Below are 288,358 nucleotides of genomic sequence, written 5' to 3'. Positions count from 1 at the left end.
CTGCTTGTACTCTGTCACTCCGCCGGTGCTACTTTCAACTACTGTTTGCAGAATGCTCTTCTTTGGTTGGTTGTTTTGGGGAAGGAGACCAGTCAGCGAGGTCATCGGTCTCATCGGATTAGGGAAGGACGGGGAAGGAAGTCGGCCGTGCCCTTTGAAAGGAACCATCCCAGCATTTGCCTGGAGCGATTTAGGGAAATCACGGAAAACCCAAATCACGATGGCCGGACGCGAGAAGAACCGTCGTCCTCCCGAATGCGAGTCCAGTGTCTAACCACTGCGCCACCTCGTTCGGTGCTCTTCCTTGTGTCTTTTGTTATTGCTCTGCAGTATATAACACCATTTAGCATCATAAATGCTCCTCTTGCTTGCTGGATCCTGCCTTTCGTATCTTCTTCACAGCTTCCCGAGATATGGATAATCAATCATTAAATTTTTAAACTATTTTATTGCTTTAATGGTTCCTCGAGGCAGCACTATATCCCTCCCATCTCCTCTCACTACTAGATATTCTGTTTTGGCCACATTCATTTTAAGCCAGCTTCGTTCAAATGCTTATATTAACTTCTTTACTTGATATGCTGCGTACTTTGTGCTATGAATAATCGATTGTCAGCAAATAGTAGTGAGTAGACAGTTCCATGTTGGAAAGGAATTCCTATATTTGCGCACGATTGATCCCGCCCTTCCAATATGTACAGCATATGTATTTTAAACATTGTCCGCGACATACTGCACCACTGTCCAAATCCTTTCGATGTTTAGAATGGCCCACTCAACTTTCTCCCTACTTCAGATACGCGTACTATTGCTGGAGCCGGCCGAAGTGGCCGTGCGGTTAAAGGCGCTGCAGTCTGGAACCGCAAGGCCGCTACGGTCGCAGGTTCGAATCCTGCCTCGGGCATGGATGTTTGTGATGTTCTTAGGTTAGTTAGGTTTAACTAGTTCTAAGTTCTAGGGGACTAATGACCTCAGCAGTTGAGTCCCATAGTGCTCAGAGCCATTTGAACCACTATTGCTAGTATATTTTTCGAATTGCTGTGTTTCTGTACTTGTTTACTCCACTCTTACCATTGTGAGTACAGACCAGTGTGCGATTTGCAGGGGGGGAGGGGGGATTTCCCTCCCTCTGCGTCAGACCATCCCCTCCTCTGGTTTTTGTTTATGCATCTCAACCTGGGATGTTTATTTCCCATGCACTGGAGTAAAATTTTATATATAATTAAAATTTGTGGAGCCGAACACTGAAAGTTTTTAATAAGTCTTACTATTAATATGTTTCAGTTTTCTATCATCAGAATAAGTACAGCTTTTCACAAATGTGCCTCTACTTTTTATATTCCCCTCGTATACCTGTATGTAGATGATTTAGTAAATAAGCTTTACCTATAATGTACTTTTTAAAGATATAACAAGGGATGGCTTTTCTGATGGTGCATACACGTGAATAGTGAGTTTCGGCATTAACATCTATTTATAAATAGCTGTTTAACCAAGCGTAACACCACGGTCCAAGCTAGTAACATATATAAGTCTACTAACCCCCTAAGACATCCCCCCCCCCCCCCCCCCCCCCACTGGTAAAAGCACAAATCGCGCCGTGGTACAGACTCATACACTTTTTCTAAATTCACATATAGTGTACTTGCTGAGCGTTAGAATACGCCTTCTCAGTTGTTTCTCTAAGGCTAAAAATATGACGCAGACAAGGTAGTCCAGCCTACCTGGTCCTCCCGCATCTTTGCATCAACCTCATTCTCCCACCATGTCTTTAGGTTCAACGCTAAGAAGTCTGCTGACAGGTGCCACAGCAACCCTCCTATAACTGCTTGGGTGCTGTAGCTTTTTTTTTCTGAGAGCATTCACCGAACTTTTCAGTGGCACCTTGTATGTTGTATGTCGTAAAACACCATACAGCTACCCAATCGATCGGAAAAACAGATGGGAATGGGACTCGCGCTCTGAGGTTTCCGTACAAATATAATTATGTATACAGACGGTTCATCCGTTTCGGGAATCGAGGATTTAGACGATTATTGCGTGTTAGCATTATGGAAACAGGCAAGATATCATTCGCAGTGATTCCAAGTCTTTAGAGAATGTTTTAATTTTAAGTTCGAAGTCGGATAAGAAACGACAAAAGAAGAATTTTTGTGTATGATATAACTACAACTTAGCAATTTGCTGATTTATATCTTTTATTTGTATTGTGAAACCTTTCTTCTTGCCAAATATCAAGATTCTATGTCGAGAGGACATAGCTAATAGGTTTCGATGAGGGAGTTTACTAGAATAAAAATATGTGTTATAAATGTCCGTATGTTTCGATTGTATTGACTTAGAAGCTTAACATTTTTACAGCACCAAGGGACCGTAGACCTCAGTAAGCGCCAGAAATTTCGAATTCATACGTCTACTCGTTCCTGGGAAACAGAGGCTTAACAGCTGGAGGGGCAGACAGCGAGTCCGGAAACAATGACAAAAAAATTTCATGTCGTATTATTACAGATAAACAATTTTCGGATTTTTTCCTTTGCTTGTACTGTGAAACCATGCTTCTTGCCAAATTTGATGCTTCTAGGGCAACGGGCACTACCCTATTGGTTTTGATGAGTAGGTTTGCGAGTATCAAAATATGTGACATAAATGTCCGTGTCTTTTGATAGCATTGACTTAGAAGCTTCACTTCCTAATGGCGCCAAGAGACCTTAGACATTAATATGTGAGATAAATTTCAACTGTTTAATTCTACCCGTCCATGAGAAAATAGGTTTTGAACAGTCAGACGGACGGACGGACAGACAGGGAAACAGATGGACGGATGGACAACAAAGTGATCCTGTAAGAGGTTCCATTTTTACTGACTGAGTTACGGAACCCTAAAAATGGCAGGAAGTCACATATACACTACTGGCCATTAAAATTGCTACACCACGAAGATGACGTGCTACAGACACGAAATTTAACCTTCAAGAAGAAGATGCTGTGATATGCAAATGATTAGCTTTTCAGAGTATTCACACGAGGTTGGTGCCGGTGGCGACACCTACAACGTACTGACATGAGGAAAGCTTCCAACCTATTTCTCATACACAAACAGCAGTTGACCGGCGTTGCCTGGTGAAACGTTCTTGTCATGCCTCGTGTAAGGAGGAGAAATGCGTACCATCACGTTTCCGACTTTGATAAAGGTGGGATTATAGCCTATCGCGATTGCGTTTTATCGTATAGCGACATTGCTGCTCGCGTTGGTCGAGATCCAATGACTGTTAGCAGAATATGGAATCGGTGGGTTCAGGAGGGTAATACGGAACACCGAGCTGGATCCCAACGGCCTCGTATCACCAGCAGTCGAGATGACAGGCATCTTATCGGCACGGCTGTAACGGATCGTGCAGCCACGTCTCGATCCCAGAGTCAGCAGATGGCGACGTTTGCAAGACAACAACCATCTGCACGAACAGTACGACGACGTTTGCAGCAGCATGGACTATCAGCTCGGTGACCGTGGCTGCGGTTACCCTTGACGCTGCATCACAGACAGGAGTGCCTGCGATGGTGTACTCAACGACGAAGCTGGGTGCACGAATGGCAAAACGTCATTTTTTCCGATGAATCCAGATTCTGTTTACAGCATCATGATGGTCGCATCCGTGTTTGGCGACTTCGCGGTGAACGGACACTGGAAGCGTGTATTCGTCATCGCCATGCTGGCGTATCACCCGGCGTGATGGTGTGGGGTGCCATTGGTTACACGTATCGGTCACCTCTTGTTCGCATTGGCGGCACTTTAAACAGTGGACGTTACATTTAAGATGTGTTACGACCCGTGGCTCTACCCTCCATTCGATCCCTGCGAAACCCTACATTTCAGCAGGATAATGTACGACCACATGTTGCATGTCCTGTACGGGCCTTTTCTGGATACAGTAAATGTTCGAGTGCTGCCCTGGCCAGCACATTCTCCAGATCTCTCACCAACTGAAAACGTCTGGTCAATGGTGGCCGAGCAACTGGCTCGTCACAATACGCCAGTCATTACTCTTGATGAACTGTGGCATCGTGTTGAAGCTGCATGGGCAGCTGTACCTGTACACGCCATCCAAGCTCTGTTTGACTCAATGCCCAGGCGTATCAAGGCCGTTATTACGACCAGAGGTGGTTGTTCTGGGTACTGATTTCTCAGGATCTATGCACCCAAATTGCGTGAAAATGTAATCACATGTCAGTTCTAGTATAATATATTTGTCCAATGAATACCCGTTTATTATCTGCATTTCTTCTTGGTGTAGCAATTTTAATTGCCAAAAGTGTATATTACTGACTGACTGCCTTACGCCCAGCTCTGGGTTGGTACATCTCTGGTATCCCTGAAATGTAGATGTGTGCCGCATTGTGCTTAGCCCCTTTTTCGCGACGAAGAAGACGTAGCTATGCAGGGGCGCCACGTGTTGGACGCCTGCAGAGCCGTAAAGCAGGCGGCAACGGCGATTGCGGCGCAGATTTACCTGGAGCCGCGGCGATTTATGGAGGTGCCGGGGGCGGAGTAGGCGTGATGTATGCGCTGGGCCCGGCCCGCACCTTATTCCTCGTCGGCGGAGTGAGGGGGAAAGGTGGGAGGGAACAACTTGCACAAGCTTCTTTCCTGACCCGGGACGCTGCCAACAGCAACCTTAAGACGCTCTGGGCTTTTACCTCGGTTGTAGCTCTCTGCAGGATTGTCTGCTAGGTAAGCATTTCGGGGACACTATCAATCAGGTTTTACAGTTTTCGCGGCCACATACAGGGTGTCCCAAAAAGAATGACCAGATTTTAAATAGAATTATTTATTAGGAAGAAGGGCTTAACACCAACAAATTGCATACTAAATTACTCAGAAAAGACAGAAGTTTACAAAAATCCATCGTAAATGTTCAATATGTCCTCCATTGGCTGCACGTACAACATCGAGCCGATAGCAGAATTCATCCCAAACTGAGCATAAGGTGTCTTTTGCCTTTACAGAGGCACCCTGTTTCTTCAAACTGTCAAATGTTCTTTGGTGATTGTGGTTTAGCACGAAATCGAATATGAAACTGAACTGCGATCACTGACTGAGTGCGACTAAATCCAATAACACAATACGCCTTCTATTGAGCGGTCGCCATATTGCGCGAGACGGGCTGCACGCTCCAGGTCAGCACTCGTAGTGACATCTAGCGGATTTTTTCTGAAACTCTAGATCATGCCGATTACATCTAGTGCTGTTTCAGTTACCTAGTGACATTTGTCTCAACATTATTACAAGTTAAAATCGCGTGATTCTTTTTGGGATACCCTGTATTTCTTCTTCTGTATTTACACTGGCGAAAAATAAATGCCAACAAGGAGTAGTTCGGCATAAACGAAAGTTGGTATTCGTGTTTCTACACCCCCAGATGACATCTATTCAGATTTCAAGTTAGTCGTGTAAGAGCAGCCCTAGTAGTGCCACTATGAGGATGCATCCCTCCAAATCCTTGAGCGCCAAGCATTCCGCCTCACTTATCGCATCCGTCTCCCGTCCCCCAGCTGGATCCTTTATGATCTGATTCCCTTCCCTCATCTCCTCCTGTTCCTTGAACGAACATGAATCCTCTACGTCTCCCGCAGACTGGATCCCCCCATCCTTCGGTTTCCCCCATCCTCTCCCACCCTAAACCGCTCCCGCGCCTGTACCACAGTATCCCACCTAGTGTCCATCTCCACACGCTCCATACCCTCACCCAAGGTTGCTTCCACCAACTCCCCCTCCTGGATGATGTCCTCATGCCTTCCATCTACCTCTTCTACCAGATGTAATAGCTCCTTCTCCTCCCCCCCCCTCCTCAGGGCTCCCTCTCTCCCTCCCTCCTTTGTTCTTTTCCCCTGATGACCACCTTCTTTCTCCTCTTAACCCCCCTCCCCCCAGGCTTCCGGCTCCTTTCCTTCTCCCCTCCACCAGCCCCCTCCTGGTTTCCCCCTACCGTCTCTTCCCGCTCCCTTTTCACCCCCCCCCTCCTCCCTTCACCCAGTGGTAGGTCCCCTTTGGTGTAAGTCCCCTTTGGTGCAATGATTTTTCAACGCTTTCGTTGTGGTGTCAATGTTTCGACAGTGCCGTGTGCTGTGCTATGTTCCACCAGCAGCAACAGTATTCCCAGTGTCAGTCATCTGTGTCCCCACTGTGGTGTTTCTTTGTTTTTGCGTCGACTCTCAGTGTTCATTCTCCGCATGTGTGTGTGGCTCTCATCTGTGTTGTTTTTAAATATACCATTTATGCTCATTTATTTTTGTTCTTGTGTATTCATCAATTTACACCATTCTATGTTATGTATTCTTTTCTCATTTGACTATGTTTTTTAGTAACTCTCTTGGCTCAAGCCCAGCGTACTGTGCCGCTGCCAGCACGCCCCGTTTTGGGGAGTGAAATAACAATAAAGAAAAAAAAAGAGGATGCAAGTAAGGCGTGTTTTAAATACACGTTGCAACTGTAGAGAGCTTTAGTTACCTGTGAAATTGGACATGGTGAGCTGATTTTAGTCAAGAACGCCTTTTAAGGCTACAAAGGCGCCATTATCAACACCTCAGTGAGTGTAGAAGGGTCATGAGAAGCTGGATGTTGCTTCTGCAGTACTGCAGAAAGAGTTGTCAGGAATGTAGCCACTGAACATAATTGCTGGCAGCAGTGGTCGCGAGAAGGTATGGTCGCAATGAGATCGGGCTCCAGATGGCTACGTGGCATTACCGTGATCAGCGTGTGGCTCTGGCGCATCGTACTGCATCTGCAACAGCAATTTCAGCAGCTGTTGGCATCACAGTGACACAACAGATTGTTACAAATCGCTTACTTAAACGACAGCTCCGAGTCATACGCCCTGTAGTGTCGATTCTACTGACGCCATACCACCTCCATTTTCGACTTCAGTGGTGTCAAGCGATTGGTCATTGGAGGGCAGGATGGAGGTCTGTCGTGTTTCCTGATGCAAGTTTGTTCTGGCTCGGCGCCAGTGATGCCCATGTGTTGCCCGCATCTCGTGGTCGTGCGGTAGCGTTCTCGCTTCCCACGCCCGGGTTCCCGGGTTCGATTCCCGGCGGGGTCAGGGATTTTCTCTGCCTCGTGATGGCTGCGTGTTGTGTGCTGTCCTTAGGTTAGTTAGGTTTAAGTAGTTCTAAGTTCTAGGGGACTTATGACCACAGCAGTTGAGTCCCATAGTGCTCAGAGCCATTTGAACCATTTTTTTGCCCATGTGTTGGTGGGGAGGAGGCCAGACTTTCTGTGTGCTAGGCACATTGGACCTAAACATGGAGCTACGATCTGAGGTGCGATTTCGTACGACAGCAGGTGCGCTCTCGTGGTTCTGCCATGCTTCCTGAAGCGCCCTGCTAAACCCGCAGGACAGGACAGCAGTTTAAATTGTGGAAAGAGGCTAAAATAAGGGGCTGTCAGTTTCACTCGAACATACAACTTTATTATTTGTTCAAACATTACAAGAGCCCAAAAAAATTTTTTGTTTAACACAGAGCTTTAATCTTTGGGACTTAATTACCGGCTGAAAGCCACTTTAATTTAAAAACGGCTGAAGGCCAATAACTTAAAATGCAAGCAGAATCTGAGATTTTCAGAGCAAACAATTTGAATTCAAAATCGGCTGAAAGCCCAACACTTAAAGCTAAACAACATTAAAATTTTTTTTTAAAAAGCAAGGCCTTACGTAAAACAGTTCTTAATTAGACAAAACTCAAGCAAAACAGAAATTTAAAAGGCAAAGCCTTATCTTAAAACAGTTCCTCAGATAGGCTGAAGGCCCAAAGAATCAGACACTTCAAGAGGAAAGTTAAATTCAAATCGGCTGAAGGCCTAACACTTAAAACTCCATTTTTTTTTTTAATACCAAAGGCCTTACGTGAAACAGGTCCTTGAACTAGGCTGAAGGCCTTAAAAACAAAACAACTCAAATTCAAAATCAGACGGAGGCCTAACACTTAAAATTCAACAATATTAAAACCTTTAAAATGCCAAAGGTCTTAAACTGCAATAAACGATCTCTGAAAGAACAAGGAGCAAAAAAGGCCAAATGGACATACGGCCGAGGGAGGTATATCCTCTTGAAAGTGGAGATAAAAGATCTTTGACAGTGTAGGTTTCAGTGACCGAAAGCACACACGAGAGCTCACCAGGCAACTGGGAATGTTCTGTCTGTACTAGCGTTTTAGATCACACTCAAGAGGGCAGTAATGTTGTTCATGTCGGCAGTGCGCTCACACATAGGTACAGGCAGGCATCTTCTTTACTGCTGTTGCCGACTCTTTCTGGGGTGGACAAGTGTCTTGTAATGCAGCACTGGAGAACGTGGCCTGGCACACCAACTAGGAACTGGGTGACGTGGTCTTTGCGGATTTTTATTTCCGCATACGCTGCATGAATTATTAAAAAAGATCCGAAGATAGTTAACACAGACCGAAGAACGTAATCAAACGATGTACTTTTGCGATCAGTTACTGTGACTAAAAAGAATTAAGATCAAGAATTCCTTTGCTTCGGGTACTACATGGTCCTTAATTTTGATGATGAATTTCTCTCTGATCTCATTTCTACTACACCTTCATACTACAGTCAAGAAACACTGTTTTACTTTCAATCCATATTCTGTGCTCAGTATACTGCTAATTCCGTTGAAGATATTTTGTCTGTTGGCGTTTAACCGTTTTGTTTTCAGTGCTTTGTTATTGAGCTGCCCGCGCAATCTTTCTTTCTCGTGTCTGTAACAGTTCCGCTGAACATCCGTTCACCGGTTGACTGCAGTTTGTGCGGCGAGCTGCGTTGCGATTGCCAACTCCCAGTCGGCCTCTAGCTGTTTGTCGCCGGGATTTACGGCCCGTGTCCCACATAACCTGTTTACGTGTGTCTGCGCACTCCATTTTTTCTCGTCGCCACGCTGCTCCAGAAAGCGTGGGTGGTGGCTTTTCCGCTTCTCCCACCGACAGAAACTTTGTTTACTACATCAATTCGCGCTTCGCTGTTAAGAGCACGTCATATAGGTCGTAAGTTTAGCCATACCATTACAGATAGTTTTTACTGAAACTGTTACAATATAGAAATGGCTATACGAGTTTGAACAGGACTAGAGATCAACTTACTTTGATTTATTCCACTCCTAACAAGAAATAAAAATATAATAATAAATGAATCATCAGTTAAATACTTTATTGCGCAAGCAATAGCATCCACAATATTATTGTTTTCAATTCTGCCGATTCAAATAAAATACCCAATGGGATGGGGAAGAGAATTCATCTCATAAATAATAATTTAAACTAGACTGTTAGTAAAAATTGGAGCTGCATCATTCCACTTGTGGTTCCCATAAGTTATAGGCGCATCAAGTTGAAATAATTGTTTAACATTAATGGTATGGCTGTGTATTGCTCCAATAATAGTACTAATATATTGTTTTTAACTTGTTGTTGTTGTTGTTGTTGTTGTTGTGATCTTCATTCCTGAGACTAGCTTGATGCAGCTCTCCATGCTACTCTATCCTGTGCAAGCTGCTTCATATCCCAGTACTTACTGCAGCCTACATCCTTCTGAATCTGCTTACCGTATTCATCTCTTGGTCTCCCTCTACGATTTTTACCCTCCACGGTGTCCTCCAATACTAAATTGGTGATCCGTTGATGCTTCAGAACATGACATACCAACCGATCCCTTTTTCTAGTCAAGTTGTGTCACAAACTCCTCTTCTCCCCAATTCTATTCAATACCTCCTCATTAGTTATGTGATCTACCCATCTAATCTTCATCGTTCTTCTGCAGCACCACATTTCGAAAGCTTCTATTCTCTTCTTGTCCATACTATTTATCGTCCACGTTTCACTTCCATACATGGCTACCCTCCATACAAATACTTTCAGAAACGACTTCCTGACACTTAAATCCATATTCAGAAACGCTTTCCTTGCCATTGCCAGTCTACATTTTATATCCTCTCTACTTCGACCATCATCAGTTAGTTTGCTCCCCAAATAGCAAAACTCTTTACTACTTTAAGTGTCTCATTTTCTAACCTAATTCCCTCAGCATCACCCGATTTAACTCGACTACATTCCATTATCCTCGTTTTGCTTTTGTTGATGTTCATCTTATATCCTCCTTTCGAGACACTGTCCATTGCATTCAACTCCTCTTCCAAGTCCTTTGCTGTCTTGTTTCTAATTCAGAACATCAATTTGAACTATTATTATCCTAAGAATTGTATGAGAAGTGACTCTTATAAAAAACGTTTATTATGTACCTTAATAACTTTATCAGAAGTGAAATGACACAATTTCAGAGACTTTACTAGTCTTATACAGATATGATTTTATGTATGTAGGCTGAAGCGGCGAGTGAAACTTTGTACCACGGCCGGGAGTTTAGACCGAGTTTCCTGCTTACTAGGCAGCTGCGTTAGTCACTAAGCCACCTTAGCACAGCAGTTTACATATCTGCACGGATTACCCTGACACGCGTCCCTAAACGATCCAAATTCTCACAGTCGCCCCAGTCTACTTTAAATTCTTCGTTACACACGAAGAGAATTTCTAAAATAAAGTAAAATAAAATAAAATCATATCTGTATGAGGGCAACGGCCTTGCCGCAGTGGATACACCGATTCCTATCAGATTGAGTATTGCTCATCAGTGTGGGATCCGTACCAGATCGGGTTGACGGAGGAGATAGAGAAGATCCAAAGAAGAGCGGCGCGTTTCGTCACAGGGTTATTTGGTAACCTTGATAGCGTGATGGAGATGTTTAGCAAACTCAAGTGGCAGACTCTGCAAGAGAGGCGCTCTGCATCGCGGTGTAGCTTGCTCGCCAGGTTTCGAGAGGGTGCGTTGCTGGATGAGGTATCGAATATATTGCTTCCCCTTACTTATACCTCCCGAGGAGATCACGAATGTAAAATTAGAGAGATTAAAGCGCGTACGGAGGCTTTCAGACAGTCGTTCTTCCCGCGAACCATACGCAACTGGAACAGAAAAGGGAGGTAATGACCGTGGCACGTAAAGTGCCCTCCGCCACACACCCAGGTGGCTTGCGGAGTATTGATGTAGATGTAGATGTAGATCATTGAAGTTAAGCGCTGTCGGGTGTGGCCGGCACTTGGATGGGTGACCATCCGGTCCGCCATGCGCTGTTGCCAATTTTCGAGGTGCACTCAGCCTCGTGATGCCAATTGAGGAGCTACTCGACCGAATAGTTGCGGCTCCGGTCACCAAAAACCATCGTAACGACCGGGAGAGCGGACGCCCCTCCTATCCGTATCCTCAGCTGAGGATGACGCGGCGGTCGGATGGGGCCCGATGGGCCACTTGCGGCCTGAAGACGGAGTGCTTTATATCTGTGTGAGACCAGTAAAGTCTCTGAAATTGTGTTATTTCATTTGTATAAATACCTGCACCTGGGTGTCAGGCTGGATCTACCATTTACGTTTGATGCTGAGGTCGTGTTCCAGAGCCGGCCGCTGTGGCCGAGCGGTTCTAGGCGCTTCAGTCCGCAACAGCGCTGCAGCTACGGTCGCAGGTTCGAATCCTGCCTCGGACATGGGTGTATGTGATGTCCTTAGGTTAGTTAGATTGAAGTAGTTCGGATTCTAATGGACTGATGACCTCAGATATAAGTCCCATAGTGCTTGGAGCCATTTGAATTTGAATTTTTCTGTTCCAGAAAATGAAGAACCTGGGCAATTCTGTTCATGTGGAAGGGTGACTTTAAAGTAGGCTGAGGCGGCAGTGAGAATTTGCATGGAGGAGGGAAGCATACCATAGTAATCCGTGCATTTGTGTGAAACGCTGTGCCAACGTGGCTTAGTAGCTAGCGCACCTGCTTAACAAGCAGGAAAGCTGGGTTCGATTCCCGGCGTTGGTACAAATGTTCACTCGCCAATTCAGTCTACACTCCTGGAAATTGAAATAAGAACACCGTGAATTCATTGTCCCAGGAAGGGGAAACTTTATTGACACATTCCTGGGGTCAGATACATCACATGATCACACTGACAGAACCACAGGCACATAGACACAGGCAACAGAGCATGCACAATGTCGGCACTAGTACAGTGTATATCCACCTTTCGCAGCAATGCAGGCTGCTATTCTCCCATGGAGACGATCGTAGAGATGCTGGATGTAGTCCTGTGGAACGGCTTGCCATGCCATTTCCACCTGGCGCCTCAGTTGGACCAGCGTTCGTGCTGGACGTGCAGACCGCGTGAGACGACGCTTCATCCAGTCCCAAACATGCTCAATGAAGGACAGATCCGGAGATCTTGCTGGCCAGGATAGTTGACTTACACGTTCTAGAGCACGTTGGGTGGCACGGGATACATGCGGACGTGCATTGTCCTGTTGGAACAGCAAGTTCCCTTGCCGGTCTAGGAATGGTAGAACGATGGGTTCGATGACGGTTTGGATGTACCGTGCACTGTTCAGTGTCCCCTCGACGATCACCAGTGGTGTACGGCCAGTGTAGGAGATCGCTCCCCACACCATGATGCCGGGTGTTGGCCCTGTGTGCCTCGGTCGTATGCAGTCCTGATTGTGGCGCTCACCTGCACGGCGCCAAACACGCATACGACCATCATTGGCACCAAGGCAGAAGCGACTCTCATCGCTGAAGACGACACGTCTCCATTCGTCCCTCCATTCACGCCTGTCGCGACACCACTGGAGGCGGGCTGCACGATGTTGGGGCGTGAGCGGAAGACGGCCTAACGGTGTGCGGGACCGTAGCCCAGCTTCATGGAGACGGTTGCGAATGGTCCTCGCCGATACCCCAGGAGCAACAGTGTCCCTAATTTGCTGGGAAGTGGCGATGCGGTCCCCTACGGCACTGCGTAGGATCCTACGGTCTTGGCGTGCATCCGTGCGTCGCTGCGGTCCGGTCCCAGGTCGACGGGCACGTGCACCTTCCGCCGACCACTGGCGACAACATCGATGTACTGTGGAGACCTCACGCCCCACGTGTTGAGCAATTCGGCGGTACGTCCACCCGGCATCCCGCATGCCCACTATACGCCCTCGCTCAAAGTCCGTCAACTGCACATACGGTTCACGTCCACGCTGTCGCGGCATGCTACCAGTGTTAAGGACTGCGATGGAGCTCCGTATGCCACGGCAAACTGGCTGACACTGACGGCGGCGGTGCACAAATGCTGCGCAGCTAGCGCCATTCGACGGCCAACACCGCGGTTCCTGGTGTGTCCGCTGTGCCGTGCGTGTGATCATTGCTTCTACAGCCCTCTCGCAGTGTGCGGAGCAAGTATGGTGGGTCTGACACACCGGTGTTTTTTTTCCATTTCCAGGAGTGTATATACTAATTGGTAGACTGAGCGTTTTGCGAGCTCTTAATTATCTGAGTTTTTCTTTATCGTCTAATTATTGGTATGCTAAGTGCACTTGCTTCTGTTGCACTCTGTACCTCCAACTCCACGCCACCATTTTTGTTGAGATTGGGCGCTCTTGCTGATGACGCACAGCGGTCAGTCTTGTGGCTGTCTATAGTTCTGGTAGTACATTTGGCACATTTTAAGCGCCTTGACAATTTTATGTTTGCAGTGCACTCTTATTTGTTACGTGTTACAATGTTTGTCATACTACAACCGTTATAAAATACGTGAAACGTATTCGCAGTTGCGAATATTGATAACAATCTGGGTTCGAGTACAGATCCGGCACAAATTGTCACCTTCATCTCCATTACGCACCTAATTGTTGTCCATATTCGCAACTGCGAATGCATTTCATGTATTTCATGACGGCTGTAGTCGTCACAGTGCCTGTTCCTTCCTACATGTGTGAGGTAACACTGCATCGTAATTCTGAACAATTCAGGCACTGCAGTACCGTAAAATAGGTAGGTCGATGTATTCTCCATATAGGGTTGGCAATGCAGACTAGGTTTTCAGTCGTGGTAACACTGTAGCCAGGTCCGCGCCTAATTCGTTGCTTATTCGTTTCTGATTCATTTCTCGTTCGTTTGCACTTGCTTATTCGTTCTTTAGTAAAGTGAACATCAGTGGAACAGTCTGCTGCCATGTTAGACAACACTTCGACCCCCCATTACTTTGGTGTGAGACTTGCAGAGTTCAGCCGTGCTGTCAACTCCGCCATCTCGTGAGAACATGGTATCGACAGACTCCATAGTCGCTCCCTGCGCGCCTGGGATCGCATCTACGAGGCTTCGCGAAGCTGCCAAGCGGTACTTTTTATGCCGCCCATTGCAACGAAGCTCTAGAACCCTAATGGCGAACTGACAGCTCCCATTCTCTATTCGCGCAGTTTTCTCCCGAATGCGGTTAAAATTAGCATCATTTTCTATGTTTCCTGCCCAAACGTGTAATCACTAATGGCCATTAAAAATGCTACACCAAGAAGAAATACAGGTGATAAACGGGCATTCATTGGACAAATATATTATACTAGAACTGACATGTGATTACATTTTCACGCAATTTGGGTGCATAGGGTTTCGCCAGGGATCGAATGAAGGGTAGAGCCACGGGTCGTAACAAATCTGAAATGTATCGTCCACTGTTCAAAGTGCCGTCAATGCGACCAAGAGGTGACCGAGACGAGTAACCAATGGTACCCCATACCATCACGCCGGGTGATACGCCAGTATGGCGATGACGAATACACGCTTCCAATGTGCGTTCACCGCCATGTGGCCAAACACGGATGCGACCATCATGATGCTGTAAACGGAACCTGGATTCATCCGAAAAAATGACGTTTTGCCATTCGTGCACCCACGTTCGTTGTTGAGTACACCATCGCAGGCGCTCCTGTCTGTGATGCAGAGTCAAGTGTAATCGCAGCCACGGTCTCCGAGCTGGTAGTCCATACTGCTGTAAACGTCGTCGAACTGTTCGTGCAGATGGTTGTTGTCTTGCAAACGTCCCCATCTGTTGACTCAGGGATCGAGACGTGGCTGCACGATCCGTTACAGCCATGCGAATAAGATGCCTGTCATCTCGACTGCTAGTGATACGAGGCCGTTGGGATCCAGCACGGCATTCCGTATTACCCTCCTGAACCCATCGATTCCATATTCTGCTAACAGTCATTGGATCTCGACCGACGCGAGCAGCAATGTCGCGGTACGATGAACCGCAATCGTGATAGGCTACAATCCGACCTTTATCAAAGTCGGAAACGTGATGGTACGCATTTCTCCTCCTTACACGAGGCATCACAACAACGTTTCACCAGGCAATGCCGGTGTATGAGAAATCGGTTGGAAACTTTCATCATGTCAGCACGTTGTAGGTGTCGCCACCGACGCCAACGTTGTGTGAATGGTCTGAAAAGCTAATCATTTGCATATCACAGCATCTTCTTCCGGTCGGTTAAATTTCGCGTCTGTAGCACGTCATCTTCGTGGTGTAGCAATTTTAATGGCCAGTAGTGTAGTTATTTATTCTGCCGTCATCTTGTCGTTTCCTTTTTAACATGCTACGAGATGAAGTAAACAGACATCTCTATATTTTTAACATTTCTTCGATCTAAATGTTTTCTCAAGTGTAATTCGGTTGTTTTTACTGGTAGTTCGAAATTGTGGATTAGTGGCTCCACAATGGAAAAAAATGAACTCCGCCCGAACAGGCTATGAAAGCCCAACTGTACCGACCGGCCGCCGTGTCATCCTCAGTCTTTATGCTTCACTGGATGCGGATACGGAGGCGCATGCAGTCAGCACACCGCTCTCCCGACCGTATGTCAGTTTCCGAGACCGGGGCCGCTTCGTCTCAGTCTAGTAGCTCCTCAGTTTGCCTCACGAGGGCTGAGTGCATCCCGCATGCCAACAGCGCTCGGCAGACCGGATGGTCACCTATCCAAGTGCTAGCCCAGCCCGACAGTGCTTAATTTCGGTGATTTGACGGGAACCGTGTTACCACTGCTCCTCCAGGACATCAAACACTCTCCTGCTTCGATGGGGTCGAGCTCCGTCTTGCAAGAACCACATCTTGTCGAAGTCAGGATCACTTTTGATAATGGGGATGAAATCATCTTCCAAAGCTTTCACGTACCTTTCGGTAGTCACCCTGTCTCGTGGAATACCGCACCGATTATTCCGTGACTGGACATTACACTCCACACAGCCACCCGTTGAAGGTGAAGAGACTTCTCGATCGCGAAATGCGGGTCTCAGTCCTCCAAATGCGCCGGTTCAAAATGGTGCAAATGGCTGGTTCAAATGGCTCTGAGCGCTATGGAACTTAACATCTTAGGTCATCAGTCCCCTAGAACGTAGAACTACTTAAACCTAACTAACCTAAGGATATCACACGCATCCATGCCCGAGGCAGGATTAGAACCTGTGACCGTAGCGGTCGCGCGGTTCCGGACTGAAGCGCCTAGAACCGCTCGGCCACAACGGCCGGCCCAAATGCGCCGGTTGTGCTTATCGACGAACTCATCCAAATGAAAGTGGGCTTCGTCACTAAACCAAGCGAACCACGCGCGTACTAATTCTCATCTTGACCCGTGGTCAACCGTGCAGCTTGAACGTCCTAACGCAAACCGTTCAAATTTATGACGATTTTATTTCATGTGCTTCAATAACTGTCACCCTGGATGCGCATGCTGTTCTAACTCCCATTCATCTGGCAACTGCATGTTCCATTAAATTTGGCAGAATTTCACAGTGTGTCCAAAGATATTTTACTCTTTCCTCTTGTACTGTCTTCTTGCCAAGAACCACGTGTCGTAACGAGGTCGTGAGCGGCAGTGCAAGGAAGAGTCGAGAAGTAAGAATATGAAAGCAGGGACAGACTCGGGACATTTCAATGCTGTATTCATATTTTGCTTATCAAATTTTTTTTGAAGTATCTAAAAATTCAACCGCGAATTAAAGCACCTGTATAACTACAGAAAGGCAAGAAACGTTATAATAATAATTCCCTACATAAGTAGCAGGGTTTCCCAAACTGGAGTAATTACTCCTTGAGGCGTAAAATGAAGTTTTCTAAGGGGTAAAAAAAAGGGGATTCACTAGTGTTTGGGTCTCCGAATTGAACTATTTTCTAAAGATGTTTTCTTTTGTCATCACTACTTCGTAAAACTGTAATACTGGTTACATAAGTTACCAGTAATTACATTTTTGTTTCAAGTACTAGCATTACCGCCTGAGACAATGTGTCGAGGTTACAGCTTGTGAAACGAATGTATGAACATCGTCTTCCTTGTTCCTCACATAGTCCACCTACTGCACATACACTCAGTATTATTCACCTGTGACAGTAAAATTGATACATATATTCTTAAATATCTCATATCTTCTCCGAGTTGTTTGTAATTCCTAAAATGGACGAGAAACTGCTTTATTATTCACTTCGATACAATAATCAATGTGAAACTTCCTGGCAGATTAAAACTGTGTGCCGGACCGAGACTCAAACTCGGGACCTTTGCCTTTCGCGGGCAAGTGGTAGAGCACTTGCCTTTCGCGGGCAAGTGGTAGAGCACTTGCCCGCGAAAGGCAAAGGTCCCGAGTCGAGTCTCGGTCCGGCACACAGTTTTAATCTGCCAGGAAGTTTCATATCAGCGCACACTCCGCTGTTGAGTGAGAATTTCATTCTAGAAATAATCAATGTAACTGAGATCACAGCACGGCTGTAATTATGTAATGACTACTACATTGCTGTGCGCCCGTGGTCAGACGCAAAGCATTGCCAACCTAAAGTCTTCCAGTTTCTACCATTTCGGGGGTAAGGAGTCCACGAATCTAGTGGTTCACAAGCAGTAGGTACAGTGCACAGTTTTTCACTTGGTTGATTTTGAAATGGGGTCGCAGGACGTGAGTGAAGCAAGTCTCGCTAGAGTGAGGAGTGCCGCAGAGGAAGCACGTTTTGTAGTACGTATCTACCGCCAATTAGCTTTCTTTGGTTCAGATGGTTCTGAGCACTATGGGACTTAACATCTACGGTCATCAGGCCCTTAGAACTTAGAACTACTTAAACCTAACTAACCTAAGGACAGCACACAACACCCAGTCATCACGAGCGCTCTACAGAGAGAACTGAAGGTAGCGCTCAATGAGCACAGAAACCAGCAATGGCAAAACCGCCTCACAGCTCTCAAAGTAGATGATCACACACTATGGCAAGCGACCAAACAGTTTACAAAAAGACGCGCTAGGATGCCACCACTGCACGGCGAGCAGGGGTTGGTCTACAGCCATGCTGAAAAGGCCAACGCCCTCGCCGACTCCTTCGAGAAGCAGTTCCAAGCGGCAGAACCAGAGGATGACGAGCATGAAAGAGTGGTCCGTCGTCAGCTGGCTGTCTTCCTCAGTGCCGAGGAAGACCCAGAGGACGAACCCCCCCTCCACCTCCACCTAAGTGGAACCCGACTCCCCTGGCGCAGAACCGCGAAGTACCTTGGCGTAACGTTGGACTCTCGTCTTACGTGGAAACCCCACATAGACGAGGTCCACAGGAAGGTCTGCGCCAGAATGTCCATCCTATACCCTATCCTGAACACAACCAGCTCCCTTCCCTGCCCAGTAGCAGTAAATGTATACCAGGCCCTGATCCGGCCGGTAATGGAGTATGCGCGGCAAAGCAGCACCTGGACAAACTCCAGAGGCTGCAGAACCGCGCCCTCAGAAGGGCACTACATCTACCACTTGGATTCCCCACAGACGACCTGTACGCCGCAGCCGAAATCCCACTCCTGAGAGAGCGTTTCCAGGATCTGGCAAGGGCCTTCTATGAAGGTTCTTCCAGATCCGGAAATGCACTCATCCACTCCCTAGGTCGGTATGAAATGTCCGCGATAAGCACAAGCGCCCTATGACGATCTTCGACGATTAAGTCGAAGAGAAAATCCCAACACCCAATCCCTAATCCAGTTCCTTCCCATATAACACCAATCATCTCGCCTACCCCAGGCAAGCACCAGACACATTCACAACAATTCATCACATATCACAGACACCAAAAATATATAGAAAAAACACACACAAACGTACACAGGGGAGTAAAAGCCAAAAGGCTACAAACTCCCCCTCACACTTCCCCAAAGAGGGGAATGTATTAGATGAGAGCAGCAGCAGTAACTAACCTAAGGACATCACACACATCCATTCCCGAGGCGGGATTCGAACCTGCGACCGTAGCGGTCACGCGGTTCCAGTCTGAAGCGCCTAGAACCGCACGGCCACACCGGCCGGCAGCTTTCTTTGGCCCGCCGGAGTGGCCAAGCGGTTCTAGGCGCTTCAGTCTGGAACCGCGTGACCGCTACGGTCGCAAGTTCGAATCCCGCCTCGGGCATGGATGTGTGTGATGTCCTTAGGTTAGTTCGGTTTAAGTAGTTCTAAGTTCTAGGGGACTGATGACCTCAGAAGTTAAGTCCCATAGTGCTCAGAGCCATTTGAACCATTTGAACTCATTATTTCGGTATTTAATAAGACACTTACAAAAACTAAATATCATTTATTTTTTATCATATAAAAGATAAAAGCGCTCAAAGAAAATTCTTTTCATTCTAAAGTTTTATTAGGCGCTAATGTTGTTGATGGTTGGGGGAGGGGGTTGAGTGGTAGCCAATATCTGATTGCGCTCAGGGGTAATAGTCTCAGAAAGGTTGGGAACTACTGATACAGAGGACCCGAAATCTGTAAACAAATTTCGGCTGTCGTCATTTAGACAGGAAGCAATAATACGGCGGTGGCCAATAAAATGATTCCAGTTCAAACCGAACATCTTCTTGATCATCTCTGGTGCGGAAAGAAAGTGGCCAGTTCTGTGGCTCAGCAGGCGACAGGTGGCCGCTTCATCATCCAGCAAGCTGGCATCAGAAATACATTTTTCCGCTGTAGGCATCCTAGCGTGAGGTACCGGCCAGCTAACAAAACCGCTGAACATCACCGCTCCGGGCCATTCTGCAACGCCTTCTTGCGAGATCCGCCAGCTGCCATCTCGCCTGCGACAGCATCTTGTCGATTGGTTCGCTCCGCCATGCGGCAGTAAAGTTTAACGGTTCGTTACTTCGAGAACAGTCTAGTAATGATGCTCGGATTCGATCACCGTTACGGTCGTTTGGCGATAGCGAGTACTTCGCGATAGTACGGGAAAGCAGCAGCGCCAGCCATGCGGTGAGGTTCGCAGGAGTCTGCCAATCCCTTTCTGCTCTCGAAACTTAGTTCTCATGCTTCAGTACTCTCTCCGAACTGTTACTGAGTTAAAACTGTGTAGTTATAGGTCCATGCTCTTTCTACAGGGTGGTCCATTGATCGTAACCGGGCCAAATATCTCACGAAATAAGCGTGAAACGAAAAAACTACAAACAACGAAACTTGTCTAGCTTGAAGGGGGAAACCTGATGGCGCTATGGTTGGCCCTCTATATGGTGCTGCCATAGGTCAAACGGATATCAACTGCGTTTTTTAAAAATAGGATTCCCCATTTTTTATTACACATTCGTGTAGTACTTAAAGAAATATTTATTCGCTTTGTGATAGATGGCGCTGTAATATTCACAAACATATGGCTCACAATTTTAGACGAACAGTTGGTAACAGGTAGGTTTTTTAAATTAAAATACAGAACGTAGGTGCATTTGAACATTTTATTTCGCTTGTTCCAATGTGATACATGTACCTTTGTGAACTTATCATTTCTGAGAACGCATGCTGCTACAGCGTGATTACCTGTAAAAACCACATTAATGCAATAAATGGTCACAATGATGTCCGTCAACCTCAATGTATTTGGCAATACGTGTAACGACATTCCTCAACAGCGAGTAGTTCGCCTTCCGTAACGCTCGCACATGCATTGACAATGCGATGACGCATGTTGTCAGGCGCTGTCGATGGATCACAATAGCAAATATCCTTCAACTTTCCTCACAGAAAGAAATCCGGGGACGTCAGATCCGGTGAACGTGCGGGCCATGGTATGGTGCTTCGACGACCAATCCACCTGTCATGAAATATGTTATTCAATACCGCTTCAACCGCACGCGATCTATGTGCCGGACATCCATCATGTTGGAAGTACATCGCCATTCTGTCATGCAGTGAAACATCTTGTAGTAACATCGGTAGAATATTACGTAGGAAATCAGCATACATTGCACCATTTATATTGCCTTCGATAAAAAGGGGGCCAATTATCCTTCCTCCCGTAATGCCGCACCACACATTAACCCGCCAAGGTCGCTGATGTTCCACTTGTCGCAGCCATCTTGGATTTTCCGTTGCCCAGTAGTGCATATTATGCCGGTTTATGTTACCGCTGTTGCTGAAAGACGCTTCGTCGCTAAATAGAACGCGTGCAAAAAATCTGTCATCGTCACGCAATTTCTCTTGCGCCCAGTGGCAGAACTGTACATGACATTCAAAGTCGTCGCCATGCAATTCCTGGTGCATAGAAATATGGTACGGGTGCAATAGATGTTGATGTAGCATTCTCAACACCGACGTTTTTGAGATTCCCGATTCTCGCGCAATTTGTGTGCTACTGATGTGCGGATTAGCCGCGACAGCAGCTAAAACACCTACTTGGGCATCATCATTTGTTGCAGGTCGTGGCTGACGTTTCACAAGTGGCTGAACACTTCCTGTTTTCTTAAATAAATTAACTATCCGGCGAAAGGTCCGGACACTTGGATGATGTCGTCCAGGATACCGAGCAGCATACATAGCACAGGCCCGTTGGGCATTTTGATCACAATAGCCATACATCAACACGACATCGATCTTTTCCGCAGTTGGTAAACGGTCCATTTTAACATGGGTAATGTATTACGAGGCAAATACCGTCCGCACTGTCGGAATGTTACGTGATACCACGTATTTATACGTTTGTGACTATTACAGCGCCATCTATCACAGAGCGAAAAATGTGGTCCAACTAAAACATTCATATTTCTTTGCGTACTACACGAATATGTAACAAAAAATGGGGATTCCTATTTAAAAAAACGCTGTTGATATCCGTTTGACCTATGGCAGCACCATCTAGAGGGCCAACCATAGCGCCATCAGGTTTCCCCCTTCAAGCTAGACGAGTTTCGTTCTTTGTAGTTTTCTCGTGTGATGCTTATTTCGTGAGATATTTGGCCCGGTCACTATCAATGGACCACCCTGTATATGTAATTTGCGAACGTGTGTATATCAATGGAGGCTGCTCTCAGTTAAGAGTAAGTTATTCTGTGCTAATTTCATAATATATCTCTTCGTGTTAGTTTCCAAAATTTTTATTTGTGTTGTGATTTCTACAGCCTTCACCCCAATATCCATACAAATCTGTGGTTCCCTGCAAGTAGAGTCGTAGCCCACGCCTTCCCACGGTCTGATGCTGTGTAGAATAATCACTTGAAACCCCGATGGTGTATCAATATTTATCTCGCTCGCTTACTGAGGAAAGCACTTTTCATTCAGGCCGCCCCGGTTCCAGATCTATTGCAGTCACCTTAGGTAAGGCAACGCTCCCCCTGTGTGGAGACAGGTGTCAGTGACAGGGGTTGGTATTTAACTGAAATATCCGCCGTTCCCAAGACCACAAGTTTTTTCAACACAACAACGGAAGGCATTTTGTGCTGTGGAATACGCAAAGACAATTTTCGACGACAGTTTGGGGTCGATCCATCTGACAAGAACTCTATAAAGCGTTGGTACAGATAACCCATGGTGACAAGTGGCCTACGCAAAGGCAAAAGCACCGGCATTCAAAGGAGACAGTGCATGAAGCTTGGCAATCCCTCCAACACAGTCCCAGTTAGTTCACAAAGCGAGTCGTGAGTTTGCATTGCTCTGCAGAACAGTCTGGTATGTTATTTGTACCCGTCTGAAAGTCAATGGTTACAACCTGCAGCTTGAGCAGGCTCTCAAGGAAGCTGACAATAAACTTCACCCCTTCTTCATTGTAGACATTTCGGGGTTCCTGAGGTATGATGATTTTGGGGACAGGCTAGTCTTCAGCGATCAGGTGACCTTCCATATCAACGGCATAGTCAATTGGCATATATTCGAATCTCGGGTAGAGAACACCTTTGCCGAATCAGTGAGAATGTCAGAGATTCTCCAGAGGTGAACGTCTTCGCCGTAGGCCTTTTTCCTTCGCAGAAAGGACTGTATCTTGACCTGCTCCAGATATGGTTGATAGCACGACTCGAAGAAGTCTCCGGGGATTTGCTTTTCCACTCAGGTACCACTATGCCGTGAGAGGGAATCTGAATGAACATCTCCCACAAAGTGGGATGGGTCGCATTGGTCGTGATGATGAAGCGTTGTTGAGACGATCTCGAGGCCTCCAGACAAGACACAAGACAAGACACCATGACACCATACGACTCCTTTTTATGTGGCTTCGTCAATGACTGCACCTTCGACCCACCTTATACTTGAGATCTGGCGGAGCTGTGGTTCATCGGATCACAGACGCCTTTGCTGCTGTTACAAGATACTTGTTGATTCGAGTATGGGAGGAAATGGATTCCCGGCTAGATATCTGTTGTGTCATGAAGTGCAACCATACTGAATCTTTGTAAGAGAGTTAAAAACTTCGCAATATACACACATCAACAAAAGTTTTGCATCACTCCGGTTCCCAGAACTCCTGAAGATAGATGGTGACTGTGGATATTGTATCGCAGACACAGTCCCTTTGACTGTTAGGAGATGTCACTAAACCCGCCCAAAGATGTAAACAACCATGCATGAGCAGCGCCTATTAGCCGGAGGGGGTCCAACAGCCGATCAGTTCCAGTCATTCCACCAGGAAGGAGGTACACGGCTCTTGTTGTCTGTAGTTCAACCATGCCTAGACGGTGAGTATCGCGGTTCGATCGCGTACGCATTGTTATTTTGTGCCAGGAAGAGCTCTCAAAAAGGGAAGTGTCCAGGCGTCTCGGAGTGAATCAAAGCGATGTTGTTCGGACATGGAGAAGATACAGAGAGACAGGAACTGTCGATGACATGCCTCGCTCAGGCCGCCCAAGGGCTATTACTGCAGTGGATGACCGCTACCTACGGATTATGGCTCGGAGGAACCCTGACAGCTAGCCGAGCGGTCTGAGGCGTCTTGTCACGGTCCGCGTGGCTCCCTCCGTCGTAGGCTCGAGTCCTCCCTCGGGCAGGGGTGGGTGTGTTTGTCCTTAGCGTAAATTAGATTAAGTAGTGTGTAAGCTTAGGGACCGATGACCTCAGAAGTTTGGTCCCATAAGATCTTACCACAAATTTCCAACTTCCAACGCCACCGTGTTGAATAAAATGCTTTGTCGTGCAGTCACAGGACGTCGTGTTACGACTCAAACTGTGCGCAATAGGCTACATGATGCGCAACTTCACTCCCGACGTGCATGGCGAGGTTTATCTTTGCAACCACCACACCGTGCAGCGCAGTTCATATCGGCCCAAGAACATGCCTAATGGCCGCTCAGGATTAGCATCACGTTCTCTTCGCCGATGAATGTCGCAAATGCCTTCAACCAGACAATCGTCGGAGATTTGTTTGGAGGCAACCCGGTCTGGCTGAACGCCTTCGACACACTGTCCAGCGAGTGCACCAAGGTGGAGGTTCCCTGCTGTTTTGGGGTGGCATTATGTGGGGGCCGACGTACGCCGCTGGTGGTCATGGAAGGCGCCGTAACGGCTGTACGATACGTGAATGTCATCCTCCGACTGATAGTGCAGCCATATCGGCAGCACAGTGGCGAGGCATCCGTGCTCATGGACGACAATTCGCTCCCCCATCGTGCACATCTTGTGAATTACTTCCTTCAGGATAATGACATTGCTCGACTAGAGTGGCCAGCATGTTCTTGAGACATGAACCCTATCAAACATGCATGGGATAGATTGAAAAGGGCTGTTTATGAACGATGTGACGCACGAACCACTCTGAGGGATCTACGCCGAATCGTCGTTGAGGAGTGGAACAATTTGGACCAACAGTACCTTGATGAACTTGTGGATAGTATGCCACGACGAATACAGGCATACATCGATGCAAAAGGACGTGCTGCTGGGTATTAGCTATACCGGTATGTACAGCAATCTGGACCACCACCTCTGAAGTTCTCGCTGTATGGTGGTAGAACACGCAATGTGTGGTTTTCATGAGCAATAAAAAAGGGCGGGAATGATGTTTATGTAGATCTGTATTCCAATTTTCTGTACAGGTTTGGGAACTCTCGGAACTGAGGTGACGCAAAACTTTTTTTGATGTGTGTATTACCTTATTTTTGGTAAGTAAAGGATTCTAATAAAATATCAAAACAAAACAAAAACTACGCCCGAACAGGCCATGAAGGCCCAACGGTACCGACCGGCCGCCGCGTTATCCTCAGCTTACAGGCGTCACCGAACGCGGATACGTAGGCGCATGTGGTCAACGCACTGCTCTCCGTGCCGTATGTCAGTTTACGGGACCGGAGACGCTAGTTCTCAATCAGGTAGCTCCTCAGGTTGCCCCACAAGGGCTGTGAGCACCCCGTTTGCCAGCAGCGCTCGGCAGACTAGATGGCTCCCCTTCCAAGCACTCGCCCAGCCCAACAGCGCTTAACTTCCGCGATCTGACGGGAACCGGTGTTAACCACTGCGGCAAGGCCATTCGCAATAAAATCAGATCAGGAAGCCTGTTTTGAGAAGGATACATTCTTTTTCGAACATCATGCATAAACACAATCTGATCAAAGAATTGGCGAAATCATACTGATGGAATAACAAAGATATCAATGTGATTGTGCCTTAATCCCAAGCCGTCAGATACATTCTTCAAACATAAATTAAATTTGAGGCAGCCTTTCCATTATTGGACCAGGAGGAGCACTTTGAGGGCCGCATTCTGGCTCTGGGGTACCTAGAGGCCACTGGCATGAGCCTCGATTGGCCGTCATATTTTCCGGATCTGAACACATGCGACTCCTTTTGTGGGGCTATATTAAAGATAAGGTGTACAGCAATAACTCCAAAACAATTACTGAGCTGTAAACATCCATTCAGGAACTCATCGACAGCATCGATGTTCCGATACTTAAGCGGGTTATGTAAAATTTCGGTATTGGTCTGCGCCAAATCATCGCCATTGATGACGGGCATATCGAACATGTGATAACCTAAATCCGAATATCTGTAGTGACGTTTACACATTGAATAAAGTGTGTGTACGCCGTAGTTTGTAACTAATTTACGTTTTTTTATATACACTACGGGCGATTAAAATTGCTATACCAAGAAGCAATGCAGATGATAAACGGGTATTCGTTGGACAAATATATTATACTGGAACTGACATGTGATTACGTTTTCACGCAATTTGGGTGCATAGATCCTGACAAATCAGTACCCAGAACAACCACCTCTGGCCGTAATAACGGCCTTGATACGCCTGGGCACTGAGTCAAACAGAGCTTGGATCGTGTGTACAGGTACAGCTGCCCATGCAGCTTCAACACGATACCACAGTTCATCACGAGTAGTGACTGGCGGCGTTTTCAGTTGGTGAGAGATCCGGAGAATGTGCTGGCCACGGCAGCAGTCGAACATTTTCTGTATCCAGAAAGGCCCGTACAGGACCTGCAACATGCGGTCGTGCATTATCCTGCTGAAATGTAGAGTTTAGCAGGGATCGAATGAAGGGTAGAGCCACGGGTCATAACACATCTGAAATGTAACGTCCACTGTTCAAAGTGCCGTCAATGCGAACAAGAGGTGATTGAAACGTGTAACCAATGGCTCCCCATACCATCACGCGACGACGAATACACGCTTCCAATGTGCGTTCACCGCGATGTCGCCAAACACAGGTGCGACCATCATGATGCTGTAAACAGGGATCGAGACGTGGCTCCACGATCCATTACAGCCATGCGGATAAGATGCCTGTCATCTCGACTGCTAGTGATACGAGGCCGTTGGAATTCAGCACGGCGTTCCGTATTACCCTCCTGATCCCACCGATTCCATATTCTGCTCACAGTCATTGGACCTCGACCAACGCGAGCAGCAATGTCGCGATACGATAAACCGCCATCGCGATAGGCTACAATTTGACCTTTATCAAAGTCGGATACGTGATGATACGCATTTCTCCTCCTTACACGAGGCATGGCAACAACGTTTCACCAGGCAACGCCGCTCAACTGCTGTTTGTGTAGGAGAAATAGGTCGGAAGCTTTCCTCATGTCAGCACGTTGTAGGTGTCACCACCGTCGCCAACCTTGTGTGAATGCCCTGAAAGCTAATCATTTGTATATCACAGCATCTTGTTCCTGTCGGTTAAATTTCGCCTCTCTAGCACGTCATCTTCGTGGTGTAGCAATTTTAATGGCCAGTAGTGTAGTTGAATAATTGTCACCCTGTGTATTGAGTAGTGTAGTAGCCTGGCCTCAGTGTGGAGCCAGCCGTTACTCGACGTCATCTCTTCACTGCAGCGAGTGCGGCATTCCGCAGGCAGTGCGCGCACAGGCGCAGCTCTCGACAGGCGCCTGCCGCCTGCATGCACAAAGGCACTACACCGCTGCAGCCGCCGCGCATACTGCGATGTGCACTCGGCTCAGTTTCTTTCCTTCTCTTATCGCTCTCTGGTACCTGAGTGAGGTGTGCGCAGTGGTAGGAGACTGGACTCGCATTCGGCAGAATGGCAATTGACCGCACCATCTGGCCAACTACCCTCATGCTCATAAATTAAGGATAACTGCAGAATGTGGTGCCACACAACGTGGCACTACACAAAACTAATAGCATCGGCACATTGGGAACACACACAACACAGATCTGTAAGTCCACGGTATTGGTGATATGGTGAGAAAACCGTCCCGAAACACATGTGCTACAAAACGTCACTCTTTCCTGCGTAGGTACCCCGACATAAATATGGGAAATGATCACCATGCACACGTACACAGGCCGCACAACGGGTTGGCATACTCTGAATCAGGTGGTCGAGCAGCTGCTGGGTTATAGCCTCCAATTCTTGCACCAGTGCCTGTCCTGAAGTATTGTAGGGGTTTGAAGACGTGCAGCGTTGCGTCGACCGAGAGCATCCCAGACGTGCTCGATGGGGTTTAGGTCTGGAGAACAGGCAGGCTACTCCATTCGCCTGATACCTCCACCATGGCAGCTCTGTGGGAACGTGAGTTATCATCCATCAGGACCCACTGCATCCCTGAAAAGGCGGCCATACTGGTGCAAAATAACGTCTCGATACACCTGACCTGTTGCAGTTCTTCTGTCAGAGACATGTAGGGGTTTATGTGCACCAATCATAATCCCACCCCACGCCATCAAATCACGACGTCCATACAGGTCCCTTTAAAGACAGAATGGGGTTGGTATCTGGTTCCATATTAAAACCCGGCGACAATCACTGTTCAGACTATACCTGGACTCGTCCGTGAACATAACCTGGGACCACTGTTCCAATGACCATGTACTGTGTTCTTGACACCAGGCTTTACGGGCTCTCATGTGACTAGGGGTCACTGTAATGCACCTCGCAGGTCTCCGGGCGAATAAACTTTGTCTCTTCAGTCGTCTGGAGACTGTGTGTTTGGAGAAAACTGTTTCAGTGACTGCGGTAAGGTCCCGAGCAAGGGTATCTGTAGTACTCCGTGGCCGTCTGTGGGCACTGATGGTGAGATATCGGTCTTCTTGCGGTGTTGTACACTGTGGACTTCCTGTACTTTAGCGCCTGGACACGTTTCCTGTCTGCTGGAATCGTTGCCATAATCTTGAGATCACACTTTGTAGCACGCAGAGGGCCCGTGCTACGATCTGCTGTGTTTGACCAGCCTCCAGTCGTCCTAGTATTCTACCCCCCATAACGTCATCAATATGTGTTCTTTGAGCCTTTTTCAACACACAGTCACCATTAGCACGTCTGAAAACGTCTGCACACTTACTCTCTGCACCGTACTCTGACATGCACCAACACACCTCTGCGTACGTGGACTGCTGCTAGCGGCACAGTGCGCGACCGCAGGTCAAATGCACCAGATGGTCGGACCCCGAGGTGATTTAAACCCACAAACCCCCCACCGGAGCGTTGTTTCACCATGTATCAGCATTATCCTTGATAGGAACCTAATTACTTCGTCTTTTGTGAAGGCATTTCGGAATGCTGTTTTTAGTAACTCTGCCTTGGCAGCACTGTCTTCGATAGTATCTCCATTGCTATCGCGCAGAGAAGGCATTGATTGTTTCTTGCCGCTAACATAATTCACATACAACCAGAATCTCTTTGGATTTTCTGCCAGGTTTCGAGAGAAAGTTTCATTGTGGAAACTGTTATAAGCATATCGCATTGAAGTCCGCGCTAAATTGCGAGCTTCTGTAAAAGATCGCCAATCTTGGGGATTTTGCGTCTGTTTAAATTTGGCAAGTTTGTTTCGTTGTTTCTGCAACAGTCTTCTAACCCGTTTTGTGTGCCAAGGAGGATCAGCTCCGTCGTTTGTTAATATCACTGTTCACAAATCATTTCCTCACAGATGCTGCCTTATGACTGAGTCGATTGTAATGCTGATACAAAGAGTCATCGCCTCTGAACTGTTCATCTACCGTGCGCAACACGCAATGCCGTAAAATGTGTTCATATCCGTCCACATTTAGAGATTTCTAAGGTGCAATAAGGGGATCACACCCTAACCACGAGAAACTGGTGCATACGGTTAACATCCGTACCTCACTGTTGGCACTACACATGATCGGAGGTAAGGTTCTGCAAGCATTCGCCAATTCCAAACTTTTCCATCGCGTTTCCAGAGGGTATAGCGTGAGTCATCGTTCCAGATCACTCGTTTCCAGTCGTACACTGTGCAGTGGCGTTGCTTTCTACACCACTTCAAGCGTCTCTTAGTACTGACCCCAGAAATGTGTGGCATTTGAGGAGCTGTTGGACCATTGTACCCCACCCTTTTTAACGCCTTATGCACAGTCGTTGTGCTATCCGGACTCCCGGTAGCACTTTGGAACTCACAATTGATTCCTTCCGCCGATCCGCCGATTTCATGTGATTTTTTTGCAATCATACCCTGCAATGCTCGACGGCCGCTGTCGGTTAAAACATAGAGCTGCCTAGTCTTGATTTAGCTGTGGTTTGTTCTTTCCCGTTTCCATTTTCCAATCGCGTCGCGAACACTCGACTTGCACAGCTTTGGAGTGGCTGGAATGTCCCGGATGGATTTGTTACTCAGCTGACATTCAGTGACCACTCTTCACTTGAAGTCATTCAGCTCTCCCGAGCGACCCGTTCTGCTGTTGCTGGTTCACTGCTGATAACACAATACGCCCTTTCACCTTTTATACTGGTGGAAACTGTTAGACGAAGAACACTATCGCCGAACGCTACCAGACAGATCTTCCGGTATTTTCATACCTGTCGGATATGTTGATTAAATTTTATCCTTTTGCGAATTTAATTTCATTATTGTCAGTTCAAAAACAAAGCCATCCTTGTTGAAGGAGAATTGTGCTATTACGTAATGGCTATTGGCTGTGTGTAAAATTCATTAATTTTCAGGTGGAGGTTCATAGCACGTGCACTTTCAGCTTATCGCTTTCTTCGGGACTTTTAGAAAGGCTGAATCATTGGGATGAGGGATATGGGCCATCATATCGTCCGACTACACAAATAGTTGCCAACAGTATCACAATAAGACCAGGTAAGCGTCCCTCGAGGAGAACTACACCTAGAGGACATCGTAGGGCTTTTCAAACGTTCAGATGGACTTAAGCACTATGGGACTTAACATCTGAGGTCATCAGTCGCCTAGAACTTAGAACTACTTAAACCTAACTAACCTAAGTGTGGTGTCACCGCCAGACACAACACTTGCTAGGTGGTAGCCTTTCAATCGGCCGCGGTCCGCTAGTATACGTCGGACCCGCGTTCGCCACTGTCAGTGATTGCAGACCGAGCGCCGCCACACGGCAGGTCTAGTGAGACGTCATAGCACTCGTCCCAGTTGTACAGCCGACTTTGCTAGCGAAGCTACACTGACAAATACGCTCTCATTTGCCGAGACGATAGTTAGCATAGCCTTCAGCTACGTCATTTGCTACGACCTAGCAAGGCGCCATTATCAATAGATATTTAACTAGTGATGCCTGTACCTTCAGACCGATGTACACCAATTATGGATTAAAGTTAAGTATTCCAGCAGCAACGTACCTTATTGGCTATATTAATTACATTGTCATTTTCCAGACCTCACGCCAGCCTGCGTGAGCTTAAAGGCGTGCATTTCGGCCTCCTCTAGCAACACGGTGTTGGCTCTTCTGCCAACACAATACTAAGGACATCACACACATGCATGCCCGAGGCAGGATTCGAACCTGCGACCGTAACAGCCGCGCGGCGCCGGACTGAAGCGCCTAGGGTTTTTAGAATGGCTCTGACGGATAGATCTTGGTAGAAGTTGTAGGCAGAGTGCCTCCATGAACCATCAGTAAGAAATTATTGGGAACTAGGTTGAGATTTCGAAGTGCCATGCGTCTTTTACAACTGACACAGTACCGAAGGCTATAGGCTTGCATGGTGTCGAGACAGACTTAATTGCGACAATGAGTATCATTCTGTGACGCTTAGTGATGAGCCTCGCTTCGGTTTGTGTCGGTCATATCGATGCCATAATGTCCGTAGACGATTTGGCGAAAGATTGTACGAAGCCAGCGATTTTCGAGACCCAGACGTCTCCGTCTCCTGGAATTATGGTATGGGGGGACGTTGAGTGTGTCAACCGACTGATTTGGCATTGTTGAAGGGAGGCTGACTTCCAGAAGAACAGGGCTGTTCGAATGGCTGTGACGTATAGATCTGGGTAGAAGTTATAGACAGAGCGCCACCATGAATCATCAGTAACAAATTATTGGGAACTAGATTGAGATTTTGGAGTGCTATGCGTCTTTTATAGCTGACACAATACCAAAGGCATTCTGTGAAGCTTAGCGATGAGTCTCGCTTCTGTTTGTGGCGGTCATATCGATGCCATAATGTCCATAAACGATTTGGCGAAAGATTATAGGAAACTGCGATTTTCGAGACCCAGACCGTCTCCAGGAATCATGATGTGGGGAGACATTGGGTGTGTCAGCCGACTGATTGGGTCATTGTTGAAGGGAGGCTGACTTCTTGCCAGCATAGGGCAAGAACGATAAACTCTGTTGCCATGTCCTTCATGACCAGGGTACCAAATTGCGTATTCCAGTACGACAATGCAACACCCCACTCTGTAGCTCACACGACTGACGCCTTAAGGAATGTTCGGTCTTGAGTGGCATGCCAGGTCTCATGATTTGTCGCCCATGTAGCATATCTGTATTTGGAATCAAATATGTGGAAATAGTTGCTGTTGAAAGGTTCTGCAGCAGCTATGAGGGTTGCCCGGAAAGTAAGTTCCGATCGGTCGCGAAATGTACACCACAGTGAAAACATGATGAAGCTTTGCACAGATGTGGTTGGGTAGTATCTCTACTATGACTGTCGATCGCATCAAGACGCTCTTTTCAGTTGTGAGCGTTTAAAGGTGCTCCCGCCAAGTAGGAGGGCCCACTGATAGGCTTCACCTTAATGAATGCATCCCAGCTAACACAACTGTCACGCACCTCCTTCTTCGTGCCAATTCTCAGCCACATTCTGCAGGGGCAGTGAAGACACGCCTGCAGCCTTTTCGATGGTAAGTGTTCGAACACCCACAACACAGCCCTAATCGGCTCATCCTGAGTATCGTCTCTGTTCACGTGAAACGCTGGATACGAAGACAACTCTGGCACAGGCTACGCGCCGTAGACCAGCGTAGAGAATTATTGGAAAGCACAGGTGGCTGCCTTCCATGACGATGGTGTTGGAAATTTGGTATAACGCTCCGACAAATGTCTAAATCGGAGCGGCGACTATGTAGAGAAGGATCTGGAGAATGTAGCTAACTCTTGCAAATAAAATGTTTCTGATGATTTTCACTGTGGTTTCCATTTAGCAACCGATCGGAACTTACTTTCTGGACAACCCTCGTATATGGTCTTGTCACAGGGCCAAATTAGATTAGGCAACATCTATGATAAAGTGATGGCGACACAGATCAGCAATAATTTACAGTAATTTATTGGTAGAAACTTTGTAATACTTAACTGTAGTGTGAAGATGTTGCGTGGCGATTGTTCAGTGCCCACTTACTCTGATATGTCTTTAAGTCTGTTCTAGTTCTAACTCCAGTGAACGATATCTACGATCACCTGTACAATTTTCGCTTTGGCTCTTCATGACGGCGGCTGTAGACACGGTGCTGAGATTATGTTGATACTATTGATGCTGAGTGATGATACTTTCCGAATACTGCTGAGTGGAGCTGTGCATCAGTATACACGGATGACCCAAAACATTATGGCCACCTGCTTAATAGATCGTTTGTCCCTCTTTGGAACGAAATACATCACTGATTCTGCGTATCAGGGATCCTACAGTTTGTTGGTAGGTTTGTGAAGATATGTGGTATTAGATGTCTACGCACAGGTCATGTAATTTGCGTAAAAAACGGGATGCTAATTTGCGTACGCGGTGATGGCCCCGATAGCGACGCAGATGGGTCCGTAGGATTTGCGTCCGGTGAATTTGGTCGTCGAGTCATCAACGTGTGATCACTATAATTCTCCTAAATCACTGTAGCACGGTTCTGGCCCCGAGACACTATATATATATAAAATTAAATCAAGACCCTAACCTGCCGACAGGCTTTTTATATACATCAACGGGGGCAGTTGATAATGTGTGCCGCGACCGGGACTCGAACCCGGGATCTCCTGCTTACATGGCAGACGCTCCATCCATCTGAGCCGCCGAGGGCACAGAGGATAGTGCAACTATCCCTTGCACGCACCCCGTGTGACCCACATTCCCAACTTAACGTCCACACAGTACATTCGTAGTGTCCCTGCCCACTACACTCATTACTCGCGGCAGACAATCTGACCGAGTCCCGTAAGAGTTTGGGCAATTCGTGTGCCTCCGCACAGAAGATGAAGGTCAATGGCCGGTTAACCTTAACTATATATGGAGATGGTAATTGTTCTTTCGGACATTATGGCTATGTGCGGATGCACACGCATTGCCCGAACTCTTACGGCACTCGGTCAGATTGTCTGCCGCGAGTAATGAGTGTAATGGGCAGGGACACTACGAAAATGTCTGCGATGTAAGCAGGAGATCCCGGGTTCGAGTCCCGGTCGGGGCACACATTTTCAACTGCCCCCGTTGATGTATATCAACGCCTGTCGACAGCTTTGGGTCTTGATTTAATTATCATTTCGGACAATTATACTCCTGAAAGATGACGCCGCCGTCGGAGAAGACATCAAGCATGAAGAGATGCAGATGGTTCGCACTTGTCAGCGTGTCCTCGATTAGTACCACGGATCCCATGCAAACGCAGGAGAAGGTCTCCCATAGCAAAAAACTGTTCCCCCCAGCCTGCGTCCGTGGCGCACTGTACGTTTCTAGGCGCATTTCACTTTGATGACGACTTTCGTGGAGACGACCCTCGACCTAGTGTAGCAAAAATGTAATTCACCCGAAGAGCCAACATGTTTCCATTGATTGACGGTCGAATCCCGATGGTCCCGTGTCCACTGCAATCGTAACTGACAATGCCGATGGGACAACATGTGAACACGTCGCGATTGTCTGCTGCGGAGCTCCATGTTCAACAATGTACGATGAACGGTGTGCTCAGAAACACTTTGCGTGCACCAATATTGTGCTCTTTCGACAGCGATGCCACAGATCACCATCTACACTCCTGGAAATTGAAGTAAGAACACCGTGAATTCATTGTCCCAGGAAGGGGAAACTTTATTGACACATTCCTGGGGTCAGATACATCACATGATCACACTGACAGAACCACAGGCACATAGACACAGGCAACAGAGCATGCACAATGTCGGCACTAGTACAGTGTATATCCACCTTTCGCAGCAATGCAGGCTGCTATTCTCCCATGGAGACGATCGTAGAGATGCTGGATGTAGTCCTGTGGAACGGCTTGCCATGCCATTTCCACCTGGCGCCTCAGTTGGACCAGCGTTCGTGCTGGACGTGCAGACCGCGTGAGACGACGCTTCGTCCAGTCCCAAACATGCTCAATGGGGGACAGATCCGGAGATCTTGCTGGCCAGGGTAGTTGACTTACACTTCTAGAGCACGTTGGGTGGCACGGGATACTTGCGGACGTGCATTGTCCTGTTGGAACAGCAAGTTCCCTTGCCGGTCTAGGAATGGTAGAACGATGGGTTCGATGACGGTTTGGATTTACCGTGCACTATTCAGTGTCCCCTCGACGATCACCAGTGGTGTACGGCCAGTGTAGGAGATCGCTCCCCACACCATGATGCCGGGTGTTGGCCCTGTGTGCCTCGGTCGTATACAGTCCTGATTGTGGCGCTCACCTGCACGGCGCCAAACACGCATACGACCATCATTGGCACCAAGGCAGAAGCGACTCTCATCGCTGAAGACGACACGTCTCCATTCGTCCCTCCATTCACGCCTGTCGCGACACCACTGGAGGCGGGCTGCACGATGTTGGGGCGTGAGCGGAAGACGGCCTAACGGTGTGCGGGACCGTAGCCCAGCTTCGTGGAGACGGTTGCGAATGGTCCTCGCCGATACCCCAGGAGCAACAGTGTCCCTAATTTGCTGGGAAGTGGCGGTGCGGTCCCCTACGGCACTGCGTAGGATCCTACGGTCTTGGCGTGCATCCGTGCGTCGCTGCGGTCCGGTCCCAGGTCGACGGGCACGTGCACCTTCCGCCGACCACTGGCGACAACGTCGATGTACTGTGGAGACCTCACGCCCCACGTGTTGAGCAATTCGGCGGTACGTCCACCCGCCTCCCGCATGCCCACTATACGCCCTCGCTCAAAGTCCGTCAACTGCACATACGGTTCACGTCCACGCTGTCGCGGAATGCTACCAGTGTTAAAGACTGCGATGGAGCTCCGTATGCCACGGCAAACTGGCTGACACTGACGGCGGCGGTGCACAAATGCTGCGCAGCTAGCGCCATTCGACGGCCAACACCGCGGTTCCTGGTGTGTCCGCTGTGCCGTGCGTGTGATCATTGCTTGTACAGCCCTCTCGCAGTGTCCGGAGCAAGTATGGTGGGTCTGACACACCGGTGTCAATGTGTTCTTTTTTCCATTTCCAGGAGTGTATATTACTTTACAGAACAGACAAGCCTCCCTGTGAAGAGTGTTCGACGTCCAACCATTTAGCACCTAGTGGTAGTTTCACTGTCTTCTACCTCTTTCCGTAGATGCTAACGACAGTAGCACTAGAACATTCGACCAGATTCGCCGTTTCCGAGATACACGTTCACAGGCTTTGCGTATTAATAACCTGCCCTTTGTCAAAGTCGCTTATCTCAATGGATTTGCCAATTTTCTTCCCACTAGGATGATCCCCCGTCCGTCTCAGCTTCGCTTGCATACTTTTGTTACCGCATCACGAGCCCTCAACACACCAGCCGGCATCTAATGTTGCGGTGGGCAGTGGTCACAATGTTTTGGCTTACCAGTGTATATCCGCGTTTGGTGGATGGATGTCTACTTGGGAACTATCTGTGTGACGCAAGGCGGAAGCGAAAAATACGTCTTGCCTTATGAACTCCCTGTTGGACGATAGCGTTATTCAGTTGCACAGGAGTACTAGGCAACTCGCCGCTTTTCTATATATGACTGAGTTCCGTATTTTCTAGAGTACACTGTGCGATGACAAGACGCATATTTTAATACCATGTTTGACGTATAGCAAGAAATTCCTGAAGGTGACGATCAGATGCTGTTTGCTTGCATGCCACCAAGGGTTGCGAGAGTACATTCATGCTCGCGGGGACCTCAACCCATAATAATGATGATGATGGTCGTCAGCTTAGAATGGAATGAATGTTTAATCATTTAATACCTGTTATGTGATGAATATCTCGCCAAAGTATAATAAATGTCGGACTTGTGCTTTATAGTGTAACGCTTTCAATACCCGTCAGGATATTTCAAAAGTCCCCCACGAAACGTCAGGAATGGATTCCTCATATGAACATAAGAAAAAAAATGTCCACTAAACATGGGTCCTAAGATGCATATCTTAGATACGAGCACTTGTTCATCTTCTATACTGTAAAACATATCTCTTCTACTGCAAGTCCTTTGCTTTCCATATTTTACGAGAAGGTAGTTTAGACCAACACGAGAAAAAAATTCCAGTAAACATACGCCCTAAAATGCATACTCTAAGAAGTATGATCGCTTGTTGAGCAGAAGAGATGTGTTTCACAATAGCGAAGATCAGCAAGTTCTCATAGCTTTTGAGCCTACTTTTTGTCTCTATTCTTTCTTGTTTTGGTCCAGACTGCCGCCTTCCAAAATGTAGAAAGCCAAGAGACTGCAGTAAAAGAACTTTGTTTCACAGTATCCAAGATGAAGAAGTGGTCATAGCTCTTAAAATATGCTTTCTAGAGCCCATGTTTACTGTCCTTTTTTTCTTCTTTTTATATGCGGAATCATTCCTGAAGTTCTGCCTTCCAGTTTTGAAACACGCTGTATGACACCATAGCCGACATATTCGTTGCGAGAGAATTTAGCAGCTGTGTTGAAAGCGAAACTTTTTTAAGTGTCTTTTATTTTACCGTGGTTTTACAGCGTGGCTAGTTTCGATCTCCTTGAATTATTTTCAGATCTGCATAATTATGTCAGCAACCCGTCGTGTCTGTATCGTAACTACACACCGGAATACTGCAAGTTGCACATTTGTGGAGAATTTCTCGATTAAAATAACTTCCACAGTTGCCCGGTATATAGCAGTCCATTTTCAACGTTACGGTACTCGCTTCGGTGGCTTATTTACTGCAAAGTCGTTAGCTCCAATTCATAGCAGAACATCACGGACGACCAATGATGAATGCTCTCGGCGAATAGCGATACAGATGGTACGAGATATCGATCTGCTGGCAGCGCTGACCGTTAAGTGTGGCAGGTTCGCAAATAATGAGAGAGATGCAGGAAGCAAACTGAGACCAGTCACGAAGATGAGACGCCAGCCGGCCTGTACGTGACCTCAGAGTTTCGAAATCAGTGTTCCTTTTTTGGCCGCGAAACTGACACGAAACAAACTGTTATGATTATACGCAGTAAGTGTCTTCGACTACCATGATTTCGAAGAGCTTACACAAGGCAGGCGGGAGTTTTTAAGGTGGTCAGCAGAAATACACTCCTGGAAATGGAAAAAAGAACACATTGACACCGGTGTGTCAGACCCACCATACTTGCTCCGGACACTGCGAGAGGGCTGTGCAAGCAATGATCACACGCACAGCACAGCGGACACACCAGGAACCGCGGTGTAGGCCGTCGAATGGCGCTAGCTGCGCAGCATTTGTGCACCGCCGCCGTCAGTGTCAGCCAGTTTGCCGTGGCATACGGAACTCCATCGCACTCTTTAACACTGGTAGCATGCCGCGACAGCGTGGACGTGAACCGTATGTGCAGTTGACGGACTTTGAGCGAGGGCGTATAGTGGGCATGCGGGAGGCCGGGTGGACGTACCGCCGAATTGCTCAACACGTGGGGCGTGAGGTCTCCACAGTACATCGATGTTGTCGCCAGTGGTCGGCGGAAGGTGCACGTGCCCGTCGACCTGGGACCGGACCGCAGCGACGCACGGATGCACGCCAAGACCGTAGGATCCTACGCAGTGCCGTAGGGGACCGCACCGCCACTTCCCAGCAAATTAGGGACACTGTTGCTCCTGGGGTATCGGCGAGGACCATTCGCAACCGTCTCCATGAAGCTGGGCTACGGTCCCGCACACCGTTAGGCCGTCTTCCGCTCACGCCCCAACATCGTGCAGCCCGCCTCCAGTGGTGTCGCGACAGGCGTGAATGGAGGGACGAATGGAGACGTGTCGTCTTCAGCGATGAGAGTCGCTTCTGCCTTGGTGCCAATGATGGTCGTATGCGTGTTTGGCGCCGTGCAGGTGAGCGCCACAATCAGGACTGCATACGACCGAGGCACACAGGGCCAACACCCGGCATCATGGTGTGGGGAGCGATCTCCTACACTGGCCGTACACCACTGGTGATCGTCGAGGGGACACTGAATAGTGCACGGTACATCCAAACCGTCATCGAACCCATCGTTCTACCATTCCTAGACCGGCAAGGGAACTTGCTGTTCCAACAGGACAATGCACGTCCGCATGTATCCCGTGCCACCCAACGTGCTCTAGAAGGTGTAAGTCAACTACCCTGGCCAGCAAGATCTCCGGATCTGTCCCCCATTGAGCATGTTTGGGACTGGACGAAGCGTCGTCTCACGCGGTCTGCACGTCCAGCACGAACGCTGGTCCAACTGAGGCGCCAGGTGGAAATGGCATGGCAAGCCGTTCCACAGGACTACATCCAGCATCTCTACGATCGTCTCCATGGGAGAATAGCAGCCTGCATTGCTGCGAAAGGTGGATATACACTGTACTAGTGCCGACATTGTGCATGCTCTGTTGCCTGTGTCTATGTGCCTGTGGTTCTGTCAATGTGATCATGTGATGTATCTGACCCCAGGAATGTGTCAATAAAGTTTCCCCTTCCTGGGACAATGAATTCACGGTGTTCTTATTTCAATTTCCAGGAGTGTACATTATACAAGGGTAGTTTGATAAGTCTGGTAAGTTTCCATGGAAAAGTGGAACATTTTTGTTGCGCCTTCACGGTTGGTAAACTTGATTATTCCCAGGATCGTATAAACAATTTCAGCAAGATAAAGGTCCGCAGCTCGTGGTCGCGCGGTAGCGTTCTCGCATCCCGCGCCCGGGTTCCCGGGTTCGATTCCCGGCGGGGTCAGAGATTTTCTCTGCCTCGTGATGACTGGGTGTTGTGTGATGTCCTTAGGTTAGTTAGGTTTAAGTAGTTCTAAGTTCTAGGGGACTGATGACCATAGATGTTCAGTCCCATAGTGCTCAGAGCCATTTGAACCATTTTGAGCAATGTAAAGCATACAGTTCGTTGCTGACAGCTGTCTGAATTGGTCAGTGCGATTGAAAATGGAGAAAACTGAGTTTCAGCACAGTGTCTGGCGAGGTATAATCGCACTCCGCAAGACTTTTTGCCCTGCTTTGTGACTGTTGATGAAACCTACGCCATCATTACACATCAGAGTCAAAACGGCAGTCAAAACAATGGACAAAGGCTGCTGGAAGTGCACCGAAGAAAGCAAAGACCATTGTCTCGGCTGATAAGGTGATGGCCGCTGTTTTTCACATTCTCAAGGAATAATCCTGATAGGATCCTTGGAAAAAGGCAGAACCATAACTAGAGTCTATTATGCTTCATTTTTGGATCGTTTGAAACTTGCTTTAGCTGAAAAAGACCTAGGTTGGCACACAAAAAAGTGCTGTTTCACCTGGATGATGCACCATCCGAAATGTCAGCGATAACAATGGTGAAAGTGCATGAACTGGGCTTTGAATTGGTTCTTCATCCACCTTTTCATGAGACTTAGCCCCAAGTGACTTCTTCCTGTTCCCTAACTTGGAACTTTGGTTTGCTGGGAAGAAATTTTCATAAAATGAGACGGTGATAGTTGCAGTCAACGAGTATTTAGCAGAGTTTGACAGAATCTATTTTTCCGATGGGATGAAAAAGCTGGAGGGTCTCTGGGCCAACTGTATATCCCTCACAGGAGACTATGTCGAGTAGTAAAGAGAGTTGTTTACAAAACAAATATTTTTCTTCTTTTTGAACCAGACTTATCACACCACCCTCGTGCCTAGGGACTTTCGAAATTAAGTTACACGTGCCATTGCGCAACAAGAGTAGCTCTTTGTTAGAAGAGAGAATCTGTTCTAAGTTTCCTGCAGGCATAGTTCTGCTGCGGTACAGATAAAAATTGCATAACAGTATGCGAGTGAAATGTCGCGACAACTGGAAACGTAACCCGTAGCTGAAGTAGAGGGACAGTACGATTCCTGTGGGCAAAACATCTAAATTGAATACAAATTCACATTGAAATTGTGGCAGTATGTGGACCAAATGCAGAGTCGCGTTCAGAAGTAGTATAATATTGCCAACAATATGACGAAAGGCACACAGACATGGGTGATGCTACCAGGGGAGGAAAGCTATCGACATCAATTTCAGACGACAATGTCCAGGCAATCGAGGATGTGATTGAAAGAAATTACAATTTTCCGACATTGAGGATGTTCACATGTCTACGTCACGGAGGAGCGGAGATCTGTCGTCGAAAAATGAACAATTGATAGAACATTCCGACCGTGGCCGGCCGCGGTGGTCTAGCGGTTCTGGCGCTGCAGTCCGGAACCGCGGGACTGCTACGGTCGCAAGTTCGAATCCTGCCTCGGGCATGGGTGTGTGTGATGTCCTTAGGTTAGTTAGGTTTAAGTAGTTCTAAGTTCTAGGGGACTTATGACCTAAAATGTTGAGTCCCATAGTGCTCAGAGCCATTTGAACCATTCCGACCGTGTTTATCCACGAAGGATGTAGGTTACAAAGCCATCGTGCGACCAGAACTTGAATATTGCTCATCAGTTTGGGTTTCGTACCAGACAGACCAGGTAGAAGCTATAGAGAAGATCCAAAGAAAGCAGTGCATTTCGTTACAGGTTCATGTAGTAAGCGCGAAGGTGTCAAGGATGATGATAAGCCAAATCCAGTGTGACCCGCTGCAAGAGCCGACAGCGTTCGTAATTTCGAACGCCTTCTTTGGTGACGATCATTATCTGTTTTGTTCTTTTTCTCTCGCTTCATGCTTTACTAAGCAAAGTAAACATGTTTTCTCACCGTATTCATGTTCTTCCTTTTTTGTGTTTTGCGTCATCACTAACGCACCAGGAAAGCGTTTCCGACCATGCATTTCTGTGTGTCTGTGTACTCTATCTCTCTTGAAAGTTTGTAACCGTTGTGCTGAAATACCTTGTACATTATACGGCACTTAACACATTGGCTGCCATGTGTATCAACTTGATACACAAGATAACTTCCCTGGCAGGACATGTGCATCAAAATGATACACATGTTTCAGGCCATGTGTATAATTCGTATGTATACAGCTACATTCAATTCCGATTGATATATAGTTCAAAATGGTTCAAATGGCTCTGAGCACTATGGGACTTTGAGGTCATCAGTCCCCTAGAACTTAGAACTACTTAAACCTAATTAACCTAAGGACATCACACACATCCATGCCCGAGGCAGGATTCGAACCTGCGGCCGTAGCAGCCGCGTGGTTCCGGACTGAAGCGCCTGGAACCGCTCAGCCACAGCGTCCGGCAAAGTAAAGCATATAACCTACGAGGGTTGTTTTTTAAGTAAGGGCCGTTTTTATTTTTAAAAAAAGATACAAATACTTTTGTAAAAAAACTTTAATTTTCTGATTCTACACACTTTTACCTATTTTTCTACATAGTTGCCTAGTTTATTTAAGCACTTGTCATACCGTACAACTAAGTTTTTAATTCCCTCTTCAAAGAATTCGGCCGCCTGCTCCGATAGCCAAGAGTTCACGGCGGCTTTCACTTCATCGTCGTCATTGAAGCGCTGCCTGCCAAGATGGTGTTTCAGGTACCGGAAAAGGTGAAAATCGCTAGGAGCAAGGTCGGGGCTGTATGGTGCATGGTCCAAAGCTTCCCAGCCAAAAGAATCAATTAAATCCCGAGTCTTTTGAGAGGTGTGAGGCCTAGGGTTATCGTGCAGGAGCAAAACTCCTTTTGTCAGCATGCCGCGCCTTTTGTTTTGAATTGCTCTGCGGAGCTTCTTTAGAGTTGCACAGTAGGCATCTGAGTTGATTGTCGTTCCTCGTGGCATAAAGTCCACTAGCAAAACATCGCGCCGGTCCCAGAACACAGTTGTTATAATCTTGCGCTTTGACAGCGTCTGTTTGGCTTTGACCTTGACGGGTGAGGTTGTGTGTCGCCATTCCATCGATTGTCGCTTGCTTTCGGGAGTGATATGGGATATCCATGTTTCATCTCCAGTGACAATTTGACTCAACATGTCATCCCCTTCTTCCTCGTAACGAATCAAAAAGTGGCAAATCTCTTCCCTTTGTGGTCCTCTGTGAGGAGTCTGGGTACCCACCGAGAACACAGTTTCTTAAAGTTTAAGTTTTCAGACACAATTTTGTACAAAACCGATCTTGAAACTTGTGGAAATTCCAAAGAAAGAGTGGAAATTGTGAATCTTCTGTCCTCACGAATCACTGTTTCGACTGCAGCCACCAAATCATCAGTGATCACAGAGGGCCGGCCTGAGCGTTCTTGGTCATGGACGTTTTGACGGCCATTTTTAAACTCTCTAACCCATTGACGCACTTTACCTTCACTCATTGCATTCAAGCCATAAACTTCTGTTAACTGACGATGAATTTCTGCAGCTGGTAGGCTTCTCGCGGTCAAAAAACGTATCACTGACCGTATCTCACATGCGGCGGGCGATTCAATAATCGTAAACATTATAAAGTAGCACAGCGATGCGTACATGTCAGCTACAGAGCTGCAACTTGCATCAGTGTGAACGGGAAGAATGCCAGCAAGTGGCGCGGTGGCTTGTTGCGGCGTCCGCGCGAACTACGGGACTATACGCGCGAACGGCCCTTACTTAAAAAACAACCCTCGTATTAATTAACTCCGATATTTTGTTATATTTACTGTGAAACTGTAAACAAACCTGTTGAAATATTACAGATTCAGTGTTTGTGTTACTTTTCCTCCGTTCTTACAAAAAATAAGTGTCATTCATCTGAAATACTGAAAGCAGTCTTGCTTTGTTATTACAGGTTACGCATACACTGATCAGCCAGATCATTATGATCGCGTAAGTAATAGCCACCTCTGGGAAGAATACCAGCGGCTATGCATCGTGGCATGAAAGGAGTGAAGCCTTGGTGGTCGCTGGCGGGAGATGGCACAACGTCTACACACACAAGTCACCTAATTCTCTTAAATTCCGAAGGGGGGGGGGAGGAGGAGGGAGGGCGGCGACGGTGAGCTCTGACGCCACTTTCAATCAAATACCATATGTGCTCCATGGCGTTCAGATCTGGCGACTTGGCGGGCCAGAATTCCGTGAAGGGTGATTTTTTTTTGGGGGTGGGGGTAGGAGGGGGGGGTGCAGCGGTGAACTCTGACGTTACGTTCAGTCACACTCCAGGTGTGTCCCATCGGGTTCAGATCTGGCGAGTTGGAGGGCTAGCATATCAATTGGAACTTCGAACCACTCCATCACACGCCTGGCCTTGAGACATGACGCATTATCTTGTTGAAAAATGCCACTCCCTTCGGGAAACATGATCGTTATGAAAAGGTGTACGTGGTCTGCAACCAGTACACGGTACTCTTTCGCCGTCATCGTGCCTTGTATGGGCTCCACCGGACCCATGGATGTCCACGTGAATGTCACCCGGTGCATAAACGGTGCCGCTGCCATCTCGTTTCCGTCCCGCACTACAGGTGGCAAGCGGCTCTTCCCCTGGAAGACGACGGATGCGCGCCCTTGCATCGGTATGATGAAGAAGGTATCGTGATTGATCAGACCATGCAACGCTCTGCCATTGCGCCAACGTCCAGTTCCGATGGTCACGTGCCCATTTCAGTTGCCGATGTCATGGTGTTAACATTGGAACATGCGTGGGTCGTCGGCTGCGGAGGCGCATCGTTAGGAATGTTCGGTGCACTGGGTATTCAGATTCACTTCCACTCTACCCAGAGTTAATGTTCGCCGTCTTTCCTGTTTTGCCAGTCTGCCCAACCTACGACGGCTGACATCTGTAATAACGGATTTTGAAGGCACATTTGCACGCTGAGCGGTTATTTAGGAAAAATTCGCAGTTATAAGTTGAAAAATAAAGATATATTAAAAAACCACAGATGAAATTCACGGCTGTGCAAGCATTGCCTGCAGCCGCTGGAAAACAGAGGAAGAATTACGATCGTCAGATGACGAAAGTATAGGTTACTTTTTGTTGGATAGGTCCTGTACAGATCGGACGTGTGTGGCACACCTCCATTAACATTGTATTATTTCAATATTTTATTCACGAGTTGCAATCACCGGCACTCGTAATCACATGATGTAAGTGTGTTTTTAAACTGTGTTTCTGTGTTTTTAAACTATGTTTCTATCTCAGAATATAATTATTACTAATCCATGTATGTTTTATTTTGTGTCGCTAGTTATTTGTAAGAGTGTTGGGTGCCTTGGTTTGGCAAAGAAAGGATCCGTAAATTGAAAAGGTAGTCGTCCAGCACGAACCATCGACGTCTTGCGGTACTGATCTCAAATGCGAAGTCCGATATATATATATATATATATATATATATATATATATATATATATATATATATATATATATATATAGAGGGAAACATTCCACGTGGGAAAAATATATTTAAAAGCAAAGATGATGTGACTTACCAAACAAAAGCGCTGGCAGGTCGATGGACACACAAAATTCAAGCTTCCGCAACCGACGGTTGCTTCATCAGGAAAGAGGGAAGGAGAGGGAAAGACGAAAGGATGTGGGTTTTAAGGGAGAGGGTAAGGAGTCATTCCAACCCCAGGAGCGGAAACACTTACCTTAGGGGGAAAAAAGGACAGGTATACACTCGCGCACACACACACATATCCATCCGCACATACACATACAAGCAGACATTTTTGCTTGTATCTGTGTATGTGCGGATGGATATGTGTGTGTGTGCGAGTGTATACCTGTCCTTTTTTCCCCCTAAGGTAAGTCTTTCCGCTCCCGGGATTGGAATGGCTCCTTACCCTCTCCCTTAAAACCCACATCCTTTCGTCTTTCCCTCTCCTTCCCTCTTTCCTGATGAAGCAACCGTCGGTTGCGAAAGCTTGAATTTTGTGTGTATGTTTGTGTTTGTTTGTGTGTCTATCGACCTGCAAGCGCTTTTGTTTGGTAAGTCACATCATCTTTGTTTTTAGATATATATTTTTTTTTCTATGTGTATAAAGTTCAGATACGAAAAAGACCAAAAAAAGATATATAAAAAATTATATTTATAGGCTGGCCGCCCAACCCCATTATGCCTGGACGTGGTTTGACCTTCGTTTCGTCAGGTGTTGAAGACACTCGCCGCAGCACTTCTCAAACAGTCGACAACTCTTGCAGTTTCCGAAATGCTCGAGCCGAGCCTTCGGGACATCAAAATGCGCCCTCGGTCAAACTGAGATAGATCTGGCGCCTTCCCCATTCTGTACACGGAAAGCACGCTGACTGATATTACGTGCACTAACTAGCAGTCATTCCTCGCCTTATAATGAGGGAGCTATCCCCTGGACAGGTTTATATCGAAAGTGGTTCTGTGCTCATAATGTTCTGGCTGATCAGTGTAATTCCAATACACTTGGCCTAGCAGGAGTGATACTGAAGAAATTAACTTCACTGGCCATGTGTCTAACAATTACACACACGTGAAAAAGACCTCGGTCTGGTACATAATCTTGGGTAATTCTGGTCCGACACCAATGTGTTAAACGTGTAGAATGCGAAATAATTACAAATACTGCACAAAACCCAACCTCATGGGTAGCAATAACAATAACTGTAGAAAATGGCGGAAACTGCTTATGGGGGTCCCTAGCGCGCAGTCCTTCATGTGATTCTAAAACCATTCACTAGACGGAAGCACCAATGAAAAACATCGGATGTTGCTACGTACAACACCCTCCTCTACTTCGACAGTTGTGTCGTATTTGAGAGAGGTTTTACAGAAAAGGGGTGGAAGAGAGATGGGGCCCCTCCACGCCCGCACCAACGTGGTGACCAAACCAAAAGTTCTACTGTCACCTCCGTCAACATGTTAGTTATCTAGTAAGTCGATCGCAGGATGCCGGGCTGTGATGTTATCCGTGCGTCTGGGTAAGACTGCGCATTAACACGGTCCATCAGGTGATAGATAATGGACGAAACGCGAGTGAGGGTAGCGATTTGAAGAGCAGAGGGAAAAAAGTGCCAAGGCTCGTGCCGTGGGAAAAAAACCTCTGCGACAGTGGGATGGGTAGTAAGAGCAGTAGTGGCTTACTAGCTGCGATAGTTCATGCAAGCTTGGATCTGTTAGTATGGGTATCATGCATCATTACCGTGGCAAGCGATGGCGATGTATCCCAGTTGCTGCAGCCGCTACATTCCTGGTACAATCAAGAACGTTATATAGTAGTGGGAGATCGGCCATAGATCATCTCACTGTGTGGGGAATCTGTGGAGCTTATCTGCGTGCAGTGTACGGTACGGCTTCCCTGCGTGGTGCCAGTTATTCGGCAGTGTATTCCAGCTGGCTATCCAGTAATGGCGTCTGATTAACAGGGGCTCACCTGTACCGTTGTGTTTGCGTGTGCTTGGCCGTAGATGTTAGGTCTTACAAGTATGTCTTTCGGTCTTTTATGTTTCCATCTATGGTTGTGGTCGTAGTTCCCCGGATTCAGAATAAACGGGTTCTGCGAATGTCTGGAGTTTCTGTATAGTCTTGTGGTGAGTTTGTGGATTACCTCCGTGAGAGTCTCAAGTCGGTATTCCCGGTGAAGGTCCGCGATGCGTGTGTATCGTGGAGCATTGCTTACGATTTTGAGTACTTTGTTTTGTACGAGCTCCGTGAAGCTCTGGGTGCAGGGCGGCGGCAGCGGCTGCTCGGCCCGTGCCCGGGAGTCTGCGAGCGGCGGTACATTATTCACGGCCGGCGTGGGCGGTGCGGGGCACGGCGCAGCGAGGGCGGCTAACTTCGCCACGGACTACCGCCGCACGCTGCAGCCGCACCTGGGGTTGCCAGGTCCGGAAATAGACGAGCCGCACACGCCGCTATATTTAGCCGGACATTTTATCCTAAAAGCCCGACTGCAAATTTTAAATTAATCTAAGTACAGTCAGTTGAGTATTTTCAATCGGTTACTAATAATCAATTACAGTCGGTTTTTTTTGTTTTTTTGCTGGATGTCAACCTCAAACGTGCTTAAACTAAAAATGATAGCATCTACTTGCTCATTGATTTCCTTACATTACGTCGAAATAAACTGAAGTTGTTCGTTAAAGAAAACAATCAGTTATCACGTGTTTATATGTTTTAGTTAGTATGACGTGGTACTTAGGTAGCGAAAACGTCGATTGTCTTTTTGTTATGTCACGATCACGTTATTTATGTTTACTTTTTATTTGCGTGACCTTATGAAGTTGTTTTGAGAGCTTTTCTGACTACAAAAAAAGTTACATCTATTTATTACCTTCATGAATAAATACATTAAATGAATTCGCTATTGCGAATAAGGACAACCATCAGCTGTATATCGGAATGAAGACAAATTTTACACTACTGGCCATTAAAACTGCTACACCACGAAGCTGACGTCCTGCAGACGCTAAATTTAACCGGCAGGAAGAAGATGCTGTGATTTGCAAATGATTAGATTTTCAGAGCATTCACACAAGGTTGGCGCCGGTGGCGACACCTACTACGTGCTGACGTGAGGAAAGTTTTCAACCGATTTCCTATACACAAGCAGCAGTTGACCGGCGTTGCCTGGTGAAACGTTGTTGTGATGCCTCGTGTAAGGAGGAGAAATGCGTACCATAACGTTTCCGTCTGTGATAAAGGTCGGATTGTAGCCTATCGGATTGCGGTTTATCGTATCGCGACATTGCTGCTCGCGTTGTTCGAGATCCAATGACTGTTAGCAGAATATGGAATCGGTGGGTTCAGGAGGGTAATACCGAACGCCGTGCTGGATACCAACGGCCTCGTATCACTAGCGGTCGAGATGACAGGCATCTTATCCGCAAGGCTGTAACGAATCGTGCAGCCACGTCTCGATCCCTGGGTCAACAGATGGGGACGTTTGCAAGACAACAACCATCTGCACGAACAGTTCGACGACGTTTGCACCAGCATGGACTATCAGCTCGGAGACCACGGCTGCGGTTACCCTTGAGGCTGCATCACAGACAGGAGCGCCTGCGATGGTGTACTCGACGACGAACCTGGGTGCACGAGTGGCAAAACATCATTTTTTCGGATGAATCCAGGTTCTGTTTACAGCATCATGATGGTCGCATCCGTGTTTGGCGACATCGCGGTGAACGCACATTGGAAGCGTGTATTCGTCATCGCCGTACTGGCGTATCACCCGACGTGATGGTATGGTATGCCATTGGTTACATATCTCGGTCACTTCTTGTTCGCATTGACGGCCCTTTGAACAGTGGACGTTACATTTCAGACGTGTTACGACCCGTGGCTCTACTCTTCATTCGATTTCTGCGAACCCTACATTTCAGCAGGATAATGCACGACCGCATGTTGCAGGTCCTGTACGGGCCTTTCTGGATACAGAAAATGTTCGACTGCTGCCCTGGCCAGCACATTCTCTAGATCTCTCACCAACTGAAAACGTCTGGTCAATGGTGGCCGAGCAACTGGCTCATCACAATACGCCAGTCACTACTCTTGATGAACTATGGTATCGTGTGAAGCTGCATGGGCAGCTGTACCTGTTCACGCCATCCAAGCTCTGTTTGACTCAATGCCCAGGCGTATCAAGGCCGTTATAACGGCCAGAGGTTGTTGTTCTGGGTACTGATTTCTCAGGATCTATGCACCCAAATTGCGTGAAAATGCAATCACATGTCAGCTCTAGTATAATATATTTGTCCAATGAATACCCGTTTATCATCTGCATTTCTTCTTGCTGTAGCAATTTTAATGGCCAGCAGTGTATTTGTGCCGGACCGGAACTCAAACCCGGATTTCCCGCTTATCGCGAGCTGTCGCCTTACTATTTGGCTACCCGTGCACGACTCACGGCCCGGCCCACACTACCATGTGTCGTCAATCACGCGCCTAGACCTGTACTCATACATCCATTATGTATATTCCCGTACGGGTCAGACATTGTACATGAAAGTTGCTTGCCCGATCGGCAGATAAATACGATATTGCAGTGCGTGTGTTATACTGATTACGATGCAAAGTTCCTTGGGACATGCATGCATGCATGCATGTAACCAGAGTAACACAGGCACTGCAATGTTGTATTAGTGAACAAACCTCGCGAAGACAGCAATAAGGCAAAAATTGACAGATTCGAGCTGACGCGGACGTTTACCAAGAATCATTCCCCCCAGCACGCCATTCGAGACTGGAACAGGAAGCGAGGGAATTGATAGTGCTGCATTTTTAAGACATATGTTGTGTTCGAACATTATGAAATCCATCGAAGAAAACGACGTTTTCTAAAATAGCACGGATTCAGAAAATGCTGTTTCTTTGGAACACAAAAGGCCCTTATTCGTACGAAATAAAAAGCGCTACCGAAAGTAAAGCGTCTTCGTATCAAATTTTGTGCGTATGGAGTATTGTCTCAGTTGTGCAACTAAATTCGCGATTTCCAGTCAGAAAGATTACAGTTCATACCGACTGATGGAAGTCATCATTGCAATACGGCGGCTGAACTTCCCCGCATCGAGCCTCCCGGCCAACAATGCCATACGATCATTTCATTTCATCTAGTGAAACAGAAGTAATGTTTGGGATTCTCAAGGAAGTATTACAGGTCCTCTCCTATTATTAATCTATGTAAACCATTTACGAGACAATCTGAGCAGCCCTCTTACATTGTTTTCATATGACGCTGTCGTTTACTATCTAGTAAAATCATCAGAAGATCGAAACGAATTTCAAAATCATTTAGATAAGTATGAGCATGGTGGGGAAAGTGGGAGTGAAGTAGAACAATAAAAATTGACCAGGTGCGAGTAGGACTGCGTATTGAGGGTTCCATACAAACGTATGTACACTCCTGGAAATTGAAATAAGAACACCGTGAATTCATTGTCCCAGGAAGGGGAAACTTTATTGACACATTCCTGGGGTCAGATACATCACATGATCACATTGACAGAACCACAGGCACATAGACACAGGCAACAGAGCATGCACAATGTCGGCACTAGTACAGTGTATATCCACCTTTCGCAGCAATGCAGGCTGCTATTCTCCCATGGAGACGATCGTAGAGATGCTGGATGTAGTCCTGTGGAACGGCTTGCCATGCCATTTCCACCTGGCGCCTCAGTTGGACCAGCATTCGTGCTGGACGTGCAGACCGTGTGAGACGACGCTTCATCCAGTCCCAAACATGCTCAATGGGGGACAGATCCGGAGATCTTGCTGGCCAGGGTAGTTGACTTACGCCTTCTAGAGCACGTTGGGTGGCACGGGATACATGCGGACGTGCATTGTCCTGTTGGAACAGCAAGTTCCCTTGCCGGTCTAGGAATGGTAGAACGATGGGTTCGATGACGGTTTGGATGTACCGTGCACTATTCAGTGTCCCCTCGACGATCACCAGTGGTGTACGGCCAGTGTAGGAGATCGCTCCCCACACCATGATGCCGGGTGTTGGCCATGTGTGCATCGCTCGTATGCAGTCCTGATTGTGGCGCTCACCTGCACGGCGCCAAACACGCATACGACCATCATTGGCACCAAGGCAGAAGCGACTCTCATCGCTGAAAACGACACGTCTCCATTCGTCCCTCCATTCACGCCTGTCGCGACACCACTGGAGGCGGGCTGCACGATGTTGGGGCGTGAGCGGAAGACGGCCTAACGGTGTGCGGGACCGTAGCCCAGCTTCATGGAGACGGTTGCGAATGGTCCTCGCCGATACCCCAGGAGCAACAGTGTCCCTAATTTGCTGGGAAGTGGCGGTGCGGTCCCCTACGGCACTGCGTAGGATCCTACGTCGTGCATCCGTGCGTCGCTGCGGTCCGGTCCCAGGTCGACGGGCACGTGCACCTTCCGCCGACCACTGGCGACAACATCGATGTACTGTGGAGACCTCACGCCCCACGTGTTGAGCAATTCGGCGGTACGTCCACCCGGCCTCCCGCATGCCCACTATACGCCCTCGCTCAAAGTCCGTCAACTGCACATACGGTTCACGTCCACGCTGTCGCGGCATGCTACCAGTGTTAAAGACTGCGATGGAGCTCCGTATGCCACGGCAAACTGGCTGACACTGACGGCGGCGGTGCACAAATGCTGCGCAGCTAGCGCCATTCGACGGCCAACACCGCGGTTCCTGGTGTGTCCGCTGTGCCGTGCGTGTGATCATTGCTTGTACAGCCCTCTCGCAGTGTCCGGAGCAAGTATGGTGGGTTTGACACACCGGTGTCAATGTGTTCTTTTTTCCATTTCCAGGAGTGTATATAGACAGTTCACACATTCTGTGAAACGAAGAGCTCGACGATTTTTTGCCTGTTATCGACACGTATAGTGGCACGATATCGGTCCCAGGGATTGCAAGGTTTTCGAGAATGTTTTAATTTCAAGTCTGAAATCGGATAACAAATGACAAAGAAATATATTTTCAAAAAAAATTGTTCAAATGGCTCCGAGCAGTATGAGACTTAACAACTGAGGTCATCAGTCACTTAGAACTACTTACACCTAACTAACCTAAGGGCATCACACATCCATGCCCGAGGCAGGATTCGAACCTGCGACCGTAGCAGTCGCTCGGTTCCAGACTGTAGCGCCTAGAACCGCTCGGCCACTCCGGCCGGCAGCAACGGGAACCTTGTAAGTTATGATGAGTGAATTTGCGAGTATGAAAATATGTGACGTACATGACCCTGTGTACTGATTGCATTGACTTAGAAGCTTAACTTTTTTACGCGACCAGACGACTATAGTCTTTAATAAGCCGCGCGGGGTAGCAGCGCGGTCTTGGGCACCTTGCAACGGTTCGCGCGGCTCCTCCCGCCGGAGATTCGAGTCCTCCCTCGGGCATGGGTGTGTGTGTTGTCCTTAGCGTAGGTTAGTTTAAGTTAGATTAAGTAGAGTGTAAGCTTAGGGACCGATGACCTCAGCAGTTTGGTCCCATAAGACCGTACCACAATTTTCCAAATTACCTTAATATGTGACATAAATTTCAACTTGTTAGTCTACCAATTCGTGACCAAAAGTGTTTTCAACAGTGTGACAGACAGACACACGCCAAAATGATGCTATAAATGGTTCCGTTTTTACATGTTGAGGCACGAAACCCTAAAATGTAAGATCCACCAGATGAACACTAAACAAAATTCCATTCAATTTAAGTTTCATTATAAGTCACACAAACTTAGAGGCTGTCGATTCAATTAAACATATTACGATTACGAACAACTTAAATTAGGACCATATTATAGAAAATCTTATGGCAAGGCGTGCCAAAGGCTGAGCCTTATTGGCAGAACAGTTACGCTATTGGCCATTAAAATTGCTACACCACGAAGATGAAGTGCTACAGACACGAAATTTAACCGACAGGAAGAAGATGCTGTGATATGCAAATGATTAGCTTTTCAGAGCGTTCACACACCTACAACGTGCTGACATGAGGAACGTTTCCAACCGATTGCTCATACACAAACAGCAGTTGACCGGCGTTGCCTGGTGGAATGTTGTTGTGATGCCTCGTGTAAGGAGGAGAAATGCTTACCATCAAGTTTCCGACTTTGATAAAGGTCGGATTGTAGCCTACCGCGATTGCGGTTTATCGTATCGCGACATTGCTGCTCGCGTTGGTCGAGATCCAATGACTGTTAGCAGAATATGGAATCGGTGGGTTCAGAAGGGTAATACCGAACGCCGTGCTGTATCCCAACGGCCTCGTATCACTAGCAGTCGAGATGACAGGCATCTTATCCGCATGGCTGTAACGGATCGTACAGCCACGTCTCGATCCCTGAGTCAACAGATGGGGACGTTTGCAAGACAACAACCATCTGCACGAACAATTCGACGACGTTTGCAGCAGCATAGACAATCAGCTTGGAGACCATGGCACAGTTACCCTTGAGGCTGCATCACAGACAGGAGCGCCTGCGATGGTGTACTCAACGACGAACCTGGGTGCACGAGTGGCAAAACGTCATTTTTTCGGATGAATCCAGGTTTTGTTTACAGCATCACGATGGTCGCATCCGTGTTGGCGGCATCGCGGTGAACGCACATTGGAAGCGTGTATTCGTCGTCGCCATACTGGCGTATCACTCAGCTTGATGGTATGGTATGCCATTGGTTACACGTCTCGGTCATCTCTTGTTCGCATTGACGGCACGTTGAACAGTGGACGTTACGTTCAGATGTGTTACGACCCGTGGCTCTACCCTTCTTTCGATGCCTGCGAAACCCTACATTTCAGCAGAATAATGCACGACCGCAAGTTGCAGGTCCTGTACAGGCCTTTCTGGATACAGAAAATGTTCGCTGCTGTCCTGGCAAGCACCTTCTCCAGATCTCTCAGCAATTGAAAACGTCTGGCCAATGGTGGCCGAGCAACTGGCACGTCACAATACGCCAGTCACTACTCTTGATGAACTGTGGTATCGTGTTGAAGCTGAATGTGCAGCTGTACCTGTACACGCCATCCAAGCGCTGTTTGACTCAATGCCCAGGCGTATCAAGGCGGTTATTACGGCCAGAGGTGGTTGTTCTGGGTACTGATTCCTCAGGATCTATGCACCCAAATTGCGTGAAAATCTAATCACATGTCAGTTCTAGTATAATATGTTTGTCCAATGAATACCCGTTTAGCATCTGCATTTCTTCTTGCTGTAGCAATTTTAATGGCCAGTAGAGTAGAAGATGCACTGAAGCTACTAAAGAAACTGTCTACTCTACATTTGTCCGTCTCCTCTGTAGTACAGCTGATGGGATCTTTCCTACATAGGAATGACTGAGGATATCGAAAAAAATTCAAAGAAGGGCAGCTAATTTTGATTTATCGCGAAATAGTGGAGATAGTATGACGAATGTGACGAGCTAGGTGGTGTGGCAGTCATTAAAACAAAGCCACGTTTCGTTGCGGCGATATACGAGGGCAGTTCAATAAGTAATGCAACACATTTTTTTTCTGAAACAGGGGTTGTTTTATTTAGCATTGAAATACACCAGGTTATTCCCCAATCTTTTAGCTACACAACACTATTTTTCAACGTAACCCCCATTCAGTGCTACGGCCTTACGCCACCTTGAAATGAGGGCCTGTATGCCTGCACGGTACCATTCCACTGGTCGATGTCGGAGCCAACGTCGTACTGCATCAATAACTTCTTCATCATCCGCGTAGTGCCTCCCACTGATTGCGTCCTTAATGGGGCCAAACATGGAAATCCGACGGTGCGAGATCGGGGCTGTAGGGTGCATGAGGAAGAACAGTCCACTGAAGTTTTGTGAGCTCCTCTCGGGTGCGAAGACTTGTGTGAGGTCTTGCGTTGTCATGAAGAAGGAGAAGTTCGTTCAGATTTTTGTGCCTACGAACACGCTGAAGTTGTTTCTTCAATTTCTGAAGAGTAGCATAATACACTTCAGAGTTGATCGTTTGACCATGGGGAACGACATCGAACAGAATAACCCCTTCAGCGTCCCAGAAGACTGTAACCATGACTTTACCGGCTGAGGGTATGGCTTTAAACTTTTTCTTGGTAGGGGAGTGGGTGTGGCGCCACTCCATTGATTGCCGTTTTGTTTCAGGTTCGAAGTGATGAACCCATGTTTCATCGCCTGTAACAATCTTTGACAAGAAATTGTCACCCTCAGCCACATGACGAGCAAGCAATTCCGCACAGATGGTTCTCCTTTGCTCCTTATGGTGTTCGGTTAGACAACGAGGGACCCAGCGGGAACAAACCTTTGAATATCCCAACTGGTGAACAATTGTGACAGCACTACCAACAGAGATGTCAAGTTGAGCACTGAGTTGTTTGATGGTGATCCGTCGATCATCTCGAACGAGTGTGTTCGCACGCTCCGCCATTGCAGGAGTCACAGCTGTGCACGGCCGGCCCGCACGCGGGAGATCAGACAGTCTTGCTTGACCTTGCGGCGATGATGACACACGCTTTGCCCAACGACTCACCGTGCTTTTGTCCACTGCCAGATCACCGTAGACATTCTGCAAGCGCCTATGAATATCTGAGATGCCCTGGTTTTCCGCCAAAAGAAACTCTATCACTGCCCGTTGTTTGCAGCGCACATCCGTTACAGACGCCATTTTAACAGCTCCGTACAGCGCTGCCACCTGTCGGAAGTCAATGAAACTACACAAGACGAAGCGGGAATGTTTGAAAATATTCCACAAGAAATTTCCGGTTTTTTCAACCAAAATTGGCCGAGAAAAAAAATGTGTTGCATTCCTTATTGAACTGCCCTCGTATTTTCACGACATTTCAACCACCAACTTCTCCTCCGAATGAGAAAATATTTTGATAATTCATACCTATACATGGTGAAATTGCCATCGTAATGAAACAGAATAAATCAAAGTTCGCACTGAAAGATTTAGATGTTGATTTTTGCCACATGCTACTGGAGTGTGGGGCGGCTGAGAAATAATCAGAAGGTGGTTCTATGAAGCATCTACCAAACACCTAAATACGAATTACGGATTAGTCATGTAGATGTCGATATTTAAAATTATGTTGCTAATATGATGCTCGCAGCGTTCGGCAACGCAAGAGATCGATGGAAAGATTTGAATTTTGGCAGGGTGGCAGGTGGGAGGTGTGTTAATATTATGGAACCCCCCAAAAACCATTTCATACCGCCGCAGCGTGTCGAGTCCATTAGCGGCAGCAATTAACGCTCCAATTAGTGCAGGCGTCCGGAATACACCGCCAGCGACGCCACGGCAAATGACATCGGCCGCAAACTCTGGCTGTAGAAGACCCCACAGTATTTTCCGCGCCTCCTAACAGCCTCTGCTGGATCGTGTAACAGGCGGGAAGAATTCTCCCGCAGCTCCAACATGTTTGTTCTTCAGCCTTTCTGATCTCTGATTCAAACTAAAAGAAAAGAGGCGTATTTTCCGTTTCGCATTCAGTTCGTAATGAGAGACAGCCTATTCAAGTTGAGCAGTATGTTCTTGAAAGTTCACGCTGTTTGTGTCTTCCTCCAGCTGTTTGCTGCAAGCGGAAGCCAACGAATAGATATAGATCTGACGTATCTATCTACATAACGTGAGGTGCTTAAAGTTTCCACATCAAATAACGTTTGAATCTTAGAACATATTTTTAATCTGTTTTCACGTAGAGCAGGCGCTCTTGCAACAAACACCGACGTGTTTTCGCAAGTCCGCTCTTTCATTATATTTGTAATCTGTTTTCACCTAGATCAAAAGCTTGCAACATAAGCCGGCGTGTTTTCGCACTGAGATTCAGATTTATTGATTTATTTTTTTAAGAAGTGGATCTATGATTATTTTGCAGCCGATTAGCAGAGCTGCATTAGACAATTTCAGAGAAACAATTCTTTCACAGACAGTAAAAGAAATTACAACGCAGAAATGCTCATATTCAATGTATTTTTACTCCTTTATTTCTTGTCATACCTGCTTGAGAGCCGTGATGCTGAATTTGTGCCATACAGATCTGCTATACTAGTATGAGGGACATGAAAGTAGATATCTTATGTGTAGCGAAACAACTCAAATCACTTTAGAAAGGCAAGTGTTGCGGTCCAGATGGTATACCAATCAGGTTCCTTTCAGAGTATGCAGACACAATAGCGCCTTTCTTAGCATCATATACATCCGCTCACTTGACATACGGTCTGTTCCTAAAGACTGGATAGTAGCACAGGTCACACCAATACTCAAGAAAGGAAACAGGAGTAACCCATTGAATTACAGACCAATATCACTGACCTCTATTTTCAGTAGGATTTTGGAGCATATACTGTACTCGAACGTTATGAATCACCTTGAAGAAAATGATTTATTGATACATAACCAACACGGATTCACAAAATATCGTTCTTGTGCAACTTCCCATGAAGTAATGATGCTGTCGACAAGGGATCTCAGATCGATTCCGTATTCCTAGATTTCCAGAAGGCTTTTGATACCGTTCCTCACAAGCGACTATCAATCAAATTGCGTGCATATAGAGTATCGTCTCAGTTCCGTGACTGGATTCCGTGATTTCCTCTCAGAGAGGTCACAGTTCGTAGTGATAGACGGTAAATCATCGAGTTGAACAGAAGTGATATCTGGCGTTTCGCAAGGTAGTGTCATCGGCCGTCTGCTGATGATGCTGTAATTTACCGTCTAGTAAAATCATGAGACGATCAATTCCAATTACAAAATGATCTAGAGAGAATTTCTGTATGGTGCGAAAAGTGGCAATTGGCACTAAACAAAGAAAAGTGCCAGGTCATCCACATGTGTACTAAAAGAAATCCGATAAATTTTGGGGATACGATAAATCGTACAAATCTAAGGGCTGTCAATTCGACTAAATACCTAGGAATTACAATTACGAGCAACTTAAATTGGAAAGACCACATAGATAATATTGTGGGGAAGGCGAAACAAAGACTGCGCTTTGTTGGCAGAACACTTAGAAGATGCGACAAACCCACTGTTTCAGCCTACATTACACTTGTCCGTCCTCTGCTGGAATACTGCTGCGCGGTGTGGGGTCCTTACCAGGTTGGATTGACGGAGGACATCGAAAAAGTGCAAAGAAGGGCAGCTCTTTTCGTGTTATCGCGCAATAAGGGTGAGAGTGTAGCTGATATGATACGCGAGTTGGGGTGGCAGTCACTGAAACAAAGGCGGTTTTCTTTGCGGTGAGATCTATTTACGAAATTTCAGCCACCAACTTTCTCTTCCGAATGCGAAAATATTTTGTTGACACCCACCTACGTAGGGGCGAAAGGAAAGATTTAGGTGTTCCTTTTTCCCACGCGCCATTCGAGAGTGGAATGGTAGAGAAGTAGTATGAAAATGGTTCGATGAACCCTCCGCCAGGCACTTAAGTGTGAATTGCAGAGTAACCACGTAGATGTAGATGTAGACTGTAGTTACACTTCAGAAACAAAGTTGACGCCAATATCTCGGCGATTAAGGAAGTTGCGGAAAAACGCAGGTCTTTGTGTCCTGAGCCAGTTGCCATTACAACTGTCGTCAAGGGGAGTATGAATGACCTATTCGATGACCCATTCACTCTAGAACTACTTAACGAAACTTCTGCATGTTACTTATACATGCTTAGCGCACTTACTCCTGTAGTGTGGTTGAAGTATATATTCTAGGAGTTAGGATAGCATTTATTTGTGTTGTGTTTTTAATTACATTTTTTCGTTAAATTTTCGTGCTTTTCTCTACCATTCTAGTGGTGTAGTTTCATACTGATATTATAAATCAACCGTGAAAACATCATCTTCTAGAGTTACTGAGAAAACTGGGCATTTCTCATTTTTCAAAAATTGCAATTACAAAGTAATTTTAATTGAAACAACAGCTACAATGCGGCAGCCCTGTAGTCTTCATCGTAACCTACAGTGTCCCAATCATTCTCTTCCTACTTCCGACGATCTTGCCTCCTTGTACACACTTTTGGGCTTGTAGCTCAGCCTTGTCGACTCGTTCCTCGTCCACTTCCAAGCAGTATTCACTCCCAGCTCCTCCAAGAGTTCCAGTCTACCAGTACTACCATCATTAAATGTGATAACACCATCATAAAGACGGTCCACACTACATTGCTGAATGACTCATTCACATTTTGTGTTTACCCTCTCAGACATTTCTTCAGTAGATCTGTATTTGCCAGATGTCCATAAACTGGCATTATAGCCAACATAACAGACTCAGGTAAAGAGTTGTTGTGGATAAACTTGTCTACCAGCTGATTCAATTGTTTTGAATGCACACTACTCACATGAACGAAGGCTGTGGATCAGCTTGTCATCTGATGTTATTCTATGGAAAAAGGTTGCCCACACAGCCTTTTTCATACCATCTGTGTTACTTTTGTTGCTCCTTATGGCTTGAATATAGTCTTCTGTTAGTACTATTGTCTAGTAGAAGACTCATAATAGTCTTGTCACTAAACAGCACTATCATCAGCAATTTCTGCTTTCCGCGTTATACTAAGAATATCGCGTGCACAACGCAAACAAGATTCACAACTGTTATGCCAGCCCTTCCAACTTATGAAGCAAAGTTTCCACTAAAATTTAAATCATACCACAGCCTTCTACATCTTTTGGTTCTAGAGATAATAATTTTTAACTAACCAGTGGTTTCTGATATACTTGCAGTCAAATAAATTTAATAAATTGTACACCAAATTAATCATAAAATTCCAAGAAATGTCTCTGCATAAAAAGAATTAAAATTTTTCAACGAAATGGCCATTTATACTCTTCTTAACGAGTCAAAATTTTCGAGATGAAAGAATTGTAGTCCCTAATTCACGGGGATTGCATAACCTATGCACATACCTCCGAAAACCTACCAAGGACTTGTCAAACCCATCCAGACTCGCATGCGTTTTGCATTACAAAGGTGGACCAACGCCCTGTTAAGCAACTGACCATAATGTTTCGGTCACCAGTGTATGAGGCGTTCAGTATCGGCGAATAGATAGGGTAAGTTAAAAGCTGATACAAATACTGTAATTCTTTAAGAATTTGTACTAAGATTCTGCGCTGAATACGTATTGTAGTTCAAATACGAGGAACTGAAAAATTTCAGACAGTACTGGAATTAGATTCTTCTTGTTACACATAATGTGGCAGTCCGCGGACGTGTGCCTCTTGCCTGGATGATAGTTGTGCTTCTGTGGTCAGGTCTAAGTGCGCCCCTGGCACTGCGGCATCCTGTGCAACATCTGTGCTACATGTGTTGCGGTGAAAGCAATCCGACGGCGAAAAGCAATGTGCACTCTGTGTACGATTGTTTGTGAAATTCGCTCGTTCCTTTCCACGGCTGTGTCAAACAAGTCCGTAAACGTAGCGACAAATTCTGTCAATTTAACCTCGCTTTTGAAGCAGGCACAGTTCTTGAAATGAAGTATTTCGACAGTAGTGGGAATGGTTACAAATGCAGGTAAAGCATTTCTTGCATTGAATTTAGCACAGTATATAAAGAAGAAAATTCAAACAAGACGCTGGTTTCAGGGAATGGTTAAAACTGAGCAACAAATATATGCATGAAAATATGCTAAAGGAAATATTACACTCAGAACCTGATGATTACATCAACTGTCTCTGAATGGTTAGTCAAACTTTCAATAACTAAGTTATTAGCCTTGACATTCAATAAGAGGAAGTAAGTATGCAAAAATTTATTCTCGTCTACATGGTCTTTTACTATCATTTCATCAAAAAACCACAACATGGGAACACACATATCGCCTGTGGTAGAACCGGAGAGCGATGTTTTATATTTTATTGGACTCCCGCTTATACGTATATTGTATTCGAAATCGATGAGCATCGCCATTTCAGCTCGGCTAAACAGTTTAATCAGAAGAGTATGCATCAGATCTCCTAACAGGCGTGTAAATGCTTTCTACTGCTCCCTTTCTTTAAAATCAGGGTGGCCGGCCGAAGTGGCCGTGCGGTTAAAGGCGCTGCAGTCTGGAACCGCAAGACCGCTACGGTCGCAGGTTCGAATCCTGCCTCGGGCATGGATGTTTGTGATGTCCTTAGGTTAGTTAGGTTTAAGTAGTTCTAAGTTCTAGGGGACTAATGACCTCAGCAGTTGAGTCCCATAGTGCTCAGAGCCATTTGAACCATTTTTAAAATCAGGGTACAATTTATTTAAACGTATCTTCAGAAATACCTCAGATGCTCAGCTTTAATGTTCAGTAATAATATTATTATTATTGTAATTTGTCTCAGGCGAACCACCGCAATAAGGGGCTTAAATAAAATTCTTCTGGAAAATATAAGTTCCCAATATAAAAATAATAGCGAGGACCCTAGAATTGGCATCCGACTGCATTAAAATGTTCCACCACACCATTCGCCGCCAACAAAACCAAATAATACAAAGTCTTACATCAAAGATAAACTCGCATCTACGCAGCGATTTTTTTAACCGCACGCGGTGCAAAATTATTGGGAATAAAGCGAGAGTACTTTGATATCAGTCCACTATGTAAAATAAGACATTGTTTACTGAAGCTGGCCGAAGTGGCCGTGCGGTTCTAGGCGCTACAGTCTGGAACCGAGCGACCGCTACGGTCGCAAGTTCGAATCCTGCCTCGGACATGGATGTGTGTGATGTCCTTAGGTTAGTTAGGTTAGTTCTAAGTTGTAGGCGACTGATGACCTCAGAAGTGAAGTCGCATAGTGCTCAGAGCCATTTGAACCATTTGTTCACTGAATGTTCTCCTAATAAATTACGGACGCTGCTTCCGAACAGTCTTTATATCAATATTAATAATAACTGCAACAGGCCTGAAGCTAATATAATTAGATCAGTCCAGAATGAATACAATGTAGCGAATGACTTATACAGTCTCAAAATTTTTGTGTTTCTCCAGCGACAAAGGCAGGTTGTGGGTGCTGCGCCTCTCAGACTATTGTTTTGCATTCACACCAGTTTCCCCTGACGCGATGCTGGATTGTGGCTCGGACGTTCCATGCCAAACGTTACCTTGGCCAGCAAGGTCGACGGATCCCTCCCCGACCGATAACATTTGGAGGATTATGTGCAGGCCCTCCAACCAGCTCGGTATTTTTGCCATCTATCGCACCAGTTGGACAAAATTTGGGACGATATCCCTCAGGAGTACATCCAACAACTCTGTCAAGCATTGCCGAGGCGAATAACTGCTTGCAAAAGGGATTTTTTTTTTCTGAAGTTGTAAGCGTTTGTTTGTCTCTAAAGGGACGTCACATCTATCGATTTCTCTCCCATTCGTATAATTCACTCGTGGTGCGCCCCTTTCTGTATCTTAGAGTGTGTATTTAATTTCTTTTCCTATCGCATGTGAGATGGGACGAATCGGTAATTAGCTAGTAAGCCTATAAATGCGCGAGTGAAATCACGAAGAGCAAAGGAACACCACGAAGACAAACATATGAGAAGCGTGCGTCGATCGACTTGTTGTTTTTGGCACTGGGTGTACTAGGGCGGCAGGGGAGAGAGCGCGTGTCGTGTTTGGGAGCGCTGGCTGGGGTCTGGTGTGTGGCGTGTGGCGGCAGCGCGCAGAGCCACCGGATACCCGCTGACCCAGTTTGGGCGGAAGCGAGCCGGCCGCCGGCCACGGGGAACTGATCCCGTGGTGGCGCAGGACTACGGCGCGCGGACCTTCCGCAAATTACGTGACGCTTTACCTCTGGCGGGCACGCTTTCCAAACAAGGCTCCGTTGTCACTGTCATAACATCTTGAAACTACATTACTGGCCATTAAAATTGCTACACCAAGAAGAAATGCAGATGACAAACGGGTATTCATTGGACAAACATATTATACTAGCACTGACATGTGATTACATTTTCACGCAATTTGGGTGCATAGATCCTGAGAAATCAGTACCCACAACAACCACCTCTGGCCGTAATAACGGCCTTGATACGCCTGGGCATTAAGTCAAACATATCTTGGATGGCGTGTACAGGTACAGCTGCCCATGCAGCTTCAACGCGATACCACAGTTCGTCAAGAGTAGTGACTGGCGTAGTGTGACGAGCCAGTTGCTCGGCCACCATTGACCAGACGTTTTCAATTGGTGAGAGATCTGGAGAATGTGCTGGCCAGGGCAGCAGTAGAACATTTTCTGTACCCAGAAAGGCCCGTACAGGACCTGCAACATGCGGTCGTGCATTATCCTGCTGAAATGTAGGGTTTCGCAGGAATCGAATGAAGAGTAGAGCCACGGGTCGTAACATGTCTGAAATGCCTGTCCACTGTTCAAAGCGCCGTCAATGCGAACAGGAGGTGACCGAGACGTGTAACCAATGGCACCACATACCATCACGCCGCGTGATACGCCAGTATGGCGATGACGAATACACGCCTACAATGTGCTTTCACCGTGATGTCGCCAAACACGGATGCGACCATCCTGATGCTGTAAACAGAATCTGGATTCATCCGAAAAAATGACATTTTGCCATTCGTGCACCCAGGTTCGTCGTTGAGTACACCATCGCAGGCGCTCCTGTCTGTGATGCAGCGTCAAGGGTAACCGCAGCCGTGGGTTCCGAGCTGATAGTCCATGCTGCTGCAAACGTCGTCGGACTGTTCGTGCAGATGGTTGTTGTCTTGCAAACGTCCCCATCTGTTGACTCAGGGATCGAGACGTGGCTGCACGATCCGTTACAGCCATGCGGGTAAGATGCCTGTCATCTCGACTGCTAGTGATACGACGCCGTTGGTATCCAGCACGGCGTTCGGTATTACCCTCCTGAACCCACCGATTCCATATTCTGCTAACAGTCATTGGATCTCGACCAACGCGAGCAGCAGTGTCGCGGTACGATAAACCGCAATTGCGACAGGTTACAATCTAATCTTTATCAAAGTCTGAAACTTGATGGTACGCATTTCTCCTCCTTGCACGAGGCATCACAAGAACGTTTCACCAGGCAACGCCGGTCAACTGCTGTTTGTGTTTGAGGAATCGGTTGGAAACGTTCCTCATGTCAGCATGTTGTAGGTGTCGCCACCAGCGCCAACCTTGTGTGACTACTCTGAAAAGCTAATCATTTGCATATCACAGCATCTTCTTCCTGTCGGTTAAATTTCGTGCCTGTAGCACTTCATCTTCGTGGTGTAGCAATTTTAGTGGCCAGTAGTGTATTTTCTGCAGAAATGGTTAGAATTTGGACCATGGCGGTCCGCGGGTTCAAGATGAACATCGATATCGCGGCGCTACACTACCTACCGATAAAATGTGGCTGCGGCTCTCAAATAGTTCAAATGGCTCTGAGCGCTGTGGGACTTAGCATTTGAGGTCATCAGTTCCCTAGACTTAGAACTGCTGAAACCTAACTAACCTAAGGACATCACACACATCCACGGCCGAGGCAGGATTCGAACCTGCGACCGTAGCAGCAGCGCGGTTCCGGACTGAAGCGCCTAGAAGCGTTCGGCCACAGCGGCCGGCTGCGGCTCTCGTTGTCGCTATTAACCGAAGTAATGGATCATTGTGACTTGAGCGAACATGCAAGACATCTTGCAGGCAGTCCGCAGCTCGTGGTCGTGCGGAAGCGTTCTCGCTTCCCACGGCCGGGCTCCCGGGTTCGATTCCCGGCGGGGTCAGGGATTTTCTCTGCCTCGTGATGACTGGGTGTTGTTTGATGTCCTTAGGTTAGTTAGGTTTAAGTAGTTCTAAGTTCTAGGGGACTGATGGCCATAGATGTTAAGTCCCACAGTGCTCAGAGCCATTTGAACCATTTGAACCTTTCAGGCTATGAGCGAACCATACCGTCAGATATGTGAGTTTGAAAGAGGGCGCATTATTGGCATCAGAGAATGTGATCCGTCCATCTGGGATGTTGCTGCTCGTGTAGGACGAAGTGTTTCGGCAGTGCAACGGGTGTTAGGAGAATGGTTCTCAGAAGACCGTAGAACACGACGAGATGGGCCAGGTCGCACCACCCAGACCAGCCCCGAGAAGATCGACATCTCATCGGAATGGCATTGCAAGACAGGAACGCTATCAGACGTCGCCGTTTATTATGGCATTGGTTACGTGTGCGTCGTACACTCCTCGGCCTACCTTTGACGAATGTGCAGAAACATGCTGGACGGCAATGTTGTATGGACCGATGTTACTGTGATAGAAACGGCATCAGATAGTGTTTTCGGACGAATTCTGGTTCTGTTTGTTTGAGAGTGATGGCCGCATTTTGGTTCGTCACAGACAGGGAAAGCGGTATCGCAGTGACTGCATTCGCACAAGATATACAGCGCTAACTCAAGGCCTTATGGTGTGGGTTCTTTGGCTCTTCAGTACATATGGAACAACACAAGCAGCAAACGACCGCCACAGAACCGGTGGCATACGCGTACTGGTGGTGGTGGTGGTTAATGTTTAACGTCCCGTCGACAACGAGGTCATTAGAGACGGAGCGCAAGCTCGGGTTAGGGAAGGATTGGGAAGGAAATCGGCAGTGCCCTTTCAAAGGAACCATCCCGGCATTTGCCTGAAACGATTTAGGGAAATCACGGAAAACCTAAATCAAGATGGCCGGAGACGGGATTGAACCGTCGTGTTCATACGCGTACTCTTCTGGCGAAATTTTCAGTAACAATTTGCATTATTGTCATAGCATTACGTTGAACGCTCGGGTGGCCGTAGGCTTATTGGTGTGAATCTAACACTTCAGAATACCCTACAGAAAAAAAAGTCGGCATGTGTTACATCGCAAGATTGTGGTGGCCGAATCTAGCCACCAAAACCGGAGATGACGCGACCAGAAAAACAGTTGTGGAAGGCCGTCGTTGTTTCACGGGCGGTACTGCAAGCAGCGGAGTCCTGATGAAACCACGTGTCTTCAGGAGCAATGTCTTCCAATAGAGGCACAATGAACTTGGATTATCATGCTACGATTATCTTCTCCATTTACGGTTAGTGCATAACCTGCCTCTTTTTTAAGAGAGAAATGGTCCATTGATTTGTCAAGACTGGATTCACACGAAAAAATGACACGTTGGGGACGCATTAGTTTGTTATTGACCGTCCTTGGGTTTTCTGAGCAACAAATGCGGCAATTTTGCCTATTAACGAAGCCATCGAGGTGAAGATAGAACTCGTCGGTGAAGATGGTTTGCCTCTTTTTTAAGAGAGAAATGGTCCATTGATTTCTGAAGACTGCAATTCACACGAAGAAATGACACGTTGGGGACGCATTAGTTTGTTATTCACCGTCCTTGGGTTTTCTGAGCGACAAATGTGGCAATTTTGCCTATTAACGAAGCCATCGAGGTGAAGACAGAACTCGTCGGTGAAGATGGTTTGCCTCTATTTTAAAGGAGAAATGGTCCATTGATTTCTCAAGACTGCAATTCACACGAAAAAATGACACGTTGGGGACGCATTAGTTTGTTATTCGCCGTCCTTGGGTTTTCTGAGCGACAAATGCGGCAATTTTGCGTATTAACGAAGCCATCGAGGTGAAGATAGAACTCGTCGGTGAAGATGGTTTCGTTCACCGAATCAGCATTCACTTCATGTTGTTCACTGATCGAAGTGGTTGTCGTAACCCGGCAGGGGGTTACAACATACTTTGAGGCTCACGCTGAGATCAGAGGAGACGCTGGATTTAAGGTCATCCGTCTCTGGGGCGCGAACGGCTATGTGTGAGTCCGCTGCACGCGCAGCTATTCCGCTCTGCTGCCAAGGCATATAAATCGATCGATATATGAACTGCGCGTAAAACTTTATAGCCCTTTTTCTCGGGATCTTCTGGCTATGGCGCTCCGCAACTTTTATGAGTAGACACCCTTGAGGTATCCTACTAACCTGCGAAATCTCATCTCGAACTGAATTTCCGAGACCGTAAGGTCTCCTTGTAACGTTTCTGGTGCTAGCGACAGCACGTAGTAGTAATGAAACTCTCGTGCTTACGTAAAGCTGTCGGCTGCTGCGCCACATTCCTGCCACTAGAGCAGCAGACACTAACACAGAACTAACCAAGAAAATAAAGAAAGATGAACTACATATGTAATCGAAAAGTCTGCACAGGGTGCGGTATTTTAAAATAATCACAACGATCGTATACATTGCACACGGTACGTAATGTCTCTGCTTGCAGATTTGTGCATGTGTTGCAAAAAAAAAAAAAAAAAAATGGTTCAAATGGCTCTGAGCACTATGGGACTCAACTGGTGTGGTCATAAGTCCCCTAGAACTTAGAACTACTTAAACCTAACTAACCTAAGGACATCACATACATCCATGCCCGAGGCAGGATTCGAGCCTGCGACCGTAGCGGTCGTGCGGTTCCAGATTGTAGCGCCTTTAACCGCTCGGCCACTCCGGCCGGCGCATGTGTTGCCTTAATTATCTTAACCTGAGTGGTATTTCATTCTTATATGCTTAATCACAGTGATAAATTTTTTTTTAGGACAAATTGTAACGTCGCGAGTCAATCCGCAATAGTGTTTTAATGTAGTGTGGGCTCGTAGCTTTGGAGCCGGTGGCGGTGACAGCCGCTTGTATCTCGGCGTGGTTTACTCCCACCTGTCGCTAGCACGGCCGTGGGAAGGGCTACTTGTGTCAGTTCCAGCGACAGAATATTCAAGCCCATAAGAATCTAAATAAACGATACTAAATATTGTTTAATTTTGATAAAACTTAATATGTAACCTTTTGTTATTAAAAAGACGCTGGTTACAAAATCTCAGCTTTCTGGCTGGGGTATTTTCAAAATTAGAGATAATTACCTGAAATAATTGAGTTACGAACTATAATAGTTTATCTTGTGGTATTATTTGAAAACATAAACAGAACTCTCAGTGTGAAGAATTAATTGAGATTTTCATATTAAAACTTTAATTTTCATTTTCGTAATATAAAATTCAGACAAAATTATTATTTGTGTTTTATGTCGTTGTGGGAGTACATGAGAGTGAGTGAGAGTGTGTATGTGGGATATATACGTTAAATTTCGAGATTCATTTTATGTAATGCATTATGCAATCATAGTGTGGGAAAGCTGTTTTTACCCACATTGCTGATGACGTATGTCCAAGCGCACTTGTTTTTGTAAGACGGCAACCAGAATAGTTATTTGTACAGTAATGTTTTCTTAAAGTTATCTCAAGATTAATTTTCGTTTAGTTTCAACTAATAAACATTATAGTAAAAATTTGCTTGTCGAAGTGACGATGTGATTGGCTCAGAACAGTTTAGGCGCGAAAATGATCTTGAAATAGTGATCTGATTGGCTGTTCATTTCATCAACCAATCAGAGTGAAGTCTTTCCCGCGCTCTGTCAAGTAGTATATGCGCTGTGAGCAACGGCATTGAGAGAGTCGTGGACTAGCTTCTGAGACGCGAAGGTCATGTTAAATGTGTCCTTCCGTAAAATGTGTAAGACGAAGAAATGTTCGGTCCTTCGCGTTCAGATGGATTTGTAGTGGTAGATTTTGTTGCTACGAACATTTTGTAAATTTTGAGAGTCGTGGGATATTTTGTTCGGGAGATATACGCGTGTGGCTTGTTGGACTTAGAAAATTCCGCGTGGCGATGTTCTGTGTTCTACTGCAGAATATATTTGGCGAGCAATCTTTGTGAAAGAAATCCACTGAATGACTTATGTACGAAATCAACGTTATGTGTAGAAAGTGACTATATATTCGCGTGATTATTCTCGGAATGGACTTAGGAGAATTCTGGCTGCTTTACGTGTGACATAAACTGGGAACTTATAATAGCAGTATTGCATACTAAATGTGGGCTGATGACACATGTTTAACCAAAGAAAATAAAACCTACTTTTACCAGATTTCCGAACTTTCAGTGAAGATCAGGTTTCCGTTATCCACCCGAAAATTTATTATGAATATTTACAGGAACAATCATAACGACATTTACGCGGCCTCAGTAATTGTAGATATTAGGTGCTGTTTTCATCAACGCTGCTTTTTCATCACCTTGTAAGTGTCTACGTCGCAGAGCGAAGGGACACTGAGCAGATGCCGATCTGAGGTAGGTGAATATAAATTTGCAGCTTGCTTCAGTGACAGTGAAACTCAGAGACAGTTCCGGCGCAAAGTGAGCAAGGAAACATACACGACCGAGACGAAACATTATGACTACCTACTTAATAGCGTGTGGGTTCATCTTTGGAACGCAGTATACCAACGTTTCTGCGTTGCATGCATTCGACAACCCCTTAGTAAATTTCTGGAGAAGTGTCGTCCTAGATGCCTCGCATAGTTAACGCAATTCCCGTAAATTACGGGTCAGTAATCTGTTGCCGCGGCGCTGGCGCCGTATGACATCCCAGACGTATTCCATCGATTTCAGATAAGGCGGTTTTAGCGGCGGAGACGTCAACGTAAGTTCATCGTCATGCTACTCGAACCAGTGTAGCACGATTCCTCGTGACATGGACAATTATCGTCCTGGAAGCTGCCACAGCCGTCAGTCTAGACATGAAGCATGAAAAGTTGCAGGTGGCCCCCAATAATGTTAACTTAGACCTCAGCTGTAATGGTGCCTCCGATTACTAGCACAGATCCCGTGTAAGCTAAGAGGAACGTCCTGTATAGCTTAATTTAGTCCCCACCGACCTGCGTCCGTGGCGTTGTGCAGATTTCGAGCATCCGTTCACGTGGATGACGGCGTATCCATACACGACACTCGATCAGGTGTAACAAGAAACCTGATTCATCCGACCAGGTGACATGTTGCTGCTGATCCACGATCTAGTTCTGGTAATCCCATTCGTACTGCACTCGTAATTGACAATGGAAACACGTACAGATCTTCAGCTCCGAAGCTCCATGTTAAAAATGTTTACGCTGAACGGTTTTTTCCGAAACATTTGTACACTACTGGCCATTAAAGTTGCTACACCAAGAAGAAATGCAGATGATAAAAGGTTATTCATTGGACAAATATATTATACTAGAACTGACATGTGATTACATTTTCACGCAATTTCGGTGCATGGATCCTGAAAATCAGTACCCAGAACAACCACCTCTGGCCGTAATAACGGCCTTGATACGCCTGGGAATTGAGTCAAACAGAGCTTGGCTGGCGTGTACAGGTACAGATGCCCATGCAGCTTCAACGGGACACCACGGTTCATCAAGAGTAGTGACTGGCGAATTGTAACGAGCCAGTTGCTCGGCCACCATTGACCAGACGTTTTCAATTGGTGGGAGCTCTGGAGAAGGTGCTGGCCAGGGCAGCAGTCGAACATTTTCTGTGTCCGTACAGGACCTGCAACATGCGGTCGTGCATTATCCTGCTGAATTGTAGGGTTTCGCAGGAATTAAATGAAGAGTAGAGCCACGGGTCGTAACACATCTGAAATGTAACGTCCACTGTTCAAAGTGCCGCCAATGCGAACAAAAGGTGGCCGAGCCGTGTAACCAATGGCACCCAATACCATCACACCGGGTGATTCACCAGTACGGCGATGACGAATACACGCTTCCAATGTGCGTTCACCGCGATGTCGCCAAACACGGATGCGACCATCATGATGATGCTGTAAACAGAATCTGGATTCATCCGAAAAAAATGACGTTTTGCCATTCGTGCACCCAGGTTCGTCGTTGAGTACACCATCGCAGGCGCTCCTGTCTGTGATGCAGCGTCAAGGGTAACCGCAGCCGTGGTCTCCGAGCTGATAGTCCATGCTGCTGCAAACGTCGTCGGACTGTTCGTGCAGATGGTTGTTGTCTTGCAAACGTCCCCATCTGTTGACTCAGGGATCGATACGTGGCTGCACGATCCGTTACAGCCATGCGGATAAGATGCTTGTCATCTCGACTGCTAGTGATACGAGGCCGTTGGGATCCAGCACGACGTTCCGTATTACCCTCTTGAACCCACCGATTCCATATTCTGCAAACAGTCATTGGATCTCGACCAACGCGAGCAACAATGTCGCGATACGATAAACGGCAATCGCGATAGGCTAGAATCCGACTTTTATCAAAGTCTGAAACGTAGTGGTACGCATTTCTCCTCCTTACACGAGGCATGACAACAACGTTTCACCAGGCAACGCCGGTCAACTGCTGTTTGTGTTTGAGAAATCGGTTGGAAACTTTCCTCATGTCAGCACGTTGTAGGTGTCGCCACCGGTGCCAACCTTGTGTGAATGCTCTGAGAAGCTAATCATTTGCATATCGCAGCATCTTCTTCCTGTCGGTTAAATTTCGCGTCTGTAGCAGGTCATCTTCGTGGTGTAGCAATTTTAATCGCCAGTAGTGTACGCGTACAATTTTGACATCTATGGACATCGTTAGAGACCGTGGCTGTTATATAAAATAAATTGTTGATGGTGTACAGCAACCAGCCGCAAACTGGTTTTAAGTTATTGTACTTAAAAAGTACCGTTACGGGTTTCGAATTATTTACAATTTATCATCAGACGGTTTTTTCATGCTTTCATCAATACAGATTATACATTGGTTTCCTGTGAGCTACCCTACGATAAACAATAATTTACAAATTTCAAACTTGTTACCAAGGTTGTTGCTCTGCATATTTGTGTTGGAATGCAACTTTCGTGAGATGTCTATCTGGCGCATTTGTATTTGCAGTTTTCTTGCAATGAAATACATTCTCAGGGATGTTTGTATTTTCACAGTCGCAAACGTTGCACTGCATTGTAAACCACTTTTGTTCGGTCACATAACGAATTTTCAGTGTGCACCAGAGGTTTTGATTTACAGCATACGAAAACAAATACACAGTTTGCAACGTACATGAATGCCAAAGATGCTACACTGCAATGGTACAAAGATATTGATATGGTTTATTTAGGGGATGGGAGGGGGGGGGGAGGAAACGTAAATTACTGTTATGTTAGATTGAAAATCTAGGGCATTAAATGCAGACAGAAACGATAAATACGTGGGATTTTGTGAATTATAGCACTGCAACTTATTTGATACAACGAGAGAGAAACGAGTTTGGGCAAGAAGTGTGTGAATTCTTATGTGCCATTTGAACATCGATGATGATGATAATACATTAGAATTTATTAGCAGTTAGTCCCAGAAATACGAGTACCGTAAACCGGGTATACTTTGACTACCGCTGTTACTTTGACCACATATACACCAAAAGTTTTGCAGCTCTGTTGGCTCTAAGTTGGGTGTTTATACATACTGTTTGGTGATAAACCTCTACCAATATACGGTAGATGGCGCCGTGTAGTGCCAATTTATTCGTGCATCAGTTGGCGAACATGTAGCGACTTATAATTGTGTACGAAAAAGTGTGTCAAAATCTGGTTGTGCAGAATCCGCCGATATCATTTAACTGCAAAGCCGTCGGCATTTTAAACTCTATCGTATATCTACTCGATTAATTCTCGAAACAGACCACTGATTACTTTTTTTGTTCACATGTATATATCTGCCAGAATATCACGATTTCTGACATCATGTACATGATTTCTCTGTTTTAGGGTTACTTTGACCTCTGGTCATTGTTGCCTCAGAATTACAGATACAATTTATTAAACAGTGTTGATGCCAATGACTGTGTGGAACTAAGGAATATACACTCCTGGAAATGAAAAAAGAACACATTGACACCGGTGTGTCAGACCCACCATACTTGCTCCGGACACTGCGAGAGGGCTGTACAAGCAATGATCACACGCACGGCACAGCGGACACACCAGGAACCGCGGTGTTGGCCGTCGAATGGCGCTAGCTGCGCAGCATTTGTGCACCGCCGCCGTCAGTGTCAGCCAGTTTGCCGTGGCATACGGAGCTCCATCGCAGTCTTTAACACTGGTAGCATGCCGCGACAGCGTGGACGTGAACCGTATGTGCAGTTGACGGACTTTGAGCGAGGGCGTATAGTGGGCATGCGGGAGGCCGGGTGGACGTACCGCCGAATTGCTCAACACGTGGGGCGTGAGGTCTCCACAGTACATCGATGTTGTCGCCAGTGGTCGGCGGAAGGTGCACGTGCCCGTCGACCTGGGACCGGACCGCAGCGACGCACGGATGCACGCCAAGACCGTAGGATCCTATGCAGTGCCGTAGGGGACCGCACCGCCACTTCCCAGCAAATTAGGGACACTGTTGCTCCTGGGGTATCGGCGAGGACCATTCGCAACCGTCTCCATGAAGCTGGGCTACGGTTCCGCACACCGTTAGGCCGTCTTCCGCTCACGCCCCAACATCGTGCAGCCCGCCTCCAGTGGTGTCGCGACAGGCGTGAATGGAGGGACGAATGGAGACGTGTCGTCTTCAGCGATGAGAGTCGCTTCTGCCTTGGTGCCAGTGATGGTCGTATGCGTGTTTGGCGCCGTGCAGGTGAGCGCCACAATCAGGACTGCATACGACCGAGGCACACAGGGCCAACACCCGGCATCATGGTGTGGGGAGCGATCTCCTACACTGGCCGTACACCACTGGTGATCGTCGAGGGGACACTGAATAGTGCACGGTACATCCAAACCGTCATCGAACCCATCGTTCTACCATTCCTAGACCGGCAAGGGAACTTGCTGTTCCAACAGGACAATGCACGTCCGCATGTATCCCGTGCCACCCAACGTGCTCTAGAAGGTGTAAGTCAACTTCCCTGGCCAGCAAGATCTCCGGATCTGTCCCCCATTGAGCGTGTTTGGGACTGGATGAAGCGTCGTCTCACGCGGTCTGCACGTCCAGCACGAACGCTGGTCCAACTGAGGCGCCAGGTGGAAATGGCATGGCAAGCCGTTCCACAGGACTACATCCAGCATCTCTACGATCGTCTCCATGGGAGAATAGCAGCCTGCATTGCTGCGAAAGGTGGATATATACTGTACTAGTGCCGACATTGTGCATGCTCTGTTGCCTGTGTCTATGTGCCTGTGGTTCTGTCAGTGTGATCATGTGATGTATCTGACCCCAGGAATGTGTCAATAAAGTTTCCCCTTCCTGGGACAATGAATTCACGGTGTTCTTATTTCAATTTCCAGGAGTGTATAAATATCACACAAGTTAAAAAACACTCAAGATAATCACGTTTGAATCTGAAAATCGGCCAAAGTGTACACGCTTTACGGTACTAGCACTGTAACTTGTCGTCAGATACGTCGTATGCTACAGATAGCCCACTCGTGCTTTTGCCGTTCTTGAACTACTACCCACGGATGCTCATGACAGCGGATCAGCTTCATCGTTTCCCAGGTGCTCCTTCCTGGGCACCGGACCGTTCAATCTGCCCTTTTTCAGAGTCGCTTATGCCTATGAGTTTCTTCATTTGCAGAACGTATTGTCCCTAGAACGATTTCACATTCGTCTCTGCATCACGGCCTCGCAGTTTCAGCAGGCGGCACTCATTGTTGAGGGCAGTGGTCGTAATTTGAGGCCAGGTTCTCATTCAAATAAACAAAAAAATAGGCAAAGTTTCGAAATCTTTTTTGAGGCAATGGAAAGGCATACAAAGGATCTGTTTGGGAATTATAGTTGATCGTACTCTGAACTTTATTTTAGATTTTCAGTACAAAAAACAATTGCACCCTTAATTATGATTTGATTAAGGTCCTACGACTTTGAAGTACGCATACTGCGTGCAGTGTAGCCTATCAGGAGCTACCAGACACCAGGAATGGATAACATCAGTCGATACGATATTAAATTTATGGGAGCTTATACCTAACCGCAATGAAATAACCTTAAATTTAACGACATGCTACTAACTCGAACTCTGTGTTCGCTTTTGGGGGGTTTGTTTCACATTTTATGGCTTTACAAGAAATATTTAATATTAACAATTTTCGTATATTATAGGTATAAGCTCCCAAGAAAAGTCAAAGATATAAGTTAATATGTTGACACGTTTTTATTTTATGCTGCACGCAGTTTTGACAAATCGTTTGTCGAGAAAGACATGTTTAAAGTTTAGGGAAAACTTCTATACGTATTATTAATTCAGTCTGCATAAAAACTACATGTTTTCTATATTTTTTATGTTACTATATGAAGTTAGATTTTCAAAATTGAATATGGCTAATCCAGTATGGCGGACCAAATATTATGTTTTGACCAAAAAAAGTGTTTTCGTTACTTACCTTTAGTCTTCAATTCCAGGACCGTATATCAACCCTTCCTCTAACTTGCATTGTTACTGGAGAGCAATTCCACTGTTCTTATTTGCGAGAAAAGCCGATCTGGCTGAGCTGGATATGCTGCGTTCGGCAGCCTGCGCACGTTCTTCGTCAGTTTTTTCGGCGAATATGTTTGCATGCATACCGCAGTATAAATCATTTTGTGAACGTGCGTCGCTACAAGTTTTCTCTCTGAGTCGGGCGTCTCCGGCGGGGAGAGTCTCTCGGCGGCCGTGATGCTGCTTTGAGCAGTGGGCTGTAGAAACTTTTGTAACGCACGGATTAAAATAACTTTTTCATTCCAGCAGTCTAGACACATATACCTTTAAACATTGCAGTAACAGAAAAGCGAATTTTCGGCCAATTTCAATAACCTCGCCTTAAAATGATTTTTGTCAGAGACGATGTAAAGGGCGCTGATATTAAATGTGTTATGCAACGATATAGTGCTTGCGACAAGGCAAGACCAATTAATAAATGAGCAGAAGTTAAGCTCATACGTTACCACAGAAACTACACCAAGTCATCCATTAACGACGAGTTCACGGCCTGAAATTACTTGGAATTTTTTAACTCTGGAATTGCACGACGTGCCAGCAAGCAGAATGGAAGAAGCACTAAAAAGGTCACGTTCATAATAACCGAGGATCCCCACTTTTAATGCAAGCATTGCAACTTCCTCTGAGAATTAAAACTGTGTGTCGGACCGAGACTCGAGCTCGTGAGCTTTGCCTTTCGCGGGCAAGTGCTCTACCATCTGAGCTATCCAAGCACGACTCACGACCCGTCCTCACAGCTTCAATTCTGCCAGTACCTCGTCTCCTACCTTCCAAAGTTCCATCGAGTTCGAGTTTCCGTCCGGCACACAGTTTCAATCTACCAGGAACTTTTATATCAGCGCTGTAGAGTGAAAATACACTCCTGGAAATGGAAAAAAAGAACACATTGACACCGGTGTGTCAGACCCACCATACTTGCTCCGGACACTGCGAGAGGGCTGTACAAGCAATGATCACACGCACGGCACAGCGGACACACCAGAAACCGCGGTGTTGGCCGTCGAATGGCGCTAGCTGCGCAGCATTTGTGCACCTCCGCCGTCAGTGTCAGCCAGTTTGCCGTGGCATACGGAGCTCCATCGCAGTCTTTAACACTGGTAGCATGCCGCGACAGCGTGGACGTGAACCGTATGTGCAGTTGACGGACTTTGAGCGAGGGCGTATAGTGGGCATGCGGGAGGCCGGGTGGACGTACCGCCGAATTGCTCAACACGTGGGGCGTGAGGTCTCCACAGTACATCGATGTTGTCGCCAGTGGTCGGCGGAAGGTGCACGTGCCCCTCGACCTGGGACCGGACCGCAGCGACGCACGGATGCACGCCAAGACCGTAGGATCCTACGCAGTGCCGTAGGGGACCGCACCGCCACTTCCCAGCAAATTAGGGACACTGTTGCTCCTGGGGTATCGGCGAGGACCATTCGCAACCGTCTCCATGAAGCTGGGCTACGGTCCCGCACACCGTTAGGCAGTCTTCCGCTCACGCCCCAACATCGTGCAGCCCGCCTCAAGTGGTGTCGCGACAGGCGTGAATGGAGGGACGAATGGAGACGTGTCGTCTTCAGCGATGAGAGTCGCTTCTGCCTTGGTGCCAGTTATGGTCGTATGCGTGTTTGGCGCCGTGCAGGTGAGCGCCACAATCAGGACTGCATACGACCGAGGCACATAGGGCCAACACCCGGCATCATGGTGTGGGGAGCGATCTCCTACACTGGCCGTACACCACTGGTGATCGTCGAGGGGACACTGAATAGTGCACGGTACATCCAAACCGTCATCGAACCCATCGTTCTACCATTCCTAGACCGGCAAGGGAACTTGCTGTTCCAACAGGACAATGCACGTCCGCATGTATCCCGTGCCACCCAACGTGCTCTAGAAGGTGTAAGTCAACTACCCTGGCCAGCAAGATCTCCGGATCTGTCCCCCATTGAGCATGTTTGGGACTGGATGAAGCGTCGTCTCACGCGGTCTGCACGTCCAGCACGAACGCTGGTCCAACTGAGGCGCCAGGTGGAAATGGCATGGCAAGCCGTTCCACAGGACTACATCCAGCATCTCTACGATCGTCTCCATGGGAGAATAGCAGCCTGCATTGCTGCGAAAGGTGGATATACACTGTACTAGTGCCGACATTGTGCATGCTCTGTTGCCTGTGTCTATGTGCCTGTGGTTCTGTCAGTGTGATCATGTGATGTATCTGACCCCAGGAATGTGTCAATAAAGTTTCCCCTTCCTGGGACAATGAATTCACGGTGTTCTTATTTCAATTTCCAGGAGTGTATCATTCTGGCAAGTACGACGGTTATTTGGAAAGTAAAGAACGATCGGTCGCGAAATGGAAAATACAGTGATAATCTCATGAAGCTTTGCACAGATGCGTTGGGCACTGTGTCTAGTGAGCCTGTCGATCGCATCATGTAGCTTTTTTCAGTTCTGAGCTCACATTGAGAACGTAAAGATGGCTAGAAATTAGCGTCTCCTGCGAAGTATAAGGGCCTGGCGAAAGATTTCGCCTGAAGCTATGCAATCCACATAACATAACTGTCATGCGGTTCGTTCTACACGACAATTCTCGGCAGCACACTGCAGGGGCAATGAAGATGCTCCTGCAGCGTTTTCGATGGGAAGTGCTTGATCACCCACAATACAGCCCGTAATTGGCTACCCCTGAGGTTCATCTCTGCTCAAATGAACCGCTGGCTATGAAGACAATATTTTGACACAGACAACGAGCTGCAGTCAAGAGTAGAAAATTGTTGGAAAGCACTGGGGGCTGTCTTCTATAACGACGGAATTGAAAAGTTGGTACAACGCTACGACAGATATCTAAGTCTGAGCGGCGACTGTGTAGAGAAGTAGCTGGAAGGTGTGGCTAACCATTGCAAACAAAACAGTTTTGATTTTCACTGTGGTTTCCATTTCGCGACCTATCGTGCCTTACTTTCCGAATAGCTCTCGTATTACAGTTTCAGTCTGAGAGCTACTAGGTGGTTTCCTGGGAGTTAGGCAGCCAACAATACTGCAGTGCGTGTCGTGTGAACAGATATACCGGTAGTCTCAGGGCCTTGAAAGTTTAAACAGAGCAAGCATAAGAAATGTTTTGATCCAAGTGCAGGTACTTCGTCGCTTATTAAATTTCGATACTATTCGTAATGTGTTTCATTTTGAAGTCGTGTGGCAAACGTAATACTTGTAGTTGCTTCAGTCACTCATGCAGTCGGTTAGTCTCTTAGTTGAGTTAGCGAGAAAATTACGTTGCTTCTCGGTTGCTTATAGTAGCCGTTCAAAGTGGACGTTACAACTGAAAATGGCACCAAATTTTAAAAAATTCTGCAAAACTGTTTTTAGTGTTAAATGAATTGTACATTTTGCAACTGTTCTCGGGCTCGTTCACTACCTATTTTCCAGGTGGCTCATCTGCAGAGGGGGTTGGTAGTGAACGGTTGCATTTACGTCCCTAATACTGAGTCATGTATTGACTAACTAACCGTTGAACAGCTGTGAATTGAATACACAATTGTCTCTACCACAAACTTGCGAGAATGAAGTACACTATACAAGTTCAGATTGAAACCTATTTATTTAAAAAAGAAACACTTCTGACTTTGTGGCCATGCATTTTTAAGTTCACAAATAAATCCGATCTGACTAGATAATAATGGGTGCAATTCGTACACATGGTTTATTGTCTCGCACCTAGGCACTATCACGTCGTTCCTTCACAGTTTATTCACATACACTGGCGTCCATGCTTACACCCGCGGCACTTTGCCGCTCCGAACTTTCCACCACAATGGACAACGGACAAAGACCCCATTTTCCCGCTCACATCCCCAGTCCTGAGTCGGGTCACGTGACACTACTTTAATCAAAATAATTCCTAAACATGGCCACAATTCGTTTACAATTTTTATATGATTTAAATACTTAAACCTAAATACATTATATAATATTACACACATTTATTACCACATAATTTTATAATTAGTTGTAATTAAAACAAAAAACTATGAAACGGAACTACGAACGCTCATCAAAACACAAAATAAGTATTTTCATGTCCATTTTGCATTACAATATTTTCACTCTGCGTTTAATACATAATTTTATTCTTAAGCACAGAAAATTAAAATCGGAACTAATTTATGACATGATATCAGATTTACATAATTAGGAATAACTCCATGTTTTGGCACTACAGAGATCTAAACTCAATGGTGTCTTCATAATAAAATTATGACTCTCTTTGCAGTTGTTCTAAACATATTTATAACTTAATTCTACTATGAAACGTTTTGATTGAAGTACACCAGCCCAACGTATTTCTGCTGCTCTGCTTTCAATTTAAATTACGAACTACTTGGGAGAGCTCGTTTTGCACATGACTTCTATTTCAATGATCCAAGGACTCATTACAAGCACACCCTACATGCAAAGTCATGTACAGTAATTATATGCAATTATGTAACCAGGTAATTTAAACCGTCTGAAACTGCTGAATGTTGCCTTCTCTTTATCAGGGAAAGATGAGTCTATAAATATATTGACTTGTCTTTGTGCTTTTCACATCCCATCCATTTTTTCCATAGCTGATATTTCCATTCCCAGCAATACTGCTTTATGGCCATATTATCCCCCGTTACCTTGCAATTTGAAGCAAATTTGTGGTACATGTGGACCGAATTTAACGAGAAAATGTTGTGCGTCTTTGGTGTAGTTTGTTCACTGTAAGTATTTTTATTGTTGAGAATGAATTATCTTGTAACTGTTATTGTAATCATCAGTCCGAAAACTCGATTGCTTCAGCTCTTCGCGCTAGTCTGCATGGGATAATACACTACTGGCCATTAAAATTGCTACACGACGATGATGATGTACTACAGACGCGAAATTTAACTGACAGGAAGAAGATGCTGTGATATACAAATTATTAGCTTTTCAGAGCATTCACACAAGGTTGGCGCCGGTGGCGACACATACAACGTGCTGACATGAGGAAAGTTTCCAACCGATTTCTTATACACAAACAGCAGTTGACTGGCGTTGCCTGGTGAAACGTTGTACTGATGCCTCGTGTAAGGAGGAGAAATGCGTACCATCACGTTTCCGACTTTGATAAAGGTCGGATTGTAGCCTATCGCGATTGCGGTTTATCGTATCGCGACATTGCTGCTCGCGTTCGTCGAGATCCAATGACGGTTAGCAGAATATGGAATCGGTGGGTTCAGGAGGGTAATACGGAACGCCGTGCTGGATCCCAACGGCCTCGTATCACTAGTAGTCAAGATGACAGGCACCTTATCCGCATGGCTTTAACGGATCGTGCAGCCACGTCACGATTCCTGAGTCAACAGATGGGGACGTTTGCAAGACAACAACCATCTGCATGAACAGTGCGACGACGTTTGCAGCAGCATGGATAATCAGTTCGGAGACCACGGCTGCGGTTACCCTTGACGCACATTGGAAGCATGTATTCGTCATCGCCATACTGGCGTGTCACCCGGCGTAATGGTATGGGGTGCCATTGGTTACACGTCTCGGTCACCTCTTGTTCGCATCGACGGCACTTTGAACAGTGGACGTTACATTTCAGATGTGTCACGACCCGTGGCTCCACCCTTCATTCGATCCCTGCGAAACCTTACATTTCAGCAGGATAATGCACGACCGCATGTTGCAGGTCCTGTACGGGCCTTTCGGCATACAGAAAATGTTCGACTGCTGCCCTAGCCGGCACATTCTCCAGATCTCTCACCAATTGAAAACGTCTGGTCAATGGTGGCCGAGCAACTGGCTCGTCACAATACGCCAGTCACTACTCCTGATGAACTGTGGTATCGTGTTGAAGCTGCTGGGGCAGCTGTACCTGTACACGCCATCCAAGCTCTGTTTGACTCAATGCCTAGGCGCATCAAGGCCGTTATTACGGCCAGAGGTGGTTGTTCTGGGTACTGATTTCTCAGGCTCTATGCACCCAAATTGTGTGAAAGTGTAATCACATGTCAGTTCCAGTATAATATATTTGTCCAATGAATACCCGTTTATCATCTGCATTTCTTCTTGGTGTAGCAATTTTAATGGCCAGTAGTGTGTTTTTATAGACGCTATATAAGTTAATGAACTGTGTCAAAATTCAGCAGCACTGGGTTAAATCGTCGATCGCGAGCGTGGCTTTCGTGTATTCGACTGCTGCCGGCACCACGCAACAAAGACGGCCGCTTCTGCGACTGCGACAGTTGGCCCTGGGAGATTGGACGGGTGGGGCGGTAATGAGGAAGTAATCGCTCAGCGCCCCGCCACGGTCGACCTGGTCGCCCTCACGAGGTGCGTGCGTTGTGCTTGTTCTGCTCTCCTGCTCCTTCGGACAGCTTCTTGACAGTACCCTCCATAACGAAGCTGGTTTGAGGTCTTGGAGGGCCTGTAGCACTCGTGGACTGTGGAATCCCCATTCAGAAATACAAACTAAGACAAAAAACAAAGACGCACCACAAAGGAATTGTCCAAATATGACGGAAATTGGTGGATGTAATGTACATGTACAGACAAGCAACTTATATCAGAAAAATTGGTTGATTTATTCCAGGGCTTCCCAACCTTTTCAGCTGGTGGACCTCTTCTTCAGTGCAAAATCCATGGCGGACCCCTAATCAGTCAAGAGCACAGTAACTTTAAATTTCAGAGCGAAACCCATGGGAACTGAAAGTTTCGTAATGCAAGTTCCAAGTTCACAATGACCCCCCCCCCCTCCCCGAAGTATCAATAGTCTTTGGTTTAGAGATGAATGAAAACAACTTGAAGGTCAAAAATCGACTTATGAAATAGGTAGTGCACTGACAAAGCAAGTTTAACATTTAATGATGCCTGGGGGTGCATACGTGCCAGCGAGCTCTGTGATTGGTCGACAAAGCTCGCTCCGCGCATGCGTAAAAGGTTTCAGTGCATCTACCGCCGTGAGCCGGCGCTCAAACGACCCCCGTATTGTTGCGAAACAGTCGATCAGAGAAGCCGCATTCTCCGGCACTAAACTGCTAAACTGTGTATGCGTTCTCACTTAGGAACCGCAAAGGCTGCTTGGGAATACGACCTGAAGTAAAAGTACACGTTTTTCACATGAAAACAAAAAAAACAAAAAAAAATTGTGATGAATTTGATTTTCACATTTTTATTCAATAATTTTACTCATTATTTTACACGATTTGGTGAAGGGTGGCCGCGGACCCCCTAGAAAGAGCCGGCGGATCCCTTTAGGGGTCCGCGAACCACACGTTGGGAAGCCTTGATTTATTCAGAAGACAGGCCGGCCTTTGTGGCCGAGCGGTTCTAGGCGCTTTAGTCTGGAACCGCGTTGTTCCTACGGTTGCAGGTTCGAATCCTGCCTCGGGCATGGATGTGTGTGATGTCCTTAGGTTAGTTAGGTTTAAGTAGTTCTAAGTCTAGGGAATGGAAAAACTGGTAGAAGCCGACCTCGGGGAAGATGAGTTTGGATTCCGTAGAAATATTGGAACACGTGAGGCAATACTGACCCTACGACTTATCTTAGAAGCTAGATTAAGGAAAGACAAACCTACGTTCTAGCCAACTCATTTATATAAACTAGGACTATTTAAAAGTATCCGGTAAAATTTCGGCAGACGCCCATGTCCACAAGCCATCTTTCGGTGTGTGACGGAGGGTGCGTTGAGTACGACTGTCGCTTCCGCCTCTGCCCATTCCAGTCGCGAATAATCCGCCGGAAGAACTATTTTTGGCATTCCTCCGTGTGAGCTCGAATCCATCTTATTTTACCTTCATGGTCTTGTCGTGAGATAGGAGGAAGCAATGTACTGATTGACTTTTGTAGGATCGTACACACTCAACCCTCCGTGACGCACAAAGCGTCGTTATGTTTGCCAGTGGAGTTTGATGAGGTCTCCGTGATTCTGTTGTGCCTACTACGTGAATCTATAACGAAACACGCCGCTCTTCTTTGAATTTTCTCTGTCTTCTCTATGATTCCTATCTGGCAGAGCTCCCAGACCCACGAGCAGTGATGAAGATACGGTCCAACGAGGTGTTTGTAAGCTACCTCTATCGTTAGTTAGATTTCCGCACGATTCTTGCAATGAATCTGTATTTAGAATTTGCTTTTCCTACCACTAATTCCTGCTATATGTCGTTGCAGATTTTACGTTTGTTAAGAGTTTCCAGAAATTTGTCATCTATTATGAGGCTTTTCTCTCTCTGTGACTTTCGTATGTGGAATGCAGTAATCCGTGAACAGCTTCACAGAGATTCTGACTTTATGCCGGATCACGTTAAAGGTATTTGCAATTTCTTTTAACCTAATCAAATAGGTTGACCAGAGCCTAACGAGACATGGCCAAAGTATTTTTGCATCTTCATTAATCACCGAGGTCCTGGAATTAAGTTCTTTTTCATGGTATTGCGTTATTATTGTGCCAGAATAACAAATTTATTTGGTACAAACTCAGTGATACATAAGATGTCAAAAATGGTTCAAATGGCTCTGAGCACTATGGGACTTAACATCTATGGTCATCAGTTCCCAAGAACTTAGAACTACTTAAACCTAAGTAACCTAAGGACAGCACACAACACCCAGTCATCACGAGGCAGAGAAAATCCCTGACCCCGCCGGGATTCGAACCCAGGAACCCAGGCGTGGGAAGCGAGAACACTACCGCACGACCACGAGCTGCGGACACAAGATGTCCCAGGAGAAATGGTCAATCTTTATCGATATGATAAAAAGGTCTAGTAAACATAAGTTCTAAAATGCATACCTGAAGAGCTATGAGCATTTATTCAGTAGGAGAGATCTGTTTCACAATAGTGAAGATAAATAAATGCTAATAACTGTTCAAGGTACTTGCTTTAGAACCTATGTTTCGTGGACTTTGTTTCTTGTTTCGTTTCATACTATCATCTCTCAAAATATGAAAAGGAAAGAGATTGATGTAGAAGTGATTTTTCTCAAACTATTGAGGATGAAATTTGTTAATTGCTCTTGAGGTATGCATTTGGAGCCCATGTTTAGTAGACTTTTTTGCTTCAAATGATCTTCCCTGTCGTATACCTGAATATTAACCATTCCTCCTGGGACATGCTGTATAGGTCTGACATGAAATTACAGAATGAAAATAGGCTGAACATGGGGATGTTTGTGCTGTTGTGTCCATTCAAATGGTGGGCTACCTGAAAGTTTATGCCAGTCTCTGTGGAAACTAGCTTCTATAGCTCCCCTTCAGGGGCCTGGTGTGAGGTTCACCAGAAAAGGATGCACCATATGCTCAGTATATGTATTTTCCCTCATTAATTGTCATTCCTTGTGCACACATATCTCTGCTAATACATTCCATTACTCAGTAGCTCTCCTGTTATTGCCTGCACTTTCTCTGTATCTTCTGTTGAAGTCTTCGTATATTCAGGTATATGGGGTATATTCTTAAGATTCTATTCATTTATAAGCCATGATAGAGAACTTCTCCCTGCCCCAGTTTATGCGCCCAAACAGTGGATCTGAATGATTATGTCCCATATTGATATCAGCTAGTTATGTAATACAGTCTAATTGTAAGATGTCAACATAGAAAAAATTAATGATTTTTGTGATAAGGATGCAAGTATATAGTGTCCTTCTGAAACTGATTTTCATATGTCACTATTGATCTTTTTTGTTGCAGTTGTCTACTGTGATTATGCAGCATCTGGCAGATCTTTGCAGTTCATTGAGGACTACATCATGCGAGAAGTCCTCCCCTGCTATGGAAACACACATACAACTACAAGTATAACCTCTCTTCAGACCACACTTTACAGGTAAACTAGCAGTATATATTTTAAAAGTTGTTCACATGTAATAGAAATCATAGGATTTTATTTTAACTGTGAAATGATCTGAAAGAAATAAGGTTAGAAATCAGATTGTTGAGACGATGGTGCATATTATTTTTACCTTAGATCCTGAAATTGTATATTTTGTTGGACTTAACAGTGGTGGGTAAGTATTTACTTGGCACCTTATGATGATATAGCTTGCTCAGCAATTTGAGAAAGTTCTGGTGTAAGAAGGTAACAAGCTACTGTGATTTCGTATTCATAGGAGTGAAAAAAATGAACAAGTATCATTGAAATAAAATATGAACATTACTCTGAGAACTCTTTCTGCTGAGCAGGGTTTATTCTGTGCTTTGCATAATATGTTGTAGCTGAAACACTTTTGTTCTGATACATGTCAGTGGCATGACAGAGTTAAAGATGAGGTGAATTTCTGTGATGTTGATAACTAGATTTTCTAATGATTAGACTGCTGTGTACATTAGACAAAATGTCAACAGAAGGTTTTAGTGATCAGCTAATGACAGTGTTCAGTGAGAGCAGGAAACAGTATTGCATACATTTGAAGTGAATGGCAGACATCTGCCCAGTGACTAAAAATCTGTAGCAATGAGTCAAAGATATTAACTAATTGTTCCCAGCTTTCACATTCCCCCCCCCCCCCCCCCCACCTTCCCCACTTGACAGATTTGCTAATATTTGAATTGAAGGCTACCTAAGAAAGTTATAAAACCTTTTATTGATATAGCATGAAGAGCTACTATTGGTACTGTAGTTTACTTTTGATGCTGCTGGCTAATGGACCCTTTGATAACTTTCATTCTGAAAAATTACTTTTATTCAAAACATAGAATTTAAATTTCTAGTTAAGAAGTAATACATATCAATACATATTATAAAAATGGATGAGTATATATTTGTATGTATGTCCCACATCTTCACCGCTGGACCGATTTAATCCAAACCTGGTACACATATCACTTACTGTTAGGAAAGAATTGCTGTTGAAGAACCACTTACCTATCACAGGGGTGGCAGATGGGGGTGAAAAAGCAGTGTAGTTCATGACACGTGAATATCCATACACTAATCATCCAGTATTTGAGAATGACAGCATATAGAATGACTTGCAACAAACTTTACAAATAATTTCAAACCTTTACAAAACTTATTTCCCTGACAGTCCTCACAAAATGATGAAAGGAAAAAGTTCATCACTTACTACATTTTCACTGTTCGTGCTGATACACTACATGAACTTCCCCAGGAAATTACCCCATATTTGTCTAATTTGTAGATAAGCAAGTCATTTTCATAGAGTCAAATGCTTTTGTGAGATCACAGAAAATACCTGCAACTTTACTCCTCTGATTCAATGATTTGTCTCTCTTTTCAATAAAGTTATTCACTGCATACAGAGTGTTTTTTCCTGATTGAAATCCAAAGTGGTTGCATATAATAATATCATTTTTTACAATAAAAATTTTTATCTGGTTTGCAGATACTTTCTCTTAACACTTTTGACAGGACTGGAGGAATAGAAATAGGCCGATAGTTTCCCATGTCTTCCCTCGATTATTTCTTGAACAGAGATCTGACTTTGGCATACTTCAAAACATTGGGGAAACATCCCTTTTCAAAAGACTGGTTGAATATTTTGTTTAGTTTAGGTACTATTATGTTACACACTGTTTTAATCACTTTAGTGGGTATCCCATCCCACACAGCAGAGTTTTTATTTTTTAATGATACAATAACATTTTCCACATCCTTTACTATTACTTTTTTTAAAATCCTTAAGAAACTCTGATTCTTGGTGGGTTCCAAAGGGATTTACTTTACTCTGATACTCTGCTACATCAGCATCTGACTTTGCCACATTTATGAAGAATTCATTTAAACACTCTGATATTTGACCCATGTTTACAATAAAGCTACCTTCTACTTTAATCCTAAATATTTCATTACTACTAACTCTAACACATAACTCTGATTTGACAACAGACCACACTGCTTTTGTTTTACTTTTATGTTGTACAATTAATTTCTTCTTTGCCATTTGTTTGGCTGCCTTCACAACTTTTTAAAATATAGCTTTACAATGACGAACATAATCAGTAAACTGTCTTTTTTTAATAATATTACAGTTAATTGTGATGTTCCTCTTGCTGGCACTAGAAATTTTTATACCCTGGGTTTACCATTTAAGTTTATTAGCCCTTTTGTTGCACGTGTTTATAAGTGGAATAATTCCATTAAATATTTCAAGGAAGTTACTGAAAAAAATTGTTTAAGTTACTATTACTCGAAATACAGCTGTTGAAAGCCATTCAACCTCTCTTAACTTATTTCTAAATGTAACTGAGTTTTTTTCATTGAATTTCTTTTTCATGTGGCTTTTGTTACAAGAAATTTCTTTCTTAATTTTTGGTAGTTCAATGAATAAAGCAGGGTGGTCAGAGATTAATTTGTTAGAATATTATCAATACATGTAGCTGACTGTGCATTTACTCTATTGGGTTGCATGAAGTTTATTTTGAAGCCAAAGTTTTTTTATTAAGTCAGTGAATTTGGACACATTATTGCTTTCAACTATGATATTAATATTGAAATTGGCAGCTGTTACTATCTTTTTTCTTTACTGAATTTTTCAACCGGGCATGATATCACCAGAAAAGCTTCAATTGTAGCTTTCTAGGCACTCCATCAATAGAAACTACTGTGGCACTGAGGTCCTTTAACTCAATACAGCAACTTTCAAATATACACTCTTCATTCAAATGATTAAAATCATTTCTTATTTCATATTTTATACCAGAATGAGTAAGTATGCAGGAGCTTCCATGCCATTTCTCTCGTCTAAAAAGCTGTTGGCAAATTCAAAATTTTCAATTTCATTAAGAATTTTGTCAGATGTAAGCCAGTGTTAAATTTGTAATTCATTCACTTTATGACTTTTGTTTGGAAATTCAGCACATAGAGCATTTACATTCAAGTGCATTATGTAGGGACATTCTTTAAAATACTTGTGTGCTAACTCAGACAGTACTTCATACTGAAGTACATGGCAGCCCATAGCATCACACAGACATGACAAACAACTTGTCTGTGGATCCATGTTCACTGGGATGTTATTGCTTCTGTTGTCATATATTTCTACTCATGTCAGTTGTCACTGTTAGTTATGATGCATCCTGTATAAAATGAGACCAGAGAAGCAGTCATCCATGGAATTTTGTGTTTTCAGAGGGGAGTTTTGTATCCAAATGAGCACAGAACTTTCGGTATCCAAAGTGTTACGTCATGATCTAGTGCATTCATTCTGAGAAATACAGGGAAAATATGAAATACCTGTACCAGCATATGCAACACATTAAAAGAGGGCAGCATATGTCTTGAAATAAAAACTCTCATGCTTTTATCAGCATATTAAAATAAAATAGGATCAATGTGTGTGGCCTAAGGAACAGAACAGTATTGTCAAAAGACATACTGTTAAGTATCTAAAGTAATTTTTGCATTTTTTTTACATCCAAATGGGGAAAATTAACTGATCATCAGTGAAGTAAAATAAAATGTTTATTTCAAACTGGCTTTATGCAAGAAAACAATGTCTTTCAAGAGATCAAGGTTTACACCTAGAGACCCTCACCAGATGAGCAAACATTGCTAACTGTAGTCAGTACAGCATAAATTTTGTTAAATGATGCACCCAGAGAATCGGATAGGGTCAGTGCAAACTTTTGCTCACCAGGCTTCCTCTCACCATGCACTACATTGCTGCCTTCTTTTTGCAATGTTCTGCTGGTTGTTTGCTGTGATATCAGATGGAAAATTGAAATCTGATTGGGAGCTAAGACTTCCTATCATTCACTCTTATTCACCTTATTATTTCTGCACAATTGCTCATATCTTCTGCCGGAAATTTATTTTACAAAGTGCCACAGTTACTGCTGGAAGTTAAGAGTACAAATCCAACATCCAGTTCTTGAAATAAGTATGACGCTTCTCATAATCCACATATAGTATATAGTACTCTTGTTTACTATGACTATACATTACAAAGTTGCTTCCTTATGCAAAACATTATAAATTACCTCGAAGAAAACTGTCTATTGACACACAGTCAACATGGGTATAGAAAATATCGTTCTTGTGAAACACAACTAGCTCTTTATTCACATGAAGTGTTGAGTGCTATTGATAAGGGATTTCAGATTGATTCCATATTTCTGGATTTCTGGAAGGCTTTTGACACTGTACCACTCAAGTGGCTTGTAGTGAAATTGTGTGCTTATGGAATATCGTCTGTTATGTGACTGGATTTGTGATCTCCTGTCAGAGAGGTCACAGTTCGTAGTAATTGACGGAAAGTCATCGAGTAAAACAGAAGTGATTTCTAGTGTTCCCTAAGGTAGTGTTATAGGCCGATTGCTTTTCCTTATCTATATAAACGATTTTGGATACAATCTGAACAGCCGTCTTAGGTTGTTTGCAGATGACGCTGTCATTTATCGACTAATAAAGTCATCAAAAGATCAAAACAAATTGCAAAACGATTTAGAAAAGATGTCTGAATGGTGCAAAAATTGGCAGTTGACCCTAAATAACAAAAAGTGTTAGGTCATTCACATGAGTGCTAAAAGGAAAATCCATTAAACTTCGGCTACACGATAAATCAGTCTAATCTAAAAGCCGTAAATTCAACTAAAGTACCTTGGTATTACAATTACGAACAACTTAAATTGGAAGGAACATATAGAAAATGTTGTGGGGAGAGCTAACCAAAGACTCAGTTTTATTGGCAGGACACTTAGAAAATGTAACGGGTCTATTAAGGAGATTGCCTACACTACACTTGTCCGTCCTCTTTTAGAATACTGCTGTGCATTGTGAGATCCTTACCAGATAGGACTGATGGAGTACATCGAAAAAGTTCAAAGAATGGCAGCATGTTTTGTATTATCGCCAAATATGGGAGAGTGTGTCACAGAAATGATACAGGATTTGGGCTGAACATCATTAAAAGAAAGGCGTTTTTCGTTGCGATGGAATCTTCTTACAAAATTCCAATCACCAACTTTCTCCTCTGGATGCGAAAATATTTTGTTGACACCGACCTACATAGGGAGAAGCGATCACCATGATAAAATAAGGGAAATCAGAGCTCCTATGGAAAGATATAGATGTTCATTCTTTCCGCACACTGTACGAGATTGGAATAATAGAGAATTGTGAAGGTGGTTCCATGAACCCTCTGCCTGGCACTTAAATGTGATTTGCATACTATCCATGTAGATGTAGAACATCACACTTACACTATAAGCATATAAGCACTCAGTCCAAAAATAGTCTGCTGAATTTAACAGATTCCAGTGGAATAAGTATTAACAAGTTTTTTTTTGTCCCTGTGATGTCATAGACATTGTCAGAGCTGATCTTCCTCAATGGCTCACACCATATCTCTTGACTATACAGAATAAACTGCCCAGGCAACAGGTCCCGCAAATGTGATAAAATGCTCATCGTTGTCCCAGCTTGCAGATATGCTGTGTCCATCCATTTCATAATACATGCACATAAATGAAATGTACATCCAAGCATCATGTTTTCTAATTCATTAAGAAAATAAACTTCTTATAGTGGTAATCATCATTAATTGGTCCCCAGTTTCTCCCATACAGGCCCCAGAAAGTCGTTCTAACACCTTGCTAATGATGCTAAGTGAAGAAGGTAGCAACGGACTCAGTAATTGCCTTTGCCTTTGTAAACTCCACATTCAAATTAAACAATTTGGATGGAATAAATTACTCAAAACCCCCCATAGAAAATTCATATAAACCTGTTTGAATTATTTATCATCCCCAATAAAAAAGTATTCCTCTAGGAAGAGTATATGAGACTCTACAAAATTTACAGATCTATACTGTGATATTGCCCTATGTAGTTGTTACAGAGAACACAATTTACAGTTATGAGGCCAGTTTCCTCATTACACACTTTCAACATTCATAAAGAACCAGAAGGGTTACTTGATTTGAACTATTAACGAGCATTTATTGTTGGACATTCTGTAGTCAGTTACATATCTTTCCAAACCTGAAGACTAGCATATAAAACTTAGATACTTGCCTCTTTATTAGGTCATCTGTAAATTAGTGTATGGAACAGAATACACACACACACACACACACACACACACACACACACACACACACACACACACACACACACAATCTTACACACATATTCATACCTGGTTTTTAATGTGTCTTGTGTACTGCATTCATTTTATTCCTCCATACAGAATTCTGAATGCTCTCCTATTATATGTTTCAACAAATTCCCTCCCATGATACATTTCAACAAATGCCCTGCTCCAGGATGGCTCTAGACCAAGTACTATACCCTTCTCCAAGGTTAGGAATGTCATTTACTCTTAAATCTAAACCCCAGTTGTTAGACTGTGGGTCAAGAAGCTCAAGTGTCAAATTTTCTTGAGTACTAGGAGACCTATACTTCTTTTTAAGCTTCTACTTAAAATCAGTCCAGGATATAAATTCTTCAGCATGAGCAGTTTCACACTCCACCAGATCACCCTCTAAGTAATTTAATACAAAATAAATTCTCTTTGAGTCATCCCATCATTTGGGTAAAGATTTACTAAACATTCTTAAAAAATACATGTGGTGAACCTCTTCATCCAGCTTGAATTTAGGGAATTGTTTGGGTAGATTAGTTCCATTTTCCAGCTGCAGTTCCTCTATTAGCTCAGTTGACATCCCTTATTTCCTCCTCTATTAGCTCAGTTGACATCCCTTATTTCCACTAAGCTTTCTTTTATTTAATTCCTCCTCAGTCTTAGTCAATTCGTCCCAAATTTTCTGTAGGTCACTCTCCATCCTATCTGTTTCTGCATTAGAATGAGGTGTACCTACAGATGATTCAACCCTTTCTCACACTTTATCATTGACTATGTCCACTACACATTCCTCCAAACTAGCAAGTGTAGAGTCTGAAATAGCAGCTACATCTGAATTTTTGCTTTGTTCCAACACTTTTAGCATTACTTGAGCACCAGAGATTTGATCATGTATTCTATTAAATTCCTGTTCCATTAATTCTTTTCAACTCCTTGTCTAAATTGCTCATTCTCTTCATCTGAAACTAAATCACACTGTTTCAGTATTTTGTAGTTTAGCTCCTCTTTTGGAGTGGATAGTCTCCTGTAACTGCAATATGTTACTCTGAATTTCTTATTTTCCCTTACATAACTCATAGACTCTTGAGTGTGTTTGCTGGAGTGTGATCTTTGTTATTTCATTTATTAATTCTGATTTTGTTTGCTCAAATGCCATGTTTGTTTGCTTGAGTGCTGTATTTGTTTTTTTTATTTAATTCTTTAATTCCGATTGAGCAATCTCTATAGTGGCAGTTAACTTCTTTAAATCATTGCTCAATTGCACACAAAATATTCTGAGCTATTCTGGCACATCTGCATCCATTCTTCTAGTCACCACAGGCATATGATGTGCACAGTAACATATGTTTAATTAAGCTCATCTTAATTCTGTAGCAAGGCTAACCACATTGTTTAAGTATACTCATGAACTCTGGTTCACCCCATAACACAAAAAAACTTTTTGAAACTAATCATCTAGGGTTTCATACAGCTCACCAGACTCTTTACCACTGCTGCAGGTTGACAAGCCACATCTGCAATGTGTGACCAGTGTTGTACATGTGTCATGGGATTAATACAGTTGAAGTCTTCCATAGTCAAAGATCCTCTGACTCATTAGTTTCTTCTGGGTCGTAATTGTAGTTGAAGAATTTAATAATTGTTTATTAAGTACTCAAGCTTCTTCAGAATTCTTAATTTGCAGTGCTATCAATTGATTTGGCACCATTTCATAATCTTGGCTGTTGACCTTTGTTGTTACAGCAACAGATATCAACTCAAGCAAATCTTCACACTCAAAAATCACCAATTCTCTTCAAAATTTCAAATTTCTGATTGCTGTTCTTGTTCTTTGTCAATTTTATTTTCTCAGTCATATTTGTTCTGGGTCCTGTCAAGTTCACCACATGCAATGTTCTGCTGGTTCCTTTACCTTGATATCAGGTGGTGAAGTAAAGTCTGACTGGGAGCTAAGAGTTCCTGTATTCATTCTTGCTCATCATATTATTTCCACACAGTTGCTCCTGTCATCTGATTGGACTTCGTTTCTCGAAGAGCTTCAGTTACTGCTTTAAGTTAAGAGTACAAATACAGCATCCAATTCTTGAAATAAATGTGGCGCTTCTCATAAACAATATATCTTATATTGTATTCTTGTTTACAGTAACCAAGCAGTACAAAGTTGCTTCATTATTCGCAACATCACAATTACATTCATAAGGACTCATTCCAAAAATGGTCTGCCTTATTTAAGAGATTCAATTTTAGTGAATGTATAACCAGTTTTCTTTTGTTCACATGATTCATAAGCTTTGTCATGGCTGTTCTTCCTCCATGGCTCATACCATGACTCCAAAACTGCACCTGATGACACAGAATAAAATGCCCAACCAGAAGATACTGAAAACATGGTACAATGTCTATCATTATCCTGGCGTGCACATATGTGGCATACATCCATTTCATAATGTATGTGCATAAATATAGCATACATCTAAACAGCAGACTATACTAAATAATTACAAAAATAAAATTTTTATGCTGGTGATCAACATTCATCAGTTCGAAAGATGCTTGTACAGCACATCATTTCACCAAAGTGATGTGTTGCATTACACTGTCATTCAGCACAAGACACCTTCAAAGGGATGTCAATCTTAGTGTTGTGCTTAGTGACAAGAGCAGATTTTGTACGGCATCAGTGACTGTCTTATGTCGTGACTATGATTAAATGAGTTACTGAAATGTATCAGGCAGCAATACTAGCTCTAGACTTCATGATGTGTTGAATCTTTATTTACAAGAATGTAATACACATTTGTAGTTTGTTGATGGAGCACTGGAAATCTGGCTATTTTATGCCTTTCAGAAAATGCTGGGAAAAGCAAGAAAATCTTTGAACATACACTGCTGTTGGTGTAACAATTCCACACAATTACCAGCTGCTTATGCACAGCAATTTGCATTTTCTTACTTTTAAAGTCATCTGCCAGTTACTCTACTAAACTTTAATTTGCTGTAAATTATTCCCAATTTCACAATTGTTCTGCTTAGACACTTCTTTCTGTCAACAAGGGCATAAAATGGAAACTATCTGCTAGTGGTACTGACATTACTAAGTTACCTACTTATACTGTGAACAGTAGCAGTTAACTGTCCTGAGGCACAGTCATTGTTATTTTTCAGTAGTGATTCTTGATATAGAACTACATATTGATCCTAATCTGTCAAAAATCTCATAACTACTAAATACCTCATTAGAAGTTCTGAGGTTTGCGTTCTGCTTAGGGCTACTGTAGTATCTTGTGTATGTCTACTGTGTAAAACAATCTGATCAAATGTTGTTTAGTGAATAAATCATATGGTAGCAATAATATTCAACTTTGAAAGAGATAGGAAGAAGAACACGGACATGAAACTTACTGTATGATTAGAATGGTGCACAAAGCTGGGCCTTAAATCAGGGAGCTTTGCCATTTGTGGGCAAATGCTCTGCTTACTGAACAGTGCAAACTTTCTCCCAGGAGTGCTGGAAGTTTTGTAGCCAGGAGAAGAGGTGCTGTTGGACATAGAGTTGTGAGGGCAGGTTAAGAGTTGTGAGGGCAGGTTATGAGTAGTGCTTGGATAGCTCAGTCAGTAGAACATCTGCCTGTGAATGGTAAAGGTCCCAGGTTTTGAGTTCCAGTGCAGGTCACAGTTTTAATTTGTGAGGAAGTTTGGAATCAGCTCACACTCCACTATAGGGAGAATTTCATTCTAGATTATGGATAAGTTGAAGCTTGCAGTTTGACAGTCAGATGTGCTGCGGTTGCATAATTGGCAAATAACCGCATCATTGTCCTAGTCTGATACACCATTTTAACTTGTAAAATTCAGTCAACACACCCCATACTCTGCAAAGCACTATAATTTTTTGCCATGGTTTCTACACTTTTTTCTGGACAAAGAGTGTAAATTGCAATATATGGTCCTGTACTGTGTTGTTGTTGCATATCGTTGAAGTAAAGTAATTTCATCTGTGTGGACTACCTTTGTGCATCCTTATTTTTCTTTAATTTAGTTGCTATTTTTCATCTTGTCCTTTTTGTTGCAGGCATGAAGCAAGAGACATTTTCCGGAATGCTGTGCATGCTTCTGAACATGATGCAGTCATATTTGCAGGTTCAGGTTGCACTGGGGCAGTACACAAATTAATCCATGCACTCAACTTGCCTGAGCCTCCAGTTGTATTTGTAGGGCCATGCGAGCACCATTCCAACCTGTTGCCTTGGAGGGAGATTGGCTCAAAGGTACTTTTAAACTTCTGTTTTGCAGTGGCAATACTTAGATCTCTGTCTTTTTCAGTTTTCTTTCAAAATAAAGAAAGAAAAATGTTATTGATATTCTTTGCTCAGGATTACTGTATGGTTTTGAAACAGGCAGTGAAACTGCTAAGACTCTTCCAAGATCATAAAGTAGTGTTTTTTGGTTCACAAATATTGGCATTGTGTATGCTGTGAGACTAATTAATTTTGATTAGTATTTTTAATCAGTCTGAAAGGTACTTCATATGTGTCATGTAGGTTTGTGTAGTGTAGTAACAGACACAGATAGATTGGTGGAACAAAACACATTGTTTCTGTTGGCTGGGGACTTGGCAATACAAAATACTATAGTGATCTGGCTCTTTAAGCTTTCTATCACATTATTAAATTTAAAAAACTACTTTTTCTAGTTATATCTGTAAACAAAGATGATGTGACTTACCAAACGAAAGCACTGGCAGGTTGATAGGCACACAAACAAACACAAACATACACACAAAATTCAAGCTTTCGCAACCAACAGTTGCTTCATCAGGAAAGAGGGAAGGAGAGGGAAAGACGAAAGGATGTGGGTTTCAAGGGAGATAGTAAGGAGTCATTCCAATCCCGGGAGCGGAAAGACTTACCTTGGGGGAAAAAAGGACAGGTATGCACTCGCACACACACCCATATCCAACCGCACATACACAGACACAAATCACTTTTTCTAGTTATGTATTTATGCGATAAATAAGAAATAATACAGGCAGCATCAGTAATAATCAAGTTACTTACAACCGGCTACTAAATTCTACATTTTTTTGCATGTTTGCACACACCAGTGTAGATGTAATTATGTTGGACTACTAGAAACCACATATATTCTTCCAAATCATGGTGTAATCATATAAAAGTTATCTGTATGTTACATAGATGAGGATCAGATCACAGGTCACAAAGTTATCTTGCATAATTACAACAGTATTCCTACCTGGCTATCACTTCTTTAGTTTCTTTACTTATTCATTTTTGTGTTCCATGGATCCTTACAATGATAAGTTTGCCCTGGATGTTTAATGTATCATTATTATGATTACATATATTTTAATGTAAATGCAATTACAATTTACTACTCAATAGATATTACAGTAAAACAATAAATGATTATGATTTTAACTCTTCAATAGACACGTTTGTTGTAGGGTTGTCAACTTTTTTTTGTCAAAATATGAGAGACTTTGACCCAACAAAATTATAGAATTTTTTTACTTAAACTATATTTGTTTACACTTTTGGCAGCAGTCTGAAGTTTGTGATCATTCTTTACAAACTGGACAAGTAGATCACATGTGTAACAAAAATTAACACGTATTTGTAGTTCAGCATTCATTAAATCTAGATTGCAACGGTTCCTATCATCAGACCATTTGTTCATCGAAGAAAAAATTCTTTCAGTGTGAGCATTAGATGCCAGTATACTGAGAACAAAGCCAAGAATCATATTTATCTCCTTGGATTTAATTCCTTTGCCTCAGTCATTACAGATACCCACATTTAAACTGTGCTATCATCAGTGGCAGTTTTTGTATTTGTTATAATTTTCAAAGAACATAATTCATTGTACAGGTTATCCTCATTTATGTCTAGCTGAATATGAGTAAGCAGGCCCTGAAAATCATTAAAATTAACTGAATTCTTTAGGGACAGTGGGAGCAAGGACTGAATTGTGGGATTGTCAGAAGTGTTTACATTTTTTTACAATGTAAGTATGGAAAGTATCATAAAATTCAGCAAGATTATTTTTAATTCTTTTCTGATTGATAGGATCTAATCTATTTAAAATCTTGTGTCTATTGCTTCCAAAAAACGAGTCATCTTTTCTTTGCAAAATTTTCTTTGACAAAGCTTCAATTGCACTATAGGACTCCATATACTTAAATTTGAAATCTCTAGATATTTTGAGGTTTCCAAAATAATATTTCCAATATAAGAAAAAAAATTGAAGATATGCTTCAAGAATTAACAATTTACTTGGGTCCTCATCACTAAAATACAATTTTAAAGCTTTAGATGTTTCATTTGTGCTTTGAAAATAATTTATTATTGGCCCCCAGATCTTTACTAGCCTATCAAGGGACAGCCACCTAGTAGGCCCATGCCTTAAAATTTCACACCACTCAGTACCAACAAAATTTTAAAAAAAGATCTTAATTCTTCTCTGCATTTTGCTCACACTGAAAAGTGTCTATAAATCTTAACAACCATCATTTCTGTGTCTACATTTAAGACATCAGAAGCATATTTAGCGGCATTATGGATTATGTGATTTGTGCGGTTTGCTTTAAATATTTTGTTATTTTTCTCACTCAACAATTTCATCACAGATTTATTTTTGCCATAATTGACACTAGCATTATCGGCACTATAAGACTAAATGGTATTTACATTTAATGAATGAGATTCAAGACTGTTTTCTATCAAAGCATGAATACCACTAGCACTCTCATCTGCTTGTTCCGCAAAATCTAATAGTTTATTTCTGGTGCCAAGACAAGGTTCAACGTACCTGATTACTACAGGAAACATTTCCCTATTATTGAAATTTGATGCATCTGAAGTCACAGAAAAGAAGATGCTACACTTCTCTTGATCATTAAGCACATCTAGGAAATCACTTACACTTCTAGGCACTAATACGTTTTTTTGCAGTAGACTGTGCTTTCATCCTACCACAACACTTTTTTTTTTATGTCACATCCGAATCCATAAATATCCTTCGCAAGTGTATTTGCACAGTCCATGCTAACGTAACTTAGGTTGTGTTTCACTGTATGATACACAAACAATAACTCACCCACTACAACTTTGTTGGTTTCACCACCAGTGGAACTATCACTTAGGCACTGAAAGTAGCTGGATATCTTAGATGTATTACTTCCCCTGACTCTGCTTTTGTGTCCTTCGGTGTTGGCGTGCTGCTGACCGTCTGTATTACCACCATGTGCTATGCTGAATTCAAGCTTGCAAAGGGTGCAATACACTTAAGAATTGTTTCCTTTTACAGGATTAACCCATAGATAAGTTTCTTCTCATTTCTCCTGATGTGTAAAGAAGTACTTTCCTCTCTTTTTATGTGGAATTTTGGATTCTTCCATTTTGCGTAACTCGAATTAGGCGGAACGACAAAGAAACAAGATAATCGCAACGTATAAAATAAACATGGGAGATGGCAGTAGGCTTAAAAATTCAGAAGAATATGGAAGTTGCTGTATAATACGGGAGAGTTGGCAACTCTAGTTTGGTGGTCAAGTACGTACCTGGAAACTGGAAGCTCACAGGATCAAATTGTAGTCAGACCACAGATTTTTCAGTCTGTGCTTTAAACTAGCATTCACTTCTCAGTGATGTGGAGATTTGCCAGAAACAACCTGTGGTTCATGTTGCGCATTAAAATGTTAAGAGTGAAACTGATGTTTGTTTAATTGTGTACTGTTGCTCTGTTATTGACATTTCAGTAGTCAGTTCCATTTGCACGAAAAAAACATCAGTACATGACATGGTAGAGGAGGAGGGGGAGAGGAGGCTGGGTGTTAATCACCTGAAAGATTGAGTGATTAGAGATGAACAACTGTTTAACCTTCTGTTCATTGTCTTACAAGATTAAAACACGAATAAATATTAAATGGCAGTTGCAAAATGTTGATTGGATGTTTCTGGAACTATCCATTGATCAGAAATTTCTCTTGGTCAATGAAGCAGCATCACTAATATTACTTATTTACATTACAGTACATTATATGAGAGTGTTTTAGTTCCATGTACTGTTTTTCAATTGCTTAAAGTGTGAAATGCTACGAAATTGATTTCTTATTTTTTCAAGAACAGAAACAAAATCTCAAATCATTATGATGTATGTGTGCAAAATGTGTTATGTAGTTTAACATTTCAGAAATTTAAGACTGAACAGTGCTGTATTTATGTCTTAATTGCAGTTACCAGCAGTATTTATTTTTAAGAAGCTGCTAAGTGTATGTGCATAACTACTTTACAGAATTATTGTGATATGTGGGACATATTTTCTGCTGCAGATCGTTCGAATCAGAGAAACTAAAGAAGGCCACCTTGACCTTGTAGATCTAGAACAGCAGTTGCAAGCACACCATGGTCTTGGGCCAAAGCTCATTGGATGCTTTTCTGCAGCATCCAATGTTACAGGTGTCCTTGCTGATGATATCGCCACAACTCTTCTATTACATCAGTATGGTGCTCTTGCATTTTGGGATTATGCTTCTGCAGGTTAGTTATATCCAGTGTATCATAATATTCTGTCACACCTTTTAATTCAGACACTATTGTTGATAATTCACAATAGTTCTAACCAACTATACTATTTGTTAATTATTTTATTTACACCAAAAATTTATATTTATTTGCAACTAACTCAAAATTTATGTGTGTGTTTCCTTGCAGCTCCTTATGTTAAACTTGACATGAACCCCATTTTGCCTGGTGTCGATGAGACTGCCGTCCACAAAGATGCTATGTTCTTTTCTGTCCACAAATTTGTTGGAGGTGTTCAGTCACCAGGTATGTCATTCTGAGCAATTCATCAGGTAACATTTATCTGGAAAATATTGAACAGGTGGTTGAAATGTACAAAATGTGTGTCATTTGTGCATGTTTGTGTGAAAAACACTTGGAATCTAATATTTTAGCCTTCTGAAATAATCCATTAGTTCCCAAGAACATAGTTATAATGTATGTGTAAAGAGTATATATACAATATCAATATTTTTGGAATATTCTGTTGGTTTTTGGAGGAACATAGACATGCTAATAACTCGAATACAAAGTATTAATGTTCAACAATAATATTTATTTATACTTTGTTATAAACTGGCTTTTGGCTTCTCAGGCCATTGTCATATAATTAAATACTAAACAGATAGTCCACACAACTCCAGCAAGAATTCATAGCTGAACCAAGTTATGTGATATTGTATGACTATATCGATACAAAACACAAGCATAACATAAGACCTAAAGAGACTCTGAACAAATAAATCTTATATTGCAGTATATTCAAATACTTAAACTATGTGAATATATAAGCCAAAAATGATGTACAAGTGAGTAATGACAGGATGTTGTATGGACAAGCTGGAGGACGTGATGAACAGATCCCCCCCTTTATTTGGCCTGTTTGTCTTATTCAGCAGTTTATCCACATGACACTGTAGTCTGTGCCATTAATCACTTTTAGAACATTTTTGGCATATACACTCACATAGTTTCAGTATTTAAATATATTGTAATATAAGATTTATTTGTTCAGAGACTGTTTAGGTCTTACATTATACTTGTGTCTTGTATCGGTATAGTCATAAAATATCACATATCATTGTATGGCTTTGAATTGTTGCTGAAGTTGTGTGGACTATCTGTTTAGTATTAAGTTATCTGATGATGGCCTAAGAAGCTGAAATCTGGTTCATAATGAACTTTTAAATAAATGCTATTGTGGAACATTAATACTTTGTATTAAAGTTATTAACATGTACTACCACATTATTGACCGCATGGCTTGTTATTGCATTGTAATTCTATTGCTTATTTCATTAAGTTATCAATGAAGAGAACAGAGAATTATTGTTATGCATCTGTCTTATAAAACATGGCATCACTGTTGTTACATGTTCCGTAGAAACAAAAAATTGCAGGTTGAACTGTACAAAAGTTAATGATCACTATACTTTACATCTGAATTTTTCCACCAAAAGATAAGTAGTTCGTTCAATAAAAAAAGTATTTCTTACAAATGTGTTATGCATAACAGATCTTCATGTTTAATTCACCTAGATGGATACAAGTTAGTGTCATATTGCTGTAGGTGTAATATGAGGAAATTGGGAGTGGCCATCAACACAATTAGTGGAATAAAGGCCCAGGCCATGGACTTCTGTGAATACTACATTGAACAGCTATTTGACTGCTTTACTTCAGTAACAGTCTTGGAAATGTACAATACAGCAGTTATGACAGCCTATAGTCCTCCAGTAGGAAATGGTTTAAGCTTCATTATCAGTTAGAGGAGGTACTAATAAGACTTAGCAGAAATAACTGGGAAGTACTGTCTGTGGAGCTTTAAATATAGATTTCATCTCTGACACTTCTGATTTAGGGCAATCAGAATTAATGATGCCCAGCTTTGGCTTGAGCTTCACAGTAACATTCCCAACAAGAGTAAAAGGATATAGTGCATCAGGAATTGATAATTTATTTCTAAGCCCATCTGTTTGTAATGAAATAGATGTCAGCTCCATAATAAGTGGTTTATCTGATGATGACTATAGCAACTGTGCATCCCCATCAGAGAGGTTTATCTAAGAAAAGAAAAGTGAAATTGTACAGAATTATAAATACTGACTCAGTTGCACTGTTCATAGAGACTTTATAGGATAAAAAAAAGGGGAAAAAATTTACCATATGCACTTAATTCGTTCCTTCCTTTACAGCAGGCCAGGGACATTTACAGCACAAGAAAAGAAAAATGGTGGTTAACATCTGGGATCAAAATATCTTGCACTAGGAAGAGAGTGCTTCATTTAATGCAAGAAACTAGCATTAATCATGACTTAACCATCAGAAAGGCAGAAACCTTATATAATGCACAAAAAATCTGAAATTCATAGAACATGGCAAGGACAATTTAGAGCATTATTAGGCATAAAAAAATTAACTGGGCAAGACCAATGATATTCAACTCCCAAGCAGTGTAGCAGCAAGACAGATGATATGAAATTAAAATATTATCTACTAAATTAAATAACAGTAGCTGAAAACACAGGTACAAAAAAATCTTCCATCAAAAGTAGATCCAATAAACTTATTTAGACAGTTAATGCATATTCTGCTACCAGACATCAGTTTTGCCAAATCATCTGTTAGGGTCACAATAATCATTACATCATTACGTCACTAAAAAGTAGCAACTCTTCTGAATGCGGTGCTATCTCAGCTAAAGTACGAGAATCTTGTGCTGACTTGGTAACACCATCCTTGAGTTACCTTTTTAATCAAGAGTATTTCCTGAAAGACTGAATTATGCATGCATTAGTAACACCAATATACAAAAGTAGAGATAAGCAACTGACCACTAATTACAGATCGATCTTATTTCTTCCCATGTTCTCAAAATTATTTGAGTGAGTAGCTTATAAGAGAACACTGAACCATACTTTTGAGAATAACATTTTAACAGGAGCTCAGTTTAGCTTCCATTCAGGATTCTATACTGTGGACTCAGTATATGATTTCATGAACTCAGTTCTAATACAACTATGCCTCTGTATGAGTCCTAATTTCTCTTATCTTATTTTTGTCATCCTTTTGTGAAATTTAAGTAGCTAATAATAGAACTGTTCTGCAGTCAGCCTCAAATGCCAATTCTCTAAATTTTCTCATTAGTGTCTTGCGAAAAGAACATTGTCTACCCTCCAGGCATTCCCACTGGAATTCGTGAAGCATCTCCGTAGTACATATGTGCTGATCAAACCTATGGGTAACAAATCAAGCAGCACACCCTTGAACTGCTTCAATGTTTCCTTGTAATCTGATGTGGTGGGGATCCCAAACATTCAAGCAGTACTTAAGAACAAGTTACACAAGTGGTTTATACACTGTCTCCTTTATAGATGATTACACTTTCCTGAAATTCTCCCAATAAAACAAAGTCTGGCATTAACCTTTGCTACTATCTTCTGTATATGCTTGTTCCATTTCAAGGGCCTGCAATGTTTTGCCCAGATATTTCATTGATGCCATTGCACCAAGTAGCACATTACTAATTCTGTATTTAAAAATTACAGGATTATTTTTCCTACTCATCTGCCTTAACTTATATTTTTCTATATTTAGAGGAAGCTGCTGTTCATCACGCCAACTATAAATTTTGTCTAAGTCCATGTACTACAATCACTCAATGATGACACGTTCCCATACACCATAGTGTCATCACCAAACTGCTGCTCACATTCTCCTCCAGATCATTTATGTATACAGAGAGTAAGAGAAGTCCTGTCACGCTTCCCTGAGTGCTCCTGATAATACCGTTGTCTCTAGTGAACACTCGCCATCGGAAATGATATGTAAGTTCAATTTCTTAAGAAGTCTTTGAGCCACTCACTCACACATGTGGCAACCTATTCCATATGCTCATACCTTCATTAACAGTATACAGTGGGGCACTACATCAAATGCTTTCTGGAAACCTAGGAATATCGAATCTGCCTATTGGCCCTCTTCCGTAGTTCTAAGGATGTCACACAAGAATAGAGTAAGCTGAGATTCGCACGAGCAATGCTTTCTGAAGCTGTGCCTGAAAGGAATTTATGGTTAATAACAAGAGTGAACTTAGGATGAACTCAGTAGTTTTCAACCATAATACTAAAAATAGAAATAATTTGCCTGTGGGCTATGCATCCCTCTCAAGGGTTCAGAATGGAGTTTCGTATTCTGGGGACAGAGTCTGAAACAGGTTGCCAGTGCATATTTGTCAGGAAATTGAAACTCCCTAAGTATTTAAACACAATATAGAATACTATACTATCATCCACACCTACAATAGATGTGAGTACTTGGACTCAGGAAAGTGAAATCTGCTTAATTCTAACTTCTGTATCACATATATCCTGCTTTTACCAACATAAAGAAAGCTAATACTGATCTGTGTAAAACTAAAATGATTTGTTTGAGGTATTATATAGCAGCTGTAGCTTCCTACATAGAAAGACCTTGAAAACAATATTATGTAATTTAATTATGTTCGGACAGTGATAAAATATTTTGTACTTGGATATTTTCATGAATATTTTATCATTTTTATTACTAAATAGCTTAATTACAAGTTTTCAAGAGTATAAGTGTATGACTTTACTACACTTTTCTAAACTACTAAAACTTGTTTCCTGTGAGTAAAAGATTGTGCTAGTCATACTTTGTTTTCACTTGTATAATCCACAAAACAGCCAGCAGTGGCTGCTTCTGCCTGTTAATGTAAACTCGACTCGTTTCACATCCCTGAAGGTTCTTTTCAAGATGGGATTGAGAGAACATAATGTGTGAATGAATGAATAAATCTTTAGGCATATAAGTGTTAGCATTTATCCTGCTTTTCCCAAACCCTGTGGTTAGTAAAAGAAAAGAACAATTGAGTTTAAGGATAGTGGCAAACCTCCTTTTTTCAGTTTCTTTTGCCTATCAGATACTAATAATATTTGAAAAATGAGACAGCAAATGGAGGTTTATTTAGAGAATGCGTTTCTTGCAAATATGTAATACAAAAACCACAGAACAACATGTAGTTACAATTGCTTGATATTGACAAAACTCCTTTCTCCTGAAGCAAAACAGAAAAAATGTGTGTAATTGATGCAGCACCATATTACTAAAGTTATATGTTGAAGTTCATATATAGGCACAACATAGTCATAAATATTGATTGATGTATGCAGTGCAATGTGATGTAATTTTTGTGTTGTGCATAGAGTGGGATGGATCTTTGATAATTGTATTCACATTAAACTGTAACATCACCAGAAAAAGTTGTTTTTATAGAACAATTTTGCTGTAAGATGCTATTTAAACAAAACTGATATTTCACTCAAAACTCTTTATCATCAATGTAATTTTGCAGGTGTATTGGTGGCTAAGAAAGTTCTTTTCAACAATCCTGTACCTAATGGCTGTGGAGGTGGTACAGTTTTCTTCGTAACTAGAGATGGCCATCGTTACTTACAGGTGTGATTTCCTTGTAGTTAGTGTTACTTTAGACAATAGCTTGTTTGCTGATTCCATGAATGTTTATTCATGTATAAAGAAAATACTGCTTCTAATAGCTATTAGTGAACAAAAATGACACTGAAAGTTAGCTATTAGCATTTGAAGCTGACACTTATTTGGAAAAATCTAAGTATCTTCAAAATACAGTTAAATTAATAATGTTACTTGTGGCAGAAATGAAGAGAAAGAAATATTTTTATATGTTGGAAAGCTGGAGATATGCTGTGAATGCATAAAGAGATTGGTAAGAAATTTCTGTTAGGAAATTTATTCATTTAGAGATGTATTCCACATGCTGTTAATGGAAGAGGACTGAAGTAAAGAATATGAAGTATTTCGAAATTACAATTTAGAACTCATGTAAAGGAATTTACTTTGTATGTGAATATAATATGGGACATGGGTGTACGCCAAAATGTATATTTCATCTTTTGACTTCTTGTATTTCTGTTATTTTCCTGATTATCTTTCATAACATCAATAGTCTACAGCCCATAGTCAAGTGGTTAGCGTTGCTACTCCTAATTTGTGAGGTCTTAGGTTCAATTCCTGGCCAGGTCAATTTTTTTGTTCACTCAGCAACTGGATGTTTGTGTTGTCCTACTGATTACATCTCTTCTTCATCACAAATATGTGCAATTCACCTAAGCGGCATCAGCTAGAAAGACTGCACCAGATGACAGAACAACCGAAGATGGGAGCTCTCAGCAAATAATGTCACTTTTCAAGTTTGATGTACTGAAATGTCTTCTAAATTACCATTAAGGCAAGATGAAAATTCTGTGCTTGTTGTATAGTGTGTGATTTTAGTTTTCTAATATGGGTCTGTTGACTGTGCAGGACACAGAGCTCAGAGAAGAAGGTGGCACAGCTGCTGTTGTAGAATCAGTTCGAGCAGGACTTTCCATGCAGCTGAAGGAAGCAGTTGGGACGCAAGCTATAATGGCAAGGGAGCACAAAATTACCAGGTATTCTCCATGAAATAGACCATCAGAAAAATCAAATATATATATTGGTTTGTTTTCCTTTACAACCAAATGATTTTAAGGCAGAATTTTACAGGCCCGTTTAATAGATTGGTCCCAAATTATCCTAGAGTGAAATTTGTGTTATTGATATGTGTTAACAGGGACATTAAAAAACTAAGAATAACCAGCACTCCAGGCGTGACAGCATCATCCTGGTCTACACTGACTACTGCCACCATGCAGCAGTGCTGCTCAGCCGCTCCTGGAGTACTGGTTATTCTTCATTGCAAAAACAAAATTGCAAATAATTGTGAAAACATTGAAGAAATGTGCCTGAAGACTCTTAGGAACATCACATGATATATAACATTCCCAAACTATTACCCCCAAGATTCCTACTGTTGCAATCTTCCCTGCTGTAAAACCTGCCCCATGTTGTGCCCACTCACCACTTGTACTCCAGCCCTAACACAGGTAAATCTTACTATATAAAAGACAGAGAAACTTGCAAAACCACATCTATTGTTTATCAAGTAATTTGTGTCCACTGTGCATTGTCCTACATAGGTATGACCACCACTAGTGTCAGAACACACGAGTGGGCAAAGAAAAATTATCTGTTTGGAACATGAAGTACCCAACTGCTGAACATGCTTGACAGTGTCTTGAAGATCAAGAATGACTGCTACACCACTCTAGTTATTTGGGTCCTCCTACCTGGTACTAATTTCCTTGAACTCAAGAGATGGGAACTTGCTCTCTAGAACATTCCCCCTTCTCTCCCTTTTTTTTTTTTTTTTTTTCCTTCATTGTCATCCTTTTGAGTTACGTGTATGTGTCATTATTTTATTTATTGCTTTTACTTTTTAATTTCACTTCCCTCCCTGCTCTCTTTCATACTATTATTATTTTTTTCACAGATTTTTCAGTTGCACTATTCATTTCTCTTTCTTTAATGCCTAATCCATCATTAATTCTCACTCTGCCCTGATCATATCTGGACCGAAGCTGGCACAGTGCTTGGTAGCATACTATCTTTGCCCTCCTACTCTCTCTCTCTCTCTCTCTCTCTCTCTCTCTCTCTCTCTCTCTCTCTCTCTGACACCTCTCCCTTCATCTTTATCTCCCCCCATCTCACAACAGATGAGTCCGTCTGATTCTGAAGTCGGTCAGTGATCTGTTCTTCCTTCTTAACTTATCCCTCTCTTCTTCCCAGAGAAGAAACTAGTTGTTCAAAGGCTAGAAAATAGTTTACTTTTATATGTATCAATCAGCAGCACCATACATTCTGCCGTCTGAGGTTCAGTATTTGCTAGCGATAACTATCACCAAGAAGCATCAGCCATATTTTCTCTCTAACAAAAGTTGTTGCACATGATCTAGCGCCTCTAGATTTTTGATGCAAAAGCTTTGGAACACCCTGTGTGTGTGTGTGTGTGTGTGTGTGTGTGTGTGTGTGTGTGTGTGTGTGTGTGTGTGTGTGTGTCCACCCTTCATTGCTTCATACTATCCACAAGTTCATCAAGGCACTGTTGGTCCAGATTGTCCCACTCCTCAACGGTGATTCAGCATAGATCCTTCAGAGTGGTTGGTGGGTCACGTCATCCATAAACAGCACTATTCAATCTGTCCCAGGCGTGTTCGATAGGGTTCATGTTTGGAGAACATGCTGGCCACTCTAGTCAAGCGATGTTGTTATCCTGAAGGAAGTCATTCACAAGATGTGCACAATGGGGCACGAATTGTTGCCCATGAACACGAATGCCTCGCCAATATGCTGCCGATATGGTTACACTATCGGTCAGAGGACGGCATTCACGTATCATACAGCCATTATGGCACTTCCATGACCACCAACGGCGTATGACGGCCCCACATAATGCCACCCCAAAACAGCAGGGAACATCCACCTTGCTGCACTCACTGGCCAATATCTCTAAGGCATTCAGCCTGACTGGGTTGCCTCCAAACACGTCTCTGATGATTGTCTGGGTGAAGGCATATGAGACAATAGTCGGTGAAGAGAACGTGATGCCAATCCTGAGCGGTCCATTCGGCATGTTGCTGGGCCCATCTGTACCACACTGCATGGTGTCGCGGTTGCAAAGATGGACCTCGCCATGGACGCTGGAAGTGAAGTTGTGCACCATGCAACCTATCGCGCACAGTTTGAGTCATAACACGATCTCCTGCGGCTGCACGAAAAGCATTATTCAACATAGTGGCATTGGTGTCAGGGTTCCTCTGAGCCGTAATCCATAGGTAGTGCTTATCCACTGCAGTAGTAGCCCTTGGGCAGCCTGAGTGAGGCATGTCATTGAAAATTCCTGTCTCTCTGTATCTCCTCCATGTCTGAACAACATCACTTTAGTTCAGTTCGAGATGCCTGGACACTTCCCTTGTTGAGAGCCCTTCCTGGTACAAAGTAACAATGCGGACACAATCGAACCATGTTATTGACTGTCTAGGCATGGTTGAGCTACAGACAACATGAGCCGTGTACCTCTTCCTGGTGGAATGACTGAAACTGATGGGCTATCGGACCCCCTCCGTCTAATAGGCGCTGTTCATGAGTGGTTGTTTTCATCTGTGGGTGGGTTTAGTGACATCTGTGAACAGTCAAAAGGACTGTATCTGTGATACAATATCCCCAGTCAACATCTATCTTCAGGAGTTTTGGGAACCAGGGTGATGGAAAACTTTTTTTGATGTGTGTAATTGTAATCAATGATTTAAGAAAAAAATTAACCTGACAAATGCAGAAAGACGTTAATGTGTTTAGTTATAATTCCAACTTCTGGCCTATATAAAATGCTCTAGTGTTACTGGTTCTTATTTTTGTAATGTTCTTACAGGATGGTGCTGGCCCACATGCGAACAATTCCAGAACTCATTCTTCTTGGTCCTCGCTGCCAGTCTTCAAAAAGGCTGCCAATATTTTCATTTATGGTGAGACACCCAAGAGGTGTGTTCCTCCATCACAACTTTGTATGTACAGTTTTGAATGATGTCTTCGGTATCCAGGCAAGAGGTGGATGTGCATGTGCTGGTCCATATGCTCAGGATCTGCTAGGAATTCCTGAAGAATTAGCTCAGGAGTATGAAGAAGTACTGCTTGAAGATCGGTGAGTGTGGAATAATTACTTGAACATTAACATTCTGTATTGAATGCTCATAATTGTATCCATGCTGCCCGTAGAATAAGCAGTCCAACTTTGTTTGCACTTATCGTTTACTAAAAATGTAATATGTGATCATTAAGATGTGAGTGATTTAGCCCAGCTATTAAATAAATATATCAGTTATTTGTAATATATATATTGTTTAGCCAGGTGGTTCATCATTTGCCTACTAACTGGAGTGCTTTGTAGCAGATTGGCAGGTGATGAGTAGTAATGTCTCTAGCTTTTTTGTCTCTCACTTTTCCTCAGAAAGGAAGATGAAAAATATAGATGTAAGCACAGTTTTGATTCCATTCATTATCAGGTAGTTGCCAGGTCCTTTTATAACCCATGAGCAGCTTCTTCTCCCATGTGATGCTGATGACGAAGTCCCATACTCCGAGGAGTGTAGGGGACTATGCGAGAGACCCACACCACCGACTAGGCAAGGTCCTAGCAGAGGTGGTTTGCCATTGCCTTCCTCCAGCCATAATGGGGATGAATGATGATGATGAAGATAATACATCAACACTCAGTCATCTCGAGGCAGGGAAAATCCCTGACCCCGCTGGAAATCGAACCCGGGACCCCGTGCGCGGGAAGTGTGAACGCTACTGCAAAACCACAAGCTTCAGAATTCTCCCATGTGCCTCACTAAAAACAAGATTCTGCTCTTCACTTTGGTATCATAACAGCACATTATAAAATCAATATGTGCGAGTGATGGAGCATACATCATTTGTAATTACTTTAGTTTGGGTAGATTTCTGTGATTTTCCCACGATAATCATTTTGTATTTAATATTCACTGAATTCAGTTGTCCTCCATATTACTTACTACAGTTTGCAAATGATCAATTTTGTTATAGATGTGTCACACATCAGTTAAAATTTTATTTCTGAAATATTAAGGCTTGTACCAGATATACTCAGGAGATGGAATGTGAGAAGGATTATTGCTTTTACACCTATGTGCAGGCTGTTATTAGACTAATTTTTATCTTCTTGATCCCAGGACCAATGTGAATAAAGAAATGTCTTACTTTATGCACAGAAATTTCAAACCTGGTTCATTGGATATAAGGCACCATCTTTCTTCAAGTGTTTCCCAGTTAGGACTTTTCATCATTTTATACCCGCTCCCCAGATAAACCAGCATATAACTCTTTATATTGCCCTCCTTTGTGTACGCTTCATGTACCCTGTTAACCCAACATGGTATAGCTACCATACTCTTGAGTATTATTCTGTGTGTGATCAGTGGCTTACCTTAGTCTGGCATTCATATTTCCCTCTCTTTATAAATTTTCTTTGAAATGTGTGCTACGTGGATGTGAATAGATTACATTATTGAACTTAAACAACTTATGGCATTTTTCCTGTTTCAGTTTGCTTACAAGTATCATTCTGCTTCTGTTCTCATTCAGTTGATATGTATGAATGGTCACCTCATTTGTGATTTTTTATTCTTTAAATGTCTCCTGTTAGTAGTAGAGTCCATTATTTTTCTCTTCAGTCATCTATGTTATGTTGGCTCAAGTTCCTGGAGAAATCTTAGTCAAAATTAGTTTTCCACGTGTCAGAGCTAGCAGTTTAAATTCAGTATGCATTGTGGTAACAAAGTATTGTGTTTGTAGCTACAAAAATACTTTGAAACAATTGTGCTCAATCGGTGTTCTTAACTCTTCTATGCTGGTGTATAAATTTTAGATGATACTTTTGGTAGTTGGGATCTACATGCTTCTTACCTTTGCGATGATCTGTACGGATGTTACCATTGTACATGGCTAATGCTGACCCAGCTAATGTTCCTCAGCCTTTTGTTATATGCTGTATATGCCACTGTCTCTAATGATTAGTGTGCATTGTTTGTCAAATAGCACATTGGGTTTGTCCAGTAAAGAGCTATTGACACAGTGTTAAGTTCAGTTACCTGAAAGTGCTAGGTAATTACATTCTTGTGTGTTAATAATTCTTGTTAACTTCCTGCTAAAGCAAATTCAGCTTTGTAGTAACTTTATTCCAGTCTTAACCCAAAATGACATCTGCTTAATATAACTTCTCATACAGGCGACTTGACCGCACTCATTTACGCCGCCATGAAGAGCACTCGAGCTTTGAAATGTTGCGTCCTGGTTTTGCTCGTATATCATTGCCATTTTTTATGGCCGATCAAGAGGTGGCTTTTGTTTTGGAGGCTATAAAAATGGTTGCTACAGAAGGATGGAAGCTTCTGCCTCAATACATACTAAACCCTGAGACGGGAGAATGGAGACATCATACGAATACGGTAATTTTTGTTACTTTACACAGTATTCTGTAAAGTACAGTAGAAAAAATATCATGTGTTTCAGGTGTAATTAAAATAATATGTAGTTAAGCTCAAACACTTATTTCAATTCAGTTCGTGTAACATATCTGTTTTCTATTCCTGTTATGGTTTCATGGAAGTAATTTTTGAACCTTGTACTTTTACTCCATTATTTTATGAGTAAATTTGAACAATTTTTAGTTGTTATTAGAACCAAGTTTTTTATTGGCAATTAAGTATTTGAGAATACAAGAAAACAGTTTTGGATGCTATCTTTGATTGAAATAATTTGTCAGCTTTTGTACAAGTTCTGGTAATATCAAATTATTCTATAAGTTAACTTTGCAATTAAATTAAATTTTGTTTCCTTTCACAATAAGTAATAAAAACTGGTACATGTAGAAATTTCGAAACAACTTTATTTTTCTAGTTGCCTGACTTGTATAGCATAATCAAACATTACAGGTGTTTCGCGAGAGAAAATGGCTTGGCCATATAAGATACACTGATGGAAAAATGACTGTAAGTGAAAGACGTATCTCCTGCCTCGGTACGTTCCCTCAGGACTATGCTGACTGCCTCCATACAGCTCGCAATATATTCAACAAGGCTAGAAAGGTGAGACATACCCTAGGTTGTTGTCTAGTGTCTGTCACTTTTACATAGTATCTGAATTTCAAGGGGTTACATTCAGTGTATATTTTTAAAACTAGAGACACTAAATACAATTTTCATTTTTTTTCACTTTTTCTCAGATGGCTCAGAGGTACCCACTTGCTGATCAGTGTGTGATGTTTGATGAACACACAGAAAAGTTGCGGTGGTTTATGTTACCGAGTGAAGCACAGGATTTGCTACTGGGACACTCACGTCGGGTTAAGCACCACGTTCCATTTGAACCAGCCATATATGGAGGTTCCCGGGGGTCACCGGTGCCTCCCCCAGTTGCTGAAGAATCATCCCTTCCTCCTTCCCCTGAAGCACTTCCTCGTCACGGGAGCCTTCCGTGCATAGCTCCACGGCTGTCGGGTGGCCGCCCAATCTCTCCAGCAGTGCCATCTCACAGGTGTGACATCTCTTACGTAATGGCTATTTTTGAATGTTAGAAATAATTTAATATTTCTTAATCAAACTTTGTATGTAGACTCACTCATATGTTGATCCTGATCTTGTGAACTTAATATCAACTTAGTAGCAGAGAAATTGCTATGCTATATTTTTTAGTAACAAGAGTTGCTAAATTTCAGAGTTGATTTTATGTAGGCTTACTTTGAAATTTTTGCTACCTAAGCATTGAAGATCTTAAGTATTATTTTCAAGTACTAAATAATTCTGATGTTATTATCAGAAGTGATTGCACTTTTTGTTTACAAGGTGAAAAATGTGGAATATGGTTTCCCTATGCATTTGAAATATTCATTCACCCAAATAGTAAGGTAGATGTAATTTATATACAAGTAAGTCATTGGTACTAAATCGAGAAATTAAATAATCTAAAATAATTTCACTCATTAAAATAAGGGAGAAATACAGATTAATATTTATTTTGTGTTATCACTTGGTATGTCTCATTTTCATTCCCATTTCATTGATGCCTTGGTCACTTACTTTTATCAGCCTTTCTATTGCTCTTTGCTGTACTCCAGTCTCTGCCAAACTACGGAAATTACTTGTTCTCTAAAAGTACACTTCCAACATTATACTGACTTTGCCTAATGCCACTTGAGTACATAGGAAATTAATGATTTAGGTTTTTTTTTCCTGAATCATTTCTTGCAAATATCAGGTCGATTCCTTCAACAAGGACACAGGCGACCATCTTTCATATCCACATTATCACATCTGTATATATTTATATGTGTGCGTATAGAGTTACACATTTTCCCTGTGTTAAGCTGACAAATCTTTTATAATTGTAGAATGATATCTGGTGGATAAAATGTTGCACTACTATAAAATAATAAACATTTCAGTCAGAACTGATCTAGTAAATTCTTTGTCATTTATGTGTCAGCCCTGTTGCCAAATGGTAACTAAAAGTTTTTTATACTGTTATTTGGAAGAAAACAGTATATTTATACCTCTGTGCATATAAATACATTGGATAGGTACACAGAATTTATTGCCAAGTACACTTGAACAATTTATAATTACATTTTCAGTGAAAAACATCCATGCCTATGCTCCCACTCAGTGACACTGTCACTTTTTTTCTACAGAAAATGGAAGGGAATTAATGCTATGTCGTGAAATCCCACAATATTTGGTACTGGATTGCTACCTGGTAATAACTTAGGTTAATCATCTCCAATGGCTTTAAATGACTTTAGAACTTAAATGTTTATTGATGATACAAGTGCAGCAATCCAGCACCCAAACTGAACCGTACAGACATAGCCCAGCAGATGATAGCTGTATAGGCCTGCCACTAACAGCAAACCATTTATGTTGTAATCTCACACGATCTCATATTTTCGATGAACCAACATGTAGATAACTTTTTTTTCTGATGATAGATAGCTTTTTTTTCTGATGATACTAAGTTTGTCAGCTTAATACAAAGAGAAAACATAATAAAAAGGCAGCTAATTCATACAAACATGAAAAAAAATCTTGTTTCACAAGGATTTACATGTTGTGAACAATGATATTGTTTGTGTATGTACTTGCAAATAAATCAGCTGCCAAAACTGCTATTACACTATTCATTCACACCTCAGCACTAGTTGTTGCACAAGTTAGATACGTGCTACATACTTCAAACAATACCCATTTGGCTAACATCAGAACTGTGACAATATTTCTGTCTTTATATTTCATCTTTCATTCTTCTCTGTGTTTGAAACTGAGTCAGCATTCCTCCATATCTCATATCAAGGATTTAAAATTTTCTTTCTACTCGAATGTAGTATTGTAGGATCACATAGGTGTTTTGTTATTAATTTATGATATATATTTGTTTTCAATATGTCTTTAAATATTTTGGTGTTAGCTATTTCTTTAATCTACTAGCACAATTTGTTGTGCAGTTTAGTCCCTAGTAGAAAATAGTGTTATTATGCTTCATTTCAAAGGCAATTGGGTAGGCTGTTTGAATAGGTAGAGCTGTTTGTATAATAATTGCTATCGTTTTTTTTTCATAATGTATGCAATGGATTGGTATATGTGCAGTACAGAACAAGTTGGTTGAAAGCCCAACTAAAACTAAAGATTGAGTGAACTGAGAAGTGTTACGAAACTACAGGGCACTTACTACCATACACTGAGGACAGTATTCTAACGGAATAACATACTGTTAAAACTGGTATCTTTATGTGCTAATTTCACTTAAACAGACATTAAATACTCGGCCTTAAAATTTTGTGGAAATTATACAATCTAATAAATTATTACATACTTCAATTTGACATATTATTTTCTCCCTTTAAGCTGAAATTTGTGCTGTTTGTTTTCTTTATTTCTAATATACTGATCAACTGTAAACCTGCTTGTGGGTTTCATTTACTACTTCCATAAGGAATCTTGACATTTTATCTCTGATTACAGTGATGGTGTCATCATCAAAGAATATGTTTCCTCATGTTTTACATTCTCTGCAAAATTGCTACACCATATTACTGTATTTTGGATCTGATAAATGTACCATCAGAAGCTTCACCTTATTTGAGGCCTGCGTTCTCTCCACTCTAAGCACCTATTTTCCTCATATCATTAACACCAGCCATTGGTTATTAGTTATTCCTAATGATTCTAGCTGCTATTGTAGAATTGTGTGATTAACTGTGTCAAAGGTCTTGGAAAAATCTAAAGATATACCTGGGACATAGTCAACCTTGGCTGGTGCGTAAAGCACCAATTTCTAAACTCAACTACAATCCTTTCTGCACTTCGGAAAAATTGTGCTCGACTGAGGAGATTGTATTTATTCAGATAATTCATTTTTATGTTTTTTGTAAGTTATTCTGCTATTCTTTTAGATGACAGCAGAGAGACAGGTCTGTAACTTTTTATATCTTGCCCATTGCCTTTCTTTAATTACGGTAAAACTTTTGCCTGTTTCAGATAGTCTGGGAAGCTACCTGAGCTGAAAGACTCATTTATTCTGTCTGTTAATGAATCTTCCATTCATTGTTCCAGTTCATTAAGTGGCTGTTAATCCTGCTGACATTTAATTTTGTGAATTTTTGTTCTGTTTTCCTAGTATGTCTTGTGTGGTGAAGTAATATCATGACTGTTCACATTTTTTGATAGGAGGTACATATATATTTCGGAGAATTTTTGTTGTAATTTCTCTGTAATATTGAAACAATACTCATTCACACAAAAGGTGAAAAAAGTGACAGTCTGGCAAAAGGGCACATCCTGCGGACCACTTGTAACATAATTTTTGTGGCGGGGGTTCATATGATTAGATTAATAGTTTACTGTAAAAGAGTGCCACTGTTTGAAACACTTGATGTTATAGAATTTAAATTTCCATCATGTCAATTGGAAATAAGTTTCTTAAGTATAAAACAGCAAAGCTGTTTCTCAAGTATGATTTTTCTCTCTGCAACAACAGTAATACAAAAACAATGAGGCAGCAAATGAGAAACGGATGATGCTGAAGTACAGTATAAAACATTTATAGAGATGAATAGTGTAAATACAAGACTGACTGTAACACACATGTATGTATGTAATTACATAGGTCTCTTTAAGGAATCTGCCCATTCTGTGATAAATTTTCTGACAGAGCATGAGAAAGTCATTCTCAAACATATGATACAATGATAGGTGATGTAAAATAGTCAAACAAAATGATGGATTGCTGTTGTATGCTTACCTGGTGAAGAACTGCCCACAGAGATTGAAAAATTGGCACTTCATTTATCATGGAGGTCTTCAGCTAATGAAAGTGAAATGAGTGCTGAGTGACATGTGACATACTGTTTATCTGTAATCAGTATCTCTAAAACTTCAGAATATTCAAAGTTGGGCAGAAAATACACCACTGTAACAGTAATACAGCACTGAAATGTCTTGAATTTTAGCAAACAAGCAACTGTGTATTTGCAGAATGTTTATCGAGACCTGATTTGATTGTTGTATGGTATTGTATCAGTGGATTGAGTTTATGTGCAAAATTCAACTGCACGTTTTATTGCTCATGTAAAATATTATTGTCCAGGATTTATAATGCACAACTTCAAAAAATCTAAATCTGTTTAAAACAGGCTGGCTGTTTCTCGAGTATGATTTGCAATCTGCAACAACAATAGTCTAAAAACAATGAGGCAGCAAACAAGAAAAGGAAGGTCAGAAATACAGTATAAAACATTTATAGAGATGAATAGTGTAAATACAATGTTGATTCCAACACATACATGTATGTAATTACTTAGGTCTCTTTAAGGAATCTGCTCATTCTGTGATAAATTTTCTGACAGAGTGTGAGAAAGTCGTACTCAATAGATTCAGTAGGTTTCACCCTGATGTAACACATGATATAATGAGAGGTGATGTAAAATAGTAAAAAAAATGATGGATTGCTGTTTGACACTTACCTGATGAACAATTTTCCACAAAGATACAAAAATTGTCACATCATTTTTCATGGAGGTCTTCAGCTAATGAAAGTGAAATGAGTGCTGATTGACATGTGACATATTGTTTATCTGTAATCATTACTTCTAGAACTTCAGAATATTCAAAATGGGGAGGAAAATACACCTTTGAAACAGCCATACAGGACTGAAGTCTCTTGACTTTTAGTAAACAAGCAGTTGTGTATTTGCAGAATGTTTATCAAGACCTATTTTGATTGTTGTATGGTAGTGTATCAATGGATTGAGCTTATGTGAAAAATTCAACTGCTTGTTTTGTTGCATTAGTAAAATGTTATTGTCCAGGATTTGTAATGGACAAACTTAGAAAATCTAAATGAGGATGAAGTATATTAAAAACAAAGATTCCATGACTTACCAAACGGGAAAGCGCTGGTAGATAGACACAATAAAAAACAGACAAACACACACACACAGAATTTCAGGTAGATACCTATATCTAATAACTTTAGCTTATAGATGGAATTTGAACACATCATTGGTGAAGCTCCTCTAGATGCACACCATGTGGTTTTTACATATTTACAAAAATATACAGTTTACTATTTGTATCCCTTTCTTTTTAACTATATTTATTGTAATCTCAATTACAGCTTTGAGAGATTTTTTGAGTGTATTGTGAGGGATATACAGGTAGCCCAAAAACTGCATACACTTTTTGAAACTGAATATATCTTTAATTAAAGCAGATGTAAATGAAACATTTCTGGTGTTGTGTACATTAAGGTAAGTATATGCTTAAAAGGACCACCTTCCGCATCATCAACAATGACTTAGAACAGAGAAACATACTAATTTTGTTCTTTGGAATGGTACAATATTGCAGGCTTGCTCAGTTTCCTCTCTTAGATCATCCAGTGTTAGCATTTTGTGGCATACACTGTGTGTATGCTGTGTACCCCAAATATACAAGTGAAGGGGGTTAAAATCTGGTGAATGAGCTTGACATTCCACAGCACTTTCACTTCATCCTAGTCATATTAAAGGGAATGTGCGATTGGGAAATTCTCTCACATCAAGTTGAAAGTGAGGTGCTGCTCGTTCCTGCTGGAAGTAATAATCTTCGTTTTCAAAACTGTCATTAGATCTGGAGTCATCAAGTGCAATATTTCTACATAATAGTCACCTGTGAGTTTTTTAAAAGAAGTACAGCCAGATTAACCCTCCTGATAACAGACAACACCAGACTGATATTCCCGGTAGATCAACATGCTTTTCTTCAATTATGTTTGAATTTTTATTTGCCCAGTACACACAAATATAGCAGTTCATTGTTTCATTAAGTTTAAATGTCACTTCATTTGAGCAAAGAGTTATGTTTTGGAAATATTCATCTTCTTTGCTCATGTTGATGAAACACTCACAAAATTCAGTTCATCCATCAGAATCATCCTCTTTTGGAGTATGGACAAGTGTCAGAATTTAAGACTTCCACCTCTGAACCCACAAAATTCTGTAAACACTGGTTTTAATGATCCCTGTCTCATGAGAGCATTGCTTCACACACTTTTTGGTGAATGGTATGTACGTCTTAATCACTGCTTAATCACTGCAAGCACTCCTTCATTGTCTGTTTATCATCTCTTCATTTTGGTACATTCCCTCTTCGCATCATACACCATTCCATCAACTTCAAACTTGTCTTGGATTCATGTAGTTATTAAATGTGAGGATAGAAGTATTCAAAATTCAACTCGGTTAAGTCGTGGAGCCTCATTCACATTTTCTGTTTTCCAATAAATCCTTTAGCACCCACATCCTTTCATCAAATGATAACTCCATCTTTATTTCCAGTCCTGCAACAAATGGAAGCATTGCAAAGTTTTACACTGACTTATAATTATTATTCACAAAAAAATTATTTCTATCTGCTTTAATTAAAGATAGGCTCAGTTTCAAAAAGTGCTTACATTATTTTGGGAGACCCTGTATTTTCCAAGTTGAGGATAATTTTTTTTAGAATTTATATTTATTGTGTGGAATGTTCTTCTGTTACCACATACGCAGGGGTGAACATGGGCGAGCCAGGTGCTACAGTTTAGGCTCTGGTTCAATACCTCCACCACTTAGCCCCGAGACTGCAGCAGTTCTGGGCTGCATGGTAGGCCAGCGCTCCTGTGGCAGTCAGACTGACCTCACCGACAGGCCACCATATGTGGGCAGCCCGCTGCATATTGTCACTTCTACACCAGACATGGTTGGTGCTCTAGGCTCCCCTCACAGTCCTGAGGACATTCGTGCATATGTGCAGGAAGTAACACAGGTTTGTGCCAAACTTTGACTAGTGTGGATAGAAGGCTCTTAATACTATTATTAAACTGGAGACATATTTGACATTGAAGTTCTGTTGACTACATATGGCTCTTCACTAGATATTAAAACACTGTGTAACTGAATATGGTTGCTGCCTTGTGGTCTTCAGATTTATCAGTCTTTTCATTGAGTCACCAATGCTACAGAATTACTCAATGTTCATAATTCTGAGTGTGTGTGTGTGTGTGTGTGTGTGTGTGTGTGTGTGTGTGTGTGTTTTTCACTGATCGTAAGTTTATATGTTAATTTGCTGCATTCAGTATCGGACAATAACTGCTCGATGTTATAATTTAACCAGAAATAGCCTGAGTGGAATGACTTATATGATTTTCACCTTTAGTTTCTTAAAGGTGTTATAATGATTTTCGTTTGCTAAATACAAAACAGACATAGAATCACCATGTTGCTCTTCTCAAGTTTCAGGCAGCCTAAATTGTTTTGTCAGTTGAACAACTTTAGGCATAACACTGTGTGTATTTAAAATTACTCTGAACTTTTTCTTTTATATTTCCTATTTGTGCATAGGAAAAATTGTCCCAGGCTGTTACTTTCTGGTGTACGAGGGTGTGCTGAAAAGTCGTGCCTCCAAATTTTTTATGTGAAAACTCTTAAAGCTTTTACAATAAAACAAACATTATTAACATTCCATCATTATTATTCATGTCTACATATTTACTTCTCAACATAGTCACTGTGTGATGAATACAATTTGGCCAACAAGGGACAGTTTGTTGACACCATCACCATAGAATATTTGACTTTGTTGACTGATGCACAATCTCACTTTTGCCTGCACCACTTCTTCACTGTCAAAGTGATAGCCTTGAAGGTGTTCTTTAAGTTTTGGTAACATATAAAAATCAGATGGGGCCAAGTTGGGACTGCATGGATGGTGTTTGATGACAGTGAACCCCAGATACTTGATAGTTGCAGATCTCACAGCACTTGGGTGGTCTGGAATTTTCATGCTGAAGGAGATCGTGCTCCATGTGTGGATGAACTCTTTGAATTTGTGCTGTCAAAAACGTGATTACAGCACACATTTTTTCATACAACAACATAGAGTTTCACACTACAATTTTGAGCCCTCTAGCGGCAGAGGGTCAGAACATGTGTTAGTGAAGCAGGAAAGTTGACTGGGTAATATGCATTACGTGTAATCATCAATCAATATCGATAACAGAATAAAAAAAATGTGGAGGCATTACTTTTCAGTGTATATGCTTCTTTTCTTACATAGCTTAAGTGTGAAATTGTGTATTCAGTGTTAAAACTTTCACCATTGTGAATAGGTAAGGTGTTGATGTGTTCTGAACAAATGTCAGCAAGTTTTCTATGCTTATCATATAAAAATTCATCTCTGTGTTGCATAATGATACATAATTGTGCACATAACTATTTTAACTGTTTTGATACACTTCACACAATGAGTCTGTGCCATTTTCAGCATTTTAGAAGATATATTTCTGATTATGCACCTTGAGTGCAAAATTTTGATACAATATTGAAGCAATGTGGTCCAGTCTTTTTCCTAAGGTACTGTGAGTGATGGCCTTTGATATTCTTACCGTATGGACTTCAATGAGAACTAAGACAATCACTCACAGCAGTCAGCCAGAAGATATTGTCAACTGTCAAAATAAAATGCATAAAAATAAAGTAGTAAACACACCAGGCTAGCCAGAAATTCATCTTCTGTTAGTTGCGCACTGCAATGCAAGATACAGTTCTCTGGAGGGGAAGTGAAAAAAGACTACACTTATGACATGCATCTTAAACACAAACCAAAAAATGTGCATCAGAATGTTACATTACACTTCAAACCAGACAAACCACAAGGAGTGTGTGATCTATGCCGTCATTATATGAGGTTGGCTACTGAACTGGAACAGTGTCACATCAGGTTCACTAATTGATGTTTACTGTTATGTCACTAGAATAATTTATTTGGTTCTCTTTACTGAAGTAGCTTAGTGTCTAGTATGGTGCATAGTCATCATTTGCTTATTACTGCGTATTTATAGCCGCCATATAGAAATGCTGGCTAGGTGTGGTTTGTAGACATTTCCTTCTGAATATAACTTTGTATTTTGTGCATGGTACAGAGCCTTCCAAACATTTCATTAAGTATGATTTTCCTGCTTCATAATTTCCAATTTCTAGTACAAGTGGGTGGAGGAGGGAGAAGGTAGAGACTTGAGGAGTCTATGTTGGATATTAACTTACATTTCAATTTATTAGGGAACTTCTAATAACAATTTTGATATGTTTGAGTGTTACAGAGCTTAAAATTTGTTTCAAAACAGCCACTAGAGAAACTTCTCAATGTGTTATAATGAAGTAGTTTGTTCTGTCAGGATAAAATGGAAAAAAATTAACCATAAATTCATCAGATCTTTGAATCATTTCTTGTTTTTATTCTTGGGCCAAAAGCTGCATTGGACTTGCTGAAAGAAGTCACATTCTCACATGAGGTCATTATTTTATTTGGAGTAAACATTTTATTCCTTTTTATTTTTGATGAGTTAATTTTGTGCATTGGGCATTATCAGGTGATGACACCCAAAAAGTGTGTCATATATTGTAGGAATTTACAATTCACTTATTGTATTGGGAGTATTGTACGTGCTGATATGGTTTGTACTTTTTTAGTTAAACATGTAGGATCTAATGTCTGTTTCTGTCATGCCCATATGTACTATGGTGATGTAGCATTCTTATTGGGGAAACCATAACTTTTCTTTCCATCTTGCTATGTAGAATATGATGTGCTGCAAACGTATAATATAAATTTTATGTCCCAAGAGGGGCAAGATTGCAAATGAAATTAATAAGTATATATTTCAATTGAACTGCAGCCTCATGTGGGATAGTGGCTTCTTTCACTGAATCTTATGTAACTGCAAGCAACAACACTGTTAGAGTATGGGTACATGCCTGCTGATAATACAAAAATGATTATTTTTAAAATGTTCTGACACTCTCTGATTTCAGGTTAATAGATAGTAACTCAATTACATATCAATAAATTTCTTTCCTTTTGCAGTCTCTCGCCACCGAAATAAAGTCGGAGATTCGGGAAGTGATCTCAAAAGTGGACGTATTACTGTCGGACAGTGAGGGAAATGGCTACAGTTCTTCTTGTGACACTCCACCACCGACAAGGTCTTCATCCTTGAAGCAGTCACAGCAGACACCTCGAAAGGCTCCTGCATCACCAACACCACAAACACCTCCTCCACAACAACAGACACCAGTTCAGCAATTACCGGTAAAACAGCCACAGTCCCAGGAGGTACCACTCCAGAAGTCAACATCTGAGGTGGCACAAATCCAACAGCAATTGCCACAAGAGGTGCAAATCCAACAGCCACTGCCTCAGGGGGCAAAAATCCAAAAACCACAACCTCAGGAGGCACAAATACAACAGCCAATGCCGCAGGGGGCAGAATTCCAACAGCCTCTGTCTCAGGAGGAACAGTTCCAGCAGCCTCCACTCCAGCTGCCACCAACACAACAGCAGCCACTTCAGATATCACCACCACAGCAATTATTACTTCAACAATCACCACCACAACAAGTATTCCCTCAGCAGCCACCACCGGCGCAGCAGCAACAATCACTTCCGTCATCACCACCACATCAACTATTACTTCAGCAGTCACCTCCCCAGCAGCTATTACTTCAGGAGTCACCTCCCCAGCAGCTGTTACTTCAGGAGTCACCTCCCCAGCAGCTGTTACTTCAGCAGTCACCTCCACACCAGTTACTACTTCAGCAGTCCCCTGTACAGCAGACTTTACTGCAGCAGACATCACCGCAGCAGCTGTTACTGCAACACTCGCCACCACAGCAAATACTAGTCCAACAGTCTCCACAGCAGATAACATCACCCCAGATGCCTGGAGAAACCCTAACAACTACTCTAATACAATCACAAGGTGTACCTGCAGACAATGTCACTTTCTTAACAACTGCCGATGTGGCTGACTACATAAAGGAAATGACTGCTGAAATGACCAGTGAGGTCAAATCTGAAATCAGAGATATGGTGTCGCAGGTGGACGAGTTGTTAGCAGACAATACTGAGGGAAGAATCTCTGACTCTTCAGCATCACCCTCCTCAGCCAATGGCTCACTGTTATCTCCTCAGCAGACTGAACAGAAAAATATCACTGGGCCCCTGGCCCCTGTATCGGAGGTACAAGTGCTTGCAATGTACTCGTAAATGTGATGTTGTGTTTGAAACACTGTTTGTGATTTTCTTGTTGTTGTTTATTAATAGCATGTTTACGCAAATTCAGTGCCTCTTGAAATACTTTTATTTGCTTTCCTGCAACTTGTACTAAGAAGAACTGTTACTTCTTTTTCTGTTTCTTTCTGCCACTCACAAATTTGTCACCTGCTGGTAAAAACGTGAGCTGGAAACAATATTCTTTCACAGCTATGAAATATATCCAGTGAATGATTCACACTGTGACTGTGAATGCTTAGTATTGTAATGTATTCTGGCACTATTTGGTCACTAACTGTTTAATTTGTTGGTTGAGTTGTGATAACACAAATGCTTGGCTATATAATCTGTTAATGCATGAAAACAGAGTTTTTTCTCCAAAAACTGTGTCAATACTTTGGTTGCCCTTAAGATTATATTTCAGTCTAAAACATCAATATTTGAAGTTTTTTGATTAATATGAAAGTAGTTTGTTGTATATTAATTTGAATGTAGTATCTAGTGTTTATTTAATTCACAAATTGTTATTTATTGATAGATGATGTATAAAGGAATATCACATCCACTTCTATAGTATTCTCTTTTCTGTGGATATTTAACTGGCCCTTTCATTTTTTAGTCTCAATTTGCACTTTCAGCTCTATCATTTTATCGTAGTGTATATACTTTGTGGTATTGTGCATTAATATCTGAATCTGTGAAATAACTTTTACAAACAGTTTCTTGAATATTTTGTCACATCCACCCATCACATTCATATTTACTACATCTCTCTCACTGTCTGTTTTATAGGTAAGGCAATAAAAGGTCTTAATATGTAGTAATGGTTTTTCTTCTAAAAGTTATTTATATTTTATTTCCCTTTTTTTATAAAAAAGGTTCATTGTTGTCTTGAATAACAAGATTGTCAAAACTGGAGATAAAATAATTTTAAATTTTTCATCGCAGAGTGATACTTCAACATCTCCTGATGAGCCGCCATCCAGCAGCATCCAAACGATCAGCGAGCCAATGTCAGAGTCGATAAGTGAGCAGGACTCTACCTGTAACCCCGAAAGTATTTCCCAGGTAGGATTGCGTATTTTCTTGAAAACACCAATAGAGAAAAAAGTTCTCTGTGATCTTATCTGTCCTGTCTTTCAGCACTGTAATGTCAGCGTAAAGACTTCAATCCACGCATAAATTGGCAACAGTTTAAGAAAGTTACTGTGTTCAAAATGTGAATAACTTTCTGTTAGACATGTGAACAGCATCATTCTTGCAAATTTGAAAAAATGTTACATAAGAGACATGTGAGACTGATAGAGAGGATCTATACTTATAATACAACCTTTCACTGGACTAGGCTGCTAACATTACTTGAACAAGAACTTCACTGAAGCTCCAGTTATTGATGTGTGTGATGAGTGTAACATTGGAAATACTATACTGGATACTGGGTAGTCCTCCATTGTAGTTGCAGCACCTTGTTCATGGAACAAGTCTGGATAGCTCGTAACATATGTGCAAATATTGTGGGCTTGTGCAAGAAGAGTGTGATAGTTACTGCTTGTATTATGACGGGCAAAAAGCTCGTTGTGAGTGATTCTATGTGCTAGGCAGTGCATATGTTAGTGTTTGTTTTTATAGCTTTCTGCCATTTGTTAAAATATTTGAGAATTTTGGTTTTCAGTTTTGCTGTGGTGAAATAATGTAGTCTCTGCATAACTGTGCTCTTGTCTATTATTTGATGTATGTTTTTGCTAAATTACAGAGACATATTGTTTCTCACTTATTTTCCAGTTTTTTTATTTCTGTAAGGTCTTGTTGTTCAGATGTTCCTGTACATTGGTGGCGATCATTGTCTCACTATGTACAACAGGGCTTATTAAATGATATCATCTTTCACCTCATTTTTTGTTTGGTGTTCCTCTAAGTCTTTATTTACAGGAAGCAAAAGGCTTTAAAGAAATAGCTGATGTTAAAGAAATAACTGACAGTTGTTTATGATTGGTTTGAGCAACAGAAAATTTTGCTAACTAAATTATGATTCTTATGACTTTTATTGTTATTCATGAGTAGATAATCAATTCAGAGATTGTAGCTAGTGTACGGTCTTTTCTTTTTCTTCTTTTTAGTACCATTGTTCATCTTGATGTGCCCTAAATGTGATTCTGTGAAACTATATTGCCATCTTGAGCATGTAGTCAACAAATTAGAAGACCAGTGGAAGGATTCCTATTGCAGTGTTTGCACACACTGAAATGAGATATTAACAATTCAAAAACATGGAGGTCTCATTTGATTACGGAAGTTTCTTACAGTGAAGAACAACAGTAGGGGTGTATGTAGTATAGATAGAGAGGATTAGGGAGCAATTAAAAATTAAGTCAAGAATACTTAGGAGGTCAGAACGCAAGTCCCTTCATCCAGTACAGTAAGAAACAGCACATTTTTTTATTGTAAATGTTAAGTTAAAGCACTCCCTTGTTTTTCTCTTAATCTGTATGCTGTGTAAATGTTCTTTAAAATATGTTTTCATACTGAATGAATTTTTTATTCTTTCCATCTTCCAATTGTTCAATTTATTCTCTTCTTTCAGTTCATCTTATTCTTTATGGTTCTCCATATGTGTTAAGTATATTGCAACTGTGTAGAACAGTACATTTTTATCCAAATAACAATGACAAGTGGATGTGAAATTCACCAAAGTTTTATTACATTCATCACACCTGTCCTGAAATGGAAATAATCTAGTTCAGTGCACTCCTTGGTAGAAAGGTTTCTGTGCTGCCCAACTGACACCACAGCTAATAATGTATTAGGAGCATTTCTTGTGAATGCCTCAGTTAGCTAATAAAATAATACATCAGCCTAAAGCCATTTTCCTTGTGGCTGCTTGAGCTGTTTCACAATAACTAACATTGAATGTACATGTCTGATTGGTGGATGATATTTCACTTTTCATCCATAATGTATATTTTGCAGCACTTGTCAAACAACCATCTGAAGATATATTATCTTTTGGAGAATTTGTGGGGTTATTGGGCAATCATATGTAGTTGAAACCAAATAGTCATTCTGTATCCAAGTCAGGAACGGGACTCAATTATTGAATAAAACAAATTAATAGTAAATGATTTATAACAAATTTTTTATTTCTCATTTCATTATTTATACTGTAGCGTGTAAATATAAAGCTGTACTCCCATTTTTTAGTTAATACATGTATGACAACACCTGTGATATCATTACCTTATTGACTTTAAAGAGGTTATAGAGACAGAGAGTTGCCACTGATGATATTATCCTTGATTGTTTGGGAGCTCAGGACACCATGTTTGTACCTATCTTACATTTCTTTCAGGTACCATGAAGTGTGTGACATTATTGTAGATTGTTTTAAAGTTCCAAATACTGCTTATGTGCTATATTAACTTTTATGTGAAAATATGATACACCTTACCACACTTTGCATGTGTCTTGTCATTCCATACAAGTATCACACACTAAGTAAATCATACTCTGTGATGTAGCCCTATTGGAGTGCATTTCCTTATATTAGCAATTATTCTCAATAACCTCTTCTCTAGCCCAAATACAAAGATAAGAGAGATTACGATGCTCTCTGAGATGTGTAGAGTGTCATTGTTCCTTTACTCCTTATAGAATAAGTATTAAATAGGACAGAAAGTTGCTAATGTTGCTACAAATTAGTCCCAACCACTCACAGATTCCACAATGCTGCTTACAGTTTCTTACAGAGTGTAAAATTTGTAGATGTAGAAGAATGGAGTTAGTATCAGAGATACAAATTGTGTGAATTTTTTGGCAATGGATGAAACTGTTGACAATGGACATCTCAGCTACAAAGCAAATCACTTGACTCAAAAAGATCACTTGCAATGTTGAATTTATTTTTCACATTATGGCACTGTTATCACTTCAGTCTTCTTCACAGGTGATTACTGTATAGTCAGAATGATAAAGGTGTATAATAGTAGTATGAATTTTGTTGCAATAGTCTGGGTAAGTCCACTATATCAGAAAATTTTGTCAGACCTGAATGAATAATCCTTACTGTTAGTTGATTGTAAATCCTAGAAAACATTCATGTTTTGAACAGGGAAAAAGCACCTTATGCTGCTAACAGACTAATTTAGTTATCTTAGACATCTACATCTGTCTGTATTCCACATGCCACCAAACAGAACATTTTGAAAGGAGTCTGATATACCGGAAACCTATCTACCCCCCTACAACCCCCCCCCCCCCCTGCCCCCACACTCCGCCCTCTTATTTTTGTTCCATTTTCAGATTATTCACAAGAAGGAAGATTGTTGGCGCTTTCTGTGTACTGGAATGCCAAATACTGTATAATTTTATCCTTGCAATTATTATGTGAAGACGTTTCTTACAATGAGAATTGAGAAGGAGGGATCTGTGTGTACTTTAGATCTGTGACATTATGCATTTATGTGTACTTCATCTACCATCATTATTTTTGTTAGACATTACAAATTAGGAAATGGCAATTATACATTTACATACCTTTAAAATCTTTTTTGGTTGTACGTCATGTTCCATTGTCTGTTCATTACTCTTGCTACACTCCTGGAAATTGAAATAAGAACACCGTGAATTCATTGTCCCAGGAAGGGGAAACTTTATTGACACATTCCTGGGGTCAGATACATCACATGATCACACTGACAGAACCACAGGCACATAGACACAGGCAACAGAGCATGCACAATGTCGGCACTGGTACACTGTATATCCACCTTTCGCAGCAATGCAGGCTGCTATTCTCCCATGGAGACGATCGTAGAGATGCTGGATGTAGTCCTGTGGAACGGCTTGCCATGCCATTTCCACCTGGCGCCTCAGTTTGACCAGCGTTCGTGCTGGACGTGCAGACCGCGTGAGACGACGCTTCATCCAGTCCCAAACATGCTCAATGGGGGACAGATCCGGAGATCTTGCTGGCCAGGGTAGTTGACTTACACCTTCTAGAGCACGTTGGGTGGCACGGGATACATGCGGACGTGCATTGTCCTGTTGGAACAGCAAGTTCCCTTGCCGGTCTAGGAATGGTAGAACGATGGGTTCGATGACGGTTTGGATGTACCGTGCACTATTCAGTGTCCCCTCGACGATCACCAGTGGTGTACGGCCAGTGTAGGAGATCGCTCCCCACACCATGATGCCGGGTGTTGGCCCTGTGTGCCTCGGTCGTATGCAGTCCTGATTGTAGCGCTCATCTGCACGGCGCCAAACAAGCATACGACCATCATTGGCACCAAGGCAGAAGCGACTCTCAGCGCTGAAGACGACACGTCTCCATTCGTCTCTCCATTCACGCCTGTCGCGACACCACTGGAGGCGGGCTGCACGATGTTGGGGTGTGAGCGGAAGACGGCCTAACGGTGTGCGGGACCGTAGCCCAGCTTCATGGAGACGGTTGCGAATGGTCCTCGCCGATACCCCAGGAGCAACAGTGTCCCTAATTTGCTGGGAAGTGGCGGTGTGGTCCCCTACGGCACTGCGTAGGATCCTACGGTCTTGGCGTGCATCCGTGCGTCGCTGCGATCCGGTCCCAGGTCGACGGGCACGTGCACCTTCCGCCGACCACTGGCGACAACATCGATGTACTGTGGAGACCTCACGCCCCACGTGTTGAGCAATTTGGCGGTACGTCCACCCGGCCTCCCGCATGCCCACTATACGCCCTCGCTCAAAGTCCGTCAACTGCACATACGGTTCACGTCCACGCCGTCGCGGCATGCTACCAGTGTTAAAGACTGCGATGGAGCTCCGTATGCCACGGCAAACTGGCTGACACTGACGGCGGCGGTGCACAAATGCTGCGCAGCTAGCGCCATTCGATTGCCAACACCGCGGTTCCTGATGTGTCCGCTGTGCTGTGCGTGTGATCATTGCTTGTGCAGCCCTCTCGCAGTGTCCGGAGCAAGTATGGTGGGTCTGACACACGGGTGTCAATGTGTTCTTTTTTCCATTTCCAGGAGTGTATATATTTCACCCCCATCATAGACAGTGACACCGATTTCGACAACGTGAGGTTCACGCCATTTTGGTTCAGAGTGTGTTGCATATTACATACAGGTTTATCAAAAATAGTTACAGACAGGTTTTTCACAACTAAAAATATACACCATTAAGGTGCACCTTGTGGAATTTAGAATATCTATATATAGCACAACTCTGATGCTTGTCAGTTGTTAAAATCCACATTGGCATAAATTTGCACTTTGGCTATATATTGTGGAATTTAACATCTGACATGCATTAGAGGAGTGCTTCATATGTAGACATGCCAAGTTACACAAGGTACAAGGTACATAATGTTAACATGGCATGATTAATAACTGCACAGTATAACATACAACTAAAAAATTTTTAAGGGTATGTGAATGTATAATTTCTATTTCCCCTTTTATAATGTCTAACAGAAATAATAATTTGTAAATGCATTATGTTACAGATCTGAAGATGACAATCATACCTGTTGAAACCAGTCAGTAAAATATAGGTTTGAATATGATCTTGGCTACAAAAATTTCTTTAAGTGCTTTCTGACTTTTTGAAGTACATGCACTTGCAGTTTTGAGAGTACAGCTCTGTGAGATTCATAAAGTATTTCTTGCAGCATCACTCACTGAAATTTGTTGAGGATTTCTGTGATAAACAAACCTTAAACAGAGTGAAAATCTGTTCTTTGAATCTCCTGTCTGTTCTCCTATACTCAGACTGGATGAGGGTTGGTTGGTTGGTTGGTTCTTTTGGGGAAGGAGACCAGACATCGAGGTCATTGGTCTCATTGGATTAAGGAAGGAGGGGGAAGGAAGTCAGCCGTGCCCTTTGAAAGGAAACATCCTGGCATTTGCCTGGAGTGATTTAGGGAAATCACGGAAAACCTAAATCAGGATGGCCGGACGCGGGATTGAACCATCGTCCTCCCGAATGCGAGTCCAGTGTCTAACCACTGCGCCACGTCGCTCGGTTGGATGAGGGTCTTAAAACCGTTAGCAATAACAAAGAATATTTAAAACAAATAAGTAACAGCTTTTGTGGGAAAATTACATGTCCTTAATGTTCTTCAGAAAAAACTAAGACTGGTACCTGTCTTCCCTATGGTTAGAATTATGTGTCCATTCCAACTTATATTGCCTCAGAGAGATACTCCTAAATGCTTGATCATTTTGAATTATTATAAAGATAATTGCTAATTGTAACAGTTTTCCAACAATGTTACTTTCCTGCATACAACTCTATCATATGAACAACCTGTGGATCTAAAAATATTATTTGCTGAACCATTTTAACATATACTACTGTACGAAAAGTGAATGTTGTATCCCACTATCTTGAGGGATACCAGGCAGACTTTTGCTTCTGACAATAGCTCTCTGTTAGTAGTAACATACTGGGTTCCATTTGGTTGGAAGTCTTCGCCAATGGAATCATTCCATAAACATTTATTCTGTTTAGTACTGTAATCTGGGGTGAATCAAATAAAAAACAACAGTTCTTTTTAAAATATTGTCCATTTACTGTAGTGATATGACAGTACAAATTTTAAGTGTTTACTATACAATCTTGATGATAGTATATTCAGGTATTAATTTATCTTTAATTCATTCTTGCACTTATGATTTTAACTTAATTATTGGTGGGGTGAATCCAATCTCTAATTTATTTTGTATGTAAAAATGGAAGCAGACTTCCAGTATAGGGTATCTGACCACTGTTTTGAATTTTAAAAAATAGCCTAAACAATTTTCCATAGGTACATTAAATCCAACATTATTGCTGTAAAAACACTTGCGTTCAGGAAAGCTGGCAAACAAATTTCAATTTCTATAACTGTATGGCTCACTATCATGTCATATATCCCATCAAATACATATTTACTTTGTTTTGTATGTTCTGGCTCAACTTTTTTTATTAATTTCTGCTCCTTCTACCTAAGTTGCATTGTAAGTTTCTGGAAAGACGAAGTACATATCACCATCAAGAATTTTCTTCCTCAGAAATGTGTTTCCGTAAGTGTCATTAGAGAGGTTATTAATTTTATCAATAAAAAATGTGTACCTTGTTTTTGTAGGAAACCTCACTGCAGCAAAGTCATTTTCATTGAATTCTTGGCCATCTTATCCTTTTTTTGTCTATTGCTTCATTTTCATTTGACCTGTACTGTTCTTCATCACTGTTAGATGTTCTGGAGATAGAATCAGAATCACAAGACAGGGACTCCCTGCTTTTAGCACTGTCATTATCACTTTCATTTAAGTCCCTGACAGCAATACCTTTTCCTGGAGTTGATGTTAAGCACTTTGCTTGGCATGACATTCTATTTGTTTCATTGGAGTTCAATCTCTAATTCTATTGTCCAGGAAACCTCTGGTGAGTCAGTGTCATCTGTTTTTTCTAGAGGCTATGAAAAGGCTTTATCAGAGAGAAAGGAAAAATTCCTGCTTTTCTGAACCCAGATACAACATTAGATTTAGAAGTGATAGCTATATTGTCAAAGGCTCCTTTCAACAACCCGAAAATTCGGATTTTGCAACCACCTCTCTGTTCTTCCTTTTCAAGTTATGTAGCACATTACTTCAGGCAAGTTTTAGAGGTCTCAAAAAGTCCACAAATTGATACAAATGAATAGAGTTAGGTGGTAGAAGCACAAACTGAATGTCATGTTTGTGCCACAGTTTAATCACATTAAGTGACAGATGACTTGAGAGATTGCCACCTATAATTGCTTTTGGTCCTCTAAATTCTAATTGTAAGGTGAGGCAATTTGAGTAAACTGTGATACAAACATTGTTAAGTCAAACCATCAACTTTGATTCCTATTATAACCTGTACCACTTAACCTCCTTCAGTCAAAATATCGTAGAGATGTTTTACTCTATAAACTGTATTGTGCAAGGACTGGATTGTCCGCAGCCACTGCTACCATTATACTGATACTTGACTTAGGACTATCCACAATCCTTTCAAAGTGTTTTTTGTACCTTGTTTCACTATTACTATCACTTGTCCATGATCAAAACAATAGTTAGTCTCATCATAGTTTATAATGTTGGAGCGAGGAACACCATCCTAGGACACTTCAGGTTTCTTAAAATAATCTTGCACAGTTTCTTGAGTAACTGCTGCTCTTGTTCTGTTTGTGTTTTCACTTACTGTAACTTTTAGTTCCTGATTTCTTTCCAGAAAACATTTTACCCTCGTTCAGCTAGGTCAATTGTCATGAAATCTTTTTTCAGTCCACCCTGATCAGTTAAGAATGTTTGTATGATGTTCGTAGCACCATTATTCCTCAAAGGAAACCCCTCTTTTGCAAAACACAATATTCTATCAACTAGATTTTTTCCTTACTATTGGTTAAAACTGGTTGGCCACCTATTTTATATTTGTATCTGTTCTTGAGTTTGTCATTTAATGTTGTATAAGGGACTGTGTGTTGTTCTGAAGTTTGACTGCCTGATTTGACAACCTTCACAGCATTTAGAAGAAATTCTGGATTGTAGTTGGATTTCTGAGTTGGTTCTAGAAAATTCTTGTCTACTCACATGATTGGATTCACCCTACAAAAATGCAGTTTTGTAATTAGGCATCATAGTGTCTAAAAGGTATTGACAGTGAACAAATAATGAAACAGTAGCACTAGAGATGCTTACATGCAAGTAAAAATATTACATCTTACCAACTACACACTGGAAATACCAATGGTTTTGTACCAATGTATTTACATTATGAGTGCAGATACAAATTACACACCTACTGTCAGTGTTATTTGTTGCTACTGTGTACTCCAACTTACCATTGTTATAGACAAGTCAGTCAAGAATTCACGACAATTGTCAGCTGCAGTGTTCTTGTTAAGATGGCATGCTCCGATATCCAAAATATTGAAAAATAGGCAAATGGTTGAATTCACACTACCTGCTCAGATTCTCCTCAGTTTACAGTAACTGATGATACCTAACTGTACTTAAGGCTTTCCAGAATGAAGAAAATCGCCTCTGCTGTCTACAGTTTCATGGTTATCATGAATGAACAGACAAAACCTCAATTCACGTGATTAGTCTCACAGAGTCTGACCTGATTTCTAGAGAGAAGTTTTTGATCTCCAAAAGTGTCCTAATATTGGAAACACAAACTATGTTTCACATTTCTACAGTCAACTGACATCAGTGAGATAAGTTTGTACTTCTACATAACGGCCTTGCAGCTTGTGTCAAAGACTGAAATTACCTACAGCTGTTTTCAATCATGTGGGTCCATCGTTATTCTAACAATCCGTGATGAACTGTTGCTAGATGAGGAGCCACTTGTTCCACACATTTGATTCAGTCCTGTTGGATTCAGCAGTCTATATCCTGTTGATGATCTTCAGCTGTCTTTTAATTTTATGATTATCTATTTCTACACCACTTGTTTCATGTTCATAAGATGATCAGAAGTTGGAACTATGTTGTGACCTTCTTTGTTGAAATAAATTTGGAAGACTTAATTTAGTGTTTCAGCTTTGATTTTATTACCTTCTGTTTTGATGTCATCGTGTCAACCAACATCTGTTCTGACAACTTTGACTGACTGACTGGTATTTGAACTGAACCAAGTCTTTGTAAGGCTTTTTGAAAACTTGGCAGGTAAGATCTTGCTTTCAAATTCATTGAACACTTCTTGCATAGCTGCCCACATGCTTGTTTTGAGTTTGTTAAGCTTTTGTTCTTAATAAGGATCCAGTTTCATATCAATCTGCTATTCAGCTCTATCTGATTTCATAGAAATTTTCTAATGTTGTTACTGATTCATGATGAGTTGTTCTTACCACTATTCTCCAATATACACACTGAACTTGCATGTGATATACATTTTTCTGAATTTCTGCTGTAAGTAATTCACATTCTCCCCTCAGCGCCAAGTGTTTGTTGTTGGCTGGTTAGGTAGTACCTAATATCTTTGTCACTCTTGTTAAGCATTAATAACTTCTTACCTTCCTTAATCATAAGTCAGAGTAGATGCTTTGTGAATTTCCAAATTTACACTTGCCTTTCTACTTCTGTTTGTAACTCTGTATATGGAAACTTGCTTCTGGAAAGCTTACAACTTTAAATTGCAATAATCATTATTTTTCTTGCTTTCAGAGTAACTATTATTTTTGTTAATCACAGATCTGAAGCAGCCATTTTAAAAAGATGAGAAGTGTGACAGATGAGGTGAATGTTATTAGAAAACTTTTGACCAAATGCAATGCATAATCCCTTCATACTGGAGCCATTCATATTGTTTTTTTGCATCAATAGAGACTATCTCATTGTAGTACTCAATATATGGCACTCCTTCTTGAAAGTGTTAACAACAAAATATACCATGATAGTGAAAAAATACAATTATGCATTGGAGGCTTCTGATGGACTGTCAGATCTTGGAAATGTTGGTCATTTCCTTCTTTATGTGTGCACTCTATATTGAAATAGGCCACTATATCATAATTTTCAGCCATTAAGTCCACAAGGAATTTAGTATCCATAATAGCAACCTGATGCACTTTATGCATGATTTTTGTATACATTTGTTATTGTTCTGCATGGGCAGTGTGGACAGAAATGTTTCTGATCCTTTGCACCAGTTTAAGTATTTCACTAAAACTGCCTTGTGAATGGCTTCTTTAACAACCAGAGAACATTCTTATATTATTAGTTTCTTAAATTAAATGATTAAACCTGTTTTACAGCTTAAAAATTTCTGCTTGAGAGCCTTGTCCTTCTCCATCAATATTCAGTGGCGTTTTCTACTACAATCCTAATCTGTACTCTGTGTGATAGCACCTCTCAAAACTTTGCAAAACTTGTAAATTGTTTTTATACCATCAAGATTCTCATGGAGGTAACATCACTAGCATGCATTGATTCACAATCACATTAGATGAATCACAAAGTATAACAATTTACTCTCTAGAGATGCATATATTGATATTGTCCAATGACCAAGCATAAACTAGAGTATCTCGTAAAATGTTCTCATTTCCTTAACTTCAAAAGTTCCGTCAAATGAGAGAGAGTAAGTATAATTGTGTCATCTGTATTGGCATCACTGAAAATAAATGAACCACAGAAAATTAGTTGATTAAAAAAATTGAATTAAGAATAAAACGATGAGGGCTGTTTTCAATTTGTGGGTTTCTTGGAACATCATGACTGTTTCTGGGTGTGCTCTTACTGCAGACAATAAAGCATTGATTCTCTGTTATCTGTGAATGATCTAAGTCAGCCAGTCACGGGTTAGAGGGTGGGATAAAAGTACAGTATAGTATATGCTACCTAAGCCATGGTGAATGTTTTTAACTTTCACATGAAAAAGTCTTTACCAGAGAGGAAAATCACATCAATTGACAGAAAAATATTTTGGAACAACAGCGATTTGAAATCCAAATGTGTGATTCAGAAATCTTCTTCTAGGTGTGTGTTCAAATCAAGATGTAAAATCAATGAATCAATCAATTTTGCAGGCATACTTTATCAGTCATTCCATGAAGGCCACCTGTAACAGTAAGGGAAACACTTTACATCTTAAAATTGTTACAGGGCCAGAAGAATTCACAGGATGTGACATCAACTGTAAAAACCTACACTCACATATTCAGACAAAATCAATATAGGAATCATTAAGTGATGAGGTAAAAAGGAATTCCACAAAAATATAATGTACTTGGGTCATTGTAAATGTACGAGGGTCATTCCGAAAGTAATGCCTTGTATTTTTATTCATGGAAATGACAGGAGACACCCAACTCACAACAGCACAGCTAAATAGAGCAATATTTCAGCTAAAGATTGTCATTTTTCCATATAGTCATCATCATTCATTACGCACTTTTGTCTATGATGAACCAGAGCCTGCATGCCATGCTTGTAAAAATCAGAGCCAGTTGAGGCTCCCATTCCTTACAGCTTTGACAACAGCGTCCATGTCTTGAAAATATTCACCACATAGTCCATCTTTCTTAGGCCCAAAGAGATGGGAGTCTGAAGGTGCTAAATTGGGACTGTGCGGTGGATGTGCTAAAACAGTCCAGCTGAATTTTGCCATGAATTGCGTGACCACAAAACTGGTGTGGGGACTTGTGTTATCATGTTGCAGGTGAAAGTTGATCTTCTCTGGTTTTACATTGGAAATTCGGCCTTTCAGCTTAGTCATTGTCGTCTTGTAGTGTGCTGAATTGGCAGTTTCTCCAGGCTCCGGGATATCCAAAAGAACCGCACCCTGGCTATCCCAGAAGACTGTGCATATCACTTTGCCTGCAGATGGCTGTGTCTTGAACTTCTTCTTTGACGGGGAATTCGCATATCGCCATTCCGTGGACTGTCTGTTGGTTTCCAGCTTGCAGCGGTGACACCACGTCTCATCTCCAGTGATGATGATATTCAGAAAATTGTCACCTTCAGCTTCATATTGGTCCAGCAGATTCTGACAAACTTCCATTTGATGAGTTTTTTGTTCTTGTGTAAGCATCTGCAGGACCAGTCTCACACAGACTTTGCGATAACAAATACGCTTTTCACACAATTCCCTGGTTGTTATCCACCGATCAGCACAGATGAGTCGATCATGATGCTCTTCATTGCAAGGGGTGACAGCTGTGCAGGATCGACCTGGCCACGGCTTGTCAGGCACACCCTTTTCACCACCTTGAAAATGCTGTACCCGTCACCTCACATTGCTCGCATTTACTTTATCATCTCCATACATCTTTAGCAAGTGTCAATGGATTTCAGTTGGTGCAATTTCTTCAGCAGTGAGGAATTCAGTCACGCATCACTGTTTCCTACACGTGTCCGTATCGGACTCCATTTTGGAGCACTCCTCTGCTGTCACTAACTACTGCGAATGACAGAACCACCTGCAAATGAAAGAGGAAGGTTCAAGCATTAGCACTGCACCAATGACATCTAGCACAGACATCCAAAGTCACTACAAAACAATAGGAGTCATCACTTTCGGAACGACCCTCATAGCAAATTTGAAGATTGCACTGTCCCAGATATTATAAACAGCTCATGTGTAATGTTAAAGGTACTGATCAGCTACTGGTCCCCAACAACCAAGCTTCAGTTCTATAAAGTAAGTACTGTTGTAAAATACTGTAATCATGAAAATATTCATTCTTTAACGTATTGCTCTCTTTCCAGAAGGTGGCAACTGACCAAAAACTTGAATTACACGAATCGGCAGGTGTCACAGCGGAATCATCTGGGACTGCTCCCCAGTCGAGTGAATGTTCGAGTGACGAAACGGTCATACATGTACTCCGAGGTGAAACCCAGTCACAAGATTCTGGCATCAATCTTACATCACACGAGTCTGACTCAGGTTCCCCAGTGCCAAGTACGGGGTCTTTCTCTGGTGGCATGGTAGCGGAAGCATGCCGAGCTGCAGCTGCTGAGAGACAGCGTGAAGCTGTAGAAGCTGCCTCGGGGATCCTAGGAGGACCACCAGTCGCTCGTTGGCACTGTCCTCCAAAGTCCATCTGGAAGCCTGCTGTGGAGGTGAGTGTGTGTCTGTTGCTGCAGCAGGGATTTTATCATTTTCTTGGCTGCTTCTCAGTGTGGCCAAGTGTGTAATACAGAAGCAACAGGTGGTGGTAAAGTCTAATTGTTATTATAGTACATCTGACTTGCACTCAACTAACTGTTCAAACTGTTGTATATCACCCTTGTGTCTTGCATAATTTGCTTATTTTCATCAGACACCTCGTTCTTAATATTCTTTCGATCACAGGAGAGCACTAGATACAATAGTCTGTGGGGTGGTGGTAAAAGTAAACTTGTGTTCCAGTGCACTTGAGTAGTGTGTGCTGTGTCTCTCCTCGTGAATGGAACAGTTTGGCTTTGCAGACTGTTTAGTCGGTCAAAATGTCTTGAAGGATCATTCCAAGCTTGTGTGGTTAAATCAAATACAAATGGAATTTTGTTTTAAAGAAAATTCATTGAAAAATAAAAGGCTAATATCATTTATTTTTCTACATAGTTTCCTCCTTTATAAACACAATTTTCCAGTGAGAAAGAAGGTTTTGTTATCTTATCATCATAGGACTGAATCTGGTTGCATCAGGAGCCAATTGTGCATGAATACCTGTGTGCTCTTACCATCTTCAAATCGTTGCCTTCTAGAGATTTTATAAGCAATTCAAACATATGAAACTCATAGTGCGATAGGTCCAGGCTATAGGGAGGATGATCATGTTGAGTTCAGTGCACTTGAGAAAATTAGAGCTGCTTTATGGGTCCTGGCATTGTTATGGAAGAGGATGTGCTCTCAAATTGCTTGGTCTCATCTTTTGCAGCAATATGTACCCCTCACCTGGTTCAGCAGTTTGCACTAGTAAGCAGCATTGATTGTGTGTTGCCCATGCAAAAAATCAATGAGCAAAATGCCTTTCCTGTCGAAGAAAACAGTTGAAAAAACCTTGCCAGCTGACAGTCGAATCTTGGCTTTCACTGGGGCTGCCTCACTTTGCCTCCACCACTCCTTACTGGCTCGTTTCGATTTGGGAGTTTAGTGGTGGACCCACCTTCTTTCAAAAATCTTGCTTAAGCCTAACAGACCTCCCAAATGCCTCAACTTCTGATCTGGAATCAGAAGGCAAGGGACCTATCAGGCATACACTTTACGGAACTTTAGATCATTTATGATTGCTGACACCTACCGTAACTTGTTTTCGATCTGTTCGGCAATTTTGGATACACTCACCAGTCGATCTTCCTCAAGAATGTCTTGAATTGTGCAACTTTTTTTCATTCAGAATGCTCATCTGGCAACAGCATTAATGTTCCTTGTTTTCCACTTTTCTTGTCCATCCCTGAACTATTTACGCCAGGCAAACACATGAATCTGTGACAGTATTTTGACCCTGAACTGTGCAGTCTGTCTCCAAAAAATTTCTTGAGCACCTCCATGGGCAATAAATTTTGTACTTACGCATTGTGCAATGGAGGTTTGCACCTCTGGCTCTGAAATTGTGAGCCCTACTGATGAACTGGATGGATTGTTAACAGGGGAAGTTATCTTCCAAAATCATGTAGACCAAACCGTCAAATATTCAATTACTATTGTGAGACAAAAAGCATTGAAGACCTCCCTCATAACACACGGTTGTTGAAAACTTAAGGATGAAAGTGACTTTCATATCATGTGTCGCTGCCAGGTAACATAGCTTGATGAAACTTGGACCGTACATAGAAAGAACTGCTGCAGTATAATACAGAAAATAAATGAAAGAAATGCATAATGAGATTAGCAAAAATGACACTTTTATTCAAAGACAGTAATTACATGAAGTCATTGTAATTCATGTTGATCCCGCGAATGTTACGAAGGATGGGATGTGGTCCTTAACAGGGTGTGTGATAGCCATAGGCAGCAATGCGTTCTCTGCAATGTGCTCCCATCCTGGCCACTAGGTTGGTAAGGAGTCCTCGTTGTAGGGTGTTCTGTTTCACCACCAGTGCAGTTTACAACTGCTGCATGGTTATTGGTACATGTGGACATGCTGCCATATGTCTCCCCACCATGTCCCACATGTATTCAATGGGATTTTAGTTGGGGGAATGGAAAGGGCAGTCCATTCACTGAATTCCACTTGTTCCAAGTACTTCTCCACCTGCATTGTTTGATGTGGCACACAATGTCATCCATAAAAATGAAGTCAAAGCCAAATGCAGCCCGTAAAAGATGTACTTGAGGAAGAAGTACAGTGTCACAAAACATTGACCTGTGAACTCCCCATTTTTGAAGATTTGGAGGTCAGTATGTCCATGCAACATTATGCCTCACCACACAATAACACCTGTACCACCAGAACCTTCAAGTTTACTAATGTGCATTACATTTTCCTGCCTCTCACCATATGAGGGTATGTCCAGAATCACTTTGACCCACTCTTCATTGGTCCAGTCCCTATGCTCTTGGCACACTGCAGCTCTTTGAACACAGTACATTCACTGGCCAATGTTACTGTACCACGGTACTTCTTCCCCTAGTTTCTTCAGGGATATATTCAGCCCTGACTTCAGTTTCATGGATGACAATTTACAACCACACTAAATGGTGCAGATGGAGGAGCTGTTGGAACTACAGGATATTTGGAGAATTGACTGGCCTGCCCATTCACATGTCTTAAATCCCATGAAGCATGTGTGGGATGTGTAAGGGAGACATATTGGCGCACATCCACATGGAACAACTATCCAGCAATTGTCAGCCATGCTTGTGGTGGAATGGAACACTCTGCCATAAGACAGCATTACCAACCTTGTGGCCAGCATGGAACACATTGCACAGCATGTATTGCTGCCTGTGCCAACAGCCTTGCCGCAGTGGATACACCGGTTCCTGTGAGATCAACGAAGTTAAGTGCTGTCGGGCTTGGCCGGCACTTGGATGGGTGACCATCCAGTCCGCCATGTGCTGTTGCCATTTTTCGGGGTGCACTCAGCCTCGTGATGCCAATTGAGGAGCTACTCGACCGAATAGTAGCGGCTCCGGTCAAAGAAAACCATCGTGACGACCGGGAGAGCGGTGTGCGAACCACACGGCCCTCCTATCCGCATCCTCAACTGAGGATGACACGGCGGTTGGATGGTCCTGATGGGCCACTTGTGGCCTGAAGACAGAGTGCATTGCTGCCTGTGTTGATTGCACACCATATTAAGAACTATGTCTCATCTTTTGTAATGTCCAGGGAACTATCATAAATCACAGTGACCTCAATGCAGTTGTTGTCTTGGAATAAAATTGACATTTCTGTTTGTCTAATTGTGTATCTCTTTCAGTTATATTCTATACTATATTGTAGTAGATCTTTCTACAAATGGTCCAGGTTTCATAAACTTGTGTTACAAGGCAACGACAATGTTATGAAAAGGAAAGATTGGTTCTCGTCACATAGAGCACGTGTTGAGTTGCACATAGACACAACAAAAATACTGCCATACATGCTGAACTTTTGGTCAATACACCTATTTTCTAAAGGGACAACACACACATATCACGAAGCACAAGTCGTGTACACACATTACCACTGTACCTGGCCACTGATGCCGGATTACGAGCAGCTGCAGCTGATGGGAGAAGCAATCTGGGTAGTGGGGATGAAGAGGACACTGGGACGGGGAGGGTGAGGGATAGCTGTTAGGAGTGGGGGAGGGGGGAAGGTAAAGTGCAGTGTGTGGGAGCATGCAAGGATGAGGTAGGGACAGGGTAGGGCTGTAGACAGCACACACACATTCATGCAAGCACAATTTACACACACGACTGCTGTCTCTGGCTACAGAGACTGGGCTGCGAGCAACTGTACCTGGTGGGAGAAGCAGTCTGGGTGTTGGGGGTGATGAGGAAACTGGGGCAAGGAGGGTGAGGGATAGCAGGGTAGGGATGGGGGAAGGGGGGAAGGTAAAGTGCTACTTGTGGGAGTGTGCAGGGATGTTGTGGGGACAGGGTAGGCCAGCTAGGTGCAGTCAGCTGTTTTAAGCCAAACGGTTGGTTAGGAGAGGAGTGAAAAAGGAGAAAAAGAGAGGAGGGGAAAAGGACTAGTGGTCACATTGCTGGAATAGATAGCTGTGTATGTTGGTGGAGTGCAAACAGAGAAAGGGATAGGTTGGTGAGGGACAGGGATTATGAAGTTTGAGGCCAGGGGGATATACGAGGGTCGTCCACAAAGTAAGTTTCACTTCTATTTCTATCCGAAACAGCTCTACGATCGCAGTTCCGAGCATGTGCGGCAGTTACTCTGACTCAAGGAGAAGACATGTACGCCATTTTCAGATCGTTGCTGCCAATGTGTGCTTTGTGGTGCTTTTTTTATAATGTCAGCCATAATTGAAAATGCTGCCGTGTGTGAAATCAGATCTGTGATTCGTGTTCTAAATGCAAAGAAAGTTAAACCAAAGGAAATTGATTGGCAAATCTGTGAGGTTTACGGACAAAATGCTATGAGTGATTCAGTGGTTAGAAGATGGGTCAGACTGTTCAATGAAGGATGTGATCAAGTGCACGATGAAGAATGAAGTGGACACCCGTCTGTGGTTATTGATGAATTGGTTCACACAATTGAGGAGAAGATTAAGCACAACCATAAGTTTACACTTAGTGCCCTTGATATGGAAGTAATGCAAATCTCAAGATCACTTATTCGTGAAATTGTTACTGAAAAACTGAAATTTTGAAAACTTTGCTCAAGTTGGGTACCCAAAATTCTTACTGAACAACACAAAAAACAACGGATGGGCAGTGCACTCAAGTTTTTGACATGCTACAGTGAAGAAGGCGATGGTTTTCTTTCTCAGATAGTCACGGGGGATGAAACTTGGGTACCGTACAACACCCCTGAAACAAAACGGCAATCAGTGGAATGGAGAGACACTTCATTCCCAACTAAGGTTAAGCCTAAGCAAATGTTGACACCTTGAAAAGTCATGTGCACTGTTTTTTGGGACAGAAAAGGCATTTTGCTGCTTGATTTCTTACCACAAGCCCAAACAATCAATGCATATGGTTACTGCGACACCATTAAGAAATTGTGCTGCGCAATACAGAACAAGCCCTGAGGATTACTGTCAAAAGGTGTTGTTTTATTTTTTCTTCCACGATAATTCCTAACCTCACATGGCGAATGTGACCAAACAACTCTTACAGGAATTTCACTGGGACGTGTTTAATCATCCTCCGTACAGCCCGGACCTCTTTCGTAGTGACTTTCATCTCTTCTTACAACTAAAATCTGTCCTTGATGGTCAAAACATCAACAATGATGATGAGCTGAAAGAACTTCTTAGCACATCTTCATTGATTCATTATTGATCGTGGGACGACGGCTGGCATGAACTTCTTGATGCAATAATTTACCGACAACCGTATGTATTGTAGAAATTTATTTTCTTTTATGAATTTTTATGTGCTACCAGTTTCGGCGTTGATGCACTCATCATAGTTGTAAAATCGCTGTACACAGAAGGAGCCATATAACTGGACCCGTGAATCAAATCGTCCTGCAACAGCTCTTGGTGGCCAGGTGACACAGACTGAGGGGGTTTGCAAACCACCTCAATCTGTGTCGCCTACTGTCCACAGAATTTCAAAGAGCATATTCCAGTCAAGATTGTCCAAAATTCTCTCTAAATCTACAAATACCAAAGCTTAGCTTTGGTTAATAATATATTCATGAATATTAATATTTGTTTGATGTTGGCACTGATTGTTGACAGCAAATCTCATAATTGTGTGAATGTGTTATGGGTCTATTGTAATTATGTTTAAGGTTTAAAGAAATGTTTATAAGAGGTTCTGGTGTGGATATCTCATGTGTTATCTTTATTATACACTCTGCACAATCAGCGCTTGCTTTTCTATTGAAAAGTATCCCAGAACATAATGCTACAAGACATTAGAGAGTGATAATAACAAAAATAAGTCAACTTTTTGGCATTTTCGTATCCAATGTCTGCTATGATCTGTGTAAATACCAAGGAAGTAAGAATTTGTGTTTCATTAATTGATTTTTCCTCATGCATTATTTCGAATATTGTAGTTCAACCATGTACAGTATAGGTTTGCATGTATTGTGTTTTATCCGAGTCCAGTAACAGTCTGTAGAGAACCATTTGTAATTATCAAGTAAATCAGCATGGTGATTTATAGATGCACCTCCCAAATAATTATGTGCAGTCAGTAAATGTACTGCTTTGCCAAAAATGAACTCCATAATTGTTCAGACAGGTTGCATAAAATTACTGTACATTGAAATTACACTTCCACGTAGATCTGAATTTCTGAAACAATTTTGAAATTTTATGTGGAATATTTGATTGCCACTTTCACTGAAAGAGAGAGATATTTCTCAGCTAGGTTACTTTCTCCTTGTATGCATGAGAAGAAACTTTTATGAAATCTTGATGTTTATTGCTCTCTTTAATGTTGCAGCAGAGATTGTCCCTTCTTTTTCTTATGATTTGTATAAATTGGGCTCTTTCTCCTGTACTTTCTTGTTGGGTTGTTATATTTCCTTGAATCATCCTGAAATAGAAATGTTTCATGTGCAGGCTCTGCAGGAGTTTGACATGGTACGTGATGGAGACCGTGTGATGGTGTGCCTCTCTGGTGGCAAGGATTCTCTCAGCCTCTTACACACACTCCACCAGTATCAGTTCTATGCAAAGGCAAAGGGTGTGAATTTTACACTTGGTGCTGCAACTGTTGATCCAGGTAGCCCTGCTTATGATCCAAGGCCTCTCATACCTTATCTGGAGGCCTTAGGAGTACATTATCTTTATGAAGAGCAGAGTAAGTATTCTGAATGTGCATACCTGTCTTTAATATTAAACATTATGTATATATTCCTTCTACTTGCTGCAATGTGGTTTACCTGGTAGCTATGTTAGAAAGTAAGACAATATCAGTAAAAATATTGGCTGAAAAGTTTGATTTTCGTGTAGTAATTTCTGTTTGTTTCACTAAATCATCCTGTCAGTTAACAGCAAGACCTTTCTGATTCTTAAAACCACATAAAAAGATTAGTTGCTATATAATTATATTATTTCCTAGCAATGTGGCAATGGATAGATAAGTCTGGTGAAAAATGATCATATAATTTTAAAAATTAACTGACTTTATCTCTCAACATTGCCTCGTTTGGTACCTATGCATTTCATCCTTTTTCATTCCATTGGAACAGAGTATTTTATCAAACACTGTAAAATATTCTGTTATGGAAGAGAATCCACATGTGTGAGGAGGCATCAGCAAACAGAACATTCCCACAGGTATAAATGGTGCACAAGCATGGGTGAATAGTGTTCAGTCATGTTTGCTACTCATTCACTATTTTTCTTGGGTTTTTGCTGCCTGGTAATCTTTCAGTGAATTATTAATGGAAACTCCAGTTTGTTACTTGCTACAGTGTGAATATCACAGAGAGCATTCACATTCTCAGTCTTGTTATTTCTCATCCACAAACGGCTTTTGTGACTTGTGTCAGTGATGTAGTATCCAAAGAGAATGCACTGTTGTTAATAGGAAAAGGTAGATGCCGCAGTTGTTCATGGAATACAAGAGATACATCCTACAAAAGGCAGGGGAGCAGTGGTTGGGGGGATGGGGGTTAGAGGGAAGTTAATGTTTGGAAGGAAGTTTCCAAAGCACTCATCATTACAGCTGTTAAGTAACAAAGAAGATAAATTCATTTCCTAATGAGAACAGAATAAAAAGGGCACAAGCTCAGAAGTGAGTGATATACAAAACAACTACTTGGTGTAGTCCAGTTGTCTCCAGTTTCTAAGAATCAGATCATAAATTCTAACCTTTCTTCAGGAGATATTGCTTGTTGATAACTATTTCTGCTTTGAAATTATCCTCTCTGTTGCAGTGAGTAGTTAATGAAAATATTCTACCAAAATATCAGTAAAGTTTTAAAAGAAAGCTACAGGAATGCAGGAGCTTAAATTCAGTGACAAGTGCACTACCACCCTGTGTGTCATGATTGTGTAATTTCGGAAACCCACAGTTTTCTTTTCTTACACAACTTTACTTTCTTCAAAATAATTTTGTCTGACTATCATAATGCATTGTCTGTAGTGTTTGCTTACTTCAGTCCTTGTTCTTTCATCTTCTGTTGTGTTCCCTCCATTGTAAATGCTTATGCAAGGATACAAGTGAATTGTGGTAAATACTAGTGCATTGTCCTGTAGATGCTCATTTGCTTGTGTTCTATTCACTTTGTTGGAAATGAGGGCTCAGCAATCAGCAAGCCAAATTTTGAAGTGAGCAACAAATGTGGTGTGTGTGTGTGTGTGTGTGTGTGTGTGTGTGTGTGTGTGTGTGTGTGTGTGTGTGTGGGTGAGCGTGCGCGACGCGCATGCATGCGTGGATGTGTGTGTGAGGGTGGGGTGGGGTGGAGAGTCCTAATCAGGAATCATACCCCTAGACCAACGAGCCCTGTGATGCGTCGAATGCCAGTTATTCCAGTCCCTCGATGCCTTCCAGGATGCTCTGGAAGTCTCATGTAGGCTGGCGGGATGGAGGCGGCGCGAATTCCCGCGGTCGGCGGCCTTCCTGGGCTATTGGTACCTTCATGTAGAGCTGCCGCTGAGGTGACTGTTGGTTTGGTGAAAAAGCACTTGCTTATGTGCTTGTCTTGTTCACTGTCAACCAACTGTCGACCAACTCTTCTTTCAAGTGATAGAGTGATTGAGGATAATGAGGGCCAATTATGTTTCTGTCTCTGCCCAAGTAATTTATCAGGATTATATCAGGGAAGTAACAAAATCCAGTGGCTATCTTAAGACCAGCCAACAAAATAATCTTCACATTCTTATGTGCACTGTCATTAGTATTACTAAAATGTTTTGATTGTTGCAGAGAATGTTAAGAATTTTGATGTATTTAAATTACAGATGTCCTGTGGTTTTTGCTTAACATAATCAGATCATTCACTGAAATGTTCTTATGTGTCAAATTATCGTCAAAAGTCAGCAAATGTCGTACCTACCAAACAACATAATTTGAATATATACCTAGTTTAGGGCAGAACTACTGCATTTTTTTAGTTCGGTTATTATAATATAAGTTACCATATGTGCTTTTGTAATCATCCCATAGTTAATTATAAACATTTTAAGGGTTTTTGTGTGTTGACCTTATCTAATTGGCTGATCACTTGTTTCAGAGTAGAAGCTACTGTAACCATGTTTAAACTTAGTAATCCAGAAATAAATACTCTTAAGTGCTGGCCTAATCTGCTTGAACTTCATCTAGATTCATTTTTAACAATGCATTTGCTCAGAGCTTTAAATGGAAATGTTTAATAACTGCACGTAACTTTGGTTTATTTATCTTCTACACTACATGTTATATTGAACACATCTAAGGAATGCTAAAAAGTGACTAAATGCCACTTCTGTTGAAGATTTCAGCAAAAGTGTTAACAGAATATTGCTTACTGTGACTGACACAGAATCATCAGATTCATACAAATTACGTGAATTATCTGTTCTCATACAGTTCATGCACTTCTCCTTGGTATCTCATTTCCCTAGCTCTGAATCAGTAGAAATCAGAAGACTTTGAGCTGCTATGTGTTGTATTCTGTCTTTGCTAAAACCACCAATCAAGCAGTATGGGATGTGGTAGGTTTGTAGCAGCCATTGTTTGAATGGTATGTTTAATTTTGCTGTAATGTGTTCAGTTTCTTTGTGATGAAATAAATGATATATCAGTTCTTGGCCCATTGAACTTGTAAGAACATAAGACCATTGTAATTTAAGTATTGTATAGTTCTCTATTTTCCATTATATACTACTTAGACATATAAGCTGTTAGTCCTACTTATTGTGACAACTTTTATAATTTGCCTTTCTTGCTTAGAAGTACACAGTTTTACTGTATCAAGCACAGCTACATGGTTCTCTTGCTGTTTCAGAAATACTAGATCAGGCAGCCATGCTGGATAAATGTACATCAGTGTGCAGCTTTTGCAGCAGAATGAAACGTGGTCGACTGTATGCTGCTGCTCGTATGAATGGGTACAATGTTCTTGCTCTTGGGCAGCATCTAGATGACATTACAGAGAGTTTTCTCATGTCTGTGTTTCACAATGGGAGGCTGCGTACTATGAAGGCACATTACTGGATAAGGTAAACATCCCATTTTGTGTGTGTGTGTGTGTGTGTGTGTGTGTGTGTGTGTGTGTGTGCGCGCGCACATCTCTCACATAAAGGGCCGTGTATCATGCTTTAATCAGTTGTCATACATTGTATGATACACATCTTAATGTTTCTGATAAGAGGCTGCTTGAACAGCAAATTGCCATTACCACCCGATAAGACCATAGCAGTACCAATCCTATCTGGGAGATTTCCAGTATTTTCAATATGTATTTTTTTTTAGGGTAAATTTTTCTGTAGGACACAGGTAGGGAATAAACAAAGTCGCAGCAAGTATAAACAAAGTGAACTATTGTAGCTTAGAAGAATAAGTGTACTTGAGAGAAAACTCATTTAGCTTCTTTCATCAAATTATAATGATTCTTGAAAATAAAAGTTATGTATTTCTAATATCGATATAGGAGAATGGAAGGGTAGTTGCAATGTCAGCCAGGACTGATGCTAGGATTATTTTGAACCCCAGATAAGTGTTCTTAGTCCCACCCAATAATTTTTTATATTAAACTTTGAGTATTCAGGTAAAGTCAGAAAACTTTAATGCAAACAAAGCAAAGAACACCTATTTTTTAAGAAACTTAGTAGTGCTCAAAATTTACATAAATTTGATACTTTTCAAAATTATACTTCCTTTCTAGCTTATTTAAATGTGAACTCTTTTGTAATCCCAGTACAATGAAATGAGTGTGGTAGCTATGACTCTATTGCAATCATAACCGATCCAACAAACTGCTATTGCCCCAATGTGATTCTCAAACAATTCTTAACTCTTGCAAGAACACTGGATGATGACACTGCTTAGGCAACAGTAACAGGCAAAGTGCAGAAAATCTGTAATGCTAGTACATATGGAAATATATTTGCACTTATGACAAACATTGAGGATGTACAGAGGCAGAACTGGCTCAGACCCGAAATTAGCTACATGAGTCTTTTTTCTTTAACTACAAAATATCATCTTTCACATCATGCTTATTAACATATACACTGTACAAAGATGCCATGTTTTCTATGTGCTCTGATAGTGTAGAATCACCTAGGCTTGTGTAGTCTGCAAGAAACCAAATGCTTCCATCATGTTTTCTATGGCAACATACCTCATAATTAAGTTTTCTACAACTTTATCTGGAATAACATTGAAAACATTAGTTTAAAACTGACCTCTGGACTCAGGTTGAAATCTTCTTCTGGTATTTCATTTACAAAGCATTTTCTGTGCCTTTACATTTATCTCTCTCACAAACCATTACATTCAACTTGGAAAGTATTTCAATATTTTCTGGTATCTTGCAAGTTTGAATAAATACTATGCCAATGATTTCTCAGTTTATTTAATTCTTCCACTAAACTCTTAATACTGACAGTTTTCTACATCTATTGCGGCTTCCTACTTTGTACCAGATTGAGGACATTAAGGCACATTGAAATGATTTCAAATACATCTGAAAGCCCTTTAGTTGAGTATGTGCCTCCACAGTCAAAGTTACAACCTCACTTTTTAATCCTGGTAAATAATTAACAAATAGATGAATGACATCTATTTGTATATACCATCCTGTTTCCTATAGCCCATAAAGGGATGATGCAGTATTACACTTCAACTTATATTGTTATTCTTATTGTATTTTGTGGGTTTATAGACAAGATTAGCATTTTTTTGTTTTAAAATGGTGTATTGAAATATCCATTGAAACAAAACTCGCCTTGTGCATGTATTGTCATGTAGTAATATGTTGGTAATGAACTATGGCAGATTTCTTGTTGTGTGCTCTTGAATCCATCAAAAGTTTATTTGCAGGTTTGTTCACCAATATCCTCAGTGTCTCTCCAACTCTATGTTGACGTAGTGTAGCTGAAACCTTCTATAGTAATTAGACTGACTAGAAAGAGTAATATTTACATTCAAGTCTATATAATTATTTATCAGAGATGAGCATAATTTATTTCTTCCTTGAATACAACTTTTACTCTTTTATTGAGTTGTAATATGTAATATTCACAATTATGAGTGCCCTCCATCTTGTCAGAGTAAGAACAAAATCAGTCATTAACATTACATTCAACAACAAAGACAATAAAAATCAGAGATAATGCAATGATAGTGTTCGCTTTTCGTATGCTAGGTGTAACATCTTTGGTGCATACCCACAGTGCATTATCTGATGCAGTTATTACTGTGAAAAAAAAGGAGTATTACAATTTTTTCTTAAATGCTCTTTCATAAGTGCATCAAACTTTGACAAAAACTCTTAAGACACCCCAAAAATTGCCATGACTAAGTCACTGTCACCTCTCAAAGTGTCTTTCTACAAGAAAAAGAGTCACTTTGATTACACGATGCAGCGCTTTGGCCCAGTACTGCTCTTCTCTTACAAAGTTACGGTCTAAAAGATTTTCTATGGCTGAACAACTATTTAGCACTTTTTCTAATTTGTGCTATTCAAAGTACACTGTTTTGTGGTGCTCATTTGCTTTCATGTTCACTCACTTTTTGTGTTAGCTTTTTTACAATCTCTTGATAACCCCCTAGCCTTAGCCTGGTACAAATCAGGCTTAAGAGATACCTGTGTGTCACAAAAACAATCAGAAAAACAAAGTGCCTCAAACAAGCCAGTCTCTTTTTGAAATTTCTCCATAATTTAAGATGCACTCAAACATATTTGAAGGGATTGGTTGATTACATTTTCAGTCCCACAATAGCCTTTTCGGTGTTTGCTCAGGTCCTCGAATGACAGATTCTTTTGCCTCTAATCTGCTGAAGTGCTTTTCTTCACTCCACAAATCAATATAAAAATCTAAAAGCTTCTCATTTCTTGTTGATCTAGCTGTAAAAAAATGTGCAGCTTCCAGAATGACTTCATCACAGTCACTTGTCATTTGCTCTAATACTATAATTTTCACTTTTGTGTGTATTCCTTCTCGGTACAAACGCCACCCTAACTGTCACCTGTCTCTTAATCGACGTTTCTGCAACACTGATGCTACATATGCTTCTAAACAGTGTTTTTCTTGCCTATCAACATCTGCATACTTTTGAAAAATGGCAGTAACTTTTGCATGAGAGGGTCATTCTTAATCACCTAAATCACAATAACCTGAATCAATTATAAGTGGGACTGTCTAACTAACAACATACCTTCTCTCCGAGAATCCTGTCAGCTGTTCACGGTTTAGTGGTTAGTGTTGCTTGTTATTGACTCTCAATTACAGGGCTCTGCATTCAGTTCCCAGTCAGCTGGAGTTTTCTCTGCTTGGAACTGGATTTGTGTACTGTCCTCATCATCACTTCATTATCATCAGTGTGTAAGTTGCCAAAGGGGTATCAGATAAAAATTTGCACCAGTTGGCTGAACATCCCAGGTGGGGTCTACCGGCCAATAATGCAATACACAAATTTCAATTTTGAGAATCCTGATCCTGTTAACTATTAATTAAGGAAACCTCAACATCATCTCCGCATCCTTTTGAATCGCCCAACACCGTTAGTTTAGGAGTGGCACAAAGGTTGATAATGTCTGTCTCTGTTTACCATCAATGCCTTTTTCAGTCTCACATTCTTGTTTTTGATAATCTGATAAAGTACTGTAACACTTTCTTCCATTTGCGTCATTCATTTCCATTATAACAAAATGCATAGAACTGTGTAATGCAACAATGCGAACACGATACTTCCTGCACAACCACAAAGTAACGGGAAGTGCAGCATGCTATTCAGGTTGACTGACTTCTGTGCACTGCTTGTGACTACTGACAAGGCACTATACGAAACAAAATACAACAAAACAAACATTCGCATGCCCGCACTCACACAAATTTGGTCCTGTAATCTTGGCTTGTCAAAATTAGCTTTTAATTGATGTGCCATCATTGATGGTTGGAGTGCTGACACATTATCTGTGTATCCAGTAATGCTGGCAACTGATGCGTTATGCATGGGGATCATATCAACCTGTACCGCCTCAAAACAGCCTGAAGATTACACAATTAAGTGTTGAAACTGGTAGCGACAAAATAAAATAAAATCATAAGGACGGCTTAGGTGCTGCTATTTTTTGTCACGATAGTATATTTTAGTCATCATTTAAAGGCTGTACTTGAAACTTTGTAAGAAAGCTTTCTCAGAACAGTTTACATCTATCTTCAGATGAATGAATGTATACATATTTAAGGATATGGGACAAGCTAAATAAATATTCTGACTGAACTAAACATTTCAAAGTGAGTCATCATACAACCGCAGAAAGATAAGCTTTTTTGTAAAACTTCAATTGTGATAAGCTTTCTTTACAATTTCTGTGCTGCACGGCACAAAGCTTTCATATTTCTTTGGCTCTGGTGCAACTTTTGAACATTTTTGATGTATCGTATGTGATATGGATACTTAAATCAACAGCTGTACACAAACTAAGGGTGTTGATATATGTTATATGGATAATTAAAAATGTATGTAAAATAAGTCAAAGGCAATCCTCACCTATAGCAGATCAATGTGTGGACCAGAGTGACACATAACAGTAAACGGCATTCACACTAGCTTTTGAACACTAGCTCTTTTTCCATCAATAGTGCACACATTCACACACACAACCAAATGGACACTCCTGTGGCCATGGAAAGTCTGTTTGGTTGGATTTTACATCTACATCTACAGTAGCACATATTTAAAATACAACAGGATTTCTGCAGTCCTAATCTGTTTTTATTCTTTAGGATTAAATTTGTTGAGAGTTATTGATATGTGCATTACTCACATTTAACATTAATTTAGTTGTTTTCAATAATTTACAGAGAACGTGATCTCAGAGTTATCAGACCATTCATTTATGTGCGAGAGAAATCCTTGAGACAGTTTGCTGAATCCAGAAACCTACCCATAATACCTGAAAATTGCCCAGCTTGTTTTGAAGCACCAAAAGTGAGTAAAAACTTTGCTTATTGTAGTCATTATCAGTAAGGGGCAAGTTGCAGAGGGTATAATTGTTGCATTCTTTTGTGTACACCTTATTTGATATTGGTAATTGTTGTATTTACAGTATATCTGTACTACGATGTGAGAACTACTCGTACCTGAGACAATAATGCTAATGTGAGACTCGTGAATACTGCATGTTTCAGTCCTGATGGTACAAGTTTTCAGCGATGACAGAGAAACATAAATGTATCAAAATAATACAAAAAAGAAACTCTGACACTCTCAGAGCACAAATCTCACTTTTGAGGATCAAATTACAATCCAATAGAAGAGGTCCCTCAACATACTGTCAGTTCAATTTAGAACACAATCAAATGTTCAAAACTTCCCATAAGTTACTGTTGCTCAGCATACTAACAGCTTCAGTCTTCAGCCATCAGTGAAGTAAGAACCGGAAGAGTATGTGTTTGCAGATTACGTAGTCCTCCTCATCAACACTCAAGACAGTGGCAAAGTCACTTTTGCTATGTTAAAAATGTCTTGAAATGGATGACTATGGGAATTAACCCAGGTAAATACAAAACTTCACTATAAATGCAGTTTTCCAGGGTTGCAAATACAAAGTGCTCTGGGAAACAAACCAAAATTTGCTCAGGATTTAAGATAAGCCAATTTAAACATCGATTGCACAAGAAGAATTACTATAATTGAGATTTGTTCACCACATGCAACAAATGCAGACATTAACACCTGTGAAAGCACATTATATGCTTAATCAAATTTGTGGAACTGCTCTCAGACCATGACAAAAAGTTGCTGTCGTACATACAAACTTAGCACCATGACTATTCCATTCTCAGCACTCTGTTAAGTTCACACTGAAGATATTGCAACTGAGACAGCTCATAAAGTTCAAATGCCATCTGCTTCTGACTACAAAACTGGTTACTTCAGTCAAGAGAAGACCATATTGGCTTATGAGTTCCTGCCCTGATGATACCAGTTGGTGTACTTGTTCGGTACTAAAATCTCATGAACATCCAGCATAAGCAGTTAAGAATAGTCATGAGCACAAGACAATGGCCAAACTAATATTAAGACTGGGAAACAAATATGTATTGATAGGGAAAGGGACATAGCAAGTAACTGAAAGAAGCATCTGCTTTCCTGATGTTAAGATGAATATTATGCCAATTTCAATAAAAGTGAAAGTGTTTATGTGACATTCCAGCATTTGGAAAGGATGTTTATGGGATTGTTGCCTTCCAGGTCACTTCATAAGTAAAAAATGTAATGGTGGCAACAGGACATGGACGTAGTGACTGTTATACCATAGTGTTTGACTTGAGTCAAAACTGCAGCCAGTCGCTTTTTGTACCTGTGTCAGCTGATTAAAAGCAGTCTATTTTCCACAGCATACACATTTTGACTGTTATACCATAGTGTTTGACTTGAGTCAAAACTGCAGCCAGTCGCTTTTTGTACCTGTGTCAGCTGATTAAAAGCAGTCTATTTTCCACAGCATACACATTTTCAATCCTCTTAAGAATAAGTTACATAACTGCACCACTGATGAAAAAGACACTGACTGATAAAGGATACAAGGTGGCTGAGAACACTTCCTACACTAATTTAATGTTCCAGATCTGTTGTCATGCACTGAAGGGAACACCAGGATAAGGGCACAGAAATATTATGGAAACTACCGTCAAATGCAAATACCCAAGGAGCGTCCATTTAAAGGCAATGTGATATCCAAGCGACAACCACTTTTAGATGTTCTGAAAACAGTGGGGAAGAAAACAACTTCTTTGTGCACTACAAGTAATAACTCTTATCATAGATGCATGTGGCACTTGAACCCTTTCCAGTCAACTACTGTGCAGCATATGCAGGCTTTCCATATTCTTAATATGAGGAATAATCCAAATTTCAGTAAGAGCCATAGTGAAAAGACATAGCCATTTGGTGAGAAAACAAGACACTCTCTTACATCACATGTCTATATCGAAATATGTTTTCACCTAGTTATTGGTATATGTGAATTTATTCACTGTTATTCTTGTTACCACACACTGGCAGCTATATTTAACTTATTTCTCTTAAGAGAGATATTTCTGAAAATTGACTTACTATCTTATTTTGCTAGTTTCATATTTCTACATCATCTCTGAATGTTTGTTCCACCACCATGTAAACATCCTATATACAAAATTAATTATTCTGCTCAGCAATAATTCAGTGATTGTGTTTGTCATTGTAGATAAGAAAAATTTCGTTTATGCGGTTGCATATTTTGTTTCTAATCAAGATAAACATAACTGAAGTAGCAACTGAAGAAGAATGACTGCAAATATTGACAGTATTAATAGTGATTGGCCGTCCTTCTGAGGAACTTAGACTATTTTGCGTCTTCAGTGGAGCAAACATCAACTGACTCTCAACAAAATCTTTTTTTTGTTTTGTATCACACTACTTTACTAAATGAGTAGCACCATTCCTCAAATACAGAATAACAATTTATTATTTCTTCATAAACATAGACGAATACAGACAAGCAGGACTGAAGACTCTCCTTCTCACTCCAGAAACAACTGAATTTTTCATTGACATTCTTGTCAGTTCTAGATTCCAATTTTTGGTATTCCTTGGGGGTTGCACACAGCTGCGGATCTCTTTGCTGCTATTTGCGATGACATCACGGGCAGCCTGACTGCTCTTAGTGCTACATGTGGCTCAAAAGGAGTACCTCACAAAAGAATACAACCACCACAGACTACGAAAATGAAACAGTTCTAAAAATGAAATAAAGTTAATTATCTCCGTAACAAGAAACACTCTAATTCTCAGCTTGTTCATTTATTTGAAGCTACACAACATTGATAAAAAAAATCAACATATGTAAGGGAGATTTTGTACACTTACATATGCCACCACTTGTAAATGAAAATGAAGAAGCATGAATGGAAGTAAAGAAAGAAAACCAAACAAACATACATAAAAGAGAAATACTTTTACAATATTGTAAAACAATAAACCAAGTTATGAACATCTTGGACTTCTCTTTTAACTGTTTTCAATTTGTTTTCAAAGATGATAAGTCAATATTTTATTTATTTATTTTACTTTTTTATGCATTACAGGAGTAACAAACTGCTGTAGTTGTGGTCTGAAACATTTGTACCTTTACAATCTAAGGTGATAGTTGATGCATCATTTAAAATACTTCAGTTGCATAGTACACCAGCCATGACAATTATCATGAGTAAACCCATTAAACAAATATTAAAACCCAAGGATCTCAGTTTGTATTTGCATACAAAGACTCATATAATGCTTTTTGGAGTGTCATTATAAGGCTTAGTTTTCATTATAAAATCTACTACAATCATACGCAAAACCAAATAAAATGTCTTATGCAAAAGGCAATAACATGTTATAAACAATTTATGTCATGTGAATGTAATTTCCCATAATCCATTCCTGATGGAACTCCTCTGAGTCAGAAATAATATTTAGTGACTTGTAACATGGTTATAAGTGAAGGAAATGAGAGAAGGTTTAATTTCTGCTCAATTATAATGCTATTAGTATTAATACTGGTGTTGACATTCTACATCTCTTTCATTATAATGTACACCCTTGACATAATTAAAGCATGCACAACAACTTCATAATCCAGAACTAACTCCTCATATTGGGTTGCTACTTACTGTATTTACTCGAATCTAAGCTGCACTCGAATCTAAGCCGCACCTGGAAAATGAGACTCGAAATAAAGGGAAAAAAAATTTCCCGAATCTAAGCCGCACCTGAAATTTGAGACTCGAAATTCAAGGGGAGAGAAAAGTTTTAGGCCGCACCTCCATATCGAAACAAAGTTGGTCCATTGTAATATGAGACACAATTTAGGCCGAATGAATGACGATACAGCTACAGTAGTTTGGTTCGAGTCGTAAGCTTAGCAGTTCAGCTTTACCAGGTAGCCATTGCTATGCGTCAGGCGCTCCGTCAGTATTTAGACGGGTACCCTTCCTTTTTCACGTGCTTCGTCTGGTTTGAATCGATTGCTTATTTTGCTTTGATCTGATAAGTGCCGTTTTCTTTGTTATAGGTGTTTACGCTGCTCTAAGCTGAAAATGCATTACTGTACTGTGCCATGCACTGTTTGTCGCATTCTGATAGTGCGTGTTTACGGCCTGTCGCCGCTCGCGGCATGGCTTGCTTTTGTGCGCGATACCGCCGCTTACAATTAAAAAAAAAAAAAAATAAAGAGAGGAATCGTCTCATTAGCGAAACAATGGCAAGAGACTGCTATTTGTTGTTACTTACACTGCTGCTTTCTTTGATAATGATTAACAAGAACCAAATAATAGACTGCGTATGATAGAACATGTTCTGAATGAGAGTTAGGCAAAAATTATTCTCCGTTTGAAAATCTTTGCGGCCGCTTCTTTAGTACATCAAATTCTGCACAGAAATTAGAGTCATCTTAGATTTAAAAATCTAGTGAGTTGCCGTGCTTCATTTCTGACTGTATCACTATTAGGCATAAGAATAATACAAATATAAACATGACACGATATGTATATTCTTCCGCGTTTGCTGTTGTCTCACTCTAGTTTCGTAGTTTATTAGGCAGACAGGATTTAAATGAGATAGCAGCAAACACGAAAGAATACATGGCAAAATGTTTATATTCGTATTATTCTTATGGTGAAGAGAATAGTGCATGTGATTCACATTTCATCAGGTTCCTATTAGCAACAATCTCTTCTCACAGGTAGGAAAAAATTCAGAACGTAGAGTTGGCCATATTGACAAACATCTCAAATAGTCTTGCCAGTCATATTTTCGTAGTACATTGAAATTCTGCTACATTTGAAGATGAACAATACGGAATTTGTATTTACTTTGTTGGATAATGTATGAAAATGGTCGAAACTCGGGACGGAGAAAAAAAGCTCGTCTTCCACCTTTTTTTAAAATTTATTTATTGACGCAGAGGTTTTGGCGCCAGTATTTATCTTTGTGTCTACAAAGCATGCCTATGTAGCGCTACATATATTCGACGGCAGAAGTTAGTTGTGGCGGCACCTATTAACATTTTTCAGAAGTTCCACTTGCTTTGCACTCGATTCTAAGCCGCAGGCGGTTTTTTGGATTACAAAAACAGGAAAAAAAGTGCGGCTTAGATTCGAGTAAATACGGTAACTCACTCTATACATGCTGGGATATCAAATACCTTTGTCAGTGTGGAAACCCTTAAAAAAATTGATTTTGTTTTTCTTGAAGGGTTCACTGCCCAACTTAATACCTTGTGTCAAGTTCAGTCTTGACATCCTCAACATCACTGCTCATAACATAGTCACCTTCCTCTCACCATCCCTGAGTGAGGGTATATAGAACAACAACATCATTTTATTAATACCATAACAGTGCTAGCATACATTAGCCTTATCTCTACCCCATTGTTATTAGCAATTGGTTACCATTATTATATCAGCTCTGTTGAGCACTAACTACATGCTATTTCTGAATTACTTAATTTATCAGAAACTGCCTAATAGGCTTGTTACACCTTACAATTTTGAAAAAAAAAGGACTAATACTTAAATGCCTTTTAATTTCAGATGAATGGTCATAAATCCTGGGTATTATACAGGCCCTTTTATTTACCAGTTGTCAAGTCAGTTAAATTTACTGCAGTTGCATGTGGTATCATAGTTATTATGAATGGCCCCTTATACAGTGGATAAAACTTGCTCATTGTCTTTCCACACTTGTCACTTCTCTTGTGACTTTTAACCAAGACTACATCTCCCACTCTCTACAATATAGGGGTGTCTTTTTCCCATCTCTTTTTATCTGTTTTTCATCTTCGCTAGGCATCTCTTCTTTAATATATTTTGTTGAAATTGACTGGGGGAGGGGGCAGACTTTTCTTCTGGCCACTTAATCCACTTCAAGAAGGGTTTCCCTTCTACTTGTTGCCCTATTACTTCTACTGGTGACACCTTAGTGACTGAGTGTGGCCATTCATTCAACACTAATTCCATTTCACTTACTAGTTCTGTCCACTTTTGAGTGTTTAATCGCACAGTAAGTTCATAACAAACATCCCAGTTCACACATGACCTTTTTTGGCTGATTACTTAGCAATGGTAGTGCAAAATCAAAGTATGGTTTACATTCTCCCGTGCTGAAAGCTTTTGGAAGTTCTTGGATGTAAACTGGTTTGCACAGTCCATTAACAGGTTCGTAGGTTTATTGACTTGTTTAAAATAGTGATCTTATAATTTATTTGCTATGCTATTGGTTGTAGCATTTCTTAGAGGGTACATCTTCAGCAACTCTGACCAACATTCTAAAATGACCGAGATGTATCCTATTCCTCCCTGGCTTTTAGGTACTGGGCAAAGAAATCTGATACCACTAACTCCCAAATTTCTCCTGGAATAATGGGATACTCTAATGTGTGTACTTCTGAAGTATTTATTTTTACCTTTTGGCATATTTCACAGGAGTGCAATATTTTCTTTATCTGTCATTCATGTTTTTAAAGCATATGCATGATACATTTCTTTGGTCCAAAGTGTGCATAACCTAAGTCTACATACCAAGTAAGCAATTCTATGATGTCTCCAGGGATGCATAGTAACCATTTACCCATTTTGTTGTTTTTCTGAAACAAATTCCTTTGTGTGTCTTCCAATTTTCATCCTGGTCTGAGCTGCTTTTCTGCGTACTTTGAGTGTGTCTAAACTACTGTCTTGCTGCTGTAAAGTTGTTAACATACAACTAAGTATTTGAATATCTTTTTTGTACTTATTAATTTTCAAGAAATATTTAGCAAATGTTCCTCCACCGTTTACATCCTGGCTTGATTGTAAGCCAACAGGTAATCTTGATAAGGCGTCTGGTACTTCTTTTCCTTTTACACGCCTAATAGAAAACTTAAATTCCTGTGAAAAGAGAGCCCATCTAGTGAGTATACTGTGTAAAAGTATGCTTTCTGGTAGAAAGATGGTTGCATTATGAAAATGAAATGAAATGTCGTGTGACGAGGGCCTCCCGTTGGGTAGACTGTTCACCTGGTGCAAGTCTTTCGATTTGACGCCACTTCGGCGACTTGCGTGTCGATGGGGATGAAATGATGATGATTAGGACAACACAACACCCAGTCCCTGAGCAGAGAAAATCTCCGACCCAGCCGGGAATCGAACCCAGGCCCTTTGGATTGATGCATTATGGTCACTATGTATTATAGTTTCGTTGTCTGCCAATAAGTATTTAAATTTCTGAAAGCCTACACTACAGATAATACCTCTTTTTCTGTGATAGTATAATTCCTTTCATGGTTCATGAGCATTCTACTTGTGAAAGCTATTGGCCTATGCTCTACTGTCTGTCGCACAACATGTTCCTGAAATATGCAGCATCGCAGTCCATAGTCAGATGCATCTGCTGATAGGTGGAATGTTAATGTCTGGGTGAAATACTTAAGTGAAATTTCTAAGCTTTATATTATTAAACTCTTCAGTACAATGTTCATCACAGCTCCAAGATATGTTTGCTTTCATTAATTTCCATAAGTATGGTGCACTCAGCACTGTTAAATATGACTTTAGTTTTTTACTGTTTGAAGGTCCTGGACAAAGTTTAATAGCGTGTAGCCTTTGTGAGTCTGGTTTGATCCCTGTTGTACTCACCATGTGTCCCAAGAATTTCATGTATTCCTAAAAAATTGTAATTTTGATAGTTTATTTGTAATTCTTTCTGATCTTAGTCTACTGAAAAATTGATTTAGCATTTGCAAGTGTTCATTCCATGTGGTAGATTTAACTTCAATGTCATCAACATAAATTAAAATCTTACCTCTTAAGTTGTTGCCAATGGCTTTTCCTAAGGGTCTTGTAAACACTGACACTGAAACGTTCAGTCCCAAAAGTAATAGCTGAAATTGGTATGATCATCCTTTAAATAGAAAAGCTGTGTGTTTTCTGTAGCCTTTATGAAGTTGTATTTGCCAATTTGAAAGAGTGAGATCCATTGTGCTGATGTATCTTGCCCCTAAAGAGTTCTTTAACATTTCTTCTATTACATGTAGTCTCTCTCTTTCAGGTTCAATTATTTTATTGACACCTCTTGCATATAATACTAGTCTCACAGTTGCATCAGGTTTTATGACTACAACTAAGGGGTTATAGTAGGAACTATAATAATCCTGTCAGTTTCCTTTTGGATTAACATTTTCATAGAAACAGGTATTGGATATGATGTAATTTAGAATAGATTATGTGGCTTAATCTTTAGGGTCTTTTTGATTCCTAGTCTCATTGACAGAGCATCTATGTGAGTACTTAATAAAGGAACTGTTTTTACTTTCTCATTCGTGTTCAAATTTACTGATCTGCTTATGTTGTTAATTATGTCCTCTTGACTTATAGGTAGGTTGTAATCGTGTAATTTTCTGTCATCATCATTGACTGTGTTGGCTTCTATTACTAATGTAAGATTCCCTGTGAAGTAGTCACTGGATCAGACTGTAATGTGACATTGTTTCTGTCTTGTCCATATGGAAATCATATTGTGCATGTTTGAAAATCTAATGTGAGCTTCTGTTCTGTAAGCCAGTCTATTCCAAGAACAGTTGGTATATTTAACCTTGTGACCACAAACACTGGGTACTCAAATGTATCTCCACTCAGTCCAAATGTAATCAACAATTCTTCTCAAATTGGTTTGCTTTTAGTTTCTGTTATCTCTGCAATTTTAACTCCTGTTACTGGTAGTCTTGGAGACATATGTATCATATAGCTTTGTTTTAAGAAACCATAGTCTCTTACACACACATTGTTACCAGAAACTAGAAGTATACTTACTGGTGTATGTCCGACTACTCCGTTGAGTTTTGGTCAAAGATGTTGCTTAACACTTTGCACCCTGAGCCATAGCGCATGAATCTCTTAAAACAAGGCCTTGCTGGTTTTAGTGTATTTTAATTTACTACAACTCTTAAATGGTTTTTGTTATAGTAATGACATTACCTTTATTGAAATGCCTGAAGATTCTAGTTTGAAGCTACGTGTAATACTTTGTTCTTTTAATTAATATTTGCTTTCATGAAACTTTTAATTATAGCATTGTTTTTGAAAGGAAGAAAAATTGGTCAAGGATATATGCACTTACTGCTCAGAAGAAAAATTACATTACTTTAAACAATAATTTTAATACTTATTTATACCACTTGTTTTATATACAGTAACCTCCTTTGGCTTTATTTTAAGATGCAATTTTGGCCTTTGTATGATAAATTTTGGAACACGGTAGTTTGCACAATGCCACTTTGCTTTCACGACACAGGTAGCTTGTGTCTTTGCGCCACATTTTGCCAGTAAGTTTTTTGCCTCTCAGAGAACACACTACACATTGTTTTTGCTTCGTTTCTTGCCTATTTCTGTCTCAATTTTTTCCAGAAAATGGTTTCCAGTTGATAGTCTGGAGAGTCCTGACGTACCAGGTTGTGGTTTGAGATGTCTGCTGTCTGCAAGACTTACACAGATAGTTGTCATAAACTGTGATGTGAGGCATTTTCCAGTTACCTTGTTGTACAGTATTCTTGAATTTATTGTCACCATCAGTATTATGTGGAATGACAATTTTCTCCACCACTTCACATTTCGATGCTCAAAAGCCCCGTATGATAGTCGTTGGTCTGATAAGTCAACACCCAACTTGTTTTTATTATAGTCCACCGCACAGGCTGGGTTTGACTTCTCTCTGGCTCTCTTACAATATGCGTCACAATCTCAGCAGTGTGCCTTGTACTTACCATGGGCACATTTCTTTTGTCCTTCCAACAAAATGCCAAGATATTTCCTTTATTCCTAAAAATTAGTTCACATCACTGAAGTTTCAGATCTTTTATAGCGGAAGGTAATCTCTGTCTAGATCTTCTTGTAGTTCCCATAAGAGCAGTTTTTGCAGCTTCCAGTTTTGAAGCAAGGACTGGACAGGTGTAGAATCTGTCTGTAAACAAAGTGTAACCTTTTTCTGACAGACCCCCAAGCAATGCCTTTACGAGTGTCACTGTGTCAGACCTCTCACTTACGTAAACAGAAAAATTCCACACATAACCTGTCTCTGACACTGACAACATGTACAGTTTTATACCATATTTATTTGGCTTCTGTGGCATGTACTGCTTGAAATACACATGGCCACTAAATTTGCACATGCCTTCATCAGTTGTAATGTTCTGAGAGGGTGTATATGTTTGCTGGAAATTAGCAGACACCATATCCAGGAGGGGTCTCACCTTGTGCAGTGGGTCATAGCCAGCTTCTACTTTTTTCTCAGCAACTGTATTATCACTTATGTGAAAGTTTCTCAAAATAGAAAGGAACCTGTCAGGGCTCAGGATGTTTGGACAGAAATTACATGACACAACTGGATTCTTGGACCAGTGCTCTCATATATGGGATCTCTCACTTACACACATACGGACTACAATTGGCAGAAACTTTCTCATTTCTTTGAGAGTAACTCCTTTCCACTTTGATAGCGAGCAGGTAGGGGAAAGGGAATCTGGCTTCATAATTTCCTTATGCTTTGTTGTGCATAAAGATTAGTTTGCTGCTTTATATGATTCACCGTACTGTCTGTAAGTAAACACAAAAAGAAGTCTAGAGGTGTGCTATTCTGGTCTAAACTGGTAAGGTTGCACTTTCCAGAGTGTCCTGAGAATGGATAGATATTTGGCACAAGGTCAGTAGTCGTCCAGCCTACCTCAGAATTGGTACGGTGCGAAGTTCTCGGTCTTGCACTCACCCTTGGCTGCCCACGCCCTTCAGGTGTGGTATCAGCTAGAACAAAGGCAATACACACTTCTGAAGAACTTGGACTCTCGCTCTCCTCATCTGAATCTACCATAAAAGTAGTATTTGCTAATAAAATCACTTACTACAGTAGTTACATATTGAGAGCTCTTTCAATTGAAATCTGAATAAAAATATTGCGTATTTTTTTTATCTGCAATCATTACCTGAACACTCAGAATCTTCTTCTTGAGTATAGTCTACGTCATCATCAGAATCAAGCAAATCATCATCCTCTAAAAAATCATCACTTTCTTCAGACTCGTGCTGTAACTCACAAGCGATTTCATCATTCGTCAAACCATGCTTCCCCATGACGACACAACTGAGCGCGCACATAGCAGAATATTCCCACTCACAAAGCCTCACAAAAAAAAAAGGAGTGGTTCTCCCTTGCCCAGCATGCCTGCACCATCTGGCATCAAATACTTCAACTATAGCCTCTGCCGTGCCTCTCAGACCATTGGGAGCTCTACGATCACTTAAAGGACGGAAGGGGAAGATCGAGCACATGCACCTGTGAAATTACGGGCGTCGGATTTTCGGGCTGGTCAGGTGTCCCCGTATTTTTACGGGTATCGGCTCCTAAATGTTAACGGGTTGTATTCTTTCTTCTAAGAGATTGTCTGTTAATGTGTTTCCATTGTCATATCTTACTGAACGAGCAATATTGTTGCTAAATATTGTACCTTGGTGTTCTGTAACATTGTTACTATTCCTGTACCTTTGTCCTGCTCTGTTATCATCTTGACCACTGGATCCTCTGTACACAATACTCACATTATTTTCTCTTGTTCCCCATTGTTCTCTGTTGTAATGCCGATTCATCATGTTGCATTGATGAGCATTGTTGCTGTTATTATTTGATTGCCTTCTCTCCAATAGTCTCTCAATGGTGTCTATCTATTGTAAATATTCTGATAAATTATTAACATGGTTCAAATATTTGCCCAAAGGTTTGTCCCTTACTCTCCGTGGGAGGCAACTGATAACTACCTCTAACAAATGTTCCTCTCCTGTGGGGTCATCTAAGTACTTAGCCTTATTAATATGCTACTCAACGAAATTCCTGTATCCTTTCCAAGAGTTATTTTGTATAGTTACGAACATAACAGTTCAAGGCATAACTTTTTTTGTGCCCCCTTGTTCCAGCAGTTTGATTTGAAAGTAATTTCAAAATCATGACAAGTTCTAAAGTTTTCCAATTGTGGCATTCCCTATTGTACAGCGTCACCCCTCATATGGTTTATGACAAATCTTATTTGCTTATAATCTATCCTTGTTTCTGGTAACATATCTTTAAACAAAAAAAAATAAATTGAAAAAATAAAAATAAAACTGATGGTGTAAATTTCAGAAACTTGTGATTTACTCCTTTATGTAATAATGTATCAAAATCACAACCATTACTTACCTTCTTACCTGTCGTTACCAGGTCTACATCCTCTCTTGTTAATTCTTGTCCCACCTTCTTACTCGTCGTTACCAGGTCGACGACATCTCTTGTTAGCAATGTGACTGAATCCTAAATCTAATCATTTTTCCAACCTGTCCATTCTGCCATTAAATTGAGAAGTGAAGTCATTTAGTTCCTTATCCATGTTATCTACTCTGTTCTTGATTTTCTTAAAATTATTGTCTGTTTCCATAAATCTGATATTCGTTAAAGTAAACTGCTCTAGTACTGATTGCATATTTATATGTCTAGAATCCAGACGTGAATTGTTTATCGGTTGTGTCTACACTTCGCCTACTGTTGAGACAAAAATTGTGGTTGAATTGTAGTTATTACATTCCCGTTTTGAAATTTCTATATCATATTTTACACAAACGCCTTTCCGGGCAACAACAAAAATTACTGCAATAAAATCACTGCACTTCGCAGTATAAATGAAAATTCACCCACTGAGTATAAGCCATGTCAGATGAATTTGTATCTAGTTGATTTTGTTGGCTGCTGCTGCTGCTGCCATCACATAGTGGGGATGTTGTCAGCTGCTGCTACAGTTGCGTAGTGTCGATGTGGTCATCGGCTGCTGCTGTCATTGCTTAGTATTGATGTGGTCATTGGCTGCTAAACTCATTAGTTTAGGACAATAAATTGCTTTTGTAACATCCAGAATATTAGGTAGTGTGGAAATATTTATATCTGAACACAGTTGATTGTGAACCAGCTATATAATTCTCATTTCATTTGTATGAATGTTTGATGCTCATTTGCTTAGCATCTCATTATTTAACATGTAGTTAAGCTGTATTTCTTCATTATTCTCTTGATAAGCCTTCTTACAGTTTTAAAACTGGTCAGCATACTTTTTAACGATGGTAGTATCACTTTTGTGATGTTTGAATCACAGTGCAACAAATTTGCATTTTAAAGTTGTACACCCTTGTGTAGTATAGTTCCACTGCACTACTCATAATTATAAGGTGTGATTTTTTTTTCTTTTTATAGTTCATATTTGTTCTTGATATTGTCTGTTGTCTTATTAGCAATGGTTGAACTTCAAACTTATGATTGACTTTCCTGGCTGTGTCGTAATTGCACTTTTAAAATGACCATAATTCCGATACCATCTATTTTTTGACAGTTTTTGTGGCATGGACTTCATTCCTTGTGCCAGTATTCTTCACTAAGTGGTTAGCATGTGAAAGGGCATTCGACTATCTTCTATCTTCAGTGGAGTGAATGTCTACTAACTCTTGACAGAATCCTTTTTTATTTTATATCACACTATTCTACTAAAGGAGCAGCACCATTTCTCAAATACAGAATAACGATTTATTATTTCTTCATAAACATAGACAAATGCAAACAAGCAGGTCTGACTGACTTTATTCTCACACCAGAAACAAATGAATTTTTCATTGACATTCTTGTCAGCTCTGTATTCCAGTCTTCAGTATTCCTTTGGAGCTGTACGTGGCCAGAGGTCTCTTTGCTGCTATTGGCAATGATATCACGGGCAGCCCGACTGCTCTTGGCACTGCACGTATCTCGTAAGGAATATCTCAGAAAAGAACACAACAACTGCAGACTATGAAAATGAAACAATTCTAAAAACAAAATAGAGATAGTTATCTCATTAACAAGAAACCCAGCTCGTGCTTGCTCATTTATTTGAAGCTAAACAACATGGATATAAAATCAGCATATGTTAGGGGGAGACTTTTTCCTCTTACACTCTTCAGCATCAATAATGTGAACAGTCAAATATTTGCATCAAAGCTGGGCATATATTACCGTACTTGTTGAAATACAGAGTGCGTTCCATAAATAATGCAACCAATTTTTTTCTGATGCAACGGTACACCACAGTGTGTTGTAACCAGCGGGCTAAGTGGAGGGGGCTATTAGCTCCAAAACACTCTTTGTCTCATTTGGCTGCGAGATGCTGGAGTCAGAACATGCATTTCTGTCAACCCCGTTTTGAGTTTATGTAACACAGCACAGTGGATCATTCTGTAGAGCAACGGTACGCTATCAAATTTTGCGTTAAACTTGGGAAGTCAGCCACCGAAACATTTCCATTACTTTAGCATTCCTTTGGGACTGATTGCTTGTCCAAATCACAAGTATTCCAATAGCACAAGTCGTTCATGGAGAGCCAAGAGGAGATCACCGACGAACCTCGCAGTGGACGGCCATCAACCGCACGAGTTGACGAAAATGTGACGCGTGTGCACGATTGTTTGAACTCTGACAGACGGCTGAGTCTTCAGTTGATGGCACAAACTCTAAACATGTCAAAAATGACCGTTTTCCGCATTGTGACTGAAGATTTGAATGTGAGAAAGGTGTGTGCCAAACTCATTCCAAAAGTGTTGACCAACGAACACAAGCACATGTGTGTGCTTCGGTGCTGAGAAATGTTAGAAATGTGTGAAAATTATCCTCATTTTTTTAAACTCAATTATCACTGGTGATGAGTTGTGGATTTTTGAGTACGATCCTGAGACAAAAAGGCAGAGTTCAGAGTAGCACACCCCATCGTCGCCCTGTCCCAAGAAGGCACGCATGAGCAAGTCCAAGATCAAAACCATGCTCATTGTCTTCTTTGATGTCAGAGGCGTTGTCCACCATGAATTCGTACCTACTAGGACTACAGTGAACTCAGCTTTCTACTTGGAAATGACATCAAGGACACGTGGAAAGTTCACCACGACAACATGCCGAGTCACAGCACCTTCATTGTCGACGACTTCCTGGCCATGGCCAAGACCCCATTGGTTCCCCAGCCTCCCTACAGTCCTGACCTGGCTCCTGCTGACTCTTTTTTGTTTCCTCGGTTAAAAGTAGTCATGAAAGGAAAATTTTGGGATAGGATTTAAAGCATCTGGGCGCATGTTACATCAGCTCTAAAGGATATTCTGGAAAAGGCATTCCAGGATGCCTTCCAGGTATGGAAACACCACCTCCAGAAATGTATCAACCACCTGGCTTACATTTATGTTAATTTCTATGGTCTCAACATTTCCTTTCAGTGACTATTCCTTTTCTTTACTTTCTTTTTATTTTATTTTTCAACCTGTCTGTCACCCAACCCCCCCCCCCCCCCCCCTTTATTACCATATGTGATACACTTAGTTTCTGCTCCTGTTGACCTCCCCTGCATGATGTTTTTTGATCAATCCATATTTCTTTCTTATCCTGTCCAGCAAGCCTCCCCTGACCCAGGATTCTGTGTGACTTCTCCATTAACTCTCTGCATTTCCTAAACATCAGCAGTCTTTTGCTTCATCCTTCTTCCTTTCTCTTCAATCCTTCCGCCAGAAGGAGTCACCGACTCTGAAAAGTTTCACATTTTTATGTCCTTTATATTTGTTTTTTCCTGTCTTCACAATATTTCCTTTGGATATTATCATAGTAACACTAACAAAATTTTAATTGAGACTGGCTTTGGCTGAACTTTGGCCGTCTTCAGAAACCATAAGCTTCAAGCTTTGAGGCTTATCGTTTTTGGAGAGTGTGAGTGGGTGAAAGTAATCATGATTGAAAACGTCTTAACTGTGACTGCATCTGAAAGAAGTAAAAAGAATTGGACAATAAGCACAAAAATCAGTCACCTTTATTTGTGGACAGAATATCATTTTTTCCTAAAACATTAGAATTAAAAATTATGAGAAACCATAGAAAATTCTTACGAATAGGGTTATAACTGACTGAATTTCAACAGTATGTTATTGGAAAGTGTTAGTTACTTAAATTGCATGTGAGTTTCCTATAGGAGGTGTAATTTCGAGTGTTAGTTACTGTAATCGTAAATTCAGGCAGGTTGTAGCGCAATTGTTAGGCATTTGTTTTGTTTTGGTATGTCAGTGGCACTTGTCTGTCTAGTAGGCTCTCAGAGACCAGTGTGGCCTGAACTCCCAGTTGGTGCACATTGACAGTGCAGAAAGACACGTATATAGCTTCTTTTCTGTTTACTTCGTAGATTCTTACTTAAATTGCGTGCGAGTTTCGTATAGAAGGTGCAATTTCGAGTTTTAATTGCTGTAATTGTAAATTCAGGCAGATTGTAGCGCAGTCGTTAGGCATTTGTACAGGTTAGTTCATACATTCTTTGCATGTTTCCCTTGCGTTATCTAGGCACGGACTCATGTTTCAGTAACTGTTGTTCAACATCGATTAGAATGGACAGGGACTGTGATTGCTGTGTTCGGATGAGGGCTGAGTTGGCATCCCTTTGCTCACAGCTTCAGGCGGCGCTGACTTCGGTCGCGCAGCTCGAGGCTGTTGCCAATGGGCACCACTGTGGGGAGCCGGACTTGGGTATCACGGGTACGTCAACCTCGTCCTGTCTGTCCCCAGATCAGTCTGCTGCTGTGGTTGCCCCGGTTGCTGCCCGCAGTGGGAGGATGATTCTCAGCCTTCAAGGTCCGGGCAATCGCAGAGGGTGGGCTTATTGGTAGTTGGGAGCTCCAATGTTAGGCGCGTAATGGGGCCCCTTAGGGATACGGCGGCTAATGAGGGGAAGAAATCCAGTGTGCACTCCGTGTGCATTCTGGGTGGAGTCATTCCTGATGTGGAAAGGGTCCTTCCAGATGCCATGAAGAGCACAGGGTACAGCCAGCTGCAGGTGGTGGCACATGTCGGCACTAATGACGTTTGTCGCTTTGGATCTGAGGAAATTCTCTCTGGATTCCAGCGGCTATCTGATTTGGTGAAGGCTGCCGGTCTTGCTTACGAGATGAAGGCAGAGCTCACCATCTGCAGCATCATTGACAGAACCGACTATGGACCTTTAGTGCAGAGCCGGGTGGAGGGTCTGAATCAGAGACACAGATGGTTTTGCGACCGTGTTGGCTGCAGATTCCTTGACTTGCGCCATAGGGTGGTGAGGTTTTGGGTTCCGCTGAATAGGTCAGGAGTTCACTACACTCAGCTGGCGGCTACACGGGTAGCAGAGGCTGTGTGGCGTGGACTGGGCGGTTTTTTAGGTTAGAAGGCCTCGGGAAAGTACGGGGTGGGCTGCAATCTCAAAGGGTGCATGGCAAATACAGGACGTGCTTGGATCAAGGAACAGTCGGAATTGTAGTTGTAAATTGTTGTAGTTCTGCTGGGAAAGTCCCTGAGCTTCAAGCGCTAATAGAAAGCACAGAAGCTGAAATCGTTATAGGTACAGAAAGCTGGCTAAAGCCTGAAATAAGTTCTGCAGAAATTTTTACGAAGTCTCAGACGTTGTTCAGGAAAGATAGATTAGGCAGAATTGGTGGTGGAGTGTTTGTGTCTGTCAGTAGTGGTTTATCTTGTAGTGAAGTCGAAGTAGATACTCTGTGCGAATTGGTATGGGTGGAGGTTATACTTAACAGCTGAACTAAGTTAATAATTGGCTCCTTCTACCGACCCCCAGACTCCGATGATATAGTTGCTGAACAGTTCAGAGAAAATTTGAGTCTCGTAACAAATAAATGCCCCATTCATACAGTTATAGTTGGTGGGGACTTCAACCTTCCCTCGATATGTTGGCAAAAACACTTGTTCAAAACCAGTGGTAGGCAGAAAACATCTTCCAGATTGTCCTAAATGCTTTCTCCGAAAATTATTTCGAGCAGTTTATCCATGAACCCACGCGAATTGTAAATGGTTGCGAAAACACACTTGACCTCTTAGCCACAAACAGTCCAGAGCTAATAGAGAGCATCGTGACTGATACAGGGATTAGTGATCACAAGGTCGTTGTAGCTAGGCTCAATACCATTTCTTCCAAATCCACCAGAAACAAACGCAAAATAATTTTATTTAAAAAAGCGGATAAAGTGTCACTAGAAGCCTTCCTAAGAGACAATCTCCATTCCTTCCGAACTGACTATGCAAATGTAGACGAGATGTGGCTCAAATTCAAAGATATAATAGCAACAGCAATTGAGAGATTCATACCTCATAAATTGGTAAGAGATGGAAGTGATCCCCCATGGTATACAAAACAGGGCCAAACGCTGTTGCAGAGGCAACGGAAAAAGCATGCGAAGTTCAGAAGAACGCGAAATCCCGAAGATTGGCTAAAATTTACAGACACGCGAAATTTGGCACGGACTTCAATGTGAGATGCCTTTAATAGGTTCCCCAATGAAACATTGTCTCAAAATTTGGTAGAAAATCCAAAGAAATTCTGGTCGTATGTAAAGTACACAAGCGGCAAGACGCAGTCAATACCTTCGCTGCCCAGTGCTGATGGTACTGTTACCGACGACTGTGCCGCTAAAGCGGAGTTATTGAACGCAGTTTTCCGAAATTCCTACACCAGGGAAGACGAATGGAATATTCCAGAATTTGAAACATGAACAGCTGCTAGCATGAGTTTCTTAGAAGTAGATATGTTAGGGGTTGCGAAGCAACTCAAATCGCTTGATACGGGCAAGTCTTCAGGTCTGATTGTATACCGATTAGGTTCCTTTCAGATTACACTGATACAATAGCTCCCTACTTAGCAATCATATACAACCGCTCGCTCACTGATAGATCTGTACCTACAGATTGGAAAATTGCGCAGGTCGCACCAGTGTTGAAGAAGGGTAGTAGGAGTAATCCATCGAACTACAGACCTATATAATTGATGTCGGTTTGCAGTAGGGTTTTGGAGCATATACTGTATTCAAACATTATGAATCAGGTTTCGCCACTTTCCTGGATGATGATGAAATGATGAGGACAACACAAACACCCAGTCATCTCAAGGCAGGTGAAAATCCCTGACCCCACCGGGAATCGAACCCGGGACCCCGTGCTCGGGAAGCGAGAACGCTACCGCGAGACCACGAGCGGTGGACCCAAAGGTTGCGTTTCATTGGCAGGACACATGGAAGATGCAACAAGTCCACTAAAGAGACAGCTTACACTACACTCGTTCGTCCTCTGTTAGAATATGCTGCGTGGTGTGGGATCCTTACCAGGTGGGATTGACGGGGGACATTGAAAGGGTGCAAAAAAGGGCAGTTCATTTTGTATTATCACGTAATAGGGGAGAGAGTGTGGCAGATATGATACGCGAGTTGGGATGGAAGTCATTAACGCAAAGACGTTTTTCGTCGCAGCGAGATCTATTTACAAAATTTCAGTCACCAACTTTCTCTTCCGAATGCGAAATTATTTTGTTGAGCCCAACCTGCATAGGTAGGAATGATCATCAAAATAAAATAAGAGAAATCGGAGCTCGAACAGAAAGGTTTAGGTGTTCGTTTTTCCCGCGCGCTCTTCGGGAGTGGAATGGTAGAGAGATAGTATGATTGTGGTTTGATGAACCCACTGCCAAGCACTTAAATGTGAATTGCAGAGTAATCATGTAGATGTAGATGTAAAGTGACAGCTCAATGAATAGTTGAGGTGGAGGAGGAGGAGATTTGTGTTTAACATCCTGTTGACAACGAGGTCATTAGAGACAGAGCACAAGGTCGGATTAGGGTAGAATGGGAAAGGAAATTGGCCTTGTCCTTTCAAAGGAACCATCCCATCATTTGCCTGAAGCAATTTAGGGAAATCACGGGAAACCTAAATCAGGATGGCCAGATGCGGTTTCAACCATCATCCTCCCAAATGCGAGTCCAGTATGCTAACCATTATGTCACCTTGCTCAGTAATAGTTGAGGTGCTGAGTTGTCGATAGCTTTTGGATGAATGCTTCTTCAGAGATATAGACCATGCATACACGCACATGCAGCTGTGTGGCCACTTCGTCCCTGCAGACTACACTGTGCCAGCTCGGCAGCTCAACTGGACAGTGCCAGCACGTTGTAGTCATTCAGGACATTGTAGCTGTACATGTGTACCGCTGTGTGTACACTGTAACTCTGGAGAAAGCTTTGTGTGAAAACTAGCAATATTCTCAGATTTGTTTATGTGTCTATTGGGGACTCAGTGGCTCACCTATTTGGTGGACTGCCCCACCTTTACTCCTTGCATTATTAATGAAATTGAGTGATGTTGATATGCAACAGACAAAATATGTGATAAATTCTTGCTAATAACATCACTTATTATTATTATTATTATTATTATTATTATTATTATTGTCTTCCATCCCTGTTGTCTTTACTACTACCCTTTTCATATGTTATTGCAGTTGGAATTTTTATTTGTGGTATCAAACACCTATGGTTTCAAGATAAGTGTATAGTGCAAAAGTCCAGTGCGAAGGAAGTGACGGTATTGTGTACACGTGTTTCCACTGACAGCAAGTTACCCACTACGCACTTCATAGCATAGGCAGTTCTGAAGAAATATTGTCATCTGATATTTTGGAGTGGCCTTATTTGTGTCAGATCCAACACACCATTCTTAATTTTCACCGTATTTGGCATTGTCTTCCTGTGTACCCCTAATTTGTTGTTGTGTAGACTCTTTTAAAACTTACATATCCACTATAACAAAAATATGGAAATGATAGATTGCTACTGCCACATGGAGGAGGCAGTGAGTTGCAGACAGGCACAGTGAGAAAGAATACTAGAAATATTTCAGCTTTCAGACAAAGTCCTTCTTTATAAGTAGAAAACTCAAACACACACACACACACACACACACACACACACACACACACACACACACAACCACCAACTCCGGAATTAAAGCCCGACCCGTGACTGCAGCTGTCTTCCTCGGCCTCAGCAGCCAAAGATGTGTGTGTGTGTGTGTGTGTGTTTTGTCTTATTCCAATGAAGACCTTTTTGTCTGAAAGCTTGCTTGTTTGACAGTCCTTTTATTTATTTCTATCTGCGACTCTGCATCACCCCTACATGGTGAGAAGTAATCTATACTTTTCATAATATTGCCTCTATACTTTTATTATACTTGATTTTTTTATGTCAGATTTTGAGGTTCTGGAAGAGTCCTTAACCTCTTAACCTATTGTGTGTGCATGTTGATCTGCGGCTGTTCACAAGAAAACATTTCTTATATCTTTATTTGTTTGCAGTTTTAATTTTAGCTGTCCTCCCATGTGCATATGATGCTTTTGTATTGTGTGTTCAATTAATACTCTTTTAAGGGAATCAAAAATTGGCATGAATTTCTCTTAAAAGAAGGCTCTAGTACTTGAGAGCAAACTATGTTGAAAGATAGTTTCAGAACACAGTCAGTCTGATGCAAATTTCTGTTACAACAGGAACGGCACCGCAGCAAGCAGTTGTTAGCCCAACAAGAAATACTGTTTCCAAAGCTATTCTGGAGCTTACGCTCTGCACTGCATCCACTCATCAGCTTTCGACAAACAGGAGAAGAAAGTAAAGCTTATGCTCGACATCGTAAACATAGCTCCAATATGATGGAACGAGCGCAAGACTCGTCAGAAAGTGAAGAGGAAGCTGTTCCATGAAATTGTTAATTCAGCTTGTTGAGATGTCTACAGACTGTGGAATTGACAGAGATTCTATATGACTGCAACTGATGACAGCAGTTTAAGAGATATTTGTACTGAGGAGGGAGAAATATAAACATTCTCTCTTTTTATCCTGTTTATTCAGCTGCCTGTTATGGATTGTGCTGACAGCTGCATAAACAGTACATATTTTATTTATATTTTCATTTCATCTCTGTGAGATGAGTGTGTAAGTGTTGTAGACTGCTGACTTGTCTGATTTGTCAATTGTGTATCGTGTGAGTCATTGAATGCTGTGATAAGTGAAGCAGTTCTCCAAGAGGTGTGTCATGTTAATTTGTGAAATAATTGTGCTTGTACGAAAATTTGCTTTAAAATATTGTATACCTGATAACTTCTGGAAAGTTTCAGGCTGACAAGTGTCCCCATGCTTTTTTCCCCTAATCAATGCACAGATGGTGGGGCTACTGAATGCTATAGTTTCAAGTATTTGATAGTTTCAAGTATTGCAGTTAACACTGACAAGCCATTCTAAGTATTTTCACTGTGATACAGTAACAAATGCAAGCATTTATCCAGTGTGTTTGAACCGCAAACCACCTTAAAAGTCATCCAAGTTTCTATTACAGTACAGAGTCACTGGTCACGTTTATTTTTTGATTAAATGGTGGTACATCTATGAATTTAATGTAAGATGTTAAACAAAACATGTTTGAGAAAGGCCAATAGAAATGACAAAATATATCCTTGCAAAAAGAACAATAGAAGATAGTTTTACAAGACACTTATTGACATTTGAAGTTACCAGAGAAAACCAGCAAAAACTGACTTTTTTCATCCATTTGCAGATTTATGGAATAGTTCATTCCAGTGTACACAGTAACATTCCCACTTCTTAAATGCTCATATGCTCATATACTTATTAGTTGGGAATTTAGGTTGTACTAATGAAGAAGAAAAATCTGCAATGATCACAGTATTTGATAGTTAATTTAGTACAAAATGAACTAATTATTGTGAATTTTTAACTGCTGTTTGCAGATCGTAAGGAAGAGAGTGTAACACTTTCTACTACCTCAAATTCTGAATTATATCCACCATGCGTCTATGATGTATTTGAATGACTGTTGATATATGGTTACAGATGTATTAATGGTTAGTATTTGATTATTTCAGCTTGATATGACATCAAATTCACTGTTTGGTACTGGAATCTTTTAATGAAACAAATAAACACTTTGGTGATTTCTGTGTTGTAGTGGAAACCAGATATGTACTGTGTATATATTTATACAGTACTCCAATGAAAGTTTTGCTGTTTTAACAAATTATGGCAAAAAGCAAATATATTTAATCAATCCACACACATGCAGAATTATGAAATACATGTTTTCAACAACATTCCATACTTAATTTGTCCTTTTCTTGTTTTATCATGTGACTGAACTGCTAATCATGTCCCTTCCATTAACAATGTTCCAAAATGTGCTGAACTCACATTGCTTAGAAGTAAAATACTGAAGATACTCCCAGTATCATTTCCATTTGTGTTAAGCTATTCTTCTGTCATTTAACCTCTGTGCATAACTGAATGTGGTTGGAACATATGGGATTGTATTGTTTTTTCTGCAGAAAGGATAGAGGAAAATGGAAACAGTTTTTAAAATTTGCTCAAAATGTGTGTCATCACATGTTAATTCTGCAGAATCCTTAAATATTCTGGTGGAATAGGGGACCAGAAAGTATATAGTAAATACAAGAACAGATCTAAGGTAGTTGAATATAAAAGTCATCTGTCCACTCCTTATCTGTAACTGAAATGATTATGTTCAAAGAAAACTATGTGCAAGTGTCTATATTTTTGCCTTTGAGAAAATCCATCCAGCATCTGTGCCTGTAGATCAAAGGTTTCACTCCTCCATGCAGCCTTTTTATGTCTCCTGATCCTTGATAAGCTTTCTAGGCCTAATTAACATGCTAATCTATCCCTAATGGTATGAGAGTACGCTGAATTTGCCTGAAAAGTTTATAAGTGTGTAACTGCATTTCATCATATTTACACAATGTGTATCTGAGGCATAGGTAACCAAACTATTGTTATCCATTTAGATGGGACTAAAAACTTCCAGGTGGAAACCTCTACCATAGTGTTCCAGAAATGTTAAAAGTCTACATTCCCCAAGTAGATTATTAATTCTGGGCCCAGTCTCACATCATATTTATATTGTCAGTCCAGCACAATCCTCAGCAAGTTAGAGGTTCAAAGCACAATTTTAATTGCTTGGCTGGTTGATAAGGAAGATGTGGCAGGTCACCTTCTGTGAGGTCTCTTTTATCTCATTGCTGAATGAGAAAGTTAATATTTCTTCAGTTACATCTGCAGAGTTACAGTTTGGTAGAGCTGTGCATTTTATTTGAATGTAATAGGTCTTCCAACATCCCAATACAATTTTTACTAAAACATATAATCAGGTGTAATTATTGTTTGGTGAAAGAAATACACTCAGTGTTAGAAAGTTTATAATGTGCAGTAACTTGGGCTAAGCTGTTTATTGTTGTGTATTTGCCTTTCTTTGCTGACAAAACTGCTTTGCACTCATTCAAATGTTTAAGCTCTATTACAAAATATATAGTGACAAAAATGTGTGAACCTGATTTATTTGTTTAAAAATATTAGTGAAACTGGCTATATTTTATTATGTTTCACAGTTTGATGTATTACTACTGTCCTGCCCCCCCCCCCCCCCCCCCCACTTTCTCCATCCCTTCCAACAGAGTCAAATTTATTTCTGCCATTACCTGCATTTCTGTTACCTAAATTATTTTTACTTGCTTTGAGCTCCACAGTTTCACTTGGAGGGTAATTTAATGCTGCGAACCGGATGCAGATAATAAAAGTGTCATTTATATGCATAATTGTATGCACGAATGAAGACAGAAAAGAAGACTACAATTTACAATAGTTCCTGGATAATGAATCACATCACATTTACTGATTTTATAGCAAATTATTTGAATGCTTGGTACATTAAGAGTTTTATGTTGAACATTATGGATCATCTTATCCAATGCAGTCATCTTTCTCTTTTTTGTGGTTGTTTGTACATTTTTCTCAGGTCCTGTGGCTTCATCTGCACATTTCTTTATCTGTCTTGTAAATAATTATAGTTTTCAATTTTATAACATTTTCTGCTGTAGAATTTGCATTTGCTCCATGTCTCTGCTTTTTGTTGTGTTATATAGTAGTCCAAATGTTTTCTTGATTTTATACTTAAACAGTTCCATCTGCACCACACCATTTGCAAGCTTGAAGCTTCATAATGAAATGTGTTCCAACATGTGACATGGGAAGTGTTGCCATATCATTTTATGATTCCTAAATGTGAATAATAGTAGTAGTGTACTATGAAAAGCCCAGGATGGAATAACAACAGTATGAATCGGATATATTGTTAATACCACACAGAGGAGGTGTTGAGTTACAGAAAGACACAAAGAAAAAGAATCCAAGAAATATTTAAGCCTTCAGACAGAGTCCTTCCTCAGAAGTGGAACTCTCACACATTCATACAACAACAACATTACACATGCACATGGCTACTGTCTCTGTGTGCTAAGACACAATCTCACCTTAGAGCCTGGAGACAGTGGCTAGGTGCTTGATCAGTAGATTTGTTTTTGAAGGGGGTCTACCTTGAACAAAACATCATTTTGTCTTTTCTTTTAGTTCCAGTACATGGTTTGCTAAAGTTACAGCATCAGCAGTGAGATTTTATTCTCTTACTTGTTACTACATGCTGGGGTTTTCGGGGTTTGTGTGTTGTTTTTTTTTTTTAGTGCTTTTCTGTTACAGTCTGTCATGTTTTCTGGTTTCTCCATTTTCTTCACTGTGAATATCTGCACTACTGAACTTGCACTATCACTGATTACAAACTTCAGTTTGCAGACAGTGACAGTGAAAGTTCAATAGTGCATGTCTTCACAGCGAAGGAAATGGAGAAACCAGAAAACATGACAGACTGTGGAAGAAAAGCACTATAAAAAACATAAAAACCCAGGAAAATTATGGAATGTGGTAACAAGTAAGAAAATAAAAGCCCACTGATCATGCTAAAACTGCAGCAAAACATATGGAAAATAAAATAAAAGACAAAATTGTGTTTTGCTCAAGACAGGCCCCTCCAAAAACAAATTTATTTTCAGTTTTCTTTCTCTTTGTACCAGCCTGGGACTTAGCACCTCCTCTGTGTGGTGACAAGCACTCTATTCTTTCTGTAGTTTTATTGAAAGTAATACTGTCCTAAAATAGTGTAACAAATCTAAATGATAATGGCAAGAACACCTTCAACAGGAAATGTTTGGACACATTTCATAGAAAGTGTATTTCTTTGGAGATAGTATGCAATAGAATATATATATGGCTGTATTGTAAAATGCAAATGTAAGAAGAGATAATCTAATAGTTCTGAGAATGAATAAATGTCTTAAGAATTAACAAGAAAACACTTTGATGATGCTACAGTAGTGGTGAGGCATATCTAGGCAACTAATAAAGATAAAAATTGCAGTTTTTTGCTAAGCAGATCATTGTATTTGAGTTTTTATATTATTACATACAAACAAAGGAACAATTTAGAATTTTACGGGTGTTATGGACTTGGGTTTCTAAACCATATTACATCAGATGATGACATAGTGCAAAGTATTGTCTTGAAAAATACAGTGTTTGGTTTACATTGTAATGTAATTTGTTATAGCTGTTACTGCTAACACTTTTAGCACTGATATTTAATGTGGTGTGCATTATTGGTAAACCTAAGACAAAATGTGTACCTGTACGTCTCAGGCGACTGAAGAAAGGCAGTTTTAGCTCTTGTTGTCAGTCAGTCTGAAATAAATTAATGAATATTATCAATCACTGGCTTTTTCATCCTGTGTGCTGATTATGCCAGTATTGGTGACAGATTGTCTATTTTTTTTAAGTGTTAAATTTGTAGTTTTATGTTCAAGAGCATGAACTGTTAAGCAATTTAAATGAGTGTTGAACATGAATAGGAAATAATGTAAGGGTGTCTTTAATCATCAGTGTTGAAGCTTCCAGTTAGAAAATTTATGAGCTGTTCAAGAATTGGCATGATAGCATTATATGTATATGAAATAGATGCCATTTATTTCACGAATAGTATGAGTAAACAAATTTATGTGGTTGCATAACCTTAACTGTGGGTATATGCTGCCGTGTTATTGTTTTGTGTACTGTGATTCCAAGCAAGAATGTAGGTTGTTTTTTATTTTTTTGTCGATGAATGTTTTACATAAATATTTCTGATAATATGGCAGCTTATGTTGTATGTCTCCATCCACATAAAATAACTATTCTGTTATTTCATTTTCGATTTCTGAATGTGAGAATTGTGCTCATTGCCTGATGCTCAGTATGCATGACATTTCCTGGTATTTTGATTTCATTTTTGAGGTCTTTGTCTGTGGAGTGTTGTGTCAAGGATTTAAAATTGTTCAAAAACCATTTTGTAACCAACGCTTTTACATGTGTGAATTATATCACTGATTAAAGAGATATGGTTTTAGTTTCTTATATAAAGAACAAAAATTTTGCTATTGTATTCTTTAAGCATACACTACATAATGTCTAGCAAGATTGCATTGTGTTGTAGAGCTTAAGAGAGAATGAAGATGAAGCTGTTTAAACATACTTGGATTATTTCTAAACCCTTCAAAATAATTATTTTACCAAAATCCCCTCAGCTAAAATTCATCATACAGTGTTTTTCTCTTTTGGCTTATGGCACTTCTGAAATGAGCTGACAAAGAATATTAAAAAAGTGCAGATAGTGACTGTTTCAGAGCTCTCTGTGAAAACTGAACTTTCAGATAACTAGAAACAATTGGTAAGTAAATGTATCATAACAAACTTAACAGATAGTAAGTCTCAGGATGGAGAATTGAGAGAAAATATATTGTGATATGTATAGTGGATTTTGTCTCTGTCTTTAATAGTGAAGATGCTTGGTTCAAGCCTAGTTATGGGAGGAATGTCCATCAGTAGAATTTGGCCATTGTGGAAGTGAATAGTTACATCATGGAGGTGCTGATTAACTGGCTGTGCAAATGAAACTGTCCAGTTCTATGAGGGCAAGGAAAAGTTTTTGGTCTGGCAATTAATATGAATGACATTTTGGTTTTGATACATTATCTCACAAAATGTAAGAACTAAGTAATTTTATCCACAGTTGGTAAATTTCTGTGGGGATCTGCTCTTTCATTTTCAACAGTTGAGAAATGGCTGGTTGAATTAAAAAGTTGTTGTACTTCTTTTGAACCCGAAGAACATGTAGGACAGTCCAAACACATACAGAAACATCAAGACTGTGGATAATTTGATACTGAGTGATTGCCAGTTAAAAGTGCACATACCAACTGACAACATAAACATATCAGGAGAAAGAGTAGGGCCCGCATCTCGTGGTTGTGCGGTGGCGTTCTCGCTTCCAACGCCCGGGTTCCCGGGTTCGATCCCCGGCGGGGTCAGGGATTTTCTCTGCCTCGTGATGGCTGGGTGTTGTGTGATGTCCTTAGGTTAGTTAGGTTTAAGTAGTTCTAAGTTCTAGGGGACTGATGACCTAAGATGTTAAGTCCCATAGTGCTCAGAGCCATTTTTTTAGAAAGAGTAGGTAACATTTTATGTAAGGATTTGTGTATGTTAAGTTCTAATTTGTTAAACATTCACCAGAATTAATATTTAGAGCATTTGTAAAGAATCAAATCTGTACATTAAATTTACCCATAATATTTATTGAAAGGCTCAAATGGTGAATATTCATGTTGCTGTGAAGAATCTGAGACTGGAGCTGTCAAAGTTTTATAAGAATATTGTCCACACAATCCTGAACACAGCAAAGGCAGATAAATGTGGAGCTGTTTTACAATCACATTGACAGCTCATGCACTGAAGTTGCTGATCACAAAAACATACAAAAGAATGAGAATGAAGATGCTTTCATAGGACTTACACACTTAGAAAAAGCATTTGATAATGTTAAGTGTTACAGGATGTTTGAAGTTCTTTGAAAAATAGGTATACACTGTAGGGAAAGATGAATAATACACACTGTGTACAGGAACCAATATGGAACAATAAGAAAGGAAGTCCAAGAGGGAACTGATTGGCTTAAAAACGGCATAAGACACAAATGCAGTCTTTCACCACTACTGTTCAACCTGTAGATTGAATAAGAATGTAGGAAATCAAAGAAAGGTTCAAGAGTGGGATTAAAATTCAGAGTAAAAGTACTAGGTCCACAACTTTGCTTCTGCCATTTTTTCTTGAAGTTTGGGGCTTTATTGTGAAAACTTTTAAAAAATTATGATTCGTAGTATTGCCCATCGCTGGCCACTACATTCTCCCATCTTTCAGATAGAATATGAATCCCATGGTGGAAGAACTGGGTGTCTTTTGTGGGGATCCATGAGTCGATTCAACTTTGCACTTGTTCAAATGATCGGAAGTGCTGGTCAGCCAGACTGCATGCCACTGAACGAAAAAGGTGGCAGTCAGAGAGAGCAACATATGGAGAATATGGCGGGAGGGATAGGATTTCTCATTTCAATATTTCCATGTATATTTTGATGGGTTTTGCGACATGGGGTCAAGCACTGATCTGCTGCAAAATTACCTTTACTTGTCTATCGCTGTATTGTGGCCATTTGTGTTTCAGTGATGGGCTTGAATGCATCAATTGCTTTTGATAATGATGTCCTGTAACTGTCTTTGTCTGTTTCACTAGCTATGAAAACGTTCTGTATTCAACCGCCATGCCAGTCTTTGACATCAAAATCACTGTCCTTAAGGCATTGAAAACATTCTCTGCACGTCCTTCCACTAATAGTTCCTTCACCATTGGTCTTACCCAGCATTTTAAGCGCCACACAGTCGCAGATTTCTTCATGTTATAGCAGAAAATTAAAACTTCCCGCAAATGGCGAGGAATGGGTATGCAAGTTGACGTACTTAATCAAGAATAACTTTATGATGCAATCACAAATCAACAAATATTTTTATAGCATTATGTTTTCAGGTGTCTAAGCTTATTGTATTACACCTGTCACCAACCACCTGAACCCCACTTGCCGTTACTACTGTCTATTGCAAAACTGCAGAAGCGAAGTTGTAGACCTAATATATTATTGGTAAAGTTTGATGATGGTCTTGTTATCACCTGCAAAAGTGAAGACTTGGAACTGTTTAATAGAGTGAACAGTCTACTTAGTGTATAATAAAGATTGAAGGCAATCCAAAGAAAGATGAAATTATTGATGAGCAGCAGGAATGAGGTTAATAACTAATAACTTAACATAAATAAAGGAATTCTGCTTCCATGGAAATAAAATAAGTGCATGGCAGGTGACGCAAGGAGAACGTAAGGAGAAATCTAGCACAGACAAAGAGAGCATTTCTCAGCATAAAAGACCACCGTATTTATGCAAATATAATGTGTCGCTGAACATAATGATCGCCCCTAGTTTAAACATCAACATCATAAAAAAAAAAGTTTGTTGGCACATCTCTGGTAGTTTAAATTTATTGAACTGTCGAAACAACAGTAGTTATTAAAGAAAAAGAATGCCAGCTTGATTATCTACATGACATGCAAGCTAACATTCCATAAATTACAGGCATTACTCAACATTATTCACTAATATCATCATTGCTGGTATCTTTGGAGGAATCTACATCAGAAACGGATTCATTTCCTCTTCCTCCATCGTCCTCAGTGTTGTTCTAGAGCACAAATTTAACACAAATGTCTTCACTTCTGTGTAGAATAGTTGAAATACAGCATTTCTTGAATGACTTTACGATTATCGGTGCTTCAGTGCTTTTCCAGGCAGCCAAAACCCACTGTGCAGATATGTGGGGTTCAGCATGCTTAATTTTTCCTGTCTGAGTCAGTTCACAGTTTGGTTGGCAAAATCATTTTTCGTGCTGTTCCTGACCATAACCTTGGAAAGGTTTATTTATACTAATGCCCATGAGCTTAACACAAATGTCATTCCTCCAAGACTAAAAAAAAAAATTACTTTACACTTAAAAGTGCCATCATTTGCTGAGAACTTCTCTGCTTGCCTTCCATTTCATAACTACCTAATGCAAACACACTACACGGTAATAGGTCAACAACAATGTAATGAAGTTGAGAATTACAACAATGCACTGTGACATGAGTAAGAATGCCTAAATTTCAATGATGTTCCAATAAATGATGGATTCAAGTTTGCACTTGAATGTAATACATTATCGAATCTTATGCGCATTCCAGTTTTGAATATCGTATATGGCAAAAAAAAGGTGCTCATTACATTTGCACAAATATTCCAGGAAGCTGTAGTGTTGGTGACCAACATTTCTTTCTTTTTTTTCATTAGTTTGGATCAGGAAACATACAAAAATACATGGCCATTTTCACCTAAAAAATGTATTTAATTGCTTGACTAAGAAACGTATTGCTTGTTCTCAAACTTCTCGCAATATATTAAAAAGGGAGTGCACAACACAGAATTGATGGTGACTTTGCATAGGCATCATTTAATTCATACAAAGGACCATTATATCTACACTCCTGGAAATGGAAAAAAGAACACATTGACACCGGTGTGTCAGACCCACCATACTTGCTCCGGACACTGCAAGAGGGCTGCACAAGCAATGATCACACGCACGGCACAGCGGACACACCAGGAACCGCGGTGTTGGCCGTCGAATGGCGCTAGCTGCGCAGCATTTGTGCACCGCCGCCGCCAGTGTCAGCCAGTTTGCCGTGGCATACGGAGCTCCCTCGCAGTCTTTAACACTGGTAGCATGCCGCGACAGCGTGGACGTGAACCGTATGTGCAGTTGACGGACTTTGAGCGAGGGCGTATAGTGGGCATGCGGGAGGCCGGGTGGACGTACCGCCGAATTGCTCAACAGTGGGGCGTGAGGTCTCCACAGTACATCGATGTTGTTGCCAGTGGTCGGCGGAAGGTGCACGTGCCCATCGACCTGGGACCGGACCGCAGCGACGCATGGATGCACGCCAAGACCGTAGGATCCTACGCAGTGCCGTAGGGGACCGCACCGCCACTTCCCAGCAAATTAGGGACACTGTTGCTCCTGGGGTATCGGCGAGGACCATTCGCAACCGTCTCCATGAAGCTGGGCTACGGTCCCGCACACCGTTAGGCCGTCTTCTGCTCACGCCCCAACATCGTGCAGCCCGCCTCCAGTGGTGTCGCGACAGGCGTGAATGGAGGGACAAATGGAGACGTGTCGTCTTCAGCGATGAGAGTCGCTTCTGCCTTGGTGCCAATGATGGTCATATGCATGTTTGGCGCCGTGCAGGTGAGCGCCACAATCAGGACTGCATACGACCGAGGCACACAGGGCCAACACCCGGCATCATGGTGTGGGGAGCGATCTCCTACACTGGCCGTACACCACTGGTGATCGTCGAGGGGACACTGAATAGTGCACGGTACATCCAAACCGTCATCGAACCCATCGTTCTACCATTCCTAGACCGGCAAGGGAACTTGCTGTTCCAACAGGACAATGCACGTCCGCATGTATCTCGTGCCGCCCAACGTGCTCTAGAAGGTGTAAGTCAACTACCCTGGCCAGCAAGATCTCCGGATCTGTCCCCCATTGAGCATGTTTGGGACTGGATGAAGCGTCGTCTCACGCGGTCTGCACGTCCAGCACGAACGCTGGTCCAACTGAGGCGCCAGGTGGAAATGGCATGGCAAGCCGTTCCACAGGACTACATCCAGCATCTCTACGATCGTCTCCATGGGAGAATAGCAGCCTGCATTGCTGTGAAAGGTGGATATACACTGTACTAGTGCCGACATTGTGCATGCTCTGTTGCCTGTGTCTATGTGCCTGTGGTTCTGTCAGTGTGATCATGTGATGTATCTGACCCCAGGAATGTGTCAATAAAAATTCCCCTTCCTGGGACAATGAATTCACGGTGTTCTTATTTCAATTTCCAGGAGTGTATGTTAGTGTGCTTCAGATGTTGACCTACTTTTTGTCCACTCATGGTGATGATAGCAAAGATGACACTTTGAATGCCTACTTTGTATCAGAAAAATAATTTACATAAGAGATTGCTTTAAAAACACCTGTGCAACTCATCATGGAGTGTATACATCCTATGACTACAGTTGACTCATACAAATACATGGGTGTAATAACTTGTGGGGATACAAAATGAAATGAACACATAGGTTCAGTCATCAGTAAGAGTGGAAGCAAACTTCAGTTCATTGGTAGGATGCAAATGACATTGCTTGCAAGTCATTTGTGCATCCTACATTAGAATGTTGCTAAGTTGTGTGCTATCCAAACCAAACAGGATTAATAGGGAATATTGAACATATGTGAAGGAGGACAACAGGAATTGTCACACTGGAGAGTGTTACAGAAATGTTGAAAAAATTGAACTGGAAAACCCCTGAAGACAGGCACCAACTACACCACAAAAGCCTATTGAGAGAGGAATTATGAATATACTATAGCCCCCAACATACAACTGTCTCTGCGCCTGAAAAGACGAGATAACAACTAATTACAGCACACACACAGAGATTTAAGCAGCCATTCTTCCTCCTTCCATGCACAAATGGAATGGAAAAAAAACCGTACATGTGTGACACTGCCAGCCGGGATGGCCGAGCGGTTCTAGGCGCTACAGTCTGGAACCGCATGACCGCTACGGTCACAGGTTCGAATCCTGCCTCGGGCATGGGTGTGTGTGATGTCCTTAAGTAAGTTAGGTTTAAGTAGTTCTAAGTTCCCGGGGACTGATGACCTCAGAAGTTAAGTCGCATAGTGCTCAGAGCCATTTGAACCAATCTTTTTTGTGTGACACTAGGACATATGCTCTACCACGCACTTCATAGTGGTTTATGGAGTATGGATGAAGATCCAGGTGTAGAAGTTATACATTGATTACAGCCATAATTGCAACTTTCCATTGAGAATAGGCTCTCATTACCCAGGAAAATCTCAACCGTGTAATACATGCCATATGACACTGGTCCAAAAGCAAACTGATCTGTTTATAGTGGATGTATGGATAAATAAGTGCACTTCTCACACATACTTGGCCATCATCATCATTAGCATTAAGCAATTTCCATAGTTAATGAGTCATATTTTCATGTTCATTTCCGTATTAATTTTTTGGACTAATGGTTAAGACCTAATGTTACAAAATTTAAGAATCACTTTCACGAGATCTTCAGTTCACTCACGATTTATTGTTGCAATAGTGCATATGGAGTACATGAAATGATTTTATTTACAGATCAGTAGCAGAAGTGGTTCTGAGGCACAGAGTATCAACCCATGCTGCAACACCCGTATTAGTACACGGTGTAGCCTCCACAGGTGGAAATGCAGGCACCGAATCTGGCATCCAGTCAATTGTACAGATGGTGATGCTGTCCTGAGATATATTATAGCACACTTGCTTGACCTTTTCTGTAAGAGCTGTCGGTTGCTGGACGCTGTGGTCAAGCGGTTCTAGGCGCTTCAGTCCGGAACCGCACTGCTGCTACAGTTGCAGGTTTGAATCCTGCCTCGGGCATGGATGTGTGTGATGTCCTTAGGTTAGTTAGGTTTAATAAGTTCTAAGTCTAGGGGACTGAGTACCTCAGATGTTAAGTCACATAGTGCTTAGAGCCATTTTGAGCCATTTTTGAGATGTCGGTTGACGAGTCGCGCAAGTTACTTCTCGTCCCATCATATCCTATACATTGTCGATTGGCGACAAAATGCAGAGATTGTGGTGATCAGGGAAGTTGCTGCACGTCGTGCAGAGCACATTGAGTTTAATGGGCAATGTGTGGGTGAGCATTATCCTGTTGGAACAACACATCACCTTCCTGTTGTAAGAATGGCTGAAGAATGGGTCTAACAACATTCTGCACATACTGAACACTTGTTCACCCCTCCAGAAACTGTGGTGTCACCGCCAGACACCACACTTGCTAGGTGGTAGCCTTTAAATCGGCCGCGGTCCGCTAGTATACGACCGACCCGCGTATCGCCACTGTCAGTGATTGCAGACCGAGCGCCGCCACACGGCAGGTCTAGAGAGACTTCCTAGCACTCGCCCAGTTGTACAGCCGACTTTGCTAGAGATGGTTCACTGACAAATTACGCTCTCATTTGCTGAGACGATAGTTAGCATAGCCTTCAGCTACGTCATTTGCTACAACCTAGCAAGGGGCCATTATCATTTGCTATTTATCTTGTGATGCATGTACCGTCAGACCGATGTTCACCAATTATGGATTAAAGTTAAGTATTCCAGCAGCTACGTATTATTTTTACTAGACTCAACTCCTTTAACTGTTCCAGACCTCACGCCAGCCTGCGTGAGCTTAAACGCGTGCCTTTCGGCTACCAATCATAGTGGCTTGGCTGTCTTGCCAAGTCACAACAGAAACACTAAAGATGAATAAAGTTGTAGCTTATTGCACCCAAGACCAGAAGGCCTGCAGTGGGGCCAGAGTGTCTTGGACAGGTGCATTCTACAAGGCAGCCCTCACCAGATCTATAGTGTATGTGCAAATGACCATCAGTTACGTGAAAGCAGAATCCGCTTTCATCACTGAAGACCACGCTGTGCAGTTCCGTCATCCAGCTGATTCTCTGGTGGCACCAGTTGAGTCATGCACATTGATGCTGTGGCACGAGTGGAAAATGGGCTAGATGTGCGCGTGCCTGTAGTCTCACTACTAATATCCTATTTGCAACAGTTAGTGTCAACATATGTGGGCTCACAAGCTCTCTTATCTATGCTGTGGTAGTTTTACGGCCTTCCACTGCAGGTGCCTGTGCTGCATAAATGCCCAGACCCTCATCTATAAGTGCGAGAATGTTCATGTGACACTTATCAGCATCGTTGTGCAACAAAGCAGCACATCGAATTTGTGTGACAGTTCTCCAAAAGGACCATCCTGCCACTCAGAAGGCCACAATTTGACTCCTATCAAACTTAATCAGTTGACTGTAGGAAGCATGAGTGCATCTCCGTCACATGGCTGCCTGCTTGCATCACATATTTGTATCACATTGAGGCTTCCGGCTGTGAGCATTCCCTATTATATAGTAGACATAGTTGATGCTCTTTAGCTATGCCACTATGCCATCTGTTAGTGGACAATGTTGAAACTGTTTCTGTTCATCTACTATCTCCCAGTTGGCATATGCTGTTACTGGGTCAAAAACAATGTCATTTTTCCAGGTGTACTAGGTTTTTTTTCAGCAGTGTAGTTCAAATACGCATTAACATTTTTCTCTCAATGATTTATGAAAAAAACAGAAGTGGATAAGGACATTGTCCCAGTATAAAAAACTGCAGCTTGATGCCTGAATTAATCAGACAGCATTCTGAAAAATTTTAAGTTCCTACAGAAGCAAAACTACAACTATGGGGCATCCCAAAAGGTACGTTACAACTTCATTGTCATGTAACTTGACTTTTAATTAACTTAGAGAAACAAAGTAAGCTGCATTAGTGTTTGGAGTGTATGTCAAACTACTGGTCCACTTGTAAGTCGTTGGGTGATGAGTTCGTTTTCAGGTCTGAGGAAAGTGATGTTATACCATTTCCAATAGGACCTTGCCTAGTAAAATACAGTGGTGTTCAAACCAATAACTGAATCGAGGACATGGTTACTGATTTTATCAAATGTAAAGGATGATCTGTTTGACCATATTGTAGCAAATCAACTTGTAAAACAATAAATGTTGGAAGTCCTTACATCTATAACAGAAGTCAAACGCACATGCACTGAAATATTGAAATACCATACTTCCTCCTTTTTAGTGCTTATAAACTGCTGTAACTGTTTAGATGATGTTGAAAATAAAAATATCATCCTAAGAAAAGGCATTGTGTTATTATCTCATCAATTATCATACAGTTCCATAGCAGTTTCTAATTTTGATGAATGGCATGATTCTGTTGCTGAAGCAAATGAAACAGAATTACAGTATATTTTACTGTACATATGTTTTATTGTTCTTCAGGGACATAATTAAAATAATTTATAACACAGGCACAAGTTTTAAAGATTGGTACTGTAAGTGCAACACTGGCTGATGCTTAAGGTTATTCATTCACATTTGCAGCTGTTCTCAGGACACACACAAGGAGCATTTTCACCCTGTTTGCACTCACATTGGCTGCCCTCTGCAAAACAAATAAAATATTTATGAGTTTTCTCATTATTAATCCATAGACAGTATATCTCTAGATACGAAAAAGAAAATTTTGCATCAAAAGTAGTCCAAAAATGAGTATTTTGAAGTATGTGAAGCAGGTTTTATCTGAAGTACTATTACTACATCTTTATCTCGTTAACTGTAACCAAGACTTGAATAAGAAGAATTAAAAAATGTTACTCTGCTGTTATTTTTGTGAAAAACATTATGTGTTCAGCCAAGAAAACCTGTCCCGTTTCGCATTCTTAGCTTGCCAGTTACGTTCTGGTTATATTTATTGCCACAAAACATCATTTTGACTGTGTGCACCTTCAGTATAGTCAACAATAACATGTCTATTTTCAATTGATTAATGTGACTGCAAAGTGTATTCTGAAAGTGAATTGTGATGAGGAGCTTGATACTGAATTCAGCAGACCAGAAAGTGACAAAGAACGTGAAAATTCATTGTTGGACAATGAAATTGATGACTGACATCACTGTGTGAAATAGGTGGGCCTACATCTGATGAACTGCTGCCAGCCCCTACCAAAGTCTATTTGCACAGGAGTGCAAAAGCTCTGTATATGTTGTCATGCAACACTTCTGTTTGTTGTGTGATGTGACTTGGTGTCATGGTTGTCACATGACTTCAGTGAAAAACCACTACTGCCAGCTAGGAAATAGAATTGTCTATTGCTGCACCAAAGCACTGTGAGGAAGCTAAACTACTGAATGCATTGTACAAAACAAATAATTCTGGTTATACTAATAATCCGAAGCTTTTCAGATTTACTGTAGAACGAAAATGCCTTACACTTATGATAGTTTTGTATACAATCATGTTAACAATCCCCAACAAAATCTAAATAAAATGATCTGCCCACAATGAAAAGACTTATTAGTTAACGTTTTCCATCATTGATACCATATTTTTAAGAAATTCACACTTTTTGTGCCCAAAAAGGGCGATTATGCCTTCCCATTTCATATGAAAATATTTTTAGTTAAATGCCACTCTTCTGTAACAAAATAATTATTTTTGGATGCAAATTTTAGTAACTAAGAAGTTATGAAAGAAGTAGCCAATGTAAAAGCTTTCAGAATCAGTTTCTAGTGGTCATAAGTGGTTAAACATATACATTCATCATAAGTATAAAATGAAGAGAAAATGCTAGTCTGTTGAAGACAAGTATATTTGTCAACAAAAGAAACAAAATGCCACAAAATGGAAAAATACACAATCAAATTGCATCTTGGTAGAAGAGGAATGGACATCCAAGGGAAAATACGACCAGAATCAATCTACATGTAGGAAACAATACTGCTTTAAGCAGATATTGAGGATAAGGGATATGGAAGGAACAAATCGGGAGCAACTGTTTACATTAAATTCAAAGCAAGTTAATCTGTTGAATTGCTTCCACCACTCCCTTTTTATTTATCTGAAATTTAGGAGGAGAACATTAAAATGGGATTTTATATTCATGTTGGAATCATGACTGGTACACCTGTTAGCAAGGGTCCATAACACTGCACAAGGGATGGAATAGATAATGTGATGGAGTAGCAAGATGCCTTGATACTTAAGATTGGAGACTATTAAAAGTTGAAGAATGATGGACTGGCATTCGCAACCATGAGATGATAAGACATGTAATGAAGACTGCAGACTGCAAAATTTTCTCATTAGATAATTAGAGGTAATTAGTGGATCAATGGAAATTGCCTGGTAATCAGGGAAGCCTCACATAAGATGGAAAGACAACATTAACAATGGAAAGATGAGATTAGTGAAAAGAAAAATAAACAGGTGATAGTAGAGACTAAGTGGACAGGAAAGAGCAGTATTCTGGAGTAAGCATATCATCAGTTAGACTGAGTTGATATAATAAAATGAAGAATACTAATAAGGCAGGCTGATATAAATGCATAAAATGTATATGATAGAGCAGTTGTGTAATTAAACTGTTCACAGTTTTGTTTTATGTATCACCATACAAATACTACATGCGTTATTGATAAATATCCATGAATATCAGTTGACAGTAGATGTAATGTGAATGGAAGGACTAACTGCAAAGGTGTGAATTAGAAATTTAGATTCTAGGAAGCTGACTTTGTGAAGACAGATAATGAATAAAACTGAAAATATGAAAACATCAGAGGGTATGGTGATGGTACAAACAGTCTGTTGAGGAGAAAATCAGTAATAATGCTGTGGCATTCAAACTTACTAGCCTTCATCTTACAAAGGAATGTACTTCAAGTTTCAAACATCTCAGTTTCAGTTTTCAGACATTTACATATAAGACTAAAAATGTAATCTAAGTGCTGAATGTAATCTAAGTGCTGGGTACCTGATGATCAAAGTTTGACTCTTTTAACATTTTGTTGTGTAAGATTAAGTATATTTTATAGTATGGTTATTATTATTATTATTATTATTATTATTATTTAAAGAGTAACAACAATTACCTCATAACCTAAAATGGATAACAGTAAAATATTATGGAAAAGATAGATTCTAACTATTAGTGTGAGGGTGAAAGGAGATCAGTAAAGGGGGAGTGAATACAATATATGACACTGCTTGTACATCAAAAAATTACAAAAATGTTTTCTGACTTGGGGATTTAAAGATGGTACTATCAAGAGGCAGCCACGAAAGCTGACAATGGTTGGATGACCACATACCCCTCCGTATCCACATGCAGTGATGTCTATTGACTGAGGATGACATTGTGATTAGTCAGTACTGTTGAGCCTTCTGAGGCCTGTTTGGATAGAGTTTAGGATGGTCAAGTGATCAAGAGGGTTTATCAGAGTTGCTTGAATGGGAAGTGTACGCCCTTATATGATTGTGTCATGAACCTCAAATAGCATGAAAAATGGGAGCATTTCACACTTGTGATTATTCTGTTAGTAGCAATGAATTCTGATGTCAATGCAAAGAGTACATGTGAAATGTAAGCGTGCTGTACTACCTGTAAGTTTTTTTAAAACAAGTTGTTAAAACTCTTAAGTCTTTTTAATGTTTGTGGTAGTTAACTGGGTACAACACGCAAGAATGAACTATGGCCTATGAAGGGAATAATTTCTTCAGGTCAGCTATGCAGTCGGGAAAATTCTTGACATGCATTATTCACTTCAGAGCAAATACGAAACTGTAGATCTGACTGGGAGACTTGGTTATAGCTCAACATCTTCATGAGCTGATTCTTTAAAAGTCAAATCTTGTGATTAGCACAGTGTTTTCAAATTATACTGAAGAGATGTTGTGGAATATTTGCTTAACTGGGATACTCTAATAAAAGAAACAGTAAACAGAACAACAAATTGGTTACTTAAAGTATGGAAGTGTAATAAACTGTTTTATAAGGTAGAATTAAACTTAGAAAAAGCTTTTGATTACATTGGCTGGCATACTCTCTTTCAAATTCTGAAGGTGGCAGGGGTAAAATACAGGGAGCAAAAGGCTATTCACAATTTGTACAGAAACCAGATGGCAGTTATAAGAGTCGAGGGACACGAAAGGGAAGCAGTGGTTGGGAAGGGAGTGAGACAGGGTTGTAGCCTCTCCCCGATGTTATTCAATCTGTATATTAAGCAAGCAGTGAAGGAAACAAAAGAAAAATTCAGAGTAGGTATTAAAATCCATGGAGAAGAAATAAAAACTTCGAGGTTCGCCGATGACATTGTAATTCTGTCAGAGACAGCAAAGGACTTGGAAGACCAGTTGAATGGAATGGATGGTGTCTTGAAAGGAAGATATAAGCAAAATGAGGATAATGGAATGTAGTCGAATTAAGTCAGGTGATGCTGAGGGAATTAGATTAGGAAATGACACACTTAAAGTAGTAAAGGAGTTTTGCTATTTGGGGAGCAAAATAACTGATGATGGTCGAAGTAGAGAGGATATAAAATGTAGACTGGCAATGGCAAGGAAAGTGTTTCTGAAGAAGAGAAATTTGTTAACATCGAGAATAGATTTAAGTGTCAGGAAGTTGTTTCTGAAAGTATTAGTATGGAGTGTAGCCATGTATGGAAGTGAAGCATGGACGATAAATAGTTTGGACAAGGAGAGAATAGAAGCTTTTGAAATGTGGTGCTACAGAAGAATGCTGAAGATTATATGGGTAGATCACATAACTAATGAGGAATTATTGAATAGGATTGGGGAGAAGAGAAGTTTGTGGCACAACTTGACAAGAAGAAGGGACCGGTTGGTAGGACATGTTCTGAGGCATCAAGGGATCACCAATTTAGTACTGGAGGGCAGCATGGAGGGTAAGAATCATAGAGGGAGACCAAGAGATGAATAAACTAAACAGATTCAGAAGGATGTAGGTTGCAATAGTTACTGGGAGATGAAGAAGCTTGCACAGGATAAAGTAGCATGGAGAGCTGCATCAAACCAGCCTCAGGACTGAAGACCACGACAACAACAACAACAAGAACAACAAGGTAGAATTTAGTAGATCACTAAAATAAGAACTTTCTTAAATTTTATTGGGAAACAACTGATTTTCATGTTTCATCTTAATTAACTGGTCATCTTTCATCAAATAGTTTGCCAGTTTCCATAGCTGCCCTCTTCAGTTATACTGAGCAATTGAATTCCAGACATGACTCATCTCAAAGTAACAGTTAGGATGGCTGTAAAAATATTTAACAATAAGTGACAACATTAACAAAATCCCAGATATCTTTTAATGTAGTCTTCAATTAATAATGCAGTGTAGGATGACCTATTCAAAAATTATTAGCCAAAAATTCAGTCACAGACATAATGTACAACTTTATGAACAAAATCATTCTGGAGTGTCACTCTAAAGTGTCAGTTTTTGAGTCTGCCCTTTGGAGTTCCTGTATCACCTATGTTGTTTCCAGTCTAACAACAATACAGAATTGTATGTTTTCACAAAGTTTGTTCCATAGTGTTAGTTTCATCCACACCAAATGCTAGTTCTACCTCTTACTAGCATTTCTCGCATAGTTCAATCACAACTTTGTACATTTGTGATCATACTACATGCAACATGCACAACATCCATTGTGTGCAATCAAACAAAGCTCTAATTAATGATTGCACCCTGCACTCTTCTGTCATAAATTGTCTTTACACTAAGTAATGATGAATCATTCTCTCTCCCTTTTTCTTGTACTGTTATCTCTCACAAGGAAAGAAATTCAGAAAATCTCAAGTACAGAGAAATATTGTAAGTACATTTAAATCTATTTTTTTCTTAATTGTGATACTGTTTTCAATTTCATTTATGATGAAGATCCTAGATTCGTGACACAGTAAAAAGCCTTTCTCTCTTATAATGAATTTTTATCTGTGTCTCAGTATTTGTTATCCTATTAAGAACAGGGTGCTGCCTTAATCCAATATGCCTTAAAAATTGGAGGCAGAAGGTCATACATTACTAGGGGACTGAAGTTATTTTGCAAAACAGGGATCTTAAATTAGGTTCATGCAGGTGCTACCAAGATCTGTGGATGTTGTTATCATCTATTAAAGTCCACTCTCTTCATGAGCTGCACCATCATACCAGATTCTTCTAACTCACAAGAAATTTATTTATTTATTTATTTATTGTTTATTTATCTCTTGATCCAGTGATCCATGTTGTGGCACTATCACAGGATATGGAATGTGTCAATTTTACAAGCTTTTGGCCAGAATTTATGGTAATACATAAAACAAAACAAAAACAGTAAACAGTAACTTAGGTCCCACTACAAAAATACATTTTAGAGATAGATAAAGATTACAAAATAATAAGTGTTACAGAGAAATAAATATTGCAAAATATATGTTTACAATAAAAATATTCGGTATTACAAATACAAATTTGGGCATACATTTGCAATTTAAAATACAAGAGATGTTAAACACTGTATTTCAGGAACTCTTCTAATGTATAAAATGATCCTTGCAATAGGAACTGCCTTAAGGTTTTTTTTAAACAAGAGATCATCATCTACCTAACACTTAATTCTTGAAGGGAGGGCATTAAAAATCTTACAGCCACTGAAATGGACTCCTTTCTGTACCATTCTTAGATTTGGATGTTCATAGTGGATATCATGTTTCCTTCTAGTATTGTGACTGTGATATGCACTATTCAGCTTAAAAATTGATTTTTCTTTCCTTATGAAGCCATCAACGAGGATACATGTTGTGCAGTGGATGTAAGTATTTCAAGCTTCTTAAAAAGATTCCTGCATGTGGCTCTAGGATGGACTCCACACATGATCCTTATGGCTCTTTTTTGTACACACAGTACTTTTTTAGCCAGTGGCTGATTTCCCCAAAATATAATTCCAAATGTCATAATTGCCTGAAGGTACCATAATACGCTGACTTCATGGTTTCCATATTTCTATAAGAAGAAACAATGCGCAATGCGTATGTTGCTGAACTTAGTCTTTTGCACAGATCCACGACGTGGTTTGACCAATTCAGTTTGCTATCAATATGCAAGCCTAGGTATTTTGAGGAATCTGCCTTGGTTATTGTCTGCTCACCTATCTTTACAAATATTTCCTCATCTTTGGATGTTTTGTGGAACTGAATGTAGTTTGTTTTACAGTAATTTAAAATAAGACCATCAATGTTGAACCAGTTCACCGTTTCATTTAAAACCTTATTTGCAGTTACCTCAAGTTTATCTACTGAATTATCAATAAGTAGTGTAGTGTCATCCGCGAAAATGGTGAATCTACAATATTCCGTAGAGAGAGGAAGATCATTTATAAATATAATAAAAAGTAGGGGGCCCAGAACTGAGCCCTGCGGCACTCCACATGTGATGGTACCCCATTCTGAAGATACTGGGACACCATCTTGACTATCTACTACAACTTTTTGTTTCCCGTTTGACAGATATGAGTCGAGCCATTTCCCTGCTGCACCACTTATACAGAGATGTGCAGCTTTTTGTAAAAGAATTTGGTGATTTACACAGTCAAATGCTTTTGTTAGGTCACAAAATATGCCAATCACTTTCAGTTTTTTGTTGATAGATTCCAAGAGTGTGCCAGTAAATGCAAATATTGCATCTTCTGTTGACAAACCTTTCTGAAATCCAAACTGACTTTTGCTGAAGCTATTGTGTTCACTGAGATGCTTAACTATCCTGGCATGGCATGCATTAGTTTCTCTAAAACCTTTGAAAAGCTTGTCAGTAGTGATATTGCCCTATAGTTAGCAGTATCCGTCTTATCCCCCTTCTTATACAGCGGTTTTACAACTGCATACTTAAGCCTCTCAGGAACTATTCCTTGATTAAGTGACGCATCAAAAATGTGGCAAAGAACTTTACTTACATGGCTGGAGCAGTATTTTAATAATTTGTTAGAAATGTTGTCAATTCCAGCACAGTTTTTACTTTTCAGGGATTTAATAACTCTTTCAATTTCTTGAACAGTGACTGTTTTTACCTTCACATGTTGTACTGAACCAGGTACTCTAGCTTTCAAAAGATTGCTTCACGGACCCTTGTAAACCTATTTTTTCTGTTACTGTTAAAAAATTGTTGTTGAATGTGTCTGCAACTGTTTTTGGATCACTAACAAGATTACCCTCACTTTCGATTTGGATATTTTCACTACAAACTGCATGTTTCCCCGTTTCCTTCTTTACAAATTTCCAGATAGTTTTTACTTCATTGCTGGAGTTGTCAACTTCTGCCTTCAAGCACATGTTCTTTGCTGCCTGAATGGTCTTATTCAGAACTTTATTGTAGATTTTATAGTGTGTAATCCTATTGTTATCATTTGAACGCCTGGCTGCAGCATATAGTTCTCTTCTTGTTTTACAAGAGATTTTGATGCCTTTAGTAATCCAAGACTTGTTTCCAGATTTGAACAAGTTTTCTCTCACTGATTTTTTAGGAAATGCTCTTCAAAAATGCTTGTAACTTCATTGACAAATATATTAAATTTTGAATTAACATCAACTGTAGCATACACAGGAGACCAGTCCACAAGCTGTAATTGCTGATTAAAGGTTTCAGTAGTGTGTGTGTTTATAATCCTAAATGTTTTCCAAATGAAATTTTCTTTTCTTTGTACATTCATTTGGTTTAGAGTGAGGAATTGCCCTTCATGATCAGAGAGACCATTTATAATATTTTGCATGGTTAAATTATTGCAAATATCCTTATCTACAAATACATAAGTGCTAGAGCTGGCAGTTACTCTAGTTGGAATGTCCACCACTGGTACTAAATTGTAACAGTACATTAAATGTTCGAAATCTGTCTTCTTTCTATTTTCTGTTAAAAGGTCCACATTGAAGTCACCCATAACAATGATAGATTTTCTGTTAAAAGGTCCTCATTGAAGTCACCCGTAACAATGATAGATTTAGTTTTCCTACATAGGTGGGTCAGTACATTAGTTGATAGTATTGCTTGAGGTGTGGAAAACTCCTATTGAACACACGAGAGATATGCTTCAGGCAATTTTGAATCCTCATCTCTCATGTTACTCAAAAAAAAAAAAAAAAAAAAAAAAAACAAAAAACGCTGAGTTTGTTTTCTTCATAATTTAGATGCATTCCGTGTTTGGTAGTATGCCGGCATCTGCCCAATTTGCCTATATCAAGGGCGCTACATTTTCCAAACAAAGAACACATGTGTTTTATTTTAATGTTAGTTTTACGAATTTCTTTATTTACACAAGTGATACATTAGATCATATCTGTGTGGTAATGTTGCAACTATCGTATTTTTTTGTTTACTGCGTTCCAGGAATTTCTTTAGTTCAGTGAGACAATTATTTGCTTCGTTTTTCGCAACTTCATTTGCACCCGCTACACACACGACGTAGTCATTTTTTCCCGACATTTTGTCTTGTAAATCAACACCAATAATGTTTTTTGCTGTTGCTCCTGGCTTCACAGAACCTGTTGCGTCGTATTTCGTGTTTGCTTTGAATAGTCTCGTCATTTTTCTGCCGTGACTGTCCGTTAAAAATAATACATTACTTTCGTCTTTGCACTGTTGTACGTTTTGATTGATAGGTCTTTCTCATTACTACGTTCAATAGATGTCCCATTATTATGTACAATAGATGGCATGCTCAATTTCGCACCTACATTGTTTGCGTTAATGCTGAACTCAGAGCCTGTATCACCATTCTGAATACAAAGTTTGTTCAAAAGTTCATGTTCCCTTACCGATGTTAGGCCTAAATCCGCCTCTTCACTCATGGAAAGAACTTGAAATTTGTTTTTAACCTCCAACTGTTTGGTATTTTTACTCCCTGGTGATGCTTTCGTATTCACACCTCTGTTTTTGTATGGTATATTTGTCCACTCAGAGTTTTTTTGCGGAAGAGAACTGGCTTTTTGTTTGACTAACGACTCACTTATTTCTTTTCGAAGTTCTGACATCTCACTACTCAATGCACTGACGACTTGCTGAAGGCTAAAAATACACTCATTTAACTTAATAATTTCGTCCTTACAATTCACACACACTGTACTTTTACCGACATTATTTTCGTTTTTCGCAGGAACACTGCTCACTTGTACACACAACATATCCGCCAGTAACAGCTTCTGTAATGTACAGTGTCAAGCAGCTCATGCAGTAGGATTCTTATCTGTTGTAACATTCTTACTTACAGAAATGTTCTGATGATATAAAAGGAATTCTCAAACTCACTCATGAAAGTTCTATATTTTGAACTGTCTGTAATTTTCTCAGGTAATGTTTGGATTGTTATAAGGAAAGAGGAAGATTGTAATAACATTAGTAATAGATCTTTGACTTGGCAATTAATGTGACTACAGAACAGTACTGGTACTAAAAACAGTTTCTGTCTATAAATCATTATGATTTAAATCAACAGAAAATAATGATTTCTCTCAACTAAAGGCCCAAGCAATGATAAAAAGTGTGATAGTGCTGTAAGTGAGTAGAACCATACACTTGTAATTATCTGTATTATTGCAGGTAAATAAACTCTGGAAAAGATGATGAGCAGCATGTTTTTATCACTTAAAATGAAATTAAACTTGACTATCTTTTGACACATCTTGGACATGATTAAACGTGTGTCACATATAAAGAAGTTCAATGTAAAGTTGCAGCTATTAATTAACCTAGACTGACGAAATATTTACTTGTATCATCCTTCCCTGACTGGCAACATTTACAGCTCTCAGGACACTTGCACTGCTTTCCGCATTTTTCTTCCTCTTTGCAGGTATCTGCAACAGACAGACATTTTATTTTCATAAACACCTGTACATGGAAATGACTTGAATATGAGCACACTTTTCCAGACTGCAAACATTTCCAGTAAGTGATTCCTTCATGTTTATCTCCACATCTCAACATACATGTACATCCTGCTACAGAATGTCATGAAATATGATCCATTAAGTTGGAGAAAACTTCCAGAATGCTGTTGTTATAGCAGCTCTGCTGGAAATTTAAGATTACGTCTGCAGTCCTGACAGAAAACAGTGGTCTGAATTATTTACTTATTAATTATTGCACAAAAATACAATGTAAAGGACAAGCCAAGATAAGTTTGAGGTGTAGCAACTAATGAAAATATAAAATATGGATTAAAAATATGCACATTGTGTTTTGGTTACTTTTTTGTGTCTTGTGTCAAGTGACAGAGTAGCCATAATGAAAGTAGTACATATATAGAATTCTATAGACAAAAATTCTAAGATTTTATAGTATTCATTTCTATGTGTTCACAAGGACTAAACCATTCTGCTCATGTGTTTGGTCATTTAATAATAGGTATATAATACATTAATAAACTAAAGTGTGTACTGACTGGAAAGAGATGCGGTACTTACAAGTCACATTCTAAAAAAATCTAAGCCGGAAAAGCGACATCATGGAAGTTGTAAATAAGATGGCGGGTCGCTAAGGGCTGCTCATACCTGAGTGAACATGGGTTGCAAAAAAATTGTTTTAGGTATGTTGTTATTTCTAAACTAAAGGAGGTATACCAACCAACTTGACACAGCAGTTAATGCATTGATTGATGTTTCAGAAGGAGCATGTTCAAATACCTATCTTGCTATTCAGATTAGAGTTTTAGAAAAGAACCTGATGCAAAAGTCATGAGGTGGTTCCTTTGAAAACAACACACATGGATTCCTTCTTATCCTTGTTCTATATGTACTGTTTACATTAAACCTTGATCTTTCAGCCTTCCTTCCTTCACAGAGACATATTGTGATGCTGTTTAGGAATAGACGTTCCAGCTCTTTCATTGATCTCCCATACTCTCCTGTCCATACACTGAGCTATGTATCAAATTTACCCTTACTTGTTTCATTCAGAAGCTTATATAATGAACACATTATTTCAAGAGAAAATATTTGAGTACCGTTTAATTTCAGATGAAAACATTTAAGTAAACATTCAACAAATTTCCACTGCATAAAAGTGGTATGTAAAAAATTAAGATAAAAACTTATTGAAGCATTTTACTATTCAAAAAATATGTAAATAATTAGCATCCATCAGTTTCAATTATACTTTGAAAGCTTGCACTACTATACAATACTCATTTAGACACAGTTTGCGCTCTGAGGATATTCTGGCCTTATCTGGTTTAAAAGGTGTCGCAGAAACGATCACAGTGGCATAAAAAATTATGTTGAGCCAACACAATAGCCCAGCTATTTTGAGAGCATTTCACTGAGCAAAGTCTCACAAGGTAGTGAGTGATGCTCTATGTATCACACTAACTGCAAATTCCCCTGCCAAAATTCTCTACAGCCTTTACCTGATGGAGCATTTTAGCTTTCACAAAACAGTATAGAAGATGCTGAGCTCAGTGGATACTTGTTTCAAGTGCCATTCAGCATTTGTAACATTTTATCTGTGATAAATTCTAGGTTGATATTTCTCCCAAGAGGACATATGAAACCTAATCATAAAAAGTAGCAGAGAAGGACTTGGATTCATTGACAGTCAAAATCATGCCAGGGTCTGAGGTGTGGGAAGTGGGAACTCATTAGTTTTGTGGTGAATAGTGAAATAGTCTTGAAGTTTCATGACAAACAGTTCTGGCTACATTTCTAGGGAGTCAGTGTCATCTACATGATCCACCTTTCTTAAAATTGATGCTCAACTGATATGGCTGTATGTGGTGGGGCAGGATGAGAGTTTGGTTTGTAAAGATCATGTTTCTCTAGGGAGAAAGGGTAACTCTCCACACTTTCCTACCACTCTGCTGAATGTGTCCATATGGTTAATAAAAGCAACAAGGAATCATTTTCAATATTAGTGGATGCTAATTTGGGAAGAAGCTATTCAGTCTCATCCTTGTAAAACAGTACACATTTCTACCTTTAGACACAAAGTGGTCCAACTTTTATATTTTTGTGATGGTGTATTGTTTAGAGACAGCCATTAAACTCAAATCTATCTTTTGAGTAGTATTACTATGTACTTTTTGTCTGAGTTTTCTAAACCACCTCTTTTATAGATATAATCTCCTAGCATCACTAGCTCCTTATTCTGATACTATATTCCAACTTTTTCTGTCACAGATGATCTCATAACTGCCCTTTCACCATTCAGTACTGGGCTAAGTGAAGTCAACACTCTTGCACCTAACACTGACATTCCATTTCATTCTGTTGGCATCCAGTGTGAATTGAGGTTAAGATTATCCATTCATTTCTCAGCTGCAGTATTTTGATCATTTTATTTTATGCAGAAGCCATAAATTACATAGCTTGACAAAAGAAAGCAAAGTACCCAGAAAAAATGATCAGATGTCAATGTTTCATGCATGTACACATCATCAGCAAGAATGTGAATAATTAGGCGATGGAGTACTCGACGACGAACCTGGGTGCACGAATGGCAAAACGTCATTTGTTTCTTATAAATCCAGGCTCTGTTTACAGCATCATGATGGTCGCATCCGTGTTTGGTGACATCGTGGTGAATGCACATTGGAAGCATGTAATCGTCATCGCCATACTGGCGTATCACCTGGCGTGGTGGTATGGGGTGCCATTGGTTACACATCTCGGTCACCCCTTGTTCGCATTGACGGCACTTTGAACAGTGGACGTTACTTTTCAGATGTGTTACGACCCGTGGCTCTACCCTTCATTCGATCCCTGTGAAACCCTACATTTCAGCAGGATAATGCACGACCACATGTTGCAGGTCCTGTACGGGCCTTTCTGGATACTGAATATGTTCGACTGCTGCCCTGGCCAGCACTTTCTCCAGATCTCTCACCAACTGAAAACGTCTGGTCAATGGTGGCCGAGCAACTGGCTCGTCACAATACGCCAGTCACTGCTCTCGATGAACTTTGGTATCGTGTTGAAGCTGCATGGGCAGCTGTACCTGTACACGCCATCCAAGCTCTGTTTGACTCAATGCCCAAGCGTATCAAGCCCTTATTACGGCCGGAGGTGGTTGTTCTCTGTACTGATTTCTCAGGCTCCATGCACCTAAACTGCATGAAAATGTAATCACATGTCAGTTCTAGTATAATATATTTGTCCAATGATACCCCGTTTATCATCTGCATTTCTTCCTGGTGTAGCAATTTTAATGGCCAGTAGTGTACAGCCTGTGGTGCACCTGTGCGACATAGTTGTCTCGGCGTCGCATTTGGATAGCGCCATTTTACCATGCGCAGCATGCTTTAACCACGACGGGACGCGAACAGTTTGCTAACTTGCCGTTTCGGAAATGCTTCCATGGCTGCACTGTTTTGCGTGTTCCCCGACACTCCTTATAGGGAGCGAACCGCTTTAAATTTTGCACCGCAAATATTGCGGAAATGGGAAGTGTTATTGATGTGCGTTTTTGACAGAATGGATTGGTACTCAGGGGCTCGTATTGTTAGCCAATCAAGAGATTGTAACAATACGTAGAAAGTTTCCTGTTTGTGAAAACACACGTTTTTAAATGGATCGATGCCAATTAATATTAACAAACTTGAAATAGGGTAAGTTGGAATGTCAGTTGTATTTGTTGCAGGATTCTAGTGCGGGCCATTTAACGAGATATTGTATTTTGAAAAGTTCCCACACCAACAGTTGTAAAATACGTGAGGTAACACACACTAAAGAACGCAAGTGCATGCACTAGTTACATGGATTCTGACCAATAATGAGACAACTAACCATCACAGATTGAGTTCAAAATGACCACCAGCAACGTAAACACACGCTTCCAGTCTGCTATGGAACGACAGCTGCATATGTGCTAGCATTTCAGCAGAGATGTCAGAGCAGGCCTCAGTTGCGTATCATTGAGTGTAGTTGGTATGTGCTTGCAGAGAGCATCATTCTGCTTTCCCCACAGAAAAAAAAAGAAAAACAGTGCAGGCGTCAAATCCGTGGAACGGACCAGCCAATGTACAGGTCCTCTATGTCCAATCCAACGATTTGGAAACAATTTTTGAAGACATACTGTAGTACTTCGTGCCTATGGCCTGGACAGCCATCATGTTGGTATCACAGTTTCCTTCTAGTCTGCAGAGGAACGTCTTCTAGCATCAGTGGAAGACAAGTCTGTTAGGAGGCTGCGATACTAGTGAGCATTTCGTGTTCCATCAGGGTTGTCACAAGTTTCCCCAAGTTTCCTGATATTTCCCTGATTTCCAGACAAGTTTTAGCATTTTTCCCTGACAAATTTTGAGATCTCAAGGGCAAGTAAAGACATAAGTTGACAAAAAGTATAAGCTGTATCTCTAAACGTGTGAGCAAAAATCTTAAGTACTAACATCAACATCTTTTGCAATTAACTGTTTTTAGATGGAGAAAGCAAGCAAAATGGTGTACGTGTTTCATTAAGACCACTGTTGTTATTTTATTTCAATCAAACGAAACACATCTGGTGACAAACATACGCATTTCCTTGGAGTCGCATGACAAATTTAAAATAGCTTCACTGATTTCAGGGCCGGCCGGGATGGCCGAGCGGTTCTAGGCGCTACAGTCTGGACCGCTACGGTCCCGGGTCGAATCCTGCCTCGGACATGGATGTGTGTGATGTCCTTAGGTTAGTTAGGTTTAAGTAGTTCTAAGTTCTTGGGGACTGATGACCTCAGAAGTTAAGTCCCATAGTTCTCAGAGCCATTTTTTGAAAATGTCTGTATGACGCAGCACTGTACAACGCACTTGCGGCGAGACAGTCGCAATTTCTGAAATCTATCGCCCGTAACCTCTGGCCTACCGAGGAGCACCTCGGTACTAGATCCATGGGGAAACTACGAAAATCAGCCGCATTACGCCTCACACAATCGGACAGGCAGGGCCCACACTGGTGGGAAACGATTGGCTTCCGATCGGTAGGACCGATCCGTTAGAGATACGCGCAGAAATGGCCTGCGGTTTTGGCGCGTCCCACTTGTGTGGCCAGCTGTTCACGTGTCACAGACGCTATGTTGATGAAATGAGAGCGCGGTGATCAATCCATGCAACAGATGACATGCGCAAATGCTCTTGAGAATCGATACTAATGAGCATAGGAAGGAAATCACCGTAAAGATGATAGCTTAAGCCGTCGGCACACGGACCGCGCTGTCGAACGTTAACGCTGAGCGTGCCAAGTTCAACGTGCTGCTGAACGCTCAGGAACGATGCGACTTGTGCATACGGTACGTGGGCCCCAACGTGGTATACGCGATCGCAACGGACTCCAGCGGCAGTTTGAGGGATGTTTCTAGTTCGTAAATCACATTGTTTACTCCATGGGCGCTCGTAAAATTCCCACGTTAGCTCTATTAAATCGCACATTTCCTCCATCGTCCACGAAAAGGAAAGTATCATGTACAATCAATAAGGACACAGGCTTATAAAATTACCATTATAAACAGTGTGGTACAAATTTGGAATACTTCTCCACATAAGATAAAGATTATTTCATCATTCCCACATTCCAGTAAAACCCCAAGGTCAGTCTTACTTGATCACTGTTCCTACCCAGTAGCAGAATCTTTGCCACATGTGAATTACGAAGCGTAAAAGAAAAAGGAGCAAAATATCTTTATAAAAGTAGCGCAAGCTGTCCTCTAATTAAACCAATCGAACAAAGTCACCCCTCAAAAAAGGTGAACTTACATTTACATAACATCAAATATTATAGCATATACTTACATTAAACTAATAATAAAGTATCAGAACTAAATAAAAATGCGAATATCCGGAAAGATAATTTGGGAGTGATCAGACGCGAACCACCGTCCCCATAAGGACTCATTACTAAACAGACGAACAGAGACGCTACTCACTACGCTAAACCAACAATAGGCTCCTCCTTCTTAAAGCATTGTGTTACCGCTTGCTAAAAACGTTAATCGTAGATAATTATGTTATTAACTGAAATTTAATTATAACAAATTTTACGAAGAACAATGCGTTTTGGGTGGATCTTCAGTGTGTCGCTGGCTTCAAATTGCCTACTCTCATAATACGCTCGTTACAATAATTCTTTTGCTATTAATATGATGTTTCTCATTATTTTATTGGAACGAATCACACAACTAACAACGGGTTTTCCAGTGATTCTCAGTTTGCTGGTGCTCAGAAACGGCATATATACATATAGGCTTGAAATGAATGCCAGTATGGCGCCTCGCAACTCTGTACTGAAGGGAGACGCGTGCGTGTGACGTAGGTGGCGTTGTGCCATCTCATTGGTCAACGCTCAAACGCACGCTCAGAATATCTGACATGCCAGATATTGCTCTGCACGTTCCGAAAGACTCCCGAACGTGCTATTCCACAATATGACGTCAGAAACTGGGCACGCTCAACGCTCGGATGCACGGTCCGTGTGCCGACGGCTTTAGCCACAGACAGGCACGTAGAAAAGACAGCCACACTCTCACAACTAAATTGTCAGAAAACGAGAGCACACACACATTAATTCACTCAGACACAACTTACGTACACACGACCACCGTCTCCGGCTGCTGCGCAACAATCTCTGAGAATGAGATCCAAACAAACCACTCCTCACGCCTCCCTGCCCCCCTTCGGCAGCTGCTAGGCTAGCGGCAAGAAGTTGTGTAAGTACTGACTGCAAAGTGAGGGGAGTGGTGGGAAGTAGAGAAGCAGCAAGAATGAGGAAGTAGGCAAGCGGCGCACTTTCTCAGCTGCGCCCAGCCAGCGCCGATGCATGATATCTCAGTAAACAAACCATTTCATCTACTGAGACAAAAAGAGATTTTTCCAGTGATTTTTTTCAAATTTCCCTGATATTTTCCTGATTTCCCTAACACATTTGAAATTCCCCGATTTTCCTAATTTCCAGAACTTGTGGCAACCCCGTCCATTACTGAAAAGCGGGCCTGTGAGCTGATGGTTCACTATCCCACACCACACGTTTACACTCTGTGGCCGCTGATGTTCACCTGACGAAGCGTGCCCAACAGACGAATAACGCATGTTTCGGCGGTTTACCTTGCCATGATTGGTAAATGTGGGCTCATCACTAAACAAGATGCATAACACTAGTAACAAATTTAAACTTTTTCCTGCATCTGGTTTGTAAATAGGTGGATTTACCTAATTTTTGGGTGCTGAACATACTGGTAAAATCAGTTTTTCTCTATGACGTCACATTTCCTAGATACACAGCAGAATAATAAACTGTAATAGCGAAAATTGACACATTTAAGTCTATTAAAAATACACGTTAAGAACGTTTGTAATCAATATTATTTTGTATGTATATATGGGCATGATGCCAATAAAAGGTCAAAATTATTTCAGAAGCTATTTTCACCTTATTCGTCTTTGGTATTTGCAAAATGCGTCGACGGAGCTCTTCTTTTGTTTGCCGTTTCATCACTTTCCCTAACAAGACCCCAGCAGAAGTCACCCATCATCGAAGGGTTACAATGGCCTTGGTAACGATGTTCCATGGTAAGAATGTCTTGGTGAAATCGTTCACCATGCTCATCGCTTACGGCTCCCAAATATTCCGGGAAGAAATCAAGTTCATCATGTAAAAAGGGAATTTTAAGCGACATTCTACACCCCATGTTCTTATAGTTGTCCAACAGATCATTCGCATTGGTAACATAGCTTTTGTCATTTCTGTTACCCAAAAAGCCCTTCACAGCTGCTTTAAAAGAAGACCACGCAGCTAATTGGATATCTGTAAGTTTGGTATCAAAGATCTTTCAGCAATTTTCTTATTTGTGCTCCAACAAATATACCCTCTTTCAACTTTGCCTCACTTAGCTTGAGAAACTTTTCTTTTAAGTGATTGAAGGCCTCACCTTCTTTATCCAGAGCTTTTACAAAGTTCTTGATAAGGCCCAACTTGATATGAAAGGGGGGGGGGGGGCAAAATGATTTTATTGGGCTCATCCAATGGAGTATTGTTCACATTTACGTTTCCCGGAACATATGACTTCCTCATAGGCCATTCCTTGACTGTATAGTGGTTCTTGGTGCCACGGCTGTCCCAAAGGCACAAAAAGCAGCAGTATTTCGTGAATCCAGCCTGTAAACCTGTGAGGAGTCCAACAACTTCTAAATCACAGCAAAAGTGCCATTCATGACCCTTATATTTCATTGCCTCTAGCAGCAAAGCCATGGTTTCACAAGTTTCTTTCATGTCTACCGCGTAAGCCAAAGGTACCGATGGAAATGAATTGCTATTATGCAGTAGTACTGCTTTCAAGCTGGTTTTACTGGAGTCAAAATATAGTCGCCACTCCTGTGGATTATGTTGTATGCCTACCTGCATCAGACCATTGACATCTCTACATACACACATTGAATTCTGCATATCGAAATACTGAGAGAAGAAAGCACCTCTTGATCTTATAGAGGAAATTTTTGCCCCTGGAGCTAGAAGGTTCCGTTGTTGCAGTCTTGACCCCAAGAGTTCAGATTGCTGTTTCGAAAGTTTTAGATCGCGAATCAAATCGTTGAGTTCCTTTTGATTAAAGAGCTGAGGCGAAGTGTCATGATACTGAGGGCAATACTCTTCTATATGTTCAAACTTGATTCACTTGACATCGTGTCTTGTTTCAAGTTACAGACAGGAACAGGCAACCCGTCATCATGGGGCACCGGCCAATGCACTGAAGATACATTTGGATACTTTATTTTATGTCTAGTTTTGCTTGAGTGTCCCGAAGACTGAAGTAACAGTCTGAATAATGGTCATTAGGCTCACACCACACCATCGGAACAGCGATTGGCATGGCTCGGCGTTTTCCTTTCAACCACTCGGTTAAGATTGTAGTACAGGTTATACAGGCAATATGAGGTGCAAAATTTTTGTCTTGATCACTAACAGCACAATAAAAATACAATTCATATGCCTTCTTAACCAAATCAGTGATTGGTTTTCTTGAGGCTTTTGGGGTGAAATGAATAACAAAAGTTGTCGGGGTGGTTTAGACAGCAACGAGATTTACTAGTTGCCATTTTTCTTAGTGTAAGTTTTAAACACAAAAAGTTTGCACTATCTTTCACAGAAAACACTCACTGAGGATCTCTTTCACACCACTGGATTACCACACCAACCATTTACTGACGATTTGTAGATGTTCTACTCCTCTGCAAATCAAAGACAAACTTCGTCTTCAGGCCACGAGTGGCCTACCGGGACCATCCGACCGCCGTGTCATCCTCAGAGGAGGATGTGGATAGGAGGCTCTTGGCTCTGAGCACTATGGGACTTAACTTCTAAGGTCATCAGTCCCCTAGAACTTAGAACTACTTAAACCTAGCTAACCAAAGGACATCACACACATCCATGCCCGAGGCAGGATTCGAACCTGCGACCGTAGCAGTCGCGCGGTTCCAGACTGTAGCGCCTAGAACCTATCAGCCACTCTGGCCGGCACGGATAGGGGGGGCATTGGGTCAGCACACCGCTCTCCCGGTCGTTATGATGGTATTCTTGACCGAAACCACTACTGTTCGGTCGAGTAGCCCCTCAATTGGCATCACGAGGCTGAGTGCACCCCGAAAAATGGCAACAGCGCATGGCGGCTGGATGGTCACACATCCAAGTGCCGGCCACGCCCAACAGCGCTTAACTTCGGTGATCTCACGGGAACCAGTGTATCCACTGCGGCAAGGCCGTTGCCCCAAAGACAAACAATTAAACAACAAAATAGAAGAACAGCAAAAAGCAACATACTGAATATGAAAAATATAATAAAAACTTTAAAAACTCAAATACGGCACGTTTTAGAACATTTTGAAAGGTATATTCGGATTCTACACACCAAAACACATACTAGTTGATGTATCACATCCCAGATGCAAAATGGCTGTTGACTAGTGTAATACATCTGGAGTATCCTGTCTTAATGCCTATTTGCAGAAGTTAACACGATTCTCACAATGGTTCCCATGCTGCTCTTGATGGAGAGAGATGTGACAGAGATAGAACTTATATCAACAGAGAATGCGCAGGACACTTGTCTGACTCCTGCACTTCTTCATGCGATTGTGCAGGTGCTAACGTGTGGATCAACTGCGACAGCAGCAAGAACATTAATTTCCTTTTCTTCTATCGCCGTTTGTTTTCTTTTGTTACGTTGTCTAGCAGGGGCGGATTCAAGGGGGGGGGGGGGGGGGGGCAATGGGGTCAATTGTCCCTCCCCTCTGGTGCGTGACCGATCTTTTTTTTCCGACTGCTTTAGGGGCTGATTACGTCGGCCTATCTAGCATGTTTTACTTGAAGTCGAAGGTGTAAACAATGGCACGCGGTTTGATGTAACAATTCAAAAAGAGACCTTGAAGCCTCTTCCATTTAGCGAATAAACTAAAGAAGAAACAACTATACTTACGAATAAAATGATAATATTCACTGAGGCATGAGCGATCTGTGTCCCTTTTTTAGCACTTTCCCTGCAGTGTGTATGTAAGATTTTGTTTCTAGTGGCAATTTGCAAAGAGATGGTGTTGATAATTAAGCGATGAACACCGAAGGAATACTTGAAAATATTCTCATTAGTTGCAAATAGTGAGAACCTTACGACAGTCCCTTTTATTCTGCAATTGCCCGTTTTTGATCTGGAGGAACGCTTCTCCCCCATTTTGGCTTTCTTCTCACTTTTGATGCGGAATGTGAACAAATATCAATTAGCCAAATGTAATAATGTACACGAAAATAACGTCTGTGGATTCATTCACAATCCATTCTCTCATACGGTAAGAATATAAATGTTACGGTCAGCAGATTCAAACAGATACTGAAATCTAGAAAACTCAGATTCATTTCTCTTTCTCCAAAGTGCAGAGGGCAAGTCTGCCAAAGACTGAGTAGCGTACGCTCATCACAATATTATTCAATTATTCAATACTTTTTGACGAGACAACAGATGCTTCTCACTCATCTCAGCTGAACCTTACGTTACAATACGTACTTAACGGTAATATCCGTGAGGATGATTTCCTGAACACAGACAAATACCCTATTATAACTTTTCGCAGTCGTGTCGTCATTGCTGCGTATAAACACATACGCGAATTCGATGGCAACATTCTGTCAAATGAAAGCACTTGGTGAACTAATTTCGAAGATTTAAGAATGGAAACAAATGAACATTAGCATTTTTATAGATTATTTTACATTAGCAGACAAACACAGAGTTTTTCAAGTGCACGTGTCGTATTTGAAGAATATTTTTTAGGTAATGCAGTAAATTATTTCACTAAACACACTTAACACACAGCGATACACAATTAAACTGAAAACAGATTATATATATATACAATTTTCTGTTTTTAGTTTAATTGTGTATCGCTATGTGTTAAGTGTGTTTAGTATTAATGGTTCTATTTGGAATTAATTTTTTGGAAAGCAGGTACCAAAAAATTTCCACCCCCCTGACCGAGATCCTGGATCCGGCCCTGCTAGGTATTATACTACCAGTTTCAGGTAACAGACTGAAGAGGTTGTTAAATAACTGCCAAGATGGTTGATGTCTATTGGGATATCTTGCAGCATGCATCGTACAAGAGTGAGCTGCATTCTTCTTACACTCTTCATACACCAAGAGCATGTCTGCTTTTTCTGCATCGGTAAATCCTGTCGTCCATTTGCGACGAAATGCTTGGACTGTTACATATGAGGGTCACTCCAAAAGAAATGCACACTATTTTTGTAAAAATACAGTTTTCATTCTGCATGTGTGGAAGTTTTACAGTGTGTAGATACATCCTTCCCGCTTGTTTACAAACTTAGTTCAATCTGTTCCCGTGAGTGGCGCCGTCACAGTATGTCTTCAAGACGGCCGCTACACTTGACGTCATAGAATTCCTGTGCTGTGAAAACGAGACAGTGGGAAACATCCAAAAGAGGTTGAAAAAGGTGTATGGACGTGTTGGTGTCGATCGCAGTACAGTTAGTCGGTGGGCAAGCAGGTTACGTGATGAAAGCGGGCACGGCAATATTGAGGATTGTCCTCGCAGCGGCAGGCATCGTACAGCACACACTCCAGACAATGTGCAGTGTTAACGAATTGGTGACTGCTGACAGACGCATCATAGTGAACGAATTGTCACGCTACGTCGGGATGGGGGAAGGAAGTGTTTGCAGAATACTGAAAGCTTTGTGTCAAGTGGGTTCCCAGGATGTTGACAGAGGCTCACAAAGAAACAAGAAAAACGATATGCAGCGAACTTTTGGAACAGGACGAGAATGGTGGAGATGAATTTCTTGGAAGAATTGTGACAGGTTATGAAACATGGCTCCATCATTTTTCACCAGTGACGAGGGGGCAATCAATGGAGTGGTATCATGCAAATTCACAAAAAAAAAAAAAAATAAATAATTCAAAACCACACCTTCTGCTGGAAAAGTTATGGTTATGGTGTTTTTCGATTCCGAAGGACTCTTGCTTGTGGACATCATGCCAAGTAGAACCACCATAAATTCTGATTCATATGTGACGACACTGAAGAAACTTCAAGCTCAACTGAGTCGTGTTCGACCACATCGGCAAAAGCAGGATGTTTTGCTGTTGCACGACAATGCAAGGCCACATGTCAGTCAAAAAACTATGGAAGAGATCACAAAACTCGAATGGACAACACTGAAACACCCGCCTTACAGTCCTGACCTGGCTCCATGTGACTATCATCTCTTTGGGAAACTGAAAGACTCTCTTCGTAGAACAAGGTTTGAAGATGATGACTCCCTTGTGCACGTTGCCAAACAGTGGCTCCAACAGGTTGGTCCAGAATTTTACCGTGCGTGTATACAGGCGCTGGTTCCAAGATAGCGTAAGGCAGCTGAGAGGGATGGCAATTATGTGGAGAAATAAAAATATTGTTCCCAAAGGATGTATCTACACACTGTAAAACTTTCAAACATGTAGAATAAAAGATGGATTTTAAAAAAATAGGGTGCATTTCTTTTGGAGTGGCCCTCGTACTAACTGACTATCAAGTCGCAATGCTCCCAAGGAACACACAAGCACAATGTAAACAAACATAACATCGCACCTAGCTGCTACAGAGGTTGAATGACACAAACCAGAGTCGCTGTGGACACTTTTCAAAATACAATATCTCGTAAACGGCTCGCACTAGAATCCTACAACAAACACCACTGACATCCCAAGTTACCCTACTTTTAGTTTATTAATGTCAATAGGCATTGTTCCGTTGGAAAAAGTGTATGTTTGCACAAAAATACGCTTTTTAGGTATTATTACAATCTGTTGTGTGGTGTCCTTAGGTTAGTTAGGTTTAAGTAGTTCTAAGTTCTAGGGGACTGATGACCATAGATGTTAAGTCCCGTAGTGCTCAGAGCCATTTGAACCATTTTAACAATCTGTTGATTGGCTAACAATATGAGCCCCTGACTACCAATGCATTATGTGAAAATCGCACATCAACAGCACTTTCCATTTCACCAATATTTGCGGTACAAGTTCTAGGTGATTCACCCTGTATATCCTTGACTGCAGGAGTTGCTACCTGTCTTCTGCGAGTGCTTATTGTACGTTGACGTGAAACAAAAGCGGTGGTCAAATCAATTTTATTGGACCCTGTAATGATAACACGTCAAACTGAATTGAAAGTCGTCCACTCTCGTTTTCCCCGCATTCACTTCACCATTTCCCTCACATCCGCTCTAAATTCAGTGGTAATGATGACTGCTGCCTGAAAGATGAATAGAGAAATTCACAATTGTCATTCCCTGACTAGCCGTGTGAAATTGATACTATGAATACGCCGTTGCGCTCAGAATTAAACTCAAACGGGCCGCACTTTCTCAGAAGATTTCGCATGACATTGCACACCAGAGGCGTTAATTTATGGAGAGTTCATGGCATATGACAGAAGGTTAGATCCAACAAATGAGGCGTCGAGATAAAAAACGGGACTTATCATTTTTGGGTATTCGAGTTATAACTGTAGTTCAAAAATGGTTCAAATGGCTCTGAGCACTATGGGACTTAACTTCTGAGGTCATCAGTCCCCTAGAACTGAGAACTACTTAAACCTAACTAACCTAAGGACATAACACACATCCATACCCGAGGCAGGATTCGAACCTGCGACCGTAGCGGTCGCGCGGTTCCAGACTGCAGCGCCTAGAACCGCTCGGCCACCCCGGATGGCATAACTGTAGTTGTTCTTTTCATATGATTCGCATCTGTTGGTTCTAAAATGGCACTTGGTGAGTGATTTTTCCGTATCTAAAAGCAGTGTCGAAATTTCGTTTCGTGCAGAAAAATGACTTGTCACAGAGGCAAATCCCCATACTGCATGAAAGAACTTGAGGCGTGATGGCGGTATGCAGTATACAGCTGTGAAATTTCAAAACTGATTCGGAGATGGAACAGTCAGACATGCCGGGAGACGATTTACATGGACTTAATAGGAAGAAACGATCCCCTGGATTGTGCAAGAAATGTGATAAAACAAGAGAAGGACATTGGTTGGTAGCATACCAACTGGAAAGGAAACCATTTCCTTTGGGCCTTTGTCCCGCTTCAATGTCTGGTCAGCCTTGTTACTATGGATTTGGCAGTGTTAGTTCCAGAGGGTGGACAGATGCCCTTCCTCTCGCCACCCCGAACCCCCCCCCCCCCCCCCCCCCAGGGACAAATTAGTGTACCCCAGCTGTCTGCATCTAGTGTAAGACATGAAATAGTGCGAACATTTCCAAATGTCTGCTAGTCGTGTATCGTGGTGACCAGCCAGGTATTCACCTAGCGGGATGTGGAAAACCGTCTAAAAACCACATCCAGGATGACCGGCATACCAGCCCTCGTCGTTAATCCGCCAGGCGGATTCGATCTAGGGCCGGCGCGCCTATCCGAGTCCAGGACGCAGCGCATTAGCATTCTCGGCTACCCTGGAGGGTACAACTGGAAAGGAAACATTGTTTTCAAAAGGGAAACAGGTGCAGATTGCAGGTAAAGTCATAGAATGTACATTATTTGTATCCTCTATACACTGATGGAAAAAATCGCCAATAACAGTGGATAAGCCAATGCAAATGTGAAATCCTGGTACATTAATAACCGATGTAACCTCCACAATGTTGAATCTGGGTCTGCAAGCGATGATCGTAGGGATTGGTGTGTTACAATGAAGTCTACAAATACTAGTGACTTTGTACTGGTCCTTGTATCGATTGTACAAGAGGTGGTATCCTTCCTACACATAGTTCAGGGGGCCAGAAGATGGCATAATTTTATGTTAAAACTGGTAGCAAAATAAAATAAAACTGGAAATTTAGATGGCTGAAGATGTTGTGATTTGACATTTTAACTCTATGTCACAAGCCAAGGCATTAAAATGGAAACTGACTTATATCATATTGTCTATTTTGATATGTATTGTTTAATTATGACTGTTTACACGAGAAATAGGAATGTGTATGAACATGTTGAATTGATTACAAAGAATGTTTTTCTTGAAGATATACACTCCTGGAAATTGAAATAAGAACACCGTGAATTCATTGTCCCAGGAAGGGGAAACTTTATTGACACATTCCTGGGGTCAGATACATCACATGACCACACTGACAGAACCACAGGCACATAGACACAGGCAACAGAGCATGCACAATGTCGGCACTAGTACAGTGTATATCCACCTTTCGCAGCAATGCAGACTGCTATTCTCCCATGGAGACGATCGTAGAGATGCTGGATGTAGTCCTGTGGAACGGCTTGCCATGCCATTTCCACCTGGCGCCTCAGTTGGACCAGCGTTCGTGCTGGACGTGCAGACCGCGTGAGACGACGCTTCATCCAGTCCCAAACATGCTCAATGGGGGACAGATCCGGAGATCTTGCTCGCCAGGGTAGTTGACTTACACCTTCTAGAGCACGTTGGGTGGCACGGGATACATGCGGACGTGCATTGTCCTGTTGGAACAGCAAGTTCCCTTGCCGGTCTAGGAATGGTAGAACGATGGGTTCGATGACGGTTTGGATGTACCGTGCACTATTCAGTGTCCCCTCGACGATCACCAGTGGTGTACGGCCAGTGTAGGAGATCGCTTCCCACACCATGATGCCGGGTGTTGGCCCTGTGTGCCTCGGTCGTATGCAGTCCTGATTGTGGCGCTCACCTGCACGGCGCCAAACACGCATACGACCATCATTGGCACCAAGGCAGAAGCGACTCTCATCGCTGAAGACGACACGTCTCCATTCGTCCCTCCATTCACGCCTGTCGCGACACCACTGGAGGCAGGCTGCACGATGTTGGGGCGTGAGCGGAAGACGGCCTAACGGTGTGCGGGGCCGTAGCCCAGCTTCATGGAGACGGTTGCGAATGGTCCTCGCCGATACCCCAGGAGCAACAGTGTCCCTAATTTGCTGGGAAGTGGCGGTGCGGTCCCCTACGGCACTGCGTAGGATCCTACGGTCTTGGCGTGCATCCGTGCGTCGCTGCGGTCCGGTCCCAGGTCGACGGGCACGTGCACCTTCCGCCGACCACTGGCGACAACATCGATGTACTGTGGAGACCTCACGCCCCACGTGTTGAGCAATTCGGCGGTACGTCCACCCGGCCTCCCGCATGCCCACTATACGCCCTCGCTCAAAGTCCGTCAACTGCACATACGGTTCACGTCCACGCTGTCGCGGCATGCTACCAGTGTTAAAGACTGCGATGGAACTCCGTATGCCACGGCAAACTGGCTGACACTGACGGCGGCGGTGCACAAATGCTGCGCAGCTAGCGCCATTCGACGGCCAACACCGCGGTTCCTGGTGTGTCCGCTGTGCCGTGCGTGTGATCATTGCTTGTACAGCCCTCTCGCAGTGTCCGGAGCAAGTATGGTAGGTCTGACACACCGGTGTCAATGTGTTCTTTTTTCCATTTCCAGGAGTGTACTATTTTTTTAAGTTAAATGATATTTTTGATAAAGTGAGCGTTGTTTAAATTAAAAACGGATTGTGTCAGTCATTTTCTATTAGCATTTCCATTTGTTGCCTTATTCTATGGTTACAGATTTTTGTATTCTTCCTGATGAGTATGCAGGGGTAACTATAAGGTTTGGGAATAATGCTATTCATGATAATAAAGTTTTTCAAAACTGCTGTTGAGTGACATGTCCCGCTTTTGATCTCAACACATCAAATGTTACAGGCTGAGAATTCAGATACAACGGGACCATACGGTTTTCGTTTGGATTCTCAGGCTACAATAATTGTTTGTCCCCACAACGCACAATTTTTTACACTATCGACCTAAACGAAATTTAGAAAGTGATCCACTTGAGTATGAGTGTACGGTATGAATCTTTATCTAGGACTGGGATGAGTTCAGGGGCACTTGCAGGGTGGTGTCAGAAGTGAGAACTTATTTCCTTTACGAGGATGAAAAAGGACCTGTATCCGCAGGGTTCGAATTTTTGTAACCCAAAAATACCTGCAAATTTAGTACTAAAATGATCTGAAAATATCGGTAAAATGACGTAAAATGATACAAAACAATGATGTAAAGTGAGTTCTAAAATGAACTATAGTAATGAAAAACTTTATAAGAGGTTGGAACTGAAATTGCAAAAAGGACAGGTAACTGCTTTAAAATCGCCCTGTTTTCTTAAAGAAATCTTATTCTTTTAAGATGTATGAAAACTGGTGTAAAAAACTTCTTATAGCTGTTGTACTATTCCTAAGCAACATTCCAGCGTTTTTCGTAGAGCCAAATGCATTATTCGTTCTTGCCAACATTGAAAAAATGAATTGTTATGTTATAAAAAGACACTAGAAATAACTAAAAAATGAGATAAAATCTTAGAAACGACATCATTGTTGTAAAATTAAACTCAATATTTTATCCATATGACGAAAGACTGATAAATTGACATTTCTGTAATCGGAATATTCGAAATTTTAGTATTTGTGAACAATGCGTAGCTCAAAAGAAAAGAGAGATTTCATGTCAACAAACTCTCTGCATTACTATTAAGATATAACACAATTAAATGAAGTTGCCGATCTACCGAGTGGCGTATCTACCACACGTCACAGAGTCAGTATAAATATACTCTACGATATGTGTATGCGATGCTACTCAGCAACCATATGAAGAACGTCGTGTGCAATGCTCACCAGAACGTTATGTTCTGCTGCACTCGCAGATTCTGTATCTTGTCTGAAGCAGTCACAATGACAGAAGCAGCGTACACCCACTCGGGACACACACACTCCAAAAATGGAGTGTTACGATGCAATTGGATTTAAAATTAACAATTCGGAAAAAAGGTCAATACTTTCAAGTCTGAAAAGTTGATCAAATTTACTTTCATTAGAGTGAAAGCCTCATTGAACGCATTTAAGAATAGTGTTCTACAGTTAAATTGCGTAGTAGCTGAGAATGATAATTTAAAGCGAAATTTTGGTTCAAAATTTTTAATGGCTGGAAAACAATTAACAGAACAGTACTTTTGACGTGACCAACAGAAAATAACGCAAATGGCGAAAAAACGTACAATCTGGGAGAAAAACAGTTTACTATAATAATGCTGTTATGTTGTTTACGTTTATATCATTGCCCAGGCACTAAAAGTGCACTGTAGAGACTAATATGAGAAAATTATGGGCACGTAACAATTCATCAACATTTCTAAATTACATGTAGGCTTATGGGGAAAATATTTTACCCCTACTGACATGTAAAACTGCAGGCGCCCCTGGATGAATTAATTATGTAACAGTGGACAGAGGTGAATGAAATGAAAAGCTATAGAGATCACTTTTTTTTTTTAAAGAAGACGTAGAGGCGCAACATCTCGAAGTACATTATTTATCAGTTCCGAGTTATAACAAAGAACTGTTGGACACAATAAACACTGACACAATCGAAGGGACATAACGGAATTTGCAGCGGTATTTGTTAAGTTGGGGAGCAAAATAACTGATGATGGTCGAAGTAGAGAGGATATAAAATGTAGACTGGCAATGGCAAGGAAAGCGTTTCTGAAGAAGAGAAATTTGTTAACATCGAATGTAGATTTAAGCGTCAGGAAGTCATTTCTGAAAGTATTTGTATGGAGTGTAGCCATGTATGGAAGTGAAACATGGACGGTAAATAGTTTGGACAAGAAGAGAATAGAAGCTTTCGAAATGTGGTGCTACAGAAGAATGCTGAAGATTAGATGGGTAGATCACATAACTAATGAGGAGGTATTGAATAGAATTGGGGAGAAGAGAAGTTTGTGGCACAACTTGACCAGAAGAAGGGATCGGTTGGTAGGACATGTTCTGAGGCATCAAGGGATCACCAATTTAGTATTGGAGGGCAGCGTGGAGGATAAAAATTGTAGGGGGAGACCAAGAGATGAATACACTAAGCAGATTCAGAAGGATGTAGGTTGCAGTAGGTACTGGCAGATGAAGAAGCTTGCACAGGATAGAGTAGCATGGAGAGCTGCATCAAACCAGTCTCAGGACTGAAGGCCACAACAACAACATTTGTTAAGTTAGAATCACTGGTTAATAATACGTAACATCTATGAATAAAAAATGTACATCATATGTACAGTAGTTACATATATGTACATTTTTATTCATAGCTAATGAGTGATTCTAACTTAACAAATACCGTTGCAAATTCCGTTATGTGCTTTCGAATGTGTCAGTGTTTATTGTGTCCAACAGTTCTTTGTTAATAACGCGAAATTCATAAATAATGTACTTCGAAGTTTTGTGCCTTTACGTCTTCTGAAAAAAAGTTACCTCTATACCTTTTCATTTTAAATGACAGTTTTTAGTAGTTCCTTAAAATTTTGGTTACTTGGACGTGCATTATCTTTCTGGACTACTCAAAGAGTATGATCTGTAAGGGGAAACGACCCAGGTCTAAACGCGTGTGTGATAGACGTCATCAACTCCATCGAGACTAGCAGCTGTACTTACAAACGTTCGACAATCAAGCAAAAGGTTTTGATGCCAATTGTCATGTTTTACTATCTCGAAAGCTAAAGCACCTCTAAAAGGTGCTAAAAATGTCGACCGAGCATTGATCACTGAATGAATTTCAGAGACGAGTGAACCTTTGCGTGACGTACACATCTGGAACATTCTGGACTGTTTCAAATTCTACTAAATTGACTCATGAACCACACGTCACGAGTGACACATTGCTTTGTTATCTACTCTAAAGTAAACTCTACCAGTTTGGAAGTGTTATCTGTAGATAACACGAGTAAACTAGACTCCGATGGACTAGAGAACAGGACGATGGACAGGCAGTCACTCGCGATAACAAATTATAACGTATACGGGTTCGTCTCGTGACAGTTTGACTAACAAGAGATAGACCGAAAGAAAAGAGAGAGACTGGGGAGGGGAGTTCAAAGATATTCTGCGTCACTCCTCACCGACTTGTTTAATTAATGCGCGAGCGTCATCAGATACGGCAGGACATTTTTCCAGACAAGCGACGTATGATTTACCCCCACCCCTTTGCCCCTGCTAGCCTCAGACATTCGTTACCTTTCCGAGGGCTCTTGGAAAGACCGTTAACAGTTTAACTGTCGTCTATATAAACCTTGCCGTTTTTTAGAATACCTATCATTTTATGTCCAGTTTAGAAACTATATGTTCTTCGGAATACAATGAAGAGCGATCGAGCCCGTCAGTGTAAGTGATTTCGATTTTAGATCGACGAAATCGTACCTTCTTCGCAATACAATGAAGAGCGACCGAGCCCGTCAGTGTAAGTGATTTCGATTTTAGATCGACAGAAATCGTACCCCGTCAACTGACGCCATCAACAGTGTACCGAAACAACCATGTTCCGGCAATTGACGGGAATGACACTCAGAGTGTTGAAATAAATTTAAATCTAATGATTGAAGAAATGGATTGATTTTTTCTTTATACTGAGCATTAGATAGACACATCTCTGTAACAGATATAAATTCCTGAATGTTGCTCTAGTGCTAAATATTAAAAGAAGAAACAATTCATTTTCATTTAAGGTAATTCCTGATATCTTAAAAAAAACTTTTAATGCGAGAACTATACTTATTTTATAGTTCCAACTTCAATCAAAGTGTGCTGTCTTGAAAATGGGTGAACTGAATGAAAATAAAAAATTTCTTTAATTTTTTAGTTTAATAATGGAACTTTTTTATTCTGTAATTTACAAATTATTTCACTTTCCATTGGGAAAAATGGCGCAGAAATACAAAAAAAAAAATCATGCAGTTTTATATTGGCTTGTTCAACTGTTTATCTGCGTAAGTTGTATGTTATATGTGCATAGATGTCTGCAGAAATTTACGCAGCGGGAGGGCAAGACTAAAACTGCCATCTTGGACATAAAAGAGTTGGTCATTTTCGAGACGTATCATGCCCAGGAACTAAATTACACACACTGGTGAACCAAAACATTATGACCATCTGCTTAAATGTTGTTTGTCCATGTTTGGAACAAAATATATTACTGATTTCTGCATATCAGAGATCCGACAGTTTGTTGGTAGGTTTGTGCAGGTATGTTAGCATTAGATGTGTACGCACGGGTCATAATTCGGGTAAGTAACGGGCTGCTCATTCGCGTAGCGGTAAAAAAAGAAAAAATTCGTGCGACTAGGGCCTCCCGTCGGGTAGACCGTTCGCCGGGTGCAAGTCTTTCGATTTGACGCCACTTCGGCGACTTGCCCGTCGATAGGGATGAAATGATAATGATTAGGACAACACAATACCCAGTCCCTGAGCGGAGACAATCTGCGACATAGCCGGGAATCGAACGCGGGCCCTTAGGATTGACATTCTGTCGCGCTGACAACTCAGCTACCGGGGACGGACTGCGTAACGGTGATAATGCCCGATAGCGAAACGAGATGGGTCCCACAGCATTTACACAGGCGAATCTGATCGCCGATACATCAACGTGAGCTCACTATGACGCTCGTCAAACTACTATAGCACGGTTCTGGCTCCGAGACACGAACAATTATACTGCTGAGAGATGACACCATCGTCGGGGAAGATGCACGTAGGAAGGGGTGCAGATGGTTCGCAGCTGTCAGCGTTTCTTCTATTACTACCACAGGTCCCAAGCAAGCACAGGAAAATTTCTCCCGTAGCATAACATTGCTCCCAACACCCTGCGTCCTTGGCGCGCTGCACGTTTTGAGCCGCCGTTCACCTCGATGACGGCGTTTGTGGAGACTACCATCGACCTATTCAGTGTAGCAAAAACGTGATTCACCCAAAGAGCGGACACGTTTCCATTGATCGACGGTCGAATCCCGATGGTCCCGCGCCCACTGCATTAGTAATCGACGAGGTCGTTGAGTCAGTATGTGAACACGTAGGGGTGGTCTGGTGCAGGGCTCCATGTTCAACGATGTACGATGAACGGTGTGCTCCAGAACACTGTGCGTGCACCAGCGTTGTGCTCTTTCGGGAGAGATGCCACACATCACCCTACCTTACTTTACAGACAGACAAACCCTCGAACTCCACGTTCAGTGAGGAGTCGTGGACGTCCCTAATCCGACGAGACCGATGACCTCGCAGTTTGGTCTCCTCCCCAAATCAACCCAACCCAACCCAGCACGCCCAGGCCTATACCATTACACCTTAGCCACAAAAACGGTCATGCTCACCAATGTTCCGGGGTGCATTACGTGTTCTCACCTCTCGGCATGTGAGGGTGTATCTGAATCACTAATAATACTGAACTTGCACTCCTCGAGAAGAGAATACGATCGCACTGCTCGGTGGTCCAGTCCCTAAAGCCGGTATTACACTATAAAATTTCTTTCTCAAAGATTTGATCAAATATGCCGTCAAATATATTTGAGAAAGATCTTTGACGTAGCGCTAGAAGGGGTATTACACTGTCATCAAATTTTTCGTCAGAGTTCAAGATGGCTGACAACAACTTGTTATTAACCGCAGCAGTTGTACGTACCCCAATTGCATTGTGTGCACATGCGGAAAAGAAGTGGGGGAAAAAATGGAACCATAAATACGAGGTTGACAGTCTCAAAAGTCCTGGGATTACAACTTGATAATAAATTCAGTTGGGAGGAGCACATCCCAGAACTGCAGAAACGCCTTAACAAATCTGTTTGCAATTCGGGTGTTAGCAGACATAGGCAACATAAAATGAAAAAGCTTGCATACTTTCATTCCATAATGTCATATGGTATAATATTTTGGGGTAAATCTTCAAGTCAAACAAAAGTTTTCAGAGTCCAAAAGCGTGTAATACGTATTATTTGTGGAGTAAATTCACGGACGTCCTGTAGAAACCTCTTCAAAGAACTGGGTATACTAACTACTGTCTCTCAGTATATTTACTCCTTAATGAAATTTGTCGTAAATAATATATCTCTTTTTCCAACAAACAACTCAGTTCATACATACAATACCAGGAACAAAAATGATCTACACAAGGACTTAAAGGCACTTACTTTAGTTCAAAAAGAGGTCCACTACTCCGGAACACTCATCTTCAATAATTTGCCAGCAAACATAAAAAATTTAGTTACAAATAAAGATCAGTTTAAAAGGAGCCTGAAAGACTTACTAGTGGCCAACTCCTACTCCACTGACGAAATTTTTAATAGAAACAAATGATGTATTGTATTTATTCATACTATTAGTATTGTTATTTCAGCTTAAAAAAATTGACATGTTCCACATTCACAAGGATCTCCTCAGCACGGATCTATGGAACGAAAAACTAATCTAATCTGGGTGAAGCCGTGGGTTTTACGACGACACGATAAAAGCATTTAGCAAAACTTCTTACGTGAGCTTACAGTGGAAGACGTCAACTGGTACATCAATTACTTAAGAATGGATGAGCATACATTCCTGTATGTGCTCAGTGAAGTGTATCCTCATATCACAAAGCACAATATTCACTTAAGAACTGCTACATCTTCAGAAGACAGGCTCACTGTAACACTCCGATTCCTTGCTACAGGAGAGGGTTATGTTAGGTTAGGTTAGGTTAGGTTAGGTTAGGTCAGGTCAGGTCAGGTCTCGTCTCCAATCTTCTTATTTTCTTTTTGTATTCAGGGTGCCTCACGTTGTAAAGCGCCTCATCAGCATCATACATCTCTATTAATTTTGTAGTTGTCGGCACACACCAATTGTACACTCCTGGAAATTGAAATAAGAACACCGTGAATTCATTGTCCCAGGAAGGGGAAACTTTATTGACACATTCCTGGGGTCAGATACATCACATGATCACACTGACAGAACCACAGGCACATAGACACAGGCAACAGAGCATGCACAATGTCGGCACTAGTACAGTGTATATCCACCTTTCGCAGCAATGCAGGCTGCTATTCTCCCATGGAGACGATCGTAGAGATGCTGGATGTAGTCCTGTGGAACGGCTTGCCATGCCATTTCCACCTGGCGCCTCAGTTGGACCAGCGTTCGTGCTGGACGTGCAGACCGCGTGAGACGACGCTTCATCCAGTCCCAAACATGCTCAATGGGGGACAGATCCGGAGATCTTGCTGGCCAGGGTAGTTGACTTACACCTTCTAGAGCACGTTGGGTGGCACGGGATACATGCGGACGTGCATTGTTCTGTTGGAACAGCAAGTTCCCTTGCCGGTCTAGGAATGGTAGAACGATGGGTTCGATGACGGTTTGGATGTACCGTGCACTATTCAGTGTCCCCTCGACGATCACCAGTGGTGTACGGCCAGTGTAGGAGATCGCTCCCCACACCATGATGCCGGGTGTTGGCCCTGTGTGCCTCGGTCGTATGCAGTCCTGATTGTGGCGCTCACCTGCACGGCGCCAAACACGCATACGACCATCATTGGCACCAAGGCAGAAGCGACTCTCATCGCTGAAGACGACACGTCTCCATTCGTCCCTCCATTCACGCCTGTCGCGACACCACTGGAGGCGGGCTGCACGATGTTGGGGCGTGAGCGGAAGACGGCCTAACGGTGTGCGGGACCGTAGCCCAGCTTCATGGAGACGGTTGCGAATGGTCCTCGCCGATACCCCAGGAGCAACAGTGTCCCTAATTTGCTGGGAAGTGGCGGTGCGGTCCCCTACGGCACTGCGTAGGATCCTACGGTCTTGGCGTGCATCCGTGCGTCGCTGCGGTCCGGTCCCAGGTCGACGGGCAGGTGCACCTTCCGCCGACCACTGGCGACAACATCGATGTACTGTGGAGACCTCACGCCCCACGTGTTGAGCAATTCGGCGGTACGTCCACCCGGCCTCCCGCATGCCCACTATACGCCCTCGCTCAAAGTCCGTCAACTGCACATACGGTTCACGTCCACGCTGTCGCGGCTTGCTACCAGTGTTAAAGACTGCGATGGAGCTCCGTATGCCACGGCAAACTAGCTGACACTGACGGCGGCGGTGCACAAATGCTGCGCAGCTAGCGCAATTCGACGGCCAACACCGCGGTTCCTGGTGTGTTCGCTGTGCCGTGGGTGTGATCATTGCTTGTACAGCCCTCTCGCAGTGTCCGGAGCAAGTATGGTGGGTCTGACACACCGATGTCAATGTGTTCTTTTTTCCATTTCCAGGAGTGTATTTACCGGCAATGTTTATAAAAACTCTACAGACGACAGAACGCTGCAGCGATGCTAGCGCTCCATGTGGTAACATGTCACATTGCAGTGAACAGAAGACAAGCGATTTCTTTGATCAAATCTACAGCAAGGCCCTAGATTTGATCAAATATTGGACGAAATTTGACAAAGTTCCTATTAAATCATCAAATCTCTTTGATAAAGATTTTGGACAAAGATATTTGACAAAGAAATTTGATAGTGTAATACCGGCCTAAGCTCTTGGCACCAACGCAAGCGAAGTCGCCGATGTGCGGCAACAGAAGACTGGTCGTTGGCATAGAGATCATCCCCATGCAGCCTCCAGTCTACTGTGGAGCGTGAGTTGCTTGCCTTGTAGTCTTGTTAGATGTGGTTGCACCCGCTCTTTGACGTCTGTCCTTTCTTGCCTGTTCAACTATGTAGCCGTTATCTGCTGCCGTAGCTGACCGCTGTCGACCTCGTCCTCTCTTCAGGCGGCAGAGCCTGTGGTTCGGAACTCCCTTGATGCACGTGAAATAATGCTATGCACAATAGCAAATTTCAGGGTTACACTCGTCACACTTCGTCGTTCTACGAATTTCCCGACGAGTCTTCCCCCTGTGAAGTCATCCAGATGTTGCCTCCAGACCATGTTGCAGTGAAGAACATCACTACAGTGCTCCGTAACTGCTTGCTGTGTGACAAACACTGTACGTATTTTCCAATTCCTTTAACCGCACCGCGTTGCAGGACAACCCCATTTGACACTACAATCAAGCTAACTCCCGGCCATGTGGCACCCAACTTTCTGTGCATGGCTGGGAGACCTATGGCAGTTTCACCGCGTAGCCAATATGTTATGTTATTTCGTGTATCCTGTCCTTAAGATTTGCAGAGCAGTGTATTTGGGAGTAACAACGTATAGAAATACGAATGGAACGATGGAAAAGGCTCAGTTGCAGCGAAAGTAAATGACAGGCTCCGATTCCTTTAAACGAAACAGTTGCTTGTCTGGGAAGATATTGCTTACGAAATGCTTGTACTAGTCATGTGTCTGAACTTACGGGCGAGCTGCTGGGAAACATGAACTGTCATACGTTTGAAGGCAGACGTCAACAATTACGCAAAATTCTAAGAGACAGTATCAAGTGAGGGATCTAGGAAAGTATTACAGCCTTCCACGCATCGCTCCTGTAGGGTCCGTGAAAAAAGACTAGATTAATTACAATTTGTACAGAAACCAGATGGCAGTTATAAGAGTCGAGAGGCATGAAAGGGAAGCAGTGGTTGGAAAGGGGATGAGACAGGGTTGTAGGCTGGACAGCAAATGACTTGGAAGAGCAGTTGAACGGAATGGACAGTGTCTTGAAAGGAGGATATAAGATGAACATCAACAAAAGCAAAACGAGGATAATGGAATGTAGTCGAATTAAGTCGGGTGATGCTAAGGGAATTAGATTAGGAAATGAGACGCTCAAAGTAGTAAAGGAGTTTTCCTATTTGGGGAGCAAAACAACTAATGATGGTCGAAGTAGAGAGGATATAAAATGTAGACTGGCAATGGCAAGGAAAGCGTTTCTGAAGAAGAGAAATTTGTTAACATCGAGTATAGATTTAAGTGTCAGGAAGTCGTTTCTGAAAGTATTTGTATGGAGTGTAGCCATGTATGGAAGTGAAACATGGACGATAAATAGTTTGGACAAGAAGAGAATAGAAGCTTTCAAAATGTGGTGCTACAGAAGAATGCTGAAGATTAGATGGGTAGATCGCATAACTAATGAGGAGGTATTGAATAGAATTGGGGAGAAGAGTAGTTTGTGGCACAACTTGACAATAAGAAGGGACCGGTTGGTAGGAAATGTTCTGAGGCATCAAGGGATCACAAATTTAGCATTGGAGGGCAGCGTGGAGGGTAAAAATCGTAGAGGGAGACCAAGAGATGAATACACTAAGCAGATTCAGAAGGATGTAGGTTGCAGTAGGTACTGGGAGATGAAGAAGCTTGCGCAGGATAGAGTAGCACGGAGAGCTGCATCAAACCAGTCTCAGGGCTGACGACCACAACAACAACAATTACAGCGCGCACAGAGTCATTTAAGGAGTTATTCTCCCAGCGCTCCATACTCGAGTGGAGCGCGAAGAAACCATAAGAAGTTGTACAACGGGAACTACCTCAGCCATGAATATTACAGCGATTGGCAGAGTATGGATGTAGGTGGAGATGTACAACATGAGGATATGATGCATATGGAGCGACCAGATAGCTACTTGGACTTAAATCGGATTGGGACACTCTGGCCCAAAGGACAGCAGCAGTACCACCCTCACTATGGACCACTGTGTACATCCTCATAGCGTCTGTCCAGTGGTGAGTAGCACTTCCAATAGGAGCCTCATCGATCGCATGGGAAGCTGTGGTCCTTCCAATGTTGTCACACGAATCTACCACACCTGATGCTGACGATCTGTATATGCCACCGGTGTGTGCGTGGGGGAGGGGGGGGGGGGGGGGAGGAGGAGGAGGGGAGGACCAAAGACAACACATTTACCTCTGTATACAGGAGGAACAGTAAACAATAAATAATACTTTTTGAGGTGGCAGTGCAGACTAATTCGAATAAAACATCCCATACAGGTGTAACTAAATTTCCTTTACAGACGTTGTGCGCTTATAATGGGTCCAAGACGGTCAAGTTTAACATGGGAACTCACGTCCGAAAACGTACCGTTTTCCCTCTAAGTGGAAAATAATCTCTCAGATCTACCGGATTTTCATCGTGACTGACCAGGGCATTACATAATTATGTCATTCACCGATCACCTGACGTTCCCTGCCCACTATAGGCTTGTTTACATGCCATTCTGATGAGTTTGTGATCCGCCCAGAGAAATTTGTACCTACCGTTGTGCTTGTGGTCTTCGTTCATACTGTGCTACTGTACGTTAGTAATCACCCACTACAGAACAGAATACAAGCTGCATCTTCATGTTTACCAACGTGAACTACAGGTTTTCGGAATATGCCGACATGATGTTATTGTACGTAAAGCTCGGTGCAGTCGGAGGGCTGGTCGTCATCACCACCAGTAGAGCCAACCGTGATGATCCACGGCGGCGCCGCACACTCAACTTTGAAGAGACTGTACTACATGCAGTGGAAGAGGATGCGACAGCGGATACCAGAAACGTAGTAGGTGACTAAATGTGCATCACCAAAATGTCATTCGCCCCGATAGCTGAGTAGTCAGTGCCGTCCTACGGGCCCGGGTTCGATTCTCGGCTGAGTCGGGGATTTTCACCGCTCAGAGACTGGGTGTTGTTTTGTCTTCATCATCATTTCATCCCCATCCGGCGCGCAGGTTTCCCAGTGTGGCGTCGAATGTAATAAGACCTGCACCAAGGCGGCCGGACCTGCCCCGCAAGGGGCCTCCCGGCCAATGACGCCAAACGCTGATTTCCATTTACCAAAATGTCTCGCGTGTTTTGCACAAGCGGAAACCACGCCTGTACCACCCCTAGAAGGCACAGGCAATGCAACCGTAGGACTTTGCGTCAGGAGCCCACTTCTGCAGATGATTCTTTCACCGTGTTGTGGACGAGCCCGACTTGCTATGGCGGATCGTTTTCACGGATGAAGCCACGTTCACCAGGGAAGGTGTTCTCAATTCCCACAACTGTCGTGTGTGGGCTGATGCAAACCTGAATCCTGTGCGCTACCACAGGTTTCAGAAATGATGCTATGTGGTCAGGGTGTGTGGATGGTCATGTGATTCTCCCACTAAACCTCGCGGGTGTTACATACTTGCGATTTACTGATGGCGTACTGTATGGCTTCTTAGGATATGTGCCACTGCATGTGCGTCAAAACATGTGGTTCCAGCACACCACCCCATGTTTCATGTGCGATCCGAGATCATCTGGACCAACAACGATGAGGACAACAGTGCACAGGTCGTGGTCGCTGGATTGCCTAGCCTGCACGTTCTCCTCGAACGCGCTAGACTACTCCCTCTGGGGTCACATGAAATCCTTGATTTACGAGATCCCTGTGGCATCCAAGGAAGACACGCTGATGCGGGTTACGGTTGCAGCGAATGCTGGAGGGTCAAGGATTGGTGATAATGTGTACCGGAATATTACAAGGAGGTACCGTATCTGTGTTGACGTCGGCGGTCTTCACATAGAGCCCTTCTTGTGAACGAATCCAGACTACGAACAGGAGCCAAAGAGCAATGTGTGTTGTGTTAATCTGCGTCTAGCAGGGAAGTGGTACGTTTACGGACATGAGTTCCTAGGCTAAAGTTAACTGTCTTGATTCCCACTACAAGTCCTAGAGATCTGTAAACGTAATTTAGTTACACCCTGTGCAGCAAGTGTCCAGTTTGTATTGGTTATGGAGATGAGTTATCTATGACGTATGTATGCAAAGAAGTGACGAATGAAAATTTGTACACAGGCCGGGATTCGAACCTTTGTCTCCTGTTCACCAGGTATATGCGCTAATCACTACACCACCCTGGCACAGCGGCTTTGCACAACTGCACGGGCTACCCTGGCGCGCTTCTCTACTCAATCCAAATGCCAATACAGTTCGAAAGCCTCTGCAATGCTGTTCCCACATGGGGTGGGAATTTGGACTGAGGAGCTCAACAAAGGTGCATGGGGGGCACCAAGAGGGGGGATGCCGAACTGGAATGTCCTAGAGAGCCCTTTTCCGTTTTATTAATGCATGTGTCAATGCTGCACCTTTCGCAACCATCCTCCCCCCCCCCTCCCCTCCCCACCGTGATCTAGCCACAGGCGGACTGAAAAAATATGAGCACTAATTGTTACTTCGGATATCAAGTTTAAATTTTCTAGAATGCCTCTGAAGGATCCCTAGTGTTTCAACCCAGTATAATAGAGTAAAAATCGCTGTCACATTACCTTCCAAAGCGGTTGAATAACATTTAATGCGGTAGCCACCCCACGATGTCACTAGAGAATTGTTGAATCGTCCGGTTGGTGACCGCACTGTTGAACGTTGTCAAAATCGTTGTTATTACTCATAGCATTACAAGCTGTCGCTTTCAACCGCGAAATGTGTGGGAATCAGTGCCACAAGGGAAAGGGTGGTTTCATTGACGCCATTTATGCCACATCCTGACGCATTTTCCTGTCGGTACTGAGTGGTGGTTTTTATGAAACGTTTTCTTTGGTCAACTATAAGGAAACAGCGTATTTTCAAGGCCGGCCGTTGCGGTTTTCAATTCCATCACAGCGGTGTCAAAAGGAAGTGGAAATGTGGATACGACGGGGGTGTGACGACCTTCCCATTGCCGGCAGTTGTGGCCGAGCGGTTCTAGGCGCTTCTGTCAGGGACCGCGCTGCTGCTACGGCCGCAGGTTCGAATGCTGCCTCGGATGTCCTTAGGTTAGTTAGGTTTAAGTACACTACTGGCCATTAAAATTACTACACCACGAAGATGACGTGCTACAGACGCGAAATTTAACCGACAGGAAGAACATGCTGTGATATGCAAATGATTAGCTTTCCAGAGCATTCACACAAGGCTGGCGCCGGTGGCGAGACCTACAACCTGCTGACATGAGGAACATTTCCAACCGATTTCTCATACACAAACAACAGTTGACCGGCGTTGCCTGGTGAAACGTTGTTGTGATGCCTCGTGTAAGGAGGAGAAATGCGTACCATCACGTTTCAGACTTTGATAAAGGTCGGATTGTAGCCTATCGCGATTGCGGTTTATCGTATCGCGACATTGCTGCTCGCGTCGGTCGAGATCCAATGACTGTTAGCAGAATACGGAATCGGTGGGTTCAGGAGGGTAATACCGAACGCCGTGCTGGATATCAACGGCCTCGTATCACTAGCAGTCGAGATGACAGGCATCTTATCCGCATGGCTGTAACGGATCGTGCAGCCACGTCTCGATCCCTCAGTCAACAGATGGGGACGTTTGCAAGACGATAACCATCTGGACGAACAGTTCGACGACGTTTGCAGCAGCATGAACTATGACCTCGGAGACCATGGCTGCGGTTACCCTTGATCACAGACAGGAGCGCCTGCGATGGTGTACTCGACGACGAACCTGGGTGCACGAATGGCAAATTGTCATTTTTTCGGATGAATCCAGGTTCTGTTTACAGTATCATGATGGGCGCATCTGTGTTTGGCGACATCGCGGTGAACGCACATTGGAAGCGTGTATTCGTCATCGCCTTACTGACGTATCACCCGGCATGATGGTATGGGGTGTCATTGGTTACACGTCTCGGGCACCTCTTGTTCGCATTGACGGCACTTTGAACAGTGGACGTTACATTTCAGATGTGTTACGACCCGTGGCTCTACACTTCATTCGATCCCAGCGCGAAACCCTACATTTCAGCAGGATAATGCACGACCGCATGTTGAGGGTCTTGTACAGTCCTTTCTGGATACAGAAAATGTTCGACTGCTGCCCTGGCCATCACATTCTCCAGATCTCTCACCAACTGAAAACGTCTGGTCAATGGTGGCTGAGCAACTGGCTCGTCACAGTACGCCAGTCACTACTCTAGATGAACTGTGGTATCGTGTTGAAGCCGCACGGGCAGCTGTACCTGTACACGCCATCCAAGCTCTGTTTGACTCAATGCCCAGGCGTATCAAGGCCGTTATTACGGCCAGAGGTGGTTGATCTGGGTACTGATTTCTCAAGATCTATGCACCCAAATTGCGTCAAAATGTAATCACATGTCAGTTCTATTATAATATATTTGTTCAATGAATACCCGTTTATCATCTGCATTTCTTCTTGGTGTAGCAATTTAAATGGCCAGTAGCGTAGTTCTACGTCTAGGGGACTGATGACCTCAGATGTTAAGTCCCGTAGTGCTTAGAGCCATTTTAACTATTTGAACCTTCCCATTGCGTGATCCGTTCACGGTGGCATTGAGCAGAAGTGTACTGAAATTTTATGACAACTTGACATCATTAACCCACCTTACACGTCACAAACTTCTGAACTGTAGCCGTTTTTCGCATGTGACGACATCTTGCTGTCCGAAGTGTCGCGGACCCCCAGTGTGCCGCGACAGAGCGCCACGGTTTTTCACCATTACAGAGAAATGTTAGCATCTTCGAGCAAAATTTCAAACTTCTCTATCGCACTGGGATACAGTGACTGGGTTTTAAAAAAAAGTGACGCTGAAATTGTTTTGAGAAGTGTAATTAAGCCCCTGCTATTATCGCTGGATAATTTCCTTAACTGTCTAGGAATTATTTTCCGTATATCCTCTTAGATTAAAAAACATATCGCAACGTGACGCAGTTGTCAACAATACAGGGGTCTCCGTAGCGGGCCAGGCCGTTGCTGAGCAACAGTCTGAGACGTCGCGACTGATGAGCAACATGGAGGTACCCGTCCCCAGCGAGCAAAATCTTAAGAAAACCGTGACGAGCAGTAAGAACACGGATCAACGATAACAGTCAGAAGGTAAGACATCAGCAAACATCTGAGTTCCGCCGATTAATGGCGTCATCCAAAACGCAGGCGTCAAATCGATTGCATCTTTCTGAGGGCGCATAACAAATTCTCACAGTCATGTTTATTTAATTAATACGTAGAGCTTTGACACTGCAGTTACGTTCAGAGCAAACCAAAGTTTGGCTGAGGCAGTTTGTGTTGGAGAAGCATGAATTTTAGAATTTTTGTAATTACAAAAAAATCGGAATTCTGCAAATTATATATTGTACGAAGTGTGTTCGCTTGTATAGACAATGCACGCTAAGTCGAGTGTGTCACCATGGTCTCGTGAAACAGACGTCGGTAATTTCTAAGAATTATTGCCTATCGAAGTATCGGGGTCCAAACGATACGTATCGAACGTGTGATCGTAAATCGATAGTGCGACTCCGCGGCGGGTGTTGTGATCAATTATTTGTGATCGTCATTTTTATCTGTTTCCCGTTGTTCCCGTAGTTGCTCTACATTTCATACATCCGCGAATTATTTTTGAGTTGGTAGTGAAACCCAGACGATTTATATCGTTAGAGAGTGGGATATTTGGTGTTCTTGATGTTTCTTGGGCGGATTCTCTCACATGGAAAAATCAAATTCCATGTTTATCCAGCGTCGAAAACTGTTTGACTTTTGTCGTAAATATGGAGTACTGCCAGACGAGGGAAGAAGGGACTGTGTAGACTGTGATTGTCCGAAGTGTGTAAAACTTCGTAAGAACAGTTTCGATGCTGAAATACCGTTACAATTTCATTGAGGACAGTGCGGAAAAGGAACGAGTATCAGGAAGAATACATTGTTCGACTCTTCCAAATTATCCACCCAGACCACCGTAATGGACTTTTAACATGACAATACCGACGACGAGTAAAGTAAGTCGTCTCCCTTGCAATTGCAAGTATTTTTGTAACACTCTTCTTTTGTAATTGCTGCAGTGAGCACCGTGTACATAACGCCCGCCACCAGATTTACATGATCGATTTACGATCGCACGTTCGGTATGTATCGTTCGGACCCCGCGACTTCGATAGGCAATCATTCTTGGAAATTACCCAGACGTTTCCTATTGAAATACAGTAATAAAATGAAATGATCGGATGGCATTTACTGGCCGGGATATCCCCTTCGGGATTCGGCCGCCGTATTGCAAGTCTTTGTAGTTGACGCCATTTAGGCGACTTACGTGTCAATGATAATGAAAATGATGATGAAGGACACACAACACCCATCCCCTGCCGGGAATCGAACCCGGGACTCCTTGCGTAAAAAAATAATATATAACTTCCACAGACAAATTTCGAACAATGAACTGTTTTTCTTTTTCAGGAAAGTAAATTGCTTTTACGATGTGCATTCAAGTTCTAAGGCCTCCGATTTTACTACTCACCCGAAATCGATGAAACTGGCGTTACTTCTCGACGTAATCGCCCTGCAGACGTACACATTTTTCACAACGCTGACGCCATGGTTCCATGGTAGCGGCGAAGGCTTCTTTAGGAGTCTGTTTTGACCACTGGAAAATCGCTGAGGCAATAGCAGCACGGCTGGTGAATGTGCGGCCACGAAGAGTGTCTTTCATTGTTGTAAAAAGCCAAAAGTCACTAGGAGCCAGGTCAGGTGAGTAGGGAGCATGAGGAATCACTTCAAAGTTGTTATCACGAAGAAACTGTTGCGTAACGTTAGCTCGATGTGCGGGTCCGTTGTCTTGGTGAAACAGCACACGCGCAGACCTTCCCGGACGTTTTTGTTGCAGTGCAGGAAGGAATTTGTTCTTCAAAACATTTTCGTAGGATGCACCTGTTACCGTAGTGCCCTTTGGAACGCAGTGGGTAAGGATTACGCCCTCGCTGTCCGAGAACATGGACACCATCATTTTTTCAGCACTGGCGGTTACCCGAAATTTTTTTGGTGGCGGTGAATCTGTGTGCTCCCATTGAGCTGACTGGCGCTTTGTTTCTGGTTTGAAAAATGGCATCCACGTCTCATCCATTGTCACAACCGACGAAAAGAAAGTCCCATTCGTGCTGTCATTGCGCGTCAACATTGCTTGGCAACATGCCACACGGGCAGCCGTGTGGTCGTCCGTCAGCATTTGTGGCACACACCTGGATGACACTTTTCGCATTTTCAGGTCGTCATGCAGGATTGTGTGCACAGAACCCACAGAAATGCCAACTCTGGAGGCGATCTCTTCAACAGTCATTCGGCGATCCTCCAAAACAATTCTCTCCACTTTCTCGATCGTGTTGTCAGACCGGCTTGTGCGAGCCCTAGGTTGTTTCGGTTTGTTGTCACACAATGTTCTGCCTTCATTAATCTGTCACACCCATGAACGCACTTTCGACACATCCATAACTCCATCGCCACATGTCTCCTTCAACTGTCGATGAATTTCAATTGGTTTCACACAACGCAAATTCAGAAAACGAATGATTGCACGCTGTCAAGTAAGGAAAACGTCGCCATTTTAAGTATTTAAAACAGTTCTCATTCTCGCCGCTGGCGGTAAAATTCCATCTGCCGTACGGTGCTGCCATCTCTGGGACGTATTGATAATGAACGCGGCTTCATTTTAAAACAATGCGCATGTTTCTACCTCTTTCCAGTCTGGAGAAAAAAAATCGGAGGCCTTAGAACTTGAATGCACCTCGTAAATTGTAGGTGTCTTGCAAGTGGAACGAAATGTCATTTGAAACTATTGTTTCTGCTTACGGTTAATAAAATGAGGTGGAACAGCTTTCGTCTCTGTGGCAGTGTATTCCATATTCTCAGTCCCAGCACAGCGCGCCAGCATTTTCTTGGCTTATCGCCTCCCCCATACAGGACTGGTAGGCGTCGCAGTAATCGTAGCCGCTAATAACGTTGATTTCTCAAGCTGCCGACTATGGCGACCGAATGATACTGCACGCAGTAGGCCTAAAACTAAAGTCTTCATTGCTAAATGATGTGTTTTGTTGCGGTGAAAAGGAATTTATAGGCTCTGAGCACTATGGGACTCAACTTCTGAGGTCATCAGTCCCCTAGAACTTAGAATTACTTAAACCTAAGTAACCTAGGGACATCGCACACATCCATGCCCGAGGCAGGATTCGAACCTGCGACCGCAGCTGTCTCGCGGTTCCAGACTGTAGCGCCTAGAACCGCTCGGCAACTCCGGCCGGCTAGGAATTTACAGCAATCATTTGCGCATGACCTCTTATTGAGACGTGTACGCCATGATCTAACAATAAGCAGTAATCGTTGACTCTGAGAAGACCATCAGTGCAGCAGCTGATGAGAATAGCTGTTCCGATAGAAGTCGAAAGGCTGCGTATGACTTCAGACTGATATTCACTTAGGTCCTGGTGGCTATCAAGCTTAGCTTTCAGTATTATGTACAAACTGTATCTGCACTGGACACGTCAAAAAATTTGAAACATTCTAACTGACATTACACACAACGTATCTGTGACCTTTTAACCCCATGTGTTACGTCTGCTTTCGCATGCAAACACATAGGCGCACTGAACGTAGCGTTGGCAGCTAGCTGAAGTTGACTAAATTATATGCATTAGATTAAATCTTAGAATTATTTCCAAAATCGAATGATTATTTGAAAAGAGGGAAAGACTTCAGTTCTGATTCTTTTATTCTAATTTTTCCATTCTAATGTTCCCTCTTTTTTTCTATACTCACATAATTCTCTTTATTTATACATATAATTCTCTTCATCATCGACGATATACTACACACATCAAAAGTATCCGGACACCTGGCTGAAAATGACAATTAGCTCGTGGCGCCATCCATCGGTAATGCTGGAATTCAATATAGTGTTGGCCCACCCTTAGCCTTCATGACAGCTTCCATTCCCGCAGGCATACGTTCTGTCAGGTGCTGGACAGTTTCTTGGGGAGTGGCAGCCCATTCTTCACGGAGTGTTGCACTGAGGAGAGGTATCGATGTCGGTCAGTGAGGCCTGGCACGAAGTCAGCGTTCCAAAACATCCCAAAGGTGTTCTGTAGGATTCAGGTCAGGACTCTGTGGAGGCCAGTCCATTACAGGGATGTTATTATCGTGTAACCACTCCGGCACAGGCGGTGCGTTATGAACAAATGCCCGATCATGTTGAAAAACGCAATCGCCATCCCCAAATTGCTGTTCAACAGTGAGAAACAAGGTGTTTAAAACATCAGTGTAGGCCTGTGCCACGCAAAACAACAAGGGGTGCAAGCCCCCTCCATGAAAAAAAAAAAAAAAAAAAGCCACAGCATAACACCACCGCCTCCGAATTTTACTGTTGGCATTACACACACTGGCAGATGACGTTCATCGGGCATTCGCCATACTTACAATCTGCCATCGGATCGCCAGATCGTGTGCCGTGATTCGTCACTCCACACAACGTTTTTACACTGTTCAATGATCCAATGTTTACGATCCTTATACCAAGCGAGGCGTCGTTTTTCATTTACCGTCGTGATGCGTGGCTCATGAGCAGCCGCTCGACCATGAAATCCAAGGTTTCTCACCTCCAGCCTGTCATAGTACTTGCAGTGGATCCTGATGCAGTTTGGAATTCCTGTGTGATGGTTTGGATAGATGTCTGTCTATTACACATTACGATCCTCTTCAACTGTCGGCGGTCTCTGTCAGTCGACAGACGAGGTCGGCCTGTACGCTTTTGTGCTGTACGTGCCCCTTCACGTTTCCACTTCACTACCACATCGGAAACAGTGGAGCTAGAGATGTTTAGAAGCGTGGAAAGCTCGCGTACAGACGTATGACGCAAGTGACACCCAATCACCTGACCACGTTCGAAGTTCGTGAGTTCCGCGGAGCGCCCCATTCTGCTCTCCCACAATGTCTAGTGATTACTAAGGTCGCTGATATGGAGTACCTGGCAGTGTCAGCAGAACGCACCTAATATGAAAAAAGTGTGTTTATGGGCGTGTCCGGCTACTTTTGATCATATAGTGTACTTATGAGTTCAGTGGAGTGTTTTTCATGATATTGCTATTAAATCGAATTGCTTGCTGAGAGTAAAGAAACTCTGGGACTATTAACATTTACATCTACATCCACATCTATCATCTAAACTCCACAAGTTACCTTACGGTGTGTGGCGAAAGGTACTTCGTTTACAAATGTCACTTCCCCCTTTTCCTGCTCTAGTTGTCTATGGTTCGCGGGAAGAACCATTGCTGGTAAGCCTCCATGTGGACTAGAATCTATTTGATTTTACATTCATGATCTCTGTTATGGTGTGCATAGGAGGAAGCATTACATTGGTTCACTCTTCTATGTACGTACGCTCTCGGAACTTTAGCAGTAGATAATACTGTGACGCAGAACGCGTCTTTTGCAGCATCTGCCAATGAAGTTAGCTGAGCATCTCTGTGACGCTTTCGCGCTTACTACCATGAACCTGTAACGAAATGCACTGCACTTCTTTGGATCTTCTCTATTTCCTCGATCAGTCCTATGTGGTACTATCCCATACTGACGAGCAATGTTCAACTGTTGGTCCAACAAGTGAATCTCGGACTGGCATCTGCCTTACTCGTGATTAGTTTTATGTGCTCGCTCCATTTCAAATCGCTCCTTGCGCATACTCCTAGATATTTTGCGTAATTAACTGCTTCCTGTGATTTTTCTGAAATTGTGTAATCATACAATAAAGAGCCTTTCTGCCTACGTATTCGCAATGCGTTACTCATGTTTATATTGAGGGTCAGTTGCCACTCTCTGCACCAAGCGTCGGTGCTGCATGTCTTCCTGCATTTCGTTACAATTTTCTAGCGACACGACTTTTCTGGACACAACAGCATCATTCGAAAAAAGCTTCATGGAACATACGATGTTATCTACTAGGTAATTTATATACACTATGTGATCAAAAGTATCCGGACACCCCCTGAAACATACGTTCTTCATATTAGGTACATAGTGCTGCCACCTACTGCCAGGTACTCCATATCAGCGACCTCAGTAGTCATTAGACATCGTGAGAGAGCGGAATGCGGCGCTCCGTGGAACTCACGGACTTCGAACGTGACCAGCTGATTGGATGTCACTTGTGCCATACGCCTGTACGCGAGATTTCCACACTCCTAAACATCTCTAGCTCCACTGTTTCCGATGTGATAGTGAAGTGGAAACGTGAAGGGACACGTACAGCACAAAAGCGTACAGGCCGACCTCGTCTGTTGACTGACAGAGACCGCCGACAGTTGAAGAGGGTCGTAATGTGTAATAGGCAGACGTCTATCCAGACCATCATACAGGAATTCCAAACTGCATCAGGATCCACTGTGAGTACTATGACAGTTAGGCGGGACGTGAGAAAACTTGGATTTCATGGTCGAGCGGTTGCCCATTAGCCACACACCACGCCGGTCAATACCAAGCGACGCCTCGCTTGGTGTAGGAGGCGTAAACATTGGACGATTGAACAAGGAAAAACGTCTTATGGAGTGACGGATCACGGTACACAATGTGGTGATTCGATGGCAGGGTGTGGGTATGGCGAACGCCCGGTGAAAGTCATCTGCCAGCGTATGTAGTGCCAACAGTAAAATTCGGAGGCGGTGGTGTTATGGTTTTTCATGGAGGGGGCTTGCACCCCTTGTTGTTTTGCGTGGCACTATCAAAGCACATGCCTACATTGATGTTTTAAGCACCTTCTTGCACTCCACTGTTGAAGAGCAATTCGGGGTTGGCGATTGCATCTATCAACACGATCGAACACTTGTTCATAATGCACGACATGTGGCGGAGTGATTACTCGACAATAACATCCCTGAAATGGACTGGCCTGCACAGAGTCCTGACCTGAATCCTATAGAGTCCTTTTGGGATGATTTGGAACGCCGACTTCGTGCCAGGCCTCACCGACCGACATCGATATCTCTCCTCACTGCAGCTCTCTGTGAAGAATGGGCCGCCATTCCCCAAGAAACCTTCCATCACCTGACTGAACGTATGCCTGAGACAGTGGAAGCTGTCATCAAGGCTAAGGGTGGGTCAACACCATATTGAATTCCAGGATTACCGATGGAGGACGCCACGAACATTTAAGTCATTTTCAGCCAGGTGTCTTGGTTCTTTGTGATCACACAGTGTATCTGGGCGCTTGTACCTATTGCTTTCTCGGTCTCGTGAACGAAGAGAGCGATCGTTGTTTTCGGAAACCAGGTTGATTCCTACAGAGGAAATTTCCGGTCTCCAGTAATATCGTTTTTCCATTTTAATCTTTCTTGTAGCTGAAACTTCCTGGCAGATTAAAACTGTGTGCCCGACCGAGACTCGAAGTCGGGACCTTTGCCTTTCGCGGGCAAGCGCTCTACCATCTGAGCTACCGAAGCACGACTCACGCTCGGTACTCACAGCTTTACTTCTGCCAGTATCTCGTCTCCTACCTTCCAAACTTTACAGAAGCTCTCCTGCGAACCTTGCAGAACTAGCACTCCTGAAAGAAAGGATATAGCGGAGACATGGCTTAGCCACAGCCTGGGGGATGTTTCCAGAATGAGATTTTCACTCTGCAGCGGAGTGTGCGCTGCCCCCAGGCTGTGGCTAAGCCATGTCTCCGCTATATCCTTTCTTTCAGGAGTGCTAGTTCTGCAAGGTTTGCAGGAGAGCTTCTGTAAAGTGTGGAAGGTAGGAGACGAGATACTGGCAGAAGTAAAGCTGTGAGTACCGGGCGTGAGTCGTGCTTCGGTAGCTCAGATGGTAGAGCGCTTGCCCGCGAAAGGCAAAGGTCCCGAGTTCGAGTCTCGGTCGGGCACACAGTTTTAATCTGGCAGGAAGTTTCATATCAGCGCACACTCCGCTGCAGAGTGAAAATCTCATTCTGGAAACATTTCTTGTAGCTGTTACATAGAAGAATTTCATATTATGATACAGTTTTGTTCGATATGTGTGTGCATAATTTCCAAATAATACAATCGCCATACTACAAGGAACTTAGATTTCTTATTTCCTCAATTGACTTATCTTGCTCTTTTTATTAAGAACATGTGAAGAATACATGCATAATGTCTCTAACTGGATCCGTCAGCGTAGTCACTTCAGAGGTGATTCGCGACATCGATTCCGAGCACGGGAACTAGATAACTGAGTGACAGAACGTAATTCTTGTAATCACACACACACATACACACACACACACTGGTCATACCGGACTCGAGAGTCCATTACCGCAGCAAGGTATTTTCGCCATCTGTCCCTGTCTTGGGCTATTTCCTTCCATTCACCTTCAGTACCTAGGCTCCTCAAATCAGCCTTCACATTATCCTCCCATCTACGCCTTTGTGATCGGGTATCCGAGACTGTAGAAGCTTCCCGGCCTGATAATGTAATTTTATTTTAGTAGTTCTTATAATTTCCCATTATCTCTGGCACAATGCCCACTATGTAGTAATTCGTTTTATTGGTTACCTTATGTTTCCTACTGATTGCACTACACTTTTCTAGTTCATGGCAGATAAAATCAGGAATCCTCTCAAAAACGAGGGCTTCGTTTATAGCAATAACATCTGCTGTAAATGTGAAACTCTTACTTCTAAGTAAAATCTGTCAATTAAGTTAGGAGAACATATTTGGAAATCCCTTGTGTTACACTTTATTTTTATATCTGCCTGGGTAAATTTCAAGAGAGTTTGATCAAAACCATTATTCGATAGTTCCAAGTCTCGATATGTTACAATTATAAGTTGCAATGGTATAAGGTAAGGAAGAATATAGTGCCCAGGGTGGGTCAAGTTGTCACTTCGTTTGAATCTCTTGGAGATTGCTGCAGTCTAGTGACGAACATTTAAAACTATTCAGAGAGACTTCTTCGGTTTTGTCAGCGAGATTCGTGTTGATTGCTGCAGGAGTTCCTCTGCAGTGAATATTTTATGTTTTTTACAGTTCTTGGATTCGGAAAAAATCCTCTTTTAGCAGAGATCACAATTTATATTTATTGTTTACTAGTTTCGGCTAACGTTGCCATCAGTCTTCAAATCACGGTATGACGGACATTTCCCTTGTTCACCGATACTACTTGTCATGGGTAACTTTTTGCGATGTTCACGCTGTGCATTTGGAGCAAGTGCATGACAAAGTGAAAATTATGTATTGTTACTTGTTGCTTCGTCTCTAGAGTAACGCAATGTGTTAATTGTGACCTCACCCTGCGCATGTGGAAATTATCTTGTATAACGTTAACGTTATTACGCAGTGGGTGCAACGTTCTCTTAGTCTTGAGTGATTTTAAACTCATGTTTCATCGAGCTGTAAACTAAGATTGAGCTATGCAGTTTGCACAGAATTTATGACTATGTACCCTGCCGGCCAGTGTGGCCGAGCGGTTCTAGGCGCTACAGTCTGGAACCGCGCGATCGCTACGGTCGCACGTTCGAATCCTGCCTCGGGCATGGATGTGTGTGATGTCCTTAGGTTTGTTAGGTTTAAGTAGTTCTACGTTCTAGGGGACTGATGACCTTAGCAGTTAAGTCCCATAGTGATCAGAGCCATTTGAACTATGTACCCCATCGGTTGGGGATCGTACACAGAAAACAGATTTCTTATGCTTTGATCTGAATACGGGAAACATTTTTAGCCGAAACTAGTAAAACTAGTAATCAATAAAATAAATTAACCGGTAAAAGTAATAAATTGCACTCTTGCCTAATAAAGGATTTTTTTATGAATCCGCCGGCCGGAGTGGCCGAGCGGTTAAAGGCGCTACAGTCTGGAACCGCACGACCGCTACGGTCGCAGGTTCGAATCCTGCCTCGGGCATGGATGTGTGTGCTGTCCTTAGGTTAGTTAGGTTTAAGTAGTTCTACGTTCTAGGGGACTGATGACCTTAGCAGTTAAGTCCCATAGTGATCAGAGCCATTTGAACTATGTACCCCATCGGTTGGGGATCGTACACAGAAAACAGATTTCTTATGCTTTGATCTGAATACGGGAAACATTTTTAGCCGAAACTAGTAAAACTAGTAATCAATAAAATAAATTAACCGGTAAAAGTAATAAATTGCACTCTTGCCTAATAAAGGATTTTTTTATGAATCCGCCGGCCGGAGTGGCCGAGCGGTTAAAGGCGCTACAGTCTGGAACCGCACGACCGCTACGGTCGCAGGTTCGAATCCTGCCTCGGGCATGGATGTGTGTGCTGTCCTTAGGTTAGTTAGGTTTAAGTAGTTCTAAGTTCTAGGGGACTTATGACCACAGCAGTTGAGTCCCATAGTGCTCAGAGCCATTTGAACCATTTTATGAATCCAGTAACTGTAAACAATGACAAATCGCGTACCTCCAACTTGGCCATGTCAAGAAACAACAGATTTTGTGTTTCCTCTATGATGTAAAGCAAGTGAAAAATTCATTTGCGCTGCTAAAACGTTATATTTTAACCTTCGAAACCACGTATTTATGAATTGCCTAAATGTGTAATTTGGTATTCAGACAACGTAATGGCATCCTGTCGGGAGTAGCGGCCAATAGCCTGACATCGTCACAGTGCCCGGGCATACATTTCGTAACGTATTCACCTTATTTCAAGACAACGGAATTGATAAGACAGTATTTCGTGAAATAAATATATTAAAGAATTAGTGTATTAACAACGTGGTGGAAAGCTATGTTCTCTAATCCCGGGTTTATGTTAAGGCGCTGTAAAATTTAAAAAATCTCTACAACAACAATAGGAATCCCAAACTATTTAAAAGGCACGTGATGCTGCAAGAGATGAAAAGATACCGTCTGCTACAGTAGACAAACTATTCAGTGCTTCGAGAAACACACTTAAAAGAAGAGTTCTAAAAAAAAAAAAAAAGCAGCAATACCACAGAAAAGAAGATTCAGGATAACTTCAGATGCGTTTTTAACCAAGAGCAAGAGGAAGAACTTAAATATACTTTTGGCATGGAACGAAAACATTATGGCATATTCGTAACTGATTGACGCCACTTTGCACTTCAGCTTTCTGAGCGAAATAGTTTACTTTTCCCATTCAACAAGCAGTAAAAGATGGCAGGCAAGGATTGAGTGACACAGTTTAGGAAGAGACATCCAAACGCCGGCCGATGTGGCCATGCGGTTAAAGGCGCTGCAGTCTGGAACCGCCAGACCGCTACGGTCGCAGGTTCGAATCCTGCCTCGGGCATGGATGTTTGTGATGTCCTTAGGTTAGTTGGGTTTAACTAGTTCTAAGTTCTAGGGGACTAATGACCTCAGCAGTTGAGACCCATAGTGCTCAGAGCCATTTGAACCATTTGACATCCAAACACAAGCCCTTCAAAACCAGATTCCACTTTATCTGATTATTATTTATCCTTTTCTGGATCTCAAACCACTTTGCCCTTGGGCAAAGCTCACTTTTCTATTACAAAAGAAGTGTCTGAATAATAATAATATAATTATTTTATAGTAACAGAATGTGTAATATAGTTTATGAAGATATATTTCATGTGATTATGACATGAGGTCAGAGACTAACAATAGTTCCACAGGGTGGCCACTTTACCCGTTTTCCGCTACTGTCGTGTTATTTAACTGGTAAGCATGCGAAAGTTCAAAACCGTTATCAACAGCATATGCGTGAACTCTATATATTAATGGATCCCTCAGCAATAATAAGTCGTTGACATGCTGGTGGGCGTAACAGACGTAATTTTTTCAATACTTGACACGTTTGGTGTTTCTTGTGCATTTCTTAGGATTTCTCTTCTAAAACTCGTGTTGTGGATGTTAAAGGCATCTGCACTGCTTCCGTTAACTAGGCATTTTTAGGAGTGGTGGACATCAATCCAAGCCACTTGCACCAAACAGTACTGACAACTATAATTTTAAGGGCGACTTTTTGAACCATTTACACAATTACGATGAATCAAACAGTTGTTGATCTTTGTGAGATCAATAGCTGCTACCAGTTGAGGAGCTTATTTCAGTATCTTTTAACCCTACAAAGAGCTCTCATCCGACCAGTCTTAGATTATATGTGATCTCCTTGTGGCAGCGGTTCGATAAAGGCACTCTTAAAATAAGAGTTCTCATTTCCTTTGTACAGGGCTCCTATAAACGCCTTGTCAAACGAAGCAAAGCAAATGTCTGACTATCCGAAGAAACTTTCTAGCCGAACAGGTATCTCTTAAGAAACATTCCAGAAACGAAACACAATGCACTTCAAATACAGCAAGAATTACGTTGCTACGCTCAACTACCAGTGATAACACGTATTGAGGTCTAACATAACCAAATATTACAATAGCTGAAGAGACTGTGTATGTACACGGGCATCTGCTCCGTAGATATAACACAGCCAATCCCCTCGAACTGCCGTAAAAACGATCTAATACTCAGCAACAAATATACACTCCTGGAAATGGAAAAAAGAACACATTGACACCGGTGTGTCAGACCCACCATACTTGCTCGGGACACTGCGAGAGGGCTGTACAAGCAATGATCACACGCACGGCACAGCGGACACACCAGGAACCGCGGTGTTGGCCGTCGAATGGCGCTAGCTGCGCAGCATTTGTGCACCGCCGCCGTCAGTGTCAGCCAGTTTGCCGTGGCATACGGAGCTCCATCGCAGTCTTTAACACTGGTAGCATGCCGCGACAGCGTGGACGTGAACCGTATGTGCAGCTGACGGGCTTTGAGCGAGGGCGTATAGTGGGCATGCGGGAGGCCGGGTGGACGTACCGCCGAATTGCTCAACACGTGGGGCGTGAGGTCTCCACAGTACATCGATGTTGTTGCCAGTGGTCGGCGGAATGTGCACGTGCCCGTCGACCTGGGACCGGACCGCAGCGACGCACGGATGCACGCCAAGACCGTAGGATCCTACGCAGTGCCGTAGGGGACCGCACCGCCACTTCCCAGCAAATTAGGGACACTGTTGCTCCTGGGGTATCGGCGAGGACCATTCGCAACCGTCTCCATGGAGCTGGGCTACGGTCCCGCACACCGTTAGGCCGTCTTCCGCTGACGCCCCAACATCGTGCAGCCCGCGTCCAGTGGTGTCGCGACAGGCGTGAATGGAGGGACGAATGGAGACGTGTCGTCTTCAGCGATGAGAGTCGCTTCTGCCTTGGTGCCAATGATGGTCGTATGCGTGTTTGGCGCCGTGCAGGTGAGCGCCACAATCAGGACTGCATACGACCGAGGACCACAGGGCCAACACCCGGCATCATGGTGTGGGGAGCGATCTTCTACACTGGCCGTACACCACTGGTGATCGTCGAGGGGACACTGAATAGTGCACGGTACATCCAAACCGTCATTGAACCCATCGTTCTACCATTCCTAGACCGGCAAGGGAACTTGCTGTTCCAACAGGACAATGCACGTCCGCATGTATCCCGTGCCACCCAACGTGCTCTAGAAGGTGTAAGTCAACTACCCTGGCCAGCAATATCTCCGGATATGTCCCCCATTGAGCATGTTTGGGACTGGATGAAGCGTCGTCTCACGCGGTCTGCACGTCCAGCACGAACGCTGGTCCAACTGTGGCGCCAGGTGGAAATGGCATGGCAAGCCGTTCCACAGGACTACATCCAGCATCTCTACGATCGTCTCCATGGGAGAATAGCAGCCTGCATTGCTGCGAAAGGTGGATATACACTGTACTAGTGCCGACATTGTGCATGCTCTGTTGCCTGTGTCTATGTGCCTGTGGTTCTGTCAGTGTGATCATGTGATGTATCTGACCCCAGGAATGTGTCAATAAAGTTTCCCCTTCCTGGGACAATGAATTCACGGTGTTCTTATTTCAATTTCCAGGAGTGTACATGGTGTATCATAACTAATCTCTTTCTATATTTGTTCTATTGTTAGTAAAAAGACCCTCTAAGTACTTAAAGCGGTCAACAGTCTTGAAAGTGAATCGATTTGCAGCCAAAGGCACATCACTTCTGATCTTCTTACTTGTGATCAGGTATTCTGTCTTTTCTTCATTAACACGTAATCCTGTTTTCTCAGCGATTTTGTAATAGTTTTGTATTATTCCGTTTAACTCTGTTCTGTAACTACTTATTAATGCTACCGCATCTGCCTAGACGAGTCTAGTGATGTTCACCTCCAGCAGTTGGATGCCTAGTGAGTTGGTTTCAGTAAATTCTCTATCCATCTTCTCAAATTCTCCATCCATCTTCTCTATCCATGTTCTTTAAAATAGGTGAAATGGTGTCCCCTTGTCTCAATCCAGTGTAAACCTTAAAGCTTTCAGTTTCTCCTACCTGTCTAGGGACCACGAACAAAACACATTTTAGTTTCATCAAAATTCTAAAGAAAAGATTCATTACTAACTTCAAAGTCCGCGTATCAATCGACTATTTACCAGTAATGCTATACAGAGCCCACCCGGCTAGCCGTGCGGTCTTAACGCGCTGCTTCCCGAGTGGGAAGGCGTGCCGGTCCCCGGCACGAATCCGCCCGGCGGATTAGTGTCGAGGTCCGGTGTACCGGCCAGCCTGTGGATGGTTTTTAGGGGGTTTTCCATCTGCTTCGGCGAATGCGGGCTGGTTCCCCTTACTCCGCCTCACTGTCGGCGATTGCTGGGCGAACACTGTCTCCGCCTACGCGAAGACCATAATTACACTGCTGGCCACCGTAAATGCAACACCAAGAAAGACAAGAGGTAGCACAACAAAATTTATTTTGTAGATAACATGTTGACCAAGTATCAAATGATTACGTTTACAGACGTCTGTGACATGTGGTTCCTGCCAGAATCAGTAGCCAGAGTAGCCGCCATTGTTGGAGATCACCGCTGCCACACGTCTCGGCATTGAGTCAAAGAGACGTTGGATGTGTTCCTGGGGTACAGCAGCCCAAGCAGCTTCCACACGTTGCCAAAGATCATCTGGTGTGGCAGCTGGGGATGTAATCTGGGTCACTCGTTGAGCAACCATGGACCACATGTTTTCTATCGGCGAAAGATCCGGAGAGCGAGCCGGCCAGGGAAGCAATTCAATCTGGTTATTGACGAAGAACCTTTGACAATGCGTGCCACGTGTGGTCGCGCATTATCCTGTTGAAATATGGCTGTGGCCAAGCCCTGAAGGTAAGGAAGGACAACTGGCTCCAGCACCTCGGATATGTAGCGCCGGCTATTTAAAGCACCGGCAATGCGTACTAGAGGCGTGCGAGAGTAATATCCAATACCGCCCCATACCATAATACCCGGTGCAAGACCAGTGTGGCGGTGCATAATGCAGCTGTCCAGCATCCTCTCTCCACGGTGTCTCCACACTCGAATCCGACCATCGTGGTGCTGCAGACAGAAGCGTGCCTCGTCAGTAAAGACAACGTCATTTCATTCTGCCGTCCACATCCGTCTGTCATCACACCATTGGCGACGGAGACGTCTGTGGTTCTGCGTCAATGGTAGACGAAGCAATGGACGTCTTGCGGACAGACCACTCTGCTGTAAACGGCGTCGAATGGTACGCGCAGACACTGGATGATGCGTTACAGACGCAATGTGCTGTGCTACGGTTCGGGATGTCACTGAGCGATCCGTCACTGCCATGCGCACAATTTGCCTATCAGCACGTGCAGTGGTGCACCGAGGTGAATGCGATCGATCACGTCGGTCCGTCGTGCCCTCCTGCATCCAACGGTCACATATCCGCATTACAGTTGTTTGGTTTCGTCCAACACGACAAGCGATTTCTCTGTATGATAATCCACAATCTCGGTAAGCCACTATCCTTCCTCTGTCGAACTCGGATACTTGATCAAAAGATGTTCGCTGTTGTCTACGAGGCATAAGTGATCGTCTTGTGAAACAACCACAAGGTAAACACACGTGCCGAACGTACACTCGTCGAAATCGCCAAGCCTTAAATGGCGCTATGAGGTGGCGCCACAGGCGCTCGTGATGTGCATCTGCGCTGAAATTCTAATCAGTTGCATATCTCATCGCTGCAAACTCACGGTGTAAATTTCACTTGATTCGGATGCTTCCTTCAGGGTGTTGCATTTACGGTGGCCAGCAAATGTACTCTACCACGCAAACATTGGGGTTACACTTGTCTGGAATATGACGTTCCCGCACAATAACTGTAGGTTCGGCGTGGGGCGGCGGTGGGGTGCGTGGACTGCTGTGGCCCGTTGTGGGGTTGAGTACTACTGAGGGCTACGGCGTGGACGAAGCCTCTCCATCGTTTCTAGGTCCCCAGTTCAATACATACATACAAAGTTACACAGATGTGGAGTGTTAATATTTAGAACGAAGATGAATAAAAACTTAATATACGAAAGAAAAACACAAAGGAAAAATTCTAGACCTGTTTGTAATGAAAATAACATGGAATGGACGGAAAAGAACAATTTATTTATTTATTTAATAGTATGGTGATTTTATACAATATATAGTTGATATAAGGCAAATGATTTTATACAATACATATATGATATTAGACAAGATTAAACTCCAGGCAAATGCCGGGATGGTTCCTCTGAAAGGGCACGGCCGACTTCCTTCCCAATCCTTCCCTAATCCGATGCGACCGATGACCACGCTGTCTGGTCTCCTTCCTCAAACCAACCAACCAACCAACAAGATTAAACCTTAAAGTCCGTGTTTTTCAACCAGTTAATTAAGCTGGGTGTGAGAGTGAACAAGTCATCGGAAATTCCAGGATATGAATGAAGTGGACAGCGTTGGACTAAATGTTCAATTGTCCGCTCTTCTTGATTACATTCACACATTGGTGAACTGATCCAGCCCCATTTGTACCTGAAGTACCTACAACAACCATGTCCAGTCAACCTGTTGAGGCGGCACCAAAGGTTCATCAGTAGGTCAAAACCTTTTGGCTTTTTTTTTGTGCGATCAAGGTGATGGGCTCTTGTTCCCAATGTTTTTGTTGACCATTCATGCTTCCAGCTTTCATTTAGATCAAAACCACCCGCGATGAGTTTCCTGCAGTAACACTTGCTGGTCTTCTTGATCGCAATCGTTGCTGTGGCGGATGACAGAATTCCTCGTGCAGTAGTAGAGAGGGTGATGCAGAGATTTTCTTGGTCTCCCTCAGCAGAGCTTGTTTCTGCCTTAAGTGAGGTGGAGGGATGTGACTCAGTACAGGTAACCAGTGGCATGGGGGTCGATTGTTGCACACCTCCGTAGGTATAGCCTATATTACCCTACACGTGACCCCTGGGTGGTGCTAAACGAGCAAAAGTCTCATAGGTGATATACAATATGCCCGGAAAAGAAAAATGAAGAATTAAGATAACTGTACAAACACCGTAACATCGTCGAAATGCTAAACAATGTGAACGCCGCCTATGTTAGACATTAACGTGCAATAACCATTCACAAACGACAATTGCCAGCTCTGGGAGTGGAAGGTATATAAAGCGAATTGGGGGGGACGCGGAAAACAGTGCATTCGTCATAACAATGCGAAAACGGAGCGATTCATCTGACGTCCAAAACTGCATGATCATTGGCTACCGGGCCAAGGGTGGGAGCATTTCTGAAACGGCTAACTTTGTAAACTGTTCGCGCGTTGCCGTGGTTAAAGTACACCGTGCATGGCAAAATGGCGCAGGGCATCAGCAATGCCGTAGATGACAAGGGTGAACGACGGCTGCGGAGGTGTGTATCGACTAATAGGCGTGCAACCGTTGAGCAACTGACCACCCAGTTGAACCAAGGGGCTACCAGCAGCCTAACCTCAATGACCGATGAGCGATCATTGTTGTGTGTGGCCTGTGCAGCAGGCGCATCGCAGGAGCGGATTAATGAAGTTTTGTGGGTGGGCGCGGTTGCCTAGAAGAGAGAGAAGACCCAAGGGGTCCTCCCTTTGATAGTCCAGGGAAAAAAAAACCTTCAAAAGTTACTGTTTTAAGCTGTTTTGATACTTAAAAATTCCAAACAACTGCAAAAAAGTGTTTTATTTTAGACAAAAAAGTTTTAATTTCTAGAAATGTGTAGAATTCACAACCTTTTTCTGAGTTGTTAATACACAGCAAACTGTTTGTATATGCTCCTGATTTGTGGGCAAGCAGTCTAATAGTAGTAGCAAAGACAAGATGGTAAAATCATGATAGAAGGTTGTATACATGGAAGAACCCTGGAGATACTAAAAGGTATCAGATAGATTATATAATGGTAAGACAGAGATTTAGGAACCAGGTTTTAAATTGTAAGACATTTCCAGGGGCAGATGTGGACTCTGACCACAATCTATTGGTTATGACCTGTAGATTAAAACTGAAGAAACTGCAAAAAGGTGGGAATTTAAGGAGATGGGACCTGGATAAACTGAAAGAACCAGAGGTTGTACAGAGTTTCAGGGAGAGCATAAGGGAACAATTGACAGGAATGGGGGAAAGAAATACAGTAGAAGAAGAATGGGTAGCTTTGAGGGATGAAGTAGTGAAGGCAGCAGAGGATCAAGTAGGTAAAAAGACGAGGGCTAGTAGAAATCCTTGGGTAACAGAAGAAATATTGAATTTAATTGATGAAAGGAGAAAATATAAAAATGCAGTAAATGAAGCAGGCAAAAAGGAATACAAACGTCTCAAAAATGAGATCGACAGGAAGTGCAGAATGGCTAAGCAGGGATGGCTAGAGGACAAATGTAAGGATGTAGAGGCTTATCTCACTAGGGGTAAGATAGATACTGCCTACAGGAAAATTAAAGAGACCTTTGGAGATAAGAGAACCACTTGTATGAACATCAAGAGCTCAGATGGAAACCCAGTTCTAAGCAAAGAAGGGAAAGCAGAAAGGTGGAAGGAGTATATAGAGGGTCTATACAAGGGCGATGTACTTGAGGACAATATTATGGAAATGGAAGAGGATGTAGATGAAGATGAAATGGGAGATACGATACTGCGTGAAGAGTTTGACAGAGCACTGAAAGACCTGAGTCGAAACAAGGCCCCCGGAGTAGACAACATTCCAGTAGAACTACTGATGGCCTTGGGAGAGCCAGTCCTGACAAAACTCTACCATCTGGTGAGCAAGATGTATGAAACAGGCGAAATACCCTCAGACTTCAAGAAGAATGTAATAATTCCAATCCCAAAGAAAGCAGGTGTTGACATATGTGAAAATTACCGAACAATCAGTTTAATAAGCCACAGCTGCAAAATACTAACACGAATTCTTTACAGACGAATGGAAAAACTAGTAGAAGCCGACCTCGGTGAAGATCAGTTTGGATTCCGTAGAAATACTGGAACACGTGAGGCAATACTGACCTTACGACTTACCTTAGAAGAAAGATTAAGGAAAGGCAAACCTACGTTTCTAGCATTTGTAGACTTAGAGAAAGCTTTTGACAATGTTGACTGGAATACTCTCTTTCAAATTCTAAAGGTGGCAGGGGTAAAATACAGGGAGCAAAAGGCTATTTACAATTTGTACAGAAGCCAGATGGCAGTTATAAGAGTCGAGGGGCATGAGAGGGAAGCAGCGGTTGGGAAGGGAGTGAGACAGGGTTGTAGCCTCTCCCCAATGTTATTCAATCTGTATATTGAGCAAGCAGTAAAGGAAACAAAAGAAAAATTTGGAGTAGGTATTAAAATCCATGGAGAAGAAATAAAAACTTTGAGGTTCGCCGATGACATTGTAATTCTGTCAGAGACAGCAAAGGACTTGGAAGAGCAGTTGAACGGAATGGATAGTGTCTTGAAGGGAGGATATAAGATGAACATCAACAAAAGCAAAACGAGGATAATGGAATGTAGTCGAAATAAGTAGGGTGTTGCTGCGGGAATTAGATTAGGGAATGAGACGCTTAAAGTAGTAAAGGAGTTTTGCTATTTGGGGAGCAAAATAACTGATGATGGTCGAAGTAGAGAGGATATAAAATGTAGACTGGCAATGGCAAGAAAAGCGTTTCTGAAGAAGAGAAATTTGTTAACATCTAGTATAGATTTAAGTGTCAGGAAGTCATTTCTGAAAGTATTTGTATGGAGTGTAGCCATGTATGGAAGTGAAACATGGACAGTAAATAGTTTGGACAAGAAGAGAATAGAAGCTTTTGAAATGTGGTGCTACAGAAGAATGCTGAAGATTAGATGGGTAGATCACATAACTAATGAGGAGGTATTGAATAGGATTGGGGAGAAGAGAAGTTTGTGGCACAACTTGACCAGAAGAAGGGATCGGTTGGTAGGACATGTTCTGAGGCATCAAGGGATCACCAATTTAGTATTGGAAGGCAGCGTGGAGGGTAAAAATCGCAGGGGGAGACCAAGAGATGAATACACTAAGCAGATTCAGAAGGATGTAGGTTGCAGTAGGTACTGGGAGATGAAGAAGCTTGCACAGGATAGAGTAGCATGGAGAGCTGCATCAAACCAGTCTCAGGACTGAAGACAACAACAACAACAACATATCTTTGTCAAAGAAATTTGATGATGTAACAGGGAAGTTTGTCAAATCTCGTGTGTCGTCAAATAAATTTGATCAAATATAGGGCCCCGCTGTAGATTTGATCAAAGAAGTCGCTTGTCTTCTGTTCACTGCAATGTGAGATGTTACCACGTGGAGCGCTAGCATCGCTGCAGCGTTCTGTCATCGGTAGTGTTTTTATAAACACTGCCAGTAAATACAATTGGTGTGTAGCGACAACTACAAAATTAGATGTATGAAACTGATGAGGCGCTTTACAACGTGAGGCACCCTGAATACAAAAATAGATTAAGAAGATTGGAGACCTAACCTAACCTAACTCTCTCCTGTAGCAAGAAATCGGAGTGTTGCAGTGAGCCTGTCTTCTGCAGATATAGCAGTTCTTAAGAGAGTGTTGTGCTTTGTGATATGAGGATACACTTCACTGAGCACATACTGAAAGGTATGCTCATCCATTCTTAAGTAATGGATGTGCGGCTTGACGTCCTCCACTATAACCTCACGTAACAAGTTTAACAGGTACGTTTCCTTTCTTTCCCCCGCTTCTCTTCCGCATGTGCACACAGTGCAGTTGAGGTACATGCAACTGCTGCGGTTAATAAGTTGTTGTTGTCAGCCATCTTTAATTTTGACGAAAAATATGATGACAGTTATTCCCCTCTTTAGCGCCACGTCAAAAATCTTTGTCAAATATATTTGACGAATATTTGATCAAATCTTTGACAAAGAAATCTGGTATTGTAATACTGGCTTAAGGGAAACGCGAATCGTGTGCTGCTGTGGAAGATTGGTAAGCCCTGATTATATTTTGGCGTCCGCGATTCAAACAGGAGGGGAACCACAAGTCACTGGCACAGGTAGAACACTTCTCTCGGGCATACAAAGTAAGGTTGCTTGGGGCATACTGAACTAATCACTAAATCCACTGACTAAGTTCGCGTGCTCAACTTTGGCGCAGATTACAAAAATTACCATTTGATTTTAATTTAGTTTCGACTCTCGCGTTGGGAGGTGGGAGGGTGGAGGGCAAAAAGCCCCATCCCCCCCCCCCCCCCCCCCGCCCTTGGCGCCTTGGTTGTGCACCCTTGCCAACTGATTTTCATCGACGACGAAGGCTGCAATATACTGTACCAGCCTCAACTGCACGTCCACTGAATAGCGACAGGTGGCGTTTCCAGATGACTCACGTTTTATGCTCTATTGGACAGAAGCTGTTGGCGTGTTTAGCGTGAAACGTCTGAAAGCAAACAACCTGCAACAATCGAGGGAAGGGTCCAGGCAGTGGGCATTCCCTGTGTGATATCGTCAGTTTGGAAGGCACTCTGGGGCAGCATACTTCATGCCTATCCTTGGGAACCATGTCCACCCCAGCATGCCATGTGTTTTTCCTCGGTAGGATGGTACTTACCAGCAGGACCATGCAACTTGTCACACAGCTCTCAGTTTACGTGCGCCAGGATGAGTTTACTGCACTCTCCTAGCCACGAAAGTTCCCACATTTAAACTCAATCGAGAATCTGTAGGATCAACTCACACCATGGATCCTTAAAGAAACGTAGCGTAACTGACCACAGCACTGGAGTCGGCAAGGCTCCAGTCCCTGTCAGTACCTTCCAGAACCTCGCTGACTATCTTCCTTCACGTCTCTCAGAGGTCAGGTTGTTATTCAGGGTCTTGACAGACGGCCAGGGTATAAAGAATGACAGAAAATAGACTACCTAGAATAACATTCTGCGGGATAATACACTCATGCTCATAAATTAAGGATAATTGCGGAATGTGGTGCCACACAACGTGGCACTACACAAAACTAGCGCTAATAGCATAGGCACACAGGGAACAAACACGGCACACATCTGTAAGTCCACGGTATTGGTGATAAGTTGAGAAAACTGTCCCGAAACACATGTGCTACAAAACGCCACTGTTTCCTGCGCATGTACCCCGACATCTATATGGGATATGATCACCATGCACACGTACATGGGCCGCACAACTGGTTGGTATACTCTGCATCAGGTGGTCGAGCAGCTGCTGGGGTATAGTCTCCCATTCTTGCACCAGTGCCTGTCAGAGCTCCTGAAGTGTCCTAGGGGTTTGAAGACGTGCAGCGATACTTAGACTGAGAGCATCCCAGACGTGCTCGATGGGGTTTAGGTCTGGAGAACAGGCAGGCCACTCCATTCGCCTGATATCTTCTGTTTCGAGGTACTCCTCGACGATGGCAGCTCGGTGGGGCCGTCTGTTATCATCCATCAGGAGGAAGGCGAGACCCACTGCCCCCCTGGACAGGTGGATATACTGGTGCAAAAAGATGTCCCAATACACTTGACTTGTTACAGTTCCTCTGTCAAGGACATGCAGGGGTGTACGTACATGGAAATGAGCGTTTGGCGTCATTGGCTGGGAGGCCCCTTACGGGGCAGGTCCAGCCACCTTGGTGCAGGTCTTATTACATTCGGCGCCACATTGTGCGACCTGCGCGCCGGATGGGAATAAAATAATGATGAAGACAAAACAACACCCAGTCCGTGAGCGGAGAAAAATCCCCGACCCAGCCGGGAATCGAACCCGCGCCCCTTAGGACGGCAGTCCGTCACGCTGACCATCTTTCTTTTTTTTTTTAATCTCATTTTGTTCGTTGTACCTGATCGGGGCGAACGTCGCAAGACACCCATTACAGTTCGTTGTCGATACATTAACTCAGTTTTTTTATTACAGAGGGCAGCTAACCCTCTGACCGAACACGCTGAGTTACCGTGCCGGCATGGGAATAAGATAATAATGAAGACAACACAACACCCAGTCCCTGAGCGGAGAAAAATCCCCGACCTAGCCGGACCATTCAGCTATCGGGGCGGACTCAAGGACATTAAGGGGTTGGAATCTGGTTCCTGGTTCACGCCAGATGAAAACCTGGCGAGAATCACTGTTCGGACTATACCTGGACTCGTCCATCACCATAACCTGGGACCACTGTTCCAATGACCATGTACTGTGTTCTTGACACCAGGCTTTACGGGCTATCCTGTGACCAGGGGTCAGTGGTATGCACCTTGCAGGTCTCTGGGCGAATAAACCGTGTCTGTAGACTGTGTGTCTGGAGACAACATTTCCAGTGGCTGCGGTAAGGTCCTGAGCGAGGCTACCTGCAGTACTCCGTGGCCGTCTGCAGCCATTGATGGTGAGATATCGGTCTTTTTGTGGTGTTGTACACTGTGGACGTCCCGTACTGTAGCGCCTGGACACGTTTCCTGTCTGCTGGAATCGTTGCCATAATCTTGAGATCACACTTAGTGGCACACGGAGGGCCCGTGCTAGGACCTGCTGTGTTTGACCAGCATTCTGTCGCCCTAGTATTCTACCCCTCATAACGTCATCCATCACTTCTACATCTACATCTACATTTATACTCCGCAAGCCACCCAACGGTGTGTGGCGAAGGGCACTTTACGTGCCACTGTCATTACCTACCTTTCCTGTTTCAGTCGCGTATGGTTCGCGGGAAGAACGACTGTCTGAAAGCCTCTGTGCGCGCTCTAATCTCTCTAATTTTACATTCGTGATCTCCTCGGGAGGTATAAGTAGGGGGGAAGCAATATATTCGATATCTCATCCAGAAACGCACCCTCTCGAAACCTGGCGAGCAAGCTACACCGCGATGCAGAGCGCCTCTCTTGCAGAGTCTGCCACTTGAGTTTGTTAAACATCTCCGTAACGCTATCACGGTTACCAAATAACCCTGTGACGAAACGCGCCGCTCTCCTTTGGATCTTCTCTATCTCCTCCGTCAACCCGATCTGGTACGGATCCCACACTGATGAGCAATACTCAAGTATAGGTCGAACGAGTGTTTTGCAAGCCACCTCCTTTGTTGATGGACTACATTTTCTAAGGACTCTCCCAATGAATCTCAGCCAGGCACCTGCCTTACCAACAATTAATTTTATATGATCATTCCACTTCAAATCGTTCCGCACGCATACTCCCAGATATTTTACAGAAGTAACTGCTACCAGTGTTTGTTCCGCTATCATATAATCATACAATAAAGGATCCTTCTTTCTATGTATTCGCAATACATTACATTTGTCTATGTTAAGGGTCAGTTGCCACTCCCTGCACCAAGTGCCTATCCGCTGCAGATCTTCCTGCATTTCGCTGCAATTTTCTAATGCTGCAACTTCTCTGTATACTACAGCATCATCCGCGACAAGCCGCATGGAACTTCCGACACTATCTACTAGGTCATTTATATATATTGTGAAAAGCGATGGTCCCATAACACTCCCCTGTGGCACGCCAGAGGTTACTTTAACGTCTGTAGACGTCTCTCCGTTGATGTGCTGTGTTCTGTTTGCTAAAAACTCTTCAATCCAGCCACACAGCTGGTCTGATATTCCGTAGGCTCTTACTTTGTTTATCAGGCGACAGTGCGGAACTGTATCGAACGCCTTCCGGAAGTCACGAAAAATAGCATCTACCTGGGAGCCTGTATCTAATATTTTCTGGGTCTCATGAACAAATAAAGCGAGTTGGGTCTCACACGATCGCTGTTTCAGGAATCCATGTTGATTCCTACATAGTAGATTCTGAGTTTCCAAAAACGACATGATACTCGAGCAAAAAACATGTTCTAAAATTCTACAACAGATCGACGTCAGAGATATAGACCTGTAGTTTTGTGCATCTGCTCGACGACCCTTCTTGAAGACTGGGACAACCTGTGCTCTTTTCCAATCATTTGGAACCTTCCGTTCCTCTACAGACTTGCGGTACACGGCTGTTAGAAGGGGTGCAAGTTCTTTCGCGTACTCTGTGTAGAATCGAATTGGTATCCCGTCAGATCCAGTGGACTTTCATCGCTGCACCGTATTTTGACATGAACCAACACACCTCTGCGTATGTGGACTGCTGCCAGCGCCACTGTGCGACGACCGCAGGTCGTGCCTACGCTGATGACATTGCTATAGTAGGAAGAAATACCAATACACTCCTAGAAATATACCGGGCAATGGAAACAGAAACCTTAAAAATTGGCCTCATAGTAAATGAAAACAAAACAAAATACAATGGTAATGTCACAATCTGTGGCCAGAAGAACCCCTAAAAACCTAAACATCAATGGGAAATGCTTCAAAGGAGTGTCCACTTTTAACTACACTACTGGCCATTACAATTGCTACACCACGAAGATGACGTGCTACAGACGCGAAATTTAACCGACAGGAAGAAGATGCTGTGATATGCAAATGATTAGCTTCTCAGAGCATTCACACAAGGTTGGCGCCGGTGGCGACCACTACAACGTGCTGACATGAGGAACGTATGCAACCGATTTCTCAGACACAAGCAGCAGCTGACCGGCGTTGCCTGGTGAAACGTTGTTGTGATGCCTAGTGTAACGAGGAGAAATGCGTACCATCACGTTTCCGACTTTGATAAAGGTGCACGAACAGTTCGACGACGTTTGCAGCAGCATGGACTGCCAGCTCGGAGACCCTTGACGCTGCATCACAGACAGGAGCGCCTGCGATGGTGTACTCGGCGACGAACCTGGTTGCACGAATGGCAAAACGTCATTTTTTCGGATGAATCCAGGTTATGTTTACAACATCATGATGGTCGCATCCGTGTTTGGCGACATCGCGGTGAACGCACATTGGAAGCGTGTATTCGTCATCGCCATACTGGCGTATCACCCGGCGTAATGGTACGGGGTGCCATTGGTTACACGTCTCTCTCACCTCTTGTTCGCACTGACGGCACTTTGAACAGTGGACGCTACATTTCAGATGTGTTACGACCTGTGGCTCTACCTTTCATTCGATCCCTGCGAAACCCTACATTTCAGCAGGATATTGCACGACCGCATGTTGCAGGTCCTGTATGGTCCTTTCTGGATACAGAAAATGTTCGACTGCTGCCCTGACCAGCACATTCTCCAGATCTCTCACCAATTGAAAACGTCTGGTCAATGGCGGCCGAGCAACTGGCTCGTCACAATACGCCAGTCACCACTCTTGATGAACTGTGGTATCGTGTTGAAGCTGCATGGGCAGCTGTACCTGTACACGCCATCCAAGCTCTGTTTGACTCAATGCCCAGGCATATGAAGGCCGTTGTTACGGCCAGAGGTGGTTGTTCTGGGTACTGATTCATCAGGATCTATGCAGGAAAACTGCGTGAAAATGTAATCACATGTCAGTTCTAGTATAATATATTTGTCCAATGAATACCCATTTATCATCTGCATTTCTCTTTGGTGTAGCAAGTTTAATGGCCAGTAGTGTAGTTGGGAGCTCTAATAACAAGTAATAACAGTATTGGAAAGGCTATAAGGGAAAAAATACAAGCAGGAAACAGAGCTTACTTTGCAAATATTCAGCTTTTCAAAGATAGCCTTGTTACAAGAAAAAACAAAACTGCGAAAATATAATTCCCTAGTCCGCCCAGTTATCACATACTTGTCAGAGGTATGGACGTTGACAGAACACGATAAAAATGCACTGAGAACCATTGAGCGGAAAATACTACGCAAAATCTATGGGCCAATAAGTGAGGAAGAAGGCTGGAGAATACGCTACAATGCCGAATTAAAAGAGTTAATACAACGCAGGGACATAGTAAAACTTGTGAAATCACAGCGAATACGATGGCTACTACACTTGGAGAGAATGGCAGAGGATAGAATTCCAAAGAAAATGATCAAAGGTGAGATCCATTCAGCTAGGCGAAAAGGGAGAGCTAGAAGAAGATGGATCGACGAGGTAATAATGGATATCACCAGTATGGGAGTCTGGGGGTGGAAAAGAGCAGCAAATAACCGAGAAGTGCTCAAAATGGTTCAAATGACTCTGAGCACTATGGGACTTAACATCTATGGTCATCAGTCCCCTAGAACTTAGAACTACTTAAACCTAACTAACGTAAGGACAGCACACAACACCCAGTCATCACGAGGCAGAGAAAATCCCTGACCCCGCCGGGAATCGAACCCGGGCATGGGAAGGGAGAACGCTACCGCACGACCACGAGCTGCGGACGAGAAGTGTGGAGGAAGATTGTTGAAGAAGCCTAAGCTCACCAAGTGCTGTAGCGCTACTGAAGAAGAGAAGAAGAAGATGTGGACTTAATCGAGAAGTTTACATTTCAGATACATTTGTACTGCCTGGGCCAGTATTCCACGTCGAAGTCAGATGCGGTTCGTCGCCACATACTCACAGCAATCTTGCTAGTGTCTCGTTTAGTGGAACGATTTTGCTGTTGTTATCGTATACTTTCAGCCGAGTTAGTTTTCACTATCAATTAGCGTATACACTGTAATGTTTCTATGTTTCATTCAAACACCTTCGGCGAAGCGGTTTACCAGAGGCGATTGGAGCATGTACCATGGGAAGATGGAAATCGATAGGCGTCGTATAACTACGTTTATTGCTCAGCAGTAAATACATATTTTATGCAGTCCTCTCCCAAGACACGTGGCAGCGGTGAGCTAGGTCAGTTTTGCGTGGGAGGAAATCAATAAACACTCCGCCGGTGCGTTGCCGACACACAAGGCGGCGGTGGAAAAACACGCACAGACCTATGTTAACTGAACGACGAAAGTTTATACTGAACCTCTACAGAATGTGTAGCTTTCCATGTGTCACTGCGGCCTTTCTTAATCGTAGTAAGTGTTGATTTGAAGGTGGAGAGTCTCGCGCATTGCTCACTCTTGTATTATTGCTTGTTAAATTACTTCGGACTCCAGTTGAGAATAGAAATAGCAACGTGTGAGTTAGATTATGAATAAAGAAAAATAAAAGTTATCGCAAGTAGGAACTACAGGTGGCACATGACTCGCGGAAAAAAGAAAATCCTGTCTTAGGCAAACAGCACGTCAGAGGGTCAGAATATTGATGACATATAGCCAGTATTAGAGCATGATTGCTGAATGGTTAGACAACCTACGTGTTTCATCTACTTATGGTTTTGAATTTTCATTAAATTTTCGATGTATGGGTCGAACTCATTGTTGTACCGGTTTTTTTTAGTAAGACTTTTGGCTAATAACATTACGAAGAAGCTACTTGACTGAATATCAATGTCACATCAACCCTCTCCTCCCTTTAAGGAAAGAAAAGAGTTATATACTTGCCCTTTCTGTCCACACAGACTAAAACTGTATCTCGAGTTAGTTCTTATGGTAAAGATAACGGGTTTTAACGACACAGCCTTCCCACGTTATTTTAGTTCAAGTTACAACAACCGTTTATATAACGTCCTAATCAGCGCTTTGCAGTGAATTGTCACTGACAATGTGCCACAATGATTTTAATGAAAAACTGGATAAAGTAAACGGCAAAAATATAGACAACCAATGAAATGTGAAAATGGAGGACAAAAGCTATTTCTTGTCTCACGTTTGATTGTCATCATATACGTGCAACAATGACATCAAGAAATGTGAAAGTATATAAATAAAAATTCATTAATCACAGAAATGATCAAACAGATTTCGAACAATAACAGTTCTGCGCTCAAGGAATATCAAAGGTTCGCATGTAAAAGAGTTACAGATGGCTTAAGATACAGAAAAAAACAAAAGATATAACGGTTTGTAAGTGGCGTTGATGATTCATAATAGACAGCTCCTGCTGAAAATAAATGATTGCGTCTGCTTGCAGTAAACGGTGGGTGAGATAAAAACAGTCAGTCCCGCTAAATGTTCGAAATGTATAAACTGATAATAGAAAAACAGGCACGAGCCAGCAATTTAGGCATGAGCATTATGTGTACAGAGATGTGTACGTACCCTTGCAAACATCGCAGCACGGAGACGACATTGTGCAGCTGGCGAGGGAACGACTTGCTCAGAGCGGCTGCAAATGCCCGTGTGATGCACTCGTTGCGCCCCACAAGCTCTTGATGCACCGAGGGAAGCTACAGCAGCGCTCCTACCAGAGGACGACGCAACTAGTGCCGCGTAACCACTTCCTACGCCTCGTGGCCCGGGAACGAACGATACGGAAGACGTTTTTATGTATAACCACCTCGCAGATGCTCAAATCTTCATTATTCTTTATACGAATGCGTGGTGTCTGTTCTTTCGGACATGTTATTACTCTGCAAGTAGCTTCAACAGTACGTCGTTAGCTAGCAGGCATAAAAATCTTGGTGCAGACCACTCGTCCATGATTTGTAAAAGCTGTTATACACAGGGAGTGGGCTTCCCCCCTCCCCCTTCACTTTTCCTCTCCTTCCCCCCCCTTTTTCCCGTCATCTGACCAGTTTCCCCCACCTGCTCTCGGGTGTGGTATGTCGTATTTGTGCCAACTTTTAGCGCAGTGTTTAAGTGAGTGTTCAGTGTTGTGCGTCCTTCCACAGTGTTGCGAACAGAAATCATGCTGTCGCTGGGTGTGCTTTTTATATCTCTTGCGAACAGAACCCAGACTGTCGCCGCGTTTTTTTAATTGTCTGTCTATTGTTTTTCTACTTCCTGTGTGTTTTATTAGCTTCATCAACCCTGTGTTTTATATTTTACGCTCCAGAATTTTCTGCCATTTTTACCTTTAAGTCACCGATTTTATCGCCAACTGTTATTATTTTTTATTATCTTCATCTTTTTAAAACAAATTCTGTAGGCTGAAGAGCGGCGTACTAAGCTGCTGCCAGCCCGCCCACTTTAGGGGGAATCGAAACCCAATAAAGGAAAAAAAAGGAGTGGGTAAACAAATTGGTAATACTATGAGAATTGCTTCCTGGAACATAAAAATGCAGATGCTAGGCAAGCCTGAAGGTTGCGCTGTTGTATTTGTCCACAACGGCACCCATGCAATGTCCTCAATACGTAACAAGTATCCGACGTGCTCGGAACAGTGTTCTGTGTGGTTGTGAGTGCTTTATGTCGGAGCTCAGTCTATTCGAACGTGGAAAAATTATTGTTGATTGTATGGTGGGTGATTCCGTAACCAAAGAAGCCGAAGTGTTTGGTGTTTCATGAGGCACCGTATCAAAGATTTATACCGCATATAGCGAAAACAGAAAAACGTCATCCGCTATGTCACAACGCGAACGAAAGTGTGTGCTGAATTATCGTGAAAGATGGTCATTAAAGGGGATTGTGACGAAATCCAAGATGACGACAGCTTCATAAGTCACAGCAGCTTTGAATGTCGCTTTCGCGAACCTCGTCAGCACCAAAACAACACTAAGGGAGCTCCTCAAGTAGACGATTGTTACCTTGTACATGCACGGTGCGTGTGTCAGACAGCAGTCATTCCTCGCCTGCTATCGCCTGGACGGGTTTATTTCAATAATAGGTCGGCGATGATACCGTTCTGGCCGATGAGTATACACACAAACTGCGAGTGATATTACAGCTCAAAATAATAACATCAATTTACATAACAGTTTTTCGTTACATGTTAGTACACATAAATCACAAGATAATTTAAGGCAATTACAATAAAGGAAATAAATAAAATATTTATAGTTTGGTGCTGCGCCCTACGAGATATGGGCTTAATGAAACACTATCACACGAATATTTATTTTATTTATTTATTTCATTAACAGTACAGAGTAACCCACCACCTTGAAATGTAAGGTGTGTTGGAAGCTTCTGAATCTAACAGCAAAGACTTCTCATTATTACAATCTTATTGGTACACAGCTGTTAATGCTTTTTTTTTAAAAAGATAATATAAAGAACATAATATATAAAGATTTCTCTGAGGTTACAGCGAATTGAATGCTTAACAGTTGTTAGAAGTGCGGCTGGTCCCGGCGGAGGTTCGAGTCCTCCCTCGGGCACGGATGTGTGTGTTTGTCCTTAGGATAATTTAGGTTAAGTAGTCTGTAAGCTTAGGGACTGATGACCTTAGCAGTTAAGTCCCATAAGATTTCACATACATTTGAACATTTTTTGAGTTGTTAAAATGATTCCATATAATTTGTTACTACATAGTTGATGAGAATATAATTTATGTAATGCAAATGTCAAAGAAAAATAAAAAAATGAGAATGTAATACAATGAGTGTGGTGAAAATAATCTGCAGTATGTAGAGGGAAGCGATATGCTGTATTTGGATGTGTAATATAGTCTAAGTAGCATTTTGGTTGATAATGGCCTATTTCTGACTATTTCAGATGAGAAGATCTCGGTACTATCTCGAGCTATCTGAAATGGTTTGTGCTGATGTATGTTTATACAGAGTAAATGCTGACTCAGCTCTTTATACATGGAATGTCCGCCCCTGGTAGTTGTGTGGTCAGCGCGACGGAATGTCATACCTAACGTCCCGTGTTCGATTCCCGGCTGCGTCGGAGATTTTCTCCGGTCAGGGACTGGGTGTTGTGTTGTACTTACCATCATCATTTCATCCCCACCGACACGAAAATCGCCGAAGTGGCGTCAACTCAAAAGACTTGCACCAGGCGAACGGTCTACCCAACGGGAGGCCCTAGCCACACATTCCACACATGGAATAGATGAATTTTAGCTTTACATGAGGAATACACTTATGTTTGTAATTTGGTACTAGAAATAGAAAATAGTTCATTGCTACTTGAATGCATTATTCCTTAAATAACTAATACATTACTGATGTATAAAATTCAGTGATTGTAGCTTTGAATAGAGAAGAGAATATACTTCTGTCTGCACACAGTAAGACGAGCAATACATTACTGCTTGTGTGCAGTATACTTTAAACACTATGCAATATGTCACTGGGGAGGAGGAGCCTCGGAATAAAAGTTCTTCGCGCCTTCTCCTCCCAAGCGACATTACCTTATTACTACAGTCTTAGTATGTGGTGCCGGTGTTTATTTGTTTTATGACTGTTGTGTTGTTTGTGACTGTGTTGTGACATGCAGTGTCACGCATTGTTGGTTTTGGTCCCTTACATGTTGATCCCTTCTGAGTCATGTTCATTTAGTGTTCCTTCCTCGGTTTCGGAATCTGTGGTCGTGTATGTGTCCTCCGATGTGGTTTGCCGTGTCGTTTGTGCTTGTCTACGCCTCCTTCCATATGGGTTTTGGCGCTTGTATTCTTTGCGCAGTGTTAGATACAATATCGACTAAGCTATTTATTGTGTTCCAGTCATCGGGATTATTCTGGCGATGTCATAGTCGTTCTGTATAAGTCTTACTTGTGCTAGAGTGTTGCACAGCAGTGTGACATGTTCTGGTGTCCCGGGTCTCCGCATACGCATACTTCATCGTTAGTTAATCCCATACGGTTTAAATGTACCGGATATGTCCCGAGGCCTGTCAGGAAATGGACCATCCCCCGGCTTGGGTTGACATGTTTCGGTTGTAGTCTTTCACGTACATCAGGAAAGAAAAAGTGTACTCGGCGACCCTTGTCGGATGCATCCCACGCTCTCTGCCATGTTTTAATCCGCCATTGTTTTTTTTGTGTTTTGTTCGTAATGTTGGTTCCCATAATTTCGGTGACTTCGTTGAGCCTGTCCCTCTTAAGCCAGTAAAGTGAAGTTCTATAACGTGTTGTTATGTCTATAGGACAGGTCCCCATCACAATGCAAAGTGCCTCTAGTGACGTGGTGTTGAAGGCTGCGCTCATTCTCAGGAGTGCACAACGTTGACCTCGTCTTGCAATTGTCTTGTGAGTCTGTATGTTCATTCTATATGCCCAAGCACTTACGGCGAAGCATGCGATGGATTCAAATATCGCAATGTCGTAGGTCCTTATCGCCTTAATAAGTAATTTGTACTGAGTTGTGTTTAATCTTGCTAGTTTGAGCATAATTTTGGAGGCTTTGTCAATTGTTAATTTTATATGAAGGTTGAAAGTATGTTTTTCGTCAAGATGCAGTCCGATATAACGTGTGGCTTGCTTCATCTGTATGCTTGTATTGTCTAATTTTAGAACTGGATCCCTCTGTAGTGTCCCTCTGAGCCAGGGCCGGCCAGAAATTCTGTTCGCGTGCGGTGCTCCTGCACATGTGCAACTTCCGGGTCACAGCGTGCACGCCGCAGCCGTCAGCGTTCATGTAGTGCATGTTTCTACGCACAGATGTCGCTTTATCCACTTGCTGGGATACTCTGTACCGGCGCATTCTAGTGCTCTTTCCACAGCTTGCAAGCCAACCGTGGGAAGGTATTTCGCGTATTAAACATTTAAAATACTGTCACAGTCTACTCATTGAGACGTCCACTTTTATGTTAACAGTTTAACCCAATAAGACAAGTAATACAGGTAACAATCGTGGGTTTTTATTAAGGCAGCTTGACTGACGGAACGTAAATACGCGTAATGTTATTGATCTAGTATTAAGAAAGAGAGCACTTAGCGACTTCCAACAACATTGCACACACGGAACTCAATACTCCTATCACCACACAGGATCTCATTGCTACACTCCGCACAAAACGCAACACCGCTTCTGGTCACGATCGTGTCACCTACCTTCGTGAAGCTCCTGTCTCTTTCCTCTCCACCCTGGCCAGGCTCTTCAATGTAGTCCTGTCCACCGGTTACTACCCCGACCTGTGGAAAACCTCCCGTATCCTGATGTTCCTTAAACCTGGCAAACCGCCGTCCGCCGTCTCCTCCTACCGTCCCATCAGCCTTACCTCGGTCTTCAGCAAGGTCCTGGAATCTATCCTCACCCGACGCATCCACCAGCATCTCCGCCAGCACCGCCTCCTTTCCGTTACCCAGTGTGGCTTTCGGCCGTCCTTCTCTTCCGACGATCTTCTCCTTCACCTCACTCATCTCCTTTCCGAACAGCTAAATTCCCGTCGCTCCGCAATCTTCCTCTCCCTTGACCTCGAACGCGCTTATGACCGCGTATGGCATTCCGGTCTCCTCTTCAAGCTCCAAACCTTCGCCCTTCCCATTAACTACGTCCGTCTGATCGGTTCCTTTCTCTCCCGCCGTCCTTCCTATGTCACCATCCATAACACAGATTCCTACAACTTTTTCCCCTCCACCGGTGTGCCCCAAGGCTCTGTCCTCTCCCCCCTTCTGTACCTTTTGTACACGGCGGACATGCCGCCGCCGTCACCCCCATCCACCTTCTCCAGGTTGCCGATGACACCGCCTTCCTTGCCCTTGCCCCCACCCTGCAACGCTCCCAACGCCTTCTCCAATCCCATCTTGACCGGTTCACCGCTTGGTGCAACCAGTGGTTGCTCAAGGTCAATCCCTCCAAAACCCAGGCGATCATTGTAGGCAAAACCACCCCCTCCTTCCGCCTCCTTGATTTCTATCTCACCGTCTATGGCCGTCCTATCGCCCTCACTCCCACCCTTAAGTACCTTGGCGTCACCCTCGACCGTCGCCTCTCCTGGACTCCCCATCTCCGGACAATCCAAGCCAAGGCACGTTCCCGCCTCCGTCTCCTCAAGCTCCTTTCCGGCCGTACATGCGGTCTGGACCCCTCCACAATCCTCCACACCTATAAATCCCTCATCCACCCTATCCTTTGTTACGCCCATCCAGCCTGGATCTCCGTCCCCCCTCCCTTTTATAAATTCCTCCAAATCCTTGAACGCCATGCTCTCCGCCTTGCCTATCGCATCCGTCTCCCCTCCCCCATGCGGATCCTGTATGATCTCATCCCCTTCCCCCACCTCCTCCTTTTCCTTGAAAGGATACGGATCCTGTACACCTCCCGTAAACTTGATCCTTCTCACCCGCTCGTGTCCCCGATTCTCTCCCACCCCCGCCCACTGCCGTGCCTGTATTCCCACGTCTCACCCGGTCTCCATCTCTCCACCCTCCTTACCCTCTCCCAAGGTGGCTTCCGCCAGCTCCCCCTCCCTGATGATGTCCTCGTCCCCTCCATCTACCCCTCCTATCAACTTTGACCCTGCCCCACCCCCCCCTTCCGGTGTCCTTTCCTTTCGGCACCCTCCCTCCCTTCTCTTCTCTTCTCTTCCCTTCTCTTTCCTTTTCCCCCGTCCCCTCCCTCCACCCCTCTTCCCCCGGGCTTCCCCTCCCCCTTCCTCCCTCCCCCCCTATCTCCCCTGCTCGTGGCATCTTTGCTCTCCCCTCTCGCTCTCCCACTCCCCTTCCTCGTCCTCCTCTCTTGGCAGGTCCCTGGACTCGCACACGCCTAGTGAACATTCGCGCGCCGGAGATCTTCGCCATCTGTGTCTCGTGTGTGTGACGTCGTTTTGTGTTTTTAGTGTCCGCCGTCCCGCTACTACGTTCACTTGTGCCGTCGGATTCATCAGTGTTCTGTGCGCCGTGTTTTCAGTGTTGTTATCGTCGCGTGTGAACGGTTCCGTGTTTTTTGTATCTATGTGACCTCTATCTTTTGCCCATCACTATGTTCATTATACTTCTCCATTCTTGTACTATTGTCAACACTATGGCTGAAGAGCGGCGTAGTGTTCCGCTGACAGCTTACCTGATTGTTCAGGTATTAAAATTACAATAAAGTAAAAAAAAAAGCGACTTCCAACGAACCTTATTCATGATTTCAAATAACATTAAACTAATGCAAGTTTCCTACAACTAATTCTCGGTGCCCTCAGTTACACCCACATTATTTCTGTCTCACTGACCAGTGAACAGAATGATAACCGCAGACCTCTCAATGATCACCTGTGTTTCAATACCATTATTGCCGTATCTTTCATCAGTTCCGTCTGAAATCTGCATAATAACCGACAATTAGATGAATGTTATGCTTTATCGACTTCAGCTGAGTAGCCCTTCACGCATTAAAAAAAACCCTAAATGTTAGTATACATTGGAACAATCGGTTAAATGACCAACTTTGCTGATAATAATGTAACATGGAGCAGAATGAGGCAATAATTCACAGTTAGTAAACAATAATTTTTAATTATGAAAGAAATAAATCCAAACACGTTTATCACTGGTCATGAGAAATGATAATCCAGTTGATGTGTCTCATCCATTTTCTTAAGGACATTTAATTTTGCTTGCCGTTCTTCACTGTTGAGTACACTACACTCGTCTTTGTGATATGTATTGTAGTGTCTTTCAATTGAAAACTTACGCTCGCCGCCTATTATTCGGCGGCACAGCAAACATTGTGAGTTTTCACCAATGGCTACAAAAAAAATTGCAGTTACCAGTCATTTTTAAACGACTGAGAACATAGATCTCCCGTCCTTTGCTTTTTCACAGTACCTGCCATTTCTCAATACTTCTCTGTTAAGGTTACGCTTACTAGGGGTAAACGAGACTGGGTATGTTGCGCTCTTGCTTGTATCACCTAAACAGGGAAGTGGAGCCGCCGCCTTTCATTTAGGACACATGTCTAATAACAGATGTCGCTGTCGCTCGCTGTCGCACACGTGCGCACATGTACAGCACTTCCGCACGTCTGCACACTGTGCAGCGTTTGGCCTGCCCTGCTCTGAGCAGTAAATATACAGTTTTGTTGGGAGCTATTTTTAATTTATTTTCTTTGCCCCAGCTGTTAATTTTCTGAAGCAGTTGGGTGCCTTTTGTCTCTAGTACTGCTCTCGAGTTTTTTTTGTTTTTTTTTTTGTTTGTGGTTTTAGGGCGCAAAACTTCTATGGTCATTAGTGCCCAGCCCGTGACTTAAGACAGTAAAAAACCGAAATTGAAAACCAGCAGCAATGGGAACAAACTCATAAAATTGGAGAAACTAAAAGTAGAAAGAATGCTTAAAAATCCACTACAGACAGGGGGTGGTTGTCCCCAAAAAAAAAACTTCAAATGACTGATGTCATTTCACTGTCACTAATAAACTGGAGAACGCGGTCGGCTGAGCGCGTGTCATCTGCTAAAATCGACGATAGATCAGGCGATAGCTGTAGACGGGAGCGTAACGGATTAAAATAGGGGCATTCAATTAAAAGGTGTCTGACCGTCCACGGCTGAGAGCAGTGGGGACAGAGTGGAGGAGGATCACCGCTTAAAAGATGTCTATGGCTAAAAAGACAGTGCCCTATCCGGAGTCTAGCTAAAATTACCTCCTCCCGACGACGCGTTCGGGAGGAAGAGGTCCAAGCGCAAGGAAGGGCTTTCACTTCCCGCAATTTATTACGGGGAAGTGTTGACCAATGCGCATGCCATAAATGAGCAACTTGGCGACATAAACCGCTCCGTAGATCGGTGAAGGGAAGCTACTGAATAGCTGGCCGAGGAAGAGAGACTGCAGCCTTGGCCGCCATATCGGCCGCCTCATTCCCACAGATACCAGCGTGTCCCGGGAGCCAGAGGAACGCCACCGAGACGCCCCCCAGGTGGAGCAAGCGCAGACAGTCCTGAATCCGGTGGACCAGAGGGTGCACAGGGTAAAGAGCTTGGAGACTGAGGAGAGAGCTGAGAGAATCGGAGCAGATAACGTACTGTATCCGCTGATGGCGGCGGATGTAGTGGACAGCCTGGAGAACAGCGTAAAGCTCCGCAGTATAAACCGAACACTGGTCGGGAAGCCGAAAGCGATTTGGGGTGTCGCCAACAATATAGGCACTCCCTACACCTAATGATGTTTTCGAGCCGTCGGTGTAAATAAATGTGGCGTCCGTCATTTGTGCACATAGAGCAGCAAATGCCCGACGATAAACAAGTGTAGGGGTACCATCCTTGGGAAATTGACAAAGGTCATGGAGCAGGCAGATCCGGGGACGGAGCCAAGGCGGTGCTGTACCCCAAGTTGTCAAGAAGGTTTTCGGAAAGCGGCAGGAAAGAGAATGGAGCAATTGACGGAAGCGGACTCCCGGGGGTAGTAGGGAGGAGGAGCGGCCTGCATACCCTACATCAAAGGAGGCGTCGAAAAACAGGTCATGGGCTGGATTACCAGGCATGGAAGACAGATGGCTAGCATAACGACTCAGGAGGACTGCTCGCCGATTGGACAGCGGAGGTTCAGCAGTCTCAGTATAAAGGCTTTCCACAGGGCTAGTGTAAAAAGCTCCAGACACTAAACGTAATCCACGGTGGTGGATAGAGTCGAGACGCCGAAGAATAGACGGCCGAGCAGAGGAGTAGACTATGCTTCCGTAATCCAATTTTGAGCGCACTAAGGCGCGATAGAGGCGGAGAAGGGCCACTCGGTCCGCTCCCCAGGAGGTACCATTCAGGACACGGAGGGTGTTAAGCGATCGCAGACAGCGAGCCGAAAGATAGGAAACGTGGGAGGACCAGCACAGTTTTCTGTCAAACATAAGACCCAAGAATTTAGCGACGTCTGAAAACGGAAGGTTGACAGGACCTAGATGTAAGGAGGGCGGAAGAAACTCCTTTCGTCGCCAAAAATTGACACAAACGGTCTTACTGGGTGAGAAACGGAAGCCGGTTTCGATGCTCCACGAGTGGAGGCGATCAAGACATCCTTGAAGACGTCGTTCAAGAAGGCTGGTCCGTTGAGAGCTGTAGTAGATCGCAAAATCGTCCACAAAGAGGGAGCCCGAGACATCAGGAAGGAGACAATCCATAATTGGATTTATGGCGATGGCAAACAGTACAACACTCAGCACGGATCCCTGGGGTACCCCGTTTTCTTGGGAGAAAGTACGGGAGAGAGTAGTGTTCACCCGCACCCTAAAAGTGCGCTCTGCCATAAATTCGCGAAGAAAAAGGGGCAGCCGGCCTCGAAAGCCCTAAGAGAACAGTGTGCGAAGGATGCCTGTCCTCCAACAGGTATCGTATGCTCTCTCCAGATCAAAAAATATTGCTACCGTTTGGCGTTTCCGGAGAAAATTGTTCATGATATAAGTGGAGAGAGCAACAAGATGGTCAACTGCAGAACGATGCTTCCGAAATCCGCATTGGGCTGGTGTTAAAAGACTGCGGGATTCCAGCCACCAAGCTAAACGGTAATTCACCATACGCTCCAAAACCTTACAGACACTACTCGTGAGAGAAATGGGACGATAGCTAGAGGGGAGATGTTTGTCCTTTCCAGGTTTCGGAACGGGAAAGACAATAGCTTCCCGCCACCGTTTGGGAAAGGTACTGTCGGTCCAAATGCGATTATAAAGGCGAAGGAGGTAACGCAGACTAGGGGTTGATAAATGCAGCAACATTTGGACATGGATACCATCCGGTCCTGGGGCGGAGGAGCGAGAAGATGAGAGGGCATGTTGGAGTTCCCGCATGGAGAAAACAGTATTGTAGCTTTCGTGATTTTGAGAGGAGAAAGCAAGAGGTCGCACTTCCGCTGCACGTTTCTTCGGGAGAAACGCTGGCGGGTAATTTGAAGAGCTCGAAATCTCAGCAAAGTGCTGACCCAACGAGTTAGAAATTGCGACGGGGTCCACTAAGGTATCATGCGCGACAGTGAGCCCAGAGACCGGGGAGAAACTAGGCGCGCCTGAGAACCGTCGAAGCCGACTCCAAACTTCCGAGGAGGGAGTGAAGGTGTTAAATGAGCTAATAAAGAATTGCCAGCTTGCCTTCTTGCTATCGCGGATGACGCGACGGCATCGCGCACGGAGCTGCTTATAGCGGATACAGTTGGCCAAAGTAGGATGGTGACGGAAAATGCGAAGAGCACGTCGCCGCTCACGTATTGCGTCACGGCATGCCTCGTTCCACCAAGGAACTGGGGGGCGCCGGGGCAATTCGGAGGTGCGTGGTATTGAACGTTCCGCAGCTGTAGGGATAACGTCGGTAATGTGTGTGACCTCATCGTCGACGCTGGGAAAGCGACGGTCATCGAATGTCGCGAGAGACGAAAAAAGTGTCCAATCGGCTTGGGCAAACTTCCAGCGTCGCGGGCGCATATATGGCAGTTGAGGCTGCAGTCTGAGGACACATGGAAAGTGGTCACTCGAGTGTGTGTCATCAAGGGCGAACCATTCGAAGCGCCGAGCTAGCGGAACAGTACCGACCGCAAGGTCCGAATAAGATAAAGTTGTCGTGGAGGCAGACAAAAATGTGGGGACCCCAGTGTTGAGGCAAACTAGATCCGCTTGGTGGAAGACGTCTAGCAATATGGAGCCACGTGGACAAGGATGTGGAGATCCCCAAAGCGGATGTTGGGCATTGAAGTCCCCAACCAGCAAATAGGGGGGTGGAAGCTGACCAAGAAGATGAAGGAGATCAGCTCGTGCCATTGGTGTGGACGATGGAATGTATACAGTACAAAGAGAGAACGTGTATCCGGAAAGTGAAAGACGGACGGCGACAGCTTGGAAGGAAGTGTTTAAGGGGATTGGGTGATAATGGAGAGTATCACGGAGAAGAATCACGAGTCCTCCATGGGCTGGAGAGCCTTCAACAGAGGGGAGATCATATCGGACGGACTGAAAATGAGGGAGAACAAAGCGGTCATGGGGACGCAGCTTTGTTTCCTGAAGACAGAAGATGACCGGCGAGTAGGATCGTAAAAGGATCGACAATTCATCCATATTGGCTCGAATGCCGCGGATATTCCAGTGGATAATGGACATGGGGTGAACAGAAAATGGAGGAATGTGACCAAAGTTGCTGTCAAGTCAAAGACTGCTCGGAGCTAGCGACCGGCAGCATGGAATGGCAGTCAGCCGAAGGCAGAAGATCCTGATCCATAGGTTGGTCAGGAGCAGCTCCTGCCACCAGTGATCGGCCGGTTGACCGGCCACCAGCAGTGCGCCTCGGCGACACAGAAGACGGCCGAGGGCGATTTCCGCCAGGTGGTGCTGTAGATGGGACACGCCTTGGCGGAGAAGGAGAGGAACTGGGTTTCTTTGTAGCCTTCTTGGAAGAATGATGTTTAGATGAAGGAGGAACCGATGGTTGGGAAGTTGCGGTACGTAAAAACTCTTCACGAGTATGCTCTTTTTTCGAAGACTTGGCGTCCGACTTTTGGGCACGAGATTTAGCAGAACCCGACGAAGGGTGAGCCATAGAGTGGGCAGGCGAAAGTGGTGAGGTTGAACGAGCGATCTTTGCGCTGGCCGATCTGACGACCGTGGCACTAAAGGTGAGGTCGCAAGTCTGCGTGGCCGCCTCCTTTGTTGGCCGAGGAGAAGCAAGGACAGTGCTGTATTTTCCTGTCTGAGGCACGGTGGGCTTGCGACTGGCGATTAATTTTCGAGCAGCAAAGGTCGACACCTTTTCCTTCACTCTTATTTCCTGGATGAGCTTTTCATCCTTAAAAACAGGGCAATCTCGAGAGGAAGCCGGGTGGTCACCCATACAGTTGATGCAGCGAGGGGATGGAGGTGGACAAGCACCCTCATGGGCCTCCTTGCCACACGTAACACATTTGGCCGGATTGGAACAGGACTGGCTGGTGTGATTGAACCGCTGACATCGATAGCAAAGCGTAGGGTTTGGGACGTAAGGGCGAACGGAAATTATCTCATAGCCTGCTTTGATTTTCGATGGGAGTTGAACTTTATCAAATGTCAAGAAGACAGTGCGGGTTGGAATGATGTTCGTGTCAACCCGTTTCGTAACTCTATGAACTGCCGTGACGCCCTGGTCAGACAGATAGTGCTGAATTTCGTCGTCAGACAATCCATCGAGGGAGCGTGTATAAACGACTCCACGCGAGGAATTTAAGGTACGGTGCGGTTCCACCCGGACAGGGAAGGTGTGGAGCAGAGAAGTACGCAGCAATTTTTGTGCCTGGAGGGCACTGTGTGTTTCTAACAACAGGGTGCCATTCCGTAATCTGGAACAAGACTTTACAGGACCTGCAATTGCGTCGACACCTTTCTGAATAATGAAAGGGTTGACCGTGGAGAAGTCGTGACCTTCATCAGACCGAGAAACAACAAGGAACTGTGGCAACGATGGAAGAATCGTCTGTGGCTGAGACTCAGTATACTTACGTTTGTGAGCAGACATAGTGGAAGGTGAGGAAACCATTGCGGAAGAATCCCCCATGATTACCGGCGTCTCCGATGGCGCGCTCCTCCCTTGTGGGGGCCCTCTCTGAGGGCACTCCCGCCTTAGGTGATTGTTCACACCTCAGGTCACACCTCCCGACAAACGGACGGAGGGACCAATCGGCACTTTCGGAAGGTATCAGCTCGGGTAATCACCCCTCCCTGGGCCTGGCCGTTACCAGGGGGTACGTACGTGTCCTACCTGTCTACCCGGGGCGGGGAATTACGCGTTACCCCGTCACCGGCTACGCACAAAAGGCGTGGGTCGGCCTTCAGACACGCACAGGGAGGAAGAAAGATCAAGGGAAAGGAAAGAAGAGAGGTCTCAAACGCCGCAGCGGAGAAAAGGGAAAGAGAAGAGGTAAGGAAAAGAGAAGGACAAAGGAAGGAAGAAGACATAAAAGCAAGGAAGGCGAAGAATGCAGTACATTTACGAGCGTCTGTCTCCGGACGTAGGCACAAACCATACTCCCAGATGGGGAGAAAGGGAAGGAAAGAGCCAGAGGTGAGGGGAGGAGGGGCGAAGATAGGGATGGGGAAGGATGCGGAAAGGGAAGGTATGCAGCCCGGAAAGGAAGGAAGGCCACATTAGCTCGGGGTCCTGTGCTCACTACGCACATATCCACAAAAGAGTTGTGGACCCCCTGGGGGAGCTCTCGAGTTGGCTGACCCCAGTACCAGCAGGTCATCTGCGTTAAGCCACCACACCTCATCCCTCTTCCCCCCCCCCCTGCTGTCCCGTTTTCTCCCCACTAAACCTCTCCCTACCTCCCTTCTCCCCCCCCCCAAGTCCTTTTGTATTCCCCTCCTCTGCCTACCCCACTCCCGGTCGCGTCTGCCCCCCCCCCCTCTTATGGGTCCTCATCCTCCATCAGCTCCTTTCCCGGTTCCCCCCTTCGCTTTTACTCTCCTTTCTCCCCCCTTTTTTTTTTTTTTTTTTTGTTTTCCCATCTTCTGTCCAGTTTCCCCCCCACCTGCTCTCGACTGTGGTATGTCACATTTGCCAACTTTTTAGTGCAGTGTTCCAGTGACTATTCAGTGTTGTTCGTCTTTCTCGTGTGGCGAACAGAAACCATGCTGTCGCTAGGTGTGAATTTTATGTCTTTTGCGAACAGAATCCAGACTGTCGCCGTCTTTTTTAATTGTCTGTCTATTGTTTTACCTGTCTGCTTCGTATGTATTTTATTAGCATCATCATCCCTCTGTTCTTTGTTTTAAGTTCCACGATTTCTTTTCGCCATGTGACTCTTTAAGTCTCCGATTTTATCGCCTGTTTTTTATTATTTATTCTCTTGATATTTCCCACAAAGTCTGTAGGCTGAAGAGCGGCATACTAAGCTGCTACCAGCCCGCCCCCTTCGGGGGGAATTGAAATTCAATAAAGAAAGAAAGAAAAAAAAAACCACACCTCACACCATCGTTACCGTCCAGGGTGTTCATCAAGGGCGCGATTACGATATCCCAGAATATTGTTCCGCAGATCGAGACCTGTGGCTACCCCTTTGTTATTCTCTTGGCAACCTTCCGTGTACTAGTCCTCCACTCCGCCACTCTGCCTCTGCAGTAGTCGAGGAGGCTGTTGCAGAGGGAAGCTGATATCCTCATTTCCCTTAAGCTGGCGAACACGGATGGCCACCAAAAGTTGTCTAAAGCCCGGGCTATGTCGATTAGTATGGCAGCCACATATTTGTCGCTGATGCTATTTGTAATTGTCAGTGCTTGGTTGACGGCGTCTTCGGTTGATCTACCTTCGCTGAAGCCGAATTTCTGTGTCAGGCTGAGGAGGCGTCTGTGCTATTGTAAACGGTCACACAGGAGCCTTTCCTGTACCTTGTCGAGAATGTTTAAGAGACAGATCGGTCGGTACGTTTTTGGGTCTGTTGGCTCTTTGTCTTGTGATTTCCTGATTATTACTACATTAACAGATTTCCAGAGGTTTGGAATTCTGCCTGTTAGTAGTGCCTCGTTGAAGATGTTAGAGAAGGAGTGATTTGTGTTAGTGTTTATTTTCGTGTTTCTGAAAGTATTTTGTCTGGACCTGGTGCTTTTCGGTTTCTAAGCCTGCTGATTGCCGTCGCGATTTTTTCTTGCGCAAATGGCATGGTTACACTGTCACTGATGTATGGCTGCTTCATGCTTTCTCTTAGGTCAGCGTGGTGTCGCTCGTCTTGTGTGGGGTCGTCATCTGGGAGGAGCCTGTTCAGAAGATATTCTGCAGTACTTCTCGATCCTCTGGTCCCTGTGCCGTCAGCTTGTTTTAGTGTTGACAGAATTGTCGGTGTCATAATTCGTTTTGTTTCTATCTGGAATGATTGTTCCCAGATATCGTTCTGTAGCTGGGTTTTTACAAAATTGGTCCAGTAGTCTTGCCTTGTTGTCTTTAGTTGGTTTTGGTATTTCTGTTTAGCGCCACGATACAGATCAGGTCTTATCTGTCTTTCAGGGGCTGTCTTTGCTTGTTGGTAGTACTTTCTTTTGTCCCGTGAATCCTTCCTTAGTCTTGCCAGTTGTGTTTCTGTCCCCAGCCAGTTTTTGACCGTGTTATAGCTGCTTCCTGTGCTCTTTGCAGGACATCTATCAGTACATGCGTTTTGTAATCTATACTGCCTTGAACAGTGTGTAATGACGACACCTCAACAATATATCGAACTTTTTGCCAGTCGCCTCTTCCTTTGAGTAAATGCTGCTGTCGTGGTCCATGTTATGTGTATTGATATATCTGTCCGTAGTCATGACGATTGCGTTGTGGTCGCTGTGTGTGGTTCTATCTAATACCCTCCGTGTATTCACTAGTGGAAGAGATATTGCGTTCCCCAGAGAAAGGTCTATGTTACTTACACCACCTGCGTCTCCGTGGTAGGTAGATGGCTGACCCTCCCTATTCAGTATGAACAGGTTGCATTCATTTACCATAACAAGCACTAATTGAACTCTGTCGTAAGTTGTATCTGAGTTCCACAAGGGAGATTTTGCGTTGATATCAGTTAGAATGAACAGCCTTTTCTTTCTGAGTGTCGTGCAATGTTTTTTATTTTGTCCATGAAAGGTTCTATATCATTCGAGTACTGAGCGTAAATAGACGACATGAGCCATATAGGAGTCCGTATGTTATTTCTGCTGTGGCAATGTGTTCAGAGCAAAACTGGGGGATCTGTGTTACTATGATGTTTTTATTAACTACTGTTATCGCGGCTTTCGCGTTTGGTGTGACTGCTATTGTGATGTAATGTGAGGGGAGCCTTGAAATCTTCCCGCCTCGCAGAAAAGATTCCTGAACGCAAGCGATGTCTGCTTTTGTTTCCTCTAAGAGCCTACCTAGTTCCATGTTTACTAGAGTACCGTATTGGTTCAAATGGTCCAAATGGCTCTGAGCACTATGGGACTTAACATCTGAGGTCATCAGTCCCCTAGAACTTAGAACTACTTAAACCTAACTAACCGAAGGTCATCACACACATCCATGCCCGAGGCAGGATTCGAACCTGCGACCGTAGCAGTCGCGCGGTTCCGGACTGAAGCGCCTAGAACCGCTCGGCCACTACGGCCGGCGTTACTGCCCTGGCTATTTAGTTGTATTACCTTCAGAAGGGATATCTAGTGAAGGAAAAACACTTGAGAGTGGTTTCTTTAAAATCAAGAAACACACGTCCATGTGCTCTCATGAAGTCCTTGTATACTTTCTCTAGGTTTCGGCCCTCTCCCCTTCGCGCACATGCCTCCCCTAAAAGCTTACATAGTTCTTTGGAGTTCGTTGGCAGATTTTCAGCTCTTAGGATCATCCTGTCAGTTTGTTCTGTAGTTGGGAAGCAGATTTTATCCCCGTTTTCATGCTTAGTTTGTATTACATAGCTAAGAGTTGTTTGAAATATGTCCACGTTTCCTAGTCTGCTAAGCCATAGGTTAACTTATAAGTTTTCATAGTCTACGTAATTAACGGTATTCGCCTTGGGGTTCCTTGGTTGTGTCTGTTTGGTGTTCTTGACTGTTTGTTAGTTGCTCCGATTTCGAGTAATTTTGTAGTGCACCACGTCTTTCGTCCTTTATGGTTTCTGGTAGTATGGAGTTTGATGTGTTTTCACTCAGCACTTCCCCTGGTAGTGACTTGTTGTTTTTGATCTCTACCGGGGACTTGATCGTAAAAGGTAACTGTTCTTGGTCCGCTTCTGGGGTGGTTGTGTCTGGTGTTGTGCCAGTGCAGGATGTGTCTTTCTGTTCAGCTACATTACTGTCTTGTTTTTCGTAGTGACCGTGTGAGCTACCTCCGTAGACAAAACGAACTGGTGTAATATAGGGTCTACATTTGGTTGTATCATATTCTACTTGTTGCGCGGGTAGTGTGCAATTGTCTTCGTGTTTGCCTGTGGTGTTGGATTTCATGTGAATTCAGTGACATCATTCTCAGGATGTTCAAGGACGTCGTTATATTTCTCTGTACTATCTCGCAGTATTTCGTCTTCCAGTTCGTCAACTCGTTAAAGGAGATCAGCCTGGAAGATGGCCCAATCAAACATGTGATGTTTCAGGTGCCTGGCAACTACACATTCAATTGTACCCTGCATGCACATGTCGTCTACACAGTGTGGTCCATTGATCGTGACACGGCGAAATGTCTCACGAAATAAGCGTCAAACGAAAAACCTACAAAGAACGAAACTTGTTTAGCTTGAAGGGGGCAACAAGATGGCGCTATGGTTGGCCCGCTAGATGGCTCTGCCATAGGTCAAACGGATATCAATTGCGTTTTTTTTTAAATAGGAACCCCCATTTTTATTACATATTCGTTTAGTACGTAAAGAAATACGAAATGATCAAAATGCCCAATGGGCGTGTGCTATGTATGCTGCTCGGTATCCTGGACGACATCATCCAAGTGTCCGGACCGTTCGTCGGATAGTTCCGTTATTTAAGGAAACAGGAAGTGTTCAGCCACATGTATAACGTCAACCACGACCTGCAACAAATGATGATGCCCAAGTAGGTGTTTTAGCTTCTGTCGCGGCTAATTCGCACATCAGTAGCAGACAAATTGCGCAATAACAGGGAATCTCAAAAACGTAGATTTTGAGAATGCTACATCGGCATCGATTGCACCCGTACCATATTTCTATGCACCAGGAATTGCATGGAGACGACTTTGAACGTCGTGTACAGTTCTGCCACTGGGCAGAAGAGAAATTACTGGATGATGACAGATTTATTGCACGCGTTCTATTTAGCGACGAAGCATCATTCACCAACAGCGGTAACATAAACCGGCATGATATGCATTATTGGGCAAGGAAAAATCCAGGATGGCTGCGACAAGTGAAACATCAGCGACCTTGGCGGGTTAATGTATGGTGCGGCATTATAGGAGGAAGGATAATTGGCCCCCATTTTATGGATGGCAATCTAAATGGAGCAATGTATGATGATTTCCTATGTAATGTTCTACCGATGTTACTACAAGATGTTTCACTGCATGACAGAATGGCGATGTACTTCCAACATGATGGATGTCCGGCACATAGCTCGCGTGCGGTTGAAGCGGTGCCAACAGTCACGTGGTTTATGTTGGAGCCACACCAGCCCTATAGCTTCTGCACAGCAAGGCCAGTCTACTAGTATCTACGGTCGAAGGTGCCTACCGAAGCCACCCGACGTTTATCGACTTCTGCCGATTCAGGGCTAGGGAGAGGTCTGCCATCTAGAAGTTCACACACTGTACTTGACAAGAAAAGTAGGTTGAAGTGGCCAAACCGAGAACAGGCGTGTTCATACGAGGGTCAGTTCAGAAGTCATGCACACTGCGCATGCGCGACAGTGATCAATTTGAAATTCACGTCACTTGTGAGGGAGACTTCTTAAGTGTGACGGTCGTGTATACAGGGTGGTCCATTGATAGTAACCGGGCAAAACATCTCACGAAATAAGCGTCGAACGAAAAAACTACAAAGAACGAAACTCGTGTAGCTTGAAGGGGGAAACCAGATGGCGGGCGCTACGGTTGGCCCGCTAGATAGCGCTGCCATAGGTCAAACGGATATCAACTGCGTTTTTTTTCAATAGGAACCCCCATTTTTATTACATATTCGTTTAGTACGTAAAGGAATATGAATGTTTTTGTTGGATCACTTTTTTCGCTTTGTGATAGTTGGCGCTGTAATAGTCACAAACATATTGCTCACAGTTTTAAATGAACAGTTGATAACTAGTAGGACTTTTAAATTAAAATACAGAACGTAGGTACGTTTGAACATTTTATTTCGCTTGTTCCAATGTGATACATGTACCTTTGTGAACTTATCATTTCTGAGAACGCGTACTGTTACAGAGTGATTACCTATAAATACCACGTTAATGCAATAAATGCACAAAATGATGTCCGTCAACCTCAATGCATTTGGCAATAAGTGTAACGACATTCCTCTCAGCACCAAGTAGTTCGCCTTCCGTAATGTTCGCACATGCAATGACACTGCGGTCTCGCATGTTGTCAGGCATTGTCGGTGGATCACGATAGCAAATATCCTTCAATTTTCCCCACAAAAAGAAATCCGGGGACGTCAGATCCGGTGAACGTGCGGGCCACGGTATGGTGCTTCGACGACTAATCCACCTGTCATCAAATATACTATTCAATACCGCTTCAACCGCACACGAGCTTGAAACGTCCCCTTTAGAACAATTTATACAAGACTATGCTTAAACTGACATACAATATTTTTAGCGCAACGCAATCTGACTATCAAAGATCCCTGCAAAAGAATGGCCCTGAGTAACATTAAACTATACCTTTCAGAAATCACTTACCTCACAAAAATCTTCATTACTCGAACTACTGCAATACAGCGAGCGCCACTATTGCCAGCTAAATAAAAGATTCAAACTACGGAAGGCACTAACTACTGATAGAGATAGTTAGCAAATGAAAGATATTAATAGAGAACAAACAAGGTATTTACCTTAATAGTCATAATATATATAGCAGTTCATGACAAATTACAAAACTCCGCCATCTCTCTCCCCACATCCACCACTGCTGGCGGCTTACCTCCAACTGTGCAACGCTATGCGCTGTTCACATCCAGCTGCCGCTGCCCAACACTACAATGGCAGACAACAATGCAAACTAGCCACAGACTGCACACAGCACAGCCAGTGATTTTCATATAGAGCGCTACGTGGCATTACCAATAAGAAAATATAAACAGCCTACTTACATCCACTGCACACAGCACAGCCAAATATAAACAGCCTACTTACATCCACTGCACACAGCACAGCCAGTGATTTTGATATAGAGCGCTACGTGACATTACCAATAAGAAAATATAAACAGCCTACTTACATAGCCCCCATGCTCCCCACAAAAAATTTTACAAAATATTTTTGGGCAGTGGCCAATAATGATTTGAAAATTTTTTTCATAATTACAGTAAGAAAGATATCAAATGCACACAGTTAGTAATACAATGTTGGTCAAAAGCTAAAATTTTCTCACAGTGCATAAAGAGAGTCCTGATCATTCATCATAATAGTAATTACAGTTTTTTTTCACCAAGTCTCATTAGTAAAAAAAATTGCACACAGAAGTAGTGGATTTCCATGCAGTCTTGACGAAGTAGTGGTGTCCTTCCAACGGAAAGACAGTGCTGACTCTTGACATGCTGACAGGTAATGGGCCACAATGGAGCAAACCCACAGCAGAGTCATTCGACGTTTTGAAGAAGATTGTTAGGTAGGTCATCACAGAGTAGACCCACTGTAGTCCTGGTAGTGATTGTGGTATTGGTGGGCCACCAGAGATGTAGACCCACTGCAGTCCTTGTAGAAATTGTGGACAGGCCCACTGTAGTCCTTGTAGAGATTGTGGTATTGGTGCGCCACCAGAGGTGCTGACCCACTGCAGTCCTTGTAGAAATAATGGTATTGGTGGGTCACCAAAGATGCAGACCCACTGTAGTCCTTGTAGAGATGGCCAGCAGCCATCTGCTGCGACTGTGCAGGTGCACAATCACCATCGAAGAGTCTTGCAGAGAAGATAGCAAGTCCATAAACCACCACTTGTGCACTCACAAAGTTTTTGGAATTGTCCTTAGAACCTGCAATGCTGTTATCCAGTCCCTTGCTGAATTATTAACACACGTGCAAACACTAACAGTCACAACTTCTCACATTTTGTGCATTACTGTGACCTACAGAAAAGTGTGCAGTGAAATGTAACTTACAAGTTAATAATATGATGAACTGGTGTCAATTACAATTTTATAACATGAGAATACAATTACAAAGGTACAAAATACATCATTAAAGAACATAACAATACAGATAACATTTGTAGTACAGGCTTTACAAAAGGATAGAAATAACATATACATCAGTGTTACAGGAATTATGACATGAGTACATACATAAAAGATCAGAATAACTTTCGAAACATCAACTTTACACATGAGCATTAAAACAGAACAGAATAAATAATGTCTAAGCATCTTCACAAAGTAAATAACAAAGTATTAGAAAAATTCTACAACATAGCTGTCATCAGCTAAACACATAAAGACAGGAAAAACACAAATACACAAGGGTACACAAACATATAGAGGGATGACACAAAAGGAAAGGACAGGGTTTGTTTTACTGCAGTATTTTGCATGGAGATCTCCCTTCGTTCATCATTATTCCCAAAAAGTCCTATCTAAGCCTGCTTTCTATATTCTGTTCACATCCTCTGTCAAAAATACTTTTTTCTACTGTACAGTATCCTTTTTTTTGCCAGACCATTTTCTGATAGCTTCTCAACGCATTTCTTATAAATTCATCATAGTTAGTTTCTTATATAGTCTACTCCTCTTAAGCTAACTTAAATCTACTGAGCTCAGATGCTAAACTAGGGGACGAGGCAATGCAGCAGCACATAACAAATTAACACAAACAGCAATGCAAAAAAAATGGAAAATTGCAAAGCAAGCTACAGTAAATCTAAATTACCAAGCAATGCAACATTACAACTAATATGAGCCAATGTGCAGTAACAAGAAAAATAAGTCAGTAGTAAAACTAGCTTAACAGAGTAACACAAAGTGAAATTTAGTAGCACTATGCCTGGCAAACAGCAGCAGCAAATATAAAAAATATAAAACTTATATCTATACATGACAAAGCTCAAGCAGAAAAAATATTACAGTAAAAATGGCCATGTTTAATACCTATGTCACATCTTAACACTAAAGTGATGCATCACGAGAACTTACACTAGCAGATAAGTTACCAAATCGTAAAGAAATTATTTATGCAATTCCTGTGAAGGGAAATGTCTATTTATGTGCCCTCGTTTTCTTGTAAGTAGATCATAAATTTCTTATTGACTGGATCTGTAGGCATAAAATAACTATATTAGTACATATATTAAATTTTATTTTAACCAATGCTGCAGTGCAGCTAGAAACTAGATATTAAAGAAAATGAGCAAATATGTACAAAGGATGGCATGAAACATCATTCATTAGCCATATGGCATTTCATAACGCAGTAAAAATTCCCTCAATTCTAGAGAAAGACGCTTGTCATAATCAGGTGTGCAGATGTAAGTGTGTCGTGTTTGCGGTGCTTTCTACAAAGGTATGTCAAAAGCGAGGATAATGGCCTCCCTTTTTTTTCTTTTCTACCTGAGCGTCTGAAAAGGCTTGTTCTCCAGGTGTCTGACACAGCTGTGTGCCCACGACGCACGTGCAGGTGGTCACTTAACTTTCTTACGGAAATATTTACGACAGTAGTTTCTGCTACAGTTACAGTCTCATATAAAAATATTTCACAGGTCAAGAATTTGCGTTGCAAATGTGTAGAAACAAAATCTTATGAATATAACAGTGTGCAAAAAATTTTCGCCGGCATTGTGATACATTCATGCATTTACACACATTTCATAACTCTTAAAGTACGATTCCAACATCCTTTTTCACAAGTCAAGAGTCCCTAACTTCTATTCATTATTCATATACATATAAACACGTAATCACATTCCTCATATATGGTAGCATCATCTTATTGACATAAACATACCTCAACAGCATAATACACATCGTCGTCATAAAAATAACATCATAACACCTCAGTCAAATCTCAAAAATGTCGTAGCTTTCTGCAATAATTTCAAACCATAAAAAATATTCTCTGCTAATTTCAATAGTGTAATCTGCCTCAAACGTACTTTAAAAATCATGATCTCATACCAAATACATCATTCAAAGCTCTCATAGTATCACAATGGTTCTGAAAAAATATGAACAGTTCACAAAGTACAGACAAAATACAATTTCTTAAGTGTGAAGTTATCCAACGGTGTAATCACGTAAACATCTGTCACTGACGTAATAAAAAAGTTTGTCTCTCTCAGTTAAATGATCAGATAGCTGTGTAATTTGTGTTTTAGAGAAATATGGTACCGATGTGTAAAGTTGTATAAGCAAATACCATATTAGCTAGGGCTCCTTGTGCTTGCCAGACACATGGTACACAAAGTAAGCGTGTACCCCCCTGAGGATTATTGTAATTATACCCTCAGGTGTTACAGATTACAGCAATGGAATGAAATGTATCACGAAAAACTTTCTTTGTAATTCAAAAATCTTTAAAAATAAATGGTTTAAGTACAAAATTAATCACTCAAATACGTGTCCTGTAGCGCTAAATATGCGTCTTGCTGTAAGATAATCTCTGTGGAAGTGTCGTAGTTATCGTCCTCCGAAAGCTAAGTTCAGCAGAAGCCAATGTACTTACCTCATGATAAACAAAAGTGAAATGCTTGGCGTAGAGATATCTTAGTTATTACGCTTATTGTTGTGATGATGAAAGTACTGTGCTGTAACGTATTGTTGTACTATGGAAAAGGCTGTCTCCTAGTAGCTATACCACAAAAGTTACTAATAAAACATGTTTTGCTTTCCAGAAGAATTCAGAAAAACTGTGCAGATATAAAACAGATACACCGCAAAAGCAACAATGTAAATTATGTCACACATTAGTAGTGTCGTAATATAACCATGTAGCTGTCAAAGAAACCAAATACTAAGTCATCTTTAATCTCACAGAAAGTACTTTAATTCAGAATGTACTTTCAAGTAAACCAAAATGTTGCATTAAAATCTCATTAGTAGTACCAGATATAATGTTAGTTTTCTCGGAGCCAGCCGGCGCACGTGTATGCCTGCGGTGCGAGTCATTGTCTGTCTCTTTGTTTCCGCGCGTCGTTACTGGGATTAGGAGGCCTAACTTCCACAAATTCGCCTTGCCGAGAGGGCCCAGCTCTGTTAGAAACCCGCCAGTTCTGATGAAATTCACGTCTGTCGTTTTGTCGGTAGTTTACATAGTTTCTTGTTTGTCGGTCATGTGGTGGAGAATTTCTCCCGGAATCGTAATTGCGTGGTGGACCGTTGCGTCTGAAGTTATTCTGTCTCTCTTGATAATAATTGTTTTGGTTCCCATATGGTCTGTTTCTCTGATTGTCTCTGTGATATTCATTACTGCAGAAATGCGAACTCCCTCTGTAACTATTACTCTGCCAGTGGTTGTCATACGGGTGGTGTCTCTTTTGGTCACGATTTACGTTGTAAGAATAGAATTGTCGTGTCCAGTTATTGTTTCTGTCGTCACGGAATTGTGACGGATGTGACCTGTAGTGATTGTTTTCCTGTTTTCGCATCCCGCGACTGTCTGTGTCAATTTCTAATT

The 288,358-nt window shown here is 42.4% G+C and overlaps 1 protein-coding gene and 1 long non-coding RNA gene across 2 annotated transcripts; one reads left to right on the top strand and one right to left on the bottom strand.

Annotated features, from left to right (window-relative positions):
• The first annotated feature begins 85,351 nt into the window (after window positions 1–85,351).
• On the top strand, window positions 85,352–178,594 carry LOC126095747 (uncharacterized). The gene is made up of 18 exons (XM_049910522.1): window positions 85,352–85,483; window positions 95,776–95,971; window positions 100,054–100,261; window positions 100,436–100,552; window positions 105,660–105,763; window positions 106,646–106,773; window positions 109,629–109,898; window positions 112,005–112,224; window positions 112,711–112,863; window positions 113,001–113,311; window positions 119,859–120,114; window positions 123,211–124,365; window positions 125,347–125,466; window positions 138,603–138,959; window positions 145,509–145,749; window positions 148,883–149,096; window positions 153,912–154,038; window positions 175,517–178,594. Exons 1-18 carry the CDS (start codon window positions 85,407–85,409, stop codon window positions 175,724–175,726), a joined length of 4,464 nt encoding a protein of 1,487 aa, XP_049766479.1. The 5' UTR covers window positions 85,352–85,406; the 3' UTR covers window positions 175,727–178,594.
• Window positions 178,595–190,800: 12,206 nt separating this feature from the next.
• LOC126094771 (uncharacterized) lies at window positions 190,801–263,772 on the bottom strand. Its single transcript, XR_007521876.1, has 3 exons — window positions 263,660–263,772; window positions 201,151–201,237; window positions 190,801–190,995 (listed from the first exon to the last, which is right to left on the bottom strand). It is a non-coding gene; the product is annotated as an uncharacterized LOC126094771 (long non-coding RNA).
• Window positions 263,773–288,358: the final 24,586 nt, after the last annotated feature.

This window comes from Schistocerca cancellata, chromosome 8, assembly GCF_023864275.1.
Source record: "Schistocerca cancellata isolate TAMUIC-IGC-003103 chromosome 8, iqSchCanc2.1, whole genome shotgun sequence".
NCBI lineage: Eukaryota > Metazoa > Arthropoda > Insecta > Orthoptera > Acrididae > Schistocerca > Schistocerca cancellata.
This window is presented reverse-complemented; position numbering and strand designations above follow the sequence as displayed.

What these genes read in the sequence shown, in the direction of transcription:
- LOC126095747 (XM_049910522.1), top strand. Translation starts at nt 85,407, where the DNA reads ATGCGAGAAGTCCTCCCCTGCTATGGAAACACACATACAACTACAAGT. An exon ending in CCAGCAGTGCCATCTCACAG is followed by an intron (nt 113,312 to 119,858) that starts GTGTGACATCTC and finishes CCACATACGCAG; the next exon opens with GGGTGAACATGGGCGAGCCA. An exon ending in AAGGCACATTACTGGATAAG is followed by an intron (nt 149,097 to 153,911) that starts GTAAACATCCCA and finishes AATAATTTACAG; the next exon opens with AGAACGTGATCTCAGAGTTA.